Source organism: Pempheris klunzingeri, chromosome 9, assembly GCF_042242105.1.
Source record: "Pempheris klunzingeri isolate RE-2024b chromosome 9, fPemKlu1.hap1, whole genome shotgun sequence".
Lineage (NCBI taxonomy): Eukaryota > Metazoa > Chordata > Actinopteri > Acropomatiformes > Pempheridae > Pempheris > Pempheris klunzingeri.
The window spans coordinates 16,409,617-16,693,337 of NC_092020.1; the positions used below are offsets into that span (position 1 = coordinate 16,409,617).

Genomic DNA, 283,721 nt, shown 5'->3' on the forward strand with positions numbered 1-283,721 from the left:
TTCAGTTCGTCTGACGTGGGTCAAAGCAGGAAAAGGCCTCCCAAAATAGCCAGTCTAGCCACACGACAATTAACATGTCACTTCCACTAATTACGCATGAACATACACTTTGAACCCATAAGACTGAGCCTTTGTGGCTGAATCTGCCTCAGTTCTGGTCACCTGAAACACACACACACAGAGATCTAGAGGATAAAAGTGTTTCACAATATGTTAATTCCCTGACATTTAAGATGAAACTACACCTGATGATGGCAAAGTATCATATTTACCACCCTGTTTAACAAGAGAGAAGTAAAGACTGGTGGCACTTGTCAAGTTGACATTCATGTTTGGCTGGTTTTTAAGTATTTGTAAGAGGTAACTGATCAGAAATTGGTCTCACGTGTAGGCTACAAAATGTGAATCAGTGTCTGTTTAGTTTTCCTGCAAGATGACTCAGTCTATTCATGATCAGGCTAGTTTGTTAAACCTTTAAAAGTCCAAATTAGAAGTAGATGCACTTAATTGACGCATCACTATGCCTGGTGCCGCATCCATCAATTTTTGGAAGAAAGCCTATTATTAAGTATTATTAATACAAATTTTAAAAAATTAAGCTACTTAGGGATGATGATTTCTGAGAGCTTTAACCTGTTTTCTGGCTTTGTGTTGACCTGTTGGTATCAGGCGGTCCTGGTGGAAAATGTAGGATCTGGTCATTGTTAAAATATCACATACATGCGTAGAAAAACATTTCAAATAGGAAACTTGATGCAATGGTTATCCGTGCTTTGCAAAAATCCCATATTCAGAAGTAATAAAAAGTGACAGGTGTACTGCAAAAAAACACATTTTATTTACATTTTGAGCGATGCCATCAAACGACCGTCCTACTTGTATAATCTACAGCTGTTCCCTGCTTCACTAAAGCGGGTAAAGTTGTGCTGAAAAACGTGTGTAAATGATTTGTCAAGGCAAAGCAGTTTGTCCAGTGTGGCAGGAGCTACATACAATGCAGTTTAAAACTTCATTCAAATGTCCCTGAATTCTCATTTTATTCACATACACTTCATCGGATACAAAAAAAAGGATATTTATATCTTATTAACTCACAAACAATTTAAAGCTTTTAAGTTTGAAACACGTCAATTTTTTCGTTTTTTTTTTAAAATCCCCACGTTATTAGAACTATTCTATAAAAAGCAATATTTCAAGAGCCTCCAGTATTTCGTAGCTATAAATCAAATCTTTATCCACAGCTTGGTGCTTCAGGACGTGAGTTCAGACCATGTGGCTGCCTGTCAGCATGTCGGAGTGCTCGGTTATGTTAGATGGTCCAGAGGGTGAACTGCTTCACTGAGTCACAGTCACTTGCTGTATATTCCTGATAGATGGCAAGGTGTTCATTCCCTGAGGGGGGTACAGAGAGCCGTGGATGTCTGTGGGGCTGAGAGAGCCCGGCACCGGCAGAGGGCTCACTGAGCCCGGGTCACTGTGCACAGACCCCCCGCTGCCGTCAGACTGACCCAGCTTCTTCTTGATCAGTTTCCTCTCTTTGGCTCTGCGGTTCTGAAACCAGATTTTCACCTGAAAAGGCACAAAGAAAAGGAAATTAGATAGATGTTTTTGGGTGTGGGCTACCGTCTTTCACTCCATGCTATTCTTTTATACTTTGTAGATAAAATAAAGTAAAATAAAATAAAATAAAATAAATTGTCTGATAACACAAATATAACTAAAATCCCCGCAAATAAATAGGCGTAGAAAGAAAAAAATAATAATTAATGAGAATAATGAACATTAAATGTGTATTTTCGGGTCTTAAGCTACCTCATTACATCTCATGTCAGGCCTTTATAATTAAAATAAAATAAAAGACAGGCACAGATAGGACATAAATACTATCAGTAAATTGCATTATTAATAATATCATTAAATAATCATTAAATATATTTTTAGGTGTGGGCTACCTCATTTGATCTCATTCCTTGTTAAAATAGAATAAAATGAAATAAAGTAAAATAGAATAAAATAAAGCTTTTATTAACACAAACATTACAAACTAAGAAATAATAACTATAGGCCTTGCATAATACATATGAATACATAGAATACATCTCCATAATTTGTTATCATTTCTAGTTGTCCTTTCCAAGTGATTGAAAATATAAAAAGCTGTGCATGCACCATGAGCATAGGTATATATATTTTCAGGAAAGTATCAGGAAATGATTATTAACATAATAGATTTGTATTTTGAAATGTAATTATCACTCACTGAGCAATTCCTTAGTAAAAAAATAAAGATAACATATAGGATATATAAGTATCTAAATTACATGTATATATGTGTATATATGTGTATATATATGTGTGTGTGTGTGTGTGTGTATATATATATATATATATATAATTTAAATAATGATGTAGATATGTAGAATATCTTTAAATATAGGCAAATGTATTTTTGTCTCATTGATGTAAACATGTAGGGGCTCATTTTGTAAGTTACATGTGAAAACAAGCCTACATTTCTATGTGGTGTCCATTACAGCTATATATATACACCCACACACACACACACATATATACATACATATAGTGTTTACATGATTTTTTGCATCTGTCTGTGATGAAAGTAGAGCAGGCAGAAGTATTTCATCCTTGACATACCTGTCTTTCCGACAGACCGAGGTTGACAGCCAGTTCAGATTTCCTCCTGATGGTGATGTATCTGTTGAAATGAAACTCCTTCTCCAGCTCCAGCCTCTGATGGTCTGTGTAAACTACCCTGTATTTCTCCTTCGTTCTTGTTTTACCTAAGAAGGTGACAAAACACGCAGCGTTAAGATTTTGAGCTTGTGAGCAGCCAGGTGGTTGAACTGGAAGATTCACACAGAGGGAGTCTGCATGCCAGGACCAGCATATCTGCACGGAGCATCTTTACTCCCTAAATCCACATCTCTTTGCTTTGTCCACACATACGCAAATTGAGCTGTTTTATCCTGCTTTGATGACAACTGTAGTGCAGTGAATTTCAAACGGCCTGCCATCAGATCCTCCACTGACAAGTGAAGAAGAAACGCGCGACACAGGAAAAACAATACACAACATCTGCGGACGTGTAGAATAAAAGCACTTCACTCCGCGCTAAACACCTCCAGACGACATTCGGGTTCATTTGAGACTGCTGGATTTGTTTTAAAGTTTTACAGGCCTCCCATGGGACTGAGTTAGAAAACAAATTGCTGACGATCACAAATCTTAACAAAATGAAGATACTTGTGATGACACCCATATTCCAGCAATACAACTATGATGCCAACAGTTTAACGAATATAGGTTGGTGTAATCTGGCGGGGCTGTTTTATTCTAGGCCTTTATGGTTAATAAATATCCAATTTGAAACTGTAATTCCCTGTAAAGGCCTACAGTATGTACTTCTCTGCGTTGGAGACCCTGGTTGTGAAAAACGTCACTCTTTCCGGCAATATAACTCTGGGAGAGGAAGGGAGGTTGGTGCATATCAAAGTGAAGAGGTGTTGAAAGCAAAGGCCGCCGCCTGAATATGACGGATAACACTCAAAACACCAAACAATGTGACAGGAAAGTCGACCTCACATCTCCAGGAATAATGCCATTAACATCACAACTGGGCCTGGCGCCGATTCCTCACACCTTTTTTTATTTCCACCACAGGAGAGAATACAGTAGACTGAGCTGTTTCCCATCAAAAATTATGAGATATGGAAATGTTTCTTGAGAGACGCTGGTCCGATGCAATTTGCCATTACTCAATTATAGCCAGCTAATATTAACATTGTGATAATATTTGACACTGTTATTAACTTAAATATAAGCAAGTGTCAAAAGATACAGATTTCCCGTCTGTTCTGCCAATTTCTGTCCAGTTTTGATGCACTCTCTGCTGTTGACATTTTGTCCAGCAATGGCATGTAACTGCTTAGCCTCTGCTTTTTCTTTAATAAATTATATGCGAAATTTTATTTGAAATGACATGGAGGTGACAGAAAAAAAATATTTAAAACTGTCTACGTAAAATTCAAACGGAAACAAACTCTTCAGTGCGTAAAAACGTTTTCGTTGCAATACCAAGGCTTCAGTACATCGAATGATAACACAAGTTTGGCACAATGTTTACGCTGATAAACTCACCTGTAGAGGATGATTGTGCAGTTTTACTCATCCACTGGAATGAATTGCGTCTTTCTCTGTCAGGAGAAAGTTGTGCAACATTAACGTTCTCCGGTGGCGGCTGTAAGACCGCAGATCCTGGAGGATGCATGTGACTGTACTCAGATGAGCAGTAAGGAACCTGTCCAGGAGACGTGTTGTTCATGGGTGTAGGAATAGTATTAGGTGGTCCCAGACTATATGCACCCCAGTCCTCCCGTGGAGCGCCATAAGTAGGTCCCCAACTCCCCGCAGACTGTGCGTGCGTATCCATGTTTGGCACATGATGGTATCCAGTAAAGTCGGGGTACTGTGGTGTAGAAACAAAGTTCTGTGGAGGCAGATTGATGCTTGATCTTCTCACTGGCCCTTGGTGATACATGCCGCTTTCTTTATCCAGAAGGTATCCCACATACATGATTTGCACAAAAAACACTTTAATATAATCGGAACAGCAAAGTGGGTGATGCAGCCTGTTTTAAGGCGACATTTTTGCCCTGAAACTGCTGAAAACAATCCCTCTGCTGTGAATGTAGTCCAAATTGATTCCCAGTGTGAAATGCGAAGTAGTTCCAATCAGCCTCCAGTCTCACATGATGTGGCTCTGTTGACAAGATGGTAAAGGTATACTAAGGCCTGCCTGACGTCAGCCAACCCCTTGGAGATTTGCATTCAAATGAGAGTGCCCGGTGCTGCCGTCCCAGCTGTCCCCTTGCGCCTGGCCTGTAGCGCGTCATCAACTGAAAGTGGGCCTATCCTGAACATGAGTTCTCCTCTCCATGAATAAATTAGCACCACGGCCTATCAGCTGCATGGCCGGCAATAAACTGAGGCAACACGTCCACAAACGCATCAAGTAAAAAAGGCCTGTGCGTAATTACGCGCAGATACATTTTATCATATAGTGTCAATGAATTGAGTCTACTGCATTATGACAGAATGTAGATAACAAATTATTTAGTGAATTAGTCCTGGACCTATACACGTCCAAACGAAACCCAGAACATCCAACACGTTTCAAATCCCTCTGGGTTAAAAACCTGTTATTATGGGAACAGTCTCCAACCACGCTTCACGCGTAAATTCCAATTTATTTGTTAACATATTCACTTGCAAACGAGGTGCAAAGTATGGGAGACTTTCTCTTGAAGCAAGCCGGACCTTTCGTATTCCGTGTTCACACCTCAAGGTCGCACTTCGCAGCTAATTCCGGTTACAAGGAAACTCCCAACAACCCCCTCTGTGACAAACAGCGGCCCTCAGCACATCAGTCACCGCTGTCCCCTGGAATTGCAGTGGATTTATTTTGCTGTGACCAACAAACTGCTGGATTAGAAATAAGAAATAAGAATGAATAAGAATTTTAAAAACTTGTTTGAACGTAGTCACCCTGCTTCAGTTTATTTATTGCCACTCGCTTGCCCCAATCCAATAGAAAAAAAATCCATTTTGGGCCAATAGGTTAGTTCAGCTGATGAAACAACAAACCCACTGAGGCTAAATCAGAAAATACCACACTTGTGTAAGAATAATTTCACAAAGCACCTTATACCCAGAGTCTGAGCTGTGTACTTGCGCTTCTGTTTTGATCATTATAGTTGCATAACTTTAGATCACATTTCTTGGTGTTTTTCTGATTTATTGGGCAGGTGTCACAGGGCCTACTTAACAGAACGGACTAATTGGCTTGTCTAAAAGTCCGGCGCAAAGTCATAAATGTTGATGGATGCCTCTGAAGAATCTGTTTATTGAACACAAAATATTTATGAGACGGTCTAATCGAGCTGACAGTCCACGGCCGGTCAGCTCTCTCATTTGTACACAATTCAGCTGTCAGTCAGCTGTCTGTTCAAAGAAGATCCAGTTAAGCATCGAGTGAGACACATATTTCCTGACTTTCTGGTGGCTTCAACAGAAACGTCAGACTGCGGTGAAGTACCAAACTGTCACAATCACCCAATGAATAGAAAAAAATGTCTGTCAGAAAAAACATAAACAAATGCATTTTCCTCTTAACTACACATTAGTATGACTTCATAATAGGTCATAAAGACCAAATGCTCAAGGATCCAAGTTAGTGAGGAGACATGTCAGGTCAAGAAGAATGAACTCAGTGAATCACTTTATCAGGAGTGTTTATAGTATATGACTTGATTTTTAAGACTAAATCCAGCAGCTACTTTACTTTTATGACTTTTCCCACTCAGTTGTCCTCCACTTTAGTCCAGGTTACATCACTACATTGTAGTATTATTGCACTGAGGTTGTTTTCTTCAGTCATTGTAGCTTAAAGTCTCCACAGTGCGCAGATTGATCATTCAGACTCACTGCTGCTCTCTTGTGGACATCTGCAAAACTGCAGCTGCTGTAATTAAACCGGTGATAGTTGAAATCTGTCCTATCACTCACAGGACTATTTACCTCGAGAGGGCAGCCTCCGCCAACTAATAAAACCTATCATGATGTGCACAGTGTTACTCATGATACACTAGATGATAAATTAAAAGCAGCTGTTTTCCCGAGCTGATCATCTTAAGACGATATTTTCTTCAGCAGTTAATTTCTTAAACCCTGTCATTAGGAGAAACCTTAAATAAATGATAGTTTATTTGGTGATTTTTTTAGGCACTTCTACTAATAACAAATAAAAATGAAAGGGAAACCACTTCAGCTGTTAGGGTGTGTTTCACTGACATTATTATCAAAATGTGTGATGGACACTTTATGATCTCCAGCTTTTCTTGGCATATTTGTTGCTTCAAACTGGTTGATACTTTCTGTTCATATTTACCTCACATGGTTCACCTCCTCATTTTGCCTTCCTGCTTTAGGCGTTTCCTGCAACAACTTTATGAGTAACATGATGGGGAAGTATGAGAAGAAAATATTTAATGCAGCTCTGCACTTGTAGCAATGACTTGTCATCAGGTGATAGTTATGTTTTGAGACTTTATAGGACTTTTAAATGGCTAACTGACTGTGTGAGACTGACATATCACATCCATATGATGCAGCGCGTCCACAGCATTACGATTGCTGACACATTGGGTCACTCAGATTTAGAGCAGTTTCAGTCTGATGTCCAACAAGAACTGACTCATTCAAACATACAGGATATATTGCATCAAACTTAACTTAAAGTAAAACAAAAGTAAAAGTACACATTACACAGAATGGCCTATTTCAGAATGATGTACAGTATGTTATATTACTGGATGGATTCATGTGTTTATCACTTTAATGCTGCTGCTGGTGAAGGTGGAGCTGTCTTTTCTTGACCTATAATTCATAAATCATTTATTGATTATGTTTCATATGTTTCATATGTTTCATATTATACATCTGAATCTGCAAAGTAACTAAAGTCATCAGATAAATGCAGTGGAGTAAAGGATAAAGCAGTTTCCTCTGAACTGTTGTGGCGAAAAAGTATGAAATGTACAAATATCTCCAGACTCCAGATTAATTTCAGCACTTAAGTAAATGTACTTAATAACTTTCCACCATTGGTGCTCAGAGTCACGTGTAAAATGTGAAGTTTTCCCTTTAAATTTTCCCTTTAACAATAAGACTGGTAACATGGTCACAGTGTCTCTATCATATTTTGATTTTAATTCACTGTTTAAGGTCTCCATTGTCAGGTTCACCTAAACTGTTCCCTGTAGATTAGATTCACTTGATTTCTCAAGAACTGGGTGATTAAATATTAATTTACAAAATCTCAGTCTTTTTTAACATCCATTGTGTGGTGCCTTTGGCTGAAGCACAGTAAATACCCTCCATGGACAAACTGCTCACTGTACCCACTAGATGGCGCAATTGAGTTAACTATGTTCAGTCTCCTGTCTATATGTATGTATGTATGTATGTATGTATACAAAAGTCCTGTAAATAAATGTATTAAGCATCTGAAGGCGAGCATTCTTATAGATAGTTAGATAGATAGAACAGAATCACATGATATACATGGTCATTTGTCTCAGGGTTGAATCATGTCTGCTATGTGTGAGGTAAACTCAGCAGATTTTTTTTCCTCCTCACAGTCTGTGAAGTAGCACAGATGTATGGCTCATCACACTAAACCTTATAGAGTGCTCTGCAAAGGACTGACAAGGTGACTGTGATAGTATCCAGGATGCTTTAAAGGGGAAACTGTGAACCCTGAAAAGGTGCAATCCAAACATTTTCTTACATCATACTGCTCACCGTCATGGATTTTGCCCAGCTGCTTCTGCATTGTTAATGTTGAGATTTATTTTTCTTTTTTAATTGAGAACTTCTCGTTCATTTTGTCTGAAAAGCTGTAATTGAAAACCTGGGGATTGCTTTTGCATACAAACCACAATATGTGATAGTGAAGTCAAGTTCACTCATTAAACAAAGTATCTGTCAGGACCATTGCTCCTGCCCCACCTATGTCTAGTGACAGCGTGTTCTGTTTCCATCTCTTTCTCTCTCTGGGCGTGGCGTGACTGTGGCTGAGTGTTGATTGGAGGAGTGGAGACTGCTGGGTGGGAGGTTGAGTCACCTTAATCATCCACCTCCTGCTATTTAAGACTGGTTCAGACATCCACTCATCGCCAGAATGTTGACTCTGCTACATACTCTCCGACCAGCCTCCTGCCACACTCCAGCCAAACCAGCTCCTCTGGCCTCCACACAGTCACCCTCCTGGATCAAGCTGGATCGTGGATTCCTCCACCTGCCCCGTCAGCTCCAGCCCTGGCTTCAACCCCTGCTCTGCCCTGCCTGTCCTGGTCCCTGACCTCAGAACCCGTGCTGGGCTCCGGTTGCCCAGACCAGCCCCTGAATCTTGGCAGCTAAGTGTTGTGGATTAATTTGTTAGCTGTCCGCTATTTGTTATTTTACATGCCTGCGCTCTGCCATTAATTCTTAGTTTGGTTCTCTTTTGGTTTCTGTGGACAACTGTTACTTTCAGGGCCATTAGTTTTAGTTTCTGAGGAGTGGCAGCCTCTGTATTTTGAATTCCCTCACTAGCAACCCTTAAGGTTGTGTTTTTTCAATTCTGTAAATAAACCAGTTAGATCTCAAATTTGGGTCTGTGTCTTGTGTCTGCATTCTGGGTTCTCGGATTAGCCGTGACAGTATCAAAAGTCATATCCTTCCCTGAGCCCAGCATAACGTTAATGTAACAGATCAGTGACAGTCAGTGGTGAAGCAGCCAAAGAATCCAGTTTGTTGCATAACTTCATTGATGTTGTTGAAGTGACCACAGTGTTTCTCTGCAGGAAGGAGAGAAGACCATCTGCTACTATTTTTAGAGCATGGTTGACACACAGGCACCGATCCTTTGTTTGTCATCGGTAATGTAAAACATGTGTAAAGCAGGATACTGCGAACACAAGTCATGTTCAAGCATATTTGATTAATTAGTTCAATATACGACAGAAATCAGATGTTGGCAAGATTGTGAAAAATGTTTCCGTTTAGGAGCTGTTATTTTGTTTCTTCAGAGTGAGAGAACATTTTCTACATCCTGGAGGCCGCTGCAGAAGAACACAGGTATTCTGGAAGGAAATAAATGAAAAGATTTATAAAGATTGATACATCTTTATTCATTATTATTATGAATCATGTGAAGCCCAGAGATAAAGAAACTGAAACATTTACACAGAAAGTCCACTTCTCTTCTTATACAAAAACCATATAGGTGCAAGTAGACATTGATCTTTTTGATGTTGTTGTTTCTCATCTTTTAGGCAGTCTTGATCACAATGTCAGTGTATTAACATATGCTAATTAGCAATAGACCCAAACTACAGCTGAGCTTGGACTGCCATCAGTTTTGCAGGTTTTTCATAAGCACACTGGAGGCACTAAACATTTTTCACTACATGAAAAGTCAGGGATTACATTTCATCCTGTGGGGAATCAGTGTGTATCCTAGCATGGATAAAGATGAAATCCAATGCAAAAGAACAGTGTGCAGACCTTAAAACATCTAAAAAGGACAAAAAAAAAATTCACACAGCAAATATATGATTTCCAAGAATTTTCGTATTTGTTTCGTGTATGATGTGTGGTAACCAAAGCCACAAAATGCCACTGCAAATGTCTGAGTGCCAGCCACCGCACATTCAAAAACTGCTTGTGTTCCTGATGTCCCACATTTGGACTCAAAGAGGGGATTTCAGTTCAGTGAAAGCAGCCACAGAGCAGCAGGGTGGCCAACAGAAGGCCGACAGCACCAGAACCAGACAGAAAGGGATTAATGCAAAAAACATGCATCTGAGCTCCAAAATAAGCCACCATGTTCACGTTAAGTATGCCACTGTGGAAGGTATTTTTCCCAGGCCCTCCTGGTGTATGAGCACTCTATACACCCCTTACCCCCACCAGAGAGGTAAACAATGGGGGCAAGAGGGTGAGCTGGTTTCACTGCACTTTTGCCCTTGAATGGGCATTGATGAATCTGAAGGCTCCTGGGGGTGCAGGGCTGGCATAGTTTTGCTGCGGTTCTCTGGAAACTATCTGAAGTCAGAGAATTCACCGTCAGATATATGTGGGTTCTGCATGCTGAACCATATGGAAGCAGGAGACGATCAGACGCTCTAGTCTTATCTGATACAAGTCTGCTTTCTGTTTGTCATCAGCAGACAAACAGGGAATGACAGCAGGGAACACATGCTATGAATAAAGTAAACATTGTGCAATATTTCTTTTTTTACTCCACTGGCATGCCAGCCTGTCAGATTTAGATTCAGGCCGACAATACAAGCTTTCTGATGTTTTAAGAGATCCAGTAAAAATGTTTGAATTTTCTTTCAATGTTCTTATTTGTTCACAGTCACAACACATGAGCTGCTCATCCAGAATAAAGTGCCACTTTTTAATTTCCTGAAGTGAACTTAAAGTTGTTGAATCATTTCCCAGACATGACACAGGTGTCGTTAACAGGTGGAGGAGTCACCACGTGTTTCATAGGTTTGTTAGGATCAGAACAGTCAAGTAATGAGGATGCCGGTCCATCACTTGTTCAGACCTTTGGATGTGTTTCCATGAAATTCTCCACAAACATTCATGATCCTCAGATGATAAAACCCACTGACTTTGGTGGTCCTCTGACTTTTCCTGTAGCTTCACCACGAGGTTGAGTTTTGTGGTTTTGAGTAAGAATTCATAACATCTATTAGATGGATTTAAATTTAGTTCACACATTCAAACATGAAGAATTTTAGTAACTACTTTGTTCTATGACCAAATATAAGCAAAACTAATGACACTCTAAATCAAGATGGCAAACATAATAAAGATGAGAGTGTGGATGCAGGCAGAGAAAATGCAGAAAGTTGAGTATAACTCGTCACAAAGGTTTCCTGCTGAAACCAAACCAAACATTTTTTTCCTTGATTTAATGTTTTTTTTTTTATTTATAAGTTTACCCACCATTCACCTTCATGGGTAGTTATCCATGGGAAAGAGTCAATTTTATTCTTAATGTACCCTACCTTTTATCGTTGTGTTTGACTTATCATTTTAACCCAAATCATAATCCTTTTCCTAAAGCTACCAAGTAATTTGGTGCCTCAACCTAACCAAACTGCTACTGAAAACTGATGCTAATAATAAAAGAATAATTCAATTTATAAGTCAACTGTGTCTATAAATAGAGAATTCTTTTTTGACTATTGGTCTCACGTGGTCCTATATCTAAACCATGCAGCCATCGTATCCATCTCTGCCTGTGGAAATTATTCTAAATACTAAGGCCGGCCTGGGTGTAAATAGCCAAATGGCAGTTGTCTGGCTATTTGTACCTGTATCTGATATTCATTTTTAGATAGCAGCTATGCTTCAGACACACATAGCTGCTACACATGACAATATATCTACCTGTAGCTGGTCTGATGTTTGCTTTTCGCCCTTTGAGCTACAGTGGTGCTGAAGCCCATTATAGAAGCGTCTTTTTTATCTGTATGTGTTGTTGGCTCACTGTTTTATTTAGCTTGTTAAAGGTGGACTGAAGTTAGGTATTTTAGGGGGACAGTATCCGGCTCATTGTTGTACATATTAGACGAGAGGCGGATGTAGCCTACCCACCATTCACCGTCTTGGGCAGGGGTCTGGGAAGAGCATTATGTGGCCGTTCATACAGGGAAGGGGGAACCTTTGTGCTGTTTGGTCAATAGCCCCGAATCAGTGTATGACAGGATATCAAGCTGCACATATTCAGTTGGATCACGGATGTTTTTCTGGCGTAGATTCAGGGGTTCCCTGAATTAATTAACGCCTCTTTGTCAGGGGCTAATGTTGAGTTCTGCAGCTCTGTTTGCTTTGGGAGAAGCTGTGGAAGTGTTCAAGGAGGGGAGAGGTCATTTTAATAAATGCAATTGTTAAATCAGGGAAACAAAAACAGACTGTATGGTGGGTGTGGTAGTTAAAACAAACAGAAAATTTCTGATTATACCTAATGTCTCTGTAGTCTCTGATGCTGAAAGTTAGAAATGGCTGATCAGATCCTGAGGTTTCTCCCTTTTTTGCCTGTTAAAGTAGATTTTTTGTGTAATTTTTCTGTATACAGAGAGTCTAAGGACAGAATTTCAGATGTTCGACTTTAAACTTGTAGGATTGTTGCCAAAACACTTTACAATATTTTTCACATTCCATCTTGACTCATTTCCTGCTCATGACTGATCTGGTGACAGATTTATGCTCTCACATGTTTCATTAGTAATACTTCTGATCACATCAATAATGAAGGCATTACGTCTTTTTTTGCTTCTTTGTTAAATGGTGTTTATTCCCCACCTGGTGACTAGCTATTTATTACACTGACACAATTAAAGGATAAGTCCACATTTTTCTTAAGAAAACACTCAGGCTATTTGTGTGTATACTTCATCAGCATGAGTTAGAGTGGTTATTTTCCATTGTTATGCTCTTATTAGTTGAAACACTGTTCATATTAACTTTGAACCTCATATTAACTTCTGCCAAGCATTTGCTTAGAAACAGAATGTAAAGATTGATTGAAGACTGAATACATGCAAAAAACAAGCAGAGGTATGATTACGATTTTTTATGATTATGGTTGTAGCGCCATCTTTGACGTCAAGGAAAGTGGATTGCAGTGGTGGAAAGTAACTGAGAACTTTATCTACTTTACTTAGGAAGTTAGTTTTGACATAGTTGTACTTGACTTGAGTGAATCCATTTCATGGTACTGTATACAGTTCAGAGAGAAGTATTGTTTACAGATTCAGATTATTAATACAAAATCTTATCTCAAACGAATTTTAGTCCTTTAGTTTTAATGAATTGTTAAATAACCTCTCTGCAGTGTTTTCACTCAGTGGCAGTGCTGCACCCGGCGTCTATATGGAAAAATACTCATTGTAGGTGTAGATACTGAAACCTGTTTGTCACAACAAGAAAAAAAAGACAGTCAAGAATAACGTCTCCCTCCAACATCCTTCCCTTGTTTGTTTGTATCTCATTTTCTGGGAATAGTCCGAGGTTGTTGTTGTGTGTTAGGGTGTAATGTTGGGCGCTCACCTCACCGTAAACATACTAAATCCTGTGAGGACAAGCGGAGACAGTCAAGGGCCAAACCTGTCCTGTGGTCAGTGGTCCCTTGTGACACACCCAGTGTTAGTAAGCAGGGGCACTGCACCCCCATAGGAAGCCCTGTGTGTGGCGTCCACCGGTCGTGACTAGGATGATTAAGAGTTCCTTCCTTTCCTGCTGGAAGAGGGGGGGTGCAGCATTTCTCCCGGTGAACAGACAGGCTGCCGACACCTTGTCCTGGCAAGGAAGTGAGCCTAAATCCAAGGAGCAGCAGAGGGGCTGAACACTGATGGCTCTGTCCAGTCTAAACAGACCTTTTCATTAAGGGCTGGCAATTCAAATGGGAATAATCAAGGAGCATTTGATTCTGTGAATCAACTTGCTTAGAGTTAAGAATAGACTGAAGCCTCCGGTCATACTTGCTTGCGCCAGTGGTTCCCAACATGGGGGCTTGGACCCTCTGAGGGGTCATGAGAGCATTTGCAGGAAACCAAGTGAAAAGAAACATATTTCAGCAACTCAAATTCTTGTTATTTTCTTTTTTTTATGAACTATCTGATAATTGTACAACTTCCTCTGAAAACTCAAAGCAAAAATCGTATAGGCTGCTGCTGCTAAAGCAACCTGTGATAACAGATTGTCAGTAGACTTCAACATGTTTTGCTTTCAAAGGTTACGAGTCACTGGTTTGTGCTAGTTTGCTGATTTCAAACATATCATCATCATCAGGTTTTCATATGGTGGTATATATGGTATTCTTATTTTCAGTTTTGTTTGCTTGCTGTAGAATATCAGAGAAATTATGTGCATTGGACTGTCTTCACTTGATTAAAGAACTCTCAGAACAAATAAGGGTTTTTGTCATAGGTATAGGACATAGTTTTACAGCAAAATCAATAAAAAGCACACAAAAAATAAGCAGAGCTCTGTGAGGCTTCTAGCTGAACTGTTGCACAGTATTTTCTGGTGGATTTTTTTTTTTATTAGATTAAACAAAATGGCTACAATGTGGTTTGTGTGGCTGTAATCTTATGTAATATAAACCACAGTATTGGAAAAAATAAGTAATCCATTGAAGTTGTCCAAACATTTGGAAACCACAAATGCCAGCCACCACGGCGCTAGACGAAGCTGGGGGATTATAAAAGTCATTATCCACTGGGGACCATGAATATCTGTATGTAAGTATTTCAAGCAATGAGTCGAGACCGCAAGTAATGTATAAATATATAGATCTTTATTCATTTATTTACTTCATATGCTCATGAACAGTGTTGGGGAACATTATTTTCATCAAAACTAACTTGTTACACTACATGAACAACAGAAAAAGCTAGAGGGGTGGTTTGATGGTCATTTCTCTTTGAATTCAGGCTGAAACCTTTGAATGTTATTGTGAAAGCAGTAACTAAAATGATAGACCCAAGCTTGGTATTAAAGACAGAATTAAAAGAGGTGAACATACTCCGTTATGACGTTAGGCAAGAAATAATGCATACAACAAATACTGCAAATGTTAATTTCTGACTATTCACTAGAGTTAAGAGTTAAATAAAAATGCAAAATAAATCAGAAATCTTTGTAACATGTGACCCTCAACACTGTTTCATAATAATATACCTTTAGAATACAAAAATGATACTTGATATAAAATATCAGTGCATAATCACTTCCTCCCCACACAAACCAAAACAAATTGGTCACAAACAAAACATTGCTTGGAAATACACAAGGGTTCAAAATATCCACTTTTTACTGTTGTTCACTCACTGACAAATACTGTTTCCTTTAGTGGTCAACAAGCACAAGCTACAGTTTCTACAAAGTTTTTGTACGAAAATACAAGTGTGAGCGAAGGTTTGGCCCACAGTACGTTCAATTCACCTGCTATTACAAATAAAATACTGACAATGCTGTTAAAACAAGCAGATTTTACACGTGAACATATAATAGAATAGTGAACCAGATAGGAGCGATGCTAACTTCATACACATGTAGAGTTTTTGAAGCCTGCCCTGCAAGCTTTATTACTCAGCACAAGACGAAGGGCAGACACACTCCTTCAGCTTTACTATAAGTGAATACAGCAGCACAAACAGCATATAAACCTGGAGTGAAATGTTGGGGCATTATCATGTTGATATCAGGAAGACTGAGCTGGAAAATCCTTTGGTTAACCTTTAAACATGAATCTAAATAAACAAACAGAGCTGGATTACTGAGTAACAGTGTTTACAATCTAAATAAATACACAATTTCTTTTACTAGTGCTTTTTGAATAAACGGTTCCTATGAAGTCTTACTCTAATCTCATATTTCTAACTCACTTTGTACACAAGAAAACAAACAAAACTGTTTTTCTTCTAACATTCTTTTTACCAAACAAAAATAACACAGTTTCTTCAGTACTTCAACACAATACAGACTGGCGCAGGAGGAGGAATCTACATGTACAGTAACTCTTTGCGTAAATGCTTTCATGATCGAGCTGTAATGTTAAATCTGACGCCGTCTGGTCTTACTCCCAGCTCTACCCTGTTTCCTCCATTTTCCTTCATCAACCTGTGATTTTCCATAACCCAGAGAGCTTAAAAAACGTCTGCCAGTAAATGACAGAAAACTCTCCTCCTCTGTCACTCTGGGCCAACCTGAGTTAGTTGAGCTGATATTTTTGTGGAACAAGAGCAGTGACCCTTCAAATAAGACACTTTGCATAATTAATAATCAATTTTAAATTGTTGTCCATCTGCTTTTTGCTTTGAGAAAAACTGAACTTCAGCCAGGCTTCATATGAACAGATGTATCCACATTACGCCACTTTTCCCCCCACAAATTACTTTCCAGTTTTCACCTTTTGAATAAAACTGAAACAAATATAAATCTCAATATAAACTTGAAAAGCCTCTGCTATCCCCTCTGTTCTTTTTTGAACGTTATTCTTCATCATCGGAGGTTGTGATTTATTCAGATCTGTGGTAAAGTTGGAATCCTTGTAGCTTGTTTTCACAGTAGATGAAAGAAATACCTGAGCCTGTTATCACCTGTTTGATATAACACAGTCAATGTGGAACGGACAAAGCAGCATAAATGTCAGCCTTGCGCCTGAAACTGGAGAGAAATCAACAGTCTACAGGTTTCCTTTTGTTGCACAGCAGATGCCCTGGAAGATGCAGAAGTTAAGGTCGAGAAGATCCATGATTCATTTCAGAGCGTCCTTTTCTAAACACTTTAAGAGGAATTCTTGTGTATTTTCCTCCCTTGCTTTTCTACAGGACAGTCAGGACAGAGATGAGTCAAAACAGAGGAGAACAAAGCAAAGGCCTTGAGGGCTGTTAGTCAGGTTCTCCAGGGGGCCGAGCAGGAGGTTACACAGGTGGGGTGGAGTAGCGCACCACGTAGTTGTAGTCAGGTGGCGGGCTGTGACATTCCAGATCTGCGTCCAGGGCCGAGTCGTCCAGACTGAAGTCCAGAGATGGGACTGTCGGTGGGAACTTGTCCTTCTCTGTGTCACTCAGCACAGACTCTTTACTCTTACTCACGGCCTTCATCCTGAAAACACAAAGAGGGACAACATAAGTATAATAGGGAAATATCATCTCACAGCACAATTAAACCCCAAATACATAATTTTCAAAGGTTTTTTTTTTTTTTACATGTTTACAACAACCAAAGAATAGAAAATAATCTGTCACTGAAATTAAAGTCAATTCAGAGCGATGCTTTCGGTTCCTCACTAAGAATGCAGCAAAACAAAAATGTCTCCTCCTTCTATTATGATCTTAGTTTTAAAACATATCAATTAGAGTTAAAACAATTAGTGATTTGGGTGCAGACAATTAATCAGCAAGTGTTTTAATAATTATATAAAAATAGTTTTTAAGTAATTTTTTAAAGCAAGTAATGCCAAATGTTCTCTGGTGTCAGTGATGTGAGTGTGAGGATTTAATGCTTTTCTATGTTTAAAATAGTAGTGAACTGAATATTTTTTGGGTTGGTTGGACAAAGCATTTGAAGATGCAAAAACGAATTGCAAAGACAGACACAACAAAAGGATAATCGGTTAACATCCTGACCTAGAAATGACACAGCACCCACGTTTTCCTCAGGGCTTTTCTCAAAATGCATTCTTGTGTCCTCAGTATGTAACCCTAACCCTAAGCCCCAGTGCATAATGTTTTATATCATCAGAGCATCTTTCACATTATTGTGATGGTGTAACTTTTTATCAGAGGGAAAATGAGAAAATCAAGGTGCATAATATCAAGCTCTTCTTTCTCCACAAGTGTTTTTATCAAGACAACTTGACGTGATCGCTCCCATTACATGGATGTTTTGACATTTTTTGATCTAAGAAATGGCCCCTGTGAAGCTGTACAACAAGACAACCCTCCCTTTATTCAAATATAATGTAATCAATCATCCTGAGCTTTTCTGCTTCATTTCATGCTCAGAATATGAGTAATTGCCTATTATTGTTTTTTGAGGTTGCTATGGGTTTCCTGAGCTCCTCTCTCGAGGCCAAAGGGTCAGTGCCCAGTGGGGGTAAGTGACGCCGCTGTACTGGAATGTCATCCTGATGAATAACTACCTGGTAAACTAGGCATCAAAAAGAGTTAACAATTGCACAGTGTTGTCTTGTAGTACAATTGGCGACTGGGCAACAGGAAACAAAATGAGTCAGGGTAAAACCCCCATTCACCCTGAGTTGAAGTGATTAAATCAAGCAAAAATTCCAAAAAATCCACTTCAAATGTAAATATTAGCTTCTTGTTTTCTTCTTGTATGATAGTGAAATAATTATGTTTGAGATTCATATTGTTGGTCGCACAAAACAGGAGTAGTTTCTACTTCGGATTTTATTGTGTACTTACAGCAGTTAACTTCCTTGGTAATGTTGTTCAATCAACTAAAAGTTGTGTTGCGTGCTGCTGGCCAAAAGACCCAATGGAGCAACAGGTGGACTTTAGCTAAACAAAAGGAGCACAGCGCTAGAGCTAACAGGGGAGGCCCTTGTAAACCCTCCTAGGTTCAAGGGTGGCAGTGATTGAGCGGTTGCCCAGCAAGGAAGTCCTCCCCTCAAAATATCGATCATTCTCTGCATGCCTAGGTTGACTCTTTCTGCCATGCTGAGGCCCTGATGACACGAGCAGGCCTGTAATGAGTCTTGGTAGCCCCGACTTCAAGTTTTGAGATCTAAAAGACACCGTGAGTGGGTGTGGGTGTTTGTAGAAGTTAGTTTGGTGAGCTGTAAATTAATTGCAGCTTCACAGAGAGTGATAAATTGGCTGAGTGCGTCTCATAAGTTACCTCTCCAGCAGTTGTTTGCATGTTCCCTTTTAGCAATTTATAAGAGCTTTTATGTCATTTTCACAAGTTTACACTCCTTCCTTTTCGACTTAACAAAGATTTGGGAAACATCTGAGGGTTTGCTTTAGGAAAATTTATTTCACTGCTGTTCCTCCTTTAAACCTTTAAGTGGAAACCACAAAACTTTGAAGGAGAATTAACAGTTGCTACTATGCAGGGAACACCAGAATAATACCACAAGGTTTAAAGTGTAATTACTGAGTTCAGAGGTTCGACCCTGTAACTTAACCCTGCCACTGAGCTGCTGTAAACTTAATATGAAAACCTTAAGACACCTACAGAGACCCTCATAAGAAAGAAGATTTACAGAAATTCGACTCAGATTTGACTTTATCCTCAAATAACCCCTTAAGGGAAAACATATTGTCTTAGTGCTTTTTTCCTTTCACAATTTGTATGCTTGCCCTGGCAGGATCCACGTCTCAAAGTCATCAAACCATCCACTGGATTTTGTAGTATAGACTTCAGGACAAAGTCGTTCCTTTGAGATTATGTATATTTGTTACCTCACATTGCATTATACCAGACAGCTATGACTCATGAATTTAATGCATCTGGGAGATATCTCATACTGGACCCTTTTAGTGAAAACAAAGGGGTTTTATTGTGCTCTCTTAAAACAGCCAAACTTCAAGTGACACATCCACTCTGCTTTTGTGCTCAGTCCTTCAGTTTGTCACCTTCAAGCTTTTTCCCTCCCACTTCTCCTTTGTGCTGCTGTCCCTCCCGCCTGGCTTCTTCAGACAAAAGGAAAAACTAGCTGCTGACGTCTTTTTAAGGCAGAGGAAACTTGTGTGTGTGTGTGTGTGAGTGTATGACAGTTATAGCGGGGCTACATTCCAGCCCAGCGGGAAAGTTTCCAAGCTGGTATTGTGCAGTCTCTTCTAGTGTGTTTGTCAGTGCAGGGCATGTGGAGGGTTTCTGTGTGGTGTGGTGTGGTGTACGTACGCCAGAGCCATGATGCTCAGAGGTCGGCCTGCCAACGATTCGAGGCGCTTCAGAGTGTTCATGTTGTCAGACGACAGGCCCATCCCACTGTCTGACTGACCGCCCTGATGATGATGATGATGATGATGGAGAGATAGAGGGTCATTGGTTAAAACCCCAAATGTTATATTTCCTTCTTTCAAAAAATCCAAAAACAATTACAGGCAAGCAAAATTAAATTAAATGAAATGTAACATAAAACTGTTGGAGTATTAAATCAAAAATACCTACACAGTTGCGTTTTTACATGCTTTTATCTTTATTTTTTGGGGAAATTTTCACCTTTATTTGATAATTGACCATTTAGCTATCTGGATGTCCCATAAACAAGTCAGATAGTGAGGGGGACTTTGCGCGACTGTGTTGGTTAAAACAGTAAAAGCCTCTTGGCTTGGAATGTTTAACTTTAAATAACATTTTTTTGTCATACCTTAAAGAACTTGGTGTAGAATAAGAAATTATAAGATCTGAAATATATAACAAAGCCAAACCACTGAGGGCTTTAAAAGGAATCGACAAAATCTTAAAATGTTTTCTTTGTCTGGTGTTTTTCAGAAGCCTTGCTGCTGTATCACTGACCTTTGCAATATTTATGCAAAGGAGATAACAAGACAAGATAACTACCTGGGGCTTGATGCTTTTAGAGATATGATCAGGACCAATAATCAGAACTTCAATTTTATCAGTATTTAGTCAGAGAAAATGTGAGCCCACCCAGTCTTTGAAGGCAGCAAGGCAGCAGTGCAGGGAATCCAGTTTGTTAAGATTTTCATGACTAAATAAGATGTGTCAACGGCATGAAACAATACGTCACAATGTTGCAGGAACCAACAATTTAGCCAAATGGAAGCAGGCACAAACCGGCCAACTATAGAGCCTTGTGGGTCGTCACACAATGTGACAGGTGGAAATTAAGTTATCTAACAGTTATCAACTTTGAACACTGTGTTTGATGGGTAGGGTGAAAAAAAATTTTTAAAAGTAATGTAATTCTCTCATACAGTTCATTTAAGTCACTATAAATAATGATTATAAGAGTAACATTTATATTCCAAGGTAAACTTTCTCATTAAGTGTCAAATGTCTGTCATCGAACTAATTGCCTGGATTAGGATACATTAGAGTGCAGATTGTGTGTCTGAATAACTCACCTCCTGGTTCTCATTTATCCCGGTCTCCATAGTAACCTCATCGAAAGTTTTCACACTAGCAGGACGGATCTTGATGTTCCTGGCAAGAAAATATTACCAGGGTTGGTCTCTAAAAATGTTTTCTGTCTGTTCAGAGAAACCATTTGATGACACTACAGCCAAGAGGCAAAGTTCAGCAACACAACTGCAGGAACATAAGCACTTAAATCAACAATGTGCAGCATCTATGACATTGGGCTTTGAAAACACACCTTGTTTACTTTGTATTTCAGCACTCAGAGGCTAAAATGACTGCTTAATTTGGCTTAAGGGGTAACTGTCATTACTTTTCAACACCTCCTCAATAAACACACTTGGAGGACCTGTGAAAACCCAAGAGCTCAACAAATATTATTTCACATTAATGTTGGACATAAATCTTGAACCTGGCTCTGGTTTTTCGTCAAATTCCTCACAGGAGCCACAATACTGAAAGCTCTCTGTCCAGCCGTGTGTATATTTCTTATCATGTGGCAGTCAGGTCTCTCATTGTGATCAGGCCAGACCTAAATGCCTGAGTGCCACAGGAGCAGTGATTGTTTTGGATATTATTCAGTGCAAAGTGGGAAAATAATATAGGCATTTCCTTTGCAAAACAGACTCAGCACTGTTCGCCTTTAACAGTCTGAGGAAAGGTTTACATGTCTTTTAGATAAGGTAATTTATTTCCTTTGAATATCTTAACAAGTCCACAGGGGGGTGTAACAGATTTGAACCAACAAGGCAAAGAGTCTACAGGCATGCTTAGCAGCTCTGTGAGGCTGTTCTCAGGCATAGCGTTGCTTTGAACTAACATCAGCATAGCAACATGCTCCCAAAAAATGCTAACATGCTGATGCTTACCTGGTATAATCTTTACCATGTTTACTATTTAGTTTAGTTTGTTAACATGCTAACTTTTCCAATCAAACAAACACAAAGTACAGCTGTGGCTAATGAGAGTGTCACCACCTAGTATTTTTATGACCAAGTATTTGGTCATAAACCAAAGAATTTGACAAATTAAAACTTTTACAAAATGATGGCGATAGATGAAAAGTTTGACAATAATCAAAATTGTTGCAATTCATCCTAAAAGCAACATAAATGTCTATAATTACCAAATTTCAGGTCAATCAGCCCAATAGTTGATCAAATGATTGACTTAAAACCACATATGTCAAACCAATGGTGGCACTAGATGAACAGTCAGGAGATGACCAACATCATTAGTTATTAGTTAAGTGTCTGTATAATATATCCACTAGTTGTTGAAATATTCTAGTTTGGACCAAAGTGGTGGATTGAATGACAGACACACTGATACTGCCTTCACTTGAGCCATGAGCCATCAGCACTAGGAAAACTGTAAAACACCTGTAAAAGTGCATCAGAGTTTCAGGAGTCAGATTTAAGGTAGCTTGATCCATGTTCTCACCAGGTGCTCCCTGAGTCGCGGTGGGAGACGGGTCGTGTGGGTGTCTCCTCTGAAGGCACTGTGGGGGACTGATCTCCCACCTTAGACAGCAGGGCTGTGTTGATGGGTATGTAGTCCTTCCCCTCCTAAATCAGCCAAACAGAAACAGAAAATAAGGGTACAGCAAAATAAAGCATTATGCGTCCATGTTGCAAATTATAAAGAAATAGGAGGCTTAAGTGCTCGCTATACAAACAAACACGTCCGCAGGTCGTGGCGAGCAGCCAAAGAAACTACAGTCATGCTTAATAAATCCAATACAGCGCTCATGAAGTTGGTGGAGGCAGCCAAAACCGCGACGAGCCTTCCTGCACTTGTAACAATAGCTTTATTAACAAGAGTCAAAGCCCTCCGCTGTTCTTTCTGTCTGGTCTGAACTTTTTCTCATGGAGATAGTTTTCACAGACTCATTTGTAATGCAATATACTGTAGTTTTCAAGTGATGTGTGGCCTCTTCTTTATCTCTTATTACTTCAATGGACAATCTACAGTCCTGGGTAGGTTTTGCACATGTAATGAAATATAATTAAATTTCTTTGTGTGCCTATCTGTCGTCAGTAATGTACAGTCTGGATCAGAAGCCTGTTCTCGTTAGTGGCTGGAAGAGGAAACAATACTAAGGGCATTTTGTAGATCCTGATTACTGAAAATGATCTCTTCTCATCAGAGCTGTGACCAGTTTCCTGCCAGTAGTGATAGTTATTGTTACGTGCTACACTTTCTTCCATTTCAACTACAAATGTAGTTGCAGTGGCTCATTAAGTTACACCGTATATGATCAAAACTTATTTTGTGCTTTGAGGGCTTCAAATACATTATTTATATTCATAAGTCATATTCAGAATTAAACTAGAGGTCTTAAGAGTCTATTTACTTCGAAAGAGACGACCTAACCAAACCTAATTTCAATTGCTTCAAATTCTCCATTTCGCCTCAAAAAACACAATTTTTCTTCTGTGATGATTATGACGCATGATTAGTCATTTTGAGGCGATCCCACTTGATCGAACTCGACTGAAAATAATTTGGACCCAGCCAGACTACCAAATAGGCCTTCTTTGCACAGGACATTTTGACATGTCACAGCTGAAAAAACACAGGTGTAATAAAATAAAAAAAAAAAACGAAAAATAAATAAAAACAAAGGTGAATGAATTCCATTTAGCTGCTTCAGTTTCAGGGTGCTGCTCTTGTTCATGCTTCCTCATTGTCAGTTTACACTTGGACAGACTGGAACTGTTGTTAGTATCACCTTTGCTTTTCCTACTATGACAAGTCAAAATGTCTGCTCTGAAAAACAATTTTCATTTTTCATTTCACAATGCCAGGAGGATAAATATGTTTGCATAATATCCAAATACAAAGTTTTCCTGTAGTGTTTATTTGTTGGTCAGATTGGAACAAACATCTTTATATAAACTACAAACATTCAACAGTTTGTGATGTTTCACGTTTCCTGACACTAATTATTACATTGTTGTTTCATGTGTTTTGAGAAATGGTTCCTCCACCTTTCAAAAGGAGCTAAGTGTTAGTGTTGAGTGTAATTTCCCCTCTTATTTACTCTGAGCACCCATGGGCAGACTATTATGTTCTCTAAGGCCAAACTATGGTCAGGATTCCCTAAGTATGTGGGGACTTAAACTTAAGACATTAATATAGTTTCAGTATCAGTTCAGTTATCAACAAACATTTCCATAAATCTCTTTGGTGTATCAGTTTTTGTTTAAGCTCACACTAGAGCTCTACAGCTGCTGAACAAAAACTGTTCATTCCTGCTACTGCTGAAACGGTGACTGAATTTTCACAAACTGAAGCTTAAATTTGATTCTTTGTAGAAACAAAAAGTCTTTCTTGTCTGTCATACCTGTTGCACACTGGCCTGTAGCAGATCTCCCAGCCTTTCCACCAGCTCAGTGAAGGTTGGTCGGTCCTGTGGATCCCCCTGCCAGCAGTCCAACATGGTCTGATATCTAAGAGGAAAGAGTACAACACTGAACACACACTGCAAGACAGACACATGCACGACTTCAGCATATTGGATGGACAGTCATTGCTCATGCCAAGAACAGCATACAGTATATTTTGGTTGATGTATTGTAAGATGTGGCAAACCACCTTTGAGAAGAAAACTAGCTCTCCTCAGGGTTGGTAGCATTTGCATTCATCTTATATAAACAAACCTCTTTGCATTGAGCGACCACATCTGGTCTGCCTCTAAATCATCTGTCATCCAGAATATTCATACATACCCTGTTTTCTATTCTCAGGTGATCCTGAGCCTCTCTGGCTGTATCTGATTCTCTCTGGGTCTTGGGTGTGAAGACCAGTGAGAGCTCAGAGCCTCTCTCATGTCTCTGACAAGCTGTCAGCGTCTCTGCCCATGTGGCAACTCAGAGCCTTAATGTGAGTTTCCATGCCGGTGGCCTGTCTCATTTTGTGAAGGCATTTTGAAACAGAACTCCACGGCTGCTGTTTAAATTACGTTCGCAGCATGTTACTGATTGGGACTGATCAGTGATGGATCCCTATCCTGTTTCTGTTGTGGAAACGACTACTTTCACCACTTATATCTGAAGTTTTATGTAATAAGAACTCTTTTGATTCCCGTTTGGCATCATATTTAGTCTCTAGACCTGCTCCTCTCAGTGCTGTCAGGTCCGGCTGAAAGAAGCTGAGCTGTTGTGATTCCCACGTTAATGAACATAAAGTACACTCATCCAGGTGGTAGCCCTTCTAACGGTGACAGGATGTGGAGAGCATGATCGAAGCCTTTATGCATATCATGGAGGAGGGGGAAGTAGACTCATTGTATGATTGCACAATTTAAACCACATTTCCTGCCTGGTCCGCAATGAGAATAATGGTCTGCCCCCGCATGTCTTGGGTCTTAAGGGAGTTTGGTGTTTCTGTGGTGGGGTGTACTGTAGAACTGAGCTACTTTGTCCGGTTGGGCAAGTGTGTTAGGATGGGAAGTGAGCATCCTATTTATTGTCCTCCCACTCTCAGAGCAGCATCCGCTAAATTCCTTTGCAATGCATCAGGGCATAACAGGCTGCAGAAAACATTCCTGATGAATCAGGGCTGCGGTGGCACAAATGATTTGCTCAACAGTGCCTGCAACCTCATGTGCTTTTCATCATTCATATATTACAAGTTTGGGGTGAGGGTCAAGGTGTCAAAACCTGGGCTTATGGACACATGTGATCTACTGCAGACCTCTCCCTGGGATAAGGGAAATTCACCCCATGGACTCGGAGTCCATTACTGTGCATCCCATTTAAACCGATATCACTAGGTTTTATCTTGGCTTTAAATTAGTGGCAGGCCTCACAGCCATAAGCATGCAAAATATATAATCTGGCAGTACTATTTTCGTCAGTGGACCGCCTGAACCGAGATGGAAAGTACGAGAGATTCTTGGCACCAGAAGGTCTGCATCCACAGATCCTCTGTTCTGACTGAAGACTACAGTCTGGGTTAGATTTTGTGCATCACTTCCAATCACTGTGTCCTTTGCAAAGCTGATAAATTCATTCAGTGAGCTTTACTTGGCACAAGCTGCTGGATCATTTGAAAGCAGATCATTATTAAGCAGAAGTGCAGCATTATGCTATCAAAACAAATAAGATTTGCGGACTATATGAGTCATATTAACTATATGAGTTAAATTAAAACCAGACACAACGTACACACACATGTTGGAGTGAGACTGCAGAGCTCAGACTGTGTTCACTGAGTCTGAATCGGCTGCACTTTGAACACAAGAGTATTCTTATTACAAAAGTTTGTATAGCTCCATCAGTGACTGACAGCACTGATACAAAAGAAAAGGACTGTTCTCCCACAGATATTTATGTCTAGCACCATCTACCAGCCCCTGGTCAAAAAAAATCCCCAGTCTCTGGCTCTCCTCACTCGGGGAACTTGGACTCCAGGCATCACATTTAATCGTGGTGCTCAGTTACATCTGAGCCACTGTCAGTCAGAAAGTACTTCAGAGCTTCAAGCTTGCCTCAGCAGAGCTAATAAGTAGCTAATGTTTCTTCCTGCAACATTCAGAGCAGGATTACCCATGATTCTTATCAGGCACCTCTGACCTGCAAGTGCACCCACAAAAAAGGAGAGACACAATGCCTCCTCTTAGTTGTATATCGATTTGGGAGCCTTTTACTTGGAGGCTTTATGTTCTTGGCCTATGTGAGGAGAACATACAGCTGTGGCTATGGAGATGACTGATTGGGATAAACAAGACTTCTTTAGCTATAAGAAAGTCAAAAAAAATGTAAATAGAATTCAGAGGCATAGCACTCTCGTTTTCATTGATTAAACCCTAACTTATTTTTGTTTTACAAGCAATAAAATGCGATCCTGCATTTTATAGAATGGGATAGAAAATCAGTAAATGAAGTCAAGTTAATGCTCTCAAACACAGTATAGTTAGCTGGCATTCTCACATTTCAGATGAAGAGTACTCTGGCGCTCTCATCCTGGTCCCCTCTTTTAGCCTGCAGCAAAATTCTTCATCAATTTGGACGCCTGGGTACGGTGATGCTCCTGGAGAGGAAAGGGGGCGAGGTTCGTTGCAGAGTAAATTTATGTGCAAAAAAATGTCCAAACACTGTCCATTTGTATGACTTTATATATATCTAAATGAATGTAGCTGATATCAATATGATCAACAGACTGACTGATATGTTGAAGTTTAAAGGATTATTACACACAATGTGCAGTTCTAAAGACAACACCGGCCGGGTCTCTGTTATATTCTTGGTTTCTACTTGGTACATTTAACTCCTCTTACCAGCTGTGCATGATCACTGCAGTTTTCCAATATTCTGCATTAAAAAACATCTCAAAGATTTTATTTGCCAGCTCTTGTTAACAGTCACTGTATACAAACGTGTTTACATGCTAGAACAGACTGGATGATGTCACTATGGTCCCCTTGTGGCGTACAGTAACAGTTATATTTGGACTGCTCAGTCACAAATCTGTCAAATGTATCACTCACCAACAGAAACTACCACTAAATTTATTTGCTTTGAACTGTAATGTGGGTAATAAAATTTGAATTTAGAGCCAAATCCTACTTCATGCTTGGCTGAGGCTCTCTGTTAAAACACTGAGCCCGCTCGTATCCAACATTCAGTGTTGCTGATCTTGGAAAATAAAGCCCATTCTATATCATCAATACAATTCCCTGAGTGTGAGAATGATGATATCATTGTTTGTTGAATCCTAACGCACAATATGAAATACCATATTTGTGGCTACCCAATTTTATAGGGAAACCACAGATTCAGCTTCGCAAATTGTACAAAAGAACCTTACTGCTCAAGTAACCACAACACACTGTGATTTGTGTAGAAAAAACATTTTCAATGAATTACTCATCCCACCATCCACATTTCTAGCTAGTATTATTAATGTGCCATATCAATCTAAAATTTGCATCAAATTTAATAATGTGTACTCTCTCTTCCCGTTTCTTTGGTTTTTATAGAAAACATACCTTGAATACAATTTATATTACATTTGATGTATTCATTATGTGTATTTTATGGTGCAGCCAATTTCCAAACTGTGTTTAATGAAATTATGATATAATGTCTTAACTGTATGCTGCTGTATCTTATGATGTTTTAAAATACCTGTACAGTGAAAGGATAATACCTGTGTTTTATGATGAGACAGAAGAGTCTCTAATCTCCTTTTCTTTATAATTCTACCTTTGTGCTGATATTGGCATCCATCTAGAATAGCAAACACCATGGAGGTCTAGTTCATTTTCTGGCATCAACACTATACAAACAAGCTGTGGATATTTAAACTCACAGAACGGAACTGACACACTTTTGGTTCACAGAGCAATCTGAAAAACACACTTGGGTTAAACTGAAACGTTTGACCTGCAAACACGATCAGGTTGCAAAGCTCACTTCTTTGCCATTTCTCTTGGTCATTTTGTATCCTTGTTTCCTGATTTATTTTTCTGAGGCCCCGCTAACGCTACCCAGATGTGTAAGTGTTTCTTTAACAGAAAATGTGGTGAGAGTGTGTCAAGAGTGAAGACGAGGGAGAGAGAGAACAAAAAAACAAGAAAAGACAAAAGGGAAAGTGTCATAATGACGTCAGTGTGCTTTACATTTAAAAGAATATGCAATTTGACACACTTTTCTTTCAACTGCAGTGGGAGACGACAAGAAATGGCAGTGATTCAAAAGCAGCACAGTCAAAAAGCACAGGATAGCAATACATCCACTGATTCTCTGCTTTTTTACACCTACTCTTATGTTTCTCCTGCTTCCCATGGTGACATTTAAACATACAATATTTCATGTTGAGTCTTGCTATAGAAACGTGTGGCGAGCTCTGTGCCACGGTGCTCAGGCAATCATGTACTGACACACAATGCTGTCTTAAAAGCTGCTGTGGTTTCACAGCAGGAGTACACTCTTACACTGATCTGGCTGCTTGGTTACAGTGAGTTTGTGCTGCCAGCTGGGAAGAAAAGGATAACTCAAATAGGAGGTGTTCTCTCGTTTTAATGCACCATGCCTGTACTAAAAATCACAGCCTCACTTTACTCCTGGTTTTTGCAGTAGCATGAAAACAGTTTTCTCAGGCTGACAGTGGAAGCCCAGGCCCTTTGTCCCACTGGCACAATTAACAGTGAAAGAGGACAGTTATTACCCTGTGCATCTGGCGAGGCTGTATAGCCAGGGGCACTGAGCAGGTCCACTAAGCTAAAACTCTCCTCTCACTGAATATCTCTGAATTTCCCATTTAACCGACATGCCAGGCTTTGTGCTTATGTGGGAATGTTAAGAATTAAAAAACCTACCAGTAAATGAAAATTCAATGTTCAATTCAATTCATTTCAGGAGGAAATAACAGCACTAATTACATAAAAAGATGTTTTAAATGCAGCATAAATAGCATAAACATATCAAGAAACAGGATTTAAATAAATCACCACCGTAAACACTGCTGCACAGGGGGATAATATGAATCTTTTTTACATGTCCAATCTGTATAGAGATATATATGCTATAATGTGTCTATTTGCTGGTTTCAACTGGTGCCTTATTATTTGTCTTTGCAATGCAGGTTGTATTTGAAATGTTGCTGCTGTTTACCTGTTTACGGAATTTTTTACTGATGCACCTGCAGGTTGGATGCATATTATTTGGGCCCTTTGTAGCTCTGTCAGTTTCCTCCTGTTGCTTTGAAATTGACGTATCAAAACACTGATATGGCTTGTTTAACAGCTGCTTGGCATTCAACCTAATATAACCCACCCGTGAGGCAGCATTAGCAATCAATACTTTAACATTTAAGTTCTTCTATCACTTGTATTTAGTTGACTTACCCAGAGAGAAGATCTCCCACATAAGAACACCAAAGGACCAAACGTCACTCTGAGTCGTGTAGATCTTGTCAAAAATGGCCTCAGGTGCCATCCACTTGAGCGGCAGTCTAGCCTGTACAGGTTTTGAGATAAAACATAATTTATCTCATCTGTGTGGACATCTCACTAATTATACCTTCATCTGTAGAGTTTAAACTGTTTTAAAATGTTTAAACCCCTTTCAATTTAGCTAAGCTTCAAATTCTCCTTATCCATCATCAGTTATTTTTTAGAACATTTCAAGGAACTGCCGAATTATTTCAGTTATCCTTTTGTCTGCCAAGTGAGTGGCAGCTAACTGTTTTGCATGTTGTCTAGTAATGAAAATGCTTTTGAGCATTTTTGCTGATGACAGTAAATAAGAGACAGATGGAAAAATAAACTTTAATAGACTAGACTAGACTTCAATAAACTTACATCGCCTTTGCGCACATAGTCTGGATCTTTGTAGATGTCTCTGGCAAGTCCAAAATCACAAATCTTCACAACATTATTCTCGGAAAGCAGGATGTTTCGTGCAGCCAAATCACGATGAATGCACTAATGAAAATAAAAAGACAAAACAAAATCTTATTCAGTGTAACGTTCACATATATAAGTTAAAATTTTCTGCAGGTGATTGACTTCACAATGATTCTCTGCGTGCTGTGAAGCATGGCTGCTGGCAGAGTAACACATGGTCAAGTCATCAATGATATCACAATAGGAGATGATGTGTTCCATATCCAGGTCTGTTACAGGTTATTCACAACAATGGCTTCATTCTCTAATCAGTCCCATCCAGTCTCCTCAAAATCATGAATGACTTGAAAAATGAATGAGTTCTCGACTGATTTAATGGGGGTAACAGGGGCAAGATTATACAACAACCAAATAAATGGTCGAGTAAAGTGTGTTACAGCAAAGGTCAAAAAGGTATACACTTCTTATTATATATTCATTCATCTGCTCATAAACTTTATGCATGAACTGCATGTATGACAACTTGAAAAGATGTGCCTAATCTAGGGCACTTTGTGTGTGAATCAGTTTGCTTCTATTTGGACATTGTTGACTTTCTTAAATACACAAGGGTAAGCAAAATGTGTCAAAGTGCAAATCAAAATAACCATAAATAAAAAACATAATTTCAACATAAATTTAAAGATAAATGCAGGTGTTTACAATACAATAGATTTCTTAGAGTGAAGAGTTGTGTAGAGAAAAAAATACCTTGCGTGAAGCCAAGAACTCCATGCCTTTTGCAACTTGGAAACTGTAGCAAATTAAATCTTCTAACGTCAGGACTCTCTTGTATAAATCCTCAGACTCTGTGAAACAAAAGAGCATTTAAGTTTCCCAGTGAGACAGATTTTTCAAATGGATGTACATGGCCTTTAAATTTAGGACAATAATCCTCTTCATCTGGGTATGTTTGTAAATGCAGTCAGCGTAATCAGCGGCTCTGTACGCCTGTCGGATATATCAGATAAGATGGAAGCAGTGATAATTCTGTCCCGGACTAAAATACATTATCTTAACAATCTGTCCTGTCATGTACGTATCTCCTCCTACACACTCTGTCTTTAAAACATCCTTTACAGATGAGGGATAAAAACAAATTACAATTCCTCCTATTTTTCAGATGTCAGGTGAAACGTGCAGTTATGGGCTCAGTGTCGTGGTCGGGGGTCGAAGAGAGGAACTCACAGGAGTCCTTCCACTGGCCACCTGAGTAAACAGCTAATCAAACCAGAAATAACACATCAGCAACAACATGGCTGATGTGCCGTGCCCGGGCTGGAGCATGAGAGCAGAGCAACACTCAGGTCAGGACAGGAAATAAACAGACGCCTCCCCAGACTCAGTGGGGTGACAGTGGCTGCTGCTGCAGTGATTGTACTGCTGAACAGGAGGAGGAAGCATCCCGTAGAAAACAATCTGAGGGAAGCTTTCGTTCGTGGGCAGGAGGGGTGGAGCAGAGGTGACAGGAGGGGGGAGGAGAGAGACAGCGGGAGGGACAAACAGACGGTAGAGGAGTGCGGGGGTTGAAGGGAAGCAAGACATGCTTGGCCTTTACCTTCTTCCTCTTCCTCTGAGTCGCAGTAGCTCTTATCTTCTATGAAGCCAGAGCTGGCTGAGCTTCCGGTGCTGGCCACGCTCTCCAGGCGGCGCTTCATCAGCTCGCTCAGCTCGCAGCCCGATCCTGATGACACCACCTTACCGTCCTGGCTCTGACCAGCACACATATATCATGTTAAATGGGATGGGGTTAAACGCCGCTGCTGACATGCAGGGGGCTTTCCTATATGGTTGTAAACATAAGTCAATCCCTGCTCACGCTGCTGACAAGCTGGTGGCCAGAATGATGAGAAAGCAAGAGTACTGGGAAGTCTAAAACATGCAGCTGGTGACTCACCTTGTAGACGATAAAGTCATCTCTCTTGCTTCTCAAATAGTTGGACAAGTTGCCATATTTGCAGAACTCCACAATCATCATCAACGGGCCTGTGAAGATGGTATATTTCTCAGGATTATTGCGAGGGCATGTGATAGTTCACAATAAGGAATAGCAGGAAACATAGAGATGATGATTTTAGCTCAAAGTTTAAAGTTAAATTGATAATCTAACAGGCAATCTAGCAGCAATTTAATGTCATTGTCATTACATTTCTATACCCCAACATTAAAACAGTAGGATTATATTTTAAAACCTCCTCAGTAATAAAGCTCACCTCCAGGCTTCGTACAGGCTCCCAGTAGGTTGACCACATTCAGGTGATGGCCAATGTGGATCAGGATCTTTAACTCGGACATCAGAGCTTTCCGCTCATTTGACGTAGCGCCTCCTGTAATAATGTAGACACATAGAGAACTTGTTCAGCATTGGTTGGTGTATGACTGAACATCCTGACTCAAGGAATATACATTCTCTCACTACATTAGATTTTAATATCAAGTCCTTTTACTGTGTTCCAGTGATGTTACGTTCATGCACGCTTAGAATCCAAACTTCATGAAAAAATAACAAGAAGCAGATTTTCACTCTTTGAACTTTTCATTGAACAAAATGAGACCATTTCACAAGAAAATTCGGTTAGGATCATATGTAAAGATAATCATATGAAAAAGAAGCAAGAAGCAAGAATGCAGGTCTGTTCTCATGTTGAACGATATCTTCATACACAGGAGGGCAAAAACTTATGTATGTAACACTCAAATACAGAAACATGGAACCAATATTTCAACAGTGCTGAACACTTTCCTTGACTAAAATAGAAAATGGAGCTTTCTTCAAGTTTCACTGTAATTCTTTTCACCTGTCTGTAAAAACTGAAAATGATTAGCCCTAAGTTTGTTCTAAAATCTAAAATTTCACAAGCCTCATACAGTATGAAAATAACATAAATGTTTACATATAAAATCCAATATCCAGATATTTCTTCTGCCTTGTTTTGCATTTCGAGAAGAAATTCTGTCTAGTATAGTGAGAAAGTGGGAAAAAAGCCTGAACTCTGGTGGCTGGATTACTGGGCAATTTAATGCTGAGAGTTCAATAAATATTATAGAAAAATAACAATATGGTATGAAGCGGCTTTTAATGGAGGACATGCTCAAAGAAAAACAACAACAAAATTAGAGAAATAAAATGGGAGGTGCTCATGTTGCATACCTGATTTTGATAAGTCTGAACAATGATGTAAAGTCTTCACCTTGAATTACAAATATCAAGATTTGGAGGTTGGTTTATGTTTCCTCGACCAACCAGATATTTATGAGCTAGAAGCTAAAGCAGCCAGGGAGTCTCCCTCCAAACCACGGTCAATTTGAGGAGACCTGCTGCTTTCCATTAAGTTTGACCTACGACTAACAACAGCCAGAGAGTCTGCTCCTCTCAGTGAGCTGGTGATTTATATTGAGACATGATTTATGATATGACAGTGACCAATACATGTATTTTTCATTCTTGCTGATATATCATCCCCATATTTGTATCACCAGTCACTGATAGGTCTGCAGTTTGCTTCTATAGTAGTGCAAAAAAAGGAAGATTTTCTAAAATTACATGAATTATATTTCACACAAAAAGCTGAGGTGAATTCAATAGCTATGCATCTGTAGTCAAAGATCTTTTAAGCGTGTTGTTTTTGCAGTTTTCATTGTAATCCAACATTTATAGCTTGTTGTGAATATTTGGGAAGACGTTGGAATAGGATTGTAAATAACTCGACTAAGTCTGGAGGCAGGAGATAGTTTCCAAATGTTACATTCTCTAAAATGTGGCAGATATAAACATATATTTTACTGCTCATTTTCTTGTACTTGTATCTTACAGTTTTGAACTCTGCAGGTTTTGCACATTCTGATCTGAACAATCAGATCTGCATACACTTGATCTCTTCATCAAGGACAAGATTAGAAGTCTCAGTCTTTACCTCTAACTGCACTTTGTAAGAAACAGACATTGCATACTTTGCTTTGAACTGATACGCCATACAAACATTAATTGCAGGCACATGTGGTGCTGTAGCTCATGAGTCTGCAGAAATGACACATAGCTGTTATTCATCTGCTACCCATACAGTACATAACAGTACATACTGTTACGCTAACGCTGGCCTGTCTATCATGAGTGGTGGTACTCCTATGAACCTATAAGGGGCCACATGGGCAAACCACACTTATGTGAATAAGAACTCGGGGTTGTGGAAATACAAAAACAATTATTTTCTAATAATGGTGGTATCATAGTATAAAAAATAATGGAGCTTCTGACCTTTCAGCATTTTGACAGCAACAGTCTTGCAGGTTGAGAGCTTGTCAATCCCAAAGGCAGAAGCCTCTACCACTTTTCCAAAGGCTCCGTGACCAAGCGTTTTGCCTGGTAAAGGAAGAAAGTATTCGACAAGTAGGACGACATTAGAGCTTCCTGTCCCTCAGGCAGAAAAATCAGACTGGATTCCCTGTCAGTCTGGCAAAGGGTCTGTAATTAAAGCAACATGCTGGGGCTCTGATCACCAGGCAGTGTTTCTAGAGAATTTATGGTTCACTCAAGACTGGATGACAGCGCAGGTCACTGATAAGTAATGACCCTCCACACCAGCTGCAGAGAGGGGTGACACTTATTCCAACTACCTTAATGTAACTGTGTGTATCCTTACTGTGAGCAACTTTGAACCTTTTGCGCAAAAAAAAATGTTTTTGTCATCTGCAATCAGTCTGTCATTGTTTAAATAGAATTTTAAAAATGTGGAAAGTGATGGATTTCAGCTTTATGAGAATCCCCCCCAAAAAATTACAGATAAAACCTCTAAGCCTACAGTTGGCAAATTAGAATTGCCTGTAAGAAATGGAACTCTTTCAATATGACACATTTTTTCACACACTGGTGCACAGTGCTCACCCAGTCGTAGACGGTCACGGGGAAACTCCCATTTGCTGCTGTCATACTGAAGAAGATCATTCTGCTCCTCGAGGGGGCACTCGTCAGGGTCAATGATGATAGATGGACCCATCTTATAGTGTGCTGGTTGCTGAAGGTGTTTTGAGGACAAATAATTTCAGGATTATCATGAAGACGTTTTTGACAATGGCTTTAATTAATTAAACTAACATGTCAATGTAAGTGATCAATAAATGCTGAATACATTGTCACTATTGTATTTCTTGCTCTACTTTGAAGTCATACTATACATACAAACATGAGCACATCCCAACTGTCAGGAAATGGGGAAATGATATGAACTGGCTAAATTTATCCTTTCATTACACTGGAATTCACTGGAGTTCAATTACTTGAAAAAGGAACTGCAAACATTTCACAAATGCAATGTCACTTCCCACATCTTAGGAAGCACTAATGTCATGTGGTTTCTGAGAAAAAAAAAAGTCATATAATGCCTCACCTTCCTTAGCTTGCGGATGAAGAGGATAAGCATGAGCCAGAGGAACGTGGCTGCAGCTCCTGTGCACACCAAAATGATTACCTCAATGTTTGGCTTCCCTTCATCCCCTGGAAAGAACAGAACTGTCGTAAACTAGAGACCACTTTGGCAAAACAGCACTGTGTACTTTCACGATCTTATAAGTTGTCACATTACATTTACAGGGATTTGTGAAGAATTGTGATCAAAAGAAAACAGTCTGTTACAAATTTGCAAGTAGAGGGCCTGATTTTTGTCTGGAGGGGCTGAGACTTTTATTTCATGTCATTTTTTGTTTATTAGCTTCTTCCTAAATGTTCTCTGAGAGATTGTATACAAAAATGAAGTGGAAACACACTTTAGTGTTTATTTCTGGTTTGTTTGGGACATGAATACCACACTTTTTCCTATAGGGTTTTCTTCCAAACATTGTTTTTCTAACTATCCATGTCGACACTGTGAAAGCTAATATCCCTCAAATCTGAACAATGTTTTTGCCCTTTTTTCATGCAATCCTTGACTAAACAGCCAAAGCAGAACATGCATAGAGTTTGTTGCTAGAATATCTTTGTGGTGAATTGATGCCGCTTACGTTAAACATCAATAGACATTAAAGTTCCACTTAATAAGAATCTATCTAAGTGCCTAAATGTGGACAAAACTGGTTGCATATTGCTTCTACATTGCCATCCTCACTTTTACATGTACACAGGCACACACAGAGGCAGGTCTTCTACTTCAATCATCTACTATGTCTGTACTGTCCCTTGGCTGTTGGAGGAGTAGGAGTCAATCTCCTTGCAGTCATTAGTGGACCTCTTAACACTCCACAGAGGTCATGTCCTCAATGTAAAGAGCCTCAGCCAGAGCCTTGATCATAAAACTCAAGAAGGAATTCACTTGGCATTCCAGGCAGCCACAGACTTTTTGTCAGTGGAGACTTTTCATTCTGAAGTCAGACCAAAGCTATTCGTAGTGGTGACTTTTGATTGAATGTGCAGGAAATGCAATTAGCCCACAGCTTGGACTGATGATCAGAGTGTGTGATGTGATCTGTAGATAGGCTGAATGTAGCACACACCACTTCACACTAACAAGCCTGTATTATAAAAGCAGCAGGTTGAGGTGTTGATATTTTTGATGTTTTGGTTGTTAATATCTCATGGTGAAGGACTTACCAAGCACAGTGACAAAAGCACTTGTTTTCGCCATACCCTCGACATTCCTGGCAATGCACTCATACAGACCCTCATCATCTTTCTTTAACCTCTCGATGGTCAGAACTCCGTCCTCTCCCAGTGTGATACCTGCAACACACAACCTCTCAGTAATACTGATACCAATAAGTTTAAAAGTGTGACATTTAACACTAGAACTGCAAGAATTAATCGATTAGTTGTCAACTATACAACTGTTTTGATAATCAATTTATCTGTTTGAGTAAATATTTTCAAATAATTGTCTGATTCCAGTTCCCTAAATGAATGAATAAGTGAATATTTATTTATTTTGTTTACTCCTCTGTGACAGTAAACTGAATATCTTTAGATCATGGACAAAATAAGGCATTTGAGGACATCATCATTTCCACCATTATCTGGCATTTTATCTGTCAAAGGGAATGATAGCTCTACCTGATCATTGGCTAGTCCTACAAATAACAAAATGTATCAATTTGCTTCTAGCCCTTCATCCAATTTATGCAGTGCTGCACCAGGATTGCACTTGTGCCATTGGTTACCTAACTGCAAAAATTATAATCATCATAATCATTTAATGAATTCTAATCATTTATTATACGATGATGATACACATGGGATACTATTCTCAGGTTACCTGGGCCTTCTTTCACTGGAACGCCGTTTTTGTACCACATGATGTAGGGGCGAGGAACTCCCAAAGCAAAACAAGGCAGCTTCAGGGTGCTGCTACTGTTCACATCTTGATTAGTCAGATTTTGACTCAGCCAAGGGCGTTTTCTTGCTGCAGCAAATAAAAGAAAAAAAGTTTGAATAGAGGAGCTTTTGCTCAATTAGTCTTGATTACCGCAACTTAATGGTTACAAGATTGTTTTCTGTGTTCCTGTGTGTGCTAACTTACAGTAGCCCATGCCCTGTTATCACATGACTACACTTCTATAGAATGACTAATCATATCTGGGGACATCAGCTAATTTTTTTTGCAATCATGAACAATTATTTACAATAGAAATACAATCAGCTTCTCATATCCTCTAACTTACCTTCCACAATAAGTGCAGTGGTCTTGATTTCAACCCTATTGCGGAGCTTGTATGCTTGGCACTTGTAACCTGCAGTGCTGTTTTGGGACACATTATGCAGATTGAGAGAAAGAGAAATAGAGTAGCGGCTGAGCTGGAGACTGGACGCGCTGGAAGTGATCGTTTGATTTCTGGAATCCAACCACAGTAGGTCAGTGTAGAGGTAGCGAGCTGCCCGACAGGTCAGAGTGATGTCATCCCCCTCGATGGCTGCCTGAGGCTCGATGGTTATTTCCTCAGGGTGATCTAGTGCGACAAAGTAGAGACCATATCATCTATTTTACATGCATGACCAGAGCCACGTATCCTGCTGGCCCGACATCTTATTTTGAACACTCATTTTGGACACAGAGCTGCTCATCACAAGGCCAGGAATGTCAAATTTGCAGTTATTTCCTGTTTCATCACTGATAATTGGAAGCATGTTGCTGCTAGACAGCATTGCTGATGGCACTCCTGCACTCATCCAATTGGAGAGAAGCCCCAGGGGGAACCAGACTGTGCTTGTTTATTCAGATTGCTGGAAAGCATTCTGTGTTCTGTAAGAGAGGACAGCTGTTATTACAATTCTGTCCTCTTTTTTAGCAGCATTCCATCATTGTCCATCTTCCACACCTCTGGAAGAGAGCACAATTCCTCTTGGGAATTTTTGGTACTTGGCATCCCCTCAATTATGTGTTCACCTACATTCATCTGTGTCCAGAAGCAATCCTTCACCCTTTGGGAGCCGTGATTCACTCAGCTTTTAAGGAAATGTGATTCACTTTGCTGCAAAGTGAACTGTGTAACTGTGTGTGCAGAGACACTTCATCCTCATTATTATTACATAACTGTCTCAATGGATATTCATTTTGGGGAACATTTGGAAATGCTCAGAAACACATAAATAAGTAAATTTTCATAGCAGAAAGCTCACAGAGAGAGAGGAATGACCTGCTGGCACTGGAGCAGGAATGCAGTTTTTCATAGCTGTTTTTAAACACAAACGCGTGCCATTATAGCACTCCATATGGCTCAGGACATGTTTGCCTCTCTTCCGCCCTGAAGCCGTTCAGCTACAGTGGAAGATGGTTTCAATTAATGCCCCCTCTGGTTTCTTTATTGCACAATACAATCTGCACATTCCTCTCCTGTTTTTGCAGTTCATTACAGCGTGTACTCTACGTGTACATTTTATTTGAAAGAATCCACTGCAGGTTATAGTGCTTTTTGCAATCATTGCAATAAAGCTCACCAGACTATTTCTGCGTGCACTTTCAGCTGAGCAGCTAAGACTTGTTATTTTAGCTGTCATATTCTGGTGGCCCACTTACCATCAACGTAGAAAAGGATCGTCATTTTGGTGTTGCTGTCTTCATTTTTGGCCTCACAGGTGTACTTTCCTGACATGCTTGCCTCTCCTATCACCAGGGTGCTCACCATCTAATTGGGATCAACAGGGCACTTATTACTGATTATTAAAAGCAGAATTAAATACGTTGAGATAAACAACAAAAGCTTAATATCACAATTTAGATTTCCTTTGTGACTACTGGGGTTTCAATCACCATCAGAGCAGTGAAAGGTTGGGCCAAGCCTGGTCTGTTTTATACTCTCCAGTGAGTCACATTAATGAGAGGATACATCTGGAGTTTGAGACTCCTTCAGACCTGTGCTATAGATCTAGTGCCTGGGCTCCATGTCCATTTCCTGGAAAGCACTTCTAATGCCACACTTAATTTTGTCACCGCACCAGTGCAATATCTTAATGGCTTAACTAGACAAAATAATAAGTCAGACTTGGGTGAGGGCCAGACAATGCAGGGTTCTGTTTAGTGTTCATTTTAGTGACATCTGTTTTTTTGGGGCAGTCAGCTACATCAAAGAGAGCGAATGATGTGGGTGTATTGTCTGGGTGTATGCTGGCCTAAACTTCCTGGGCTTGCAGGAACTATTGTGCTAACTCACAGACGCACAGTTGTAGCCATGAAACAATTCAAAAATGTGTCCCTGTACATGCAATGGTTGCTATGTAAACACTTAGGTAAATGAAATGAGTAAAAGAATAAGTATTTAAAAGTTATATCACATTGTCCAACGCATGCTGCTCTGACATTTGTCAAAACATGGATGGAGTGGCCTTATGGTATTATGTTACAGCTATTAGTCACTATGTTGTAACCCAAGCTTGAAAACGATTACGCACAGTCCCTAAGAGGTGACCTGACCAGACGCACTGTGACCTCTGTGCCCATGTCTTCCCCCTGTGTTTTCCCGGGCTAGTCTCTCTGTCTATCGGGCCTTCTGGGGTGCCACTCAAAAGCATCGGCCCTGACTACGTTCTTATTCACGGGCCAACACGATTTATGTAGGGTGACAGAGAGGAATTCACCTTCAACAAACCCCTCTTCTTTTAAACTACTGCTTGTTATCATTGACCCATAGTACTTACCGCCATAAAGCACCAGGGTTTGGCCACAAGCACTTGTAAATATGTGGTGCCTCCCTATTTATGTCAAAGATGTATTAGACCTGATGCCCTGTGAAAATGGCCAAATTTACAATTACTTAGTAAACAAAGAATTGATATGTGCTTAATTGGAGCACAGGAGTCAATAAACCTAGAACACAGGTGAGAACACTGAACAAAAATGTCTGGACTGAGAGTGATCAGTGCTGCTGAAAACTTTTATGCCAATGACTGTGTGCCCTAATTTGACCCAGCTTGCTATAATGGGTTTCTTTAACCTAATCCTATAGACAGACTCTGACAAGGCGGTGAAGGCCTGCTCTTAATTATGTTTGGGGTGAACAGTTTTAGTAACACGCTCCCGCAGGACATTTGCAGTGATGTCTACAGTTTCCACATTGTGTGGCATGTTTTGGGTTTGCATGGCAATATGTGTTTGATGTTTCCTAAGAGAGGGTGGAAGACTGGTAGTTCACATATTGATGCCTTAGTGTTGATTTTGTGGACAACAATATTTTGAGGTATATGACAACTAAATCACCTTAAATTCATGGGTGTGACAAATACTATTTCTATCAGTTTAAATGCACTGTTTTCATGATCAAATCTTGCTTTAATAATTACATTTTGTACAATTACAGCAATATATGCTAACATAACAAAAGCACAATCCCAGCTGTTTTTCTGTGTACTGTTAAGTGGTTATATTCACTGGTAATGATGCAGGCTACAGCCTAAAAAAAGTCTGTTCTCAGCTTTTGGCACACGGATTGCTTAAGCCATATAGCTTTTGTACTGTTTACAAGGCTTAGCTCTAAGAGTTTCAACAGCATAAAAGATTAACTGATGTCAGAATAAAAGATGTGTCTTTGGCAAGGCCCAGAATGAAGCTGCAGTTGCTTTATTTACAGGTCTTCTTCATATGAAAAACCTGAAAAGACCAGGAGGGTGTATTTTACACGAAAAGGCGGTAAATTAACTGTGTCTGTGTCAGTTATGAGTGCAGCATTTCAAAAGTGTGGCCTCAAAGGGCAGAAATCTTGCTCCTTATAGGGAGACTTTTGTATCAAAGGAAAGCCAATATAGTAATAAGAAAACAAATATGTTGTAAATGTTCAGTTTTTATCAAAATAGCATCTTCTTTTTCACATGTAGCACATCATATGCGTGAAACCAAGTGCTTTTCCCATATTTTACTGGTTGCCCATTCCTAGAATAGCTCAAACCTTTTTAAGTGCAGCCATGAAAAACAAAACTTTATTCAAAAGGGACTGCTGAAGGCCTTCTCATGGGCTTTGGTCACAGTTACACAATTCAAAACTATTGCAGACAAAATGAGTCATTTTCAGTGATGAGAAGTACTGGATCACTGCCAAAAGGAGAAAAATTTTGAGGATTTATGGATTTCAGATGTTGACTCTGATTTTCAAACCCCGGTCACAGGATGCTGTTAATTTAATCTGATCTAGCTATTGGATTTTCTGTGGATCTCTAGACATCTTCTTGATCCAGTTCTAATAAAAAATCCTGCTGTTGCGTTGGTCTATGTGTCAACCACATTTGATGGTGAACAAAGTATGCTGGTGGTGCAACCGTTGAAAAAAAATGTGGAAACAGTACACAAGTTATACCACATACCTTGTTTTTTCCTTTAACAAGTTCAGGCTTGACATTTATGCTCTTAATCCAGTTTTGGGAGTTATTTGCCCTGTCATCAACGTTGACCAGGACTGGGTCAGTGGAAATGCAACTGCAGGACAGAGAAAATACAATAAAACTGACCATATAGCCATGTTGTCAATAAGTGTGGAGGCACATGTACATGTGTTGGACCTTAAACAATACAACAGTCATGTGTTTTTAATTACAAACCTTGGTGTAATGTTAAAACACATCCTGTCCAGATCACATGGTTATAATGTACAACTTGCTATGCTATTGTAAAAGCCTTAATTTTAAAAGGCTGAGGGTATTTTAAAAGACCTCTGAGATTGATCTGGGTAGAGTCCAGATCTAGACCAGCCTGTCTGGATTGTAAAACCTAGAGAAAGCCTTGATTTGAACCCCACCCCTAAAACCCTCCACCGCCCGTGGTGGGGAACAATCAGCCTGATGAGAGGAGAAGCAGAGGAGGAAACAGTAACAGCGACAGGAAGGGCTGTGCTGTGCGTCACCTCGTACACAGGAAAACCCCCCACACTCTCTGGCCAGAGGAGATAAGGTTGATCCTAAGACTTTGGCGGTCAACAAGGGACAGCTGATAACTTCTCAACCTGATGATAAAGACACCCCAATATTGCTGCGCCTACACTATCAGCCTCACTGCACATCCAACATAGCAAGTTTCCCTCACCTCTGAACCCTCTCCACACTCTGCGCTTGCCCTCCTCTCCAAACTGCCAAAGATTTAAATGAGATACGATCTTGAAGGGCTACATGCTGGATTTACAGTGACAGGTACTTTACAGGGTCAGGGCTGTATAAAACAAACATTTTGCACAATTGGCCTCCCACCAGGCTATAGCTGTGCCTCTGTCTCATTATCTGCCTGCCACAGCCCAGCCAGTGTTTTAAGTGCCAGTCCTGATTATCTTTAGGCCTGCAGAAAGAGTTGCTTTGACCCAACTAATGCGCTACTATTATTAATCATGAATCTGGAAAGTACAAGTGGGATTATGAGATAATATAATGAATACAATAAGGGAGGCATTGGTGGATTAACGCCATCAAACATGTAACATAATTTAGTTTCTTTCTTGTGCAGCAGTCCACAATGTTGTTTTTGTTAATGGTTTTGGGGCCTGATAACCCAAGGGTAATGGCCCATTGTTTTCCTGATCTTAAGACTCTCTGGTCTCCTGCTGTCATTGACAAGCCAAGATCTCAGGGAATGTTCATCATGTTTGTGGGTTCACTACCAGGCCGGTATTCCTGCACAGTCACTCATACATTCAGTTCTTTTTGGCTCCGTAACAGTTCAGGGAATCTGAGATTAATATACCTCCCCTGTGTTTCCCCTTCAGCCTACACAAGCACTGACCACAAACGAGGGAGCAATTCTCGAGGGCTGCGTTTATTTGATTAATGTGTCATATTCTAGGCCAGAGTCAATTCAATCAATGTAGATCTGTTTTATTGTGGGATCCCTGGGCTGGACTGGAGGCTCTGATCCCCTCTCTTCTACTCTCTATAAATTTGTGAATACACCTCCAGTACTATGGCGATACTTAAGTTTTTGTCCTCCAACATTGCAAATGCTGTGCAATAAAAAATAAAGAACATGACTTCATATGTACAGAAGGAGAATGAAGATAACAAACATACAAACTGCATTAACAGTTTCCTGGACAAGGACAAATTTCAAGATGTGAGAGTAACCTGAATCAAATATTTTAATCTCCTGTAAACTGGCAGCTAAATCTGAACATAGAGTACATAACAGGCAAAAGACCACATTAGCTAGTGGCATATAATTGATTTTGAATCAAATTATGTTGGATATTAGTGACATGCTGTTTAAAATCAGGAAAATCTTCACATTGCTATGCTTTTGATTCTCCAAGATTGGAGGAAGTTAACAGACCATGAATGCAGACATTATAGTTTGATCATTTCAATGCTTGGAACACAGCAAAATGGTGACTCACTCTTTAAATGTAGGGTATGAGTAACACGGTTGCCAGAACCATGTGATGGTTGGCAAGGGCAACGCATAAGCAGTGCAGGTAAGTTGATGCTGCTTGCCAAACATGTAGGGCTGCACGTCCACAGTGGCAAGTTCCGCCTCTGAAATAGTTGGCTTCACTGTGAGAGAGAAGTACACACACACACACACACACACACACACACACACACACACAAATAAATACAGGAAGAGAGAGATAAGGGGAGAAATAGAGATAGACTGTAGGTTAGATCAACGATCAGTCATTCTAACCCAGCCCACTGTGGGCTCATAATGTCTTTATAATGAGGGATGACAGTCATGATGGATAACCACGAAAAAGGTGCCATTGACACCAGCTGTCTGTTAGACACTGTGCAGTAGAAAAATGGCAGGATGATTAGCTAGCTTGAGGCTGTAGGTCAACATATGACCCCAAAGTGGCCCATGCCCAGGTCAGAGAATCAAACATGTGCACTGGCTACACTCAAAAACAGAGAGATCCTTGCGCCACCTCCACCTCCACATCACTTAGCCAGTCTCTCCATATAAAACAGCTAAAGAAGTCAGGCTACACACGCACACACAGTGACACAGCTTGGCAAACCACAAAACCTGCATCCCAACACCCCCACACACACCATCACGTAGAACACATTCATAATGTGGAGCACTGGGACAGCTCTAAACAACTGATGAAACAAAGTTTAAAATAGTTCCCTAATTGGTACCAGAAATCTCTCTCCACTTTGTTTGTTTGTGTCTCTGTGTTTTATTTTTTGTCATTCCAATAAATTAAAGTTTGTGAAGCAGGACAGTCGGAGACCATAAATAAAGCTTATACAAGCTAGAAGGGGGCTGATTTTTCCTCTTTTTGGCATGCTATTGGAATTCCTAGATAATGTTTAAAGAATGCAATGAAAATAGCTCTGCCCCCCATGGAAAGCTTGAAGTAACTGACTTACACGTTTCTGTTCCCTATTGCAAGCAGACTTCATCCAGGTTTACACCTCACATGCTAAAACCTTTGTAACTGCTTGTGTTAACAGCTATCAGTTTTCTTTTAAAAGTCATCATAACAATGAATTACATGCTCATTTCTTGTTTTTCCTTAACCTGTATATATTGTATAGAACTTGTTGTTTATATGAGCTGCACTGTATATACACATGGTGAGGATGCAAATAAATGAAGGGGACTGGGGGGGGGTCTGGAGCGGCTGGAGTCTGCGTGCAGAATAGAGCCCAGGCCATTTACACACTGCGCCAAGCCCCTTCAAAAGAGCCCCAGTAATCAACAACAGCTGCCCTGCTACGTCAATCCAGCCCTGGAATCAACAAGCCTTCAAATTCCTCTCATACTAGAGCTGCTACCTGCCGTCCAGTGAACTGTACTGAAAGCAGCTAGAGTGCTGAGGCAGCTTCAGTCCATAGCCGAGGCACTGCTTCATTTCCTTAGGATCAGCCGTCATTATCAGGTTTCTAGCAACAGCTTACCTTCCACTACCAGAGTGTAGCTCAGATTCCTGTACAAGCCCATTTGGTTGCCCAGGCTTATGGTGAAGACCCCAGCATCCTTCTGCTGCACATCAGTGATGATCAAGTTGAAACCAGCCATCTTGTAACGGGTGAAGTTCTTTGTGATAGGGATCCCATCTTTATACCTAAAAATTACAGGAATAGAAATTGTTTTTTTTTACCATGGTTTAACAATAACCACAGCATTTTATTTGGGTAATCTTACCGTCTGTAAAACATTACTTACCATGCTAACATGACTGCTGGTGGCAGAGCGTTGACCTTGGTCTCAAACACAAGCTTCTTTGCACCTTCTTTGACACTCACTGTACCTGGCCGCTCATGCCTATAGGAGACGTTGAGGAATGGATGCTCTGGAACAAAAGGTTAATGACAGACATTTGAATCCATGCCATCATCATATCATTACAATCACCACATGTTTAAATGTTAAAATGCTTTATTTGTGTGATAATTACTTTGCATTTTCATCATTTCACTTTGTAATAAACTTTGGATCTCATGGGAGTCCCATTCTGAATTTGCCACCTGATTTTTAACCCCGTCAAAGCATACTCACCAAAGACAAGGACTTTACTTGAGACATTCTTGTGTATTGTGGGTTCAATCTCAGCTCTGCAGTGGTACATTCCCTTATCCTCCATGGTAATGTTTGGCAAGACTAAAGCCTTGCTCATCACAAAAACCTTAGCAGGCTCTTCTATCGTCTTTTTTGTGTAATGTTGCTTTTCCTGAAGACAAAGCAAACACCATAAACTCCACTGCTACAAGTTTGTTTTTTTTTACATTAAAAGGCACAGTGTCAACAGTAAATCCTTAACTTACTTTCTTCCTTGGGAAATCCCATGTGAAGCTAATTCTGGTGTTATAGGTGGTCTCACCAGTACAGTTGAGGATGAGAGTGTCTCCAACCAAAACTCTGGCACGCTCCGGGGTTATCTTCACATTTTCAAGAACATGACCTGTAAAATGGAGACAAATATGAGGAGACTGTGGCATGCTCAACAATCAGAGAAATCAGCACAAGTCTTTATTTTTCAAGTTTGGCCAGAAAAACAACACACTCACTCTTTCTCACAGGGATGTACTTTGACTTCAACACCCGACCATTAACCATGGTGTTACAGGTGAGCATATCATACACAGTGTAGGGACCGTAGGGAATCTTGAATCCCACCTTAGGATCCCACACCATTTCCTTAACAATCTTCTCTGATAAAGATGGTGACTGCAATCAAGAGAGTAGAACACAGAAGTTTTGTCAGTACCCATAGATATTTGGTGACACTTGTTTATTAAAGATCACTGAGCCAGACAGACTGAAGTGTTATGCATTTAACTTCATTTAACATGTAACTCATGCTCTACTGGCCTCAGCTGGGGACAGACATCTGTTAGAGTGAAATTGAAATTAGTTGGTATTGTTTTGTGGAGTATAAACTCTCCAATCATTTATGTAATGGAGCACAAAACATTGAAGACTCGGAAAAGGATGTACGTGCCTGCTGCTGTTTGTTCTCATGCCAGAAGTTGGGCTGAGAGAGGAGGCAAGGGAAGGGAAGGAAGGAAGGAAGGAAGGAAAGGGAGCAGGAAGGACGAGTGCCATAGATTTACCGATAGCAGGAAGGTCACACAACCACTATCTGTGCTGTCTGAGTCAGATGTGTTTGCACACAGTAGGCACTATGTCACATGGTTATATATCAAAGTTACGGATATGACAAAAAGCACACACCTTTGTGGTTACTGTGGCAACACAAGCATTGTGCAGGACTGATGGAGCTCATCTCCACTGCCATCTTTTGCTGTATCCCGGTATCAAATGTTAAAATCGTCATCACAACTTACCTGCTGTTTCCTGTAACTGGACACAGTGTGTACTGTTTTTCCACTGCATTTCCTGATGTTTGTAAGAGACGGGGGACTAAATTTAGTCTGAGCAGCTATTCTGAGAAAAACACTCTTGGAGCACCTTCCTGCTCTTACAGGAAGGAGACAGGATGACTCCCTTTGCCGCCCCTGAGCTCCCCTCAGACTAGCCACTGTCCGTGGTCCGTGTCTGTGTGCTAGAGTGATTTTACACACAAAGGGTGTGAGAACCAGTGAGACGCCTTAAGCACAGACTGGAAATACTTTCTTTTCTCAAAGACGACATGTACGAATAACCTGTTGTGGTATTAATGCCAATCCTGCTTTCTCAGATGATGTACTGTGTGATTTATTTTTAAGTCCAAGAAGGTCTATGGAACACATACAGTGTATTACCATATAGACTATGTACAGGACAATAAAACAACCGAACTTACAAGATTGCATGAAGAGAAAGTGTGAAATGATTGCCTTTGTCAAGCCTTACCCCTGTCAGTGTTACGATAGTTTCAGAAGAGGATGTCCGGCAGGGGACAATGAGGGTGGTCTCATGCCTGTAGATGCCCAGGATGTAAGGTGACTGAGAATGGGCCTCCACAAATGGTCGCTCAGGATCTGAGGGACAATGAGAAAAGACTCCAAAATGTGAAATCTAAAATACAGGTCAGTCAGACATCACATTTCAAAGCAGATGTGACCGCTTAGATTTTGTCATTTGGGTGCATCATGTCATCATTTTACAGCTGCTGCTCTAAAAAAAACGAGTTTAGAAGTGCAATTGAATCTGGGCAATGTCAGTGCACCGAACACAGAGATAAAATCTCAGATCAGTTCATTCTAACCGGATGAGGCACAGATAGAGGGGTCTACAGGCTGGTGGTGTGTTCCTGCTGGGCAGCCAGGCATCACACGGCTGGCGTGGGAACTTCACGGCTACACAAATAGTCTGCAATTGGTGTGAGGTCAAGCAGTAGTGGTGTGATAAAGGAACTATTATTTAAAAAGTAAGCATGGAAAATGATGAAATAAACAGCTGAAGGGCTTTGAAAGAGAGCGTTAGATTAAACACAGGCACAGCAGGCTGCCTGATAGGACGGAGAACTGGGAGCCACATTCACAGAGCATAGTGAGTGATCCAGTATTTAGTCTAGTTTGTAGCGTCTAAAACTACTTCATCTAGTTCAGACCAATATTACATGATTAAATCTTTGTTTACCGTCTTCCTACCAATGGTTTTAGGGTCTAAAAACATTTAAATCTAGATAAAATGGGTTGAGGCTGACTTAACACTTTGCTAACAAATTTGCTGTCCTTGTGCTGCCCAGCACGGTTGCATTTGAAAGATACTGTAACTGCTGACGCTTTAGCAGAGACTTAGGAAAACAGTAGCCAGAGCAGGAAATCACAGTCAATGACCAGGGCTTCCCATGCAATCTCATGCTCAACCTTCCACCTCCAAAAGACACCATAGCCCCAAAGAAACCACATCCTCTTTCTGTCTCTCTCTCTTTCTGAGAAGCTATGGCACTTGAGTCTGAATCAATGCAGACTGAAGTCAGCTTCCTGCATGTAAGACATAACTGCAGTCATACATATTGCATACCATACTGCCTTTCCTTCTTTCTTGCTTTGAGTCTTTCTTCATTTTTTTTGCTTTCTCTTCTGTTCTCACTGACTACTCTTGCTAAAGTGGAAATATCAGATTGCTCATTAACAGCTTCAATCTGTCTGTCAAGTGCCACTGTTTGTGGGCTCAGCTCAACACCAGACTACTCCACTGGCATCAGCAGATAACAATCACACCGTGAAAACCTAAGGTTTATCAGGAGTCTTCCATGACTTTCACAATAATAAACACTGGATCAAAGAAAAATAACTCAACAATTCAAAAAGAAAGAACTCTCATGGGTGTTTTGTCGCATAGAATAGTTCTTTGTATTTCCAAACAACATTACATTCAGTGTTGTTTACATTTCATGCAGGAAAGTTACTTACACTCTGGACAGGGTTCTGCTCATTGACTGTATTTGATAAAAAAGGACTTAGAATCTGAATGGGTCAGAGCACTTTGCAGGTCTCACCTTTGACATAAACATAGGTCGAGGTGACGTGGTCTAAACCGTTTTTGGAGTATTTACAGCTGTAAACACCTGTGTCACTGGCACTCAGGTGTGTGACTGTCAGTTTGCTGCAGTGTGAGTGGGAGTGACGTCCAGTATCACACTTCTCCACCTTCACCCCCTCTGAGGACATCGATCGATGGAGATCACCAAGTGTCCACTGCAGCAGGCCATGACCTCTGACAGGAAACAAAGGAGGACGGTATTAGATGAACCTGACGACAATATTGTAGACTTGAGGTTTGATGACTACTTTGGATAAATTTTGTATTATTTTGTAAATAATGTATACTATAATTTTTTCGAATTTGACAAATCACATTAGAATTTATCTGTTCGCCAGAAAACAAAACACTGGATCCAAAATTTGAATCTATTTTGAGTAGAAGTGTCACAGCTGGCAATGAACTCACAACCTTTTTAGTTTAGGATGGCAGCAGCTGCTTCTCCCCTTGGGACTTTTTGACTCAATGCTGATTTTAAGTTTATTTTGAGTTAATCTTGAGTCATCCAGTAACTTGAACTTTCACATGGGAACATGTTTCTTTTGAGTGATGTGCTTAGCTAACACATTCTTTCCACACGGCATCCATTTTAAAACTCTCATTAAAAGGGATCCCAGAGGAGCATCAAACATGTCTTGCATACCACTGCCTTTGCCTGCAGAATTTTGGGTCAAGCAACCTCCAGCTCTCATCCAGTGACAGAAAACAAGACAGTACTGTATGGGCCAGGCGTCTTAGCATATGGCCTTGTAGGGAAGCATTGCATTAGATAGATGTGAGTTCTTGAACATTCCTCACGGTCCTACAAAATGATGCAAGACTCTCTAAATTCTTAACAAATGTCAGTGCAGCACACTTGGGTCCCACCATCCCGAAAGGAAATTGCAACGGGCTGATAAACGTGGACCACCACCACTGGTTCCTGCCAAGGATTGTCCCAGTGTCTTTGTATCCAGCAAACTGACCAATAAAAGGCAAGAAAAACTGAGGCCATAAGCTTTTTAAATTATTGTAAAAACTGAACTAATGTTTACAAATTCCTGCATCAAGATCCTTACCTCAGTAACACTAATCATATCAATCAATTGCTATATGTAGTGGTGGAATATGAAAAAAGTAAAGGTATATAAGTATTAGCAAAATGTGATTAAAGTGTCAAATGTAAAAGTATCCAATGCAGACCCTATATGTCCCCTATATTATATACTGCTGTTATTGGAGTTTTGCCAGCAATGTATTAAAATGTAAATAGCATTTTAATGTGCGACCTGCTTGAGGCAGAGCCAGTTTTCATATCTTATATATTGTTGCGTTTAACCTGTAATGATACATCATATTTTGTAAGCTCATCATGTTTTGCGAGTGAAATATTAATTTGTAAAGTAATTTATGACTACAGCTATCAAATAAATGGAGTGGAGTAGAAGCATAAAGTGGCATGTACCGGAAACACTCAAGTAAAGTACACCAGATTTATACTTAAGTTGCTTTCTTCTATGACATGTTTAATACTGATTGTAGTTTTGATTCACTTGACATCGACACAACTAGGTGTTGCATACCTGCACATAAGGTTTAATGAATCATCCTTATGAAGACCGAGGGGACTGTCAGAGGGCAGAATCTTAGGCGAGGGATCTCTCTCCAAATGTCCTGCTGGAACACACACATATACACAGAGCACTTAGAGAGCAGCAAACATGCACATTTACAGCATCTCGTTAATGGTGTTTGTCACCCATGATCACACTAAACAACAGACTGGAAAACATTGCTGGAATCACTTCAGCGCTGTGCATGTGGGTTCACTTTGTGCTGATATGCTCCTGCGTCTTATGCAACTGGTCCTCTGTGAGAGCACTGGGGGTGTTTCCGGTGCTGGGGGGCAGGTTGTCGAATGAATAGTGGTCAGGGATGGGCAGAAAGAAAGAACGAGAGAAGGTGGAATAGAGGGAGCAAAGGGATGATATGGGGAGCAGTTGTGCCACTTTGACAAAAAGGTCAAAACAGTCCAATGCAGACCCTGATGAGATTCTTTGCTTGAGTTTCTTCTAAAGCAATCAACTACTTAACTTCCTTTAGTGGGTGCTCCCTTCCTCTCTTTTAGGAACAAGTATCTTTTCATCAGTGGTGGGTCGTCAGGGCCAGCAAGGCCTTCTCTGCTGGCCTAAACTCAGAATCACTGATTTACGTTTTAATATTTTCCCATTAATCATTTTAGATTATTCCTAATTGTCTATGCTCTTCATTTCATAGCGCGTCTCTGGGCTGGGGTGCTTCCAGCAGTGTATGTCTATATTAGAGCTTTTATCTAATCATATTTCAGCCATCATGTGTTGCCAGGGTCAAAGAAATCTGCCCTGAGGCCTTCAGAATCAAAAGTGCAGGCGCCCGTAGCTTAAAATACATCACAATGAAACTGTTGCTTTAACCAATCAGATTTCAAGTTGGTGACCCCAGGGCCTTCTAGCAGGCGTACGATGACGTTAGTATTTTCACGTCCTCTGATTGGATGGTCAGAGAGCTTAGCCAAAGCTAGGGATTCTTATCTGTAGCGACCTGCACAAGCTAAAACTTTATCATAATCGCAAGTATTAATAGCAGTTTTTTTAACCCACAATGGCTGATGGAGGAGAAGATGTTAATTTGGTCGCAGATCTACTTAGAAATCCATTTTCAAGGCGGACTTTCCAAGAAGCTGGACATTTTGAGGAAATGCTGGCCCACCCCGAAGCTAGCAAGCCGGTCTCAGCCGGGGAAAAGGGTTCGTCCGCCACTTTCAGGTCAGCAACTACGAGCGGTACCCTCGGCTTACAGGCTCTGAGGAGCAAATTGTGTTTCTGAGAATGCCTGGTATTGGCAACTGAACAACTCTGTGTTTGGAGCCGAGTCAGTGGTTAGAGTGTTTGGTGACTTGTTGAATTCTTTTAATTGGGTTTCTTGCTTTAGTGATGACATTCATTCTCGTAACATGAGATACCTGTCTGCAATGCAACGTCCTGTTATACTGCCTTTCTGTATAATATTGATGGTTTCTATAGCCGTGACGTCATAATGATGGTATTAAGAGGTGGTTTGATTCAGGTAGGACGCCACTGAAGGCCCAGGTGTAAAATGAACGGCCCGCCACTGCTTTTCATTTACCATTGTCCTTGCACACTAAACGCTATTGTTACATTATCACAGGGGAAAATTTGAGGTTGAAATGTTTGATTCAAAGGTGGTCTCTACTTGGTGTGCAGCCAGCTGTATCTGTTGAGAGGTCCCTCTAACACTGAGCAACATAGGAAACACTGTGATTCTCCCTGCTGTCCAGAGATGTCACAGTCCCATATGTGATTTCCGTCTTTTCACTGATCTCCCAGAACAGCTCATCACTGTGGTCAGAAAACAAGATTATTAAGTCAACCCTCCACATGTGACAGTCTTTAGGGAAGCCTTTATTTGTAGCGCAGAATCAAGAAACACAATGGAGTTACACAACAGCTGACTGACATGCTGACACTTGATGGATACACATGCACATACACACATGCGTGCACACTCACATGGAAACCCACACACATACACACACACACACCTGAATTTACAGATGCTAACACAGAAAAACACACACATTTCTCTAGTATTGGTCTATTATTCAGAACAGCTGTTGTGCAAAGAATGAGCTGCCGGTGCCAGTGTTGGCAGTGGCACTCAATATCGACTTCCTCACAAAATATTAGAGCATCATTGTTTTATTGTCCAAGGTTATGCAGAGGGGAAAGGATGTGGCTCATAGTCTTTCATGCCATGATACTGCATGCTTTCAGCTGCATATTAGATTATAAAAAATCAAGGATCCTGACCTTAAAAAAACCCAAAAACCTAAAAGCTCACAAGTAAATAACTATCTGTTATTGTATAGTCCTTCTAGCTGTCACACAAATTTCCGTAAGAGTGTTCAAGTTTGCATTTTTCTTGCCTCACATCTGCAAACTACCAGAAAAGCATGAAATTGAATTGCAGGAAATAAGACCTTTGCAAATAATGATTCAAACAGAAATTGACCCCAGGGACCCATTAAATACAAATGGCAAGATAGAAAACACAATGCATCAGATGCTGTATGCAAGACACATTTTTGCATGTTCAACATGTCAGTTCTTCGACTTATGTTCTGACACAAAAGCAACAGATATATGAATTCTGGCATTTGCTTGTACACATAAGACCAATAACAACAACCGAAAACACCATCCTGACCTTGAATTGCACTGGCTGGCAGCTCATCTCTTAAAACTGGCCAATTTTTCCCCTATTCTCCTTGCTAACACACTACAGATGGATGAATCAGCAGGGGCCTGCAGCAACCTACTATAAGAGAAAAAAAAACATCCCGCGGTTGTCTCTCAATACCCAAATCCTCAAAACTCCCACCTGCCCCTGTGCCTGCCCAACGCTGACCTCAGCAAGCGTCCCGACACCCCTAACCCCCCGCAACAGCTGTGTGCTGCATTCCTCCAGCAGAGCGCCTGAAAAATGCCATAAATTGTGCTTATTGTGTTGGTTCAAAGAGCCCTGAAGCTGGTTCTCATTAAGCGCCATTAAGAAGAGGACAGGCATGGAACAAACAGAGTGAGGGAGAGAGAGGGAGGCTGCGTGACTTCTGGTTCAGTTTCTCTGTCAACTGCTGATGGGGTCTTGAGCCAGTCAAACAGCATTGACCTGATTATTGACCTAAGGGAAGTTAACTAAGACTAGAACAGGATCACATTTGAATGTCCTTGTCCTCACTTGGCATTGATGAGGGGAAGTGGCACAGGACACAGAGTTTGGAAAACATTTGTGGTAGGTTCACTACCAGCCAGGAAATAATGCCAAAAAATTCAAACAGTGTTGGATTCCAGGATCTACTCTACACTATTCTGAAATGTTTTTCAAATATTTAGTCTGAAAGAACAGCCAAACAATGACAAAAACTTAAAGACTTTTTCAATTAATCTAAGCCAGAGGTTGAGCAATGTAGCTGAACTTGCTGACCCTGGACTTGCCTAAATACTTACCTTTCATCATTTCAGGTCATTAGTTTTTTAAATGTATGATCACAAAAATATCATGAACTGGACCTACTGTGATGTAACATGGTGATAAGATATTTTGATGAACTGAGAAAAAAAGTGCTTAAAAGTGAGGTGGTCTTGTCAGTTATTATATTATTTATTGGTATTTCTAATAATTGCAGCTATCTGATTTGATACTTAAATCCAATAATTTCACTTCGTTAACATTTTAGAAAAACTCCACAGAAGTGAAGGTTGGAGATACAACAAACTGTTACAGAGGCGAGTAATAAGTGAACAACAATAAAGAAGCTGAGAGAAAATGTGAGAGGAAAGGACATGACGAGTTGGTATAACTGTTGGTAAGTTGCCACCAGCTTTGCTGTTGCAGCATGTTGCTAGTAGCTTGTGCCTGATGTTACGTAATAAAAATAACTATTACTGTATGAGATGACTGTACTGTACAGCAACTGAATTAGACGGGAAACCCAAAGACACAACCCTTCAAGTGCGGGAAATAATATGCGGAATTCCCTTCTCTTTTGCAAAGAGTACACTTCATTTATCTGCACTTCCCGTCCCATCATGAAACAGCACGCCTGTCTTGAAAGTCAGGGACAGAATATCTTTTTTTGGTGTTTTCAAGGCAAAGGCAATAACAATACAGCACAATGATTCCTGCGCTTAACCTTGTAACTGTATTCCTGGTAGTTCTATGACGACAAAAGAAAAGTTGGAGAGTTACTGTGCAGGTTCACTCTTGGTGAGTCATCTTGTCTCAAGAGCAATAGTAGTGAATAGTTGCCAATCAGCAGCAGCCAATGAGAGCAGCCTCCTGTCGTAGTGCAAAGGGATAGAATCTGTTCATTCTGTGGACAGTGTGGTAATAATAATAATTGGAAATCGATGCAATTATGCACTATACATAACTTTGTTTTAAATCAATGATCAATGATTAGTTTAAAGTTAGGATTTCATGGAGATATGTGATCACTCTACCACATCTTACAGAACTGAACAGAAAAGCTTTCAAGTTAAAGTTAGATTTAAATCCACTACATCAGAGTTTAGCAAGTTAAAGAATTACATCTTCACACAGTGACATTGATTCATTGTGTGCCGGAGCGACCACAGTATTATGCTGTAAGAGTGTTTCATGCCAGTGACATTTCATGGTAAGTTGCCTTTACGGTGAGATTTTCACAACAAAGAGACACATTCACAAAACACTCTAGTGGTGGAATTACAGCAAAAAGTTGAAACCTTGCAAAAATTGGGGACAGGTCTACCTGCCAAAATAAGGAGTAGCTACCACTGCTCTGGCTGTGTTACATGGTCTGTATGTCCTGAGTGTTCTCTCACACACAGCCCTTTTGAAACCCCTCCACTTTGCCAACTGCAAGGTTAAGACAACAGTTTGGGAGAGTGCCTTTTTTATTAGCCATATATTAGCCTTTAGAGATTTGCAGGCAAAATGCCCTAGACTCCTCTTAAAAAAGCAAAATAAAGGAACATCTGGCCATGATGGGTGGTCATTCTTGGTTATATAAAGCTGGGAAGAGCCAACAAACAGGAATCTGCATGAGAGTCCAAAATGGTAAACCCAGAGGATTCCTGTCACATAATGTATGATTAAGACTAGTAGGCAGACAGAAGCTCCTCGAAATTGAAATCTCATGCAGGATTCAAAGAAAATATATTGCTGGCTCAGGGTGGATATGCCTAGTATAGACCAGATGCTGCAATCATCCTATAAGAACTGCTACACAAAGCAATTTGTTAAGTTAAATATCCCAATGCACGGGGATGACTTTTTTTTCTGCTCCGCTGGTATGTCTCTCAATCCAGGTTTGTGTGTGTGTGTGTGTGTGTGTGTGTGCGTGTGTGTGTGGACATGTTTTTGTAGAGCTGCCTGCATGGACCCAGACGCACTGCCGGTGAGCAATGAGCCCCCACTGCACTTGGTTGACCTATCATCATTCCCATTTTCCACTCCATCTCAAGTGTCTCAGCAGGAAAGCAAAATGACTCCAACACAAATTAGACACAACATCAACTCTGCTAGAAAGATGGCCAACAAAAACTGCTGCCGTCATTGTAGAAAAAGAGATGTTTGACTAATACATGGTATTGTAGAAAGAGGAGAAGAGAGGAACTGAGTTTTATAACACAAAAATAAACAATACAGCTCCTATTTCTTCAATCTTGCACAGATTCACCTGTTTAGCCCAAGAAATAATTTTATCAAAGTACCTGGATATAGCAAGATATCTATGAAATTCACAGACACAGACCCTAAGTGATATGCAGCAGGCTTTAAGCTATTAATCATTACGCATACTTATAGAAGTAAATCTGAAATGCTGGCATCATGCATGGCAGGGAGCTGCAAAAAGGTTCTCTCCCTCAGTCTGAGCCGCTGCGCTTCATTAAAATTGGTGTCAAAAGTTCACAAGGCAACACACTTGACCTGTGTTCATTCTTGAATAAGAAACAGCTGCAAGTTAAATATTAACAAATTACCAAGTGGGTCAGACTATCATTTAGACGCAGCGCTGACCTTTTTCCTCTCAATCACTGATATAATTACAGTAAAAAAAAAAGAGGTTTGAGTAAGAATGTGAAAATAGACGTGTTTCAGTGGAACAATCAAAGCCTTTCTCAATGTCTGTCTGTGAAAGAATTAGAACTTTCAATTTGAATTTTTAATTTTATGACACTGCACCATCACTGACAGGATGAAACATGAATCTTAATTTTGGTGGTAGAGGATGAATTAATTGTTTCTGTACAGCTCTGTGCTTTATGACCAAGACAACTAAGCAGAAATAGATGCACCATCAATAACTAATGGCTCTACCAGTCAGGGGCTCCAATACAGAAACAATGCCCTCCTTTCCTCCCTGCCATTGTCTTGTAGATGGAGTTTGACATAGCTCAATACGAACACAAGGAGGTCCGGGAAGAAATCTTTGCTCAGGTAGCGTGTCACATTTCCGTGACCTTTACTAGCCAGAACAATTCCAGGCTGCCTCTTGCCCCTACGTCCGCTTCCTCCTTGTGTCTTTCCCACGCTTTGTGTGTGGACAGTGAAGGAAATCTCCTTAAAAACATCGTAGACAAAGCATCATAGGCTAAAAGTGTGCACGAGTGTGTGTGTGTGTGTATGTGTGTGTGGTGGTGGTGGTGGTGGGGGGGCATGGACAGTGTTTCCTTTGTTTGGATGGGCTGTTTATTTGGAGACGGTAAGGAAGGCTGACTGTGTATCTCAGTGACACACTGGACCTTGCACAAGGTGGAGTTACATCCACCTTTTATACTTGTTTGGTCTGACATGGAGACAATGACACTGAATGCACTGTCAGTAGAAATATACATTCTCTTCCCAAAATGTTTAATCCTGTTCACTCACTGATAACATCTGCTGGAATAAACATTTTTTATGTACAACAAAAGGCTGATTTGGAATATTTTGAGAATACAAAAGAAAACTAATGCAAATCAACCACATAAAAATGTAATCTATAAAATCACTTTTATATTAAAACATAAAGTGTGCCTATCTGTTTCAATTACCTGTCAGTCAAAACATTTTATTTACTTGTTAATAATCACCGAAATCCAACGGGATGAGACTACCTCTAGCGGCCTGGGTGAGAACTGCAGGTCCAATGACAGCCTTAAACAGGTCACACATGAATTTACTTCAACATATATGAATCAAATTGAAACAGTCACATCCATACACACACACAAAAAAAATGCTCCACATGCATATGATCAAAAAAGATACCGGCCAAAAAAGGTGCAGCTCATTTAAACATGTGAAGAATGAGAATATCATTATTAAGACGAATAAAAAGAAACCAATCTGTGCACTTATTCTTCTAATAACTTAAAGTTCATCACATGAAATGTCTGAAAGAACATCATGGATTCAGCCATTCACTGACACGAATCAGTCAAACTGTGCCATGTTAAAATTCAGTTCTTTCATGCATTAAAACTCCACTGCACGTAAATAAGGGATCTGTGTCGTCATGAATGATTTCTTACCATTTGTGAGAGACGAAAAGCACAAGATGACAACGACTGATGTGAAGCCGTCGGATGAGACCATGCTGCCAACTCTCCACCGAAATCCAAACCGTGTGTGAGAAATAAAGTATCAGGGTCTCTCTAAGAGGCGTCAAATTCCGAGTGACTGACAAAAGTTTCTTCTAAAAGCGATTAACCCGAGATAAATTCTTAATTTTCTTTTTTAAAAAAAACCCGTGTTGTAAATCCACAAAACCCTCAGGTGTACATGCTAAAAGCCGCAGTGATTCTCCCGCAGCCCATGACGCGTTTCACAGGGGAGCTCTCCTGCGCTGCAGCGGCACTCCAACTCCCGATCCGGCGCACAGGAGACGGATGGGCCGCTGTATCCACGGCGCAGGTGCCCTCGAACAAAAAAAAGGTATCTGAATTCAACTGAATGGATGGTGAGAAATAAAAGTTGAGTCAGTGGCGTGTTGGTTTCTAACTTGTGTCCCGTGTAGCCCACTAAAGCAAGATCAATGAGCTCCTGCCTCTCATGCGCGCCTTGGACAATTTCTCCTCCCTTTCGCCTCCTCTGTGCAACACTTACAGTCCATGCGTGAGGCACGTTTTATGGAGACATAGAGGAAGGACGCAACGTCACTTTTTTTTTTTTTTTTTTTTTTAGGGGGGGGACAGACTCCTTTCCTCAGGCTACTGAGGAGATCATGGGAAGTACTGATTTGGCTTGTCTGTGGAGATTTTTGCAACTCATTTGGTTTCAGACCAACATGATAGTAAATACTGCAAATGGGACACTGAACATGAAAATATGCAGTAGAAATCCTAGTAATTATGTTTATTCATGGTGGAAAACTCCACTCTAAAGGCAACTGAGATGAAGCTGAGTGAGATTTATCACAGCATTTCAATCGTGGTATAAGGAGGTCTTATTAATATCAGTATCAGTCAGAATACGGTTCTAAATGGAAATTTGAAGTTAAATTATGAAGTAGATGAGTTCAGTGACCTTTGTTTGTAAAGCCGCCTTTGACTAAATCAATCTACTGCGTAACAGGTTAAAGGTAACAGCGGTTATCTTGTCTCAACAGGATAAAATGTAAACAATCATTGTGATATCAGATTAAATCTATCTGCCCGAGTGTTTAGAATAAATATTTGCTGGATTTATTTTTAACTACAGAAACAGGATACACTGCTTTTTATATCAATGTAAATAATCCTCTTTAGTCCAGCAGTACCCTGCAGTGTGTGGATGTGGTGCAGACTGTTTTCTTTTATCACTACAACAATCACTGTGCCGCTGCAGGTCACGGCAGCAGGCGCTGTAAATAAGAACATCCTGCCCTCACCTCTCCGCCCACATCAGGACCGAGAAGCCTCTCAGTCTTGGGGTCTGGATCTTGAGTGGTGGTGTGTCCATGTGATGAACACCACTCTGTGGCAGGAAAGCCATGACATTGGCACATGAGAACATGAGAAACAATTTATAGCATCCCAGTCGTGGGATATCTTTTGCTTTGCGGGATACTGAGATGATACAGTCACAGCTTAAGAATTACTGTTTACAGTACAGTGTAATTTTTTTTTTTTTTTCTCCATGAAATCACTCACGGAAATCACAAAATAATGTCCATATTTGTGTGGCTGGAAAGAGTATATGCAAAAGTTAATCTAGCTGTAATCTTTATGTTATCTTCCATAAAAGGGGGACATCACAGGCTTAGAGGGTGTTGGGTTACTTTGTGTCTTGACTTATAGTGACACATTGGTAAGGAAAATGTAACAGTATGCCACCAAATGCACAAAAAAAGAGGTGAGATTTGTAAGAAATTGCCTTGTCTACTGCAGCATTTTTCTTAGTGTGTGTTCTCATTTAAGTCTTCAGTAAAGACGACATTCCCATTGGGCCAAGAGGGTAGCAGATAAGTCTCCTGATGAACAATTGCTGGAAGTTCCTAGCTGAGCGAGCTGGATATAAAGTGTTTTATTTTAGAATCGGGAGTTCAAAACACACTACGGGGGACTAACTGGTTCTACACACACAGCATGTACTCTTAAGTCTTGACTGCCTGCCCTGTTGATCAAATGACCGTGGTCAGTCTTCAGTGGAAACAATGCTCATTCATACCATTATTATTGAAGCTTTGGAAGCAAGGAATAATTTTATGGGGTAAATGTTACTGGGAAAAATAAGATTTATAGTCCACAATATTAAAAAAATAATTTCTTGCAGGAAAGCAATATTATAAATTGTCGATTTTCAAGCTGGGGTCAAAGACAAAAGTCTGAACTAGCTGAACACCTAAAGATTTCTGAAAAACCAGCCATGCATCAAACTTGCCATTCACATAGCTGGCTCACAGTTTAAGATCTGGGCTGTCTGCAAAAGATTATAAAGCTATCCAATATAAAAGATTCTGTGTTTTTAATATCAGTGATTGTGTGTTCAATATTGCCAGTGTCCAATGAAGAACAAAAGTACAACATAAATCAAGAAAACAGGGAAAAGTAATATGGTCTAAAAAAATACAAAATTATATCGAATTAAATGTAAATATTTAGAAATTAAATGTACAAAATTAGCAGAAGTAGCTCACATGCTGTCATTTTCTGTACCACTGAATGTCCTGTTTTAGAACAGTGCTCTCTCTTAACAGAGTAATGTGCATGACTGCTCCGCTGATTTAAAAGTGAAAAGGTCTCAGGTTTAGTCATGTGGACCAAACTATCTGGTTACTTTTATTAAATGGGCCTGTTGTAGCTGAATAAAAAATAGGGTAGCCTATTGGTTTCCAACCAATACCAGACCTGCAGTATGGTGAAATCCACCTATTTACCTCTGCCAGAGATGTTGTATCGGGCATTAAATCTTTGGCAGTATTCATGGCATTCAGTCCTTGTTTGTTTGGCACTGCATCACATGTGGTAAAAGTGAGACTTAGACAGGCTTTTTAGACAGGAAACTGGTATATTGACAATAGTAAAATATCTCAAGCATTATGTTGGTTCTTTTGACTTGTTCTAACAGAAAAAAGCAAAGGTGTAAATACAGTTAATGATGGCAGCATGTGCCACCATGCCAGCAGGAAGGGACAGTAAATGTAGCACATGCATAATTATGGTTATTTGCTGCAGCTTTGTTTACCAGGTCAAAATGTCCAATGTGAATTAGGTCTATTTCTACACAAGGGAAAAAAACAAAACAATACAAAAAAAACAATATGCAGTGGTAAATGTAATGGAAGTTATAGTACAAGCTAAAAGTAATTTTGCTTATAATAAACATTATTAACTAGTCTCAAACTAAACAGAAGCTATAATGGTCTTTGTCTAATCCAAATTTTAGTTTTATTACCTTCAAACTCTCCTCTTGTTGACAGTTTTCGCGGGCTTCAGTTGTCAATCAAACCACTTCCTGCGATGAGCTAAGCTGCTAATTTCTTTCAGCGGTGAAGCCTGAAAACATGGAGCGTTTTCTTTCAACCGTGAAATGTGAGTAAATATCACATGGTGTAATGACTATCTGTTCTACCAAGCATTAGTTTAAGTTTATAACGTTAACCTCAGCATAAGTACCGCAGTCTAAGAAAGCTACCAAGGAAGTCCACTGATGCCACTGTTAGCTAAAGCTAGCTAGTCTAGCTAGCTAATTATCTTAGGCTAGCTAGTTAGCTTAGCTAGCCATGTTCATGTAGCGTTATGCTAACTTCACCTCTGAATGTTTTCTGCCCTTCACCTAGCTACTCCTGCCATAACCAAAATTAATAATGTGGACTCTTTTTTAAAAAAAAAAAATCTGAATACAGTATTATACAGTATAATGTACTTTACTGTGGCATGCTTATAAGAGAGTAATTGTGCTTTGGACAGGAAATTAGTGTTAGCTTGTCAGTGAGAATTCTAATAAAAAATATCTGAACTCATATAGCTAACCACAGGTAAAAATGCCAAACATGTTCTGATACAGCGTCTCAAGTTGTACCCTTGTCTTTATTCCCTTGTGTCTCTCTTAGTGAAATGGAGGCTGCTGTTAGATCAGTGGGCAGACCGACATGTGCCACACTGTGTCAGACATCACTGACCACTCGTAAAATGACATGTCTGTTGATGCCTTGTTTGTGTATTGTCAGCATGTCTTTGTTACCTTTTGTCTACACACAGGTCTCAGAGAGAACCTGCTGCAGAAACAGCCAGCAGATTATGATGAGCTGATAGAGAAACTCTTCTCTGAAGTCTCTGGCTTAGAGGATTTCCCCAAAATATCAGATCCTCAGGTAGATATAAGTGTGTGAGAGAGTTTGACCATGGCCCACAGTCCTGATCAGGGATATACTGTAGCAGTAAATTAAGAAAAAATACTGTGTAACAAAAAACAACCAACATTTATGAATGAGTAAAAAGTCAGAAATCAAAACCCTCTCAGTACTATCACTCCTGTAACTCATCTGTCTGGCTCAAGCATAATTTCTATAACTACTGTAATCTAGTCACAAGGTTTTACATTTGGTCAATTTATCTAGTATTAAGTCACCTTTATGTGGCCAATAAGTTAGCAGAATTTGTGAGTAACATGTATTTTTCTTATTCTTTCTCATACTACAGCTTGAGGAGTGTGCCATCCAGCTGTGGAATTGGGCAGTGACTAAGAATGTGGGCAACACTTTAAGTAAAAATCAGAAAGCCAAAGGTATTGCAGTATTAATTTACATGATAGTTTCACTCATGCTCATGACACTTGAAAACACTCAGACATATTGTGTAAAATGTTGGCGTAAATCAAGGAAATGCAAGCAGGGGTAGACATGGTTGCTTCATGTCACATTAAAATGTTCTCACCATCCTCACAGTGCGTCATGTGGCATGCACTCTGCTGTACTGCTGTGAGCCTGAGAATCCAACAGAGGGCGTCATCCGCAAGCAGATCCTGGCAAGCAATACTGGAGGCCCTGTGAGTGCTCAGCATTTCAGGAGGAGGACAGGATCTGTTTGTCACTGTCTAATCTTTACAGATGGCCAGCAAAACAGGGAGAACCTGGCTGGACTGCAAAAATCCCCAGATGGCCGATAACTTCTTAAGGCTTGCTGTCAAGGTGAAAAAAAAAAAAAAAGAAAACTCACACTGAGAGACCAAACAGAAATATGGTGTCTTCACAAATTATTCAACATACAATATCCCTAGAGCCTGGAAACCCTCTATAGCCAACTAACGTCCAGAGGTGACGGAGCAGCTGACATCACTTCATCCAAGGCGGATGTAGAGAAGGATCTGCTTCGAATCCTCTCATGCCAGGCAGAATCGGTGAGCTGTGCCGCATGTGGTGTTCAACACCTTCAATGTGAATGTTTGTTCTTGTGATATCTGGCAGCTGAAGAAGTGCTATTCTGACAGACTTGCAGTGTGAAGTGTGAGACAGCTAAAATGTGAACTGAGAAACAATGAGAGGGGGAAATTTCATTCTGTGCTATTAGGGAATGTTATATTGTTTGCTGACATTTAATAGGAAGTTCACGTCTCTTCTTTGCAGGCCATAAGTCAAGGGAATAACCATGAGGCCGTGGCGTATATGCAGCGCTGTAAAGACATGCTGCTGCGGCTTCCAAAAGATGTAATAAAAAGCCTTCTGTTCTCACTGTAACACATTGTATATTGTTATTTCACATTCACAGTACATATTGTTATTGAAAGTGTGGGGGATGCAAACTGTGAATATGCTTTTTCAATGCAGACGGCATACCTCTCTCTTATGTGCTACAACTTTGGAATAGACACTTACAACTTGAGAAAGTACGAGGACAGTGCATTTTGGTTGAGGTAAATATAATGTTTAATTTCTTCAGAAAAGAGTTGAGAAACAAAGCAATGGGAAAAAGATTTGTTTGTCTTCTTTGTCAGCCAAAGCTATGACATTGGGAAAATGAATGTGAAATACGCCCCTGGATCTGAAGTGCAGGTAAGAAAGTGCAATACAAAGTTTTGTACAAGCAATGAGTACAAATTAAAACAGAAATTATGTTTTTAACGGTCTTTAATTTCCCTCACAATAGGCCAAGGTTATGAGGCTCCTTGCCACTGTTTATTTTGAGTGGGACTGTCGGAGATTTCAGGAGAAAGCTCTTAATGCTGTCAGCTTAGCCAACATGGTGGGATATGAGCAATCATTTTCACATCATAATTTACATATGCATTTTGCAGCAAGCACTTTCAAAAAAAGCTCAGATGCTAGGTACTTAATGGCATTCTGCAATTTGACAGGAATGTGTGAGCGCTTCTGGGCTGTACTTAAAGATCAGAATACTCCTGAGATGCGGGGCCTCAGACAATCATATCAGAGGAGGTTAGTCATTACCCGACTTCATTAAATAATTTATACAGAACTTCATTATCATAGGCAGCAGTGGGGCGTCAGTGGCTGAGAGGTTACAGAAGTAGATTCGAGGATGAAATGTTGCTAGTTTGAGTCTCCGAAGCTACTGGAAATAAAATGGATGTTTAAGAACTTAAAAAATATCTTCTGATGAGTTTATTTGCTCCAGAACTTCTTTTTACATAGGCTTTTACATATGAAGTCATTCTCCAACTGTTGAAGATTGTGCTTGTACTGGGATCCTTCTAGGCATTATTTTGTGTCTATGGCTGACTCAAGCAGAGTTAAATGCACATTTAAAAGCTGATCATAAAATAAATTTTCAGGACTTCATGAGATGCTGGAATCTAAGGTTTCCCTTGAAGCTTGTCTGAGCTCAGTGAAACTACTCATGTCTGAGGACAGGTAAAAACTTCAGTATCTTTGGTAGTACTCATACTTGGCTTTTTGTAGAAATGTTACAGACACACATTTCTTAATAAGAACATGTGCACAAATATACATTTTCTATGTATGAATGCTCAGACATACACTCAAACTATGTGTTTGGATTTTTCTAGAGAAGTGCTGGCGTTTGAGTATTTGAAGCATGTGTGTCAGCAATTTGAGTCGTCCCCTGACCTGGGATCTGCTCTTGTCTTGCACATTGAGCTTCTGCTGCAGAGAGGCAAGGAGCTGTTGGGCAAACAGAAGATAGAGGATGTCATCACTGGTACTTAACTTTTGTATTGCAGTTCTAGAATAAGTCTGATTTTAATAAAAACGACACCGTGAATTTATAGGAATGTATGTGAAGCACTGTAGATGTGCCTCTGTATTAGTTTTACCTTTCTTACACCCACACAGGCCACTATACGGGGAAACAGCTGTCTCCACAGGCCCTCACAAGTCTACATGCCATGCTGTGGGATAAAGCAGCCAAACACTTTGAGGTATGCTAAACACAGCCTTGCTTAACACACAAGACAGTCACAAGACAGTTTATAGTGTATATACACATGTATAGTTACCAGCATGGTGGCTCAGTCATCAGAGCACTGTTGCTTCATTGCAAGTAGGCTGGTGGGCTGCTGTTGGCCCACCTATCTCTGTGGGCTGTGTTTGCGTGGGTTTGCTTTGGGTGCCATGGTTTCCTTAAAGGATAACTCTGGCATTTTAAAACATCGGCCCTATTTTTGCATATTTTGGGTTCGAAATAACCAGTAGGCAGTACCAGTAAGTTTTAGAACTGGTCCAGTAGATTACCTCAGCAGGCAGCCGCTAACAGGCTAGAAACAAGCTACAATGTAATCCTTTGGGGCAACTGAAATGTTCAAAGTACATCCACTAAAAGTGCTTGGTTTTACAACTGACAGACTCAGATTGTTATATGAAGTGTCTGACAACATTAAAGAAAGGATCCCTACAGAGACAGACCTGTAAAAGCATTTTTGTTTAACCATAAACAGCTATTCACCACTCTCTTCAAAGATTGTTTGTGTTGTTGTGTTTTACAACAATATTGTGTAAAGTCACACAAAAACACAAACAAGCTAACCGATGGAGACAGCGGTAGACTAGCAATGTGTTGTGTGAGGTAAAATTACTGTTCTTAACTTAATTTAATGGAGTCTGAGGGCTTTGTAGAGAACGATGTTAAATAAAAAGGATCTTGCAGGTCTATCTCTGTTCTGCTGGACCCATTCCAAACCTTTTTGTACCAAACAATCATTTCATATCCAAAACATGTAAAAGTAGGGCTAAGGATTGTAAATACCAAAGCTATGCATGTCAGAAATGGTCCTGTGCTGCTTTACATAGAGGCAAATAAGGGATAACTTAATGTTTTATCTTTCTTCACAGGCCAAGAACTATTCTGAGGCTCTTCAGTGGTATAACTACTCCCTGAGTTTCTTTAAGGCCGGTCAAATGGAGCCCAACTCAGCCAAACTGCAGAGGAACAGAGCTTCCTGTTTCCTTCAACTCAAGCAACTGGAAAAGGTAAGACATCTTAAGCCACAACAGCAAGTCAGGGAAATAAAAGTGTTGTTCAGGGCTGCAGTGGGTAGTTTGTCCATGTCACCAGCCACAGATTTGAAGTTTATGTGTATGATATATCTGTGCATGTGTTTATCAGGCCAAAGAAGCAGTTAAAGAAGCAGAGAGATGTGATCCCAACAACATTTTCACTCAGTTCAATGTGTACAAGATTGCGGTGCAGGAGAACAATGTGGAGAAAGGTATCTATGTGGTCAATATACATGAAATGTGTTGCAATTTCATTACAGCTACACCTTCAGCATATTCTCTGTGGTGACGATGCTGTTTATTTGTACCAGCTGCTAAGGCAGTGAATGAGATGGTCCGTCTGTCCAAGAGTCCTGTGGCCAGTGAGGACGAACTGCTAGTATCTGAGAATGCTGCTTCCAGTCTCCTCAGTCTGGCTGCTCAGATTGCTTTGGAGGTAGGACTCATCACAGGACTCATTACTTGGTTCTGTACACCAGTTGTAAAAATCTGTGGAATATGTGGGAACAGAATGTATTTGATCTGGTGGGATTGTTGTCATATTTCCCAGTCTTGTTATGATGTTGCAGGGCTTCAAAAACCTGAGTTTAGTCCTCAATAGGCATACCTGCAGCTGGACAGATGCTCATTTTAACACAGTTGAAAGAGGTTGTGGGTGGGAAGCTTATGAGGCATCATGTCCATGTCTTCATTCTGGTTAGTGAGGGTGCCTGTGCAGAAGGGGATGGGATCTGGGGAGGATGGCACGATAGCAGATGTTTGGGAAAGATCCAGGAAAAGATCCCCTGTACACTGTTGGATAAAAGGAACTGGCTGGGATCAGAGATAAAACAATACCGTCTACCACTGCCTCAGGTCTACTGCACAGCTTTATTAGCTACATGATGCAGTTCATATTGTTGCACAAATAGATATAAAAACAACAAAAAAGCAGCTTAGTGGACCTTTCCCAGGGTAATAGCTAACATATGGGAGAACCAGCTATTGGTCTACTATAGAAAATTATTGTTATAAATAGAAAATGTGTGGGAATCTTATCTTTAGTATACTGCATGATTATGATGGATATGACTGGTGGGTGGTGGTATTAATGATGACGAGGATGTTTCTTCCCATGTGACAGAATGAACAGCAGGAAACTGCAATGAAAGCCCTGGAGAGTTTGTGTGAAAACTCCAAAGATGAAGCTCAGGTGCTGACTGCCCTCAGGTTTGTGAGATCTGGAATATACAAATGAAAAGTTTGAGACCAAAAGAAACCATTTACCTGCAGGAAAAATATATATTCTGATAAAATACCTCTGGCTTGAAAGCTATGAAGGAGATTGAGGCCATCAAAATGCATTTATTTGAGAACCTCACACACCTATGTGCCCCAGCACTCAGAGAGCATAACAGACATTGCTGAGGACGTGGACATTTCAGTAGTCATAGTGTTTCACCAGGAGGTTTTAGTTGGACATTGTTCCCTTATCCTTTGTTTGTTTTCCATGCTGCTGTCTTGAACTGAAAACTACATTTTTTGGATAACCCTTAAGTTGACAGTTTGCTTTGAGAATAGAAATATTGGATTTCGGATACCAAATATTTAATTCTTTTACTTTGAAGCATTCAGTGTTCATGTGTTGAGACAAATGTGCAAACAAAACATGATGGTAGAGTTTCACACATGAAGTGACAACATTAAGTAGAGATGGCTTATGTGCTGAGAGACTGTAGCGAGTCTGTTAGTTTTCCATACACCTCTATGATCCACTGACCTATATTCCCTTGCTTCTCCTCTGAAAGTGTGTCTCTGTATAATACAGTTAGTAGGTGAAATAAAGGAGGTCATCACCAGTTTCTCCATTCATCTTTTTATAGGTGTTTGGTTAGGCTGGTGCTCTCAACAATAGAAAAATCAAGTGATGAAATAAGGTGAGGGGAAGGGAAAGTACCAAATAAAGTGGGTTTATACAGCATTGATGCTACTTTTATTTAAAATCACAGATTTACATTTACTACCTTACAATACTACAGGAATGTGAATCTGGATGTCCTGCTGCCATATCTAAAAATGGGTGAGTACATATTTAAGAGAGGTTAAATTGCATTTTGGGAGGAAAAGTCTTAGCCACAGTGTCTGCTGTGCGTCATAACCCACAAATGTTTTGTTTGCGTCACTGCAGCTCTGCAGAAACTTTCACACCAGTCTGGCATGACTGCTGAGCAGCGCACAGAGGAAGCTAACTGGTTCAGGAGGATTGGTACTAAAGCTCTTTCTCTCCTTGTCAGTTCAATCAGACATGGTATGCTATCACTTAAAATCTTGCAGCACCTTCATTTTTTCTCTGTGTGTGCTGTGTGGGCATGCATGTGTGTGTGTGTGTGTGTGTGCTTGTGTGTGTCCTTGATACACAGCATGGAACTCGGCTCTGCAGTGCGAGAGCAGCCCTGACAGAATGAGGGATTTCTTTGTGCTCTCTTACCAGGCAAGTGCCCTTATTAGCTTTGTCAGGTGAATTAATCAATCCCTACTGTACGTGGGTGTAGATCAATAACACCTGAAGAGGGTTTTAACAATGCTTTGGAAAAATAAACGAATCACTTTTAGATAAGGAGTCACAGTGACCCACAGTGATCCCATGCTGATAGTTACCTCTGATTTTCTGACCTCACCTTTATCAGAATCCCTGTAATAGCACCTGGATTTTTAACCTTTATTTCTCTATGAGTTGTTAACTGAGTGCACATACTTGGTTCAAGTACATGCATTCATTTTGAGAACACCCATGTACAATTAGAAGCTTCTGCTTTTGGATGCAAACTGGGATGGACTACTTCTAGTCTGTCTTGATCAAAACCACCTTCAGATCACAAGCCACTGTCTTGTTAATACGTCATCCGTGTGTGCATCTGCGTGAACCTGTAGCTCTCCCAGCTGTGCCCTCCTGAACGCACGCTGCTCATGGGCCAGAAGACATGTCTGCTAATGGCTGCTGCTGCCTCTTTAGAGCTCTGCAGGAAGTCTCTTCACTTTGCCCAGGTGTGCCACCCACTCCCTCTGCCCATCTCCTACATTTAGCACACTCTCCATCCACATGGATGGAAATTTACCAAGACCAGTGTAGAAGAGAGGTGACTAACCACATTATTTGTGCTGGCGTAGGTGTTTCGTTTTAATCCCTCTGCCTTTGAAGCGAACTGAACACTAGATGGCGATGATGAATCCCGAGTGCTTGTTTTGTGATTCTGTTTGGTTCACAGACTGAGGAGCTCACTCAGGCCCTGGAGCACATTCAGCTCTGTTGGGAAGTTTGGAAAACCCTGAAAGCATCAGGTGCATTAAGTAGCTACACTATCTGAATAACAGCCAAGCTTTATTCATGTCTTTCATGAATCAGAGTGGAGCTTAAGAAATGTAACTTAAATTTGCAGGAAACTTCCCAATGGACCCAACAGACACACTGCTGCTGCTCTATGAATTTGAAGCTCGTGCAAAGCTGAATGACCCCAAGGTTGACACAGTGCTGGAGTCTGTTTTGGAGCTTGAAAATATTGAGACCAAAGTGCTAGAAACAATTGCGGGTACAAAACAAAACAAATCTCTGCTGTATTGTTAATTTTCTCTCAGCTGACATACCTTAAGAAACAGATGTATTTGCAGGGTTCTGGCATCTTGTGTTTTTTCCTGTGTGTAGCCTTAGCCATGGAGCCTCCAGCCCATTTCCCTCTGCTGTGTAAGAAGGCCTTGAGGGTTGCTCTCTCTCTGCACAAGAAACAACCACAGCCTGACCTGGCCCGCTGCAGGCATACTCATCACTACTCTGCACGAAAATATCCCTTCACCAACAGATGTTTCATCCACAAAGTGTTTATTAGGATGATTGTGTGCCTGTTTTTGTGTCCCTGTCTTAGTAAGTGTGTTCACAGCCTGATCAAGCTGTCCCTCCCGAGTGGTGTGTCAGAGGTGGAGGCCCATGTGCTCGCAGAGGTGTGGGGCTACTACAAGGAGGCGCTGTCCATCATTGCCGCCGCAGTGAGTCAGCACCAATCACACACCGCCATCCCTTGGCTCCCACCTCCTGTTCCCTCCAACAAAACTGCTCCCCACTATATAATTAACCCCCTCTCTTCCACTCCATGCCTGCCTGCTGTTCTAGAAGCCTCTTTTTTATCAATGGGCTTTCAGCCGCACTTCAATTAGCAGATGCTTCCATTCACCACCCCCTTCCTGCCAATTTGAATGTTAATGTGCTGTACAAGTCATCACACTGCCGGTGAGCTGCAGATCTGAAAGAGGCATCAAATTATTGAGACATTACACTGCTTTAGAGGCAGTGCATATTTCCCCTTTCATATTGAGTTATTACTTGAAAGCTGTGGAATTCTTTGGATCAAAGTGAAAGCCCAAAATGAAAGTGTTGTGAAAAACGAATGAAACTTTAAAAATGATCGACCTTAAATGATAGTTTGTTTACTGTCTGTTAAGACTCCTAAGCAGTAGTAAAGGTTAACACACAGCAGAACAGGATTGGATGAAAGTTACTCACAGGCGTCACCCACTAAAAACACAGATTTCCTCCCATACACTTGGCTCAAGTGAATCACCCAGGTGGCCTCCGTTAAATGGCCTTTTCAACGTCTTCCTGCTCCTCTCTGCAGCCGGACGACTTCCCAGAGATGGAGACCCTGTGGTTGCTGACTCGGGCTTGGAACACGGGGATACTGCTGTACAGCCTGGCTCAGTACCCCGAGGCAGAGAAGTGGTGTGGCCTCGCCATGAGCTTCGTCCGCCACCTGGGATCCCTGCAGGAGAGCTACGAGACACAGGTACATGGTTGGTGGAGAGTAAAGGGAGGGGATGAAGCATTGGGGTGGTCGTAGCAGGGGAGCATGACAGAGCTTCAGTGCTAGTGCAGTAAATGGCTGACAAAGGCACTGGACCAAGAAACACACAGGTTTTATGCTGAATTAAGTATATACCCGTCTTTGTGGGCTTTTTGAGACCCAAGACGTTTAGAAGTAATGCGGCTGTTTGTCGTGTGCCCACAGATGTCTGGTCTCTACAGTGAAATCCTGGACAGGTTGGACAAAGCCAAGAAAAACCTAGTCATGGAAGAATAACCCAACTGGAACAGATCAGCTGTTGCCAGTTGTGAGGATGAAAATTGATTCAGTTCCATCGGTGTGTCTCAGCTTATTAAATTGGTAAAATGTTCAGCAGATATTCAAGTTTGATAAAAAAAAAAATTGCTTTCAGTCTATTTAATTGTGGGGCATCTCAGTAGACTTGTGTTCACATTTGTTCCTGGTTTTTATTTCGGTCTGGGATTTTTGTTGCCCCCTCCCATGTTTCCTGGCTTTCTCTACTATCCCCTGTCAATAAAGGCTAAAGTGCTAACAAATTAGCTTTAAAAAAGAAAAATTTGTATAAATGTAAAATTCTGTCTTTTCAAAGCAGAATAACAAGCACGTCAAAATCATAACTGAGTCACATATTTTATTTTCAAACAAATAAACTCTTGTCAAGTCCCAAAATAAAACCCAAACAAAAGTTGCAGGACTGTGTTCCCTCATGACTAGGACAGGGAAGACCATGAGGCCAAGTGTCCTGATAGGCTGTACCACCTGCAGTGACAGGAAGGAAACTACTGTACAATCAAAGGGTTCATGTTTGCAAGCACTTACTGCACAGATGTGCTATAACATAAACATCATCACCCAAAAGTACAAACAAGAACCCTGACCCCCCCACCCAAAAAATAAAAGCATATATGTCATCATTTCTCTCATCAGAACAAAGACCCTCATCAATTATACACACACAGAGGCATTCAGGTTTCATCTTGTTATATACCACAACCTCAATGGAAAGAGTAAAATGAAATCAAGTTCTTTGGGCTTTGACATGGCTGACTGAGGTATGAATACCACACACATTGTTAACAGTCAGCTGTATTTCAACTAAACACCAGAGAGGACCAATTCTAAACTTCTAATGATGTATTGATCGATGCTCCTGGTTTCTGTGATATTGTGTAGGTTTCTGCCTGCATCTCTTTTTAATTATTTTACAATATATTTTTTTAAATCTATACACCCAGACACGTTCCACAAGAAATCACATGTAGACAGGCCCTACTTGAGGGAATCGAATTCCCAACTGACTAGTTAAGTTTTCCAATAGGCATTTGAAGAGAAATACCAACAATACAGCACATTTGTATGGAAATTATATTTCAAGAGTAGCTCAAACTTTACTTACCTGACATTTGTGGTCTATAAAACATGTTTGTCCCAGTTTGATTCACACATGCATGAAGCACAGGTGAGGGGGATCTGCTGGGGGCTTATTTACATTGTACAGCTACCACACCCTTTGAAACAGTCTGCAAGCAGTTTATAAATGGCTCTGTTCCCTTCGGTTATTCCCTGAACTCTGGTTTTGACACAGGTAATGACAGCTGGTTTAGCAGTGGTGCCTGGCAGGTGGGCACACCTGTTCAGAAAATGCCTGCAGGTACAGGTGCTCTGTGGGTGGGAGAGAGCAGGGGACCCAGAGGTCTTGGTTGCCACTTCCTGTTGGGTCTGGCTCTCCAAGAAGAAAGAAAAAAAAAATCCTTTGCGCTCTTCAAAAAGATGAGGAGGAAAGCGAGAACGTTCACGATCAGGGGCCACAGTATTCCTCCTTCAGATGTGCCCTCTCGTGCACACATTAACACACGGTGCCAAGATCTGCATGGGAGGTCGGAGCAGGTCATTTCAATCCTGGTGATGCCATACAGCAAACTCAGAAGGTTACCACGCCAACAGCCTTGAACAAGCTCCCCACCTCACGTAAAAGAGAAGACACATAATACAGCCTGATTACACGGTTTAGTTGAAAACGCCTCTAACTAAGCGGCAGTACTATTAGTACTTGTTCGTTCACATTTGACAGCTATGAACTCGGCGCGTTGTCGCCCAAACACGGCCCTTCGGTCGCAGGGGAAATGGTATCTGTACGTTAAAGATTCCTGAGCTGGTTTAGCTCGCCCCAGACACACCAAGAGCTCAACACAGTGGTTCAGCACCTGCCAACAACGGATTCATTAAGAATTCATACGTTTATAGATACACAAAGCATATAGGTTTAATCAAACCCAACTTTAGTGTTATTTTTGGTAGGGGGACAGGGGGACAATCCAAAACAGGTTATAGTGACTCTTTAATTGTTAGGACATCCAATACAATTATTGTCTTGTTCTACCCGTTTTAAGGCCACCGTCATGGCGGCAGATAGGACAGTACCATGTGACCATTCAATCAGGAGAGAATCCTCTTGGAAGGCAGAGAGTGTAATAGGGTGGTCTGCTGCTCAACATGAGTTAGGAGGCTCTGGCTGTCCAAATTGTAATCCAATGGCCAAATTCTTATTTGATTACGCAGGAAGGAAGGTTGAAATACAGAGGAGAAAACGATCCCACAGAGGTGAGACTTTTTTTTTTTTTTTTAAATCTATTGCAGAGGTGAGACTTTGTTTTATCTATTGCACTCAAGTCAGGCCCCCTGGCAGTTGGAGGACACAAAGAAAGTAAGAAAAGATGAGAAGGTTTCCTCTCTTTTTCTTGTCAATTGTATGCAGCCTCCCTAACAGACAACAGGTAGTCACAAAACAGAATTTGTATTTGATGTAAGGCAGTTTGGTGTTTTGCAGAGAGCCCAGTTACACGTCTCTACCCCCATCCTTTACACAGAGCAGCTAAAAACCACAAGCGAAAAAAATCCCACAAAGAAAGAAACAAACAAAACTAAAATGAAATCTAACAGCCCTCCAAATTGACAATTCTAGTGAAGTGTAAAATGTGTAGTTTTTAATATGTAGTAAAATCTCAGTGGGATTTTATCATTTATCTTGTGATTTTATAATATAAATGTAGAGATTCACAACGCATTTCTTCCTCTTGATCTGCCTCCCAAGATGTCTTTATCAGCTGCAGCACAGACAACTGGCAGACGACCAAACAGCAAGCTGGTTTGTGATAAATAGATCACCAGTTTGTAGGCTCCACTAATTCCTCAGTCATTATAAACAAGAGAGATGACTCCTTGAACAGTACCATCAGCAGGGCTTGATTTTATCCAGTCTTTAGAAGAGAGAGAGAGAAAAAAAAACCTTAATTGGTCTTCACTTCTCATCTTGCGTGTCTTTTTAAATGTGATTTGATGAACATTTACAAAGTGTTCCAACTCGGTATGATTTGTCTCTGTTTCCCTGCAACTTCTTTTTGAATCCCAACTCCTCTCTCCAGATTTCTGTAAAACATTCTGATCTTCAGTCAGTCCCAGTTCACAAAAGGATTTTATTCCTTTTCCCTTTTGTTTTCATTTGACAAATTCCTTTGGAATGGCATTTCCAGTCTTGAATGGATTTGTTGAGAAACTCATGCAGGGGTGTGCACAGTCACAGTAATGGTGATAAGACTTCTTTTTCATTTAGAGAGTAACATAATGATGACACTAAAACTTGATATGAAACATATCTGCAAAAAGGAGGTGAGGAGGGGGGGCTATTTGGGCTTGGGTGGGGTCTCTGGGAGGCAGGAGGGGAGCTCTGCACCGACGCAGAGGGGACGGCAGGGAGCTCAGAGCTTCTCTGAGGAGGGGATCCAGATGTAGGGACCAGACTGCTCCTCAATGATTAGCTTGATTTTGTTGTAGATCTCCTCTAGTGAGTCACCCTGTACAATAGCTGCAGACACAAAGGGCAGATATATTGGTTGGTATCAGCAAGTTGACAGATAATCTGCTACAATTTTGGTAACCAGTGAATCATTTCAGTTGTCAAACCATAAGAAATAACTGATTCATTTTAAGATAAAAAACAAAACAAAAACAATGTGGCTTAGAAAAAGCTGTGATAAACATTTTTCTCAAAGCTTTTATTAACCAAACAATTGAGAAAATAACTGACAGATTAATCTATACTTTAAAAAAATCATTAGCTACAGCCCAAACATGAGATACCACAGTTCATCAGAGACCCAAAGCAAAAGGGCAGTGAGACCAACCTGTGAAATACTCTCCAAAGTCTTGCTCCAGCTTAACTGCCTTGTCGAAGACTTTATTGGCCTGCTCGTACGTCTGCCTCTTATTCATTTCCCTGAAAAAGAGAGACAAGTAGTTCTGGTTAGTGTCGCAGACACACTTACAGTCACTGATGACTACATTCTGTAAAAAAGCTTAAACTTACATTAGGGCTTCAATGGATTTTGGTTTAATAAAGATGGCAATCGGATAAAGTTGTGCTTGCTGCAGTCGTTTTATGGCATTCCCAGACACATCCAGAATGCAGTGTTTCCCCTGTTGGCAGGCAGACATACGTTTTGTTACAAATATTATAAACCTTTAGACGTTTGTCACGCTGTTAGGCAGCATGATCATGGAGGATACATTGTGGTTCAAATATGACTAACAAATATACGACTACTATGGTATAATGACTACTCTATGAGGTTGGTGGTGGAACACTGAATACAAATGTCTGATTTCAATTCAACAGGAAACCTAACATGCTTCTGGTTACACCCCAAATACATGCACCCCCCGGTGACCCAATCCTGCAGAGAAACACAAGTCTCATCACCTACCCTCTCAGCCACAGTTCTGACGGACAAGATGCTCGTCCCATAGAGGTTTTCATTGAACTGGCCAGCCTCGATGAATTTATTATCCTGAATGTCTTTCTCCATTTGCTCTCGCGAGCCCACAAAGTGGTAGTCCTGGCCGTCCATCTCATTCTCTCGCCTTGGACGAGTTGTATCTGCAGAACGGAGCGGAACAAGTTTATTTTTGCCAGTGCTGCTATATTCAGTGTACTGTGTGGATCCGTTTGTTGCTGTAAACTCACGGGGTACACAGGAGCCAAACTTGTGGGGAAACTCGGAGATGAGGTCATCATTTACTCTGTCCTTCATTGGGCCCAATATGATCACAGGCCTTGTGTAGTGGACTGTGTTAAGAGAAGAGTAAGGCAGATGAGGACACATGTTAAAACGTACGATCCATAGTTTGACTGATATTTCATGTTTTTTCAGTAGTGAAGAAGTGATTCACTCACTTTCCTGTCGAATGACTGGCTCATAGGAAAGAATTGTGTCCTCCTGTCCCTCTGCAATACAGGACAAAATCACATTGCACATATTTTACATTGCATTTCAAGAAATACAATAAAATTGTTATGGCTGATAAAACACCAATAGGAATATTAATTCACAGATGTCATTTCACAAGTAAATTTAAGCACAAGTATCATGTTATCTATCTATGTGGGCAGTGTAAATCAGACCAGAAAGACCATGAGAAATGAAGGTGACTCACTCGAACTGCTTTCACTGTCACTCGTGTTGGACGTCAGGCATTCTGCAAAAGCACAAGAGAGCGAGTTGCAGATAATCTCAAAAACAGTGCAGCCACAGTTGAATTCAAATAAACTCTCTTCTTATGGGTGAAAATGATTTTCACCTGCCTCAGCATAAGGGGAATAAGGACTCTTTCTCAAAATCTAGGTCTTTAAAAAAGGGGAAAAAGAAAGCAGAAGTCTTGCTTGGTGCGGCCGCCACACTCACAATTTTAGGGATGTGGTTTTAGGTGCAAGCAATAGGAAATTAAGTGTTTCCTGTGACAGTCTCCCAAACGACCCGCAATTCCCTGGCCAATGTTTCCTATTGCTAGATCTGTGCCTGTGGCAGCGGATCTCATATCAGGGAAAAGACAAAGAAAACAGAGGCGTAACGCTGGCCACGGGGGGGCATGAGCGGGCTCACTCAGGGGAACTGGAGGGAAAACGTGTTTCCAACCAGGCCTGATTTGGTGACAGATTTATTTCAGCTCTGTGTGACCTTATCTGACAAAACTCTACTAAACATTTATTGTAAAGACCCCATGAGACATTCAGAAGTGTAACGCTTACTCACCCTCCCTTGGGAATGCATATTTTATATGTACTGTGAACATAGGTCTGGATGTGTGTGTGTGTGTGTGTGTGTGTGTCGCTCTAAATGTGTGTGGTTTAGCATTCCCAGCTGGGTCTGCAGTGACAAAGCATTTTTCTCTGAGCTCAGGGGACAGCTGCTTGACACAGTACAACCACACACTTACTCAAACTCTTTGATCCATAAAAGTCATCGCTTAACCCTGGGAAGTCCTAGGTGTCCCGACAGGTGAGAGCAGAAACCAAGAGAAGAGAGCAGACAGGAAGAAGAAGAGGTTAGTGAGAGTTGGGGCAGAGAGGGAGAGGAGTGCTGTGAAGTGATCGCCAGGCCCACTGACACATGGCGCCATGCTGTACTCATTAAGCCTGAGCCCCACTTTGTTCATAGTAAGCCACGGCCTTTCAATTACACAAGCCCAATCCCATTAAAATGGGATTTTGACCTGTTAAGTGTTAAAGCTTCAGTCCAGTTAATGAGATTCTTCTTGTTGTGGGTCAGTAACTGACTGGAGAATTGATCAGGACTTATACAAGGAGTAGTATCACAGCGTTAGAAGGCCTGTGTGTTAATGCAGCCAAGAACTTGCGCGCGCACACCCGCGCACACACACACACACACACACACACACACACACACACACACACACACACACACACACACACACACACACACAGCTGGCAGCACACAGCTAGCAACTCCTCCGGAGCCCATAGACAGATGCACAGACACGCCAGAGAGAAGCCCACGTCTCCAGCCTGACGCCGGCGCTGCCTGTGGGGCATCTCTCTGGGACAGTGAGAGAGGGATGAGAGTGGTGCCATCACACACACCATCCCTGGAGGTGAGCGGAAAGATGAAAGTTGAGAGACAGAACTGAAGCATGAAGGGGAGAGGACGAAAGGATGAAAAAAAAAAAAACCAACACACCCCCACTCCCCCAGATCACACAGCTAGTACTCACGTTCAGACTCCACCAACTCCTGCACAATATTCTCCTTGCTCTTGTAAAACGGGAACTTGCGTGAGAGGTTGAAGCTTTTTTTGCGCTTTACTTTGACTGGCTGCTTGTTGATGTGAGGGTGAGAAGGGAGGGGGTGGGGGTAACGAGAGGACGAAAACAAAAACAGAATGGGTTTCAATGAGGGTACTCGACACCCATGCAAAAAAACAAATGAAATGTAAACAAACAGTAAACATCAAATAATGAAAATGCGAAGCAGGTAATGGGTGAAAATGAATGGCATATCAATGTGAGGGAAACAGGCTTCTGTTTACCAACGTAAGCATGTACTATTTTCATTAAACACAGACACAACATTTCAGCTGATTTATACTCCTGCAAATTACATCTGACAGATCAGCCTCTGTCAAACGTGCCGACATTTTGTAAGTGCACATTTCTTAATATCACTGAGTGCACGAGCTGTGGAGGTTACAAACACCTCTCATCTCCACGGAGCTTCTGTGTAATCTATACAGTAATACGAGCACTTTTTGTGCTCGCCTCAGTGAGCAGGTGCTGGTCTCTTTCCCACACTCAGGGGGAACTAGGCCATCTCCCTGGGAGCCCAGCAGCAGCTCTGAAGACAGCCTCTCTGGCACCGGGATAGGCAGCAGCTGGCCCTCTACACTTACCCTGTTAGACTCAATCATGCCTGTCCTGGCGTGGAACTTGACTGTTTTTAACCTGGCCCGCTCCTTCTTCTCCACTCTGGGAAAAAAAAAAGAAAAAAGGAAAGAGGAAATAAAGCTGGCCATGAATGGTAGTGGTTGCATTAGCTTTGTCTGGCATTAGCAAACAGCAAATGAAGAGTGCGTGTACCTTTTCTTGCTCGGAATGACGCCAATCTGCTCACTCTCTCCATGCGGTGTGACCAGCCTCGCCTGCCACCACTCGTCGTCAGAAGCATTTATGACATGGAGGATATCCCCATAAGAGAAGCTCAGGCCTTGGCTGGGCAGGCAGCTGTCCCTCGTTCGGTCGTAGTCAAACAAAGCTCTGCAAAAACACGGCCTTTGGTTACACTCCTTCCTTCCTTTTATCTTGAATTTGTGTGAAGATATTCCACATGCACCAAGATCAAATTACTCCGTGTCCCCACTTAGCACAAAATGGCAGCCAAAAATTTCCTGTATTACATTATAGGTCTGATACATTCAGTCACTTATTGCATTTTAGTGTTGTATTGAAACAGTGAGTTTCTATGTAACTGTACAAACATATGGTGGGAAGTAATATCACCTCTTATTCCTGACACCATGTATATTAAAGCATGCCATTCATAAGTTTCCCCATGACATTTCTAATTGCCGTTGCCACATACTTTCCACCACAAACAAACACTGTTTATCGTCTGTCTGGGTGCGTCACTGTCTTGTCAGACAGGTAATTCCATTCCTTTCCAGCCATTTCTACAAGGTCTTAATACCTGCTTTACGGGTTTAAACTTAACTTGACCTACAAGTCTATATCCACAGGCCATAAACCACGGTCCAGTAGACTGATCTGTCGTGGCTAAAATACATTTTCTTCTCTGGTTAAAGATTTAGTAGTGCTACCTATGGAAACTGTAGCTGGCAATAAGTAAATAGTACTGCTGAAACTGTCATGGTGCAATCTAGTGGAGGCTTATCTGCTACTGTGCTTTACAAAGAAATAAGTACACTTCTAACATAGGCGAGTCAAACTCCAAGCCTTAACCATGTTGTAGCACTTTGACATACTTAAGAGTGTTTCAAAGAATACAAGCACATGTGACACTGTTTTTTTTTTTTTTTTTTTTTTTAATATTCTGACAACACCTTAGAGGCTTAACGCCTCCACATTCCTGAGGCTGGGCTGGGAGGACATGGCGGCTCCTGCATCAGCCGGGCTAACTAGACAGCTTTTCCAACATAACTGTGGGCTTAGTCACCCGCACAGGAGCAGGCTAGGCTCTACATGCCTTATAGGAGCCAGTCTATAAGAGAGGAATGAGTCACATTGGTTAGCACTCCTCTTTCTATAGCAGACGCCCAATGAGATAATACCCATATACTTTTGACCATGTCCAAGTGAGGTCCACTGCTATTGAACTTCAGCTAAATCAATCTAGTAATGTAGCTATTAGGCTTAGGGTTAAGTGAAGCGCATTAGTGCCTCAGTAGAAATATGGTGAAGCACTTGGGACTATGGAGTTACATCACACAGTCCTTTCACCTTGACCCCCGTGAGCCCCTTGTGACTCGCTGCATTTATGCGAGCAGAAGGATGCCACCTGTTTTAATTCCTAAAATGAGCTTCCATCCAGTTTGGCGACCAGCCCAAAGTGTCATAACACAGGTCACTTCAACAAGCCCCGCTGTCAATCTATATTAAACAAAGTAGAGTCAATGTCATATGTGGCATTAAAACAATAACAGGGAAAGCCTGTCCACCTGCTTTTTGATGGTGATGAATGGCATCGACCTAATGTCCTAAATTTAAACGTTACCCTACCAATAGCTCAGTGTGAAGTATCATGTTTTATCATATGATCTATGTGACACTTGCCATGCTGCTGTACTCTGACTGTGTCGCTGCTTTTGACAACATGTGCTTTTAGGATTTATTCTCCCCCACAGGCAAGCAGAGGTTGATTATGCAAGAGTGGCTATTTTAACTACAGATCTTAGAATTTGATGTTGTGAGTGCGAGCACAACTGTGTGTGCCAGTGTGTGCCAGTGTGTGTGTGTGTGTGTGTGTGTGTGTGTGTGTGTGTGTGTGTGTGTGTGTGTGTGTGTGTGTGTGTGTGTGTGTGTGTGTGTGTGTGTGTGTGTGTGTGTGTGTGTGTGTGTGCACTCCGGCTTTACCTGACGTAGAGGGAGCGTTTCTCACTGGTGCGCAGGGAGCCTGATCCCGAGCTCATGCTGCTGTTCATCATCTGCTCCCTCAGGTCGTGGATCTTGGACTCAAAGCGGCTATACTCTGCGTAGGAAGAAACGAAGCACTAAATAAAGTGTGTCAACAGCACCCCAAAAATAGGACCTCGAGCGTACACTAACCCCTTTGGGCTTCAAGTTTGATACACTCAAGGTTAAGGTGGTATTGAATGATGTCAATTACAGAGACCAAAAGAGCGTTAGATCCTACTCTCTTGTTTCACTGGAAAAGCCTGTCTCAGTCAGTGCTGCAGAGAGCTGGAGTGAATAGAGGAAAGGTTCGGCCAATCCTTAGCCTGATTAATGACCCCGGGAACAGATGGTTTATCACCGATCTGCCTTACATATCCAGTAATGTCTCATGTCAGGTAATTAATTATACAGATTAATTAAGTTCAACATGGGCTCTTTAGTGCGGTTAAAAAAAGGGAAGGCCTCCAACAATTTCCAATGCATGACCATTTGTCATAGGTGTGCAAATCCAGTTGCTGCTCAGGAGCACTGGATGATATATGAATCCACCTGGATCTCCTCATTAAGAACGCTCTTATTAGCCTGCTGTGTGTGGCGTGCTCTGTGCCCAGGCTGCTGGAACAAGCTAGGCCACCACACCACACAGCACACGGCTAAATAAACAGACCCACAGATGCAGCTAGAAAAACAAGTAGGCTAGGTCGCTCATGTGATCACACAAAGGAGGCGTTGGGACCAACAAAAAACCAGCACTGTGAGCCACCAATTTTGTCATATATTGAAATATTGTGACAATTTTGCACTTCTGATGAAGGAAAAGTAAAGCAGTTCAAATTCATAAGTGTTCAGGTTTCATGCAGCTGTGTACGGCAAACTGGAATTGCACCATTTATGGCATGTGATAATGTACACTATTACTCTAATTACACAACATATCTATGTCTGTATCATAATTAGCCTGTAAAAGAACGAGTGCGAGCGAATATCGTCCGCATTTATTCCACATCTCTTTTAGTGCAATGCCTTTAGGGGTTGACTCCTACCTCACAGCTTAATCATCCATAGCTGGCAACACTTCCTGTATCATCAACAACAAGAGATCAAAGTCCGGATTCTGTCGAACGAGCCAACAAGTAGCACTTAAAAGCAAACACCAGGCCTACAAAGATGGTTTAGCCGACTTTAGTCCAAGCTCCTGGAAAATACAGAGCAGGTGCAACAACAAGCTTCAGATCACTGAACTTTAACCCCCCGCTGAAACCTAAAAGGGATTCAAAGCAAACACAGACCCTGACGGAAGCCTGGTGCTAGCTCTCCACCCTGGTTTCCGCTCAAAGGGTTAATGATACAACAGAGTGACGCTGCAAGGTGAGGTAACTAGACACCGCCTGTAGAGCGCCTGTAACCAAGAGCAACGTCCCAGCACTCCTAGAGCAGGGACAGCACATGCGGAAACAACCATTCAGGCTAGTCCACTTGGCTCTCAGGCACGAGAGAATGGCAGCTTGGGAGAGGAGGGGTCGAGGGGCAAGACAAAGAGTAGCTAAATAGAGAGAGCAATCTCACAGCCGTGCTTCACAATACCACCAACCTGAAGGGATGTGCTGTGCCGGTGTGGTTGTACTGGGAGTAGCACAGGTGGTAGACAGAAATGCTTGGCTTGTTCACATTCCTAACCTTCAAATGATATATCTAAATACTGTGGACTTTAAGGAGGAGCAGGCAGAGCACTGAACTACAACCAGCCTTGAGCCTCAGCAGGGAGCTGGGGTGGGAATCATAAACTAAGCCATAAATTGCTGCCGGGCCTCGTTTACAATGGTGATATCAGAGTAACGTTAATTCTACCACACAATCACACATGTACAGTATCTGAGATTATCAGTGTAGGAAAAAGCAATGCAATCTCTTAAGACACACTGGTCAATCTGCAGCACTTACTTCCTATATAATCATGTGCTTTTGATGCCAGTAATTTTATAGTCAGATGATGTGAAACAGGAAAGGAAATGTACCTGTTATACGAAAAGGAAGGATACTCCCAGTACTTAAATAGAATGCACTGTGATAGTGGTGAATAAGTATCACAAACCACGCCACAACACTGGAGAACGACACATCATACTGAAACGGAAACTCTGTTTGTCCCATCTCAAGCATCGAGCACCGGCAGCAATGGTAATGTAAACCGATCCTTCAGAAGTGCGCCTGGATTGTGAGGAAATCAGATAAAACCTAATACAAATGAGCGCAAACCAAAGCACATTAATTCCTCAGATCAAACATCAGTAGGGATACACATTTAAGCTATTTCCTTACCAACTGCAGACCATATTAATGATTAGTACTTGTTTAATGATTAAAAGCCCTTGTGGCCTAGGGGTTAAGGCCCACAAGCATGAACTGCATTGTCCTCAGTTTGCACCCCCCCCTGATTTCTTGTCATCTTACTGTCTAAAAAACAAAAGCTACTAAAAGTCAACTACAAAGTTGATGAGATTTTGCAGTCAAACCTAAGTAAGTTGGGAATTTGCCTAAATAAACATGTGAATTGTGAATCTGAGTCATAAAACAACTCAAAATTGCTGCGCCTGCAGTTATTTAACAAACAGCTAAACAAAACTTTAAACATAAAACATAATTTTGCGGTGGATAGAACATGTATTGGATGAACGTGCAGGGAACTCAAAGGAACTCATTCACTCATCAGTGAAAGGGGCTGTGGCCTACAATAGCAAATGCTTATAAATTAGAAATAGGCTAGGCTACCCTAATTATCCGATGACACTCAGGGTAAGTGTTACTGATTTTATTTAAGAACATAACCATATCTACCTGGTTAAGAATGACTCATATGTGGCGTTTAATACATTCTTGACCAGTCCAACATCAAATACTGGTTATCATCCTTACTCACTAGTGCACCTTTTAAATGGGACTCCACAATTATTAATGTTATAACTCCCTCAAAGCAGTTAATACACAAGAGCTAGCCTATATTTTTAGGAGTGACCCATAGGAAGAAACGACAGCTAATAGAAACTGGGACTATTCTGTATCTCTCACTCCCACTGCGTGTCCTCATTAGTTGTACAGCTTTTTTATTTTGGGGGACGGTCGCTTCTCTTTTGATCCAGTTATGCAACACAGCAGGCATGTACTTGTAATGTGAGAGTGTGTTATGTTCTGAGGGAGGGTAGAGCCAGTGAAGATACATACCCCCTCCCCAATAATATACTGCCAGAGGAGCATGAACGCCCTGGCTAAACTACTTACACAAACTTCTGTAGAGGGCACATGGAGTTTAACATTTCCTTTCCACAGCCCTCCTCCCATTTCCTACATGCAAAGATTTTCGTGTAATTACACTCCTTGATAGTGGGGCAGGGCAGCATGTGGATATACACTCTTCGATCTCATTCCTTTGAGCTGAATGTGAGTTAAACACTTGGTGATGCTCCAATAAGCCTCTCAGAGTTGGGGGGGCTCCTGCTGCAGCCTGTGTGCTCTGCTGTGGTTTCTTGTAGTCTTCAGTACTGGCCTTCCATCAGAGATCTACGGACGCTCGGTCCCCGGCCCCTGAGAATATTCTCCAGGCAGTTTGCCCTGCATAAACTAGCATTCACCCTCCACTTCCTCCCCCCTGACTGCCTGCTCTTGTACAGCTCACTGGGGGTTCCTCCTGCTGCAAACTCAAACGAATGACATGTCACCCACCGCTTTAGGATGCCAGCAGAATTACTGGAGACAGATCTCAGGTCACCAGAGGGGATGCAGGAAGTCAATCATTTGCCAGCTCTCCACTCGTGTGTTTAGCGTAGTTAAGCAGTGTGCACAAACAGATAACTGTCCCTCACTGGCTTACAAAGGGGGCGCAGAGCTGAAAGCATGATTTGGTATGGAAAACAAAGGTTCCCTTCAACTAACCACATCGTTATTCAAGATGCTGCCTGATTGGTCTGGCATGCGCGACAACATCAACTCACATGAACAAGAATGAAGCATTATAATCAGCATTTTGTAGCAGAGGGAAAGTCTACGCAGCAGTATTGCCAGTTTTGATCTCAGTCTGTGTCTTTCTTAAGCTTAACTCCGTACCCATTCACTGACGCTGCTACAATGCAATTTCAATGACCTTGGAGAGTTACTGGACATTTAAGGCTTGTGTGTTATTGAAAAGAGAAAGGAATATGGACGTGAGAGCATGCTACAACTTATGCCCCTTCACATTCCTGTCATAGTCCAACCTGAAAACTCAGGCTGGATCTAAAGCTCATAATATCCTTTCCATTGTTGTTATAGCATTACTGCAGTATGCTTGAGTACACATGCAAAGATCTACAAAAACTTTGAGAAAAATCTAACCGCCAAAGTAGTTGAAATGCACAGCCACTCTACAATTAATCATAACAAACACAGATTGGTGCCATTTTGCGATCCAGGCTGTTTAAATAAGAAAACAAGCTACAGGCTAGCCACCACCTACACCTATGCTTTAGTCAGCATGAAAAGTGATTTGTGGTCATGGAGTCGTCCGTCCAAAGTCTGGTGTGGCAGTGACAGGTGTAATGTAAATGTAAAAAGGTGAGTACACACATGAGGTCACTGCTGAAACCAACACCACCAAGCTGACACACACCTGTCTGACCACACCTCTGTCTTAACCTAAAGGTTTAGCTTACATAAGAACAGCAAAGCAGTTGTTTCAGGAAGTCTGAATGAATCCTGCAGCACTTAAACTACAACCTAAAGATACTTCACCTGACCTCATGTAAGCATTAGCCTGAGAAATTGCAAAAAAAACCAAACAAATGAAAAGCAAGGAAACAAATGCAGATTCCAGGTAATGGCAGGGGTTGTATTAGCAGGGGTGAGGCTATCACATGTCTGCCATTGTAACTTTACCATTAAACTCAAGGCTGATTGAGCCATTATGAACTTGTAAGTCCTAGTACTGCCTCTTGGAGATGGCTAATTCTTGGTTTTAGCTGGCTCAGGCATAAAGGGAAGGTACACATACTTTCCAAACTGGGGTAACACAACAGGTTACAGATAGGAAGAGCGACAAAGTACCTCAATACAGCAGCAGCAGCGTGGAGAAACCTGCTCTACAATGTAAAGACTCAAGCCATTTGTTCCTGTTTCAGTGTGTCAATATTATCCACGCTCTTCCTTCCTCGTCTCACCTCAATTAAATGAAAACTGTGGTTATTATTTCGCTGTTGCAGCCGGTAGTTTCTTCACCCAGCCATTAGGGAGTTCATGCGGCTTCTGCTGTACTGCTGCTGTTGTTGTACTGGAGCCCATCCCCCATCCTCACAGGCCGGTAGACAGATACAAAAAAAAAAAGTTGGAAGTGTTTTTCTTTTCCGTTTTCCGCCTTCGGTTTCGACCCTTTTTTTACACGCTCCTCAAGTGTGATGGTGGAAGCAGGGCTCGTACTCTCCCTTTAGTCCCGTCTTTCCATCGCCGTTCCCGGGTTGTGTTCACGGACCGCGGCTGCTCACACTGGCTCGGGGTTTGAACAGGGAAGGACGACAGCGGTTCGTTTGCCCGCCTTGCAGTTGGCTCAACACTTCAGCCTGCTAACACAAAGACCGCCCCTGAACCTGAATACTCCTCACAGCGCTGCCCTCCTTTGAGCTAATCACTCCTCCACCAGGTACAGTTGACTATTCAACGCTGCTTTGCATCGCCGTTTCTCAAAGTTGGCGGACATGTGAGAAATGAGTTTTAAAAATGACCTAAATCGAGCAGCAGACACCAAGATGTCCTGATTTTTAATGCCCAGCATGCGCCAATAATCTCCAAAAAGATCATACATTTCCCATAATGCAACTTAACAACTTCACTACCTGGTAAATCAGCCGGTTATCTTAGTTTAGCACAAACACCGGAAACAGGGAGAAACTGCTAGTCTGGCTCTGTCTAAACATAAAAACTGGCACCATTAAAGCTAACACATAGCACCTTGTTTGTTTACTCTGTACAAAAACAAAATGAAGTGTATATTAACCAACATATCGTGGTTTTACAGGGAGTTATGTGACAGACTTTCCTGAACGCTTGTAGTCAACATGAGGTTGCCAGGCAACAAGCGAGGCCTCCAAAGTGATTCAGTGTGTTGTTTTTATATTTAAAAGTTTTTATGGATTGAACAAACAATATACAACACGCCTATTCAGCAAGAATGTCAATATTTTCCCAAGATATCAAACTAATCCTTCAAAATTGATGCAGCTAGTAATGTTTCTGTTATAAATTTTACTTTCCAAGCCCAGACTGAGTTAACCCTGATCACATCATCTGGGTAATTGTCTCAGATTTTATAAAGCTACCTTTGGATCCACAGAAGACATCTTAAAATCTTTTTCCCCCTCTAATTTTGATGTGTAAAATCAGCACAGTGTTCCTCAATAACAAGACAGGATCACCAACCAGGCAAAGTAGGTAACTGCTGACATCAAGGGGCTCTGAAAACCCCAGGTTTAGTCAGCATCAGCTATCTTAGTTGTTTTAGGTGACTGATTAATTGTAAATTTGATAGGTTATATATGCACCACAGCAGTATAAGGGGTGCTGCATCATTAGTTTATTTTGTGGCCATGTCCTGTAAGATGGATCCAGTGCAAAACCTAATTTGATTATCACAAACACGCATGTAAGTACAGACTCAATGAGAACTTTGAGGCAACATTAAACAGATGGTGATAGGTGGGGGATTTCTTATGCAGCACGTCAAAACTGTAAGTTCAAGACCCATCAGATGTCTTGATGTATTCACGTGTGATATGAGACAGTTTGGCCTCACCTTCAGGTCTGTACTGAGCTATGATGGTGACAGTCTGTCCAGCTCTCTTCAGTGCTGCAGCCGCCTGCTCATGTGTGGCGTTCCTTAAATTCACTCCGTTCACCTGCAAACAAACCGGGCAGACAAAAAAAATCTTTTAGATCCTGCTGCTTGTCTAATTATGTCTAATCAGTAGAGGAAATCATGTAAAGGCCTAACATTAAATATGGCCAGATAGGTATGCATTATAAGTATGTATGAAAATCATATGACTTTTTCTGAAAAATAAGACTGCTGATTTTAAACATCCTTCTTAAAAAAGAAAACTTTTTTTTGTACAATGTGTAGCAATGTATTTTCAGCTTAAAAGCAGCATTGAAATAATACAGGCATATGCACAGAGCAACGCTGGTTCTGGAAACGTTAAGAGTTACACAAGTCAAGGGATTTAAACATGTAATTTATTGGATACTTTATTGATTCACAAAGTTCTCCTGTCTGGCAGAACGCAGCTGAGCTCCCTCAGAGTTGTTATGGACTTAATGTCTTGCTCAAGGACATTTCAACAGGGCAGATGTTTGCTAGCTTTCAAAACACTAGACCACCTTAATTTTATCATCACCATTCTGACAACGGGAGTTGGCTGTAAATCTCTCCCTCAAAACTGCCTCAAACTTGTATCAGTTGTTGGCAAACAGGAGGCTTGAACTTGAGATACTGACTGAGAGAATCCGGTCGCCCCTCCTCAGCTCGCCACTCAGGTCAGCCGGTCCTCCCGCCAGGATGAAGGAGACGAAGATGCCTTCTCCATCCTCCCCGCCAACGATGTTGAAGCCCAGGCCTGTGGAGCCCTTGTGCAGCAACACCTTCCTTGGTTCCCTGCCAAACACAGTGACAAGCGTCAGGGTGAAGGGCAGGACAGAGAGCATAGAGGAGATGGGCAGAGAGAAAGATATGGTCAAAACTGAAAAAGACAGAGCATAAACAGAGATGTATGCAGAGGCCGTTTCAGACAACAGCCATCTTCTATTGATTTACGTTATGTGTGATCCCAAAATGTCGAGTGTGTTCAGTTTAGGCAGCCGCAAGCAGTCAGCCTGCAGATCTTTTTTGTATATATTTGAAAAAGAGACCTTTAAATAGAGCATTTAAATGATTCATCTGTGGGACCACTCACCAGTAGAACGATGATTATCCATGAAATAACCACGTACTAATCATTTTGCTAATAAAGATAGTTTGGATAACACTGATAATGCTTGAAACAATTCAGCAACTGACCCAATGAATGCAATAAAACAAGCTACAATCTACCAGTTATCTACCAGTTACAGAACTTTCTGCTTTGCATGGCAATCTCATGAAAACGTACACGTGTACACATTTAAACACCCACTCATACTTATGTACGCAGACACACCTCCTGCTCGACAGACTCGCTGAACCTCTGTTTTAGCTTTAGCCACTACTCTATGACTCATCCTCCAGCAGGCTTTTCAGACTGCCTCAGTTTTAAGATGCTAGAGAGGCCAAACCGCTGCTATGGTCCAGCAAAAGCCGTCTGAAAACACACTTCACACGGGTGCTAACACAGACAATCTAGGAGGGCCAACGTCGGCCTAACACACACACACACACACAAACACATTCTTTATATACACTGCACACATAAACATACACACATACATCGACGTAGGCACACACAGAGATACACACAGTTTCCTCTGTTAACAGAAACCTCTGCATGGTTCCCATTAGTGGTCTTCTCTCACAGTCCTTAGCCTGCGGTCTACAGGAACAATTCCTACTCAATCCCTAATGGCTGCGCTTTGACTCGCTGTTAAGAACATTTTCCCATCGATGGCAGCTGAGGCAGCATTCCAGACTTTCACAATCATACCCATGACTGACTGGAAAAATCATTGATTGCTCCACTAAAAGAGCATTGGACAGTCCTACATAGTGAATACTATGAAATTAAATGAACTTAATTGCAGTGTTTTTTGTAAGATCACTTAAGATGGATAAATAGCACCATAGTGACTCTGGTTCTGCAGGATTCTTTCCATGTGGCGTCTCTACAAGGCAGAATCAGGGATAGATTCAATAGGATTGTACTGACAAATCTTAAAACATTATTTTCATCTTCCTTATTTCCATATCATTTGGGATCTTTTTAGCACAGGAGATAAAAAACTAAAATAAAAAGTGGCAAAGGCCTTTAAATATGCTGAAACAACTAACTTGCCTTCAAACAAGTCAAGCTTAAAATAACCTCGCTTTCCATGTTGAGCTTTTCATCCCAGCTCGACGAGGCACACAGATCTCCATGGTTACCTTAGGATCCGGAAGCGGTGCTTGCTTCTGAAAGAGCATTTCCTAACAGAGCATTCAGGCAGGCTCCTCACCAGCGGCATGGAAGATGAGATGTTGACTGTGAACATGGTGGCTATGGCACATCGCTCAGCTCAGTGTTATTTCTCGACCCCTCTTCCTGCCTGGCCTTCAAACTGAGAGAGCAGCTACAGTTTTAGAAGCCCCTGTGTTCAGGGCCTGGTGTGCCCTATCTCATCCTTGTGTGCTGTGATGAGAAACAGCTCCTCTTTGGGCTGTCACAAACGCTCTCTCCCCATCATCCCCAGCAAGGCGAGACTTAACACTTAACCCTAACGCTCCCACCCAACTCATCTTCGTTCGAGCCTACAATAAGAACCCAAAATCACCCCTCACTCACATCTGGACTAACCTGGGCTGCATTACATCAAGAGCACCAGGACTCGATGGGCGTGGGGGACTAGAGATTATCCAAGTGTGATCCCTTTTCGCGCCGAACTGTCCCCTCATCTCTGCTGTGATGCTGCTTTGGGTCCAGCCCCCTCTCCCATACAGCACACCAGCATTCCTATCTGTCAGCCTGGCCCTCCGGAGACTAGACAGATAGATTCCCAGAAGCTCCTTGCTAATTTGTCAGTGTGTAAACAAACTGAGGAGCTCATGAACTGACTTTCACGCCATTCAGGCCTTTGATTTGACGCCCCCATCGTCTGTGACCTGGCTGCGCGCTGGAAGCTGGATTTCCTCTCTGGAAAATAATGTGCAGACTACTGTGGAATATTTGAACACATAAGGTCAGCGTCTTTTTTATTATCTTACAGTCTGCGCTGCTCTCCGAAGGAGCAGTATGCATGTATGTGTTTGTCCATAGGATGTGAATTGCATTCATGGAAAATGGGAGTGAATTCTTGCAGTTTTAAGTGCAGGGATCAAGTCCTCCCTCCCTATCACAAGACCTGCCTCCCCTCCCTTCCCCCTTTGCCTTTTCATCCATGCCAGGAATGTAAACAGTTATAGAGCAGTAAAAACCTTTTCTCTCTGCTCAGCCATTTCTCCTGTGACTTTTTTCTCTAATTCAGATCCCTAACCCCTCGCCCCCCTCGCTATATTTTCTCTGTCTGCTTCAGTGTTTTGGCTGAGGCGGTCGCGGCTCAATCCTAAAGCTGTGAATGGATATCTGGGCTGTGGGGTTCAGCGGGTCATGCTGCCCTGGACTCAGCCCAGTAATTGGCTCTGCTTGGCTGATTAATGGTGGACACTGCAGATGGACGCCATTTTCCACCCACAGACACTGCCTCTCGCAACACTTTATCTCTCCCTTTCCCCGAATGGATCACATCAGCTTATGTATTTAGGCGTATACTGATAAAATTAAAATGCTGCTTTATCTCTGTCTTCCTTTTCACTGCCCGTAGATTTTCCATGGCTGCCTCTTCTTCATTGCCTGCTATTTTCTTCTAATTTGACATGGGGAAAAATGTATTCACTGCTAAGGTGATAGACAGTTATATGCCTCTGTGTCTAAGAATAAATTTGGATGATTAACACCTAAGACGAGTACTTGCTGAATGTGCTCTGATTACTTTTATTTCAAATCCCACCCCTTTTGCAGCTTTTAAAAAACACCAACCAAAGGTCAAAGTGTTCCTCGCTATTGATGGCTGAATTCTTGCGATGACCAGTCAAAGGTTTTGTGTTTTGTGCATGTGTGGGAGACAGATAAAGTTACTGATTAGCTCACCTACTGCCTCTGTCCACAAGCAGCATAAGTAGAAGCATTGTTGTGTATATCTAACAACTGCAGTCCTGATAGGACCAGCAGAGGGGAGCTGCTTGTTTTGTGATTGTGCACAGTGTCACCACTGCACACACGTATGTTTACACCAAACACGCATAATTAAACACAGTGGTTTTTATCTCCGATCAAGTCCAACATTGACAGAGATAAGGACGCAAGGGAGCTATGTACAGTACTGACATATCTCCAAAAGAAGGGGGTAATGTCAGATGGAGAAGGGGGAGGGGGCGTCAGGGGATGTGTCTGTGATGACACCACTGAGGGGGATGTGCAGATGGGCAGAGGGCCGATACAAGCTCTGACTCATTCCTCACAACCAGCCTGCTCTACTTCTGCGGAAGCCTGTGCTTACTACAGCATCCATCTAAAATAACACCTCTCGGTCAGAGCCAATGGGGAAGCTGCTGGAACTGGATGGAGGTTTCTGCTATCTGCCTGTCAAATGGAGCTGGACGCTCATCTGTTCTGATTGGGAAACAGGTCGGCCATGATGTCCTCCGAGACAAAGACGCTCTTTTTTGATTATATGGTGGACATGACACACAAACCCACTAGGGGCAAACAGGTGCAAGCATGGTCAAAGTATGGATACAGTTCTCATTTGCACTGCGGATTTACGAGTTGCCTGGTGTGTAGGATATACATTAACATACACTTAAAGCAAGTGTATCTGTGTGTGTACTCATATGTGTCAGCACATTATGAGCAAATGTCTCAATGTACAGTATGTGTGTGTGATTGGTTCTGGCAGCATGGGTGACGACAGGGGTGAGACCTGAGTGCATGGCCTGGTTTTCCCAGCGTGCAGATGAATCATGACAGCTGCAGGACTGTCTGCTGCTACTGGTCTGCTGGCCCGTACCGGATCAGGCACTTACTCCCGTTACATTTATGGTAACAGCAAGGCTCCGTGATTATATTTACATTTATAGAGCGGCAGGCAAACCATCCAACATGCTTGTGTTGGGTGGCTCTCAGCCCTCCCATCCTCCTGCCTATAGCTATAGCCACACAGCAAGACCAGAATTTGACGTGCACACACACACACACACACACACACACACACACACACACACACACACACACACACACAGGAAAACACATATTGTCATCAGCGCATGGCATATATGGTATATGATATAAGCAATGCTTCACACACACAGAACGTCAGGGCATTCATCCGTGAGGGGATGCACGATGGACAAGATGGAGGATATAATGAAATAACTAAGTGAAGCCAAATCAACAAACAGGAGGGCTTTTTCCACATTTGGTCACGTCAAAAACAGCAAAAAAAAACACATTCCTATAAATATCATGTATATTGTTGTCTTCAGCAGTAACCACCAGTGAAAGTAGCTTGGCCCAAGATAGAGGCTTAGTTTTATCGATGCCTCCTGACAGATGGAATTGAGCAGCTTGTGGGAGCATGAAGCCCTTTCGGCTGCACTCCTGTGGAGATGTGTTTGTGAAGAGCAGGTACGACTCCATTTTAAACTACGACAAACCAGGCCCTTTTGTTTTAGAGTCATAGATGTGAGCAGATTAGCAGAAAATTGATGGGCACATAATGACTATGGGGTAGACCTTTTAAAACATGAAAAATAAAGCAAGTAAACAAAACACATACACAAAGGCCATGTAATAAGCTCATTTCTCCTGACACATTTCAGCTGCTACAGTATTTAGTGTTTCAGCACTATTCATATGAAATCATGAAAGATTAATGATGATATACAAAGATGTCACACAAACATAAAAAGCAGCAACACACACAAAGTAACAGCATACAAAGCAGTAAAGTAGAAATGAGGAGGGAAACATTTACATGCAAACATAGAGACAGAAAGCTAAATGAAAACTATGCTTTATCACTACCTACCTCCCTTTCATTTCCTTCTCTTCTGTCCATTGCTATATTTCTCCTCTTAGTATATTCCTTCTGCTTGCATAATTTGTGCACAAATATGGCGCAACATACTATTGGTGAGGCAGGTGGCCTCTGTCCCTCTCGGGCCCTTCTCCTGTCTAATTCCAGATCCAGATGCTGAGCTATACAGAGGAGGGTTAGCTAAGCAAGGCGTGATGGACTAGGTTAGTACCTGCCAGAGAAGGGGAGTGGACCTTGGCACAAGGGAGCAGGGGAAGGACAGAAGCCTCTGTAGAGGGCCTGGGGCACCTTGCTGTCCCCAGGTTTGTGGATGACACTGTAAATAGGTTCAGCCCTGCTGTGGGGTACAGGAATCACAGTGAACGGGACAAGTGTAGGACACAAATAAAGCACACATACTAACAAAGATGCGACATACAAGTCATGTAGACAGCCTGTACAAGGACATTACAGGGCCACATAACAAACATTCATCCAGTAACACATTCACTCCACAACACACAGACACGCAAAAACGCCTGCATGCAGTCACGCACACCAAGAGGGGATACAGCCTCCTCCCTGGAGCTGTGGGTTAAGATGACTAAAGGCCTTGTAGGACACTCCAATCAAGCCTCTATGAATGCTACTTCTGATCCAGTACTTGGATAGGAGGTCAAAGGTTAAAACACAGTCATAACAAGTACAAGAAGTGACAAGCGGCCTCTCCACAAAGTATTTGGTCAGCACACAGCCTACACACACTGTCAAGCTATAATACAGTATGCACCACCAGCCAGGGCCCTGATGAGCTAAATAATGTAAACAAAGCATTGTTTTGCTTCATGAAGCACTTCATAAGGTCAATTCAAATTGCTTTACGTACATGTGCCGCTACAGTAAACCACACCATGAAAAAACCTTCAAAACAGCAACAAAATGGAGGCTGATTGGAACAAAGAGAAAAATGCAAAACTAAAATTAACTGACTCAAAGACTGAGTATTTGAATCTGATACAATTAACAATTAACAGCAATGTTCTCAACTTGCAGCTATAATCGCTGATATGCACAACCAATCTACTGCATGAACTGTGACCATTCAAACCTACGCTCATAAGCCTGTATGAGTGTCATGTATGGGAGAAAAATCATTTATGGAGGAGTCAGTCTGTAACATACCTTGTGAAGTCTTCCTCCCCCAGCATGTGACGGGGAACTGGCGAGTACCTGGACGGGGTGACCTGGGGCGGCGGGTACACTGGCTTGGGCTCCATTGCCCCCATGTAGTTATGGCTGACGTGGTTGTCGACCATGGTGGGGAAGGCTGGAGGGAGGGCCAGGCCAGTAGGGGGAAAGAAAGAATGATCACAACACAGGCACAACAGGAATGCTGCACAAGACTGGCAACTTCACTACCCTTGCAAAAAATCCTTCCACAGGTTTTACTGTTTTTAGCACTGCTAGCGACATAGCTTTAGGGAGAGCTCTATCAGCCGATCCAGACTAAAATATCTCAACAGGTAGACACTGCTGGTCCCCAGATGATGAATTCTTCTGACATTGGTAATCACTAACATTTCAATCTTTTGGTTTTTTGGATGGAATACCTGCCAAACAAATAGCATTCCCATAAGCCTCAGATGTGTTTGTTGCTAATTAGCAAATGTTAGCATAGTAATAAGCTATAGTAGGGTGAATGCTATACCTGCTTAACATCAGCATGTCAGCATTGTCATTGTGAGCTTGTTAGCATGCTGATGTTAGCACTCAAAGCATTGTTGTGCACTGTAGAGTATCATGTCCACCTTGTCAAAAACATTAGAGGAAAATTCCAAACTCTATTCTACTCCCGATTTTGGGAGTTTTGGCTATTACTACTACCTGTTATGATAACATTGTATTTACTTGTACTATGTACTTGCTGAGTTATGGGAATGCAATGACAGTGCCGAAACAGTTAGAGGGACAAGAGAACATGAGCAGTCAGACAATCAAACAAACTGTAAATGAGTTGGCGGTTTAGCCAGATGAAACCACTTTAATTAGAGGTACACAGAAAATAGACATTAGTCAACTGAAAATATCAGCAACAGTCCCTTATTGCACAGGAAAACTATATGCACACAACTTTGGCCAATGCAGTAGGTCAAAGTTGAAGCAGAAAAGTTCGTCAGTATGCGGTAAATGTTTAGATCGGACAATTTAGGTACTTATTTTAATGTTACCTTTGTTTTATCTGAAGGCAAATGAGTTTACGCAGTCTGTGGGTTTGTTTAAAACTGGTCTGATTGTCTGACTGCTTGTGTTTCTTACCCCATCTAACTTCTTTTTACCAATGTCTCTGTGTTCCCAGATCTTAGCAATTATCTTGGTGAAAACACTGACATTTTTAGCACTAGGAATGGCGGCTGAAAGTACAAAAATAAGACCTAGGTTGAATGAAACCAGAATGAAATTTAGGAAATTGGCAAGACCTTTTATACATGAAAAATCATATCTTGTTTTCGTTCTATGTCTGAGCTCATCTTCAAACAAGAAGCAGCTAGCACTGACTGACGTAAGAACAGAACTGCTTCAATAATCAAGACTTGATGATGTCTTATCACCTAGGAGGACCAATTTAGGCAATTATTGAAAAAATGTTGGTGTAGTCCTTGTGCATGCATGCAACAGACCAATCACATGTATAACAGTTATTTTTTCTTGTTATGTATTCAGCAGAGCATGATAAAACCAGCCTTTCAAATACACATCATCTGAGCACAAGTTATACAGTCAGAGTGGGGTTAAGTCTGCAATACAGGCTCGCTTAAACCCTGACAACTGCAAACATTTGGAACACACAAAAAATCTTCAATAGCCCCCTCTAATACTAAATCTACGAAATTTGAGATGCTGCAGCTCAAGATCGTGGGCTCTCATGAGCAGGTGGGATGTGAGAAACCATCCACACTCAGTGGGAGGCAGAGAACTGCGCTTGTTGTTGCTGTGGGTAGGATTGTGTGTGTGTGTGTGTGTGTGTGTGTGCGCGCGCGCAAGCATTCACTGTATTCACTATGTGGGTGTCTGGGCATAGCGGTTTTGGGGAGAGAACAGTGATCCAACACTAATATTCATGCATGCCCACTGAAACATCTCTGATAACGATAAAAAGATGATTCCCAGTGCAAGATGCTCTAACAAGGACCTTGACTTGTGCATCACCCTTTACCTTACATCAAACATTTTATACAAATAAACCTGGTCTACTTTTGGAGCTGGATGCCTCTGGATTAGTGAATATAAAATGTAGGTTCTGACATGGACAGCACGTGAACAGTGTTTGCACAAAGACCAAGATGACTGGAACAGTAAGAAGAGGTAGATACGTACTGCTGGAGTAGTCTGGAGGGGCGTACATGTCGTTGAGATGCACTGGTCCTGGCTTGGCCACCTTGAGGTAAACCATATCAGAGGTGTTTTTCAGCGCAGCCACTGCCTCTTCATGACGCACGTCCTGTAGCACGATGTTGTTCACCTAAATGTGATGATTGTCAAGAAAAGAGAGGAGGAAAAATCTTTTTATCAACACCCCAACGCCTCATGTCTTTGCTGCACTGTGACAACATCAGGTGTCACAGCAGCCATCACACCAGCCAACACAATAATGAATCATAGCTTGAAGGTATTATGAGATTTTAGTACATTTCGACAGCACAGTGAAAGGTTGGTGTGCTGTGCAGCGTTAACAGAGGTCAAAAGCAGTAGGTAGAGGTTCTAAAGATGCTCTGAATTTCCACAGTTTCCCCTTCAAGATTCAAATCCCTGGAAATACACTGTCAGTCAAAAGTTTTTGAAAACCATACACTTGAACAGTTTTCGTTAAATCTCCAGCAATGTGGTCTTTGTAAATAACTTACAGTACAGTGTATGTGAACTGAGTGGTTCACTAATTGATATTTTATATGATTTCAAATTGCTTCGATCTTGATCACACTAATTAGAGACATGGAGCACAGGGCAGTTGATACTATACGGGGCATTTGTGCTGCAAATGATACAGTTTGCATGTGTTCACCACAGAGTTGGATTGCCAATCCTCTCAGCACTCTTTCTAGTATCTAGACACTTTTCAATAATGTAAGACACAACTACAATCTCTGATATCACAGAGATATGCCTGAGTTTGTATTCTATCAACTATCATTCTATCAAGTTACTATTCTTCATATATTCTGTTTTTCAAGTTGTTATTATTTCTTCTTATTTAGTCAAAGGTGTTTGCAAAAATGATCTTGCAATGCAGCTGGAGAAATTAGATTTGAAACAAAAAGGCATGAGAAGAAAAAAACATTATAAAACCACATAAAAGGTCAGCAAATAATAAGAGTAGATGGATTCATAATATCAGGATTACACTGACTTTTCTGTTCCATTTTGTTTCATTCATTTGCCTCTAAGAAGCGGGTGCCAATTTTTTCATACTTTCATTTGTGCTTTATTAAAAGCAGGTGCACTGTGAAGGTCAAGACAGCATGTTAAAAACATGTGGTACGCTGGTTGTAGCTATCTAATTCAAGATGTGGGATTTGCATAGTCAGATGTAAGTAATTTCCAATGAAGTCACAAACATGTCACAAAGATTTAACAAAATTTCCTTAAATATACAGTGTTTAAAAACTCCTATTGTATATGTGCTTTTGATAATAAAGCAACATGTCTGTAAATACGTCTTGAATTAAAGAGGGGAGGGTAAATAATTAAGATTTTTCACAGAGATGGTAATAATCAACAAATTCTTTTTTGATATATAGCAGCCATAAACAAATGTGATATTTTTTACTCGGCCCAGCTTTTTTACTGTCTCACATCATGGCCCAAATGGTAGATTATCAATCATGCACGAAGTCATAAATGCTGATGTGTGTTGTCTGTCTCGCTTAGCTTAAAATGACAGGATGGGGCAACCAACCAGATAATGTAATGTACTCAACATGTCCCATAAAGAGTCAGTCATCTACACAGAGCACATACCTGCTCAGCTGAAGCAATTTGTAATCAGCACTAAAAACAGTACTGACAACTCTTGCATAATTTTTGTTTAACACGCCACCTAAAATGAGTTCATTTTGATTTTAACACTCAGTGTTAAAGTGTCTGAGTCAGAGGGAGGCTCATACAGCTAGCAGGCGGTCTCCAGTCTGCAGCCGTCCATCTTTCTGGGCAGCTCCTCCTTCTATGATCTTAGTAATATAGATGCTGTTGTCTCCCGGGATATGTTGGTTGCCGATCCCTCCAGCAATGCTGAATCCAAGCCCTGGTTGGATAATAAACACAGTCAAATAGTGAATATGTGCACAGTTTTAGACATATTCCATGTCTGGGGCTGCCTCCTGCTATAATTCACCCCACACCTTTATGTAAAAATGTGTCTAAAAAGTGTGTTGTGGTCATTGAGCATTATTGCTTTAATCTTAAAGAAGCTTGCATAACAAGTCACTTATAGTCTTCTGTATATTTCTATCTTAGTGTGTGACAAGTGGGATCTGTCTCTGACCTTTGGGCCCTTTCAGCAGGTTGACCTCCAGAATCGTCTCGGGTGGCGCCTGCCTCCGTCGGACCAGCAGCCGCACCACTGGCCCCGCCTCCTTCAGGGCTTCCACCGCCCGGCTGTGAACCACCTCAGACACGTCCACATCGTTCACACGCAGCACGCAGTCGTTCACCCTATAAAAGGAAAAGGTTTTAGTATATATAATGTACACTGTATTGTCAGTCAACAGATAAGAGCCATGGAGTTGATTCACTGCACAAAGGCAGAGAGAGACGCTAGCATGGCTAATGTAATCAGAAACCTCCAAAGCACATAAAAAGCACTCCATATCATAATTTTTGCATGTTTCGGGCTTTGGTTTTCCAGTGAATCATAAGTTTGAGGAAACACACAGAGCCTGGGGGCAAAGGGCTGTAGAAACTCTGCCGCCCACACAGCACTGGCTGGCAGGACACACGATGGTGGAGAGCGTTACAGGCGAGAGTAGGGAGGTTAGAATTGAGAGAAGACAGAGGGTTCAGAAGAGCTTGAAAAGAGAAGAAGGGAAGAACGAGGTGAAGAGGAGGAGGAAGGGGAACTTACCCCAGTCTTCCATCCATAGCAGCTGCTCCTCCAGGGATAATCTTGGTGATGAAGATCCCCGGATCATCAGGAATGTGGGGATTGTCTATTCCTCCAGCAATGCTAAAGCCCAGGCCAGAGTTCCCCTGCACACAGGTTATGATTGGCATTTTCAGTAGGGTACAATAAACTACACACAAACACACTTAGATGTAAGTGATGGACCCAATGTGGGCTCAAGGTCAGAACAATATGGCTCTTAAGTGTATTGGTATCTCAAAGGAACACGTGTTTGATGCAAACTGCTTGGGGTATTTCTCCAGGCATTTCTGATGTCCATTTTTGTTGACACGTGTGTGTGTGTGTGTGTGTGTGTGTGTGTGTTTTTGTTTGTGTGTGTCCGTGTCCGTGTCCGTGTCCTTGCATGTGACAAATGATAATGGCATGTATTCCATTAGAAGAGGGCACTTCATTCAAAATGTCATGCTTATTCCATCAACTTACAGGGAAGCAGCAGTGTTAGAAATGCCCTGTGCCCACAGAAAAGCGGATTTATGGTCTAAAGTAAAGATGAGTTGAGAAGCGTCAAGTCTATTACATGATACTTCTCACTCTCTGCAGGAGACGGGCTCTACCACCTCTCTCTCGTCTTTCCTGGCCCTGAAATGACAGAGGACCCATTTGGATCCAGTGGGTCCAGGCGCACTGCTGCATCTGACAGCCGTGGCCACAGAGACATGCAGCAAACAAGACAGCTGAGAAAAGACCTCACTTTATTATTTTCTATAATTAATGAGGAACAGTCGCAACAAATTAGGACAGAGGGAGGCTGAGGCCTCCCAGTGTGCTGCTCTGGAGCCAAGAGGAGTACACTGGGCCTTACCACCAAATGTTACACACCCACAGACCTTTTAGAGTGTGACTTCGCATAGCTTATTTAAGCTTTCTGCATACAGAAATGCCACTTAGAGTGCAAGGGGCAGGGAGATGCAGTGCATCTGTTGCGGGTTTGGAGGTGCATCTATATGTGGGTGGAATAATGAGCAGGAACATATAGCTCTGCCATTACAGGCTGAACCACCGCTTACAAGTGCACTGGCACCTGCTTAACAATTGAAGAGGAGAGCACTTTACATTTCTGGCGTCTGCTCATGACATGGCACCAGGATTATGTAAAAAGCTATGCCTCACTGGCGTTATTCTACGCTCATACTCACATGAGACATTGCACCTAGGACACTGTTACTGCAGTGATGTAACAGCTATATCTTCACTGACACACAGTATCATATATTATTCTCATAAATTTACAGACATCAAGATCTTTCTTTGGTTTTGCTCTTTAGACTGAGCTGCTTACTACCACCTAGTGGGGAGAAATCCATCCATCATGCAGAAAATACATTTAACAGGACTGTGTAAATTGTGGGAAAAACTGGTAAAGCTCACCCTCTCTAAAATGATCTCTTCATATTTATACATCCCATCACTGCCATTTACCTGTCAAAATAAAAAGCACAATGGTTAGTTACATCACAGGCTGAATCTGTCATTTTCTAAAAAATGTAGTCAGAAAAAAAGAGAAGCATGTAAATGTTTCAGCTAAATCCTTTACCATATAATACAAAGTAGAAGTATGCACAGACTGAACACAAAGATCCGTGGAGAATGGGATTATTGACAAAATATACAGAAGATGCATGCAGCAGATTGTTTAACTAAAAATACCACTGTGAATTTCTGATTTGCTGCAACCAAAAGTGTCTTTTTTGTCTTAAAAAGCATATGCACTGTGACACAAAATGTGCAACTACAGAATGCACATTGCCCACAAACAGGCAGGGTCAATAGGATAATGGATGTCGGTCCACATGGCAAACAGCATGTTGCTACCAGGAGGCGGCCTTTTCATCCACACACACACACACACACACACACACAAACATGCTCATGCACAGACACAGAGGGAGTGTGAATGAGAGAGACGTATACAGTACAGAGAGAGAGAGGAGATACTTACATAAGGGCCTGCATCTAGTGAGTCTGCGTTGACGATGATGGGGGGAGGGTTGGCCTGTGAATATGAAGAGATACACATTATCTCAGGGTGTGCGGCTGGCAGCACACAGACGTAATGCAGCACACACTTGGGAGCAAAGTGAACGGTCTTGGGAACGGTCGGTAAATCTCCTTGGGGCTGAGACTGTGTGGGTGTGTGTGTGTGTGTGTGTGTGAAAAGGTGTGAGGACTGAGAATGAGGACTGGGGCAGAGAGACCGCTGCTTATTAACCGCCACAACCAGACGTCCTGCGGTCACCTCATAAAACAAACCGGCTTGTCTTTAAGCTGTTGGGACAATACGTTCATCCCACACCAACCGCTCCTTTCCACTTTCATTTCACACACAGAAATAGCATCATGTAGTATCACATACAAAATGCATGGTTTCATGCTTCAGTAGCCATTCCGTTAGCATGATGGGCTATGTGTAAGAAAATTAGACGAAAGGAGGAGAAGGAAGAAGAACTAAGAAATCTGACAATAATTTTGATAATCCATTAACCATTTAAGCCACTTATCAAGCAAAATTAGCAAACTTTACTGGTTCCTGGCTCTCAAACATTAGGCTTTTTATCTGAATTGTATCATTGTGATAGATCACTGATTTGTCGTTTTGATCATTTTCATGTTTAAATAATATGTTTAAAAATTAAATATTCCATTGTGTAAATATTTATTTATCATCACAACACATATTTATTTTGCTATTGCTTTATTTTCCAATGTTGCTTTTATTCACTCTTTCTTGTCTATTGTTGCTGCTGTAACATGTAAATTTCCCCCTATGGGGGATCAATAAAAGAAGTCTAAGTCTAAGTCTTTAGGTGAACAAAACAATCTGAAAATGCCACCTGGGGCCCTGAGAAATTTTGATGGACATTTTTAAAAACTGCTTTCTCATATTTTAACTGACTTAGTGATTAATAAAAATGAAACATTATCATTAGTTACAGCCCTAGATATGTGTCAAATATGGGTTCAATCTGGAATTTAAGTGCTATTCTAACAAATAAGGCTGAAATAATTCGCAGATTAATCATTTACTCAAATGAAAGAAAATTAATTGTCTACAAAAGTAATTTATCAAGGAAAAACAGTAGTGTTTTAAGCTTCTCAAAATGCGAGCATTTGCTGATTTTCTCATTTTTACATCCATGCAAATTGAATATCTTTTGGACTGTTGGTTGGACAAAACAAAGCCAAATCATACGGAGTTCTAAGAAACTGCGTTCAGCATATAAATGTTTTTTTTCTCCTAAAATATAAAGAAATAATCTAAAAATAATCACCCGATCGATCGATAATCAATTGAGTTCTGAATCTTTAGGCTAATATAGTATTTTCATGTCATGTTGTCAACTAAAAAATATAACTAATATGGATTTCAGCTGCGTTTTCTTCACACTGGATTGTCTAAATGCTATTTTTGATGATCCCCTCTGTGACATCAACACTATTTTGGGGAAAACACTGACAACTCTTCATGTTTTTATTTTCTTTGGGCACATGAAAGGGTCAAATGTAAAAAGCTGATTACCTATTGGCAATAATGATGCATAAAACCCAACTGAAAGTGACTACACCTTATTAATTAACTGTCTATCTCAGCTCTATTGTGCCACCTGGTGTTTCTTTTTCCATTTCAGGCCTGCAAAGTGACCGGAGGAGCTTTGATACCAAAGCTGCCATGGTGGAAACAGAGAAGCAGAAGTGTGAAGGAGGAGACGCCAGTTGGTTTAGGAGCAGCTTGATGGCCATCCTCTAGTTCAGCACACTGGCTGTCTACATTTTATTGATTTGATTGAGCTGTGTGGGGGAGGGGATGCTGACGATGCTGCCTGGGGACCTTACACTTCCTGAGGTCCAACACTGAGGAGAAAATCACTAGCTGCCTATCTCACCGCTTCAGTACCCTCCCCCAACTCAACCCCATCACGCCCTCTCATCTGTGTCTTAATATATGCAGACACTGCCTGTGTCCACACGGCTGATTCTCACTGATTCTGACCTTCCTCCCAAATCATCACATTACAGATTACTTTGAACATTAACTGCAATATTGTGCAATTTACTTGTATATAGTGGATCGTCCTGCAGAGATATGGGCTATAAATCAATATAATACGATACTGTAACGTAAGATTTAAGATTTGATTGTGGTAATATCACAATATATCTTTAGTTATACTTTATTCGGGGCTTAAAGGCTGCTTTTCTTTCTTTCTTTGAGCGTTTTAGCTTAATGAAAGGATGAGAGAATTATTGTACTTGATACTTTCATTACATTCACATTACAAATTAATTGCAAGTGTTTCTGAGGCTCCAGTGGTGAGCCCCACATTATATTGATATATATTAATATTGAGATATTTAAAATATCACAATAACTGAGTTTAATTCTGGGCTCATTCCCATCTGATTATTTTAGTCAAAGTTAGTAACATTAAATAAGAAACTGTTTTTTCACACAAGCTGTTGGCAGACATTTAGCTTAGCGTGGCATAAAATGATTGGAACATCTGCGTTTGGCAAATACAGCAAATTAAATACCTGAAAACCTGAGAATTTACATACATCACGTTGATCATGTAAAAATTCCCAAAATGCAATCCTGATCAGTGAATTTAAGAAATTGGCAATAATAATATAATAAATTCAGAGGTATTGAAGGGATAGTTTCCACAGTATCAACAGTTGACAAATTTATATGAGCTCACTATCATGGTATAAAATTACATATAATATGAAAGCAACTTTTCATTTCATTTTCATTCTGTCTATCTGATGTTGGGCTGTTACATTTTTCATACTTATAGGATATATATTAATATCTTTATTACATTTATACCTTTCATTACCATGCATACTTCATTACCTCAAATTCTGCTTTTATATTCATTGCTTTATATAGATCTTTATATACATTTATTTTATTTTACATATATCTTTTTCTTTGTATAAATCTTCTGTATGTTTCTGTATTCTTTCCCAGCCGAAGAATTTTACGCGAGTGAACTGGTACAACAGAAGTGACAATAAACATCTTGAATCTTGAATCTTGACTTGTTCCATGAACAATTTACTTTTGACCCTTTGGATATGTACACTATTAAAATCATCTCAGATTATACAACATGAGCTGTATCTATAAGTTACAAAAGGTTTTCAATCAGGTTGTATTAGACTTCTGTAACACTTCTGTATCCATGAGACAGTAGCTTGATAGACGCACTTACAAAGATCTGATCCTTTGATTAAAATCATTCATCACCTCACAAGCTGTGCAGGTGTCATTTCATTTCTCCTGGTAATGACGGTTGCTCTCCAGATAAACAGGAGCTGCAGATTTTAACCGCTCCACTCGGTGGTGATGTGCTATGACTCTGGACAGCTGTGGCTGTGCAAACCCCACCCCACCCCCACCCCCCTCCCAGTCAGCACAATCAGGCCTACGTTGTAATCTGCATATGGACTAACAGATGCTCACGTCTGTGCTTGTGTTTGCATATTTCTCATGAATGCTTTGCACTTTTTCCCCCCTTCATCTTAGACCCCAACTCATAACATGTGCTGCAAATCCAGCGGAGTAAAAGCATCTGAATTATGGCTGTTAAGTCCACAGCAACCATGTCAGTGACTATTGTGTCTATTGTGAATGAAAACCCTGAAACCAAAGCCATACAGCAGGAAGTGATGAAACACAGCCTGAGGGCAACAAAGGGGAATACATTGGCTACTATTGTCCCTTGGTGGCTGACAGACTAAACTATTGAATCCACTACAGAGCCCACATGTGACAAAACACACCTGTTACAGTATAGTGCCTGCAGCGCTTATCGCAAGTATCATAGTGGACCAACGCTGCCCAATGGGATAACTGAATCTACAAGTCCAGCTGAAAGACAATAAACCCATCAGTTGTAGAAAACAGCGGTATTATCCGGGCCTGGGATTGCTGTGTAATCCCTCCATCTGAATCTCACATAACAAGCAAACAAAAAGGAATAATGGAAGATAATCTCAACATGAGTAATCTCAACATGAGTTTGTTTAACATTTATTAATTTACTCAGGTAACTCGGATTAGGTTGGATTACCCCTCCCTCCTTGGGGCCGCTGGTTACCCGCTCTATGCTAACCTGCTGCCTGCTGAGAGGAGGAAGACAGCTGGTTAAATACCATAATATTTGGCAAACACTGAAGTTTATGACAACTATCAAAGGTAGGATCTGTCTGTGCTATTAGGGGCTCCCAGAGGACGGGACAAACACTAACTAACAGTATCTGGATTTGCCAAACATGGGAGGCGAGTTTCACAGAGGTCAGGACAGAAACAGTCTCATACAGACTGATGTCAGTGTGTTGCAGGTGAATGTGGGTCAGATAACTTGAAGAGATTCAATAGGTAGTGATTCAGTGTCATACAGTTGAAGACTTGAGGCTGGAGACTTGATTTGAACTTGACTAGTCTGAGACTTGGTAAAATCCTGGAACAACCAAAGATAAAAAGCGAAAGCGACAGGCCGTACAAGACCATACAGCATGAAATTTGAATTACTAAGCTTCTGCTTAATATGACAAGGTCTCCAACTGAGTCAAAAAACTTCAGCTCTTCAAATGCTGTAGTGATGACCATTCAGAGACCTGAAAGACTTGGTATTTGCCTTTAAAGTCGAGTCACTTGACTTGGACTAACTATCACAGACTTTGAGAATTTGACAAGACAGCCTCATTTACACCTGGCCTCAACATGTGATCTGTGTCTAAATTTCTTACCTGGATAATGACAGCGGATCCACAGGCCTTTGCATTTACACCTGGTAATCTAAAACCTCATCATCTTGATTCTGCCTGCATGTGATTGGATCTCAATATGCAAATTGGTTAGGCAAGGCCGTTCAACTCAACAAACATGGCATGGACCGTGTCAAAGAAAGCAATGCCATGAACTGGTATCATTCATTTTAAATCACATTTTGCCAAGGAGGACTTGCTACTACTTGTAGCTTTTGCCAGGTTTGCCTGAGCCTGCAGGAAGAGGAGGATTAAGGTGACATTTAAACTTGCAGGGTGGATTTCTTTCTTAATAATGTGGCCACGCTGTATGGATGGCATTTACACCTGGCTGAGATCCGATCACACTGCAAGCCAGGTGATTCTCCATGGTCACAATGCATTCTACAAACATTTACACTTTGCAGAGATTTTTTCCATATCCAGGTAAGATATTCGGACACAGATTGCATGTTAATTCCAGGTACATATGAGGTCATCTTGAAACTTGACCTTAAAGATTTATAAACAGCTGTATGTTACACGTGTTGTACTGGCAGAAATTGAATATGATTGCCATAAAAACCTGTCATTAATCATTGAAGGCTGTTTTCACAGACAGTTGCTGTTGTTTACTTCTGCCCACCTGCAATGCAGCGCTCAGGGTTATAGTAGTCTTGGCACTACATGGACACCCATACACACAGGCTGAGACATGGAAGCAAGTGAGCACACTGGACACAAAGACCTCATGTACGCACAATGACAATGAGTCCAGACTGCTTCCCCAGCATGAGATCATTACAACAAGTCCCCACTGACCACCAGGAATGATGAAAATTCACCCGCTACAGTGCTTACATTCTCTCACTCCCTCGTCTCATCCACCCATCTGTTCATAATAGTTTCTTATTCATCAATCTATCATCTTGCTCTTCTGTCAGTGGAGATCCTGTGTCTGTCTCTTGTCTCTCAGCATCACGGGGGATGTGTATCATGTCCCGGTGGCTTTGCACCACACAACACTCACTTGGCTGCAGACCCTTGGGACAGTAAAGCCACAAAGACTCCCACTGAACCTTGGCAAGTGCAGGGCACAGGCTTCATCCAAATTGTTAAATAATCAATGTGTCCCCATGGTAACCGGTGCTTGCATGGTATTGGCCAGAAAGCTCGCTTAGCCACCTCCCTCCGCTTCACCTCTCGGGGCTCTCACTGCAGTTTCTGCGGCTCTGTGCTCGCACATGCATGGCCATGGGCTAGATGTGCCTGACTGCCTTCAGTGCTGTCTATCTATATCCACCGTGCGCACACACACACGCATGCGCGCACGCGCGCACACACGCGCACACACACACACACACACACACACACACACAGATGCACATGCGCCTTCTCAAATCTATATGCCATGAGTTGAGCTGTGCTCAGAAATGACATAATGGCTGCAGTGGAATCAGGAGGAGAGGCTGTTTTAAATGGCACGTGTTTTGTCATGCAGGTATACTGTACATTATCTAGGGTAGAGGCTAAGGCTCGACATTTTGGGAAATACAGTTGTTTGCTGTTAAATGAGAAGAATGATATCACTTTCACATTTGTACGGTAAATATGAAGCTACAACCAACAGCTTAGCCTAATGACTGGAAGCAAGGGGGAACAGCTAGCTTGGCTCTGTCCAGAGGTAACAAAATCTACTGATCAGCACCTCTTAGGCTCACTAATTAAGGCTTCATATCTTGTTTGTTAAATCCTTGCAAAAAGTGTAAAAACAACAATTTGCTGTTTTCTGAGAGGATTTTTATTACTTTTGGACAGAGCCAAGCAGTCTTAATGCTAAGCTAGGTTAGCTGGCTGATGGGGGTAGCTTCATTGTTACTGCACAGACGTATGAGGTATCAATAATCTCATCTAACTCTCGGCAAGAGGGCAAATACATGTATTCCCCAAAACGTGAAACTGTCTTCTGTTTAATTGTTTCACTAGACATTCACAATATAATCTATGGGCCCTATCTTTAATGTAGTTTTACCAGTGATGTAATGCACTTAACAAATAAGAAAAAACACATGCTGCAGTGGGTCATCAAACCAAAGCAAAAACTAACCACAAGAAAACATAATTCAAAAATATAGATCTACTATAGATCTCTAAAAAATGTTAGTATAGGCTGCATTATGTGTGTGCACGTGGATGCATCTGCATCCCTGCTGATGACAATAATGTCACACCTTAGGAAAGTTAAACCCTGGCTTTCTTCTACATCTGTCAGCGTTACTTGTTGTGCTTTCAAACCCTCCTCTTCATCACAGTAAGAGTGGAGGCGAGGAACAACAGGGTTCAGCATGTGCACAGCGACGGCATGCTGACAGGGCAATAACCCCTTACTTCTTAGCAAACATTTCCACATCAGTTCCTCTCTTGCCAGGCACACCGACATGGCAGCTCAGTCTCCAGTGGTGACATCGCAGTGAAATATGACAGTCAGCCCCGCTCAGATGATGCACCCAGTCAGTCAAATGATACAGCCAATGCTGAAGGAAGCTTTTCCTAGGTCTACAGCTGAGCTAACAGCAGATAGGAGAACAAGGCGTTCTATGACGTGCTTCTGTTATCTGAAAATGTAATGTTCCTTCGTTTTCTGACGCCTCTAGTGGTGCTGCGTTTATGTTTTCCTGCAGAATGTGGGATGAGAGACGCAGTCAGTGGTGCTGCTCTGATCCCCTGGCTCTCATTGGCCTCTCGTAGGCCACGCTGCAGTCCAATCAATATCTACTCAATTACCATGCACCCAACATCTCATTCACGCTGTGGCCCCTGTGCCGGAGGGAAGAGGGAAGGAGAGAGGCAAGGTGAGAGAAGAAGTGACAGATGGATGGAGCTGAGAAGGATGAACACATGACAGCTAGAGACGTTTTACTCGCAGACGCTGACGAAACTCAATGTTGCATTCTTTGTCAGGGACAAAGGCTGAATAACGAGATGTAATAAAGAAAATCCCATAGCGGTAAAGGTCAACTGCTCCTTCTCTCCTGCTACAACACCAGCTGAATTCAGGCGTTCATTTCAATGAGGCAGCCACAAGGAAATTAATTAGTTCACCCATAAAATGGCCCCATTAAAGCTTAAAGTTTTCTGATTTGATGGCTATGATTGAGCATTGTGACTATGTTGCCCCCCGTTCCCAAACCCTCCCAACACACACACTGCAGACGCACATTCATGAAACCATAATTAATAGCCCGTCACAGCTGTCAGCAGCGCTCCCTCCTCATCTTTATGTAATATTACAAAAGCATGCTCTGGCTTACCTCTCTGTCATGCTGAGCAGCACCAAATGAGAGCTGGCTAGTTTGACCTTCACAAGTGCAGCCACAGAGGGGAAAGTACTTAGTGTAACGAATATTCATAACAGTGTTGCTCCAGAAGGCCTTCTACAAGTCTGCTAACAACTGATCAGGTTTGAACAAGACAGCGTGTGTGGATTCATGCTTTAACTTTGATGTATTGAGTGTGCGTATGTGTACTAGTGATTCCATCAAAAATTGATTTCCAAAAATTCATTGACAACCCAGTTCAGCACTATTCTTTTCTATGAAATGCTGGACATGCATGTAAATTGACATTGTACGCGATGTCTGGGTGCTATTTCACTGAGTCATGCCTGCCTTTCAAACGTTGCTGCTAATGAGAGGGTGACCCCCCCTGCCCTTCCCCCATAGTCACAGTAAACTGTTACGCCAAAGTTCACAGTCGCAAAAATATAAACTGTCAATAATCATTATTGGGTTTTTTCCTGATACATCATTATGTCAGTTGCTGCACTGCTAATTTACATCAGTCACTGGTCTCACGATCCCACAGCCAGCACTAGGAGGCTCAATCGCAAGGTAACAGCTACAGTGAAAGTTACCAATTGTGCTGTGGCGAGGCTCCATAATGAAGGAGGCCTGTCATGTGTGAGTGTCATCAGTATGCTTCACATAATCCCGCCCCCACTGCTTCCTCTACATCAGAGGTCACTGCAGCGTGTTACCTCACAGCTCTTGACTAGTTGCTACCCCTTGTTGCTAAGCTGAGAGAGCTGCTAAGCTTGTTCCTCTCTGGTGTTTTGGATCCTGCTCTGATTACCGGTGACAGTGCACAACCACACACAACTGAGTGCTGCCATTTTGATGCTTTCACCACTGTCACGTTGCCTCCTCAGTAAACAAGAGTATGTTATTCAGCTGCTGTGATGTCATTATGGAGAAATGTGAATGCTTTAAATTTATTCATTTGAATTCATCTTCATTTTTTTGGGTTGTTTGTGTTTGAGTGTGGATGATGTGTGGTCTGTGTGACGCTGTGGAGATGCTGATGGCGTTGCTGAGGTAACAGTCTTATTTTGACATGACGAGGTGAGACATTTCACTATAAAAACAGCCACAGACAGGTTAGAAAAGCATACATGTATTAATCTGTATGTTTTCACAGTATTTGCGTCTCTTTCGAAACCATTAGTATGAATTCTGAAGATAGCAACTACGGGAAGCAGTACGTGAAAGATGAACACTACACGTCTTGTGATAGTTGTGGCATTTTGTTTTGTGATTTGGGGCAATACAAATTAAAATGGACATGACATGAATACATCTGCACTCACAGAGAAACTGCTTTAAAACTATTGTCACAATTATATATCACTCTACATCATGGTCTCCTGAACCATCCTGTAGTCACAAAGCCAACTTCAAGCAATAACATAATGTCAAGCAATAGTTTGACTTCATAGGAAATCAGATTTTTTGCTTTAGAGAGTTAATGTACAGAACTGGGTTAGCTGTTTCCTATTGCTTCCCATCTTTGTGCTAAGCTGAAGTAACAGACATGAGTGTAGTATCAATCTTGTGATCTAACTCTGTGTCAGACAGCGGGAGTAGATTTCCCAAAATGTCGAACTATTCCTTTACAATGATGCTAAGCTGCCTCTATTAGTCTCAACTCTCTCCTTACATCACAAACTTATTGACTACAGGAGCTCTCAGAAAAGTATCGCACTGCACCGAACCTAAAAGGGATCCACATAAAAATTAACAATCTGAAACTATTTACTGCCAGAAAACAGACCGGATGGTCCCCAATGCTGTGTGCTTTTTCAATGAGAGCTCTCTGCTCTGTTTCACTTTTGTCACCTTCATTTTCCTCGCTCCTTTCCTGAGCACCCCAGAACACAATCTTCTGAGCTGCGATTAGATCCTTCCAATTTTAGACTTATTCGTTTCTTTTAATTGGGAACATTGGACTGTGATTCTGCTTCATGAACCCAGTGATGTAACAAACACTCTCCCCTAAGGCCACGATGATCCTTAAACCCTTCTGATGCATTTCATTGCAAAAAAAAAAGAGAGGAAAGTTTTCTCTCATTTTCTTTTACAGCCTTTCACACCACAAGCGCTCACTCACAAGAGAACTTCAGCAATCTAATGCATAGTTTTTCTACTTCTTTAAATGTACCTGTGATTTTTTGGACTACAATACATGGAAGCTACAGCCCCTCAGTTGGTCCTGGTTCACAAATCAAAATCATGAGAGAGCGATAAAGCTACTGACAGCAAATATAAAGCATTTGGAGCTGTAAAAATACTACAGTGAAAATAACAAGGCTAACTTTGACCCAAAGCCCAATGAAAAGCATTGGTCCCCACCTCCCATGGGGCTCAGCCTCTCTCTACATACAGGAGCAGAGATCCTCCTGTCATGGTTGAGGTTTCATGCTGTTCTATAAGCTCCACTCGGAAACACCCACATATTCACATATCTCCATTCACTACCCTTGCCTGAGTTTTGGCTCACAATAAGTGTAGGTGTTGAAAGTGATGAAGAATTACAGTAAGTAGGACAACGGGCGAGGCAACAGAAACAAGAGCTGTGCCTCTAGTTTCCCTGTGATAGTTATGAATACATGAGCACATTTATCCATATGCTGATGTATTTCGCGCCAAACAGCAGAGGGAAAAACAGGGCATTGTTTTAAACGTTTGTAGCACTTTGGTGATTGCCAAATCAATCTGCCTCCTGTCGAGGGTCCAGATTTGCCCTTCTTCTCTGCCGTCCTCGGGTTGTGTCCGGACAAGACACACAGTCCCCTAAAGAACGAGTTTCGGCACAAATTAGAGCAGCTACCCTATTGGACTGCGTAGATGATACAAACACCGATCTGCAAACAATCAAACCTTAAAGGCTGAAACGCTTTTAACGGAGGTTCCTGTGATAAAACACAGTATACCAGCTGGCTGTCAGAACACAAGAAGCCTGTTCTGTTGGACAGAATATATGGACTCTAGCCATAAGACTACAATGTGAATACAGTAAGATAAACAGTAGCTGCCAGTTTCTGAGTGTATCACTATGAAATGCATGAGAGGTTAAACGGAAAATCCTCCCTGAACTGAAACACAGCTGAAATGGTGGATTGTTGTAGTGCTGAAACAATTAGTTAATTAGTCAATTAGTTGATAAGTCAACATTTATTGGTTCTAACTTATCCAATGTGAGGATTTGCTGCATGTCTCTTTTCTATAATTGTCAATCACATATCTTTTGGTTTCTTTGTTTTTGTTTTTAGATTGGGAATCTTCACTTTTTCCTCATTATTAATCATAGAAATAATCAACATATTAATCCAAAGTGGAAATAATAAGAGCTACAACTAAGGATAATTCTCATCATGGGTTATTCTGGTGGAAATACAGAATAGTCTTAACTGTACATTACAATTTCCCTGTGTGCTTTGTCCAACTAACAATCCAAAACACAAACATATTCTGTTTACTATCATGGAAGATTAAAAAAATAATTCATTATTCTCATTTGAGAAGTTGGAACCAGCAATTTTTTGCTTAAAGTTCCCATATTATGCAATATGTAGTTTTTAATGTCTCTTCAACACAAATGTGTCCCCCGTGTCCTGACAGACCGCAAAACAATCAGAAAAGACCGTCCTCTCCCTATTTCGCCTGCTCCATCTTTCAGTAAACGTGTGGAAAGACGCTGTTTAGATTTGGCATCCTTTATGATGTCAAAGGGATCTGTTGAACATGTGAGCTCCTCCAGGCCTTCAGCGGACTGACTGTCCTTTTTCACTGAAAACCCCCTGAACGCCAGCTCCCGCTAACATGAAGATGTCAAAGGTGAGAGCAAAGCACGCAAATTATTCTGTTCTTCTAAAACAGAGCGTGTAGACAGAGGCTGAAAACAGCTGCAGCAGCCACGTCTGGTACGAGAAAAGTTGTGCGTTTCTTGAACATTAATCCATATAAACCTGTTCTACTGGGACCCAAAAATACCAGTATGAACTTGAAAAGGAGCAGATTATGGGATCTTTAAAACAAGACTCAAGGACTGGATTATTAAAATCATTGCTCTGCCGATCAACTAATCAGTTAATTCTCTAAGCAGCTCGACATGAAATCAATGAGCTTGTATGTTTTCCGTTGAGATTAGTGTTAAACAAACATCGCAAGATTGAAATTGAATATAAGTTTTGAGGAGGATTTGTCTGCACTATTAATCAAAATGCTTATCATTTAGTAAAACTGTTCTATAGGATCAAAAATGGGACTTGAACATGTACTCACTTCAAATTTGATCGCATAATACAACATAATGGATGCTTTGGCGTGGCATTTGTCAGTGTTTTATAAGAATTTCTGCAATATGCAAAAGACAGAAAAAAGATCACTTGATTTCCTGAGGATAAGTTCTTTGCATCGAGTGAAAGACACTCCTCACTTCTGAATTTTAGAAGCTTCTAAAAGACCAAACAATTACCTTTACATTTATATTTCTACCTGGTTACACTAAACAATACTGTGGTAAGAACAACAGTACTAGTTTCTTCAACCCCCTAAGATCCTTGTTCAATCAAAAACACTAATTTTCTTGGTGCACGGGCTGATGTTGCATCATTCGTCTCATTCAGGCCCCCCCTCCCCTCCCTCATTCCTGCCTGCTGAGATATCCCAATGAGCATATGCGGCTCTTGGATTTGGCTGATTACATAATTGGAAATTTTAATGGTGAATATTAATCCACAATGGCCCATATTGGGTTTTATAAGCAGGCTGATCAGGATCTGCAGGCTCTCAGTAAGCAGCGTCGGCCTATGGACAATGAAGCTCTGGGCTGGAAGAGCTCTTTATATTACACAAGTGGCATGGCTGACACAGCAGAGCAAAACTACACTGTTCAATAACGCTGGTCTCCACATACCCACAGCACATTTTTTGATTGCATTTTCTAGTTGGGATCGTCATCGTCCTTGCATTTTTCTATAAATAAATGGACAAATTATTCCTTGACTTGTGTCAGTGTGGCGATCAAAAAAAAGCTCTTGGAAATCCAGAAGGCTTCGGTTGCCTGCGTATCAACATTGCAGTCTGTGGGTAATTAGCTAGCTGAGCAGCACAGCTACTGTGCAGCTCTGACTGAGCCTGCACCATGGCAACACACAGGGCTGTGTCTGAGCACATGCTCCTTCACTCCCCTTTCCTTTCCATTCCTCTTCCTTACTGGCTTCTCTCCCTCTCATCCCTTCCTTTACGCCACACCTCTCATTTCTTCACCTCTTTCTCCCCCCTCCCACCCCTCCCTCTCTGCCCTTCCTCCCCTCTTCCCCCCCTCTCTTGCATCATCACAGCCCAAACTGACAACTGAAAAGACACTCGCTGATTCACAATAGGGAAGGGCTCTGCGTTGCTGCTTTCCTCGACATTCTGAACACAGAACTGAGCATTTTTACGACATATGGCAATCGATATGACACTGATCAGAGATCAAATACACATATACAGCTAATTTGAAATACATTTGCAGTTACATTTTTTAGGAAACATAATGCTGGATTATTGCAATATGTGTGTATTTAATGTATCTGCAAGATGCCAGTGCAAAATATTCATAATGAACAATCTGCAAAATGTTCACCATCTGAGAAAACTAAAAAAATTAATTAGTCAGCACGGATTAAACAAACCTAATATATATGAGTGTTAATTAGTGAGCTTTACTGGTAGGTTTTCCTTTAACCTTTAGACAGAGTCAGGCTAGCTGCTTCCTCCTACTTCCACTCTTTACACTTTACAACTGTCTGCTGGTGGTAAGTCTTATCATTTTTTGTGTGATATCATTTGTATCATTCTAATGTGATGGGTAGTTCATGCAAATGAATTAAGTTTAACTTTCCTCAGTGTAGCCTGCAACAAGAGCTCCCTGCTCATCATCCAGCATGTTGTCATTGTCGTTGACATTTAACGCCTCTACGGCTGTTGTTCAACTAAATAACTGACATAACAATAATATTATTACTGTTATTCTACTGTTAAGTTAATTATTCAATCGTGTGATATAAATCAGACATTGGCTGACAAGCTAAATGACGAGCTGGGAGCTCTCAGTGCAGGTGACATGGAGAAAAATTAAACATTGTTCATTTTCATATACCAACCACATTGTAATCATACAAAGCCAGTTGAAAATGGGCAAAGTATCCCTTTAATATACCGATATGACAGTGGTATCAACCTTTCATCAAGTTCAGTCAAGAAATATCAAAATATCAAACTATGTCTTTTACATTTTAAGGGTAATGTTTGTGCTCAGGAGGATAGGAAAATATATTACATGTATGTTACATTTGCTTAAACATTACAAAAAGTAGGATGCAGGATGCAAATTCTGATCTCCCTAGTCAAAGCCATTTTTCACTGTACACTCAACATTCATCCATAACATCCTTTCTATGATGAGTGGTTTGTGCGGCATAGGAACATCACATAGATAAAATATTGCAGCTGAAAATAAAACAAAAAGGAAAATTATATTTCCTCCAAAAACTAAATGGCAAAGCAAATTTGCAGAACAAGGGCAAATAATTAGCACACAAACATATTTGACAAAGTCAGTGACAATGCTTTCACTACAGACTCATCCTATGTATCAGCTTATAAAGGTCTCAGCCTAATGACACTGTACAATGCTGCTTAGCATGCATTTTATACATGTTGGTCATATGAATGGTTGGGTCACTCAACATGTATTTATTTATAAAGTTCAATGGCACTAACCCTTAATTTGAATTAAAGAAACAAGAAATGTGATGGCTTTGTGTGTGTGTTTGTGTTAATTGTCGCACTACCCGCCCTGCCCTGTTACACCTGGAAGAGCACAATGTGGGAATAAAGACGTCTTGCAGCTTTAAAAGTATTTACGAGAGACCAAGCCGTCCTCCTATATGCTAAAACAGATGCTGGCATCTAATTATAATGTGTTCTGATTTATTTCCATCTGACATGGAAACCAGCATCAAAACACAAATGTCTGCTTTGTTCTTTCCTCACGTCTCAGCTTGTGGGACTTCAGCTTAAAGGAAACTGTTCCTGTCATTGTTGAATGGCAATGGTTGACCTTATAAACCGCTGTTTATGATAACAGAAAATAATCCTATATTAAGTCTAAGTCATGGTAGCTTACAGCGTCCAGTGGCACAGCTAAGGACTTCCCCCCCACCTCTTTGTGTGGTGTTTGTAAACTTCAGTAAGTTTGTTCCCAATAAAAGTTTTGGTCCTTGAGGGTGGAGTGACTATGTCAAGATTTGAAGGATTTTTTTTTGGACAATTATTCTTGCAAGTAGACGTTGCACAGCAGTGGAAGAGAGAAGGGAGAGCAGGTCTCCTATGGAGTGAGTATGAAGAAATGAAGGTTTGTAATATAATCTCGAGCGTATACTTTAGAATCAGCTATCGGCAAAGGAAAAGGGCACAAATTAGCATTTTGCCAAAATGCAAACTTCCTATTTTACACTACTGTTATTAAATTGCATCAAATGTCAGCATCTACGGGCACAATCTACACCAATGAGAGTGATTCCTGTGGTGACAATAAAACAGGTTTGAACATATAAAATAACGCAATATAGACTTAGCTTTACTGGCAAATAATTATTATGACTCAGGTCTACCAGATTGCAAATTATGTGATGTTGTGTTCTTATGAAAGACTGATATAACAGCTTGTGCCATACTGTACTTAAATGGTGTGATCTGTGATGATGTGTGAATTATTTGCTGAAACTTTTCTAGAAAATCCAACTGGCCTTCCTTTGAAATCTGCCCATTGGCTAAGTCACAATGTACTATGAGGATGGTTCATGACTTTTAAATCAACTGGGAGATTTCCTTTTATTCTCTCAGATCTGTGATATAGTATTATCTATATGTCTGTAATGTATTACTGGGTCTGGTATCTGAGCACTCCATAGTCACACTGAATGTCAGTCAAACATAAACTAAACATCACATTAGGTACACTAAAGCAAAAAGGTAGAACATCAGTGATGAATAAGGACATTATTACTGTGAGAAGCATGAATGTAACCAACTGAGAAGTTGGACCACCGCCTGCTAATCATGTGCTATATGCTGAACATACCATGGTAATCAAGCATCTTATCTGGCTAGAAAACATTTACTGCAACTGTCACTATTGCAGACCTTTATATTCAATATCAAGTAACAATCCTTATGGCTGAGTGCTGAAACCAGTGTAGAGGTTCCTCTAATGGATGCAAGATGGTGAGGAATTAATTCTCTTGGAAATGTTTTTGTAAATATTGTCTCCAGCAAGACATTGGGGCCTAAAAAGCTAATAGCATGTCGCTATACCATTAGCATATGCTGTGTCCTTGTGATTGTCAAGGGATTCAGCCTATCACACTCATCTGTGGTGGTTGCTGCTCTCCAAACCGCTGGCAGGATGGAAGCAAACCATTAACCCAAACTCTATCGACGAAAGACATCCATCCAGAAAGCTACGGGTGACATCACACACACCATGTCCACATTGCTCTTCAGCTTACTACTACTACTTACCACTTAAGACCATCTAAAATGATCTATACAAGGCAATGATATGATTGAAAATTTGGATTTGGCTTGTATTAGGAAAGGTTGTGTTACACCGTGACGAAATATCAACAAAAATGCACAGCCACACAGAGGGAAACAAAAAGTAATAAATCCATGAAAGCAATTTCAAGGCAGAGATGTACTCAACAGTGTAATAAGATGTATGATATTAAGCTGGGATTGCTTGTATTGTTTATATCTGTAACAGGGTGAGGGCATGCTCTCTCTTTATCTCCCTGTCGCTGAGATTGAGACGTGTGCTTCTGTTTTTCCAAACTCAGTGGGTAGATTGAGTCAATTTTCACTAATACAAAATAACGACTGATAATAAACAGAGGGACGTATTTTAGGGATCATCTGTGGCTCTGTGCACATACAACAGATATATGTCTGGAAAATGTTAGCAGGCCTCTCCTCTTATCAGCTCAGTGGGGGGAGAACAGGAAGTCCATGTGGGCCAAACATATGTTGTCCCAATGTACTGTATGTCTATGCTGTTCACATATGAAGAAGCTGCAAGTATCAAAATATCCCTTGTGGGTCCTAGTGGAGGACAAAAATGTTGGTTTTAACATAAAATCAAACAGTAATTTTGGACGTACAAATAGGTGTCAGTTAAAAATAGCTGATTCTTCATTCAAAATGTGCATATGCACTAATGCAGAGCAGCAACCACACTGCAAAAAACTATTCAGAAAATCAGGTCTGGACACTTTCTGGAGATGTCCTTTCACACATGTAGCACATAACAGGAGATTATCGCTGTCAGACGTGTTCTCACCTACTGAGAGAGATGCAAGAGGTGGGACATAGCACAAAAGTACACTGCGGTTGTAATTCAGCATTTTTACGCTTTTCCAGATATCCAGTATGCACCATATGTGGAAAATAAAGCCTAATGATAAAACCTCTTTTGGGGGGATCCTGGTCAGATATGCTGGTACTGTATTACAGCATAAAATTCTCTTCAAACCCTGTCAGCTTTAGACAATGACTAACAGAGTGTAGATGTGATATTTCTCTAAAGCACTGCATGTGCATAACTTGTTAAGGTACACAAATCATACTGAAGCACAGGTCTGAAGTTGTTTGCTGCTGCAGAATCCACTCTGAATACTGCTCTACACCCCAAAATGAAGCATTTCATTTGTACTATGTATGAAAAAAGAGAGATCGGAGGAGGAGAAGGGCAGTGGAAGACAGGAAAGGGATTATAGAAATGAAGCACGCTGAAAAACAACACATACACACACAAATGAGAGGCCAGACCAAATGGCTGAAGGGCTGCTTGGATAATGCATTAGACAGAGATGGCACTCAGAGCAGCTACACATGGTAAGAAATGCACTGCTTCGCCAAATGTCCTCCACACACACATACGCGCACATACACACACACACACACACACAGACACACACACTTTCCCAGAAAATGGAAGAACGAACAACAAGTATTCTGTTTACTGTATGATGATTTACTGGAAAATTTGAACATTGGTTCACTAATTGGAGCTCAAAAGATTTCCCGTCCATCTTAATGTATGACATGATTTCAACGGCCTGTGTTCCAACTGTCGGTGCGATAATGAATGAAAAAAACAGACACTAGAAATCATCTACAGAAATGTATAGGAGTACAATGCTGTGTACAACTAATTAACTGTAGTTAGCAGTGAGCGTTTCCTCATTAATGGTGGTTTACCTGTTGTGAAGCTGGCAGAAATTACCCTAAGACAACAAAGAGGCAGTTCACATGAACATTTGTGGGTGACTGACCCCAAAGCTCACAACCAGGGCTAATTATAGAACAATTTTTTTACCAACACTAAATTTAGGATGGCAAGGAAACGGTTAGGTAACTTTTGAAGTCATCAAAATGCCTGGTCAGGTTTGTAGTCATGTTTACTATGACTACTATAATTCGACAATAATTCGGCTTGTTTTACATTGTACTTTATTTAGACAACCTTGTTGTTGGCTGCTTGGTTTATCCAACATTTAACATTTGAGAAGTTGGACTTCTTCTATTAAATGAAAACACGTTGTACTTCTGTAGTAGGAAAAGCACGGGTGTTACTTATAACATTAATGATGGCTCTGTTGTATTCAAATGTCCCAGCGTGCCATGACAGTACACCATACCAGGACCCTGAAACTGAAGCAGCTAAATGGAATTCAGTTATTGTTAATTTTATTATTTACACCTGCCTTTTTCCTACTGTGGCATGTCAAAATGTCTTTTGTGAAAAAGGCCTATGCATATCAGTTCACTAGTTCTAACTAGCATCTAATGTGCCTGCCATTACTTGTATTCTGGTAGCTCACATGGTAAATTCAGCATAATGTACATTTCCACTGCACTAACTCCATTTGTAAAGCCACAGATTACCACTCTACTGCTCTGAGTTCCTCCTCTCTAATGCTCTTTTCATTCATTCATTAATTCCATTCGTTTCTACTCGGCCGTATTCTATAAAGCCATGTTAACTTACTGAATAAAACTCAGCACTTCCTGCAGATTGCAGAAATTGCACCCTTTGAGCCACAGGAAGGCTCTTAATGTGAAACATCTGAGCAGGAAGTGTTAGGTTGCTTTGACAGCATCTTAAAAGCAATTTCAAAAGTGCAAAATGGAGGCGACTGAAAATAATTACAGAATGAAAACAGTATTTCTGTTAGAGAAGAGGGGTGGATATGTCATGACTATATTGATGTACTGATTGAATTAGTGCTGTGGAAATGTGCATATTTATCAAGAAAACAGCTAAACATGTAGGAAGTTTTGAGTTTCGTTAACAACAAGCAGTGCAGACAGGAAAGCTGCAGATGAAAATAAGAAAAGATAATAATTATGAATAAAGACTCAGCTTGTCTTCAATAAAGGCCTTTACGGTAAGAAATGTTCTGTTTTGAATATCTACTATATAGGCATTGGTGTAAAATTATTTGGAACCTAATGTATTAATTATTTGTATTCATTACTTAGCACTTAGCTCCTACTTTTTTGGTATTGTAACTACTACTGTGTACTTTATTGTAAAGTGTTACCAAAATAACAGCTGATATGATGGTTGAATAAAAGCAATAAAACCACAAGCACTGTTGAAAGCACCCACACACCCCCACAAAAATGAAGAGGAGTCAGAAGGCTTAGGGACTAGCTCTTCTCTGATATTGATTGGATATACACATATTCCACAGCAGCATGTGGGTGATGGAGCTGGTGCACCTTCCTGAAAATGCAAGCACATTCTTGCTAAAACAAGTCTAGCAGAGCAGAAAAAAAAGCTTTCATATCTGTACATACAGCCTATCACACACTGACGCCTGATTCTTTTAATTAACAGCACCAGTAGTACAGCATTTTACCGCTGCCATCTCATTCCATTAAAGGCCCTGTGTCCCTTGCTTCTCCCTCTAACAGAAAATCTGATGCTTCCATCGCTGAATCAGGGGTCCACTTTGCCCTGCACAGCACAGTCCCATTTCTAGGCCAGTCGCTACTGTGATCAGCAAAAACCCCTAAATAAAACAAAGCAGGCAAGCAAACAAACAAACAGCGTTCCCCTCCCTTCTCCTTTCTTCTCTCCTCTCCTCCCCTGGCTGGCAGTGAGAGCCAGAGAGGGGAACAGGCGAGTTGATACGGGGCTGAGCCCTGGCAGGGCCTCTGACAATGACCATATGGATCACAGGGGCATGGCAGCCTCGGCTTCCAGCAGGACACACACCTCCACACACACGATCTGCAGCTTCAGGCAAGTGCACCTGTAAATTGTACAAAAGCCTATATATACATCTCCAAGCTGTAGCCAAACTGCAGTAATGAGTAAACCACTTGATGAGCATTAAATCTGCACTGGCAGAGAACACGACGCATTCCTGTGAATCCTGCATTTCACACAGGACCTCCATGTTGAAACAATAGGAGCAGAATCAGTCAGTGAACGCAATGCAAGAACAACAGAGTTACTGAGTGGAAGCTTTTAAGAGGAGTGTAGGAGGTGGGATTCAACACTGCTCAGGTCCTGGGCCAAAGCTATGGCAGCTCCCCATCACAGATCAAGCTCTTTGGCTCCCATAATGGTGGCTTGGTTGTAAAAGTCTCCCCTGCACGCTCACGTCAGCGTCTGACTGGCCTTTTCTCAGGCGCTCCGTCCTTACCCCTCTTACAGCGTATAAAAAGCAAGCTTTTGTCAAAGTGCGCATAAATATTGCAGTGCACCTTGTCTGCCTTGTTTCGTAGTGCATTTCCCGTGATTCACCATCCTCTCTTTACCCTCAAATTTTCATGGGTAAAGAACACTTTGTTTTTGGGTAACGGTCTGTGTCAGGCATGGGTGTGTGTGCTTAAACTGTATGTATGTGAGAGTGTGTGGGTGAGAGACAGGTAAGCGCAGAAGGGAAGATATGATGTGGGAGGTTTGCAAGCAGACAACTGAAATTAAATTATGTGCTCTGAATTTGTGTGAGATCTGTAAAATAGAATGTTGGCATCTGAATAATATTTTGCGGAAATACATTTTTTCTAAAATTTCAGTTTCAAATTTAGAGTTTTGTACAGTACAAATTTACAAATACAAAAGGATTTTGTTTTGTCTCACTTGTGCATGTTTGCACAAGTGAGCAAGCTATGGTGATATGTAAAAGGCAAAAATCACTGATAAGAACCAGTAGTTGCTGCTTCATGTAATCCTGGTAACAAAATGCGGCACCAAAGTCAAAGCTTTGTGCATCAAATTGTGAATTTGAATCACACATAACTACCATTTTGAAATTATTTTGATAAACATCATTGGCTGGTTGGGTTCATGAGTTCCTTGCACAAAGCAAAAGGCTTTTATTATGAAAAAACTACACTGATCTTATTGCCTGAATGTTTTCTTTCAGGAAATGCAGGTCACACAACAGCAACTAATTTTTTAATGAAAACTTACAACATGAATACTAAATACAAAGTGTTTCAGTGTAATACATGAGTATACTGTGTGCAGTTTACTGATATCACATGGCATCTTATGCTGAAATTCAAATTCTTTAAACACCTCTCTGATGGTTAAAGCTGACATTATGTAAGGTTGTGGCTCCAAATGTGTGAGGCAGATGAAATAACGTACAACGAAATCATAAGAAATTTGGAGCACTTGTCTGTAACAGGTTTAAAAACATTTCACACTGTTTAGATCAACAGTTTGAGCTACAGTACAGACAGATTTCAAAGAGTAATTACATTGTTTCAACATGCTTTTGCCTCCTTCTGAATTATAAAAAAGCTTGTTAGGGTAAATGCGGGAGAGAGAGAGGGACAGCATAGGGAAACAGAGTAATCGGATACCAGCGTAATGCGAAAGGTTAAAAGTGATGTCAGAGGTATCATGACATCACAGGTGCTCTGATATCATTGGTGGGACCAGATTACACAAGAAAATGATGAGGATTTTTATTATTTTTGGTTATTAAAATTATTAGCACAGACTATAATGGTTAATTACACGGAAGGCCAACAAATGACAAGCATGTTCCTCTTATTTCCATTTAATTTTCTAAATGTGCGATTTTCACTCGATGCCAAGATGTTAAGAACACAGAATTAAATTCCATATCATAAATAATCAAACTAATAAATATGTGATCAAATCAGTAATCAAATGCTTGAAAACTTGAAGCTTGAGGTCTTGAATTACTGCAAGAAACTGACACACGCAGATGGACAGAACTGTTACATCTAACAGCAACAAGTACCTTTTAAGAGGGAAAGAAATGCACCAAGTGGACAAAAATCTGAGTTGAAAAGGCCTGACAACCATCCTGTATCAGAGATGTTGTCCTAATCTGCCAGGCAACAACAGAAGTCATCATCTTGACACTTCTGGCAAGACAGAAACATGACCAAATGGCAGCCCATGTCACACCGCCACCTGTGACGTGAAGGAGATCTACGGCCAAAACTGTGAAGGTAAACAAGCAAATGTTGTGAGTCTAATATAAGAAAACGCTCATGACAAAGAGCTGCTTTCATGAAGTCCTTATTGCTTGAGGTCAAGGTTGCCTTTCTTTCCTTCACGAGCACTAAGAGGCAGAGAAGACGGAGGAATGCTTGGTGGTCTTAAGATTGGATCATATTTTGGGTCTGGCCATCCACACTGCTCTAAGCCACCTCTAGCTGAGCATCACCCATAACATCCACTATGTTTTATAGCTTTTCTTCATTCTTAATTTTCCTTTGAATGTGAGATTTATAGGTATATGTCCTGTTATTGAAGTGAAATGCGTTTTCTTCCATCTATTCCTATCATAGTCATCATATTAATGACAACCCCAAGTTGGGGCTGTGCTGTCTTTCTGACTTTTCAATCAAAGAAAAAAACATACCAGAAAATCAGAGTTTTGACGTGTAATTTTACACACAATATGTACAACTTTTCCTCCCTTACTTGATACTTAAAAATCAATCGTGCGTAATTATGTGTCACATTGAACGGAACGTACTGACCTGCACCTGCAGGTGTAATGATGTGTAATTCTTGGCATTATCATTCACACCAGATTTTTAAAGAAAATGTATGGATATGCTGAGTGCACTTTCATTCAGGTCACATATTTCTTGCCTTTATATTCCAAGACAAGCTCATAGATAAATCTCTCTTGATCTGATGAGAATATTCCAGGTTTTAGATGGAGCCTTTCAAGATCACAGTAGGGGATCCAGCTCAAGACATTTGGACATGGAGCACATGTAAATCCCATCCGTTAATACTCTCTGGGTTGCTGTTACAGAAATGGCAAATCAAATCCGACTGAGCAAAATCTCATCAGACAGATGTACAAACCAGTGACACCGATAAATCATCGCAACTGTAAAAGACACACATACATACACACACACATGCACAAACACTTCTGATCAAGGCCTGAAGGCTTTCAAGTCGTAATCACCTATGGGAGTGTTCGACATGGAACGCCCACCGTGCCTGTGCATTAATTTAAAACACCACCGCCTCTACAGAGGCCTGTTATAAACAACGGGTCTGGCAAAGCATTTTGGGCCAAATCTTGATGCTAATAAATAAAGTAAAATCCAATTAATATTTAAAGCTAATCATAGCCACAGAGCTGGAGAACACACAAAGACAGATTGGAGCCCGCAGGGGGAAGAGGGAGCTTTCTGACTGAAGCTCCCAGTAGACTGAGGTCTCTACTTTTCTCAGATTTAAATTCAAAAGCTCTTGTTTTAAAGAATGTTCTTATAATCCCAACTGGAATCATTCACAATTATCCAAGCAAGCTCATGACAAAAGCGACACAATTGTTTAGTAAATAGATGACAGAGGGAAAAAAGAATTAATATGGCATCATTATGTCTTGGAGTGTCTAATCATTTCCTCACACATACATGAAATGTTCATGGCTACAGCAGCCATTTAAAAATGTCAATGGTCCAGCTATAAAAAGATAATTCTGAATGACTGTGCAAGGTTATTGCTTTTCATTGTGCTAGCATCCAAATACACGAGTTATTATGAAAGCTATAAGATAATAGACGAGTGTGGTTGGGCGTGTGTGATTACTGCCCTGCTCTCCGGTCTGTGTATAGGTAGTGGGGGAGGGGTAGCATTCACATTTCCCACCCAAGGATGAGCAACGGTGACTGAGGGGAGCTGGGAGGGTGGGGGTGGTGGTGGGTGTGCATCTCCATCCATAGCCCGCTCATAGGAAGGGGAGCACACACTGGCCATTCGCATGCTTGTTTTAAGAGATGGAGGGACAGATGCTTGTCCACAGTGTCAGGGCCTCGCTCGCTTTCTCTCTCTGACAGCACCACCAACTGCCTCCTCTTACATAACCCCCTCCCCCTCTCCAGGCCCACTGCCTGCCTTTATTGGCTTATTTCTCTCTTTTTCAACCTTAGCATTTTCACCCCACTGACTGCTGCCTTCTCCCCTGTCATCCATTGCTGATTCGTTTTCTGTAATTCCAGCTCATTTTGTTCTAATGTAGCTACACCTGGAGTGGAGCCACAAATGCCAGGTTGGACACAGAGTTTCTGTGTGGTGTACATTTGCATGATACAGCGATGGAGCAAGGATCCTTCTAAAGGATATGACCAGAGAGGATTATACAGAGTGTTTTATCTACTGACAGGGCTGTTTCAACAACATAAGATCCCTACATGAATCATGATGCAGTTCATAAACATATTTGATCTAGTAGATCTTCATTTGTTTCATTATAAGCTGTATATTGAATAAGTATGCTGGAAATGAGCCGTAGAAAAAGTAGGTGGTAACACTGATGGAGAGTAAAATCTCCATGTAAGCAATAAATGCTTACATAATCACATCTGCTGTGAGCTTTCAAATGTGTGAAACATGAAATAAGCCTGGTTGGTCTGGATGCAGCTGATAAGAAAAAGGGCTTGCAACAGATTTTAATGCAACACGAACCAAGAGAAAGTGTCAATCTCTAAAACCTCTCCTTGACTGTAGTAATCTGCTAATATCAGCCAGGTTGCGGTTCAGACGTGGGCTCAGCTCAGGGGGATTTCTTCCACTCAGCCACTGAAATTTCAGCCTCCATTTTACCCCCGTGCTTCTTCTCACCTTCCTTCTTCCTGTTGCCTCACATTCCTTGCTTGCAACGCGATCAGACATAAACGGAGGAACTGCAAACGATGCAGCGGCTTCACTTGCCGCAAATACGAGACTACATAGACACATACTCATGCACAGCAAGAACCATTCCTTGAATCTCATGCTCACTAAGCTACCCTTCCCCCACCCAAGCTCCCTCTCATGCTCACATACATGCACCTTACTTAATTAAAGACTCTGCTTCTGAAGCTGTTCTGACCTTTTATCAACTGTAATTTCTAAATACGTGTAAATAAAGGGAGATAATGGACACAAAATGGAGCGCATGTAAATTCACACTGTGCAGCATGTATGACAGGCAGCGTTTAGACACCCATACTGCTGATTCTCTATTTTTTTCAACACACTCATTTTGCTGTGATTCTTTTAAGCAAAATGGCTTGCTAAAAAAACGGAGGGCAAATAAGAAGGGAACCTGTGTCAGAGATCGATTTCATCATCATCTCTTCCTCTACTCTAAACTAATGAGACACAATCATTCAATTAGTTGATCTCTGCGAAATCTATTTCTTACATCTAATTTCTTACAAAGTCAGTCTGTAATATCAGAGGTACCAGCTGGAGAGATAACTTAAAATATTTGCAAACTGCACTGCTGCTTCAATGAATGAAAATGCACCATTTTTTGGCCTATGGTAACTGCATCAGCGTAAGCCTTTGACGACATACACTAGGTGTGCTAAATCTATAAGCATTAGTCATCTGCATCAAATCCAAACATGAAGATCATCTCCATGTGTGTGCAGGGGAACTGGATTAGTCCTGTTCTGTTCTCCTTACTCTGCTTCCAAAAGAGGAACTACAGTCAACGAATGGGAAACAGGACTTGAGATGAATACTAAATAAGAATTTGTTTCCATAAACGGACAGCCTCAGCTGATGCATGATTGTCTCTGCCTCTCTCTCTACTACATCAGCAGCTGATCACAGTCTCCCCTGCCAGGCCCCACAGGCCTCAGCTATCTATTAGAGTGAGGAAGAAGAGTTACCTGGTCATACCACTCCCGGTTGGTACAGGTGCACTCGGGCCACCATCCTCCTTGTCCACTGGAATTGTTGCCGTTTACTTTGGGGCCACCCTTGGATTGGCCCTTTGGGTTGGGGCCTCCAGGGCCCCCACCAGACATAATCTTGCCCTTACTTCTCCCCAAAGTGCCCCCTCCTCCTCCCATGCTTCCACCTCCCCCTGAGGCTGGAGGGGGTAAGGTCTGGCCTCCCCCATACCCAGGCGGGTATCCATAGGGCTCGGCCTGCCAGTCTCCTCCATACGATGGGGCGTCCATTCTACGCAGGGCAGCCATACGGGTCACCTCATAACATTCTGGGCACTTGCAGCAGTGGTGGTGTTTGTGCATGCTGGCTGTGCTGGCTGGGCTGACGCTGAGCTGAGCGGCGTGGCACTCTGTCTCTGCTGCCTCCTCAGATCTCACACAGCACGCTGTGATCGGCTCACAGAGCGCTAATGCCGACAGAAATAACACTAATCACAGGAATTTCTACAGATTTTCCCTTTTCGTCAAATCCTGTCACTCGCTTTATTCCTCTCGGATGTAGAAAAAAAAAAGATCGAGAGGGACGGGAAGCAGCAACAGGAAAACAAAAATACAAAATGGGCACGTAGTCTTTGTCCTCTTGACGTAGAAGATCAAAGGAAATATTCAAAATATTGTATACGACCACACAATCAGAGACCAGCCCCGATGATAGACATTTCCTCTTGCTTCTCTTGGTTCACAGTGATACGCATATAAATTCATAGATATATATATATTCTTTTGTTTATATATCATATATATTTACACACACAAATACATATAAAAATATTAATATAAACAGACAAGCACAAATACAGATATGTACAGGGATAAATGTATATATATATAAATATCTATATGCGTGTGTACAAATATATATATAGATATATAAACAATATGTATAAATAAATGATATCCGCAGATGAAAATCTTCCTCTGTTAATTCTTGATATCTTCCCGTTCTGTCAAAATCTCACGTTCTTCCTCCTGCGTTGAAAATCGTTGTCTTTCTCTCTCTGTCTCTTTTCTCAGCCTGCAGAGAGGAGCTGAGCACTGGATCGCCTCTCAGCCAGCTTGCCCTAGATGTGGATTATTCAGAGGGATGCGAGCAAGCAAGAGGGAGATGGAGAACGAAAGAGAGAGAGAGAGAGAGAGAGAGAGAGAGAGAGAGAGAGAGAGAGCCAGAGCCAGAGAGGGGGGGGGGATATGTAGCAGCATCCCTCTAGCACCTCAGCCCTGACAGCCACAGCCAATCAACTGGCAGCGCTGCCATCAGCAGCAGCAGCACCAACAGGACTGAGCGCTTCACTAGCTGCTCTTAAAGGGGCCGCAACACTTAAATCTCTCTGCTGCCTGCCTTGGGTGAAAAGGTACTGCTTCACAAATGAAGGCACAATAAATGCACTGTATTTGCCAATTCCCTCCATAAAAAGGTCAGGAAGTCATAGTCTGGTAGCTGTCAATGCCAACCCTCTGCGTGGACCTACTAATTGTGAGTCTCATCCATGTTTTTCATCAGACCAATGCAGCCAAAATCCAACTAACAGTGACCCTCCGACTGGTCACTGGTCACCTCCACGGTCATCTCTAGTTCACCTATAGACCTTCGTAGCTTTCATGTGCTAGTGATTGGCAACCCTCAGGCTCTGTGTCACAGCACACATCTGTAAATAATCTCACAATGGAAGCAGGTGCAGCAGATGAAAATCCTTTTTCTCCTGGGTATCACTAGACCTGCCTCTCAGCAGAGGATGTCTTTGAATTACCGTGCGTTACTTTACATCATTCACACCATACATTCTCCATCCATCTGCCTTTTTAGTATTACTACAGGCAAGGCAGCACTGCTGTTGAATTATTTTATTGTTAAGTCATGCCCATGTGTGGTATTGGGTCAAAATAAACAGTGAGAGAAAACTGCACTCCTAAAGCCTCGTTTGAGAACCATAGGGGAAATATTTTATGTTCACAATGATGACATCAACACATGTGTACAAAACCAACAAGATTACACGCTTGGGCTTTCGAGTGGGTGGAGGAGGAGATTGAGAGTGAGAATGTATGAGGGGGAAAAAAGAGAGAAGGAGAGACTATATGGCTTTCATGTATCTGTGGCAGTTATATTTTCAGTGATGCGATAGGACTGCCTTTGAACCATTTTACATGCTTATGAATTAGTGGGTTGATCACAGATAGATAGAAAACATCCTGACAATGAGGGTGAAGGTTTATTTTTTAGCGAACTACGAGGGAATGTTACAGTGTCGCCATTAAAGCCCTACATATATGCATTATTAATGAAATGTGACGGGGAATGGAGCTGGGTGTGTCTGCATGGGGGAGAGAGTATATTTGTACATAGTCTGCATGTTATAGAGCTCATACATGTCTGCTAGCTCCTTTATAGTGTTTTGACTGCCATTTAAGACATAGTGCCTTTAAATTCTATGTACATTTATGTGTATCTGTGCAACCTTCCTGTTAAATTGAGCAGGATTTTAGGGCGAGGGCACGCTGCATTGTGCTGCAGCCCTACCAGCAGGCACACACAGCAGCCTCAACCACACTATATTACATGCAATAGTAACTATCTTCATTATTAACATATTCTTTCGCTGTAACCTACAGATATTTGCTAAGAAGAGGGCAAAAACAGGGGAAACTTGGGCATTTTTAAACAGACACTAGAAACCATTGAATGCCTCAAGTTACATTGTCGGATGCAGCCACAAACCCTGCTGAAGCCAATCAGAGCGGCGAGGCGGGGCTTCAAAGCAGCGGCTTGAAAGGACGATGTAAGCATATCGATCACAGCACACATGACCGAGCACATGTTGCAACCGTCCTTCCCTTGCCTCGCTCTGTCTCTTTTATAAACTGTCCACATCGCATTTACCACTCAGCGCAGTCAGAGGCTTTGCAGTAAAAAAAAACACAAAAAAAAGATATTGTACAGCACACAACATGAGGGAATGGCAAGTAGGATAGACATAATAAAGCAGGAGAGAGGGACAGCGAAAGGTCCACTGCACTGAATGGACACAGATATGTCATCTGTATGGGTGGGAGTGCACATTCACACATCTTTGATATGAATGGTGTATGTAGACATATTTAGTGCCTCCGGGGGAAAGAAACCTCTCCCTTTAAATATTACATAATATAAAATACATTAAAAAAAAGTGCAATTAATTGCTGTTTCTCTGTAGCAGCAGGAAGAATACAGGAAGTTAATATGCACTAATCAAATTAGAGCTCTTACACAGGACAGAAAAGGTCTTGAAGGTATGCGTAATGTCGGCATATATGTAGTTATTCAGCATTACAATGTGGATAAAGAGGTCAAGATTTTCTTTTTGTGATCTGTCCTTTTTGTTTTAGTGACTAAAGAAATGTGATCCTTCTTAAACTCAAACTTAAAAAGTAAACATTCCAGCAGAGTGCTGATAATGTAAAATCCAGGCAACTGTAAGCTTATACATGTAGAAAACCCACAAAAGTCCAGTGCGGTGCAATCAAATACCATACTGCTGCAATATGTTACATTGTTGTTGAGACTGTGTTGCCTAAGTTTTGGTAAGACTCAATTACACGATTATTTTTGAGGTCGTCGTTTGCAGTGTCGTATCAGATTGCACAATATTGTCAAATGAAGTCAGCAGTTTATAACATAACATAAAGCTGTAATCTATATAGGACTATTTTTCCATTTGTGGCAGAAAAAGAAATACTCCATTACTGGTATTTCTTTAATGTCTGCACATAAATGTAAAAATGGAAAAACAATAAAATAAATGTAACAATATTTGAGTTCACCTTCTAAATTGAACATAAAAATGCTGACAAACAAGTCCCACCTTTTGGTCAAAATTACTGAAACAACTTATTGTCACAAACACTGAAACAACACTGCACAGCGGGGTATGATTGAACTGTTAGTAATCACACTCTGACTGTTACCAAATTTAATGAGTCCCAGAGAAAATACAGTAAGAACAACTTGGCTTTTGTAGACCCAGAAGAAAAGCCATCTTGTGGGAATCATGGCAACATAAAAATAAAAAAACAGACACTCACCTACACATATCCATGTACAAATATATAGGTGTATGTATACATTTGTGAGTGAGTGGCGTTTGTGTGTGGGTGCAGTCCTTGATAAATCTTGTGTCCAATTAAACAGCTTGAACTGGAAAGATGTGGATCAACTGCATTAGGTGATTTATCTTGTGAAATGAAAGCAGTAACCTCTGACCTTCTGTTGACAAATGAAAAAGAAGGACCTGTGATTTATGGCATAAACGGGGAAATTATCCTGTGCTTCTGAACAGAGATTCCTCTACACACCCCACCTTGCAGCTCCCCCAACACTCGGCATCAGCCTGCACAGCCCTTGTTACATAAACCCACCTGGACACCCTGTAACAAGCACACACACACACACACACACACACAAACACACACATATGCTATCGTAATGAGCTTTACAACCCCCAACCACTGCACAGACCATGTATTGAGCTTTTCAGTAATTTCTAGGCATTTCTCAGAGAAGCTGTGTGACTACCCCTTCGTCACCTGACCGGATGCAGCACCATAAAAGGACAATCGGTAGTGAGGCTGTCTTAAAGAGGCAGCTCCAATATCAGCACATACTAAGTTGCTCTACTGTAGCCTTAACTAACTGCAAGAAGGGGCGAGGAAGCAAGTTTTATAAGTCTCTCTCAGGCATCATTACGTCTTTGAAGAATCCACTAGTTTCTTCCAAAAATAGGAGATACTGAAAGGAATAAATCGCAGAGTAAAGGAAGAATCTTTATAGTTAATGTTTCCAATTGCTCAATGAATCATAGCTTTGTAAAGTGTGAATGTGCAGGAGGGAGGGGGGGCCGGGGGTGAATGGCAAAGGGAGAGAGACCGCAAACAGAAAGCCAGTCAGAGTGAGAGAATGAGAGATGCTCATCAGTTTTGCCACTAAAAGCCAATGTAACCTGCCAAGGAGCCACCACGATGCTCTCCCAGCGATGCAGATGCAGAAAACAAAGGCTACACGGCTAAGAATCCTATTAATAGGCCTCAGTGGCAGAGAACAGCTGCTCCACCACACACACCAAACACAGCACCTCCAACTGATGAAATAATGAGAGGCATACACATGGAGCAAAATGAAAGGAGGAGTGGAAGGAAATGAGGGAGACAGGAAAAGAGGAATGCAAGATGGCAAGAGTGGGAGTTTCTATCAGAGCTGCATGGCTAAGGAACAGTATTTGGTGTGGATGTTGTACATGCATAAAAAGGCAGAAGCAGACAGAAAGAGTTACGAAATGGGGTGCAAGTAGGAGGTTAAGAGATGAGTCGGAAACTGACAGGAAGGTGAGAAGCAGATGATAAAATATGATGAAGGTGCTGTCGGTCCATGACAGACATCATAACTGAGGAGAAATGAAGCTAAGGTGCCCTGTGTGTGGGCAGAAATGCGATGACTAGAGGGGGCATTACTGAAGCATGGTGCTGAACAGAAGGGGGAGTAAAAATAGAGAGAAGAAAATAGAGAGATACAGCGAAAACAACAGAGTGCTTATGTGTCCATGAGTGCATTGGAATGCAAAATAAACTCTGTGTAATTATCCATTCACCTTGCCACAGAGAGCAATGCATCTGAAATCAGTGTGCTTGCTGAGTGTGCATCATCACGAATGTGCTCAGTGTGTGTATGGTGTAAAAGCAAAGCAGAGAGAAAGAGAGAGAGAGAGAGAGAGAGAGAGAGAAAAAAAACAAAGACACAAATTAAAAGAGGAATAAAAAAGATGGGATGAAAAACAGAGAAGCGAAGAGAGAGATAGATAGAGAGTAAAAGAGAGTCAGAGCAGTCTGTAGGGATGCAGGCGGGGGAGGAATGTGGTTTCCATGGCAACCCCAGGAAGGCTGAGCTCTGGGTGTCCGTTCCAGCTCTGCACTGCACCGGCCCTCGCCTCTCAGCCGCCTTGCTCTCTCTCTCTCTCTCTCTCCAGCCTCCCCCACTATATGTTTCTCTCCACAACCCCCCTTCTCTCCCTTTCACTCCCTCCCTCCTGTTCCCTGCGCCTCCTCGGCTCCCTCACCTCCCTCCTTCATGTGATAGAGGGAGTCTCTCTCACACACACACATGCGCGCACACACACACACGCGCGCGCACACAAACACACACACACAGCCAACTCCATATTATCCACACCAGAGTCAACCTGTACTGTCACCGTATTCTCATGCAGACATTATCATAGAAGCACATTGGTTCCATGTGCGTACAGCCTGCATCTCCCTCTCTTTTACCCCTCCCAAGTCCCCCTCACTCATTGCACTAGTTCTGGGCTCAGCTGAAAAGCCAACGCCTGCGGCCACTGTGCTGCCATGTGCCACTGGCCGTGTTGTAATGGGGAAGGCATGTGAACAAAAGGCTTATAACAATACCGAGGAACGCGACTTGCCTATATAAGACGTATCTCTGTCATGAAATACACGGACTGTGCTTGTTGCTCGCATAAGCAGCAGGTTAACCACAACTCTTAAAGAAATAATTTGACATGTTGGGAAATCTGCATCTTGCCAGGTGTTAGATAAAGAACCAAAAGGTGGTTAACTTAAAGACCATAAACACAGGCACACAGCTTGCCAAAGGTAACAAGATCAGACTATCAACACCTGAAGCTCAGTTATTAGCGCACATTAAATCCCTCATTGTCCACATTGTAGTTTCTGCACTTTCTTTACTGAAACAAAGAGATGCTGCCCGTTAATTAGTGAGATTTAGAGGGGCTGGAAGTATGGATTTTGTTACTTTTGGACAAAGCCAAGCTAGCTGTTTCCAATGTTTATGCTAAGCTAAGCTAACTCGTTGCTAGCTCAAACTTTATATTTAATAGGACAGATATGAGTAGTAATAACCTTTTTGTCTTACTCTCAGTGAGAGCAATCGTATTTCACAAACTTTTTAATTATTTCTTTAAATCTTTGTTATTAGCACAAAGCAACAGTAACAGCATCAACATGGTAAAATGCATTAACTAATACTTTAGGATTTATGTAGGTAGGTGAGGAGAGTGATGACAAATTACTTTCAAAATGGCTGTGCCACATATTTACAGTCCAAGTGTGATTAAAAGCCTTTGTACTATTTATTACTATGATCCATATGAACAAAATAGATGCAAATTATCATTGTAGGTGTTGGAATGCTGAAGAGAAATTTCATTAACTTAATTTATTTTCAACAATAATCATCACACATTATTAGCCAGATTGAGCTGATTCCATCTATTTAAACAAACAAATTAAACAAAATTCATAGTAATCAATTCCTGGACTCCTAGTGCTGATTTAGCAGTGATGTGTCAAAATGAACTAGAATTACCACCACACAGTTGTATGCCTCTGCCAAACCAGTAAAGTTTACATTCAACATGCAATTTACATGAATTTTGGGATTCTGACATTCACTTGTTTTTTTTCTTCTTTTTTTTTAACATTTTGTCAGCACATTGCTCAAATGCATTCATTCCACTGTTGTGGAAATATATTCCATCACAGGTTGGGCACCTGACGCCCCTCTCACTCACCTTTGGCATGTCGACATGGGATCGAGTCACCAAGCCAGAAACTCTCTCCACTTTGTGAGGACTGCTCCTGCTGGTCACTCGTACCCGAGACACACCCTCCTCCTCCACGTCCTGTGGGACACACACAGATTTCAGACAAGAGTGACGATGAAACTCCTCCAGCAATCATCAGGACATATTAGTGGATGCCAAAAATGAATGTCATCACCAACATCTTACCAGGAATAGCTCTACATTTTGGGAAATATGCTCCTTCGCTTTCTTGCTAGAGTTAGATAAGGAAATTGATACTTTGACGTCTGTCAGATCAAGTCTCAACTTAAGAAACAGGTTTAAAAATCGTTTTCAGCAAAAAATAGCAGTGCAGCAAAAAGAGTATTTCTTTTCATCCGGATGGTTTGAGGATTCTGAAAATACCTTTGTAACAGTCGTAAGTGTCAAATGATAAAGCTCAGGCGCTTAGCGCTGTGGCTCTAATGCAATGGGACTACATGACACAAGCTGACACAAACTGGGGCTAGTCTGCATGCTTAACATGATGCTACATCTAGCAGGCTGTTAGCTTAACTTAGCATAAAGACTTGAGGCTGGAAGAAACAGCTAGTCTGGCTCGGCCTAAAGGCTCATAAATCTACCTAGCAGCATCTAGAACGCTCCCTAGTTTCTCATTTGTTTAAAATGTACAGAAAATAACATGGTTTACATGGAAAAATGATCTTGGTCTGTCACTCACTGAAGCCTTGCCAAGATGCTAGGAAGTCATTGGAAAACACCAGGCTAGATGCGGCCCCTTCCAATCTTTATGCTAAGCTAAGCTAACCGGCTGCTGGCTCTGTCTTCACATTTAATGTACAAAAAGAGAGGGGTATCAATCTTCTCATCAAAGCTTATTTATCAAAACACTGAACTATTCCTTTAGTGGGCTTAACAATCAGCATTTGTCAGCACTACAGGATGAGAGGTGCTAGTTCAAAAAATGTGAGAAACTGAACTAGCTACTGAAATTGCAAAGTGGTAAAAGGAAAGTTCCTTTGCAAAGTAAAAAAAACGTAAGAACAACAGTACATAGCACGGCGCTATTTGTTATGGAAACAATCACCAATCTGAGCAGCACAGAACCGGACTGGATGGTTCACTTCATGTCATATTTCATGATTTATTAAACTCGGCTGGTAGAAAACCAGTTCGAAAACTTAACTGATCAAACTACAGAGACCAAAACCTGACCCTGTGTCCAGGGATACGGAGAGTCTACAGTACCTGAACCTCATTGAGACCGTTCCCACAGTTTAGAGCACACAGACCCTTCGCTGACAGCAGAGGGCAGCCTTTAGAGCAGGTCATCACTAGTCCAAAGGTTTTTTAAAAAGTTATAAGACAACAGGCCTGATGATTTTACAAACATGCGGTGCCTTCTCTCTCAGCTCATACCTTCAAATTAAAATGAATGCTGCTCTTCTGGTCAACTTGAAAAGACAAGTGTTTATATACACACACACGCCCTAAACATGCAGGCTGCTGTATCAGACGTCACTGCAACCAAAAGGAGGAAGACAAATTCAGCCTTAAAACTTACATGAATGCCAGGTTAAGTTGCAGTATTCTCACAACAATGTTCTTTTTTTTTGCACTGGTATGGATCAGACATAGTATGTGCTATTTCAGTGACGCTAAGTGAGTTTCTCTTTGACGGCTCCGTTCCCACATGGCAGCGCTGACAGGCAGGTCAACTGACTGTGCCAGAGCCAGAGCTGCCCCCAGCTGCCTGCTCTGTCTCTTAGTGGCAGCTGAGAGTATACCGTTTGCACTGCACACACATTTACACGCTCATAAAAGCATACAAATTTGTGTGGATGAATATTTGAAATGAGCCCGCCAATTCGTAATTTCAAGTCATACAATATTTAAGACTCACAAAATGTTTCAGTTACTCGTTACTTGCAATAACTTTCTTAGACGTTCCATAATCATAACATAATAAAAAGCAAACATAAGGTTCTTGCAATTAAATTACTAATTCTTTTCCAATTATGACATCAACTAGATTACTACAAACAACTTCTACTCTGATGGTTTCTTTTGTTTCTTTTCCAAAGGAGCTATTCTCCCCTCTCACCTGCTACTCTGCACCAAATCAGGGAATTTGCAGACTCATTTAGTTTCCCTCCCATCCTCCACTCAGGTGACAGCATGGCTGGAATACTGATGAGCACCTTACTGGGTGTCCATTAAGCAGCTCTCTCTTTCTCAAACTTCCCCCTCTCTGTCTCCAGAACTGTGCCTCTGCCCCACAAGCAGCTGGGATCCAGAGAGGGAAGGATGGAGGGAGGATCAGGAGCCATGCTGCTCTGAATTAGAAGCTCGACAGGGTGGATCACAGTATACACTGACAGGAGCTTAGGGTGGCGGAGTAAAGTTCAAGCCACAGTTTGTGGTTAAGGTCCTCAACTATGGGAATGACCTCATGTGTTTCAGCAAAAACTAACATTATTTTTTCTTTAAACTTCCTATCTACACCAAGAGTGGGAATATGTGATATTGTGGAGCTTGGAGATGACCAGTTTTATAATATAATATACAGAGTAAAGAACTGGAAGAGCTGAAAGAAGATGGCAGATTTTATTCTACTGTGGTCTGACAAACATTGACTATCAGTTATTAGTTCTCCCACACAGCTCTGGGATCAGCTTGTCATGGACCAGTCACCACGACTGTTACTGGGCAAAATGTGTTGACATTTGTATGATGTCATAACAGAGGTTTTCTGAGTGTGGTTGTTGAAAACATCTCTTCATCCAAAACAGAGTGCACAGTGGAGATTTAATTAGTTACATTATTAAACTACACAGTCCAGTATTCCACGACATGAGGATATCGATATGTAACAAGTTAATCATTCAAGATTGTATTATCAGTAAAATATACTCCTAACCCTATTACATAGCTGAGTCAAAAGATGCAATACAATTCAATCAAACCCATCTGGTTTAGTGATCCTTTGTGAAGAACGTAATCAATGTTGATAACTTAATAAACTACATAATTGAACTGATGAGCTAGCATCAGAGCTTTTTCAGCATTGAAACAGCTACTGCAACGCAAATCGAACAAGTTGTAAGATAGTTAACGCCAACGTAACTCTGCACCCAAGATTGTCCTTTAAATTCGATATCTGTGGTGTATGAGGTTGTGTTCTGCCATATGACCTCCTCAAAAATGTGGACATGTGTTTCCAACTTGGGGTATTGTATGTATGCACCGATCAGGGTCACGACTTTTTACTTGCATTTACTATAGACCAGCAACAGAAACAAATAAAAATAATGGGAAGGTTGCAAAAGTAAATAAGCAGCTATTCTTGCATTTGTTGATTGACTATTTAAATAATTCTCAACCAGGAGCTACTTTTGCAGTTGCCAGGGGGAAAGTGGAAAGATTGCAGAATAGCTCGACTAAATTATGATTTGATTTAAAAAAATCAAAAAAAAAAGAGCATTTTGAGTCAGATGTAACACCTGTTCACTGTTGCGAGTTAAAGTGCACTCAAGCTGTGTAGCTGTAGGAGTCTAACAGTTAGCCTAAAGCCTTAGATAAAAGGTTGAAAAGAAGTTAAAGTTATGGATAAGTGGTTGGAATAACAGAATCCAGATGAAGGGGTACTTGGGCTTATATGATAGGGCTGTGATGGTGATAGGATGGGAACCACTGGACAAGTCTTACATGTTAGAGATCATAATTCTATAATACTTCACATTATTTTTCCAACCTTGCATAATCAGAAAATATATTGTTAGTATGTTCCCTGCTGCGTCTTTTACACAGTGTTACAAATGTAATGTCACTCAAGCTTTATGTGTGGAGTAGCAGTCATAAACTGGACAACAGTCTTCTGCACTAAAGCGTCCATTTAATACAGTCTAGTAGATGACAAGTTTACTGCAGCTCCCGTGTTTAACTGAGCGTACGTAATCCAGTTCAGACTTAGTCCATGAATTTCAAAAACATACTGCCATTAAGTGATTGACTGGAGGGAGGGGCTGTTAAAGCACCAAGAAGTAATGTTAGATTACGTTTTTTTTTATCTCCTGTGAGGACTCAGACAGAGCCAGATGCCCTCCCGCTGGTAAGTGGTCAAACATGGGTTACTGTACTATGTGATGTACTATTATGTAGCTTACAGTCTTCTCAGTTCAAAATGTTGTCATTTTGTTACTGTCCACCCATGATGGCTCAGCAAGCAAACACTATCTGATGAAGCACAAAGAGAAAATTGGGGAAGGAATTTCTGTCTCATATCTGTGATGTTCTGACTCCAACTGCGACTGTTTTCCTGATCCTCGTACTTAACTTAAAAGAACCATCAGGTGTGTTCTGGTGATTCCTGTGTTTTCTGTTTCCTGTCTATATATCTACTGTAGTGTTTTAGAGTTGACAGTTAAAATTAAGGAAAGTGTCCATTCCTATTTCTGTGCTGTTACAGTACATTTAAAAAGGAAAAGCTAACATTTTATTAACAAACTGTTACATGCTTTACACACCTGACCAGGCCAGTTTTATTTAGTGCACTAATAGTCGTATTGCACTACCCTTCTGGATAAATGAGAACAGTAAGCTTTAGAAAACTGATTCTTGCCTTTCCTGTAATGGAATAAGGTTCTTTGAGGCCTCTTTCAGTCACACATAATCTGATAAAAATGTGTCTGATGTTTCACTGGAAGAATACAGTTTGTTGGTTCAAAGCCAGCCATTGTGCCTTAAATCCAATCTTTAAAAAATTGCTAAAATTGAAATCACATTTTTGTTTTTGGCATCGCTATGACTTTGTGCCCCCACGTACCCCATGTAGACTAGGGTTGTGTCATTCTGAGTGCAGACAAATAACCACACACACACACACACACACACACACACACACACACACAGAGTAGAAGCTGTAGTGTTTTTCTAATCTCTGCTAAAAAAAAAAATTCAGATCATTCAGTTAATGGCTATAGACGTCAGCCAAAGATCAATTTCATTAACATTTTGGCATAGCTGAGGGAAAGTTATGAAGTAATATTAAATCATGCAAGTGATATGAAGTCAGGGGTTCCTATCCATCCAAAGGCTATTACGAGATCAGTGACATTGAACTGCAAACAAACTTGTCCATATTTTGAACCACTGCCTGATCTTATAAGTGAAATATTAGGATTTCATTTCCAACATGGAGCCAGAGCTCTGTGATGCTCCTCAGTAAACATCTGAATAAGATTTAAGTCTACACAAAATGCAGCTTTTCTCCCTTCAATTCAATTGTTGTTGTTTGCGTCCAACAGTAAAAATATTCTAAAGCACCATGCGACTACAAACACTTGTTCTAATGAAAAGACTGGCTGCCTTTCGTGAGAGTAACCCACCAATGAGCAAATGGTAATTAGTGCCCTTTTGATTCTGTCTAATTTCTTCTTCTCCCTCTTCCCCAAAGGTCCCACCCTCGAACTTTTCCTCCCCCTGTGACACTCACTCACCAGGTTGAAGTCATAGCCGCCATGACTCATGATAACATTTTTTCCATGTAGGAGTGCAAGGACACAGGTAGTGACACCTCGTGTTGGCTGCTGAGTAACCTTTTGCACAGTCAGGAGGCAAAGCACGCCACACAACAAGTGTGACAAGAGATACAATGTAAACATTAAGTATATTTTCTCCAATCTATACAGTGCAGAAGGAAAATTACCTCCCACGCATCCTGCCTGCTGTCGTCTTTCACAACAGTTTGTTCCTTGCTTAGTTGCAGGGTCACCTCGTAACACTCTTGAATATCTGTGAGAAAAAAACAAAAGAAAAAACAATAATGAGATTTCTTTTTCCTTCACTTGGATAATTACAAACATTAGATGTGAGCACTTTGTTTGTTTTTTTACTCTGTAATATTTATTTCTTGTTCATAAATTCTCAGCCATCTAAAGTACACTACTTTGGTTGTGTAAACGAATCCACTAATCAATCATGGACGCATTGGGAGAGACAGTCTGTTTTCCTCAGTGGTGCACTGGGTGAAAATGTGGGGGTGGGAGTCGTCTGTTTACATGGAAGTTATGTCTCCACATTTGCAAGTTTGCTTCTTATCTTGCAGCTGAACTATATGACTCAGTTACTGAGTAAATCAGCACAAGCCGCTGTCTGAGAGGCCCACATTATAATGTTCCATAAAACCTGAACAACATGCATCACAAACAAACACCTCTCTACTTTTTTTATCATTTAAGTTTTATACCATCATAGATCAATTACACTGTAGGTCATTTGCAGCCATGGTGCTTTGAAGCTCCATCTTAGGGTGAGGGTACATAAGTTCCTACACACGTTGAGTAAATGGAGACACTGCCCCCTAGTTGAATAAGGGGCAATTCATATCCTTTTACATGCTTTGATTTGAGTGCTGTAGAAATGGAAGCCGGTTTTATAGAAGTCATTTCCTTAACTTACATACCAAGGAATGTAAATTATTAATTTAACTTAATGTGACTGTATAAGCAATAAAAAAAGGGAATACAACTCTCATATTCACATTTAATAGCATGCCACATGGTGGATAAGAATCTTAAGGTGTTAAAGCAGAAAGGCTACCAACAAGGAAACAAAACTAAGAGTTTTCAGCCAAGCTAGCAGGTCTGTGAGGCTGTGCTTAAAGGTCCCATATTATTCTAAATGCAATTTTTAATGTCTCAAAATAAATGTGTTCGCAGTGTGCCCACAGACTGCCAAACTATCAGTAAAGACAACCCTGACCTGTGACCTGTGTACATGCACTCCTGCTCCAGCTTTAACTAAACATGTGTGAAAACACGCCGTTTAGATTTTGCTCCCCTTATGATGTCAAAAGGAGATCTGTTTCAGCAGGCCGCCCACTGAAAACCTCCTGAATTCACTTCACTGTGCATTATTCTTCTTTCCAAATAGAAGTATGAACTTGAAAATGAGCAGAATATGAGACCTTTGAGCACAGCAGGGCTTTGAGCTAAATGCTAACATCAGGATGCACACAATAACAAAGCTAACATGCTGACGTTTATTTAGCAGGTATGATGCTTACCATGGTCACAATCTTAGTTTAGCCCGTTAGCATGCTAACATTTACTGATGAGCACTGAGCAGAACAGAACACTCTACCCTACACACTGCCCATGTTGTAAAGTATTGTTCATGTAACAGTATTCAAACACACGTCACTGTTTCCACACAATACTATCAGAGCAACATGATAAGTACTGACGTCTCTGCACATTCCTCTACTCCTCCTCTGTTCTTTTAAAGTTTTCCTTTCATTTTCAGACTCAACTCCTCTGCTCTCCTCCTTTCTCTTCTCATCCCCTCGTGGCTCATTACATGCCCATGTCCTGTGGTCACCTATTGAGTGGCAGCCATTTGATGAGAATGCACTGGGACAATTTTGCTGAAGCCACACGCAGGCCCAGTTACTGCACTGTCGACATAAAGAGGTTGCTGTAGAGTTCATCAACTTTCCAGAGTTCAATGTCAGTACAAGACAGACTATGAGACACATTTTAGAAGGACATCTTGGGAAACTTACTTGGGAATACATTTAAAATGACCATCTATGACCAATGTGTATCTTTTGCTGAAACAGAGACTCAGAGAAAGTTCTTGATGTGTTTGTGAGACAGAGAGATAAGAGTCAGTATGTCCCAACAAGACACTGTGAGAACAAAAGTGTAAGAATGGAGCATGTGACTCATCACTGTGTCTGAATGTGGAGGAGTGAAGCCATGTGTGGGCAGAGGCGTTTGTTGCCCAGCTGACTAAAGAGCAACCTCACTAACACAAACCCATATATCCATGCAGACACACATAATGTAGGCCTGCCTCCACATACACACTCAAATACTGACATGCACACAAATACCCAAAACAACACTGCTGAGCATCCTTATAGCGAAAATACCTATTTCAGGTAGGTCTGGTTTGGGAAAATATCTAGCTCTTTAGCTGCTAAATGTTCTGCTATGTTCACCAGCAAGGCACTAACTCTGTCTGTCTGTTGTTTGGTGCTGGGCAGGTAGCGTACAGTGGGTTTATCAGAGCTAGCCAGGCTTATGAAAGCATTGTAAGTGAACCAAAACAGTAAAGCTGCAGTCTGTAAAACCAACACAGTGAGCTAAAAGATGCTAAAAAGCTACGTGGCGTTAACAAAAACTGTAGAGTCGGGTGATACTTGTCAGTTGTCCTTTGTATAAAAATGCCAGTTAGTTCAGCTTTACATAAGTCTTGAAAATGATGCATCTGTTAAGTCTTGTATGATTTGCAGTTCAGCTGCATCTAGGACACCTGGCTTGCTTTCACACGACTAACACTTCTAATTGCATCGTTCATCTATTCCTGGCAAAGGTAACAAAAAAGAGAAAGGCGCTCAATCAGGTCTTGAAGTGTTATGAGATCAGGATTCACAGTCACACAAAGTACAGAGAGGTTTTTCTTTTTACATCTGTGACTTTCCAAAAAATCTCTGAAGTGCATGTTCCAGCCCTCACAGACCACATAAATTCTTGGCCATGGAACAAAATATATAATCCAAGCCAGAAGTCTCTTTCACTGCACTTATTCCCAGATCTCTTTTTGATGTTGGGACTATTTTGGGATGGCCTGCTCGGAGTGCTGAGCCTTTTTGTCACAGTCATAGGGGTTTTCCTGCACCTTCTCCCTGTCCTACAAAGACTCTGCATGCAGGATCAGCCTGTTGTGTATGTTGTAGGCCTCCTCTGTTTGTCATATACCTATTCAATTGGACTGAAGTCATCTCTGTATTGTCTGACTGGGTGATTCATACAAAAAAATAATGTGCCCCTGGTTCTTTACATGATGATGAGCAACGGCTCGCTAGAATAACACATTCACACAAAACTAGGTCACAATTTCAAGGCAGGGCAAACAATTCACCCCCTTTTCACTGCCCCGGTAAAATATTCCCCAGGCATTTAGGGCTCTGTGTAATTTAACGTGTGCCTGTCTGTATGTGTGCCCCCAACCCCCTGCGAACGGCCCCCCACGCCTCCCACTGCATGTTTGCGTGTTGGAACAAAAGGGTGGATGCACAGTTAAGGCAACTTTTGTTCGTGACTGTGCAACCATGCAGACATCCAATCAAGTGGCCAGTACTGAACCTTCCCACACTGCATCAAACACCTCTTTACTTCCCACAGTGCATCAAAGTTAGAAAACTCTCTTAAAGACAAATACTGTACCGTAATGTCGGCAGATCACCGTCTTCAGATTGTGAAAACAGCAGCTTTTCAATCATAAGATTAAATTTTTTTTCCCCCAAGTTTTCAAAAAAAGTTTACAACATTGTAAGCTCTGCTCAGAAAGTTCTCCACTTTGCAGCACTGCACTGACAAAAGCAACGCAAAATGGTCCAAACTGAACTGGTTCACATGGCCCTCAGCATGTGCAGGCAAACACAACAGGACAGGATAAGAGGATGAGTAATGTTTATACTGCACTGTATTCCTATTAGTGCTGTGAAGCAGCTACTCCTCCACTCTGCCTTTTCTGATGAGAACCACATGTTGAATGAAGAGCAAAACCTGATCAGCTCCTGCATCTGAGGCACACAGACCACAGGCCTCTTCTTCACCCACCATCACAGTCTGCACGGATGATCCAGAGAGCCAGGGGAGCTGTGGAAGAGGCCTGACATGGCAGCCAAGAGCAGTTTATTTTCCTGTCTGCCTCAGTCTCGGCCCTGATTGAACATTCTTTGTGAGGAATGCTTGGAATCCTGATTTGGAAAGCTAATCCTCTCCGAGTCTCCCTCACTTAAGTAAAAAACAAGGTGTATCAAGGTATATTGATGCCAATAGCCACTAGATGAAAATTGTCCATCGCCTCAAGCTGTTACATAGTTACATATTGTTTAAGTCCACATGAAGTAAAATTTCTTCTTTGTTGAGATGTTTTGCTTTGCTCACTAATGAAGTGACTTGACAAGTCAGTATACGATATATATTAATGACCTATAACAAAACTGTGTGTCTACAACCATGCTAGCAAATCTTGGCTAGCTTGGCTTTGCTAAATGCTAACATCAGCACGTTAACATGCTCATGATGACAATGCTAAAATGTTGATATTTAGCAGGTACATGTGTAATGTTTAGCATGCAGTACAGCCAAGGCTGATGGGAATCAATAAATCAATCAGTCTGTATTTGTATAGTGCCAATTCATAACAAGCATTATCTCAAGACACTTTTCATAAAAGAGCAGGTCTAGACTAAACTCTTTAATTAAGAGAGACCCAGCAATGCAAGAATTCATATTTAAGGATTCAAGAATCCCCATATGAGCAAGCATCAGGCATTGGGCGACAATGGCAAGGAAACCCCCCCCCCCCCCCCCCCCCTTAACGGGTAGAAACCTCGGACAGAACGAGGCTCTGAGGTGGGCAGCTTTCTGTCGGGGTCCATGTTCGGCGGGGGTGGGATAGAGAGAGAAAGAGGGAGAGGTGGGGGGAGGGAGTGCACAGCAAACAACAACCATAAAAATAATAGTAACTATATTACTAATAATACGAATATGACTAATATGCCATGTTGAATATAACTATATCATATGAATGTCATTAGTTTTGCAGGTATTTGGCCAAAAGAACTCTTTTCTCATTTGAAGAAGCCTTGAAGATGGAAATTGGTGGCCCATTAAGCCATATTTGACCTTGAAATATAGACTTTGAATGATACAGCAAAAGAGATCCAAATCGTGAGGACTTGCATGAAACTTGATTGACTTTGCACTGCAAACTATGAATTTATCCAGTTCAGATTTATTCTCTTTCGGATCTATTCTCCTTATTCTGTTAAAACAGTGCCAAGCCTATCTGACAAACAAAAGATATATGATAAATGCGGGTTCAGATAAATCACTGTTAAAACCGTCAGACTGTATTTCTTTGAATGCTGCCTGGGCAGCCCCTCCCCCCCCGGCTCCCCAGCAGTGGGTCAGCAGTGGCAGCAACAGACCCAGGGGCAAACATCATTATAACATGGCTGTTGTAATTAGAAAGACCACTCAACCATTGGTTAAACTGAACTAATGTGCTTTATCTGCTTTAAAGTAACTGAGGTTAAGATTCCCATTGGCTTCCCTCAGCTTTTTCCAAACTTGTGACAAAGGTGTAGCTGGTTAGGAATAATAATAATGACTCCTTCGAAAACTATGCACACTTCGCTTACAGGATTAGTGATATCAGTCAGTCAGCAGCAGCTTCAGGAGATTACTATGGTGGCTTTCTGAGCAATGATTTATATCATGTATATGGAACAAAATAGGCCATTTTGTCAAAGTCAAGGGAAGAATTGCGCTTTCACAGTGTGACAAGTCTGAGCTAATAACAACTCACTCTATAGACAGACTATATTGTGGTTGGTTTTATTGGGGTTTCATTACAATCTGAGTATGTTACAGAGGGGGGTATACAGCAAACCTTTGTGAGGCAAACTGAAAGGCCTCTTTCATAGGACTTAATTGGGAAACATTTAGACTCAGTTAACGTCCCATACAAATTAATACAACCTGACCCTGTCCACATCCTGTGTCTGACTGCAGCCAATCACATGACACAAAAAAATTAGGTTATATAAGCTACACTAAAGTAAGACTGATATAGTATGAGTGTAGCAAACCACAAAAATCAAACTGTAAACCATCTCCCTTGCTCAAAAAGGAGGGGGTGTGAACAGGAAAAGTTATTTAGAAAGTCCAACCTGAGAAAACTGTGATGTAATTTAAGCTGGAGGGCAGAGTTTCGAAAGATTGTCTCCTGCAACACAAGCAGTTTTACAGTGTTTTTCTTACCGAGAAGGGCTTGGAACAGCTGGCTGCCCAAGATGGCAGACACTTTGCCCACGCTGGTCTTCAAGGCCTGCTCCTCTGGACTGGTCAGGTTGGCCTGGTACCGTCTAAGCAGCCCCACTGCTCGGTCTGTGTCTGCCTCACAAAGCAAAAACATCTCTCAGGACAACAAGACCAGACAACCTACACATGACTGGGCAAATAATATTCTGATAAACTGGGATTAAAATACAATATTTACGGCACTGGTCTTGGAAGGCAGTTATAAATACCTCTTCAAATTTGTTAGGGCTGCAAGTCAAGATAATTTTCTTCACTGAAAGATGATGTGAAAAATGCCATGTACAAGTTCCCAGAGCCTTTTGTGATGTCTTTAAATGTCTTTTATGTCCAGCCAACAGTACATACATAAAAATATCCACCTTAATATAAGATTAAAAATCATGCTGGGACCAGTGCATTTTTGTCATTTCTACTTAAGAAATAGACAATTCATCAATTTACATAATTGTTGCAGACTACTTTTCTGTCAAACCACTAATCAAACACTGATTTCAGCTCTAAAATGTACAGAGATTAACCGAGTTCAATGATCTATTGCAACACTTTTAAGTATCATCACACATGACGCAGCTAAAACAGCTATAACTTCCTTTTTGACAGTCACAGGCTGTACACCACCTGATAATAATGATTTATATTTGACACACACACAGTTGCTGCACTGCTGTGTGTTATATTTCCCCGCAGAGCACATTAAAAGGTATTTTTCTCCTGCAACATAACTGTACAGCTGGCTGTTGAACCCGGTGGGTGGCGAGGAACACAGCAGAGAGATGATGCACATCACGGAGGTAAATCTACTACTTCACAGTTTCCTACCTGATCCTGAACATTTTGATCGAGAACAAAACAAACCTCAGATCAGTAAACTGCTGCCCGGAAGTTGCACAATTTCCAGTTAAAGTATTTTACCTTTTTTCCTTCTCTCGGGACAAAAAAATGTTTCTGCAGGGGTTGTAACTGAGTTTAGTGGAGCAGTGAAAAGCCCTGCAAAGCCTCTCATGAAGTAATGAGCTGACATTTACCTAAAAACTTCAGCACTTTGACACGTGAGGGAGATTAAGGCGTTGCGTTAACGGTACTCACCATATTTACGCACCATGGTGTGGTCAACTCGAAACGTCATGTGAAATTACAGTTTTGGGATGTTTTTATGATAAAATAATGGCAGCAATAGCCCCGGATAATTACAGAACCGAGGTCTGTCGCTCCCTCTTCACAAACACAAGTGAGATATTGAGCTTTAAATCCAGTCGCCGGACTCTCCCTGTCTGTTAGCGCCACAGCAGTGATCCACCCAGAGGTTAAGATGTGACAGGAACTGATTGTTTACTTCACCTCAACTCTCAACTTTCCACAAGTTTTGGGCAAAACGGCCCCTGAGCGTGACATGTGTCTCCACCCCTCTCTCTCTCTCTCTCACACACACACACACACACACACACACACACACACACACACACGCCTCGCCTTCATGGAAAACGGCCCTGTGGCTCGGCAATATAAATGTATTTAAACGGTGCCACCTGCCGTCAGCTTAGACTATCTGTTACATTACATCGCCATTAGTGGTCAGTCAGTTAGTGAGGCGTGTTGGTTAAGTTTTTCTGATTTGCTGAAAATCGATTATTATCAATATTGTGTGCATTGTGCGCCATCTAGTGGTGCGTTAAGGTGGTGCTGGGAAATCTCAGTTTCACTCAGAGTGCTTGCCGCTCCAAGCGAGAAGTGCTGCATATGTGGAAAAAGTTGTAAAGCCTCATGTGGCTCCAGAGGGAGCTATGCGAAGACAGGTAAGTGTGTCAGCGTCGGTTGGGGATGAAGACGACATGTTTGCAAATGTCTAGGGGTGTTTAGTTTGGAGAAAAGTAAGCTTACCAGACCTCTGTAGTCCGCTCCTCATCTCCGCTCCAAGCTAACAGCTCGAGGCTACGCTAGCTGCAGCAAACACAACCGAACCGAATCTAAGACCGAACTGTCCGCAGCCGCGTTGCATTGTTGGTAATGTAGGCTCCAAGTTTTGACAAGGAAGAGAAATGTATGGACTGATAAAACAAATGTCTCAGGTTCTGCTACATTGATTTTGAGGTTGTTGGGTTTTTTTTTTTAAACTGTCCATTATGAGTGTGACAGTGTTATAGGAGTGCAATGTAAAATCAGTCGAGTACACTTGCATTTGGGTTGGGAACACACTTTAAAGTGAGGCAGATATTTGCTATTTAAGTTTATCCCAATGAAAGGAAAATGTAAGTCCAAACCCTTTAATAAATAACAGTACCACAATGTAAAAATACTCAATTTCAAGTAAAAGTCCTGCATTTAAAAGTTAGTATTATTATTTTAAGTATTATCAGCAAATTATACTATATATATATATATACACACACACACACATACTACTTGTATAAAAGTAATAGTATTTTTATGTAGGCAAGATGGGCTCTGTTAATGTTACATTATCATAGTAGCCTATTGGATCAGTATTACGACTGCACTAACATATATGTGCACAGGATACACACATGTGATTATATTGCTGGTTGCCATAGGTTTTTGTGGATTGGTTTAATTTAATGTATAACAATGCACTGTATTCTATATGCTCACTACAGGTTAATATAAGATTCTTCAGCAAACTTGTAATATAGCTGCCAAATAAATGTAATGGAGTGAAAAGTATAATATTTTACTTTATAGTACTTTACAATTGTACTCAAGAACAGTACGTGAGTACTTTCTTTTCACCATTGTAGCACATTAAAATCTCTGAATAATAATTATTGATTATTTAAAGATATTTTATTGTATATGTACACAAATACAAAAAAAGGAACATTGCGGAAAATATGACACCCATCATTTGACAATCAAAAGAACAAAGACCGGGTTGGATAAAATATGTCACATACAAATTTTTCCAGCAGTGGTGACACCATAATGAAACGTTTAGAAACAAACTGAAACAGCAACAACAGAAAGAACACACTGAAATAAAGTGCCAAGAGGTAATCCAGTGCAGAGATACAATCAGAGAAAAGCTTCATATTTTTCAGTAGCAACAGAAAGATGATCAAAACTGTGTGAATGATAAATCTAGTTGACAAGATAGACTTATATAGGAACGGGAAAAAAATGATATTGCCAACCAGTAGCATAGTGCTGGTGTTTGATACACATGTTATAATGTATGAAAAACAGCATTCCTGTTTTCATGGCTTTGTAATACAGTGTATGGTTATTCACATTAACTTGCTTTCCTCTTGATGCAGGTCCAAACCATTCTGGCAGTAAACACAAGGATGTTTCGTGTTGTCATTCGGGGAAGAAAAACTCCATACTGCTGGATTCAGCCAAACTACCCAATAGGTAGGAGAGGAATTTCTTTCTCATTCTGGGCTAAAGCATTCTTCTCTGTGAGTCACAAAAATGACAAAAAGACACACGAATACATTTGTAAATATCCATTTCAGTAAAAAAAAATGAGTTCCATTTCCCAATAAGGCGCCATTTGTAAAGGATTTATAGATTGCTCCCAATTGTTGATTTTGGTCAATTAATAGTTTTATAATAAATTACATCTCAATTATAAACTATAAAATCCATGAGCTGGTACTTTCTATATTCTTAATGAGGATGAGGATGAGGAATATTTGTAAAATGTGCTATTATTGATGGCCTCATTGAACATTAAACTACAACTCTTAAACTCATTCATGTCAAACCCAAATAATAGCTTGGATTAATATCACCACTTTTCAAAATTGTATTAGAAACCGATGTTCAGTTGTTCAGTGAACCCACTTAAATCAAGATAGGAGCTTTTATCTGGAACACCTGCATGTTAATAATGTAAATAATCTTTTTTAGCATCAGTATTGTCATAATGTCTGGAGCTGAAACAATTGGTCCAAATTAGTTGAAAGTATATCCATCAACAGAAAATTCATCTGCAACTATTTTCATAATCAATAAATTGTCTAAATAATCTTTCAAGGAAAAAAGACCAAACATTCCCTTGTTTCAGATTTGCCGTTTCACAAATTTGAATGTCACCTAGGGCTTTTGGAAATATTCTGTAGAGACTTAGCAATTAATCATTTAACTGTCAAAATAACCCAATAGATTAATCAATAATGAAACGAATAATTAGTTGGACCCCTAAAGGGAACATTTTAAAATCTAAATGTACTGTACCTTTTCTTTGGCAGAAACTGTGTGTTTTCCTGGCAGAAAAACAGTGAGGAGGATCGGTCACTATTCACTTTCATAGACATTTTCACACAACAGACACATATGTGTACAGCAAACATCTGCTCATCTTACCACTGAAAGATGTAGAGTACAACCATTATCAGAACAGATGCAATGTTCACTGTAATCCATATCATCCTGTATGTCAGACGTGCCTGAAACACACAAACATGCCCACAAGATCGAGGTGTGTCAAACTCGCACAAACTTGTCAGTCCCAAAATAAAAGCCTTAAGTGCTGGTATTCAATGCTGGAGAGTAAAATAGACAGAAAGCGGAGTGAAGCACGAGCTACTGTTTGTGCAGTACTGTATGTGTTGCTCACCATGACCCAGTCAGGCTGCTCCATGTCTTTTAGGAGGTGGCAGGAGTTGGTGGTAACGGAGCTGACCCCTGCACACCACAGCAGAGAGAACAGCCACCGCTCATTAACAACCCACAGGTTCACTTTAACGTTCATTTCCCGAAGTTCCCTGTCAGATACAAACACGGCATTTGAAATGGAACATAGGAAAAGTAGAGCTATGTATAGATCATAACTTAGGTAAATAAAGAGAGAAGTAGTATATCGAAAGACAGGATTCTATGGAAAGCAGGACAGTCAGTATTTGTGCATGTGTATGTTTGTATCTATTTGTGAATATATGCATGCAAATGTTATATATATTATGCTCCTTCCTTTTTTGTCTATACTTATATATAAATGATTTGGATTTGTTGATTAGATCATGTTTGCACTTGTTTAAATACCAAAATCAATCAAATGTATAAACCACAATAAAAAGCGTACAGTGATGTACTGCATGCATACATCTATAGATCTATAAACACACAGATGCATACACCTCCTCAAGCATCATGATCCCTGACAAGACACACATGTATGCCTCACACACACATGTACAAATGCACGTGATAAATGGAGTGCAATTACATATGTACGTGTAAACTGTTAAACTGTGCTGCCCAGTGATTAGGTTTATGTAGAAGAAATGTAGAAAGCCTGTGCAAGGACAACAGTCCATGAACAGTGAGTTCATTTAGTTTTTAATGCAACACTTCACCACGCTTGCAAAACATGTTGCTACACTGCATTTCATTCTTTTAATTTTTTTCTAAGGTTGTTTGCTCATCCATGAAACAACAACCCTCTTGGGTTGGGACATTATTTGAATCTCATTCCCTGGAGGCTGATCCTTCGTCTCTATATTCAGTGCCAGCACTGTGTCTCAGCATGCTACACAGACACTTCTAATTAATACACCACTGTGCATGCCTCCTGGTACTACACATAGATAATATGGTGTATTTTGTTACATTTTTTTTTTTACCTGATTTCTCTCATACTCAAACTGCTATATTTCACATTCAGGTAGTTTCCCATGTTGTTAAGCATATCATTTTTGTTGTTGTAGACCTGGATGAAGCCTGGGGCAGTCATATTTACGTATTCACGTTTTGTCGAGGGAAGCCAGAGGACCTATAAAAGGAAAAATACAACACCTTAACAAAATACGCCTTGAAATATATCAATGAAATTCCATTAGAGGGATTAAAATTCGACTTACAAGGCTTGGGTCAATGCCGGACTTTAAGATGGTGTCGACTATGTCTTCTGTGTCATTTTCCTGGTCAGGACTATAAAGGTCAAATATCACTGAGATATTGTGCTGCTTGCCAAGGCTGAGGAGCTGCAGTAAGGAGGGTATTGTCTGATTCCTGGCTGTTTCCATTTCCTCTTGTGAGAGCCAGGACACTGAATGGAAAGGATCTGTCTGGAAAGTCAGATAACACTTCCTGTGACTGTAGCATGTTGCATGATATATGATACACAAACCTTTATGAGTGAGTGTGTGGACTAGCACATGTCAAAGCGCAGCTCTCACCTTTAGGAACCATTCACCTGCATTCAGACTCTGTAATTCCTCCCAGCTCAAGCTGCTGCTGTTGATGAAAGAACTTGAAGGGAACTTCTCTTTAACGTTTGTCGTTCTCAGCAAGAAACCAGAGTTGTTGTGGTCATGCATCAAAAAGGGAATTCTGTCTTTACTAGAGTAGAACAGTAAAAAAAAACCTTTGTTAGGCCTAATAATTTCCATTTAGAGGTGTATTAATTAATTTATTATCCTTAATGACCTCTGTGGGCAAATGCAAGACAACGAGGAAGTAACACCATTGATTAAACATATGGAGGACTGAAATTGCCATAACTGAAAGTATATAAAGAAACAGATTTTAAAAAATGAATTAATTGCCATTAAATGCATCAAATATATACAAAAATAGGCATTCATTAATTTATAAATAAATTGATATTTCTGTTTTAATTTGCTTCAGCATTTATTTAACTTTGCATTAACTCCCCTATTTATTTACTTTCCCTTTTAATTTTTTACTTTATCTATTAATTGTATCAATTTTTTAGTATTTACCTTTTAAAGAATTTATTTTGTCTGTTATTCTTCTTTTGTATTTTCCCTGCTAGTTATTTTCCCAAATGTATTTTTTTTCCTTTTTACGTATCTTCATCATTCATCATTATCATTCCATACAAACAGTAAGTTTGTCTGCTAATAAACAGTTAGAAAAGGACCTGTTCACCACTGTTTGGTGATTACCTGCTGTGAAGGAGTCAGTTCTTGATGCTAGGTCAGAGGTCAGTGTTAGTGTTATGTTATGTTATGTTAATGTTAGTGGCTCTGGCTTAATGATGGACACAATGTTGACACTCCAGCAGCCACATCCCAAATCATTACCTGGGGTAGCATTCCATTTTCTGAACACATTGGTTAGTCCTCAATCTTAAAGCCTTCTCTCTTGTAACAGTTCTGTAACCTAAACAGTGAAACAGTAATGTAACAACCATGTAACTCTCTGATCTTGAACCTTTACTTTTTGCCTGGAACTTGTAGTTTTTGCCTTGCTCTTTTTGCGTAGTATCGTGCAGCCATTAAGTGCATATTTAGGGGTCTTAAAACAAGTCAGCCCAATATGGAGTTTTAAACCAACTCATTCAGGTAAATAATGAGCTTGCTAATTATTGTTATTGTTATTATAGCTGTGCAGGAAAGGAAAGACTATCAGGTGTAACAGGGGTAATTTGTCTATGGGTCTGTGTAAGTGTACTATAACCTTAAAAAAAAACTGTTCTATATTCTTTTCTGTTATACTCAACCACTAAACGCCCTTTCCCACTAAAACCCACTGTCACTGTACCTGAGCTGCACGTCTGTCTCAAAGGCTGTCACGCCGCACGCAACGCTCCTGTTGAACGACATCATGGTGTTCTCTGGGGCCAGCTGAACACAGTGAGGACAGATGGGTGAGACATACGCATGTGCTTAAAGCTCACAAACTACCCTAAAGCTGTGTGAACACACACAACCCCATACGCAGTGTTAAATTGAGCTCATTGATGGCCCAGAAGCAAAGCAAACTAACAAGAACAGAGCAGTATGGCACATGGGGCCCTCACGTGACCGGACTGGGATTTGTTCACACCTGAGCCAGTTGTAGAGCATCTGAACACGTGAAAATACGACAAAATCAGTGAACAGAATATAATATATCATAGAGTATAATGTCTTGTATAGTGTATGTATTCGATTATATGTCTTTCTCTGAATAGCTTGACTGGCAATCGTTAAAATGACAAATTGTTATTCAGAGGGTTATGTACTGGACTATTTCTTGAACTGGAGCAGTGACTTCCTGTGAGAGTGAAATTGATGTAACTCTCAGCAAGAAAGCAAATAGCACAATTCTCAAAATGTGGAACTATCCCTTTAAATTATGATTGAACCACTCTGCTTTGTATCTTTACATAAACTAAAGGCTCAATTCAACCTGCTATGCCTCAACCATGACAGCTCTTTCTAAAGGTGCCTTCAGGGCAACACTATGAGACTCTGACCATATGTATCTTTAAGATGTTGTCAAGCAAAACAGGATGCTCACCATCGGTGCACCTCGGTGGCCAAAGAGCTTTGGCCTTTCAGGTAATTCATGCATCTCTATCAGACAAGGAGACTGAATGCACAGAGGACACAGGAAGATGGCTGCAGACACTGCTGCAAATACCACTGCAATCAGGAACTTTGACCCTGGTGAGAACAAAAGTCTGCTGTGAGGACCATTTAGAAATGTGAGTAAATAATGAGTATTATTTGTATTGTGAGTATCATAAATATCATTATTGCTTTTCAAATTCTTGTATCCTTTTTTGTGTTTTTCTTCCTTTACAGGAGCTGACGCATGAATATTTCTGCACGTTTTTTTTTGCAGCATGCAAATTTCTGAACTAAGTAAAAACAAAAAACATGGTGGTTAAATGGTTAAAATAACTTGATAGATAATCATTTGGACATTTGTGCACAAAGTTGCATTTACTCTGACATAAAATAGTTACATATTGAATGGTAAGGAAAAAGTGTTCAGGTCATGATACATGACAGCACTTCTGAAAACCAGCAGTAGTCAATCCTAATACTGTTATGGATAATCAATAGAATATTATTACAATGACTCTTCTCTCATATGTATATCTGTGTCCTTTATTCTTTATTTACTATATCTTTAATTACTCTTTCACAATCCTAATTTTCTAATCTGGGATCAAGATTCATCTCTTATCTTGGAGAACCTCTCTTCCTAGTTGAAGCCAAACTTATTTCCAGAATTCATGTCTAGTAAAACGTTGTGTTATAGTTGAGACCTACATTTTTCCTTGGCCGTGTGGAATCCCCGGAAGACGAATGAGCTCAGCAGGGTCAGCGCCCCGACAGCACCAAACTGCAAGAAAGGAGCTGTGGCCTGTCAAAAGGAGGACATGCACATCAAAAAACACATGATGCACACAGAAAACTAAGATCCATGCAAACAAACAAAAACATTTACACTCTCAGTATCATTCACACACACACACTTCAGCCCTTGACATGAGAACTTCACTGTACCAGGAGAGAGAGAGGAACAGTCGGCCATTCTCTTTTCCAACAGAGACTAATTCCTGTGACCCCGAGAGCAATGAATATCACACCAAAAAACAAGAAGATCTGCATAGAGAAATAGCAAATATGGTATTCAGCAATTAAAAAAAAAATCAACTGATAATTGACGTTTGGAAAAAAAATCAACAATTAAATGTTTACGATACCTTGTGCAGCCAGTGTAACTCCTGTGATTCTCCTAAGGCAACTTGGAACAGCACAAAGAGCTGTAATGAATGGCATCAAATTATAAAACATTAAAGTCAGGGCTTCTTACTCTTTAACTTGAGAGTGACACTTTTTTTTTTTAGCCTGTCTTAATGTCTGGTTAAACCATTGCTGTTTACTGTGGCTCCTTCTAATCTGTAACAATTTGTCTACTTGCTTTTGGTTTTACCTTTCTTTTTAAATTCTAACTGTTCATTTGATAGTTTTTGCCTTATTTATAGTCTTCGACATGCCATTTTAATTCTTTTCTATGTTTTTTAATGTATTTTATGTCCCTGTAAAGTACTTTTAATTCCCTTGTGTCTGAATGGGGCTGTATAAATAAACTGGCCTTGTCTTTTTATTTAGGTGGAATTCTAAATATCCAGTCTCATGCTAGTAATTACTCCAGCACAGTCACTTCAACATCACGACGCCCAAACACCAACACTATATTCTCACCAGCAGCAGAACGCAGTAGCTGGTTAGCACTGCAGAAATGATGATCAGCACCATGAACCAGTTCACCCACCGCTTCAGTTTTGTGAAGCCGCGCCTGATAATAGAACAATAGAGGGCAGCATAGGGTTAGTCGAATAAAGGTCACCAATAATGAAAGAAATGAAAGGAGAGGATTCTGGGCTTTTGTTCTGGATTCAATGTGGGGCGTGGGTGTGTGTGTGTGTGTGTGTGTGTGTGTGTGTGTGTGCGCGCTCGCGCTGAGGTTTGTGATCACTCACCAGTTAACATCCTCTCGATCATTAAAAGTAACCAGACAAATGTACATCCAGCACAGGGAGAGCAGACACACCAGAGTGATAATTGAGAACCAACAGCATGCATGCTAAAAATGAAACCAAAAGGTGAGATATTATTCATTTTCACTTACTGACACTCAAAAGCTTTTAAGTCATGAGATTTAAGATAATTAGAAAGAACTTTTGTGTGCTGTGTGTGTGAGCCGAAGTGCAGTATGTGTGGATTCCAGAGGGAATTTCATCTGAGGACGCGATTGAACAATTCCATTTTGTCATACTTTTTGTGCCCTGCACTGTGTCATGACCTCAAGCCTATAAAATGATGAACTAACATCTTCCCCCTCCCCCTGTATAATCCAGTTCTGGTAAATCCATAACAAGCCTGTTGGGACCTGTGAGTTTACCTATTTTTCCTGGCACACAAATGCATAATAAACATTTTAGTCATCACTTTATTTAAGTTTTCCTTTTCCATAAACTTGTGAATAACTTTCTCTAAGCAAAGGTGTCCCCTTCAATTGAAAAAGAAAAGGATTTGTATAGCAAAACAGTACATTGGCAATATGTTATATTTTTGAATTCAGTCTGGTGGAATGTTAATCCCTGATTACAGGGATTTGTAAAGGTTATGCTCAGTGAAACCATGAGTAACCTGAACACTGAAACCGACTAAACCATTTGGAACTGACTTATTACACTACAGTACAGTAAATACCAATGCTGAGGTACAGTTAAGACTTATCTGAACTTCCTAATGGTCATATAAAAATACATTCTTTGTAAATATTAATACAAATATGGCTAAAAAATACTCACTTTTCTCGTTTTTGGACTGGACTGCTTCCAGTGGCAGCTATACAAGCCCCTGCTGCAAACTCTGGAACAGCTATTATCTTGAGACATCACTTGTCCTCCTCATTCACAGTCTAGGAAGCACGTATCCTGTTCAGTGGAATCTGGACACCTGATACACACAGTTTGAAGAAGCCGCTTTCTCTGGATACAGGGGAGATGCCTGACCTCGTTCACCTCTTTAAACCTATGGAGTGTAGGGATAAAAAAAAAAGATGGCTGTGACAGAAAGCAAATGAGGAAGAGGGAAAAAAAAGTTTCTTTGGGCATTAAGGCAATCCCTGCTCAGTAACTCCCTCAATAGAGCCTGTGTGCAAGGGGGGTATAGCCACTGGCAGCACTTACAATAGCCCACACCATGGGGTATTGAGAGTAGTGCACAGACCGTCCTGAAAGTGAAGTCACACTATTGAGCCTTTTCACAAACAGGCACAGTGACAGGCACATCCACGCACAGAGAGGGGGTGGAGCAAATAAACTGAGAACTAGTAAAGAACGAACAGTTTGCGGTGTAACAGAGTGAAGAACGCGGATAATTACTAGAGTTTATGAGGGTTAAGATTGTTAGAAAAAGTAGCCCAGGAATGGGGCACAGCAACATGTTTGGGCAAATCATTTGCTAGCTGTGCCAGGTTTCGCTCCATTCAGCACGAGAGGACATGGGAAATTACACCTATAGTATGTCACCCACCGAACACACGCATTGAGCAATAAAGGTTTCTTTTGTAAAAAGCATCTGTATGACCAGGTTGTTGTTGGACCTGATTTGACTCTGGGGTTTTTCCATCAGACTTCATGCTTCATGCTCAAGTTAATATTAAATTTAACTAACCACTCTAAATCATTCCACAACACTGAATGAAATGACATCCTACCATCAAATAACCTGTTTTTTGACAGGATTTAGGAGACTGTCATCTAATTAGAACATGTTTGGACCGGTTGGTGGGTCTAAATGTTACTGCAAGGAAACATAAGACACCTTGTGTCACTGCACAAGCTATCAGGAAGTATTATACAGTATTATATCTGAGCAACCCAACCGTCACCTCGTGACAACACATCAGGGGAAAGTGAAACAGAAATGACAAATTAAAGAGCACCTCTTCAGTTGAGTACCTTGCAACAGTGTCCTTTATATGTTCCAGTTTAACATAGCTGGAGGGCATCGCTCATTATTTATTTAACAATGCTTTAATTGTCACTCTCATTTCCAACCACATACATAAACACACCTAAATGACATGCTTCAAAGCTCTTTGGGGAAGGCTTCCCACAAGAATTTGGAGTGTCTGTAGGAATTTGTGCCCATTCAGCCAAAGGAGCATTTGAGTGGTTGGGCACTGACGGTAGACGAGAAGACCTGGCTCAAACATAGGTGTTCACTGGGGTTGAGGTCAGGACTCAAGCTAGTCGAGTTCCTCAACACTAAAGTTGTGCAACCATGTATTTCTAGTTTAGTGCATAGAGGCACAGCCATGCTGGAGCAGCAGAAGGCCTTCCCCAAACTGTTGCCTCCCAGCTGAAAGCATCCAGTTGGCTAAAATGTCTTTGCATCCTGTATCATTAAGAAAACCCTTCATTGAAACTTAAGGGCTTAGTCCAAACCCTGAAAACCAGCCCCAACACTATCCCTCCTACACCAAACACACAGTTTGTGTACTGATGTTGAGGCAGTTTGGAACTGTGTAGTGAATGAGCACTCGTTGGCCCCCCTCTGAAAGTTTGTGTGGCCTACCAAGCTGCTCCTGGGTGCTACCTTAACCCTTTCATGCATAGAGGTCACTACAGTGTACAGCTATTCAAAAGCTGTTTTCTTGTATATGCATGAGTTTTGATGGCATAGTTGCACATCAGCCACTACAGTGGATGCTACTGCATCATCTCATACACTGCTACCCAGTAGGAAGGCATTGCACGTGAAAAAAAAAGAGTGAAACCAAGATGGTCAAAACACAGTCAGAAACACCAAGTTGCTCATTTTTTTTCTGTTCAAACCTTCTAGAAAAAGAAACCCTTGCAGGTAAGAAAAATATGGTGACATCAAGTAACATCTAAGGAGTCATGCAATTGCTAAATTTCACAAACTGACTTGTGGTAAAGGTGGCATCCATTGACCCATTCTGAATTCCAAAAGTTTGTTTATGGGGATTTCATGGATAATTGCTGGAGTTTATGTACCTGAAACACCTGAACCAATAATTAGTAGGGGTGTATATTGACTTTTGGCCGTATAGTTTACCTACATTCTTCAGGAGATTAAAAAGATAACCCGAAGACACACCTTGCCAATTTGTTCAGTCACAATGTGGTTATCACTTCACAGTTGGCAATGTAAACTGTAATAAGGCACAAAAATGCCATTGGGCTGATTTTGTAATGAACAGTGATGAGCAATAAAACAGCCTGTCAGGTTTTTGACATGATTAATGTTCACGCAGTGATAAGTAAATTGAGTAATCCATCCATCCATTTTCTATACCACTTATCCGTCAGGGTCGCGGGTAAATTGAGTAAAATCAAGTAAAAATAAAACACTATCATATAACACTTTCACTGTCCCTGATGACACCTGCATGCAGTCAAAGTAGCTCAACTTCATCTGGGAAGAAGTGGGGAAGTTGTTTTGCCATTTGGCTTTACTCAGCCCCCTTCCCTCTTTTGTTTTTAATTTATTACCAAGAAAAAAACTTAGTGGGTAAATTACACAAATTTTCAACCCCTGAACAGCACTGTAATGTGGGTTTACAGCCCAAATAAACTTACTGCCTTAAATCATCTAAACTATCTACATCTCTTAACATCCTCATTGAGTAATCTGTCCTGTGATTTTATCTTGATTTTTGGCACAAAAAGTGAATAGTGTGGCGTAAAAGTTTTTGTTTTTTTTAACGGAGTCAGTGTTCCTCCTGTTTTTCCTGTTTCTCCCCTGTTTTTTTCCCTGTCATCTCTAACAGAACTGATAATGGCATTGGTGTGGAACTCTGCTTTTTTCTTTCCCTCCTTTCTTGCCTTTGTTTGTGTTTGTTATGCTCAAACAGTTAAGGGTGCATGTCAGTACACCACACAGAGTAATCTCGAGCACAAAAAAAGAACTAACTCATTTAAAATCAAATAATGTACACCACAGTCATGTTTGATAAAAAGTGTGTGAAGACATGTTGAGATTTAATGTGATTTTCACGTGACCAAACTACTTCAAGAGCACAACACCATTTAGTTTCAACCTGTCAGCTTTGAGCCAAAATGTCCAAGCAGATAATCTAGAATTGTCATTAATCCTTTAACTCACAAAACCCATCATGCAATTTATGCCAGTGACTCCGAGAGGCTATCTATCTATCTATCTATCTATCTATCTATCTATCTATCTATCTATCTATCTATCTATCTATCTATCTGTCTGTCTGTCTGTCTATCTATCTATCTATCTATCTATCTATCTGTCTGTCTGTCTGTCTGTCTATCTGTCTATCTATCTATCTATCTATCTATCTATCTATCTATCTATCTATCTATCTATCTGTCTGTCTGTCTGTCTGTCTATCTATCTATCTATCTATCTATCTATCTGTCTGTCTGTCTGTCTATCTATCTATCTATCTATCTATCTATCTATCTATCTATCTATCTATCTATCTATCCACACAGTATAGTCTAACGAAGCAAAACGGACTCACCTTAAATCAGTCTGCAGTTAAATTCTCCGCAGACTACATGTCCCCTTTTCTTGGGAAAGCCACTATGTTCGCCAACACTTTGCTCCTCTCGCACCCTTTCCCTCTAGTGGGTCCGTGGATTGCATGTGAATGTGAGCGGTGCCGCATGAATGGGTGCAGGATGAGGGGGCGTGTTCCAAACAGAGAGGGAGGATCCAACCAGTTCAGCTCAGGTAGGCTTGCAAAAGGAGGCCTGCAGCCAGAGAATTAAAGCCGTGTGCTGCCAGAGTGTAGAAAGTGTGTAAGGAGAGGAGATAAGACCCAAACCAGCCCCAAGATAAAACAGAGCTCGGTATTTTATATTTATATTTATAGTTAGATTTAATATCTAAATAGAGGATAAAACAACCTCTATTGAGATATCAAATATTACTCATGTCTTGTTTTTCACCTTGGTGTAATCCATGTTGGGTGACTAACAGTGTCGCCAGGTGTACGATAATTATCGTATTTGTACGATAATGTTGCCCTCTGTACGATGTACGATCAATAATCCAAAAAAAGGCCAAGAGTACAATAATTTGACAGTTTTCGTCCAATCAGCCTTGCTCAGCTCTGCCACAGTTTTTGTGAACTGTGAAGGGCATCTCTTATCATGTGACATTTCCAACCAATCGTAATTGGTTTAGCGTGAGATACGAGCACCTGGATACAAGTGACGTTGGTCTCGGAATAATGAGCATGATTGGCTGATCATGCCCCATTAATTAATTGATTTGTTTTATTACTGAGTAATAGTTGGCAGTAGGCACTTTTTAAGTTTGAAGATGTGCAGTTATTTGTCATTTTTGAGGACAAAGAGAGAATGCAAAAATAAATTTCACTAAGTGAAGCCAGATTTACTCTTTATTTTCTTATTTTCTTCTCAGTTATTATGAATACTGTTTCAAAAAAGTTAACCTGCACAGCAGTGGGTGAGGACGCTTTTAAACACATATAGAACGATTATATTTGACTGTCGCCAACAGTAAGCTTGTTATTTTGGTTATGACGGGTGTACGATAATTTACCCCAAAATACGATCATACGGTCTGTGGTACGATATTTCTACATTTCCCACCTGGCAACACTGGTGACTAATGTCACGGCTTCATACCTGCGTGATTCATAGTCTGAGAAAAATGCTTCATTTTCTTTTTCTAAACCACAAATTCATTAAAACAATAAATATCTACCTTAATTCGAACTGTAGTAAAGTAAAGTAAAGTAAAGACTTAGGATGTGTAAACCCTATCCTGCGTTTGACTGAGAAATTGTTGGTCGAGTTACTCTTTTCTTTCTTTCGTCCTTCTTTTTTTAAAAAATGTTAGTCCCCTTCACCGCATAATTTACTTTTGCTCAGTGTGGTGCTGGAGCAGTGCAGACTTCAATGAAGCTGCACTTAGTGACAATATAACTGTGCACATATTAGGTCTGCAAAATGATCTACATAGTCTAATAAAACGAACTAGAATCAGATGGGCACATTTGGCTGCACACAATTTTTTCAACTTACGACTTGAGTTGTCTTCTATAGTCAGCTGAAGTTGAAAAAAATGTGTGTATTATAAATATATTATCATATATATGGAGTTGTGGGATCTCAATTTTTAGTACTAGCCTAACTTACTAACCAGCATTGTGAAATGTTGTACAAGGATATTGAGCTAATCTGTCTTTATAGAATACATTTATGTCACATTAAGTAGGTATATAATTACAATTATATATGAGTACAGAAGGGCACGGTGTGACTATTACATTAAACATCACAATTTCTATTTTAGTCTCAAAATATACAGTTTGATGTGCTGCAACTTTCTGCACAAGATCATATCAGACTTGTCCTGATGAGGGTTTCTACCAGGTTTCACTTTGTGTCTGGAAACAATTTAGAATAATTAAAAGGTATAGAAGTGTATTCTAGTGAAATGTGCAGTTTGAAAGGAAGCCCTGAAGAAAAGGCACACCCACCGGTCCTGTGGTAAAAAGACGACACTTCAGAAGAACAGTCAGTACAAACAGGTGTCATGGCAGGACTGGAGGAGACTGGAAAATATAATTATCACATGTAAAACAGACAGGAAGCATGCAGCAGAGTTGACTACAGCGTGTCTGGTTGCACTGGTGTCTCTCACGGTCTGTATTAATGAAAGCTCAGATGGGAAAGCTTTAGAATCTGTGATCTTAACTTTTCACATTGAATCAATAAAAGAGAGAGAGAAAAAGTTTTGATTCTATTTGAGACAAATGCTCTCCCATTGTTAGCAACACCATAGCAGAGCCTTTGAGGTGTTTTAATTGCCAGGTATTTGGGCATGTGGTTAAGGTGTGCACATGAAAGAAAAGATGTGCTGATTGTGGTGGGGAATGCGATCAAAGTGTCGTGACTGTGAAAGTTATCACCGTGTTTCTCATCGGGCTGTGAAGTGTTGAAACTGGAGGTAGGGGTGAAACAGATACAAGATAAGGAAAAGGTTTCTCATGCAGAGGCAGCTAAGAGGGCTGGACAGAAAAAGATAAATTAAGGTTTCAGATTAAGATTTCTTTGTTGCATCAGAGAACAAATACCACCAAAAGAGCAGCAAGATCAGAAAAATGTAGGGATAGAGAAGAAGGAACTGGTGACCTTTATGGCAGGGTCGATAAATGCAACGTCTAATGTTAAATTTCAACCTGAAAAGATCCAGGCTTGTTTGTTAAAGCTGCAGTGCTCTGATATGATAAATGGTAAACTGGAGGAGAAACGGGATGAGCTCAGCATACAATCAAGTCAGGGGTCAGCACGTGTGGGCTGGCGCTCCTAATAAATGTGATGCTTTTGTAGAACGTAAGAACCCTGAATGTGAACGGACAAGATTTTAAACCGTTTGTGGAGGAAGTTGGATTTTGTTTTATATGGTTATGTGGATGTTAGGCAAGATATGGCAGATGGTGGGAGACAAGGGTGTTTAACTTGTATGAAAATACTGTGACTCAGTTGGGCACATTAGTCAGGTAGGAGAGGTGTGGGGGATGGTTAAATAGATGAACAGGAGGTACAGAAGTGAAAGAAATTAAAATACAGAGTGATCTTAAACTAGATTACTTAATAAGAATTAAAGATTACAATTAAGGAATATTTGACCTCTGAATGCACATGTCCTGTTACTTAAGTTCATCCATTGTTTGATGCAATTTCTGCTTGTTTTTTTTATGTGAAACGTTTTTATGCTGCTGTCTTGGCCATGACTCTTGTGCTGAAGATGTTTTGAATCTCAATGGGAATATTACTGATAAAATGGAGATTTTTCATTCATAAAAAATGCAGTAACCAACAAGGCCGTGTTAATAGAAGCTTTTGTTACAGTACACGCCGATGGATCAAAGGATCCACAAATATATGCAACCGGTTCTGCAGTTTTACTTCCCAGTTGCCAGGTATGAATAAAAAAAAACAACTGCATCAGATTACTCAAATGTATATATTCAGTGACTCTGTATCAGCGCTCACAGGCATTGGGGCGTGCACAGCCTGTAAGGGTCTTTATGAACGTTTGTTCACTAATTCAATTCAAACTCAATAGTGAGTTATGGGGAAAAATATCACACTGATGCAGATCCCAGCATGCACAGTCTCCCTGCAAATGAAAAAGCATTGGCAAAAGAAATTAATTCAATGTACATACAATGGAGGAAATAAATGAAACTAAAATAAACCAGTGGACAGAGTACTGGGGTACGACGACAAAAGGACGACACCCTCAGTATAATTGCTGGACTGCATGTTGGCGTGACTCCTCCCTGACGGTAGGTGGCGGTAGTGCGCTAAGTGGCAGCCATCGGTACATACAACAAACAGGGCTTGTCATAGTCTGTTTGTTGATAGCCTTCAGACCGACAGGTGAGATAATTTGTTGTTTTATGGCTGTCACTTTGCTTTTTTCACCATCGGGTGTTGCTGCGTCTTCATCGCTATAGTTCAGTTGATGATAATAGTGAATGCTAGCGATGGGTGATCTGCGATGAAGAGAGTTAAGCGGGTTCGTTTGGAAGTTAGCAAGTAAGCTAACTGTAGCCTCGGCTAGCATCTCGCTTGTAGTTTGCAGTGTGAAATTATCCACCGTCTGCTGCTGAAGTACAGCTCACTTCATTTTATCTGAGCTAAATGTTCTTCATCATATTCACATTCATTTCAGAATCTGTGTTATGTCCATGTTTACTCTTTGGAAACCGGCCTCCAGTATAACTTAGAACTAGCTAGCACAGACTATGTGATCTGAACGTAGCTGCCATACAGTGACATGTAGTGTTCTGTTTTGCTCCTTTTGATGTAACTGTCATGCATATAGCATTAATTAGTAATAATACGGACTCATCAACATAGGTGTTAGCTGTTTGTTTTTTTTATAGCAATCAGTATGCTAAACCTTGAGGAAGATTTTTTGTCATAACAATGTACTTCTCTGTGTTTTGGTGCATTTCAGAAACGATGGATCAGAAAATTCCTTATGATGATTACCAGCTCCCAGTGGTTTTCCTGCCCTCTTATGAGAACCCACCAGCATGGATACCTCCACACGAGGTATTCCACATAGGAGTAGAGCCACATTTTAAACCCAAGTAGAGCTTAAACCCATACATACCTTTGACAAAGTACTACCGGGTCTAACTAGCTTGATCTGAAACTTTAAACTGCATCTTCAGGTCTTCATCAGAGGATGGAATTTTCTATACTGCCATGGAGATGGCACAGATGACATCACAGGCCCCAAGTATGAGACTAAAGTTAGGAAGTTATGGGGATGAGGTTACAGCCCCTGTCACTATTTAAAGGCGCCCTCTGGTGTTGGATGTGAATGGAGTCCACAATCATTCACTGGCTGTTGTCTGACTCTTCGTCAATGGCTTTGACCTCTCTTCCTGTCAATGTTTTGACCTTTTTCCCGTGTTTAGATAGAACTGATGGAGTCTGTTTTCATCCCTGGACAAGAGACTTTAGCAACACACAACAACCGGTGTTCAGAGTAAAACTGATCACCGCATTGACTGGGAGGGGGTCAAAGTCATTGATCAGGAGTCAGGGTTCTACAGAAGAAGGATTAAGGAGACATTTACATAAGACACCAAAGGTGAAGAAGACTATGTGATGCAATTTAAAGCTTTGCAAAAAGCAAATAAGTGGACCTTGAGTTAAGATTTTTTTCTCAATCTGCAGTTTCCAAGTTTTCCAATATAAGGGAATTAACTCAGTACATATATTTTTGGTATGTGATGTCCTGTAATACTATTTTCTGCAGGTTAAAAAAATCCAGCTCACAGAGTCATAATGGATATCATGCCATCTGGTACATTGTCAGTTTTGATTTTGCTTTGTACATTTTTAGCGGGTTCATCAGCCTGACTACAACAATGAACTCACCCAGTTCCTACCACGAACCATTGTGTTGAAGAAACCTCCAGGAGCACAGCTGGGCTTCAACATACGCGGGGGCAAGGCGTCACAGTTGGGAATCTTTATATCCAAGGTGTGTGTGTGTGTGTGTGTAAATAGCACTGGTGTTTGGCATGACTTTTACTGGCATTCATACTTGATGTGCTGCTGTATATACTTTGTATATACTGTACATGTAAACATATATATATTTTATATTTTTTATTCCCTTTCTTTGTATGTGTGAATCAGAACTGCTGCTGACTTGAAATTTCCCCATTGTGGGATAAATAAAGGAATATCTTATCTTATCTTATCTTATCTGACTAAAGGTCTGCTTTTCAAAAATTTCCACACTCTGATTTATAATTTGTGTTCGTCTGATGTGTTGGCAGGTGGTCCCAGACTCAGATGCCCACAGAGCAGGGCTTCAAGAGGGAGACCAGGTTCTGTCTGTGAATGAGGTTGATTTCCAAGACATAGAGCACTCAAGAGTAAGCCAGAGCAGTGCTTTTAAGCAGAGATCCAAACAGATTCTAAATGGCAAATTATTATACAGTATCTGTCTGTGTAGTGGAATATTAGTGATACTGAGAAAGGAATGTTAATTATGTTTTAATATATTTTCATTCACATTAAGTGGTTGGTCAATGACATTTTCACTGCATACCTACAACAATGGGCCCCGGGGAGACTAGTGGCCACATTGTAGAAGCTAATGTGGATGCAAGTAAAGGATAATGGATAACTTCACATACATCTGCAACATTGGTCGGTCTGTCATTTTTATTGTAGTCAGAACATGCTGAAAGTGCAGCTTTAACAGATATTTGTTATCACTTTTACTCCACAACATGCAGAAAAGTTAATGGACACAACAACAAAAAGCAAGTGTATATTTTTAAAGGTTGAACATTGGTCCCCTGGTCAAAACAGGCTGATCTGTCAGCCTTGAGGATAAAATCCCACAAAAAAACAAAGTGCATAAGAATGGAGCATATTTTTGGGTTTGGTATTTCATTCGGATCTAAACCAAAAGTAATATTCTGACAAGTGAAGTTTAAGTAAATTGTTACAACTTAAGTCAATTTAGGGTTTCCAGTCAGGGTGTGAAAATGCAAAATTAAGACTACATTTGTATAGATTATGGTGCTTAAGATGGTTGTTTATGTCAGTTATTTTTGCAGACATCTGTGCTAAACGGATCTTTATTTTAAAATGGGCCAGTTAAGTATTTAAATGCCTAAATTCTCATTGAAGTATGCTAAAATATATCTGTAAATGAAGGAGCAAATATCTCATACAAATCCTGCCTCAGTGAGGGTAGGCCAGAGTTGCATTGTAGTTTTCATTTTGCCAGATAAATTTTTTTATTGGTGAGAGCCTTTTTTGAAGTTAATTTCTTCTCCTCTTTAGGCTGTAGAGATTCTGAAGACTGCACGAGAAATACTGATGAGGGTTCGCTTCTTTCCTTACAGTAAGTCTAACTCTACAAAATCCCATCAAAGCATGACGACAATCTCTGAATCGCATGAATTAACAATGGAACTAGAAATGACCATTTTGTGTTTTTGCCCAGGTTTTTGGACAGTGTATACAGAAATTAAAAATATAGCTGAGCAATCTTTTTCTAAATATTTGTATTATTGGGCAAATGGCCTATAAATTCCAATTTTAAGAATGATAAAACCTGTTGAGAATATATAAGAGGTTCTTGCTTAAAGCTAAATTTAATTTTGGTTGCTTTGGTATTGAAGAAAAAATTATACCATGAAAGATATTTTATCAGGAGAGTAATTACGATATTGTTCGTTACGGTTAAAATTAGTGTATAATTTGGCTAAAAATACAGAAGATGCATGTCTGATAATAAGCTTGATTATACATCTGTACCCTTACCTGTTGTCTTGACTTTCCAAAAGTAGAACTTGATTCATCTCAAAGGAAGATTTTGTGCTCAGTTTGGTCATCATAGCAGATTCCAATCTGTTTTTAATTTATAGATAAGTTGAGACTTTTATCAGCTTGTGCTTATACTTCTGTACATTGGAAGTCATATGACTTATCAAAATGATAGTAAAAAGTAAATAGGTAAAGAAAGTTTAGAACATATCTCATTCTGAGGAACCAAACGTCAAGAATTTGAAGTTTATCAGCATTTAGATGCCACCATGTTACATTACCCACATACTGTGGCTGAGATATCTAATGGACTGATCTCACTGCATGTCTTCCACAACAAAAAATGTGGCTTATAATGTTGCGTACGTGTGTGTTCTTTAATCAGACTACCAAAGGCAGAAGGAGAGGACTGTACATTAGATGGCAGCAGAGAGAGAGAGAGAGAGGCGGACAGTCTCGTCACTGCACGTCATTACCCTCCTCCCACAGACTCTGGCCTCCATTCTGTCTCAGCTTCAAGATGACTGATGTATGACTAACAGCCTTAGTCAAAGTCCTCCATGTAAGGACAACATCTACTCTGGTACACAGTTGGTCTCCTCTCTCACCCAAATATCAGAGGGCTTTCTAATCTCCTGTGATGTATGATGATTAGTCCTCTGCTGGGATGGATTCACAGGAAGTCATTTTAATAGTTTCTTGTAATTCATGAATGTGTAAGCTGAAGCTCAATAGACATTTGATATAACAAATTATGTAACTGATACATATTTCTCAGTCAAGCATAACATTTATAGACCCTGCATAATTTAATCAAGCATTACCTTTATTCACCATCCTCCAGCCCTAATGAGATGTTTCAATTGTAATATTAGAAATATATTTTAATCAAGTACAGAGTAGCACTTGGGCGTGTTTTACACATTTGCCTTGACATACATGCACATACACTCAGTTACCAGTTTATTAGTTACACTCATCAAAAGGAATGCAGTCTAACACAACAGTCTTGCAAGAAAATCCTAACTTCTACCTTTTTGTTGAAACTGTTTTAAAAGGTTGGCAAAATGATTTTAACTCAAGATCCAAGTACTACTGGAGGTTTTCCAAGCACTTTGAATCACATATCAACGTTCTAATGCTTTGTTTTTTGTTGTTTTTTTTATATTTCGTTTTTCCATTTCTATTAATGAGGGCAGACTAGATAGTAGAAAACACAGCAGTACAGCTCTAAGGCACCACAAACAATGATCTGACCACACAGGTGAATCAACACCTCACTAAAACAGCTGCAACAAAAAACAGAACATAATAACCTTCACAAAGACAGGATTTATATACTGTTCGACAGTATCCAGTTGTATTGGACTGCATTTGTTTTAGCTGGTTGTACCTCATAAACTGGCAACTGAGTGTTTATGTATAACAACTGTACATACGCCTTCGACTTGAGTACACACTGACACATGGTACAAAGACAATATAGTCTTGCATATTGTAACAGCAAATGGTAGTGCAAGACTTCTGGTAGACTTTAAATATTACTGATCTAAATGTCACTGTGAATATACTGCGGATACATGTTTTCAGTAGTTAACAAAAAAATAATAATTGTGTAGATGTTAAGTTGTGTAAATATATTTCAGTGACTGATATTGTGGGCCCTGCTTTACTGTAACACTGTCAAGTATTTATTTTGTTCATGTTTCATTCATGAGCTGCTCCTGGACTGGATGATGTTGTAGATATTTATCGCATATACTGTATATTTGAGATGCCAAACTGTTGACAAGTTTAACTTCTAACATGCTATGGAAGTGCATGATGAAAGCACATTAGCCCCGTATCTTAGCGTGGAGGTCAAATCTGTACTGGGCTGTGTATCTGTGTGCAGTGGAGACCCCGATGTTAGCAGCATTTTATTCCAGCTGAAGACTCCATCGGGTACCTCCATCATTTTGGCCTCTGTGGTTTAAGGTGCGGCGATCAAGAAAGTCAGCAGATACACGCTTTGGCCTTAAAGTGGATCAGTATACATTTGAACATTTACAGAAAACCGTTGAATACTTGTGGCTGTTACTGCTGTGTGCTTGGAGACAACAGGTTCATTGTTTGACACACACCTGCCTGTTGTTGCACCTCACTGTCTTGTTCAGTAATCATTTTCCTAAAGGGAATAACCTTTTGCTTTTCCATCTGATGAACCAAACCGTCTTAAAGTGTTTTTCAGCATTTTTATAAAAGATCATGACACTGACATGGTAAAAAGAAATAAAGAGTTTGGAACACTAGCAGCCTTTGACTTTACACTTGAAGAGCCTGAGCCAGAGCTGGAAGTGGACCAGTTTGCTCTGGTACAAGTAGCCAAACTTGTTTTATTGTGTAGGCTGGTTTCTCTAGACACTCTTAAGAGGAATGCAATCAGTGACAGTGATTACCAAAGAATGTTAACCTTGAGGTTTATTTTTTTTTTTAAGAAAAAGTCAAGACTATAACATTCTTAGCATCAAATATCTTAAAAATAAAAACCAAACAATCCAAGTCAGCAGAGCTTCATTGCAGGGTCTTTTGTCCAACAAAACTTCATCTGAGCTTACAGTAACTTCAAATAAATAAATAAAATACAAGCTATCCTTTATGCTCATTCAGCTCACAAAATGAGAAGTTTCCACTGCACATTTTACATGTTAATACAACCCAACTAGATTTTCATTCTCAGAGATCAACAACTGACCTCTTCCTTGAGTGCCAATGCAGGACTAGGGTCTGTATAACTTAGATTAAGAATTAGATTGAATAAACTTTGACTGCACAACATCTGAAAAAAAATGCAAAGACTCTTAAAAACCATCTTCATGTGTCACATTAAAAGATATACAGAAATACAGCATATCTGCTCAGTAGTCCTGGCTAAACTAAACTTGGCGATAAATGTTCACATTTGAAAACAATTAGTTGCAAGTGTGGTGATAGTGTTGTATTTTTTGTTTTTTGGCATTAAACTGAAAAAAAAAAAAAAATGTGTATGTCTGAAAAACTGATTCAAGGTTGATTCCCAGAGCTGCAGGAAAAACCTACAACCTCACCATAGTGGGTTTCATGTCAACGTGTTAACATGAAGCCTTTAACAGTGTAACTAGCCCTATTAATATGAAAAAGGTGAAAAAGTGATTATTTTAAGTGTGTCCAGTTCAAGCTCAGACAGTTTTGATTGGACATTTACAATTAAGTTTCAGGTAAAACACTATGTTTTAACAAGCAATTAATAATAATGAAGAGTGAGTGTTGTGTTAGAAACACACAATTTCACTTCACTCTTTTCACCACTGGCCCAACCTGAACTAACTTCCATTCAGTCGCTTATGAAGACAAAAAGCAACCAGTGGGCAACTATGCTTCAGTTCTTCATTTAACATATTTTTACACAACTGCAGCTAAAAAAGGCCCGACGGTGGACCCGCAGTAAATGTAGTGCTGTAACTGTGACACATTCAAACCCTCTAACACCTCTACACCTAAAAAACAAAAAAAGGAAGAGCACGGTGGCAAACACTGGAGAGATGTTTAGCTTAGTTCAACATGGACTGAGGTGAATGGCAACTTGATCTGTGCTAATGTCTGTCTAGTGAGACAGCTGTAAACACTTCATGCTCTTGCTCATCCCGAAAGGCACAGTGATTTGGAAAAACTGGAAAAATCTTCACGAGCATCGGGGCCACATCAGAGAGTCAGAGGTCTCAGGTCTTGTTGATTTTGCGAGTGTATACAGTCCGTCCCTCGATCTCATGGCTACCCTTCCTCACATCGCATGTGATTGCACTGCTGTCCTCACGGTCGTGAGCATCCATCTTGGAACTCTCATCCACATTTTCTAGCGAGTCTCCCCTCTGTATCGACAGTTCGGCGGGATCCATCATGGGCAGGGTGCTCTGCTCTGGGTACAGCCAGGGCTTCTGGTCGGGAGAGTTCTGCCGTTTCCACTCTGGGTAGTCCTGTCCCGCCTTATGTACACTCTTCATCACCTGGAGGGAGTGAGCCAAGAGAGGATACGATTATGAGAGGGCAGCAGTCCGAGGTCATACCACACCTTTATTCTCAGTCAACAGAGCTGAAGGTAAAGCTGGTCACAAAATGTGGCAAGCAGTTACACAAGTATTTTACCATTTACAGCTTCGGCACTGTCTAAAGAAAACTTAACAGGGTATGTACATTCTTGACTTCAGTCAAATGCCAAACAAAACTGACTCTGAATTTATGTTTTGCTTAACCTGCTTTAAAAAAAACAAACAAAAAAACTGTCATCTTTGACTGAGAAGGTAACAAGTTTTTCTTCAACCAAAAAGTCAAAGAGTTTCTTGAGAACAAAGGAATTCCAACAATTCACTGGTCTTAGCCTCTCTAATGTAAACATTTGCTGGTTCTCTTAACACTCTGTGATAGTAAACTGAATATCTTGAGGTTTTGAACCGTAGCCTGTGTATAAAACATCTTCTATACGGTCCATTTTGATCTGCTTGCTTTATCACTGTTCATTGCTATTCTTCATTGAAAAAGGACCACAGCCTGGTTAAAATAGCATAATCTTTTTTAAAAAAAAAAAGAATCACATACAGACTTGTATTTATGTCAATAATTCTATTGTCTTTTCAGATTTTACCCTGTAAAGATTCTTTCCTGCTTTTTAAGCTTACTGTTTTTACATTGTTTCATTCACTCCTCCAAAAAGGTGCTCTACAACTGACGATTACATTATTTTCATGTTTGCTACTTAGTTGAGGTTATGAGTCATAGCCTTTTAAAAGGTTTAGTTTATAGATCTGCAAAGAAGGTCAAGTTTCTGCTTAGTAAAAAAGGCACAGGTCTCAATGGCAGTTTCTCTCACACACACACACACACACACATGTCGATACACTTTGGTCTAAATAGTTTCAATCTGCAGAGGGTTATGAAACCTGGGGAACGAGTTCTGCCAGGTGTGAGAGCAACAGCTCGAGTTGAGATACTCCTTTGTCAGCAATCTTACCTGACGGCCCTTAAATTGGGTTTCTATGGTTACGATTGTCCTTTAAGGCACATGAAACCCTACCTCCCTTATGCGCACACACCTGTTATATGCTTTTCAATCACCTCGTGGACACACACGCCCACACTGTCACACACATTGATACACAGTTCATGTATTTTTGACCTTATCATTTTCTCGTATTGACTGGAAGTAAACAAAACTTTTACTGAAAAGGACCTTGAAACAACAGTCGTGTTACGTTACATACCTTGGGAGCAAGAACTTGAGAGGCTTTGTTTACCACCCACTTCGGAAGAGAACCTGGGGCAAAGAGATAAGAGTAAACATAAAAAACGGCTCGAAAAACTGAGCAAGAATTCCCAGTTGGAAAAGAAGCATTAGTTATAGCCTTACCTTTGGGGTCAGCTTGTGAAAGATATATGAAAGTACAGCTATTTGGTCCTGTGGACTTGATGAAATAGCCAGTGAGGATGGAAATGGCCCTCACAAAGTCGCTCTGAGGAGGGTATTTCTGTAAATGAACCATAACAGTTTGCAGAATAATGAGAAAAACAACATGCGACACATCACCATTGTGCATGTAGATGCAAAATAGCTAAATCAAATGCACACAAAACAGTAAGTCAGTAGGAGTCAGAGCTGCAGAGATGGCACGTTTAAAGACAGTGGTTGCTATGTGCCTGGGAGTGTGTGGAGGAGGTGGCGTACCGGGTGTTTGACTGAGAAGTTAATGATAACGTACTCGTCATCCATCACCTGCCATGAGCGCAGAGTCACTACATCTCTATTCTTTATAGGCGGCGGACAATGCCCTGCACACACACACACAAAAGAGAGAAAAATCTGGTTTAATTGTCTTGCACTACCTTCATTACTTCGGTTTTTCTCTATCACAACCTTAGACTCAACAAGTGCACTCTTGTTATGACAATAAATACACGGTTGGAACAAGAGACGGCTCATTCCTGAGGGTTCCGGTGTCCACAAGGGAAACGGATTCTGGTGAATTAGAAATGGAAGTTAAGAATCGACAACGCTACAATACCTATAGATGATAAACATGGTTTGAGTTTGGAAACATTAAGCTTGCTGATGGAAAAATAACAGCAGTGTTGTTCATATTTCACTAGGACTCATATCAAAAGCCTGTGTTTTAATGGTGTACAGTCTTAAAACACTACTATTCTTCAGTACAGGACAGTGTCAAAGAATATCTTCAAAATCTCTAAATATGCACTCTCTTATCGGTGTTAATGACATGTTGGGTGTAACAGGTGAAACTGAGTCAGGCATTCGCTGCAGGCCAACAGGTTTCTGGTGGGTCACAAACACACAGAGGAAAGTGGTCAGATTGAGCAGATAAAGAGTCCTCACATGCGTAGTAGCCCATATCAGCATTATCAGAGAGCCGGGCGATGTCACAACTCTCCACCATGGTGGAGTCCCACTTCTTACGGTACTGGCCATCATGAAGGACGTCGTACATGGTGGCAGCTGATACGTCTTTGATGACCATTTTACACTGAAAAACACACACACAAACACAAATAAAGTGTCAGATCAGTGTCAAGTTCACAGTGAGACATCCAGAGACAAACGTTCTAATGGGGTGGATTATTCCTAAATTGGGTGTTAAAATTAACTTACCTTAATTTTGTGGACTTTAGATGCGTGGTTTCCTTTTTTTCCCAGAACTTCCACCCACACTTGCATCCCATGGTTGTCATACTTGGTCACCCAGTTGTCAGTTGACAAACACTGTTTTCTGAAGTCAGCAAAGTCCGCCTGGTCAGGTAAAATACTCGAGTGAAGAGACATCTTTGTGCGTCTTTAAAACAAAAAAACTAACAATAAATATACGTCTTCTGTCCTCAAAAGAGACCTGACGACCAGTCCAGTGTTCGGTCCGCCGGGCTGCGTGTGTTTGACCCGAACAGGTTAAAAGCTTCTGTTGTTGTTTGAGTCAGGGGACACGAATATATGCGAGATTTTCACCAATCAGGTCGGACAGGATTTCTGCCATTCCTCCACAGGCACACACCTCTCCCGCTGACGTCACAGCACTTCCGGAATACAGGTGTGCCACGCAGGTGCGTGAAGAAGACAAAAGTGAATCCACCCTTGGAACAACAACCAGAAAGGTTATTTCAAACTCGCACCACAGCTCTTATATTACCAGACAGCTACTGTAGGTCGACGCTGACGCCAGAGGAAATAAGAAGTTCAGAAAAGAGGAGCGCTGCTGTGGTTTTTATTGTCAGAAAGTGTGAACAATACAAACAAGTGCCACACACACACACACACACACACACACACACACACAGTGGGCTGGACACTGTGGGCTGCTCAGGGGAAGTGGGCAGGTGAGAACTGCTCACTGTTGGTGAAACCAGAGCATCATCATGACTGTTAATGATCAACACCAACAGTGAACAATGGGTGAAATATTTCTAATTTTAGCCTGCAGTTGTTCTTTTGACTGGAGTTCACAACAATCTTCCTAAAAGATTCTTATCCAATCTGAAAAAAAAATCAAACGTTAACTACTAATGGCAACACAGTCCGGCCTACATCATAAACATAATGGGATAAAGGACAAATATTTTTTTGTGTGTATATTCATTTTAAAGCAACAACTTCTTTTCCTGCCATGTGCAGAAAATGCATATTCACAGTCAAGCAGGTGGTCGAGATTTTGTTGAAAAGAATCACACTAGGACACAGGCCCACTGGTATGAACAGACCAAGATGCTGAATGTTGGCAACTGAAATCCCAGTTCATACATTCAGTTTTAAATCACATCTTTTGCCAGCTTTTGGCCAAAGATGTCCATCAACAGAGTTGAAAGTGTGTACAGTGCAATCTCACGTTCTTATAGCCACACCTTAGTGCTAGAACATGTCTTGCCTGTGATGTATTGCTCAATGGGTAGTTTCAGTCTCCTTTAGGAACATGTGACTCATGCACACCAACGTGTTACGCGTTTGTCATGTACAACTCTGCATAGCGCTAATTATAAGCTGGACTGATGAACAGGACACAGCAATTTAAATGAAAAATGTTGATTACAAACCCAAATCTGTGACGGAAGTGTTTTCTACATCAGTAGAAAGAAAGAAAGAAAGAGGTGACCGGTGTTAAATTTTGGTGAAATATCTTTATTTTATTCCACGTGATAGGCCTACACTTGTGTTTCATTAACTCTCCTTTTTATACATCAGATAGTAATAGTACATTATTCACACAAACGTTGCTAAACACGAGTAGACAGCATATTTCAAATGGACAGACACAATTCTGAATAGCACACAGCTGAGTATTTAGTCAGTGACAAGTAATAGAAGAGCTGCTCATGTTAAAATGGTTGTTTGATGTAATTAAATACTTAAATTTTTTAATCCATTTTAAAACATTGACATTTCAAAAGCTACAGCAAAATGACCAGTGTCTTTTGTTGTGCTATGGCTAGTTAGTTTGTGTTACACTGTAGGTGTGTCTGGAGACGGTGCAGCTTTTACCTGCGACTGTAAACCAAGTTACTGATTACACACACTGCACAAAGTCATTTCTAGCAGTGTGACAGGAAAAAAAAAAAAACGTTAGCGGGCCGAAATGTCGCCTTTAGGTGGAGTCCCAGCAGACACGCAAAACAATAAATAAAATAAACTTTCAACATGCGTGTCAGCATCTGTACTTTTGGTCAAGCATACAATGTTATCTGTATGTCCAAGTTACAAAATAAATAAACACATAAACCCAACAGTCCTACACAGGCAATAGCAATACAGCAAAGGATACTGCAACTAACTTCTCTGCACTTTTTACAGCAAGGGTGTTAGTAAGCGTTGGCTGTATCTGAGGACAAACCCTTATCTACCAGCTCTACAAAACAACTAGTGAAGCCATGAACCAGTCAGCAGGCTTCTTTTATATTTTACAATATTGTGGCTTGATTCAGTGCACAACGTTGGTGAACAAACAAGCAAGGCATCTGTGTTCTTATCCATATAAATCCTGCATGGTGAGCATGCTGCATGTTCTTGCAATAGTGTAATCAACATAACACAAATCATCAATGAGATGGTGGGTACGTCATAGCGACCAAAGTGACAACTTTCCATCAGGGTGGAAAAACGAAACACTGGCTTTTTTAAAATTTCCTACATTAGGGGCATCTAATAACTGAAAACTCCTCCTCAGACATGTTAGTAAGCGTGCAGTTAATTTAACAACATTGGAAAGATTAGAAAGTTTTAATGCAGGCATAGCTTTAGGTTAGTAGCCTTTCTAATGAACCTGGGATGGCTTCCCTTTGCTGTAAACGGATGTCTATTTCCTCATTACTTGGTTACACATCCCTTTTGCAGCACTGTTTTAAAAGTCTCAAATTATGTAATTTTGGTCTACTAACACACTGTTGTATTTGGCAGTTTGAGCCTACAGATGTGTCAGGTATAGATAACACCTAATGCATGGAATATCGATGCTCTTCAATGACAAGGGTCTACTTGAGCCTAATGTGGTAATATGATGGTTAGCAATGAAGTAAATTCACTGGTAAGATCCTGTCTGTACTTCCTCAAAATAAGACAAAGTCAAGAAAGTTATCTGAGAGATAGAATAGCTTTAGGCAAACTCTCCATTTAAAATAAAAAAGTAAAATACAATGTGCTGAGAACTCAACCTTGCAGAGTAATTTAAATAATCCCAAGCAGTTTTACTTTACAACAATGACAAGAGTAACAGCACTAAGATTCCGAACTGTGCAATAACTCATGAGCGGTTAGCTATGTCAGTCTGCAATCGTAATATAATGCCATGCAACTGGATGAAAATCTGAACATATCATTTAACTTATTCCTTGTTTTAAATGTTTATTTTTGAACCTTTTTTTCTCCAGATAATCTGTTTCAATACAGTAATGCACATCCACACGGTTACTCTGAAAAGTCACTGAGTTGAAAAGGGGAAAAAAAAAAAGACGAGTCTTCCATCCTAATGGCAGTGCGCCAAGGGTGGAGAGAGTGGCCACTGAGAGACAAGCTGTTGGTGGGGAGGAGACAGGCTGGGTGAGGGTGAGGTGTACTAGCATGAGCAGCTGCTCTCGGTGACAGTCATCTCTGGCTGTTTCTCCAGTTTGATGTCGATCACTGAGAGGACTCAGTTAAGTAACAACAGCGATGAATTTGCTAACTTCACTTCAGTATTTTCTGCAGTGCTATCTGGCAGCCATCTCCTCACTGAACTTTCTGTCTTTTCTGCCGAGCCAACTAAGAAGCACTTGTTATCAGCTTGCCAGAGTTTCTGCTGTTATTATACTAAAGCCATAGCAATAACAACTTGACAAAAGTATGGTAACAATTTCTGCTGAAAGCATCTTTAAAAAGGATACTGTCCTCTTTGCTCTTCTCCGGTGTGCTGTCCATCCCAGGCAATGCAGCGGCAACACGGCGGAACAGCTGTAAAACAAAGTCAGGATAACTTAACGTTTGAACACTTTTCAAAAGTTACTTACTATGCCTTAAAATAAAAGTGAATAACGAATGCTGTCTAATAGGGGTGGGGGATTCGGATACAACATTCTTTCATAATGTCTGTAATGTTATCGATATAGTAAATCAAAACTAGAAATTCAGCCAGGAATATTTTAGTCTGGTGTCTGAAAAATGAAGGTCCTTTACCACTTGATGCAAAAATCCCGTAAATCATAATGCGATCCTGCTCATTCATTTGCTCTACTACCCACAATGGCCAAACATAACCAGAGATATTGCGGGATAGTAACCGCAGCATAAACGGCACTGAATTATCCAGATGGACACATTTATTTTGCCTCTCTGTATATGTAACATATATAGTCATATCACCCACCCCTAGTGTCAAATTGGGTGTATACACAGCACAGACAGTGAACCAAATTATAACAAGTCATAATATATTTTACTGAATAACAGGCAAACACAAGAAGCAGTTAAAGCAGTGATATGAAATGTGATTGTAATTGCTGGTTTACATATTGGCATGAGAGTGAAGGTTGCCGTGCTCCACTGAGCAAATCCATTATATTCATGGAGACATTTTGAAAGCTGCAAAGTTTCAGTGAATCAGACAAAAGGTATTTGAGCAAAAAACAAACGCAGTATCAGTAAACCCGTGCAGGCAAAGTGAATCAATACTGAATGTCTAGAAGCAAAGCCTGTGGAGGGAAAACACAGCTGATACAGTGCTACTGAGAGGGCTAAGACATGCCACGTTGAGCCATGAGAGCGGGAAAAAGGAGGCGGAAGGAGTGGAGCGAAAGTGTAGACTTTGAGGGCAGAATTAGCTCAACTACCTTGAGAGAGCAGAATCTCTACCTGTTTGACATTGTAGCCAGTCTTTGCGCTGGTTTCAATGAACATGACATTCAGTTCCTTAGCTCTCTGCTCGCCCTCCTCCGTGGTGATCTGTCTGCTCAGGTAGAGGCAGAGGGGGGAGATGGACGAACAGACAGATATGGAAAGAAACATCGCAAAGAGGACAGGCCAAAAGGAGAGGGAAGAGATGGAGAGAAACAAAGAGAGCTCAACACAGAATCTCGTTTTGGGTGAAAAAGAGAGAGGTTAGTTTAGTTATAACACAAACAGACAGAGAGGAAGACAAAGGGAGAGACGCTGCTGTGCTGAGTAAAGACCAAGCAGCAGGGAAACGACTCCAGAGGTCACTCATTCTTTCAACAGTCACACTCTGATCCATTTAATAAATACAGGGAGGAGCTGTACATCCCAGACAGCACAGGTTGGCCTCCATGACCTAAAGGACATCATGACTGTCAGGGCTATTTTTCAGTATTACACCTGCTGTTGCTGAACACCAACCTGTTTGACGTTATAGCCAGCCTTGGCACTGGTCTCTATGTACATCACATTGAGCTCACGAGCTTTCCTCTCTGCCGCCTCAACAGAAACTTGCCTGCCATGGTCCCGGGAAGGGAGGGGTGGGGGGGAGTGGTGTGGAGTGTGGTGTTGAGGGACACACAAAAAATAAATAAATAAAAAAAATCAAAATGACATGGAGAGAACAGAGCAGGAGAGGGAACAAAAAAAGTAAAAGTAAACAGAAATATGATCAAATCATAAGAAATAAAAATATATAAATATAAGTACTTAGATCCCTAATTAAAAGGCTGGAAACAATGAATAATGTAAAATACCAAGGGATGATAAAAGTCAAAATTGGATGAAATGCACTGAAGGGAAGAAAAGTGGGATTCCAGGCTTTGGCAGTTTATATAAAATAAACCCTGATGCCACCCATTTTCTAATATTGTAGTAGAGTTCTAAAATCATTGTAAACAGAAAAAGATCATCATCATTAAAAACATCCACACGTGTCACACTACCATGTACCTTTTATCTGCCAAGTCTGTTTTGTTCCCAACAAGCATGATAATGACATCACTTCCTCTCTCTGTTCTAACATCATCAATCCACTTTGATGTTTGCTGGAATGAATTAAGATCTGTGGATAAAGAAAACACATAATTATGATTCACATCAGCCATATGTAGCCCCGGAGGACATGAAACATTTGGTATTCTAGCTATAGCTAAAAGTGTGCACAGGCAGGTATTACTCCTCGTTAAAAAGGTAGCATCGTAAGTGAAAAAAGCTTGTAGATTAGTTGTGTTAGTAAGCAACAGTATTAAAAAGAGAAGCTAAAAGGAGGAAAATATACTTGAAGCGATTGTGGAGGTAATTAGCAGAACTATATGAAGTAGAAGCTATGCCAAGCTTGTTTTCATCAAATTCATCTAGACATCTACAGAAAGGTTAGAGCACAGCCCTGACTCACTGGTGATGTCATAAACAACCACGGCAATGGTAGAGTCACGGATGTAGCTGGGAATTAGGCTACGAAAACGCTCCTGTCCAGCAGTGTCCCAAAGCTGGAGCCGGACCTGAGGATTGGAGCGGAGGGAAAGAAGAGGACAAGGAGGTGGAGATAAAGAGGGGAAAGGCAGAACAGGAAAGTGGAGAATAGGACAGACATAAAGGAACTGCAAGCCAAGCAGCAGAGATGAAAACGGCCTTTTATGGAGGAATGGGGAGAATCGTTCATATGCGGCAGCGTAAGAGATGACCAGCGTGCAAATGAGACATGTAAAAAGAGGCCCTGCTGAATCATTATTTCAGCTGTTTCAGAGGATGTCTGCCGATTAGGTGACTTCTGAAGACATTTTCCGTTATTCCTTCCATCAGCTTCATATGCAACAGCATTTAGGAAGCAAAGACCCCCCTGGACACTGCTGGGGAAATATTTTAGCATCACTACGGCTGACCGGCAGTCTGGAATATACCCTCATCATGCTGTCCAGTGGGGTTTGCAAGGCTAATAATTGCTCTTTTTTTTGCCCTTCAACATACTAAATGAAGGACAAGGAGGTGAGGCAAGGCCATGATACCTACTGGCTATGTCATAAACCACCACAGCAGCGGCTGAGTCTCGGATGTAACTTGGGATGAGGCTGCGGAAACGCTCCTGTCCGGCTGTATCCCAGAGCTGCAGCCGAATCTGTGGCCAGCCGTGAAATGAATGTGAGAGGGGAGGGGGCATTTCATGACCCAGCCAGGGGATGGAAGGAAAACAAAAACTTAAAATAACGATGGGAACTAAAAACATGATCACGTCTAACAAAATGAACGGTATGAAGGATAACCAGGATAATATAAAAACAATGTGAAATCGTGAAAAGGAAATAAATGGTGGCTACTACATAATATGCAGATGCATGCTTTAAGCTTGTCTAGCAGTTTTAAAACTATGCCAATGGGAATGATGAGAATTTCCATAAAATATACAAGGTGCTTACCGTGCGATCTTCTAAGTACATGGTTTTTGACAAAAAGTCAATGCCAATTGTTGCCTGTAAGACAATAATTGCAATAAAACATTGTTATAAGCACAACACTTGCATAGCATCAAGATTTAAGAAGTTTGATGACATGTTAAATGCAATCTTTAGATGTTTTTCACAACATTTTAAGTCATCATGCACACTAACAAATGATCTTGAACTGGAAGATTATAGAGTAGCCATCATGGATTACTGTTATCACTTACACCATTGCTTAAATCATGACATCTGTTGTGAAAAATGCCATTTGCAACTCACTATATATTAATCAGGATGCATTCAATCAGTGCCTTGACACACCAATTCTTTGTCATATTGTCATGAACATGTTATTACCTGATAAGTGTTGTCGAAACTGTCATACATAAACCTGGTGATGAGTGAGGTCTTCCCAACTGAAAAAAACACAGTGAGAGACGCTGTAAGGTTTGATCTTGGTCTACAATGCCAAAACTCCGATGGTTACATAAAATACCGACTATATCAATTCTAATCTTGTGTAATATAGGAGGAAAACAATCGATATGACTCAGTGACAGCGCACGGTGAGAACACTGCTATGATCATTGATGCAAGGTGGACTGCTGAACCCACACGCTGAGCTGGCAGTATGGGTGGAGCCACAAAATTTGGAAAATGAAAAATGGCTCAACTTTTCACATTTTGTGTCGTGATGTGAGGCCCTCACTGCCGTGTACTGCAATCACCCTTAAAACACAATCGCATATAATGATGCCGGTGTCCCTATAAGCCGGTGTTTAATGGTCGGGGAAAAGGCCGACTGGTCTGAGCCCACTGGCCGACGTGGCTCTGCGAGATGCTGCCGTGGGAAGCTAACAGCTAAGGAGTTGAAAAGCGACACATTGAGAATTAAGGAGAAACTTATTTCTGTTGGCGTAAATGGGGTCTTCTCTTCGGAAGATCAAATTGGTAACATTAGGTGTTTTTAATTAGGTCGTGAGCGTCAATATTGGCTAACGTTACTGCTAGTGTATTTCAGCATCTATGTTTCAGCCTAGCACAGCGAGCGCTAACTGCTAGCTAAAAGTAGCTAGCCTGCTACATTAGCTACAGTTACGCTGTAGTTAGATGATGCTGATGCATCACAAACTAATGGCCACAGTAAGGACCACGGCCATAGCTTTAACCCGACAGGAAACCAATATGTAGACAAATCACAAGCGTTAATGATATGTTACAGTAACTATTTAGTAATGGGGTTTATCATTGCGACGAAGATGTATGGCTAGCTTAGCGATTCACCGTAGCTATGCAATGACATCATCACGAGTGAGGAAAAAAATCTTTTGTCCATCATCTTTTTGCCACCTTAATTTCCATAAAGCATCTAATTGACACTGTAATAATAACATCTCGCTTTCTATATCACCAGTGGGTCACTTTTATCCTACTAGCCAGCAGCAAACTAGCAAGACGAGCTAGCTTGTTAGCTCCGTTTATCTTAGCCAGTTCTTCTAACATACTCCTCACATCCGACCAAATTATCACTTGGTTCAAGTGCTCCAGTCCCAGCTTACCACTCTGTTCGCCCAGAAAGACGAGCTTGAACTTTCGTAGAGGGTTGCCAAACTCTCCGCCGCCGGTCGTGGTTGACATTTTGTCAAAAATAAACAGCTAACTAGCTGACTTGGCTAATGATGCGATGTCCGGACCGGAGAGAAGCAAGTAGTGTATCTCTATCCAGCACTAGCCAGCGCTATTGTTTTCTTAAACCCACGGAGGAGAAATAGCGCAACCAAGAGGCAAACCTCGACAACCAAAGGTAAAGCCTTTTTTTTTTTTAATGTTTTCACCATGATGTTTTGGTCTTTCCTTTATGTGCGCAATAAAGTCAGATTTAATGGGGTTTGGCTGGACAGATTGAGTAAACATTTACACTATATTAGTCATATTTAGCTGCTGACATTGTACTAAAGCTGTTTAAGATAGTGTGTTTGGGAATTGTTTAGAAAACACTTAAGCAAGAGCAAAAACAAGAAGAGGCATGGTGGGAGGAAGGCTCTCTAACCCAGTGGCTTTCTATGTGGTCAGTGTGTAGAGAAAAGATGATTGTACACTGTGATTAGCTGCATGGTTCAGAGAAATGTTTGTGTGACACTGGCTGTTAATTTTAGTCCCAAATGAGCACTGTTAACATGAAAATAAAATTCCATAATTTGGGTCATAAGGCCATTTTTGTAACGAAGCATTTTCAAGGATTCAAGGGACTTTATCGTCATACAACCACACATTTACACACGAGATGGTACGAAATTTCGCAAATTTTGAAGATATGATGAAGTTCTCATTTTTAAAACCAAAACACAGGTCTTGGCATTAAAACACAGAGCAAATTAAACAAACACAAGAAAATAATTGGGGGAAATAATGTGGTTATTTACTTTTTTTGATAAAGAGTGATACAAGTAGGAGGGGATAGTCATCCAACAGCTGTACATTCAGTCATAATATATCATGGCTCTAATGACAGCAATCAATAAATAAAGCTCTGCATGTTTAACATTCATAACACATGGAGAGAAAACGTCACATTCTATACTATGGGAAAAGTGTACAATACATGCTTCATTTTTATTTAATGCTATGGTGCATTGAGAGAAATCTTTCTCAGTGATGGAGCTCTTACGATACTGTCTAATAGAAATGTATATGTACAGGGAAAATGTATAACATTGTTTGTGACTCAGTGACGCTTTGTTTTCTTCTTCGTTGGTGATTTCTTTGTGTTCTGTGTTCTGTCAGACAGGTGATTTTTCTTTGGTGGTCATCTCAACCCTCCATAGACTCAATTAAGATGTCGGCGCTGTTGGCAAGAAATGGACAAACAACTGATTCTGCAAGTCCAACACTACACCATGTTAAATTTATATATAGCCGCAGGTAAAACAGGTAACATGCAACTGTGAATTTTTATAGTATAATGCTACAGTTTTTGCATATGGATGATCTGGGCTATGTATCTAACGCATTCAGCAATGGCTATTGTATAAGTTCCCAAATCAGCAATCGCTGATTTAACAAAAATGGTCTTTGTGGAGTAAAAGTGGGCCATATTTGATATTTCACACAAATGCATCATGGTTGTGAGTTGAAACAGTGCACTCATTCAAGGGCCGTCACATGCATGCCTCTCTCAGAAAACCTCAAAACCTTTATTATGTAATTATTATTAATTATCATTGCTTGTCCTACAACTGAAATAACACTTTGGTTGTATTGTTGCCATGTGCCATAAACTATACCTAAAATCGTAGTGCTCAAAATTAGATAATAATTTCATAGAAAAGTCATGCATTGTAGCTGTTGAAGAAGCAAACACCGTAAAACATACTGAATCGGAGGTGACCTCACCTGAACTAAAGAGGCCTTTAATCCAATTGGCTGTGGTTCATAAAACACATGAAAAAACACACAGGAGAAAAATATCAGCAGCATGTCACAAACATCGCAGCCACGTGTCTTTTCATCAAGGCTATTGTATACTTACACTTCTGCTCAGGATGCAGCAGTGACATGCAGCAAATGGATAAAAGGAGAAGAGGTGACATAAGACTCGTTAATCAGACCAGTCACAGACGATTCAATGCTGCCTTTTACATCTGAGTGAAATGACTCAGGAAGCATTTAAATGGCAGGTTACATGCAGAAGCACAGCACTCACCTGCAGGTTTTGGGGACATCAGAGTCAGAGGAAGCTCCAAAGTGACGTCACTGAAAATAAAAAAAGTCATATTTGTCAATATATATAGAACATTAATCAATAAACTATTCACACTAATAACATATGATCATAAATGAAGAAAATTCATAATTACCTTCCTGTCAGGCCACCCAGGAGGCTTTTTGTGACAGAGAAACAATGAGACACATTTAGTCTGCACAATATGACACAAAGTGTAAAAATATAATGCATAAATATTTTCTATTCAATCAAGTCTTACCCTCCGCTGGACACCATTAGATTAACCTTGACTTTATAGGAGACAAGGATTCCCTGCATCTCCTTTTCTCCTTGACTCCTGTGATGAGACAGGAATAGTTTATCTTTCAGAGCCTGAGGATTTGGTCTAAGGCACGATAAGTGGATGACACAATGTAGAGTTCTATCACCACCACTCAATAAGAGGATGAAAACCTGTCCTGGGCTCACTGTAAGCCCCTTGCTGAGAAACCTAGAGTGGCTTACAGGGTAGTGGATGCTAGGTGGGTGTCCTCATCTTTTAGCCGTCCGTCCACTGCAAGACCTCGCTTCTCCTTGTTGTTGGCCAGCAGGGGAATTACTCGGAATGACTTCTCGAATGTTGAGTTGGCGTTTATTGTCTCCCTGTGTATAGCAGTGAAATACAGAAATAAATGCATTATATCAATCAATGAATTAATTTAAAATTAAATGTAACAACAATTAAAGCACCCCCCTTAGTAATAGCTGTATAGATTAAGTTTTGGTATATTAGAATGTGAGTATTTTGTTTTCATCAGATTTCCAGATATTTAATTTGGCAGAAAATGACTTCCCACAATCTTGCTTAAAAGTTTCATTTGATATAAAGAAAGCCTTACCCGAACTCTTCAGAGCAAACTGCCTTGGTGTAAGTGTCAGATGAGTAGAGCGCCACATTTGTTAGCTGCTCAACTAAACGAAAAAATAGCTCTGTTAGAATTATCAGGCAAAATGTAAGAGTCTTGAAAATATATACACACACACACACACACACACACACACGTAACTCATTTTCTGTTTCTCTCTGTCTTAACTTTAGTCCAGCTTTAATACTTTTCTCGCTGCTCACCTGAGACTTTGATTTTCTTCACAACCTTGGTGGTTTCGTTGTTGATTTTGACCTGGACAGTGATTGGATCTCCATGGTAATAAATCTAAATATAAGAGTAATTTATTTAGAACATTTCAACAATAATTATATACATTAAGTCAAAAATTCAGCACATAGACGTCAATGTACCTCTTTTTCGAGGGAGCCCTCCACGTGAACAGGTTTGTCAGACATCATAAACTGCTTGCATATATCAGCCTTGGGTCCGGCCTTGTTGCTGGTTGGTGCATATTGTATTTTGCGAATCATCAGACGACATGTGTCCCTAAGATCAGAAAAAAGACAAGCAAAGAGAATCAGGGTTAGCCCTCTGCTACAGCTTCAGGATGCAGTGCAAGGTTGGGCTGACAGTATGGTTTGACTGTGCGCATACATACTTCTTTTCAATTACTTCATCTGGATTGTTGGCTGCATTGGCAATGTATGCTTTAACCTCAAAGTCCACACCACAGGCCTGCAACAGAACACAACCCAAACAAATGATTCAAATAAAGGAGTCTATGACTGTGGATGAAAAGGAATAATGAAAATGGGCACTAGTTGTACCTTGCCAGCATCATTTGGCCCAGGCTGTAAGCTGACTGAGCATGGGAGATTTGTTGGCATCTGAAACGTGGAGAAACAAGGCAAATTAATGCATGAAATAAATGATAAAGTTCTGATTTGATCTGTGATTGGTCAGCATTACATTTGACTAAAGGACAGGAGTGGTTTGAAAATTTTATACCAAGAGTGCTTCCTCACCTGGAAGGCAAAAGGGCATCCCTGTTCTCCAACTTTCTTCATGAGGGATTCCTGCATTGGTGATTTGGTTGCGCTGTCACCCGTGGGTGGATACACCTGAACGCGTTGGATCCAGATGTCTCTCCTGAAGGACAGCCCAATGACATCCAAGTCTTCGCTTCCATAGCGGAAGGCACAAGCAAGGTAGACAAACACTGCAATGGAAACAGATCTATTTAGTTTTGTTGCATATATTTAAGTTCTTTAACTTCCATCAGTGGCAAGGTCTGAGATAAAAGTACCTTTTTTGCCATCGAGACCAGAAGGGTCCACTTTAACAACGCCATCTACAAATAAGAGGAAAACCAATAGTATCAGATTACACTGAGACATGTATAATACTGTCTGTGTGCAAATTTGAGGATGTTTAAACAAACATTGTGCCACACACCAACTACTTCCACTGAATCCACATGGTCCACAAAGTCTCTCTTCCCCAAGTACAGGGCAATCTGAGAGAAATGGAAAAAAGCAGGGAGGAAAACAGTCACTCCTACGCCAGGGTTGCATGAGTTTTGAGTTATTTTGGGGAGTTGGAAGAGCCACATACGAACTGTACTCCTCCCTTTACCCTAGAGGTGCCCTGTAATGACTATATTATAGAGGCCACTTACATGTCCATTGCCGCTCGTCTTCTTAAATACCCTTTAAAGAGAGAAATGAGAAAAAGACAGTGAATCAGTCATTTCAAAAATTTCACATTTCCAAGCCTTTATGTAATTTTTTCCATCTTTATTGTGTTACAATAATTTAGTTTCTTTTTCCCGCCAATAGTGTTGTGCACCTAGCACTTCCATAACAGTCGTTTCCAATTATAGGATACAACTCCCCCTCCCTCCAAACACACCACACTCCTATGAGCATGGATTAGTGCTTAGGATGGAAAGGCACCTGCTGCCTGTCTAATCTGGTTGTATGTTTTAAGTTGGTAAATCAATACTGAGCAATATAACTTGTATAAAATGAAAAATATCCACATTCACTAAGTGTGTAATCAAGTGAGCATCTTTTATTGAATGTCAAATATTTTTATTTGTTATTATTTTTTATAAATGTGTGAAATTCTGAATCAATATCCCAAAATATTGATTGTTTTTTTTTAAGATAAAGTATTCCATTAAGTAGTATTACATAACCTTGCAAGCACAATCCCTTTGCTCTGTGCATATAGCCATAAAAAAACAAGGAATCCTTGGTGGTGTTTGCCTCTGTCGGTTGTGTGCCAAGCAGAACTTTTGTCTTGTAAACCTCTCTCCAAGATCAAATCCACACAATCCACCTTAATCAGGATTTATCCACATCCTGGAAGACTCGGGTGTCAGAGTCTCTAGTAGCGAATGTGTCTCTGCCAACATGTCAGATTGTTTGATTGAAGCCACTTGGCTTCTTTCTTGTAAAGTTTTCATCACTTAGATCCCTTCACGGGTCCTTAGGCTTTCTTGTTTCCATCAAATGAGTCAAGTTTTAAAAAAATAATTTTATGCACACACAATCGAAGTAGTGTCTGAAATGTATATCAAAGTACAAGATAATTCAAACTATATCAAATTTATTTTTGTGAAAAGGCCTTGATTTTAATCTCTAATCTAAACCAGATATTATGTCAAGATAGCTGCTAAATTATTAAGTGAATGACTCAAAACTCTTTATACTTACTTTGACATGTTGATTTCAAAAAGTTACAGATCCAATCTGCAAATACAAATAATGAAAATAATAAATTACAATGTGATGCTAATAAATCTAGTCATGTTTAGTTTATTGTAGGATTTTTTTAGGAGCAGTCTCTCCAAGAAAGGTTATAAAGACTGTGTTTCCACTCATCTGTTAATTCTCTACATAAGTAACCAATCCCAGAGAGTTTCAATCAATCAAGGATCATTAATGAAATTCATCAATGACTAATGATTCTCACATTGTAGGGCAACCATAATTTCTGAGCAATGTCATAATAGTGTATTTTACAGTTGATTTAAGGAAAGTAATCCAAAAAATATTTCTCAGACTTGGTATAATCTTAAGAATGTTGTTTGTCTCACATAATTTGAGTGGTCGAAGCGTATGTTCCTGTAGAGTAAATCAGTGACAAATTTTCAGTAAACTTTGATACACCTCTGTGCAAAAACATTATTAATATCGGTATGTTGAGTCGTAATCATCTCAATGTATTTCTAATGTCAGCGAGAGAATGCGCTCACTTACCGTGCTCTGTCAAGTTCTGTCAATGAGTCTTCTCTATTGCCCTCTGTAATCCGTCACTGTTGACCGCGTGTTGCGTGTCTGAGTGCCACTCACTGCCTGCCGTTTGCTTTTATAGTATGACCTACCAACCTTGGAACCCTCCCTTCAGATTATACAGCTTCTCAAAGAAGGCTGTTTTTAGGGAAAATCTGATTAATTCATTAGAACACTACCGTTTTGGTCCACTGGGTGTGTAAAAATAATGTTGAGTGTGTGACTCACAAAGAATAAGCTCAGAGATTCTGGCAGTTTTGGCGGGTTGGGACAGCTATGAAGTGCTATAAACAGGCCATGTCCTGTTGTAAATTGGTCACTTTGTTTTTCTTCTTCGTCAGTTTTTAGATCAATCCAAGATTTTCTATAGCACATGTGCTGCAAGCTGTGAACAATATTGTGTACTCCTCACTGTGCACATACAGTCATCCTTACGTTCCTGTAGTTAGTACAAGAAAATGGATATAATTATGAATGAAATCAAACTACTAATGCATGTATAGTGTAATTTGATATGTTTAGACTGAACACCATGACTGGACAACTGTTTCTAGTTTTCTATATTAAATAAATGTCCAGAAAATAGTTTTTTTCTTAGAAATGTTTTTTTCTCTAGTTTGTTGACAGTGGTGCAAATGGCAAACTTCCACTGACTAGAGGACCTGGAGGGTAAAGGTTTCTCAAAGTCTATGATTGTAAAAACTTACAATGGTCAAAATGATGGAATATTGTAATGAAGTAATTATTAAGCTTCTCTGCTCCAAGCTGTAGGATTTAAATGCCATTAGAGCGTGATTACAGTTGGAAGATTGTCTGAATGCACTATGTGTGAATGTTCAAGGACTTCCTTTCTTATAGCTTAGAGAGGCGTAGAGTGGTATTAGTTGGATTTTGGTTGTTATGGTAGCCTGGACAACAGATGGCTCCTCCACCAAGCCTTATGCAATCTGTGCTCATGGCGGGTTTACAGAAATCTAAATGACCTGCTGACTTACTGCTGTGCAAGCTGCAAAGATTTACAACTAGTATCACTGTGATTACAAAATCATCATGCCACAAGTCCACAGTTTATGGTCGTGACTATGTTCAGAAAGTTAGTAGTGTTATAATATTAGAAAACTTGATGAATTTCCACGTGAGGCAACTTGCTGGAAGCTGCAACCTCAACATGCTGGAACTTCCTGGTCTTAACCTTTGTAATATTTGACTTTATAAGTTGACAAGGACTACCTGAATGTGTTAACTTGTCCTCTGTGAGGCTGGACTAGCTCATTTGGAGAGAAGACACAGGTTAACCTTAACCTTAACCGGCTAAAACCTGCCGGCAGGTCTTCCAAAGGACACTCATTCATGGGCAGTGACCTTTAAGAATATCCAGTCTCTGACTTGGCACAGGGCTAAAGAGGCAAATCCGTCGGGCGGATTGCTGGAGGATCTTCTCACCTCCTCAGCCAGGTGTAATTGATTGATTCTGATAGCGCTGGATGATGAGTTTTATGGATGGATTGTCACACCTTGGCAGTCAAGGCTAATGAATTAGATTGGTGGACATTTCTGTTGGACTCTGTTCAACTGTCATATGGGGTCAAGGTCTGAGATCTCTTTAAAGCTGCCCAGACAGGACAACAGCACTGTACTTTAACCACCGGATCATCGAGTCCACTGGCAAAATAAAGTTAAGCTGTTTAATGCATTTTAAGGTGCTCTCTATTCATTCTACATAGGTGCTCCATATATTACTTGTAGGTTCACGTTTATATGTCTGAATCTAACATGAAATCCAGAACATACATAATAGACTGTGGAAAGCACACTTAAGACTGCTGTAGTACACCAGATGTCACTGTAAGAAATTCAAGCAAACAATTACTTTTGGAAGAGTGGTGATATGTGGGAGCAGTGTCTCCTTTATGTGAAACGTGAGGCTTTTATGTAACACCAAAATCACAGCCACAGTTTTGGCAGAAAATGATCATACAAGCTGTAGCCTAAACTGAAAACTGAGTGTTCAGGTTTTTCCTATCAAGCCCTTCACTTCTATTCCCTCACATCTTCAAGCATTTTTTCAAATATAATTAGTTGTGTGGCATATATGTTAATGGTGTTTGTGTGTGACTTTAAAAGGTTCCTGAGAATTTAATTTCTTCTGTTTTTGGAGATCATATAGCTTTGATTTATCATTATTAAGTCCACTGCTTTTAGTAGCAACTGCAAAACTTAACCACTGTGCTCTCAGCTGAAAGCTGAAATGCCAAGTCGTAACAATATAGTACAGAGTAAACAAATGTGAGGCCTTTCTGTTCTAGTTCTATTCAAATCCTATAGCAACAGCTCTTCAAGCATCTCTGTCAACAAATACCAAAAGTGGAACCTTTTTCTAACTATTTTATCTAAATTAAATACCCAAAATGCCTCTATTATCATCTGTTCTGCGTATTGCTCTATTATTGGCCTTTACAGTCATAGTGATACAGCCTGTGTGCGCTTCACTGGTCAGACACCTGGGTTGAAGAAAGCTAAGGGGAACAGCACAGCCTGAAAGCTTTGCAGCTCACGGACATTTATTTACAATTGGCTTGTCAAATTAAATGAAGCCACTTATAATGCTCCCAGTGCTATAGGAATACTGACAGTGTATTCATAGATTTATTCACAGCAACGTTTCAGATACAGCATTGTGCTGTAATGCTTGTTATGTAATGTAGCTACTGAGCATTTCTGTTTACACAGTTTACATGGATTTGTATTTTTGTAAACCACTTCATACTATCTTGGAAAAAGACATTAAAAGAAGCCAAGGTAATCTTATTTTCTGTTCTCTGCATGGTAAACTGTCTCTCTTTGGTTCTCTTTTTCCAGTTATGGCCGTATCAGGTTATAAACAGTCATGTAAGCCCCTTACAGTTAATCTGGTGCCATTTTTGGCAGGTACTTTATATAGACAGTCAACATTGCCCCTCAAAGGCTGTGTTGACTGGTCTCAGTGTATTACAGCACCATGGTATTACCTCTTCTTAACGACACAGTTTTCAGAGTGTTACTAAGTTGAGGCAGTGATGCTAACAAGGACAAACTCTACTAGATGTTGAGCTAATCGGTTCTTCCTTATGTGAACTGTGTGAAGTTCTGTCAGTGTAAACTTCAACAAAGATTTGCTGATGCACAGTACTAAAATCAACATCACTGATTTGAATGTGCATCAGTGCGAAGTGTGCGATCAGTGTGGATCAGTGCACACACAGGGTATGAACTCAGACTTAACGTTAGGTAGTTACAGCTTACCTGTTTTTGACCTCCAGCCAGCTGTAACTTCAAGTGGTGCTAAAACTTTTAAAGGTCTGTCGTTGCATCAGTCAGAAAGCCAGAGGATTTCTTATTCATGATGTGACTTATTGAGGAATTATGTTTGTTCTTTTTAAAAAATAACCTTCCTTCAACTTTAAATGCTTATTTTGATGTATTGTCAAGATTTTAATCAATATTTACTGTTTAGAATGCCTTTTAATTGTGTGTAGCCAGTTTATCCTCTGGTGGAGGTGCTTTTAATGGCACTGAATGCATTTAAAAGAAATCAGCTACATATTTATCTAATGATTGTTCTCCTTTAAGATATAATGTGTTTTGGCTCCCAAGGCCTAGCTTGCTGCCCGGCCTTGATTTTATGTGGTATAGAGTACTACATACAGTTATACATTTCCACAGAGGTACTGTTTATTATCAGCAGAACTACAGCTATTCAAGCACACAGTTATACAGATCGGGTGTCTGGCTCTAGTTTGATAAAACAATGCTAATGACATTCAAAATCTGACAGCTGACATGGAAAATGAAAGCAAACAGGCAGTTCTTAGTGATGAGTACATCTTGCTGTCTCAGTGTCTGTCTCAGTATCCTGGCCAATCCAGTCCTTCTGTCCAATCCAACCCTTGCATAAGCAGAATATTATGTAGAATTTAGAGAGAGAGAGAGAGAGAGAGAGAGAGAGAGAGAGAGAGAGAGAGAGAGAGAGAGAGAGAGAGAGAGAGAGAGAGAGAGAGAGAGAGAGAGAGAGAGAGAGAGAGAGAGAGAGAGAGAGAGAGAGAGAGAGAGAGAGAGAGAACTGGATCAGTGATGGATAACAATTGGTAAAGTTCTGTGGTTTTGGAAAATCTCATCAATCTTCCATCAGAGAATTATCTTCACCAAAGCTTGTCCTCTGACTAAGATCTTAGACAATACATATTTTTTTATAACCTAACCAGTTACCAACCAAATTTCAGTAAAACCTTTCTGATTCCTTTCAGCCAAAGACACAATTAATGAATTACTAAGTAAATAAGTGATTTGTCTACTTCGTTTTTTTTAAAACTCACAACAATAATTTTAAGAAAGCATCCTTTCCAATTGTGTAGGAGTAGCTATGGTGACCAATGAGGATTCACACTCCCTTGCATTTTCTTGTGCTTAATAATAGATGTGATCATCCATTTGTCAAAATGTATTTTCTTAAACATCTCACAGCATAAAATATGATTCCTCTTCTTTCTTCTTCCTCTTCATTTTTGAACTGGTGTATTCGCGCCACCAAATTTAAGCTGCAACTTCAACATAAAAATGCAAAAGGCTTTGCTTGTCCAGTTTGGGCTACTGTACCACTCCCTTTGTAGGTATAAAGGGCTCATTCTAAGCTAATAAAAACACAATGATTCTACGCTACTGAAAATATTATTAGGAATATTATAATCCATTTGTGCCAATAGATGCCCCAAAATCCTACACACTGCACCTTTAAATTTAGTAGATTTTATGCTTTTACCCCCAGAAGATGAACCCTAATGATCCTCTGACTTTTCCTCTAGTGTTACCAGCAGGTCAGTGTTTTCAGTTATAACTTATGCATACTGCTAAACATCACCTGCTAAACATCATCATGTTTTTGTTGTCATTGTGAGCATGCAAGCATGTCGATGTTAACATTTAGCAGTGTCATGACACTGTATGTCTTTCAATTATGTGCTGTACTGATTACACATCGAGGGTTAGGCTGATATGTCATCAGTTTGGGACGGACTTGGGTCTGTTTGTTTTATGGGGGCTGCGGTTGGTGGTCAGCACATTTCTGCTGAGTAGTGAGAGGCAGAACAGCAAATATGGGACCAAACAGCTTCCCAGAGAGTTATATGCTTCAGCTAATGGAGAAGGAGGGAAGTAGGAGGGCTGAATAATGGGGCGATGTTTTAGGAGGGCAAAAATAAGAAAGTGAAGGGATGATCATAACCATATGGAGGCTGCTTTTTGCTGAAAGGGAAGGAGTGAACAAGACGGGAAAGGAAGTTTAGGGCGGCTGACAAAATGAAAAGGATCGGGACAGGAGAGGGAAAGGATGAAAGAATGTAAATATGTCTGCCAGAGGATGAAATGCCTGAAGATAAAGATGATAAAAAACACAGGAGAAACTGAGGATTAGCCAGGCAGCTCACCTGTGTGTGGAAAGCTGTGTTTTCTGTTTGGAATTTGCAGAGAGAGAGAGACGGGGCAGGGGCTGAGGGAGGAGGAAGAAAGGAGAGGAAAAAGAAAAAGGAAGCAGTCTGCTGTTTCACACACGGGTGGTGAAGTTGAGCCCCTTGCAAGAATTCTCCTGGCTATGTCCGCCATCTGGAATGTCGAGTCACTTCCTCTGTCTGCCCTGCGCTCTAACAGGGTTGTCCTCTTCCTCTCTGCTCCCTCCCTCTGCTCTGACAGCACTCTGAAGAACCGCTGGAGACCACGCCAGTGCGGACGGGACTCTACTGACAAGACACACACGCCAGCACACAAACATCCAGCATGAAAGTGAGACCCCCGGAGTAGCCCACATCCAACCAGACACACTCTAAATGGAATCTGGGCCTGGAAGAAGCAAAGACAACTGCAGTCATCAGCTGAACTTTTTGGAGGGTGTTCCTATTCCCTTATATGGCAACAGAGCTGGGAAATCATTTGAATTAGTCTGGTTTCTGTTGCATGCCTGTCTGGTTTTAGTGCTGACTGAGTTCCATCTGGTATGTTTCTGTCTCTGCTGTGTGCGTGTGTGAGTGTGTGGGCGCCGTGTGTGTGGCTTGATTTGTTTGTTTTGCCATTCTTGGTTCTTCTTTTCCTGTTGTTTGCATGTGGGGTTTTTGTTTTCAGACAAAAGGAGGACTTGTGTTTGTGGTTAAGCTAGAGGCACCGTCATTGCCTCAGGGGTGGCTGCTTCATTCAGACTGTGCAGCACCTCTCGCTACTTTTTCCTCTACCTCTGTCCCTCTCCATCCGTCGCACTGCTCTGATGGCCTGAGTTTGTAAAAGCAACACACCCACCTGGGTGCAACAAATTGCAACCAAAAACCGAAACAGGGTCTCTCTACATGAGGATATTATCAGAAAGGCGGACTGGATCTTCTGTTGAGGAGCAGGCTGCTGGAGAGGACTAACCTCACAATCAGCTGGATGCTTCTTCTTTCCTCCTCACAGGATGTGTGACCCAGAAGGAACAAACAAGGACCCAGGAAGTGCTAACTGATATAGACAAAGTGTTGGATTGTCTTTGATGCTTTGATTATGAAGAAAAGGATCATGGGAATGTTCTGAACACCAAAGTGAAGCACTCAACGCACTCTGGCGCTGACAACCTGAATGACAGTCAGCGCGATGCCAGCTGAGCAAGCCTGACTCAGTAAACTTGAGTTGAATTTGTGTTATGTCAAGTTCATCACCTCATGTGGATTATTTTTATGAATATAACTCACCATGGCTACGGCAGCATGGTATCATCGTGACATCAGCCGTGTGCATGCAGAGGACTTGCTGGCACGGGCAGGGAGGGATGGCAGCTACCTAGTGAGAGACAGTGAGTCTGTGCCAGGAGCCTATGCATTATGCCTGCTGTGAGTACACACACACAAACACTCACACCTACTTAGAGGACAGCCATCATACCAATCACAACCAGACATAACTGCCTATCTCTCTCCCTCTCTCTTCTCTCTCTGTCCAACCTCCACCCAACACGGACCCCTACAGAAGCCGCCCACATTGAGCCTGGGTCTGTTCGAGGTTTCTTCCCGTTAAAGGGGAGTTTTTCCTTGCCACTGTTGCTCAATATAACATCTGATGCTTGCTCATGTGGGAATTCTTAAATCCTTAATTTTGAATTCATGAATCGTTGGGTCTCTCTCTAATTAAAGAGTTTGGTCTAGACCTGCTCTTCATGTAAAGCGTCTTGAGATAACGCTGTTGTGATTTGGCGCTATATAAATAAAGATTGATTGATTGATTGCTCTAATTTATGATTTTATGATGTCTTAGACAGTACGTTCTGTATGAGCACCTGCAAGCTGGTACTGTTAATAGTTAAAGTCATGTTGTGTAAATTAAAAGAAAGGAAAATGCAAGTGATTCTCTACAGTCACCACAAATCATTTTTATAGAAGCTATTGAATGTTGCTTTATGTGTTCCACCTCCTTGAAAATATTTAATGAATGATTCACTCAGGGTGTCTTGAAGTAGTAAATGCTGCCCTATGCGAGATGAAACAGAAGGCAGTTCTTCTTGTAAAACTGAACCTAATTACCTAATCTTGTGAGGCTTTTAGATTTTGGCACATAGAATTGGAAACTATTCCTAAACTCAACATTTCTGCAGAATGTCCCCATCTGTAAATTGATTCAGCAGCTTCACTCCCCCTGTCATATCCATCACTTTCACCATCATTTGCCAGCAGGCAGCAAAGAAACGGCTCAAAGTGCTGCATACGGGCTGGGCCAACCTCACACATACACCCTCTCCAGACCAGTCAGACTGTCCTATCTGAACACAGTCCATCTCAGCCAGTCAAACCCTGGCCCAGGACTCCCTGTTTCCCCTCTTACCCCTCTTTCTTCCCTGGGGCCCCTGAATGAGGGCGGGAGCTCCAGCGACCGCACTACGCTGACTGCTCATCAGCCTGAGCCAGATACATTCCTGAAAGCTGAGCCCGGCCGCTCGCAGTGCTCCCTCTTTTCCTTCGTTCTTTGCTCAATATGTCATCCCTTCTTTTAGTTTTTTAATTTCTCCGCACATTTTTATGTAGTCATTCTGCTATCATGGTGCCCTTTCGTTCATGTAATATACAGTAGCTGTGCTGATCAAAAGCTGCCATTCATCTTTAAGTTCTGCCTGAAACAAATTCCTCACATGAAACTGATGGAGATGACGATCTAAGTGTCTCTCACACACTGTTTAATTAGAACGAGCCACGTCATTAGTGATCTATAAAACAACTGGCGCCTTGTTAAGAAAGTTACAGTATCTTTAACTACAGCTAGACATCTGGTCCTTGTTTAAACAACAAATTTAAGTATATTTCCCCTTTGAATATTTACTCAGAAGCGTGCAGTAGTAATTTGCAATGCCATTAATTAGAGTCATTTTTGGTTTCCAAAGGTTCCAACGTCATGTTCACACCTATCGCATCCTTCCCGATGCAGACGGCCTTCTAGCGGTTCAGGTGAGTTTTCATGTTTACACAACATTGAATCCTCTGCCTGGCAAGGAACACCGCAGAAAAGAGAAACACAATAGTTACAGGAATCAAACAATGGTTCGTTATTGCCTGTCGTAAGGAGAACAGGAACACGTTTGTGTTTCCTCTCTGCACAGGCTCTGCTACGACTGCAGTAGCCTTGTTGTTTGAATGGCATCTCTACCATGTGGCCACATAGTTGCAGCATATGCTCAGCAGCACAGAGGAGAAATTGTTTTTATGTCTCAGAGATTCCTACTCAACCCACACACTGGACCCATTGACCAATGGGTGTGCTTACTTGTTATGTGTGTGTACGGGGGTGTTTGTATTAGACATAATGAGTCTGTTGGATGTGGCACAGTTTAAGCCAGTGATGGTATGTGTCTGTTTTTGATACTCTGAGCAGGGGGGCATTTAGTCAGCAAATGACCTAGTTATTAGGAGATAAAAATACACACAAGCACTAAGTTTGAAACCACACACACACACACACACAGTGGATGAGGGAAAGCAAGAGAGTGTGAGAAATAAATATTTTCACTGCGTCGCAATTGCAAATCAACTGTGGCTTTTTTAAACTGTCTGCATATTAAAGTCCAATAACCAGTTTAATAACGAGTGCCAAGCCTTTGACTTGGAAAAACCCTCTGCTTTCAAATGAGGACCTTTTAACTCTGTTGCTATTTCAGTTGTTTTTCCACTGTATAAACCTCCAGTACGTATTTCCCCTCACTGGATTTGCTCCTCTAACTCAGAAGTCGCATGCTTGCTTTTTTGCTCTTCCAAGATGGCCATGGAGATATTTTGGGCCCCATTTTCTCTCTCACTGTCTCTTATTCCTCGTCATTTCTTTTTAATTGCTTTTCAAGAGGTCCTTGTGGTATAGAAAATACTGTTTGAAGAGTTCCTGGCAAAACGGACAGATAGCTTGAGCCAAAAAATTGGCTACTTTTACCGCAAAATGAAAACAAAAATTTCTAAAAAGAGGACACAGGAAAAAAACCTTGCTCTGTATTATAGTCTAATGTGTACTATGTTGGTTTTGTGCATGTGAAGGGTAGCAATGTATGTGTATGTGCAGCACCTGTACACGGCATGTGTGCTTATTTAATCTTAATTTTTGCCTGTACTGCTTTGACTGCCACTGAAGTGTAGCCGTGCAGGGTTTTGTGGAAAGTTTGAGAGTAGGCTTGCTTTTGCTTGTGGCTGAAATGTGTGAAAGTATGCATGTAAAAACTTCCTTTCCATGTTTTTTTGGGGGGCGTTTTAGACTGACTGGGAATGTTGACACAGTTCAAAGTGAAACATGACAGCCAACTGCTGCTGTAGCCAGGAAGTAGCCGTCAGTGATGTCACCTCTTCTGTTTGGAGTAGGGCAGAGCTTTCGAAATCCCCCCAGGGACGCTTTTTATCAGAGCAAGTCATCTGTATGCGTCTTTTTCTGTCGTGCAAATAAATACTTCTGTTTTGTTCTACCAAATAAGATTTTGGAAGAGGTCTGGTGGTGTCCCTGTGGGGAAACATCTACTAAGAACCACATTAAGTCTAAAATTTGATTAGAGCAGTTATTCCACTTTGTGTTCAAATTAATGCATATAATAGAGACTTTAGACATTAATTTATTCAATAAATAATGGTATTTTGAAAGACTTTGAAAGCTTTTTCATCTTTGTTATATATAAAAGATAGATAGTGAAGTTGCAATTAAATAGAACTTAGTGAAGTGAAGAAGCTCTAACACTGTAAAACAAAGCATCTTTTCATTTTGTATTACAGAAAGCAATTTTGACAAAAGAGAAGAGAGAGCTTCATTGATTTAAACTGCTATGTATTTATTCAAGAATGTGTTTCTGAGTTCAACATCAGTGTGTTGCATGCTTGTATAATATATGTCTTATCATTTACAATGAATCCATTTACATTTTTTGTGGTTTTTCCAGTTTATGTTTACAGCAATGACAGATGGTTCATGTGATTTTGACAGTACATATACTCAGTGTTTTCTGTCGTGTGTGTCTGTGTGTCTCACAGACAACACAGGGGGTGCAGGTGAACTGTTTCCGCACACTTGAGGACCTGGTGCTGGGGTACCAGCATCCCCACAAAGGCCTGGTGACTCCTCTCCTCTACGCTGTTCCCCGTGATACAGACACTGGGGATGAGAGCTCAGGTAAGCCCACAAGCTGATGTACAAAGAAAATACATCATGCACTCCTGCACACACAATAAAACAATACATGCCCGTAAAATATTGTTAAAAGGCTCCAAGGACCCCGTTTCACGGCTGCAGTATTCATAGCTAATTATTCATGATTTTATGTTTCTTGTATGCACAGATGATGAGAAGCCACCTCCAGTTCCACCCTCTGTCAGCACAGTGCCTTTGACAGGACCACCAGCAAAACTAGCCCCTCATGCCCCATTCCTGGATAAGTTACAGGAGCTGAACACTTCCAGGTACAATTATCGAGCTTAAATACAAAACGGTTATCAATTGCCAAAACTCTCTTTCAAAGATGACCCTTGCATAGTGTCCATCTAGGCTGCATGTATTCTAGATCTGCTTATTCTTGTGGCAGTACCATATTTGTTGACACACTAATGTTAGCCGCCTGTTTCTAACCACCAACTTCTAACCAACATTTTCTCATTTAGATATGTTCCTGTTGCCAGTCAAACATAGAGTAAACAACATGTGAAACACTGTTCTCTCTTATTGATTTTTTTCTTTTTGGCCTATTAATAAACGTGTTGCTATAGCATTTCCTGTGTATTAAAACAGCAAATGTTTCAAAGAGGGGTGCAGTACTGTCCACAGAGCAGAAATGGGTTACACAGTTTATAATATAACAGTCTGTATTCTGCCTGTTTTATCCTGTCTACAGTACTGCGGGTGAGGTGATAGGTCTACTCAATGACTACCTCTTCAGTGAGCTGCCTCTCGACATTGAGAATGTGCATAAAGGGGCAACGACTCTATGCCACCTCAAGCGTACTCTGGGCACTGCCTGCCAAGGACTTAACAGGTTAGCATGTTATGGACTGTTAATGCAGTTCACTACTAATGCAGTATTAGTAGTATACTATTTTTTACTAGTATATGTTCTGTTCAGCATGGAAATCTATGTAAATAGATATGTGTCCATTCAACAAAAGTTGTGTATCGATCTAATCCACAGTGAGATTGACCTGACTCTGTCAAGTTTGGAAACCCTGGCCAAGGTCTTTGACCATCCCAGCTGCTCTTTAACACACACCAAGGCACAGGTACAATAGAACTAGCTGTCTAAAATGGTAACTCAGTACTATAAGGGATAAAGATTCCTTCTTATACATGAACTCATTGTGCTGTTCATCTTGTGTTTTTTAATCAAGGGCCCAGAGATGGAGATAGACAGCCTGTTGTGTAAGATTTCAGCTTTGGTCAGCCTTCTTTCTTCACTTGAGAAAAGGGTATGTTTGGTTTGAATAAAACTGAGCAACTTAAACATTAGAAAAATTGTCTGTTGGTGGCTTTTCTTGATAATGGCAAGATTCACAAGTGATAATGCAGTGATTTCTATGAATACCACTAATACTTCTTCATATGGTGGTATCGTAGATAATTGAGCATAGGAGATATAATTCTTAAACAAACTAATTATGGTATTTTTCCATTTTCCAGCACCACTGCTTCTACATTACTGTCAGTACATTCACAGTCTTGTAACCTTTAGTGGCAGTGGTCAGTAACTGAGTGATGTTGAGTTTTTCACAATGACAGACAAAATAACAAGCCAATACTGTTTATGATTTGCAACACTAGTTTGATTATAACACTGCAAATGATCTGCTCATGAAGGTGTTAAAAGCATTACAAGATGCAGTGACAAATCACAACCTGGCAGTGCAGCCTAACCCACCTCCCCCTGAGCCAACAGCCACCAATGTAACACCTGTCAAGAACCAAACCAGACAGCTGCCAGTCCACTCCTTTCAGGTAAATCAGGTTGAAACAGGCATCAACAAAATTCAGTAAACACACTTCATCTTTAAAAAAATATGACACAAAACAAGACAAATCATACAACTGATCTCTGACAATGAAAATTATATAAACAGGTGTTTTCCTTTTGTGTGTCCAGGTGAAGATGGTGAAGTACGGTAGGCAGACCGTTTCTGTGGATGTGGACACAGGAGTGCTCCTCTTTGACAGGAAGGCTGGTTCATTTGGTATAGAGAGGGTCTCACATGACAGAAGTAAGAAAATGTTTACTTTTTAGTGCCGATAGCATTTCTGCTTTTCGAAAATATGTTGTATAATTATCTGCTGGTATGTTTTTGTGCATCAGTCCTTCAGATTGGCAAGTTCCACAACAGTCCAGCCAAGATACGCATGGTAGTTGACAGCCACCACAACACGCCATGGGAGATGACCTTTGAGAGTGCACGGGTGAGGCTAGAACATACATTTCATTAATAAGTGAAACTGGTTTCCTGTCCCATCCCTTCACTGAGTGACTCTCATCCCGTTTAGAAACGTGATGCCTTCTGCCAACTGCTGCAGCTGATGAAAACCAGGCACTCTCAGCTGAGTGAACCTGACGTGGTCTCTGTGTTTGTTGGCACCTGGAACATGGGTAACTATAAATATGATGACAGTCTCTTCAGGCAACAGAAGACTCACTATATGAGTGTCTAAAGTATGTCTAATGTGCTAAATTAGAGGGAGATGGATTTTTAAAATTATTATTTACTATGTTGTTTGGTGTATGCAGGTGGTTTCCCTCCTCCTCGCAGCCTGCAGTCGTGGGTAACCTGCTGCGGTTTGGGACACACCCCTGATGAGTCGATCGCCTTGCTCCCTCATGACATCTATGCCTTGGGGACTCAGGAAAGCCCTCAGGGGGAGCGAGAATGGACAGAACATATCAAAGCAACCCTTCGCAGCTATACTAACATTGACTTCAAACAAGTAATTCTCCCATTTCCAGCTTTTTTCAACTTCAACTGGTGACTCTCACAGTATGTTTAAATAGGGTACATTATCCACAAAACTACCATATCTCCCAGAAGAAACATTCACAAATTAACTTGCCCAGAATGGTTAAAAGGGAATTCATTTTACACATCAAAGCATGTTAACAGGTCATAGGGAGCACTACAACCTATGTGGGAAAAAGCTGAATAAAAGCTTTTGTGGCTTAAGTGATGTCACAACCTGATTTTGAGATTGTTTTATTGATCCATCATTTAACAGTCCTACAATGTTAAAGCTTTAAAGTACTCCTTAAATAGAGCAGGTAGAGCACAGTGATAGGCAACATTTTACATTTATTTCTTTAGTTTGTTCATAATGAATAAACTAAAATGAACAAAATTTGCACAAAATATTACATCCCAGAGTGAAACCATACCCAGTAACACAGTTAATCTACATTGATTTGTCACATTTCTCCAAACCAAGATGTTATGTCTCTGGTGCCTCTGCCTCTGGTGAGAAATAGTCATGGTAAATTCTCTGTTTCACTTAAAACACAAATGGTAAAACAGAAGGCTTTTAGAACAATGCATAACATTTGTGTAATTTGCTGGACAAGCGAGCTAAATATCAACCAAGGACATTTCAATAGACAACCATAAAAAGCAATGCTTGTATTTTAACATCATGTAAATCAGTGCTTCATTCATTTTAGAGTATTGTATATGTGAAAAGAAAACCAGCTGCCTCGCAAGGTTAGAGAGAAGATGAAAACAGTTTCTGCAGCATTTCAAAGGGCACCCTTCCTAATGTATAACTGTAAAATATTACACTTGGTAGGGAACACGCACTTTTTACTTGCAATGAAAAAAAAAATTTCAGCAGCATCTCAGATCATAGGAAAGGATCATGATGTGATCTGAAATGAAACCACCACTTCACCTTCCTGTCTTGTGTTTCAGTGGCTGTTTTAACTGAATTGGACACTTTTTGAAATGGGTCAAATCAAGTCAGAAATCTGTAATTGCGTATTTTACTGGATGGAAACTCAATTGTAATGTGGTGCATTGTCCTGTAGGTGGCAGTACAGTCCCTCTGGAATATGAGGCTGGCTGTGTTTGTGAAGCCGGAGCATGAGAGTCGCATCAGTCATGTGAACACTGCCAATGTGAAGACTGGCTTGGGGAACACATTGGGTAGGCTGCGTTGCATCCTCATGAATACACATTAAGTAAATAAAGAAAATGTACAATATCATGTCCAGAAATATCAATGCATGGCTACAGGGAAAAAATGTATTTTCTTTAACCTGGGGGCTTAAGGTTGAGTGCTTCTGCTGTTTCAGGAAATAAGGGGGCTGTTGGTGTCTCCTTCCTCTTCAACGGGACATCTTTTGGGTTTGTTAACTGCCACCTGACCTCAGGAAGTGAGAAAGTCCTGAGGTAGATTGTGTACATGTGTGTATACATATATGTCAGACCAAGTGTGTGCGCTCCTTTTTAATTTTCTACATTGTATTAAACAGATGTACAATTGTCTCTTGTGTTCCATATCATGCTCAGGAGGAACCAGAACTTTGTGGACATCCTCAGACTGCTTTCTCTGGGTGACAAACAGCTCAGTTCCTTTGACATCAGCCTGCGCTTCACCCACCTCTTCTGGTGTGGAGACCTCAACTACAGACTCGACTTGGATGTACAGGTGGGGCCGACCATTTTATTTTATTACTCACTACTCTTCTGATTTAGCACCCTTGAATGCTTGGCTGGATGGTACATGTGGCATAATTGTCAATTCCCAGACATTGATGTTATTGTCCTTCTCTGGTCGTCACTGACTCCAGGACATCCTGAAACACGTATCCAAGAGAGAGTTTGAGGAGCTTATGTGTGCAGACCAGCTGACCCGAGAAAGACACAAGAGGAAGGCCTTTCTCAATTTCAGTGAGTTCTTGTTGACTATCGGCCTTTGTTCTCTGTTGACAGCTTTAAATACTATATAAGGCAGTTAATGTTGTTTTGCAATTACAAAATAAATCATCCATAAATAAATACAGTACCATTTAATTATGACTGAGCTCTCCTCTTAACTTACCTCACTACAATCTTTCTCTGTTCATCACGGTTAAGAGGAAGAGAAGATTGCATTTCCACCCACCTATCGGTATGAACGGGGCTCGAGAGACTGCTACCTGTGGCAAAAGTACAAGACTTCAGGAGTGAGTCATTTCTTGTTACACAGAGGCACCTCAGCAAAACAGGATGATGAAAAATTATTTTAGGCCCAAGACACAGCATGCATGCACACAATCAAAAACAATATCTACACATCTGATTAGCTGCTTAAAAATGTTTAGACATGTACAACTAATAAGGTTTTTAGCCTCACCAGCGACAAAACTCATATCTCTAACTAGTATTGGATGAATCACCATGCCATTTTTACAGACATTCATATTCCCTGGATGATAAATCCTACTGACTTTTGTGATGGACTGACTTCCATTTTAGTGCCACTAATAGGCGCTAAATTCTTCGTATATCCTTTGAAATCTCAGTGTCTCTAGATGGATTATTGTGTACCAGAGATAGAAGTACTGCCTCACAGAGCTGTTGGCACGCCATAGACTCTTAGTTTTGTTTAATCACGGTCCTGATGAAGGTCAAGTAATCCAAATGTTTATTAAAGGTTTCTTTTTTGGAGCCACTTAGTGTTGAATCACTTGCTGTCTTGTTTAGTGTTAAAGTCATTTCATCATATCATTTATCATTTAATCATTTTAAATGACATTTTAGAGTCTGGTGTTGCCAGAATTTTCCTCAGTATGTTGCTGCATATCATTGAATATTGAGAAGAAAGTAGAATAAAAAACAAGTACTGTATGTCAAGGAATGTAATTATCAAATTGAAATATTTGCAATATGAAAAAATATATGCAATATATCTGCTTTTAAATGAAAAAGATGTACAGTTAGTGCAGGAGTGTGAAAAATGCTGACCAGGGAATGTTAACAGTATGATGTATGGAGAGTGTTTACTGTATGGCGATCAGAGGATGTCCAAAAGGGCATTAATGTAATGAGTCTCATGAGGAGGCATGATATATGTTAATGTAACATGTTGTGTCTACGGGGGGTGGAGCTAAGAGTCTGTGTTGGGGGACGGGGGCAGTGGAGGGGAGGGCTTGCTGATGAGGCCAGCTACAGGAAGAAGCTGTTCTTGTGGTATAAGATTTTGGTCCTGTCTCCTGAGGGAAGGGAGTGTCTCAGTGTCTGTGAGTGTCTGAGGTGGGCAGCTGTAGAGACGCCCAAACCCCTGCTGTGGAGGGGGAGGTGGAACTAGTTGGAGCTGGTGGATGGAGTCACAGGGGATGGTGTCAGGACTGCCCCATTGTCTTTCAAAGCGACAGTAAAACTCATTCAGTTTGTTGGCCATGAAGTTGGTGATGTGTCTGAGCCCCTACTAGATAAACGCAAAGTTGTTTGCCGAGAACTGGAGCTTCTTAGAGAACAATTGCATTTGTAGGCAGGAATCAGATGGATCATGATGTGGTCTGAGTGGGCAGCTCAGGGGGGAGTGAAAGGCTCTGCTTACTGTGGTGATCCAGAATGTCCTGCTCTGTGGTGGGACAGCCAAGTAACTTTTGATTGATTGATTAATTATTGTATTTTAGACTCTGATGCTGAATATATATATACCAGCAAAGTACAACAACAAAGAGCATACCCTAGGGGCATTTTAGTATACAGTTAACTCACTTAAGATATTTTCATGCGTAACTTAATCCGGTTTAAGAGGTCTGTAGGGTTAGTTTGCTATGACAGCAGCTGCCATGACCGCTAAAAATAGGAGGTTAAGAATTAACCCACACTCTAAAAAAGGAATGTCTGGCATAACAGGAATGAATGACCTGCATTCACTGCATACACTTTATATATCTGGCAGTTTCATGCATAGAAGCACAATGTTGTGCTGTTTCTGTTTCTGTAGGTGCGGGTCAATGTTCCATCATGGTGTGACAGGATTCTGTGGAAGTCCTACCCAGACATGCACGTCATGTGCACTGCATATGGTAAGATCTGAAGATAAAAATAACTAAATAATATTCAAAAAAGCATGAAGTAGATCAGTACACAGTTAAATAAGACATAAAAGAGCAGCAAAGAGAGGGCGGTGCTTCAACCTTGACATAGCCAAAGGTTTTGATGCAGCATTCTCAAATTAGATATCCGTGGTCATTTTTTCATTTGTACTACTGTGAAATGAGAGTAACCCTCAAAACAAATAACACCCAACTCCTACATCCTGGTTTGTGGTCCATAAAGAAACAGTCATATCCTCTCATTCAGCATGAACTCCTGTTTCTGACTAACCTCAGCAAATTCACTCTTTTGTCACATATTGTGAAATGTAGCTCATCTGCCTTACAGTGCTGTAAAATCATTTTAGCTACAGTACATAGAAGACACTTATTGTTGTTATTACAGTTATAACTTTAAAGTAATGTAATTTTCTTTTACCAGGTTGCACAGATGACATCTTCACAAGTGATCATTCACCTGTTTTCGCCACGTTCCAAGTGGGAGTGACGCCACAGTTCAGCAGAACAGGAACAGGTGCTGTCATTGTTGTGGCCCCTTGGAGACAAACAGATGGAATACAACTGAATCCCTTCATTAAGTGAACGGTATTGATGCGCATTTGTCTCACACAGATCTAAATTCAAGCGTGGAGAGGGCCTGGATAGAGCTGGAAGGCATCGAGGCCATTGTGAAGACGGCAAGCAAGGCAAAGTTCTTCATTGAATTTCATTCGACTTGCCTTGAAGGTATGGTCTCACATTGACAAGGTATTTTATGTAAGGCCTCATGCAGCACAGTGGCAAAATATAGTTAAAAAATAGTTAATGTCATGTCTTTCTTTGCAGAGACACGGCGCTCAAGTGAGAATGACTCACAGAGCTGTGATGTTCCTGGGTTTCTCAAACTGGGCTGGTCCTTCAAACAACTACCAAAGGTCAGAGGATCACTCCATTTGGAAATAAGTGAAAGTTTATTTTTGAAGTCCAATTGTTAACCATTTATTTATGTCTGTCATAGCTTCTTCCAATCATGTCCGACATGGAATATCTTCAGGACCAGCACCTCCTGCTGTCTGTCAAGTCATGTGATGGGTTCGAGTCGTACGGTTTGTCTGATTAACTACTCCATTCAGAACATCCCTCTAGGTTGGTTAGTTGGCTAATAAGTGCCCATAAAGTGACAGTTCATCCAAACATGATGACATGATTTATTTTAATTTTTCTTTTCTTTTTTAAGTCTCACCACAAGTGCTACCAATTAATCCAGTCTCATTATGTTTTGATATGGTTTGCAGAGTTCAGCTTGAGCTTGGGCAGCAAAAATTGGTCTTAAAAAGTTTGGAAACACATCTCTGTGGAAATGACAATGACAACTTTCTTCTATTTACAACTATTTACAATTGCAGTTTTTTCATCTCTATGAAAAAAGATGGAAATGTACAAATTTTGATGTACTGAATTGAGTCTTATAAATATATATTTTCTTCTAAGTACTCCAGATTAAATGTGATTATCCTCCAATGTAGCTGAAGTACAGGTTGGTAATCACACTGGGACTATCTGGATGGATGGGTGGCACGCCACACTTTGCTGTGTTTCAGGGCCAGATGTCTCATTAGACACATTTCTACCCAAAGTACCTGAAATGTTTAGTCCTCGGAATAGAAAACTTGCCTTCATGTTCTAAATCACAAATAAACACATCCACACCTCTGCACAACCTGTGGAAATTGATCAATTGTCAGAGTTTGTGTGAATGTAGCAGGAGTGAAGCTTCATCCAGTCCACTATGGGGTCTCTGCTGTGTGTGTAGCTCAGACCTGCAGCTCTTTGACACAGAGAGCAGAGAGAGATGATTGTAACTTGGTTGCTATGTTTTTTATAGAGTCTCGACCTCACATTGTGTGTGCTCTTACACATTGCCCAAAGGCTGACTCCAAAAATAATAATACAGGCAGAGGGCAGTGTCTCTGCAGATACAGACACTGCCACACAGTCCGGTTGGGATTTATTTTTGTCTATACATTGCTTTTTTTAATTTTTTTTTTAGGAAAATCACACTCATTCTGCCTTTAAATATGGTGTCTGAAATAAAATGCTGTGAGTACCACTCACATATGTTAAGCACTGCAAGCCCCACTTCCAAAGCTCCTGTACTTTTGAAAAGTCCCACCTGCCAAACAGGGACTTTTGGGAGTTTATTTTAGAGTCTAGTTCCTCCAAAGGTTCCTAGCCCCTTGGGAAAGTTCCTGATCTAATGAATAATTTGTGAAAATCTTTTTTACAGGTGAATGCTGTGTGGCTCTGCGCTCACTCACTGGTGCGTCAGAGCAGTTCGAGACATTTTTGAGTCACAGAGGCGAGGAGATGGGCTCCATAAGAGGACGGGTCAGGATCCATGTGCCCAAAGACAGACGGGGAACGCGAGAGAAGATCTATGGTGGGTCAGGCGGAACTGGTCATTTCCTACCCTCTGCCTTGCTTGCACTATCACTTCCCACTAAATCTTCATCTCCACTGTCGCTGCATTCTTGGACTCCCCTGTGAGTCTCACTTTGCTTCCTCTATTTGGTTCCTCAATGATCCCTGGCTTGGCTTTACACTTGCTGGTATCTATCGACTGCTTCCTCTTTTGGCTCCTGATTGACTGACCTTGACCAGATGCATCCTGAGACACTGAAGGTCAGGCGCCATAACAACACACAAACACACACACACCACTATGCTGTGTGATTGCCTTCTGCCTCCACGCACCAACACAGGCTTTGAAGAAGTCTTGCTCATTACGAAAGTGTTGTTCATATCCTGTGGTTTGACTTTTTCAGAGTGGTTCTATTTTGAGAAAGATTCAGGGAGGGGACACATGTCTCCTGCATCCACACGGGTCCCAATAAACAGGTGAGGACTGCATCATTTTTCTGAGTATTAGCGTTAAGCAGCAGAAAGCCTTAAGCATTATCACTATCAAATCACATGACATCATATCCCCTCTTTTCTAGGAGCAATATTTTCTTTTGGAGGTTTATAATTCCTTTACTTTCCACTGCATCCTCTTATTTTGAAAATAAGTTGAAATTTTTTACCAAATTCTGTTGGCCATGTGCAGGTGATATTGTGATACAGTAGATATCTAATTAAACAACCGTTTATCTGACCAACCTCACACTTGGTGGGTGTATTGCTAAGAACCTACGCCGTTTAGTGTGAGCTCATGAGATCTACAGGGCATATTTAGGAGTAGTGTGTTACAACTGCCTGATTTTCATTAGTTGTTCAATATTCATTTCATTTCATTCAATAAAATTGGTTGTGCAATAATAAAAACAATAATAACGCACAATAAAAAAAGGGCAGGCAGCCGGGCACAATTCAGAAAACTTCAGAGCAGTTAACAAAATTCAGAACTGATATGTTCATTGCAGGTCCTCGGCAGCTCCACCCAAACTAACTCCGAGCAGCTACACCAATCCTGCCTACTTCATCTTTGAAGGTGTGTCAGTGGCACGCAGAGTGGAGGAGGCTCTCCCCCCGCGAAGGGACCCTCAGGTGATCTGGTCTGGAAATGAGGCTTTGCAGCTCCCAAAAATCTCAGGACGTCAGGGCTTTGACAGAAGACCATGTCGCAGATCAGACTTTACAGAGATTGAAATTCCAGCCATCCTGCCCCAGTACACTCCAACCAATGACCTTCATTCATCCCAAACCAACTCCTCCTACCAGCTTTTCCCGGCCAAAAACCCATCTCCCATACCTCCACCCTCAAGTAAGGCCATGTCACAATACCAGGAACAGACTTCACAACCCAGAGACAAATTCCGAGGTAAAAATGTTGTTCAAGACTCCATATTGCCTGAGAAGAACCTGAGGAACTTGTATATGAATCACTCAGCAATCATCAGGGAAAAAGCCAGAAGGGATCAACATCAGCTTCTCCCAGAAAGGACCAATCTAATCCGGGCAGCCAAGGCGCCGTCAGCTTTCCCCTACATCCCCACTCACTTACCACACAGTCAGTCTTCTGTTCCCTGGGTGGTGGATCAGCAGCCCCCTGGACCTACAGGGGACAACTCCCTCACTGCTTTGCAAATTGCCAAGTCCCTCAGCGAAGTTGACTTCTTCCCCACAGAGCAGAGAGGCCCGTCCACACCCAACCAGAGGCCAAGTTTTAGAAATGGTCCTTCCATGCATGGAGATAGAAGCCACAGCTGGGAGAAAGAGGTAGGATGCTGCTCTCAAAGACGGTTTTTAAAAGACACAGCTCCTGCTTCGCTGTAAAAAAATCTTTCTGCTTTATCTCAACGTAGGCGTCTGTTCTCCAAGGGGCACCAGAGACTGTGCGGGAGCTTCTCAGTGCTCTGGGTCTTCAGAAGTACACCCTGGGGCTCAGCCTCAATGGCTGGGATGATCTGGATTACTTCAGGTAAAATGATTTCAGATGGCATGGTCCACAAGCCGTACAGAGTACATAGCCTCGTTACTGCATTTCACTGGCAGACACAAATATTGTGATTACTGTTGCTATACAAACACACACACACACACACAAATACAGAAAGTGTTTTTGCAGTGACAAGAGCCAGAAAAGTTTGTACAAAGATGAAGCTGGGATGGAACTGAGTTTGGAAATGCAAGAACAACCACAGCTGAGTGCGACAGGCTGAGATACTAATACTAAAGCCAATGTAGCAAATGCCCCCAAACATGTTCTTCTGCTAGCATCTTAATATGTTTTCTAAATCAAAACTAGGACACAAAGCAGAAGTGGAAAAGGGCTGTAAGGCCTTTTGACTTTTTGTACTGACTTTGTTTTTCAAATGAAAGGTTAAAGGTTTCAGTCCCTTCAATATAATTTGAGTTTTCAGGAAGCTAGCATCAAGCAGCTATTAAAAGGAACTGCAACTAAGGGCATTTATGTGTTGACTTGCTGCTAGGAAATTTATACCGCACCTTAAAGCCATCCCAATCTCTATTTGTAGTGTTAGTTGTAACACGAAAGCTGTCACCACCAAAGCCCTGTTTTGGCTTGCTTGGTTTCCGCTTCATTCTGTGTTACAGCCACAAAATTCAGAAGAGCAGAATCCTCAAACCAGAAAAAAAAAGCACACGTGACATGAAACGAATAAACAACAACAAGTAAACCGGGTGTATTAACTGAGTCTTATTCTATTTTTTCTAATATATTTGTTTGTATAAATAGCCTCAATGTTCACAGGAGAGTTGAAATACTAATAAGTTGTAGGCCTGATCAAATTACTAATGCACATGTGGCAGAGTTGACTCAACATGACTGTCACACATGGTGTATTGGCACAGGTACTTAACATTTACCAGACTATGAAGTTATTAACTTTACAGAGCAATTAAAAATTCCTACGGCTATTGAACTACGATTGAATTTCAGTCAAGTGTGATTCTGTGCCACCTCTCCTCTCCACAGTGGCATCACTGAGGAGGATCTTCGCGCCGCAGGAGTGACGAACCCTTCACACCGACGCAGGATCCTCGAGAACCTGCCCAGGAACTGGAACTGACCTACAGAGAAGAAAAGCATTGATGGTACGAAGCCTCGCAGTCTGCTCAATTACAACTGGAAGAGGAATTAGAACCGAGATCTGACAGGAGGACGGACTGATCGGTTACCAATCACATCAGCTGGACCTTAACACAGCCCTGCCATCTTGTCATTTACTCGATCAATATTGTAACAATAGTTTGTCTGAGTCAACACAGCAAAGGGAACATAATGCGGGAAATACTCGCTGCACAGTCTGCTTTATTCATCTATCCATCTTAACAGATAATGAAAGAGGTGGGTGACATGAATGGAAAACCTTGATGCATATCTTCAGTTACTGACACTTAAACAAATATTGATTATGCTATCAAGGTCTCATTGATTTTGTTTTAAATGAATTTTAAACGACTATAAAAATATAGTCCTTCAAATTTCCAGTGTTCACTCAAGGCCAGTGTTTACCATTCACCTTCATCCCTTCTACAGTGTGCTTTCCATTACTCTGCTATTATTGAGCCTGGATCTGAGCTTGTAAAAGCCCTCTATTAAACCTATGGAGCATAAAATCCATAGCTGTACATATCGACTGGAACATTGCCTGTAAATTTGGTATAGAAGGACATGCCATATCTCATTTTGTTTACCGTCTCACGCTGTTGCTATCATGTCACTTAATCAGTACCTATGTCCACTGTGTCCACGTTTTATGCAACCTTTTTAAAGTTAAGTGCATAAAGCAACTCTTCACTGTCACCAAGCAATCACAAGTGTTCTTCATGCTGTCGAGCAGCGGTGGAAACAGAGAGCTCCCTTCTTCAGGTCTGTTCCAATTCACTGCTCAGATCACATCTCCAAACTATGCTGATTGTATCTTGTTTACCTAGAACCGAGTTACAACGGTATTTATTTTACGACAAAACAAATACCACGAAACTTGGCAAATAGATGATGCCTCCCTTGAAGCGGCCATCATGCAAGTACCAGCACGCTGTGCGCTACTAGCTAGCTTTTGCAGCATTGCAGGCCTAATTTCTATCAAGTTACAGCAAGTGTACGTATTTCTCTTAAGTCTCAGTTCTATTTCTCTTTAGTTTTTACATCATTGGTATTTTACATTTTTCTGAGTTACTGAGGAATAGGAATATTTCCTTATTCTGAATGACTGACCTGAAGAACCAATGCTTTTCCAGTGTTGTGTAAATATGATTAAATTAGATATATTTGTGAATACAGGAGGACTGAAATGACAAACGAGTCCTTGAACAAATGTGAGAGTTGTATTTGTCTGCTTAGCTTAAATAACAGACCACAGCAAAAAGCGATGAGACAATTGTGATCCTAAAATAACTCGTAAATATTCGTGTGTGTGTGTGTGTGTGTGTGTGTGTGTGTGTGTGTGTGTGTGTGTGTGTGTGTGTGTGTGTGTGTGTGTGTGTGTGTGTGTGTGTGTGTGTGTGTGTGTGTGTGTGTGTGTGTGTGTGTGTGTGTGTGTGTGTGTGTGTGTGTGTGTGTGTGTGTGTGTGTGTGATGTAGTCAGTTGATGTAGTTACTTATTAAGACATGACCAAACACATCATTCTGCCTCCTGTCAGCAGGTACAGCAGGTTGGTGAACGCTAAGCCACTGACACTGTGGTGATGTCATTGCATGTTTTGGCGACATGCAATTCAAAAGGTGGAAAGTGTTGAATGTTTTTCTTCAACTCATATTAATCATGGGTTTAGATTGACGTAGTTGGTCCGTCACTATGCAGCAGTATGTTTTAGTCAATGATTATTGTGCTGAAAAATGTGTAAATATGTAGAGAAAGTTTAAAAATCCCCTCCCTGTGGTATTGTTTTCCCACATTAAGTTGAAATACCTTAAAAATACATATCCTCCTCCCTCATTGAAAAATACAGAATCTGTTAATATGCAAATATTTGTAATTTTCAAAAGTTTAACTGAAAATGTTTCCCTCTCTCTGAAAAATTAATTCTTAGTGTTTGTGTGCTGGAGGTTTCAAATGTTCACAATACCCTTTTTAAAGTCACATATTGGACCATGATTGTCGTTCAAACTGGTTGTGCTGTTGCAATTATGCTGTACATGTAAGTACACGCCTTCTTGTGTCAGTCTCATCCTGCGCTGTGAAGGTCAAACATCCAAGCTAAGAAACAATAAGCGTAACACAATTGTGTGAGTGGAGGGGGACTTTAAGACAAAGAAACATGTAGTCTCCACAGCAAATGGGGGGTATTTAAGAATAAAAACATTAACAGTCAACAAATTAACTCGTAATCTGATAAAACTAGCTTTGTTTCCATGTTGATGTGTTTTCCATCTGTGAGGGGCTGTAAACCGATGCTGCACTTTGAATGGGTTTTTGATGAAGAACATGCTTTGTCAGTTGCCCACTCACATTCCAGACATCTAAACCGCGGAAACCCCTACAGCACACAAACACAGAAACTCACACTGCTGCCACCAAGCTGACCCCCACACACACATGTTGTTACTGCATTTTTGAAAGGGGTGAAGGGGTCTGGACTTTCCATCTGTGAGGGATTTATTTTCCCCTCAAGTATAGCTCATACTTGCTTTTATTTACCAACAATTTTAGACAAGTTGTTGGTCTTAAAAATAGATCTTCAGTCCAAATACAATCAAGATCGATCTGGTGTTAAGCCGTGCAGTCCTAGGGAAGGTCCAGAAAACTGAACTTTTACAAGCAAATGTGCTCTTTGCATGTGAACGTAGTTGTATTTTCCTTACTATCGTCAGTCTAGAGGAAGACCATAAAAGGGTCATTCAAACCAAATGTTCATCAACTTTGGGTATTTGGATTTCATATGATCTTGTTTGCGACTGTGGTTTAATCAAACTTTACTTTTTGGTGACTTATTAAGTGACAGCCTCATCTCACCTTTCAGTCTCCTGTCTACTTTTATGTCTTTATGATCAGACTTTACTATTCCACACCTTATGTGAATCCTGCAGAAAAGCTTGAGATGACAAATATTGCTGAGATGAACCAGTTAGTTATATCCGCTCTACACACTACTGTACAGCTGTGCAAATATTAACTTATATAACATTTCAGTATTGACTGCCTTTAAATGTCGTCATGGGAATATGTTTTATTCCTATAAGACGCATAATACCAATGGTGGAGCATGGATTCACATCTTTCATTCAAAGCAAGCACTCTCTAAGTGGAGATCTGCACTCAAAATCTCACTAAGTATAGGCCTACTAAGTATTAGTTAACCAGTGCTGCTGCTTCATGTGTGAGGCAGGGTGTTTTAATGCTGTATCTCCAAAGAGAGTCTGACTACTTGCTACGTTGGTAAGTTATTGCATTAATGTCATGAACTCATCATAAAAAAATTTTGATAGGGATACTACATCTGAATGAAGACGCTTAAAAAGCAACTGCTGTGAGTAATAAGTCATCTTGTCTCCATGGATGTGAATACTGTACTTGAGAAGCTGCAATGAGGAGAAAATCAAACTTCTCGCGCAAAGTTTAAAGGTAAATGAGCTCCGATGGCGCGTTCATGTGGTTCACTACATTGAAAGTGACTTAGTGAAGACTTTTTTTTTTTTTTTGGGCGGCAGTTTCGTCCACTCAGCAGTATGACTTCCCATTTCAGCCCTGTAGTGTGAGCTCTCCATGTACCCTGCGCTCGGTGTGCACCCTGCAGCGGTGCCATGGACTCCAACACGGCCCCCACCGACAAGTCACTGTCAGAGCCAGTCTAACGAGAGGAGCAAGTACTGGACCTCGGCTGAAAAGCGAAACTGGTGAAACTGGCGACTTTTCCGCAGCTCTGGGCTCGAGACCTGTCTGACTCCGACCCATCTGAAGGGATCCCTTTGGGGTGAGTATCACCACAACTTCTTTTGTTTGTGTGAGAGATCGAGAGCAAGGATCACGTTGCGTGCAGAACCTCGCGTTGGTGTGGTTAAACTGGTTAAATTTAACTATCAACCAACTGTGGTGGAAAGTAACAAGTGCATGTACACAGCCACTGCATTGAAGCCTATTCCTGGTTTACCACCGTTACTTTACACCGACACTCCATTGTATTTGAAACACTGTAGTCTTCCTTTTACTCCACTGCATTTCTCTTAGAGCTGTACCTAAGAGCTACATTGGAAATACAGCAGTTACAGTAGCTCCGCCTTTACCACATACAACTTAAAATGTTGTTTACATTCATCCACGATGGTAATTCAGCATATTTACGTGTATGTAGTATTCATATGACACTCAGAAAGGAGTACTTTTTGATACTTGAAGTATATTTTTCAGATGATACTCTGTTTAAGTAATCCTGTCCAGCATGTAACATGCATTTTTACACTGTGGCATTACTATTTTTTATTATATCTTTATTAATATTAATAAATGTACCACTGCTAAACACACACTACACAAAAATGTGACTCCTAAATGAATTCACCAAAAGTTTGGACACACCTTCTCATTCAATGGTTTATGCTTTATTATTATATATATTTTTTAATTATTTTATACTTTGTAGATTAATGTTGAAGACATCAAAACTTTGAAGGAACACTAATTATGTAGTTAACAAAAAAGTGTTAAACAAACCAGAATATATTTTATATTTTATATTCTATATTCTTCAAAGTAGCCACCTTTTGCTTTGCTGACAGCTTTGCACACTCCTGGCTTCTCTCAGTCAGCTTCATGAGGTCGTCATCTGGAATGGATTTTCCATTAACACATGTGCCTTGTTAAGAGTAAATTTGTAGAATTTCTTGCCTTCTTAATATGTCTGAGACCATGAGTTGTGTTGTGCAGGAGTAGAATTGGTACATATTTCTATACAGGGAATAGCCCTGTTTGACTACTATTTCAAACCATATTATGGCAAGAACCACTCAACTAAGTAAAGAGAAACAACAGTCAATCTGCAAAATTTAAGGAACTTTGAATGCATCCTCAAGTTCAGTCCCAAAAACCATCAAACGCTATGATGAAACTGTCTCTCATGAGGAGAGAAAGGAAGTAAAGGCCTCAGACAGTGCAAATTAACAGCACCACAGATTAGACATCTCAGCATCAACTGTTCACTGGAGACTGTGTGAATCAGACCTTCATGGTCAACTTGCTGCGAAGACTCCACTACTGAGGATGAACAACAAGAAGGAGAGAATTCCCTGGACCAAAAAAACACAAGGAATGGACATCAGAGCAGTGCAAATCTGTACTTTAATCTGATGAGTCCAAAGTACCCGCCATATCGGGGGGGGCCCACACCATCACAGCATTGCTGCTGACACTGTTGGTGATTTATTCAAAATTCAAGGGCCACTGATCCAGCATGGCTACAACAGCATTCTGTAGTGATTTGCCATCCTATCTGGTTTGTCTCTTAGTGGGGCCATCATCCGTTTTTCAACAGGACAATGAGCCCAAACACACCTCCAGGCTATTTAAGGGCAATTTGACCAAGAAGGAGAGTGATGGAGTGCTGGGATGAATTGGAAGGCAGAGTGAAGGAAAAGCAGCCAATAAGTGCTCAGCACCTCTGGGAACTGTTGGGAAACCATTTCAGGTGACAACCTCATGAAGCTGACTGAGAGAGCGGCAAGAGTGTGCAAAGCTGTCATCAAGGCAAAAGGTGGCTACGGTGAAGAATCTAAAATATAAAACATACTCTGTTTACTACATAATTCCATATGTGTTCCTCCATAGTTTTGATGTCTTCAGTATTAATCTACAATGTTGAAAATAATAAAACTAAAGAAAAAACATTGCACAAGAAGCTGAGAAGCAAACTTTTAGCTGGTACTGTGTACCTAACCATCATTTGCGTTATTGAGTAATCAGTGCAATATTTCCTCAATGAATTATTTGTTCTTTAAAATGACAGGTAATGGTGAAAAATGTCACACTTTCATCATCAAATGTCCAAACAGCAGTCGAAACCCAAAGGGATTCAGTTTTCAATTACATGACATTTCTGTCAATTCAAATTAATCTGCGCCTGTATTTTCTTTAAAAATGATGTAAAAGTCTTCTTCCTTTGAAGGTTTGGTCATCTGCTGGTTTGAGAGTGCTACACAGAGAGGTCATGATGGAAACGGTCATCAGCAGCCGTGACGCGCACAACCGGTCAGCGGTGTTCATCCCCATCTTCAACTCTAGCTGTCGTTTTGACGAGGAGTTCAAGTACATCCTGCTGCCTTTGTCCTACAGTCTGGTGTTTGTGGTTGGCTTCGTGCTCAATGCGACAGCTTTGTGGTTGTTCCTGAAGATGCGTCCGTGGAATCCCAGCACAGTGTACATGTTCCACCTCGCCCTGTCCGACTTCCTGTACGTCCTCTCCCTGCCCACCCTCATCTACTACTACGCCAACCGCAGCCACTGGCCATTTGGAGTTGCTGCCTGCAAAATGGTGCGTTTCCTCTTTTATGCCAACCTCTATTGCAGCATCCTCTTCCTCACCTGCATCAGCGTGCACCGTTATCTGGGCATCTGCCACCCCATCAAGGCGTTGACCCTGGTGAAGTCCCGCCATGCTCATCTGGTGTGCGGCATGGTGTGGGGTGTGGTGACGGTCTGCCTAGTGCCGAACCTCATCTTCGTCACCACCTCCAGGCGGGACAATGACACCCTGTGCCATGACACAACCAGCCAGGAGGCCTTTGAGGAGTATGTGGACTACAGCTCTGTTGTCATGGTGCTCCTATTTGGCGTCCCTTTCCTTGTCATTGTGGTGTGTTACTGCTTGATGGCGCGAACCTTGTGCCGGCCCAGACGAGGATTATCTGCCAGCCGGCAGGGCGCCGTCTCGCGCAAGAAATCCATCAAGCTCATCATCGTGGTGTTGGTGGTGTTTGCTGTGAGCTTCGTCCCATTTCACATCACACGGACCCTCTATTACACCTTCCGTGTGTTAAATTTGGACTGTGAACTCCTTAACATTGTCAACTTTACCTATAAGATCACCAGGCCGCTGGCGAGCATCAACAGCTGTATTGACCCAATTCTTTATTTCCTGGCTGGGGATCACTACAGGTCCAAACTGATGTCTGTTCTGACAGGAAACAGAGAGACGAGAAGTAGCCAAATACCAGAACAGGCGCCAACGCATCCGAATAATAACCAGGGCATCGCTCTGGTCTATAAGAACTCAGCCCTTAAAGCCGGTGGAGAGACTGAGAGGTAGTGGGAAATCTGACGTAGGAATATTAAACGTATCTGCTCCGGGCTCAGCTAACATTTCTGCTGCCCCATGCTGAAGCACCTGTTTGACTTTCCTTTTTTCACTGAGAGGTTTGGGAGAGAATCAGTTTACTGTAACTTTTACTGACAGTGTATGAATTTGCTCCATCATATCTCTGTAATGCCTGTGATTGACAGGCCTAAACACCGTGCTTCAGTTCTGCTCACTTTCCTGGGGTTACTGTGTTTGTAAGTAGTCCAAATGGGTTTTTACTAAAGAGCCTGTACCCTTTTGTAATGTCTCCTACCACAAAGAGAGTATTACATGAAACTCACTGTGGGGAAAATTGTGTCAATGCAGAGGAAAATTATGGGAACAGGGTGTCAACGCAAATCGCTGATGATTCAATCAGTGAACTGTCGTCATCTTGAGTAAGGAGATGGGACGCACACAGATCTAAACATTATAAGTTCATTGTCTGACCAAAGATGACTGATATTCTGGCTGTTGCCTCAGAAATGAGGCAATCCTTCTCCTTCCTGTTTTATCAACAGTGTCTGCGTGTTACCCAGAAACTGCAGCTACAGCCAGGGCAGCTCCTGATCCCAGCTGTTTTCATCCTTCAGCTTATCCACAGCTGTCTTTTGCTCCACTACGGAGAAAAGCAGAGAGGCTGGTCTGGACAAGACATATCTTTTCAAACCACCCACGCCTCATTAGAGGGATAAGGGATTTTCCTTTTTGCCCTTTTGCCTTTGGGATTGATACATGAAATTTAAAAGCCCTTTTCAAATCAGTAATCTCTGCTGGACCCCTTGATAGTCTTGCAGGATGTGAAAGCAGAGTTGGAAAATCTTACTTAATGCCACAGAGCATTTGTCCCTCCACCCATGTCTTTAATGTTGATATATGAACCTATTCGGGAGCAGATGCATTCATACAGCTCTGTGTCACATGGTGTTCTCTGGAATAAGTATTGGCACTATCTATACAGATGTTTTTGTAATTAAAATTTGATATGTATCATAATGAGTTACTGGTGCTCACTGTGTATCATAAACTGATGAGGCAATGAATCTATTCTGTCTGGTCAGTGTGACACCACCTAAGATATTATTAATATCTAACCCCTTAATCAACTCACCTACATTTAAGATATAAGGGGATTTATGAATTTATTGGAAACACATGAAATTAGCCACTTCTATTATGCATACAACTCATGTATTTAGCCAAACTGAAACCAACTCCATCTGCTATGACTTGAATACAATAGATACACTACAGCCGACGGGAAGTGTTTTTTGTGGGAAATCTGACGTCAGTTGTGCAGCGTGAGAATGTCCTGTGAAAGCAGCAGGACGATGATGAAACAGTTTTATGTGAAATACATAGATACACTCTTACTATGTAAGGTTAACCCCTCAAATCCAGATTTTTCTCACAAAAGTTTCTCTAAAGTCACTTTAAAATTAAAAATTTGCAGAATTTCCTCACTGTGGCACCTTTTAATGTACATTTATAAGCTTGTGCCATTGCTTCACTGCAGCTACATAATGCTTGCACTGTATTTTGAACTTCAGAAGAGGCTTGATGTCTTACTCTTCATTTTATACACATGATCGCAAAAGTACCCCGGTGTGTTTGGCATCTTTGGAGAGCACCTTATATCTCTTTGCATGAGGATTTATCAACAGGCCTATGAGCAGTTGCCTTCACTATCATCATGTTCTTGTTGCATGCAAACCAAATAAAGGCGACCCTGGCGCAGATCTGCTAATTTGACACATGAACTAATTTCTAATCATTCAAAATATTCTAATTAAGGCTTCAAAGCTGCTCTGTGCAGTTCACCTCGCTGTGGTTTGCACTTTTTTCACTCAGTGGTCATGAAGCGCCTTCTCTCCTGTGATGGCAGCTCCTGAGCGCCTCCCTGTGGTCGGATTTTGTCAGGAAGTTGTACTCAGTAGCAGGTCAGGAGAGCTGAACCCCTCAGCTGGGTGTCATAACCAAACAAATCAGATAACTTAATGCATGAAAAATGACAAAAACGCCACGTGGTTTGTGACAGAAGTGACATTTCCGTGTTTTGAAGCATATCCTTGGCGCTGGCTACCAGAGAGGAGGGAACCGGAGGAAGGTGGCCTACACACACAGCAGAAACACGGTAAGATGGTCAGGACGTTTAACCCGCAAAGATGCCGGAAAAACGCGCTCACCAACCGCATGTGGGTGTAAAGTGTTAAACACGTCTGGGTGAAATTAAAACCTCAACCACACATCGACCTGGGTTGGGTTGGGTTGCAAAGCTTCTGGTTAAACCTTGCATTTTGGCTCAGGTGAAACAGGAAACAGGTTGAAGTTAAGTCAAGTGTGTGTGATCATGTCTCCAGGTGGCTCTGAGCTGGCTGTGTCTTTGTTAAGTCGCACTTACAGGGCAGGTGTCAGTACGGTACAGTGCAGATGATGGTTAAAATGGAGGACGAGCAACAACAACAACAACAACAATAACAAAAAGCAGAGAAATCGTTGCAAAAGTCCAAAATAATATTGTTTGTTACTGTAAAGTCGATGTGATGTGCTCGCTGAATTCTGCAGAGGAACTGATGAATGATCAGTGTGGACAAACGCACCTTTTCAGGCCGCGCTGATGACTCACTCCCTCTGCCCTTGATGTGTTGATCACGGAAAAGTTTGCACTGTCGCTTGTCTTGAAATTCTCCTTGAATGGTGAATAGACTATGTAGATTGAATAGAACAGAACTGAGTTAAATGACATCTTTTTAATGATTTTTTTTTTCCCATGTCGGAGTTCACAAAGTTGGGACCTCTTTTGGGTTCATGAAACAGTTTAATAACCACTGAGATAAACTAAAGATGTTTGATCATCAAGCAAAAAGGTTTATTTTCTATTTTATTTATTTTTACAGTACGTTAATGTTGTAGAGTATTTGTACTCCTGGCTGCTTTTACATGTTAGAAAATCCTTGTCTTAATCCTGCTCTGGTTGTCCTGATGGAGGCAGATCTCCTGAAACCAAACGAAGTATTGATCTTACTCATTTCAATGAATTGGTCATGCTGACAGGATATGTAGATGCTTTGGTGTGTCTGTCTGGGCCATATAAGATGCTCACCTGTGCACCGTGTTGTCCAATTGAATATCGCTTTATAAATCTAGCCTCCATAATGTATGACATACTATCAGAGAGCTGTGATTCGATGCACAGTAACTTAATTTTGTAGGCCTGAGATATGCAGTGTGCTTTTGTTTTCCTGCCACATTTAATCCACCCATAGTTTTGATTTGATGACTAATATTAATTGACTCCACGCCTGTAAAACAGCACCGCCGGTATTTTGAGAAATTGATTTGTATTGATGTTTATTTGTTGGCACGGAGGAAAAAAAACGCATTAAAATGAAGCATTAAACAACTCAGTCATTTACATGTAGCCTGGTGTCCACGAAAGATCCGTGAATGAAGGAAGATTTAAAAAATAAAATAAATTATGATAGAGAATTATGCTAATTGGCTTAATTATCAAATTTGGCGGATTTCTCTTCTATTGTGACAAATCAGTTAGAATTTCCAAATAAAGCCTACAGCTAACAACTAATATTCAAATAACACATTAGATTGATTTGTGGGTTTTAAAATAGCTGAAAAAAAATCCCTCAGTTATAATGAGTATAAAAACAGTACCAAAGGATAATTATACTTCAGTAATGTTTATGCCATGCTTTTTAAAAAATGTTTATTCTTTAACATTTCAACCAGTTTAAGTCATTCTGTAAAACAAACAAACAAAAAAGTGACACAGAAATTTTGTCTGAATGTAACTAAAACTGAGTGGCCCAGATAAATGAAACTAACTGACCACCACTGCTGCTTAGCTGCCCTTATTATATGATGGGTTGATTTGGATCTGTGAGCGCCTCGATCCAGTAGGCTTACTTGAATTAGTTGCAGGGCTCTATTTTCCCTTAATTGACCATCACACAGAAAGCTACTGTGAATAAAACACTTGATGTCCTCGGGCAGTGAGGATGTCTGCGCTCAAGGACGCTGAGGGTAGCGAGTGCATTCAATGATTCATGACACTTAGAGGAGAAAAACAGTTTTTTTCCCTTCTTTCTTTCTTATGGAAGTATAGAAAAATTACCTGACTGTGGAGCAGGTTTCAGACTACCCTGAGATGTACATCCAACCTTATTACATGTGACAAAGTCTAGTCTTATCTTATTGCACCGACTTTAGAGTACTTTTGAGGAGCTTTCCTTCAGCTCAAAGTCTTCTCCTGCAGCAAAATCGGCTTGCGGCTCATAGACTGCAATTCTACTTGGTAGTTGCAATTTTGCAGTGCACGGCTGAGGCATTTAAAATACAGAAAATGCTAAATATTTAAGTAATTGCAACTGATTGTAAAGGACTTTAAATCTATGTTTGAACCGTTGAAACCCTTTGTTTTAGAGTTGTTTAATCTGGCAAGATGAATACAGATTTTCTTAAGGAAAACCAAATGATTATCATCTCACAATGACATCAGCTACCTAAACAGATTCAAGGAAAATATCATCTAACGCATTCCATCATCAGAAAATAAAATGTAACTGCAAGTATTGAAGATTTTCCTTTTAATTAGGGGTAATATTGCTGATAGTAAATTGCGAAAAGATACAATGGGTATTGATAGTGGCATACACCTCCGCCTTGGCCTGAAGTGATGCATTTGTTGAGCCTTGAACATTTTTTCTGTTTTTTTTCTCTTGTTTGGCAAATTATAAGGCAGAAACGAGGGATTTCAAGGACGCATGGACTTCAATTTAATCGAAGAGGCTGAGAGTGGAGTGGAAGAGTGACACACAGAGGAGAGAAGTTCATTATTCTGCTGAAAAGGAAACCAATGGCTTTTATAGTCGCCATGGTAACTGGCCTTTCTTTTGCCGTCAGACCTATGATAAGGTACTTCACAGCATTAAGCACAATTATTGCAAGGTAAAAGGGGAAATATTGCTTTCCAGTGCTAATAGATGTTAGATATTGATTGGCATGGCGATTCATATAGAAGTGTGCCCCAACTGTTTCACCTGCCTGATCTCGGCAACCTTTTATAGAAATTTGATGGAGGTGATGCTAGATATGCCTTTGTGGCATTGTGGGCTTCAGCTGCTCTTGCATCTTTACTTTAGCTGAGTATTTGACAAAAAACACTTTACTTGTGGCAGCAGGAAGATGAAGACAGATTCAGCAGTGAAACAGTGACATAAAGCTAGAAAATTGCAGAAAAAAAGTACTTGTGATTATTTTGTCAGGAAAAAATCTGAATGGATGCATGTTTTTCCAGCTCCTTTGTTGCAAAATGTCTCATAACATAAATACTAAACACCCGCTGCTTCCCATCATTAGCATGTCATTCTGTTGTCAAATGACCCTGCTCGCACTCGCTCACAATGGCGGGTTGGCCTTGGCAGCAGTGAGGTCAGCGCCAAGCACAAGTCCAGGCCATGGGGGGTGGTTGGTTGGTGGCAGCCTGCTTAGTTGGTGAGAGGATGGAGGATTAGCATTGTGGAAAGCATGAGAGCTGGTGTGTGTGTGCGTGAGGAGGGATAGGGTGGTGGGGGGCAAATTGTTTTAACCCCTATTACAGCAACTGCATGGCGCTTCTCTTATCTAGGCCGCTGCAGCCACTCATTAATATTCCGTACATATGGCAGTGCTTTCTGTATCATTGTCTATTAATGGGAGGGATAATCGCTCATTCAATTATCAGGCAGTCAGCAAAAGACCAACCGTGCCTGCACACCCCTGGTTCACACAGTTGCACAGCCCAAAACAGAGGTGTGCCAGTGAGAAGGTGAGAGCGATAGCGGGGATTACAACATATTAGCTACTTTAATAAATCAGGCGCCTGGAATAATATGAAGCAAATAGAGATCTGTTGGCGAACAAGAAACATGCCTGAACTTTGTAGCAACAAAGCAGAAGAGGGCAGTATCTTAAACCTCCTTCCTGTTCAACTCAAAAGTCACACACAACTCTCTCACGCATCAGTGTCATGGCCATGATCCATGTGGCGGTTTCAGAGATGCTTTTGAACACTGAAGCGACTCCTTTGTGCCGATGACTTATGGTCAGAAAAGGCAGTCGATAGCTGTGTGATAGACTCTGACGGCCGTGCTGAATAAAGCTTGACCCTGATGTCTGCAGGCCAAAGATCTGTGAAGTGATCAAATGTAGCCTTCATCCCTGTTGATCTGTGCTTTGTGGCCTCAGGACCCTGCGCTGTCTGTCTCCGGGCTGCCGGGGCCACGGCCTGGATATGAGGGGGTTACTGATAATAGTGTGACCTCTGGCTGTTTTGACCTGAAGAGACCTTGTTGAGTCAACACAAGCACAGGCACAGAAAGGGAGAGAGAGGGAAAGAGGGAGAGTTGGAATGAGGTTGTTTAGTTATCCAGTGCAGAGTTTCTTCAGGAGGTGGGCCGGGAGATTGGAAGTGCAGAACTGTCGCAAGCGGGGGTGTTTTGGGGGAGTGTGAAAAAGATAGGAGGTGAAATGTTAACAAAATCTTATAAAATCCGTAGTTTGATAAATTTTCGCATTTTGAATGAACCGAAGGCGGCTGTGGCTGTGGAGGGCCTTTGTTGGAGGTCCCATTTTCTCTGGCAGAGCAGCACGCTCACAGGGTCAGCGAAGTTACGAAAGTAATTAAAGCTTGGTGATTCACTGCCTGCTGCAGAGAAAAGAAAGCAAGCTGTCATTCTGATTTAGAAAAATAAATTACAATTTTAATAATGGGGGAGGATGGGGGTGCGAGAACGTCTAGAGCCTCGGTGGGTTGGGGGGAGGCGGGGGTGGGCACGCTGGGTGGGAGGAGGGGTCGAGGGGGTTGCTGGCTGCCTACTTATCAATAGTTGCAATTTTTTTGAAACCGCATCGGTAGTACATTGCGAGAGCACAAGTGCCCTTAAAAAAAGAAAACCCTGGAACATTAACATACTGATTTCATGCGCATGGCAAAGGGCCTGAGCCAATATCAGAGAGGACTCAGCACTCCTATTGTCTGCTGGGACTCTGGTCCCCTCTGATATGAAAATTCAATTATTTTATAACTAGATCTGGCGCGGCGTTTTGACAGTCGACAGTAGCGCCTTGCCAGCTGCATCAGTGTGGGGGACCAGAGGCTCCTGATAGCGAGAGGGAGGCCTTTCAGACATTGACATGTTTTTGGGGGACAAGATTGCCTAAATGTGTTGCATTTAAGGACTGAAAGTTAATCTAATGCACCACCATTATCTCACTCAGGTAATTCCAATACCATCCTCAATCTATGTTTACCCTCATGCACGCACCCGCATACTCGCACATCCATTCATTCTTGAGCACTTTGAATCTGATTCCCGGGCTTTCTGCATCCAAACAGGTAATGTATTTATTTATTTTTCCGTGGTGCATATCCTCAGGGAGCTGGAAGCTATATAAGATAGAAGTTGTTTTCTAAGAGACATCAGCAGTTTCTAATTCTGTAGGAAGACACACAGGAAAACATACCCAATATGAAATGGTACTCGGTGTCAAAAATCTTTTTCTAAAAAAGAAACAGTTTTCCAAGTACTTTTATACTTTTGCGTTGCTGGGTACAAATAGTATATGTGTGTGTGTGTGTGTGTGTGTGTGTGTATATATATATATATACACACAATGGTTTATCACTGAGTTACACACACTTCACTGTGAAATATGGACATTTTCACCCCAAAGTTTCACAAATATCTTTGTCTGAAAGAAGAAAAAATATCACTTTCTGTAAGTGCAGTGGTTGTTTCGTTGTCACACATGTTTTAAATCCAGAATTTCCTCCATCTTATTGTTTCATTTGTACAGACACCAAAAGTTTTGAGGTGCTCTTCACACTGACACATAAGCAGGCCTATTTTCCGAGTTTATGGGACAAATCCTTTCATTACCTCCGTGGCTCATTGTGAGCGTTCTGAGGGGGGTCTGTTAAGATTAGGGAACAGGAAGCAGCCCCCTGGTATGGCCCTCTCTACTCAGACCCCACTGTGGTGCGCTTATTAACCCAGCCTGAGAGAAGACGTACCTGCCTCCCCTCATTAGGCTGTGGTGGAGTACGCGCTCAGCCCGCAGAAGAATGGAGCATTAATTAGTATTCTCTGCAGGGGGAACTGCCATTAGCACTTAATTAGCAGTAAGAGTACCATTCAGTCGGGCGGCTAGTTAGTGTCGAACACAATATGCTCTGTGTCTTTTCTCTGTGTGTCACAGTAAAACGCGGATGAAAACCCTTGTTGTTTGTGCTTGTGTGTGCTGCGTCCACATACATGTTCCATATATTTTTTGAAAGTGTATATATACATCTATAGATAGATAGATAGATTTGTGTGTAAATACCAATATATGTTTATTGTTGCAGATGTTTTGTTTGATTGCATTTAGAGCTATAAACCTCCACCTTGAAAATGAATTGATACATCTCAAGGGGTTTATCTTGATATAATGAATTTGATTTTGATAAAATCTGGTCTTAAGGCACAGTGAAGGCCTGTACTCCAAAGTCAGCATGTTTCTGTCCTTATTTCTGCTAGATTTAACTCTGTTAAGGTTAACTCTGCGTTATTAGATTTAACTCTGCATTTGGTCCTCTCGCTACTGTTGACCCTCATGAGGGCAAACGCTGTGTTCTCATCTGCCCGCACGGCTCGGCCCGGGGTGGAAAAGTGGGTGATTAGGGGATTGAGGTCAACTTTTCCCATTGGTCTCAGGGAAGTTCCTTTGATCTGCTGAGTGGGCATTCTTCTCTCTTTTCTCTGTGTTCTCTGTCCAGCACCGTCACCACCGCGGAGGACAAGGAAGGCTGTTAACCCACCTTAGTCCGCTCCTCTGCCTCAGCGGTCTTCACTCTACCTCTATACTCACCCCTCCTCCTTCCCCACCAACAGCTTTTGGAGGCTTGGGCGGATGGTGGCGGTGGTACCTTTCACTTCCCGAAATCTGAGAGGCGGAGAGCTGCCATTTGCCAATTTGGCCTGAATGGGGCAGACAGCGGATTGAATGTCGTTTTCCCACCAGGCTGCGCCATCCAGACCAGCAGGGGAGGGAGGGGGATACAGGGAGTGGGGTGTAATGCTAGAGTAAAATTAGAGCTTTGATGGCAGCTAATAGTATGTGATGGGTGGCACTGACGTGGCTTTCCTGTAAAGACGCCACAGGTTCCCCCTCTCTCTCCTTCCCTGTCTCTCTGCCTCTGCTCTCTGTCTTGCAGCCAAGCACTGACACACCTATAAGATTATACCGGCCCTGCCCTCTTTCTCAGAGCTGTAATTTCTCCCTGATCAATGTAATTACACATCTCCAACTCCAAGCCTGCCTGTGTCAACGGGCCAGACCGGTCCTGTTTCTCTGTGCGCCTTCTTCTCACGCATACACACACACACACACCTATATATACACACACACACACATGCACAGATCAGCCTTTGAGCAAGTAAAGACACTGTAGAACAAGACCGACAGATTTTGTTACATGAGTGTATGACACTGTAGTAGGTATTAGTGCTGAATTGATTACACAATGAACCCTCATGTTCTGTTTGAAGTCCTGGAAGCGCAGAGCCCTCTTTCACCGCTCAAAGGACATAGTTCACATTTTTTCATCACCTTGATACTTCATAACCTTTTACTAATTTCATGAGAATTTCTTATAAAGCTTGCAAACCTTTGCGCTCATGACATGCTTCAGCAGTCCGCTACAGAAAATTCTACATAACTTGTGTCTGTGCTCACAGAGCTGTAAAACATGGTTAAATGCGAAGGATCTTCACATGCTGTATATTTGTGTTGTTAGTCTTTTTTACAGAGCACTCCCAAGTCCCCAGTTAGTCTATTTGGATTTTTGTTATTGGCATTTTATAAGGCGTCATACAGGACAGTAGGTCTTTCAGAAGTCTAACTGACTCAAAACATAACTCATGCCACCATGTAGGATAACACACTGTCTGCATCTGCGAATGACTTTTTGGTGATAAAAATTAATATATATTTGGTCATGCATAGCCCATATGCCATCTAAGACATGACATATATTGTTATTTAGGTATGTTTTACGGTCAATTCTGTCTTTTGTCACCCTTTGTCATCAAATGTGCAAGATTTATTTGTGACAGAGGGAAGGGCTGCAACTTGAATACTTTAATGGAAATCTGGGTTTTGATAAATTCAGAAGAAAAGAAAAAAATGCTTGATGTAGTTCATTGTTTTTTTTTTTCTAATTGTTATAATTACTTTAACGTAGACAGTATTGGCATCGGTTTCATCGATCAGTTGGTTGACTGAAAACTTCTCAACAACCATTTTTGCCCAATAAAAGGTTCCAGTATTTGAAGAGTGAGGACTTGCAGCTTTTTTCTATTGCATATCATTATAAGCTGAATCCTTTTGGGTGTTTTAACTGTTGATCAGGCAAAATCAGAGACTAGAAGATTACTCCTACTGTAGGACTCCTGGATCATGCAATGGCTATTTGTTGCCTGGTTTATTACAACAAAAGCACAGGTACACTTTCTAAGGAGATTTTTATATTAGGCCTCAGAATATGAGGTAGCCAGGTGCACTTTTAGTTACTTTGAGTCCTTCGTCATCAACACTATTGTGATGAGTTACTAAATGAATGGATGGATTTGTGTTGTGCTGGATGGGAAAGGTCCAGGTATTGCAGCTGTTTCCTTCAGGGGGTTTTAAAACCCACATTAATCACTCAGTCCCTCCCTCCTTCCCTCCCTCCCTCCTACCCTGCTGCCCACTAAGAGACACGAGGATGCGTGAAACACAACACTGGTACCCGCCTCAGGGCTACCAGGCACACATTCACACTCACTCACACACACACACACACACACACACACACACACACACACACACACACACACACACACACACACTACATTAGATGTTTTGATAGCTTCTGAGGCACGAGCACCACTGTGACTCTCTGACATGTGGAAGCTTAAAGGCTTCTTAAATATCCATATCAATCTGCACACTTGTCAGCTTGACAATGACGGAAACAGAACACCATTAGTGGCGTCGGGCAGTATCATCCTCATCTGTACAACATTAGAGAAATAGATGGCTCTCTGGAAGACATTCCTCTGGATGTTAGCCAATGCATGGACAGTCAATTACAGTCTAGATTTTTTGATTGGTTGTAATATTTAACTGTTGGCCTTGATACACATGCACACACATTTTTTAACAACTCCACCAGTGTGTTATGTGGGGTTGGATCTCAGTTCAGGAGTAAGAAATATAATATCCTGCTTTAAAAACGTATCTGATTGCATTGATTTCATTGTTTCGCTCTCTCTTGGTAATGCGTACATGCTTGTGACCGTGTGAGGTGATTGTCCTCTTCCTGCTGCACAGAAAGCATTGTACACTGCTCTCCCGGGATGGGAGATGTTTTGTTTTTTGAGCTCTTTCACACAAGCTCTCCCTCTTTTTTTTTTTTTTTTTTTTAACACAATAGCCCTCTCTCCTCTCACCCAGCGTGGCAACCCTTTCAAATGCGAAGCTCCAGGTCAGTTTCCCTTGCCAAGTTTTGCAGCCTGCCATGTTGTCTATTCTGCTCAGCTATTTAAAAAATGTTGAATATCAACAATGGCTTTCACTGGTGCATTGTCAACTTTTGTATGAAGCAATCTTGGCTGAATGAGATGGGTCCCAGAGCAGGGAGAGCTCAGCTGCAGTGTGCACTACCACACCAGTGAGTGCCCGGCTCTCTCACTCTTTCTGTTTCTCTGCTGCACCGGGTGCTGCCATGGTTGTGGTACTCCCGTCTGAATGGCCGTGGTTGGAGTCCGGTGTGAGGCTCTGGGCTGTGGATGTCACCGCTATCTTCCAGTCCATGGTGCTGCTCCTGGGCCTGCTGACAGCCAGCTGCTGAAGGTGTGTCTAGGGATTCGGAAGCAGCAGCAGCAGCAGCAGCCTTGGGACCAGTCAGAGCTTGGTGAGTGTCCTCAATTTTCTGGCCAGAGTGGGAGGAGGTTAGTAGTAAAGAGAGGAGAGAAGAGGGAGGGGGCGTCCAGGGAGATGGTGCAGGAAGCTTTGTGCTCTGTGAGTTGTGGTTAGTGTCTCTCCTCACATATGTATTTGTTAAGACTTTGTCTGATTGAACCTGGAGAAATTATTTATTTATGTATAAGACACATCATGTCACCTGTTGGTCTAGATGTCATCCTGATCAGACACTAGAATTAAAATTAATAGGACAGAACAGATCAGCAGGAGTTTGGGAATATTAAATTACATAAAATATCAAGTCACAACCATCCTACCCTGTTGCAAAATTCTGACACAGACTCAGAAAATCAGTCAGGTCATGCTACACCTCTTTTATTTGCCAATTCTGCACAGTCTGCAACCATGTTGACACTTCAACAATGTTCAAACTCCCTACAATGCTAAAGGTTTGTCCCGTCTGATATGCACACTGGATGCATCAGTGACTTTGTGCTGAGCGCTGTGTGTTTGCACAAGCACATACATCTATGTTTGTGTAAGTGAAGAGAAAGATGAACGCAAGAATGAGAGCTTGCTTCCAGATAATGGTACCTTAGGCTCTTTGTCCTGCTGTCAGCCAGGAGAGGAGCGAGGCTGGAAATCGCTCCAATGCAGCAGCAACATCTTGTATGTTTCATTGACATATCAGTCTGAGGGGCAATGAGCCGTCGCTTCTGCACTCCTCTGGTCTGTGTGTGTGTGTGTGTGGCACCGTAAAGTGTAGTTCTTTATTAGTGTTAATGAATAGTGAAAGTTAGCTAGATAGAACAGTAAAGCATCGTTAGTGAATGAGCTGCTAAGAACACTAAGTATTAAGCACAATAATGTTTTTTAATCTTGTTTTTTTTAATGCTTCCACACTTTTAAAAACTTTTTAAATCATTTTCTCTTGTGCACCATATTCAGAGGTTGTAGAAACAACAGCAGTAAGACACTAAATTTTAATATCACCTTAACAACAGCAACTTTAACAATATGGATACAGTTTTTAGTTCAGTCAAATAGAAACTCATTTGAATTCATTTCTCATATTGTCCTGTCACAAAGTCATCTCCAGCATGCAATGATATTTGTTTTGGACATTGGATTCTTGGATGACCACGTTTTTTATGATGATTTTTATTTTATTTTTTATAAATCAAATTTTTAGCATGCTCTCATTATCTTTTAGTCACTTATTTCTCATATAATAAATGCTCAATGCTGAAAAGGGGAATTACTTAAGTGTGATACGGACTGGCCAAACCTTTTTCAAACACTTACCTGATAGCTGTAAATGTTACAGTCCCAGTAAACAGAGTGGAGACATCCTAGCTACATCCTAGGACCTGTGTTGTCCTCTGTCTCACCTCTCCGAGCTCAACCCAAGGCAAGGTGACCAAATTCATCTCAGACCAGCCCATCCATTATCTTGTCAACACAGTCAGCTTCCCACCTTAGTTTGCTCTTCTCCCAGAAGACTTACTCTAATGAAATACGCAATAATCACCGCACTCATCTCATCATGCTCAAGGTAATTAATATATTTAGAGGGCGATGGCTAACTCTTAATTAAATTATGCCTCTTTTAATGAGACCTTGACTGGGACTAAATTTATGACTACTATCGGCTTTATCAAGTGCTTTGCACGCAACAAAGATTTGTCATTTTCTCCCAAATCACAGCTAGATTACACACAATGGTACTCATGATTTATATATCAATTTATGCTTGTTTGTTTCTTTATTTAAGGTTTAATAAATTACCTCTTATAATTACCTAACCTAGTTTTGGTTTCTTAAAAGCCCCAATTAATGCTCAGCGCTGTATCGCTGTTACATATTCATTTTGGAGGAGAATACAGATAACAACTTGGTGGCATTAATCATATTACAAAATTGGGTGTATTTAATTAATTAAAGTTACACTGCAAATTAATTGTGCATTCTCACAATATTATCTTAACCTAATGAAGGCTTGACAAAGAGACTGTTTCATTTTTTAAAGGAGGCTAGATTAGTGGGATCTCAATTATGGCTAAAACAAAAGAGGGCTGCTTGCTTGGGCATGGCGCAAAGCAAAAAGTGACGATTCAGCACTTTCTTCCAAACAAAAAACGGAGAAAGTTTCCATTGTTTTTGGAAAAACTGAACATGGCAATGATTCAAAAGATACATGGAAAATAATGAGTGCTGTAATTAGCCAGTCAGGCAATAACAGTATTTAAAATGATCATCATATAGAGGTGCTTGATAATGCCATTCACAGGCAGCAGGCATCTGCTGGTTGACAGACTATCATAACTTTAATGCTGGTCCAAAAAAAAAGCATCTGGGGCCCTAATTTAAAAGTGTGTTCTCCTTTGTTGCACGTGTGCAGCATTTGTTATTATTCACAGGGCAAAACCCTTGTAACCAGCGAATGAGATGTAATGCGATGTCTCTATAGGATAAACCAAGATTGCACAGATTAGAGCTTCAAGTGTGAGCTGAGCTTTTGGCTGAGGAAGTTTAGGCAGCAGACTTTGTCCCTGAGCAAACACAGAAGTGATCATGTTGCGCACTGGATGGCTTAATCCAGCCTCACCCAGTGGCTCAGAAGCAAAACCATATTTATTGAAATTTTCTGCTTAATTTAAACTGAATCGAAATTAGCTTTCAATGGATAGGGGCTTATAACTCACAGTAATTTCATATTTTATTTTTCATTTAACGCATCATATACCAAATGCTTTAATATGAATGTTTCTGCTAATCTGTTAAGTAAACGTAAAGAGTCTTTGTCTAAGTAATGACTTCAAGGAGCTAATAATCATTGTATATTCATTTAAAAATGCTTCCTCCAATGTCCTCTCCTGTGATATAATTTCATTTGCTTTTAGCTTCATTAGTCGATAACCACAGCAAAAAATGCTTGTGTCAATTACTGGAACTCCAAGGGTCAGTGAGTATATGAATTTTTAACTGCATGCTGCTGCACATGATTATACTGAGTGGCCTTGTAACAGTGATTAACCCTGTGTGTGTGTGTGTGTGTGTGTGAACAATTTTGCATGCACTTATGTGTTAAGCATACTTGATCAGATGTGTTTGAAATGTGCATCCCTAAACGATAAGCAGCTACATCCCAAAGAGGGTGAGGTGATGAAGTGAAAAACTATTCCCTTGGCTAAGTGAGATGGAGCAGAGTGTTGGGTGGTCACGCCTTGTCTGCTCACGACAGTGGCGGGTTAAAGAGATTACACTGGGTCTGTGTCAGCAGCCTTGGCCTTGCTCACACAAGAACATAATGAGGAAGGACATGCTTGGCCTGCCGGGGAGGGAAAAAAAAAAGAGACTAAAGTTTGAAGCATTCAACGCAGGAGGCGAACAGCTTTTTGCATGTTGTTTTACAAGCCGAGGTCAACAAGTAAGATGGTTGCATTCCACAGAGCTGAACAGGGAGGCTGCTGAGAGCGGACATATCACTTCTCTTCCTCGCTCCCCCACCACCATAATGAAAACACAAATCACTCTGCTACAGTGGAGACAAGAATGCAGCGTTCCCCATTAGCCCCGAGTCCTTCTGACAGACTCGCAACACTCCAATAGAGCTCTCCTGAAAATCGATGCATCTGTCCTCTGAGTGTGTGTTTTTGGTTCTTTTGAAGGTCTGAGTGACAGTCCCCTCATCTAATGACTGAACTAGGGCGCTCTCGCCGCCTCAGATGGGCCCTCAGTAAGAGATGATCGGCTGGGTTGCATCCCAACATGTGGTGAGTTTACTAATCCGCCTGCTTCATTCTCTCTCATGATGGCCGAAGCTCCACAGCCGTTACACGATGGAGCAAACTTGGAAAAGTCAGAGGAGAAGAATCGTAAGAATCAGTACCTGGCCTCTGCTTAATCTCGTCCCTAATGCACGTACATTAGAATAAACTTAGAATAAACACATTTTAAAAAAAATATATCTTCAACAAATCTGATTATGACTTTCAACACTTAAACGTCCAAATGGACCAAATGTGCACATATTTTTTTTTTGTAAAATATAAATATTTCAACATAATAAAAAGGAAACTTCACTGGATGAAAATGAATCCTCAGGTATTTCTCAGTCATAGTCATTTGTTGTTTGCTTCTCAATGGGAGTTTCTCTTGCACAGGACTTTATTCAGCAGCAGAATGAAAAAAAAATATTCTCATATTAATATCTATGCTTTGAGACAAAATTATTAGTTGTATAATGTTTCAAATACATCAAGAACTCAAATTAGGTGAAGCTCCTGCTCTGAACAGATCAGCCACAGAGAGCCTCTGAGATGTTATCAGTAAGTCATTTAAATGAGGTTTTATACCTGTTGCTAGACTGGCTCATAATTTCTGAATTTCTGATTTTTCTAAAGCGGCATCCAGGAATAAAAAACAAACAAACACATTTTCCCAAAGCCTTTAGATTTATTTTAACAGCTTTTGTGAGAATTTCCTGACACAAATTAATGAGCCAAGGTTGAAGACTGATGGTAAAAATGTGAGTCAAAGAGGTGATATAAAAAACATGTTCAAACGGTTTTCAAGAAAACTAAGAACAGACAGTAGTAAAAATGTTTGCTCAGTCATGACTCCGCATTACACAGACATTAAACATTTAAGGGTATTTTTGTTAAGTATTTTTTTTGTCAACGACAACTCTTACGGGTTAATAAATCAAATTACCATCAGGAATACTAGCCCTGCTTTGTGGAATAAAGAGGTCATAATAGCAGCACTTTTATTCCTTTAAATGACCCGTGAATATTATTTTACCTGTGTTGAACTGGGAGGACGCAACCATTCACGCCGACACAATAGGAACAGCAGACCGTGCGTAAATTGCATCTTCATTTGCATTCCTCGTCCAAAAATCATGCAAATCTTAATGAGACAGTCTCCATTGTGGCTGTAATTGAAAACCCATTCTTTGTTAATTACTGTTTCTCAAAGGCCTTGTCCGCAGTCACTGAGCTGAAACAAAAAAAGTTATTGATTCTGGAGGTCGTGGGGTTTAAAATAGACACGTAAAATAATGTTGTTTATTGTGAGTTTGAGATGCGACTTAAGATTGTAAAATATATATCTCTGTCCTATTTGGGAAATGACAAAAATAAGATAAAAACAAATAAAAAAAAGCTATAAATCCAGACTGTAACGATAAAAGGCACTAAAAAGCAATAAATTACGCGCTGTTATCAGTATTTGCAGCTGAATGGCGGACATGCAGCGCCTGTGTCTTGTCGTATAATATCAGAGTTGAGCGCATTTTGTCCGTCATGAATTGACCATAAAGGTCCTATTGACAGCCGAGCAAAGGATGCGGACACGCAGAGATCTGAACTGGTCTCAGAGGTGGGATTAATGTGCTTTTGTGTCAATTAGTCGACCTGAATACTTTTTAATTCCCCTAAATCTCTTTGCAAATATAACTAACAATTTTTTTGTTTGTTTTATTGCCCAGGCCCAGAGGCCAGATTTTTTTTAAACGAAACGCTTTTATTTCACGAGATTCCTGTCAGATTGAGTGACTTTAAAACACAAGGTTTGCTCGTGATAATCCCACACATCTTTGTTGAAACGAAAAAATACAAAAAATACACTGGGTTTCTCCTCACAAATCGATGGCACGAGAGGGATTTTTGTTGTTGTCACGCTACATGCACACGCACAATTCATTCGTTTTATTTAACCATTAAATTATCCACGATCGAGCTGATTCCATGCAGGTTATATCCTCCCATCAGGACATCCGCATATTTCCCAACATTCATCAGTGGGATCCTGAAGCCGCGCGCACTGAGAGCCCCTTTGGGCTGTCAGGCTTGTTGAGTCTGAATCAGAGCAGACTGTGCTGGTGGTCCTCCGTTCCTTAATTAGGAAATTAGCTGCACAGAGGCCCTCATTACCAAACTCCGGGTTACTCCTGGTGTGTATTTTTTTTCTTTCTCTCTCCCTCTCTGCTACCGGTCAATTTCCATAAGAAGATTACAAGCGGATCAGTATTGAGATCAGGCCAGATAAACAAATAACTGGTTCCTGAGAATAGCTGGCTGCTAATTGGACGTTAGTTTTATTGCTCTCGCTCTGTTTGTGACGCCCCATTGAACGCGAAAATTAAATTCATGAAGTGATGTCTCTTTTCAGCTGATTTACTACAACTATGTGTCTGAGGGACTCCTCCCTTTTAACGTAACAGATCATTTTTCTTCAAGCTATTTGTCCCTATATGTGCAGTCATAAATATTATTGACATCTTATAGGCTGCTGCCTTTAAGTCCCTCAGTGTAACTTTTAGAAACATGTCTATAATCGCTGCAAAATACACTTTACAGCCTCAGTCAATCAGGCTTTTGTTAAAAGCTTTGGATTGTGACATTTTTGTGTCAAAACTGAAACTTTCACTGCCTCTTCGGATTAAAGAAGAGCAACAAGGACTGACAGATGGTATCGGTTCATTGATCATTTAATAAAAGGCAGTTCACCAAAACTAAAGACCATTTTCAACTAAATTCTTAAAACAGATTCTGTGTTTTGCTCTTTAGTCCTTTCTCTGCACAATTATGATAAATGATAAATTACAAAATAAAAGTCTGCGGTCCCTCAGGAGGACGCGCTGCCATACGTGTGCCATAAAATGCAGGAGGCCTACAGCGGCTGCATTTTAGCTTTTAAAACTCCGGGAGGCGAAACGCTCTAAAATGCACATACCAGAATGATCCCTGCGGAGCTCATCTAAATACTGAGGTGTTAATAGTGGTTTTCGATGGGCGATTCGCTCGTGATCATTAGCAGGTGTGAGGGTTTTGCCCTCCTGAGCGGCTGGTTTCTACGGCGAGGCGGCGTTTTAGGTGGTTTGTAAGGAGACACTTGCAAATGAAGGCCCCTCCACGGTAATCATTTTAATAACCATTAACACCGCAGAGAGAAAACAAGTCGGCAAACAGTAGCTTTTTTTTTTTTTTTTTTGGACGAGCAGTCAGTCACTCACAGGAGCGAGCGAGATGTTCAAGTCTTCAACTCAACTTTTCCTCTGGGATTAAAGAGATGGCCCGTCCCCTCCACAAGAGGTCGTTGATGCATTAAAGTTTTGCATTGTGGGTCCCTCAGCGCTGCAGAAATAGCCACTTAAACGCACCATTCGTTTGAGCAGCACTCATATTATAAGTAAAACCACAATATGGCACTTTTTGGAGGTAATTATTTGCTTTAGATGCACATGAATTGCCTCTTAAACATCTGATTATTCATTTATCTGTAGGCTACCTGTGGAGTTATCAGCTTCACTCTTGTTTTGTTTTGATATTTCTCCACAGAAGTGCATTGGAAGGAAGCGGAATTGTTTCAGCTCCACGGTTTGACCCTGCAGCTGCTATAAGGAAACACACACAGCAGCGAGGGAGATTTCAAAACCCCTGAGAAAAACTTCCACATAGGTGTTTTGGAAAAGGCTCTCATTAAACATTTAAAGGCTGTCTGCCTTTGGGGGAAAAAACAGTGTTGAATGTTTTGACAGCACTGAAATCCCCCCAATACGTTTTTTCTATGATGGCAAAATATATTTTGTGAAATTGTGATTAAAGCAACAAAATGATGTTTGACAGCAGGTAGAGATGAAGAGACTTTTCTCTGCCAAGGGCACATTTTATTCCAATATCCCACCTTTTACTTGCACTTATTTTTTGGTCGGTTTTGGCCTGTTGGGATTCTCCTCTAATTAATTTAGTGACACTGATCCCTTAAGACTTATGTTTCCCTGCAGCATATATCTTATACTCTCTTCCCTTTTATATCAGGGATAACCTACACAGCCTTTAAAACTTTTTTTTTTTTTTTGCATGTTTGAGTCTTTAAATTATAATCAACTGAATCCCAAGGATTGAAAAAACATCTACAAAATTTCGCATGCATTTTATTCCAAAATGATTTGGATGCAATCAGGCAACATTTGATTGCTAACAAAAATAAATCGGCTGCGTTTTCCGTGTGATCCTCGTTGTCATCTTCATTATTAAGACTGCAGCAAATCTCCAACATTTTGCGCTCAGGTTGTAAAGCTGCGCTGCTGTTTTAAAACTTTACCTCTCCCTCCTCCTCTAACCAAAACACAGCGCAGGGTGCTCTAGTTGGTTACACAGAGAGGGGGTGGGTGTGTGTGTGTGTGTGTGGGGGGGGGGAATATGGCAGCTGCGCACTGATTGGTCGCCTGCTCCTCATTGTCATGCTGTCAATCCACATCACATGGTCCGGCCACTAGGCCTATTAACAGATGAGCTTGGCGAACAAGTTTACAGACTTCTGTTTGAGAGCCGAAGGGAACAGAGCAGCTCTGAGCGGAGAGAAACCAGAAGCACCTGCAGACACATTTGCCTCTTTGGGCAGAACTTTTTTCCATCCTCTTATGAGACTGGTCAGTATCTCTACCTCTTTGACTTTTGGCGCAGTTTTGTGAACTTTTTTTTTTTTTTTATGTGCCTGTGAGTGAACACTAAAAGCCGCCTGAATGTATAACATGATGGAAACCGAGATCAAGACCCCGCTCCCGCAGTCCAACTCGGGCTCGGCGCAGGGCACAAAGAACAGCAGTGCCAGCGACCAGGAGCGGGTGAAGCGGCCCATGAACGCCTTCATGGTCTGGTCCCGGGGACAGCGGAGGAAGATGGCACAAGAAAATCCCAAAATGCACAACTCTGAGATCAGCAAGCGGCTTGGTGCTGACTGGAAACTTCTGACCGACGCTGAAAAGAGGCCATTCATCGACGAGGCCAAGCGTCTACGCGCTATGCACATGAAGGAGCATCCGGATTATAAATACCGTCCCCGCAGGAAGACCAAGACCTTGCTCAAGAAAGACAAGTATTCTTTGCCCGGGGGACTGTTGGCGCCAGGAGCCAACGCCGTCAACAACTCTGTGTCGGTGGGGCAGCGGATGGACGGTTATGCGCACATGAACGGGTGGACGAACAGCGCGTACTCCCTCATGCAGGACCAGTTGGCCTACCCTCAGCATCACAGCATGAACAGCCCCCAGATCCAGCAGATGCACCGATACGAGATGGCAGGGCTCCAGTACCCGATGATGTCCTCGGCGCAGACCTACATGAACGCGGCTTCCACGTACAGCATGTCTCCGGCGTACACGCAGCAGACCACCAGCGCCATGGGGCTGAGCTCCATGGCGTCCGTGTGCAAGACCGAGCCAAGCTCACCGCCGCCGGCCATCACGTCTCACTCTCAGCGGGCGTGTTTGGGGGACCTGAGGGATATGATAAGCATGTACCTGCCTCCCGGCGGGGACAGCGCAGAGCATTCCTCCCTGCAGAGCAGCCGGTTACACAGCGTCCATCCGCACTATCAGAGCGCAGGGACTGGCGTCAATGGGACCCTACCTCTCACCCACATCTGAGAGCAACTGAAAGAAAAGACTTGAAACTTGAAAAAAAAAAAAGAGTACTTCGGATACTTGAACTTTTTGGTTGCTAAAGAAACAACGTTCATCAGTTTTGTTCAAAAACATTTTTATCTCCATATCTTTTTTTGAGTTGTCCATTTTTAAATGGACCGAAACTGAGCGTTGAGCCCATCAGAGTAAAATGCATTGCAAAGAGGCTTTTTATCACAAGTATAAGCAATCAACTTATGTAGAAGAATTGGACTTCTATGTTTTAATTAATGCCATATTTTCTCTCTATGAAAAGGCATGTGGCCTCATTAAGAGAGGCTGGTGTATTTCAGAAAAACCGGATGGAAAGTTGGTTCATAAATGTTTACACTTAATTTGTAGAATGTCAGTTGTCCCGACTGTGTCCAAATTTTGTAGTCTCTCTCTCTCTCTCTCTCTTTCTCTTTCTCTCTTTTTATTTTCTCCCCCTCATGAGCTAGATGATAAATGTTAAGACTGTGCGGGTCGCAAACGCAAGTTTTATTTATAGTAATATTTTTTTTTTTTTCTTTTTAGCTTGTCAACCCGATGTTTTGCCACGTGAAATGTTTGTGTTTGTAAAATGATCTTTTGAGATGGTTTTGACAGTGTCATGTTTACTCTTATCCTGAACGAAAAGGTTTATTTAAACTGACGTTTCTACATATTTTAAGGCCATCCTCTATTCTTAAATGCTGAAATAAATTTGTACAAAACATACATTTTTTTTTGACTCTGTCTTTTGTGAGTTATATGAGTTTGGTGGTTTAAAAATCTCTGGATTATGGGTTTAATCCCAAGGGAGTATAAAACTGAAAAGTCATTTATTTTACAGGTGATGCGTAAAGATCTTTGGATACACTGACAATGTGTTCTTTTCACAATGATAATATTGATAAAGTGATATTTTCACTTTAGTAACAAATCAGATTTTTCCTGGTGGAGTGGATACTACAGGCCTACAAATCTGGATTTGATTTATTTTATCAGACTTAATGATTAGTGGGAAAAAATCATACTTTGCAGTCTTGGACTTCTTTGGGGAAAAATGCTTGTGTACTTTGTTAAACATCCATTTAAAACTAAGAACATAATTTTACATAATTCTTCGGCCTGTTGAAATTTCCCCTCATATTTTTACAGGCTCATTAGTTTTAGAATTAACCTTAGTAGAAAGTGAAGATGGTCTTTTCCTTTTTTTGAAATGATGTTTTAAATAGTTGGCGCTGAGAGACGGTGTTCACCTTTTCCATATCCAGTTGTAACACTTTCCCTTTCAGTTCACTCACTCATTTCACTATGCACTTGATCGAGTGTTTAATTCCACAGGTTGTCATCACTTTGTTCCTGCGTCAGTTTGAATATGTTTGACATTTTATCATAAGTTATCAATTCAGAATATTTCTACTTTAAAAAAAAAAACTGAATTTAAGAATCTAAATATCAGAAGCACAAATAAATAAATGGGATCAACGTCGGATCACTTCACATTTGAAAGTGGTGTAAACTTCAAAAATGTTTCATAAAATGTATAAGTGTAACCCATTAAACACAAAATATGCCCTCTAAACCTTTTTGTAAATCTACTTTGTATGTCAGCACTAATTTATCCATTTATATATAAGCTGTGACTTTGTGTTTATCATAGAAAATAATGTGATAAATGACTTTAAAGCATCAAATTTGGCATTTACTATTAGGCATTTTGCATGTTGAGGGATTTTCTCATTCAGGGTGTCATATAATTTCTGTTGTGTACAGAGAAACTGCTGTGACCATTTACATTTGGAGCATTTTGAAATCACTGGGGACGGTGGCGATCTGTCCACCTCTGAGCTGATCCTGTTAAAATTTAGTGATGACTCAAGCAATTATAATATATATGGTGGGTTTTACTTTTTAACAACTTATACTGAAATTGCATCACATTCATAAACTTAACCTCCCTCAACGCGCTCACTGTCTGACGCTGATAATGCAAAGGTGTGTGGAAGAATGGGCCGGCAGTGTACCTTTAGGATAAATAAGCTCTGGCCACCAAGAGGGCCGAAGCAGTGGCAGTCCTGCTGGCCTTCCCACACTCCCTGTAGGACTTGATCCACAGCTCAGCACAGCGGCCTGGATTAGCCCCACGCACCTTTGTGGAGGGAAAGATTATCCAGACCTCCCTGCATTCACTGACAGGGTCTTAAGTCATTCTAGCGTGCCAGCAGCCACCCGTCACCTAATCACACTTTCCAACTCATTTTTTTGTAATTAAGCAGCTTTTCTCTTCCTGCACCTCAGTGTCAGGGGTGTTTGCTGTGGGCTGGACAGAGTGATGGTTTTCAATCATTTATCAAACTCGGAAAAAGTCATGTAACCTCCTGGTGGCTACCTCCTTTGATAAATACGCGCACAAGTTGTGGGTTAACTTTCAACCAACATTTTGAGCTCTTTTCTTAACAACTGATGCAAAAGTTTGTAAAAGTTACGCCGTCTGTTTAGCAAAGCTCAGTCCTCCATGTGAGCGCTGGGACTGGCACAGAGATTTCAAGTGTAAAGATGATTTAGGAGTGACCGTCTGTTTGGGGAAAGGTGTGTGGCTGGACCGTGCGTATAGCTATTGATTGTGTTTGAATGTTCTGGCAGTGAGGCCATCCGAGTTGGGCTCCCCACCACTCCCACTCCCACCCCCATCCCCCTCGCTCTCCCCCTGCTGAGCGCCCGGAGGGCCTCTCTCTCCTGTCATGTGGAGCTCTGTGCCCACTCAGCAAGTGCAGGCATATCCCACTTCCATCTGCCTATGACCTCACAGCCCCTGTTTGTTTAACCCCCTCTCCAAAAACTAACCTAATTATAGCCCTGTAGAACATGGATTCAGCGGATTCCCAGTGGATTCTGCCAGTGTGTGTCTGTGCGCACTTATGCATGTGTGCAGCTCATGCAAGGCTCCAGCTTAACAGCAGCAGTGCTACAGGCCATGTTTCAGTTGATCCGTTTTTTTTTTACATGAGTGTATTTACATGTATTATCTCAGAACATGCCCTGCCAGTTGCATTTCTTGAAGGGAGCATACGTGAGCAAGGTGGTAAAAGCAACAGGAGCACGTTCTGAGTGTCTCTTTTTACGTCAATGTGATGAGTGGAAAACTCATTACACAAATCTGGCTGACAGACTGACGTTGGTGACATAACTGACTCGCCTGCTCGACTGGCTGGGCAACTTCAAGCAGGAACACACCCTCTGAACATACTCTCAGCTCTTCATGATATCTCAAACACAAATCTGGAACCCCCTCTGATGTACAGATCAGACATCACCTAACAACATAGTTTTACTGTAGCGGATGGGTGAGGTTATGGGCTGCACCTATGACAGAGGCAGACTGTATTGATTTGCTGTGGCTGGGATCTCCAGGAGGCCCTTTGAGCTGAGCCTGGAGGGGCCTAGAGTGGCCTGTCCAGCTTGGGCAGGCCTGTCCAGAACGGTGAAACTCGTGTGAGGTGCAGAGATTGACAGCAGAGCAAAGTGTGTGTGTATGAGTGTGTGGAGGTGCGGGGGTTGGGGGTGGGGGTTAATCTCCCTGAACTGGGGCAGATGTTGTTAACGAGCTCCTCTCAGGTCGACTCCCTGCGTGGGAAAATGGCATCAAATCCTCCTGGGGTCAGGGCTTTTGGGCTGACCCACTGAGAGCCATCCCTCTCCACTGCACCGTCCTCTCAATCCCCTCTCCATTCACTCACCCACTCACTCACTCACTCACTCATTCACTGACAGCACTCACCAGAGACACTAGAAAATCACATTTGACCACTTTTATACCTCTCCTCTTTGAAGTACATCTCCAATGTTCAGTGCCTTGCCCGAACGTATGTGAGCATCGACAGACTTGTTTTCCGTGATGCAAATGTCTCATTAATGATAGCTGTGGTTGGATCGCCATGCCTTACACAACCACAAGGAATGCTGAGTGGGACATGCTTCAAAAGCAAGCATACCGCCTCTCAAGAAACTGCATCCGCCCAGCAGCAAGTTACTTGTGTTTATGTCAGTGGAAAATGAATTAGTGAAATTAAGGCCTTATAGACTTTCAGGCGCCCGAGCTGCCATAGGATAGGGTATGTAAAGAAATGAAGGAGATCACTGTTGAGGGATATGGTAGAAACACCTGACACCTGTGTTACACAGCATGGTGGAAACTAGTCCAAGTCACATTTTTAATTCAGGGAATCAACCAAAAATCTATGTGAAATTATTAAAACTGGGGAGAAGAGACAATGCCGAGATGGCCATAATGTTGTTTGACCTATGTACAGACTGTATACTCTGTGCACATGAGTTAGCTGTGATGTAGCGACCTCTCATCAGTCATATCCGGAATGGGCATGTCTCTATACCATATCATGTCAACATGCCTGCTTTAGGGTTTATCCTGACTTAGGTTTTAATGCGAGGGTCATCCATTAAGGTGTCTGACTTTGAAAGTGTGTTTACTCTGTCCCAGCAGGTGTGTGTGAATATGAGACGTGTCAAATATGAGACAGGATTACCGCCTCTTTTGTCCCAAACAAAACAAATACAAATCACACGAACAGCTGAAATGGGAGGTTTCTGTTTTTTTGCTTCCCTTGTTTAATGTTCAGGGAGTTTTTTTTTTTTTCTTCTGGCAACGATCCTTTTGACGTTTTGTTCAACTAAGCGCTGCTGAGGTTTACTTCAACTTGTTTTCACTTGTAATTGTGGTTGGAGGAAGATGTGTGAAACCACACACACACACACACACACACACACACACACACACACACACACACACACACACACACACACACACACAAAACCAAGAATGACACTGGATTATGAGGCCTGTTCCTGAATAACCTGTAAGGGCAATTACATACAAATGGTTGCTTCTAATGTGTGTTAAGGAAAACTCCACACACCAAGCAAGACTCTCTAGTGTGTAAAAGTGTGTCTGCTGCAGATGGTCCCTTTCTGTAACATACATCACTTTGTCTATGAACACTGGAGCATGTAGCGTTGCTTTTAATTTGCCAAACTAGAGTTCTGACCCCACTTCTGACCTGTCTTGGAAGCCTACAAAAATGGGGCCAAGTATATGTGTGCTGATGTATATACTATGCCTAGGGCATAGTGACAGCAACCAAGACAGTAAAGTCAGTATGGGACTGCTGCAAGACAATGCAGAGTCGGGGCATAAGGACTTAGGGGGGTGAGAAGGGGGAAGATTAGGCCTCTCATCTAGGCCACAGATATTGATTAGTGTTTGTTGAGGACAGTGAGAGGGAACACAGATTGACATATACACAATGGTGGTGTGGTGACTCTGCTCCATCACAAGCCCTCTGATCATATCGCTATTGTCAGGAGCTGTGTTCATTCAGTAACGTGTGCCCACGTGTGCCCCCCCACGAGCACATACACACCATACACAAAAAGCAAAAACCCTTGAACATGTTGGGGGAAAAAAGGTATGATGCACCGTGCGAGTACAAGTGAAGATAAATTTTCCTAGGAGCACTGGTCAGGTTGGGGGCACTTAGTGTCGCCTAGTCAGTATATATGTGTGTGTGTGGTTTATGGGAGTGTAACCCTGGGAACTTGGGGGGAGGTGGAACACACTCGGCTACGGGTCAGTCCTGACTGACTCTGTCACTTATTGATTAGTTGCCATGGAGAGTTAGTCAGGCCATCTCTCTTGGAGGTGTGTCCCTGAGGGCCAGCAGCACTGCCCAGATGAGCCTGTGGAGGCTTTGTCTGCAGGGGGTTAGGGTGTGTGTGTGTGTGTGTGTGTGTGTACCTTGTGTACACTGTGTGTGAGAGTGAGAGCGTGTGACCTCGCTAACTCTCACTCGCGCTTCCTTCATCCTTATCCCTCCTCTCATTGACCCCCTGTGGTACTTTTTCTTACACTTTGGGTGCTTTTGCTTCATTCTCCTGAGTGGACAAACTCCCAGCTAATCTACAATATCTAAAATGAATTAATGTTTATGCATACACCCACTCCCAAGGGATCTGCAATAATGGGGATTGTAAACAAATTGTGCAAAGTTATTGAGCTGTGAAATCCCATTCACAGCCGCTGGATTTGCCCACTCATATGATCCTCTCTCATCTCTCTTCTTGTATTGTCATTGTTCCCATTAAGAAGGACGGGTAGCAGGAGTGGGTGCAGGAGGGAGATGGATGGTCAGGACTCTGTGGTGCCAGAGGTCCACCTGCAGTTGCTGACGACTCCACTGACAGCTCAGCAGGGGATAGTGAGGGTGGTGGTCATCACACCTCTCAGGAATAATTAGGAGGTGTGTGAGTGAAGGCAGGGAACAGGGCAGCACACCAGTATTTACTTTCAGAAACAAGGTGGAGACTGACGGAATATGATATTTTGACAGTGGCTGTAAACCATCTGCCTCTGAACTAGCTCTTATTTCTAAGTTTGATTTTTATCAAGACCACATATTTAAATATAGTGCCATTGTTTTACAACTTATTCTCAAAACTTTGGCCATTCTTTCTATTACTAATTAAATTCTTTTCGCCAAGTGAATTGCTGAGATCAGGGAACATGCTTGGCACTGCAAAAAAAGATCTGGCAAAAAAGTAAATCATACAAGCTTTTAACAGACACCCAGGTGACCCAACACTTACACGGAACAAACATCCTGATAGGAAGGATTAAATTATTACCCAAACCTGAACTATTGGTTCAACTTAAGTGGTGTACCATTCTTACTTGCACATGTGCGTGCCCAGGTTCTCTGTGCAATGGAAGTTTATTACCATAATTTTGGATGCATTCACTTTTGGTTTTCCCTCCCTACAGTGATTTAGATTATTTGGATAAACTGTTGCAACCTGTCTGAATGACATGTGTGTTTCTTGCCCTGTTGGACTTCATTGTAACAATATGACCGTATCTCCAGATATCAGCAATTACCTTGGTGAGCACAACGTTCATAACTGATAGAAATTTCGACCCAAACTGTGAAATAAGCCCTAATTCCTCTATTAAAGTATCTGCAGCTGGCTGTAAAGTTTCAAGCATTGTCTCGAAGAAGGAAAAATAACATTTTAGACTTGATTTTCATGTAAAATTGTAAATTTGTAGTCGGAGTAAGGCAAACTTCTTTTCCTTTTAAGAATATGCGCACAAACTTCTTAACCCGAAACTTGACGACAGGCCCCCACTATCCCTTCTTAATATCACACCTTGAATGCATAAACATGCCTGTGCTCCACACATCACCCCACCCCGGGGGTCCTGGATGGCTTTAGTGCCGCACTGTGACACCAATCAGGGGAGATGGCGGGCTCCTTTGTCATGCAAACACCAATCGCTTCTTGTCTTATTCAAATGTCTGCCCTCCCTCTGCTTCTCCCTCATTCTCGCTCAACCCCTACCCCGTTTCACCCCCCCACCCCACCCTAACCCCTCCACCCCCAACTTCAGTCCTCTCTCTGCCTCTCCTTCCTTCTCAAGTCCAAGTAAATCCTCACTGAGAGAAGTGGGAGCCTCCAGGCTGGGGTTGCTGAGGCAGGCCTCTCTCCTGGGGGTCAGCCTGTGTCTCAGCGCATGGGGCTGTTTCCAGGCCCAACCAAGTCCATTTCATATTCAAATGTTACAATCAGGCCTCTGACCCACAGGGGGCTCTTTATGACTGCGGCCCCAGGTCGCAGGGTCAAGATGGTGATTTAATAGCTCAGGCAGAGGAAAGGAGGGGGGAGCCAAGTGATTTAGGGGATGAATGAGTAATAAAAAAGCATTTTTCCTAAGTTGTCATGTAAATTTCAATCCGTATTCAATATGAGGCTCCCTCCACACTAGAGGCTTCCTCAATGGCTTTCTAGTGGATTTTAGTCATTCAAAATTAGGAAAGTCCATTTTCTGCTTTTACTCTTGACTTGTGGTTGGTGTAAACAGTAGCTGACAGTGAAGCGGGGCCTGGATTAGGGATGGAGATAAGGAGACGTTAAAGTGTCATCATGCTTGCATGGTGCCACTGTGTCTCAGATGTCCTCATGCTCCGGAGTGGCCTGTTATTCCTGTCCCCGAGGGTGTGTTCCCAGCACAGCAGCTCCTCTAACATAGGCAGGATCGTGTGTTCATATACGTATGTGTAACAGAGAGCCAGCAATAGTATTGTGCTAGCATATTATGTGTGTATGGAGGGTAACTCATATGGCTTTTTGTCTACAGGTGGAAGCACAGAGGCACAGTCAACACTTAGATCTGGCAGACAAAGTTTTAGATAATTTCAGTGAGGTGTTTCTTCACTGGCATCACACCACATTAAGCACTATCTCTGACTCATATGATGTGGCCTGTTCAGGCCTTCCCTAACACTGACTCATTCAAACCACAGAAACTGTTATATTTCTTTCGCCCTTTTTTACATTATCATAGATCTGGTTTTGAGCCCAGTCCTTACTACATTAACATTTTCCTATGAAACGCAGGATACTGAATGATTTATTGAGAAACAGACACAAATGAAAATTATGCTGCTGTAATGAAGATATAAATGCAATAAAAGGTGAGAAAACACAATGTGACACCCACTTCTGAATAATTACAGGATGAATAAATAGTGAATGTGTGAGTGAAATCTGTTTTGTCTTGTCATAGGATGACACACACATCAGGTTTGTAATAGTTGCAAGAATTCATCTACTTATCTAAATTCACGCCGCCTTTTCTGTGGTTACCAGCACTACATTTGTCCCAAGATTTTGAAAATAACATTCATGTTTCCACTCGTTCCATTTCTCATTCCAGTAGTGGTAAAGGGGCCAATATACCAGTAAAACCAGGATCTACACCAATTTTCAACATCAATTCTATGACCTGTTTCAGTTAGAGTGAATAGTTAGTCAATTAATTCATTTGTCAAACGACAGAAAATTAATTGGCAGCAGTTTAGATAATTAATTAATTGTTGTTGTTTTTTTTAAGTAAACGTGGCTGGATTCTTTATTTCAGAAACCGAGTATCTTTGTGTATTGGGCTGATGATTCGACACTGGAAGATGTCACCTTGGCGATGGACTCTGGGAAATTGTGATGGTGTTTTTTTCCAATGAAAGACCAAACAATGAATTGATGAATCAAAAGAATGATATAGATTAGCTTAGTTTCAGCCCTAGGTTTAATATATAAACATAAAAGTTTGTGAGAAAGTCATGTTTTTTTTTGTTTTTTTTAACCTAATGTGATAAAGACATTCCTATTTGTCACATGAGTAATTCTGTGTCAGAGGATGAAATGTACAGAGCTTTGGCTTGGACTAAATATACTCTGACTATTTGCTTTGATATTCAATAAACACTTGACGCTCTACTGTAGGACCATCATCTCTACTCTTGTATTGAAACCAATAACTCTTACTACACTGATCTTTGAAAGTTCTAACTCATAAACCCTCATAAAAAATTTCTTGTCTCATTTGAAAAATCTTAGTGGAGAAAATCAATGTGGGAGACTCTTTAGCCTCCACTAACTGCAGCAGAGGCCAGAGGCAGAGGGCAACATGGTGAGATGAGGTTGAGGGGCCACTGCAGGGCAAGGTAGGGCAAGCCTCAGTGGGCACAGCTGTAGCTCATAGTCATTACTGCTCCTCTGCTGGTTTAGAAGAAAAGGACCGCTCCCGCCACATGGCAACTATGCCACGCCTGCCCCCTGTACCCTGCCACACACACCCAGGAAGGCCTGGTAGCGCCAGGCGGCACCACTCGCAATTTGCACTCCCGTCACGTGTGGCAGGGCAGTCGAGCAAAACAGAGAGGTGTTGCAGGGTAGGGACAGGGCCGGGGTGGAAGCAGGGGTGAGGGGTAGGATGGGTGGGTGTAGAGGTTAAACCAGGGTAGGGGGGCTCTGTTCCTTCCTCTCTTATCTCCCTACTGACCATTCTGTTTCCCATCCCCTCCTCCACCCCTACACCCCCGCCACCCCCCCACCCCCCTTCTCTCCCTTTTGTGGCCTGTGCACCTGCAGCCCTTGAGTCTGGGCAATAAAGCTGAAGGATTTGTCTACTGGAGGTTGGAGGAAAAGTGGGGGAATCATTAAGCATGGGAAATACAAAAGCAACAGGTTCAAACTGTGGTTGTTTGATATGGTGCTATGCCATATTCCAGAGTGATGGGCTTGATGTAATGCAGTTTGACAAACAAGGAGTGAGTTTAAGCAGATTTGCGTCCAGATTTGCACCCTGTTTGGGTTAGTGTCATTATGAATCAGTTTGATCTGACACATGATCAGCTTTCAACCTTTGCCACTCACTCCCATTTAGGGATTACATGCATGTAAAATGAACAAATCTCAGCTGTCCAATATAAACCAAAGTTTTCAGCTTTGTGAGGATACATGTAAAAAATAATCCACTAATTTAGTAAATTTAAGAAGTTGAAGGGCGAGCAAGTCCACTAAAATTGGAGACACATGGGATTCACAAATAATTGAAAATGAACTGCAGCCTTGATAAGAAGTAAAACTAATCTTAATATATTAAATCAATACAAAATGATCTCTAAAACGTTTTAGTTTCATTTTTGACAAAATACCTATAAAGAGTGTCTAGAATGAACTCAAGAAATCTCACTGAAGCTTTGCATCAATAATTATAATCCAATTATATTATACAACACATTATTCAGAAATGGGACATTCTGCATAATGAGTAATTGTGCTTTTCGTACTTAAAGTATATTTGCTGCTAATTACTGATTACTTTGTATGCAAAGCTTGTATTTAGACAGATTTTACTTGTAGCAGAGTATTTCTACACAATGGTATTGCCTACTTTTATTTAAGTAAAATACCATTGAATAACAGCAACAAAATACTTCCATTATGAATGTCAACAGTGAATGTAAACTTTTCTAAATCTGTCCACTTTCCATTAGAACCATTGCTCAGTGTTTTCTGTCATGTTAAGTTGTCATTTTTTCAAAATCTTAAATCAGACCTGAACAGAAATTTCAGGGTCATAACCCCAAACTCTTTTGTGAGTTGAATGAAACTTTCAGCCAGGCAAACTAGACATTTCCTGCAGGGGTCAGCTGATGGTCAACAGTAAAATGTGTGGGATTTACAGACATATGATGTGGGTATTGGGTAAGTGTGAGGAGTAGTTGTGATTGTGGTACCCTGGGAAAGCTGGTTGAATACTTATAAACCCACATGAAGGCAAGTGTGCCAAAGAATAACGCTTATCTACCAAACTGAAATAGTGGTTCAGTGTATTCAAGTGTATTCTGGAGATAAAGTAAAATTGTTCTCAGCCATGTTCTGCAGAATCTCTGTTCAATTCCCCACCTGTTGTAATGTTATGTTCAGTCATGTAGAACTTTTCTCTCACCCGTTGCATGCCAGACCCCCCACATTGTAAATCGGCGCAAAGGGAAAAAGATTCAGCTCTTTCAGAGTGCGACCATGAAGGCAGAGGAAATCACTCTAAACGGTCTTAATTCTGCCATTAGATGAGAGGGAGCGCTGAGGGGATTGGCTGGCCCTATGCTCCATATTCACAGAAGCAGGATGAGGTTGGGAAGCCTGCTGAGAAAATGGTGTCGTAATCAGGAGCCAGCAGTTCTGCCTGATCAGGTACACTAGCCCCTCTTCTCCTTTCCTTAAACCCCTCCTCCTCCTCCTCTTCGCCCCCCCAGACTCATTTCTCTTCCCTTCCCCTGCCCCGTAAGGAGATCCTAATAAGAGTTTGGACGTACTGAGCTCCTCTTATGTGAGGACCTGGCAGGAGGGAACAGAGATGAGGCCTGAGGTGGGGGTTGAAGCTTGAGGTACAGAGTTGTGGTGGTGGGATGGTGGGGGGCTTTTTTTTTTGTTCCCACATTTGATTATTCAGGTTGGCTGAACTAAATTCTAAACCCATAAAATTCGTATCCCCTCTGGGGGACCATTTGCATATATTTCAGTACCCCCTCCTTCACATCCCAATTCCCCTTTTTTCTCAGAAAGTGAAAGAGAGGGCGAAGCAACCAGGCCTGTCTAGGCTTTAAGATGTCACCGTGGTGTGAAATATGGGCGAACAAGCAAGGTCTTTGAAACTCAAACTAACCCCCCACCAGCCTCTGAGCTGCTGCCACACACACATATACAGACCCGGCCATCCTCTTGCCCTCCACCAGTTGCTGTCCTTAAAGTGGAATTAAATTTCACTGTGTAGTTACATTTTCTGCAACTTTTTGCACCTGTGGCTCTTTCAGGTGACACATGATCGTGATGTATCTGCTGAGGATTCTATCAGGAAAGAGTCATATCTGCACAGATCAGATGAGAAACTGCTCTTGTTACAGTTGAGTGTGTCTCTGTTTTTATTTTTGGTACATGGGAGTTTATTACTTGTGGGCTTACTTTCAGATACGTTGAATCTCCTGTTTGTCAGATGTGCAGGTATTTACAAAATAACATAAGCCATTACATGTCAAGCTCTGCCATTATAACAACAGGCCAAAACTGCTGGAGGCCAGGAAGAGTTCCAAATATTTGATAAACATGTCAAAGCAGTAAAGCCTGGACTTGTAATTATGCCAATTTTACTCTTACCGTTGTCGATGTAGGGGATTATATTTCAGACAAAAATGCTCTGAAGCCAGGTCTTAAAATTCCGTTTAGGATGTGTGTTCAGCAGCATAAAGATGAAGGGAACACACATGTAGCTGGGCACACAAAATCTGAGAGGCAAGCTGGTTGAAGGCAGGGCTCCACATCGCCAGTCAGCCATAAGAGACACCTGTTCATTTGTTTGGCTAGCAAGCTTGAGGTTTTGTTTTTCACCGTGCCAACCAGGCCCGCTGGCACTAGTTTACTGCCCATCTGTATGGATGGGTGAAGTTAGACGATGGTCTTTGAAAAAGGGGAGGGGGGAGTTGATACTTGATGGCATTTTGGTCACATGGGGCGAGTTGCTGTCATCCTTTAACCCTCCCCCCTGGACCCCTTTCCCTCCCTCTCCCGTGCCCACTCCCTGGTGCACAGGCAGAATGCAGTGTCAGGAGGGTGAGCACTGAGCGCCCATTGTGTGTGCTAACCAAAGCGGAATGCCCGGGTGACAAAAGGGGGAGGAGTGGGCTCAGGGCACACAAAGCCAGGGGGAGGAGAGGGTTGGAGGAGGAGGACGGGAGGAAAGGAGAGGGGGGCAATCTGCTGGGGGCTAAATAGATCCACTCAGCCCCCAAAACTCCAGGCACCCTAAAAATCTTCTCTCACCTCCCCCACTGCCTTCTCACCCTCACCAGGCCTCCCTGCCTCAGCTCTGGGGTGTACAGTATGCAGCCTGCTGGAAGTTGCCCGTTTGTTCCCAGCAGTGTGAAGGAAGAGAACCTAAAACAGCTGAAGTGTTGGTTTTGGTGTTATGACTCATGGCCCTGAGGTCTTAAACAGGATGTATTTGCCAACCCTAGTCATGGTTTCCAATCTCTATCATCACTCAGAGATGTCATGTAAGCCTCTTGTGTCACTGTCAGATGTTTACAAAACAAACAGGAAATTCTTTACAGTGTTAACATTGTTGTCTGTGATATCCACTTTGTACTTCACATCTCCTGTCGCTTTATTAAATGTAATGACTTTTATTTCTACACAACCTGTGACTTTGTGTCTGTGTCTGTGGGTAAGTGTGTGCGTTGGGGGCACATGTGCATGTACTCACCTGCCTATTCTAGAAGCTGAGGGCAATCTCAGCAAGTCTGTGTAGTATCGCGCGTCACAGCCAGCCTCACAACTCCCACACAGGACCTGGGGCAACAGCGCGGCCACTTTAAAATACACAAGGCAAACGCTGAGTTAACTCTTTCTTAATACCAATATATCTCCTGCAGATGCAAGTAGGAGCAGATTCACTTTAAATAGGCACTTCACAGCTGCAGGACCGTTGCACTTTTAATGGCAGTCAAATCTGTCTAAGCTGTTTATTGGGCTCTAAATCTCTCTTTACATCTCTGTTGAAAGCTATGGGTATGAGTCCGATGGCCATAGCTTGGACATCTCTGGTGTTCCAGTCAATGACCAAACATCGAATGATAAATTACATGATATTATTGCATTTGAATCATTAGCATCCCCCTGGCTATGATGTTTATGAACTTGGAGTAATAAAATTTGTGCTGAGAGTTTGCCAACAAATGTTATTCCTATTGGATTCTTTGAGGCAGTGCTATTATTTGTTTATTTATCAATTTCCTTTCTTTATATATTTAAGTGGGGTTAATTATCATCTTTTCAATCATCTTTTGCACCACGTGAACAGCAACTGATGAAGATGTTTGAGGTAATACAATAAAGTGGCTTATTGGATAGGTTGATTTTGTTTATTCAAGTTTATTTGTCAAGCTTTTTTGTTTTTCCAAAAATGGCTATCAAATCAAATGGATACTGATCCCCAAAGCTCTTAGGTGACAATGCAAACTCAATCAATGACAGCTTTAAATCTATTTGTTTTAGTTGAAAAAGACCTGATGCACCACCCCTGTGTGGATGCTGCCAGTGCCAGTGAAGCCACAGGGTCACTTTGAAGAGACCTTGTGGTCCTTCCTCTTTTCCAAAATGATGACTGGGCAGATCAAAGCGGGTGCTCTAAAGAAAACTCTTAATGGTGAACCCCCCATGCCGCCCCACTTCTTCCTCCTACTCCCCTGATATGCACACTTAACATCTGAACTCCCTCCTTCTTTGAGTCATGCAAACCTCAGCCTTTCCTGTCGTATTTACATACACCGCTGCAGGGCAAAGGTAGCTTCCCGTTTTATCTGTGCTGACTTCATAGGAAGTAGCTTGCTGAGTTGTTTTGGTCTATGTGTTGTTAGTGACACACAGAGGGTCAAATGCAAGCCTTGGGGGCGTGTTGAGGTCACTGTGTAAACCTAGCAAGGTCGGTCCCAGTACCTTTGTAACTAACACAAAGTGTGAGTGTTTTGTTGGCTCTGTGTGTGTGTGTGTGTGTGTGTGCACACGCGTGTGTGTGTGTGTGTGCGCGCGTGTGCTCATGCATGTATGCACATCAGTGCATGAATGTCAGGTGAGTTTGTGCTGTCTGTGCTGATGCAGTCAGAGCCCCTCCATCAGTGCTGACCCAGGCAGCCATCATTGTTCTCGAGCTGTAAATCACCCTGCTGCAATCAGTGCCCTGATCTAGGCTTCTCTGAGCCCTCTCCACTCCAGATGATTCCCCTCCTGATTGGCCTAACTGGACTCCTGTCTGTGGCGGAAGATTAGCATGGATTGTTTTTTCTCTGTGGCATACAGATTGAGCCATGTTAGCATTTACACCTCCACACAGCGCCACAGGGCTCCGTAGAGGCTCTAAAATGCAGAGGAAAACCAGTCTTCACCTGTAACCTTGATAACTTTTAGAAGAGCAGAAGAAATACATGTGGGGGACAAGAAATGCAGGTGGTGGACAAAATAACGGGGACACTCTCTATGACATAGCATCAAGAACAAGAAGCACAAGAAGTTCTTTTGTATTATTTCTGTAAATCTTCCCACACTCTTTATGTATACAATTCACACAAGCAAGTGCCACAACTATTCACTTTGTGGTATATCGATCTCTTTGTTGTCTTTATTAAAGGGCATTTATTTTACATTATTTCTCACTTGTATTTAAGTACCTTTACAATGGTTCATCATAGTGATTCGCTTGGGTCTATTTCACCAGGATAATCCACTCAGTGTCAGTACTGCTTTTCAGAGAGTCCAGATTACATATATTAAAATAAAGAAAGAAGGCAATTAAAATGTTCTAAACATAATTCATTCAATTCAGTGATTAATTTGAATTTGGAACAATTTTTTTTTGTACTGTCTTTTGTACTGTGCTTTTGGCATAATTCTTCCTCTATGTTTTTTTCCTCTTCAGATATGATGATACCAATATATCTATGAACTGATCAGGTGAAACTACATGCACCTGCAAGGGATCCCACCTACTGCAGCTTATGGAGTTCTAACTCTTAGGGTCATTTGTTCTCCCAGTGGGAGACGATTGGCTTGGGCACCTTGTCAACAGCAATCAGGGAGTGACCAATGGCTGGGATGGCAAGGCCCATTGCCTCCCATGGAGAGAGACTTGCTTATCTATCAGTATCTATGCAGTCATCATTGGAATGACAGTAATCTGTAGTCCCTTTCAAACATGCACTGAAACCCTGAACTTATCCAGACATTATCCTGAGGATCAGTATTTGAGAATGCAAATATCTGAATCAGTTGGACTGGACATTAAACAGACTTTACCCTGCCCGCTCCCTTGTACAGTCCATGTAATGATATGATCAAGAGCTTGCAGCCAGTTTTAATATGAACACATTAGATAAATAAATCCCCCTCCCCCTTCCTCTGTCAGTGCGAGGAGTAGCTGGTTCTGGAAGTGTTTTTCTCCATTTTATATTCCCATTTAAGTTTTTTCTGTCAACAATAATGTCAACAGACACAGGATACTACACAGAAACACAGGACTTTCACGGGTAATGACATGATCTTATAGGTTTACATCAGAACCAGCAGTTTCAATTACTTCAACTTCATTTTGCCATAGTGGACAGCTCTTAATACTACAGTACTATGAGCCACAGCCAGTCACAGATTGAAATTCACAACAAAATTAAAACTGAACTGATTTGAGCTGCAGATTATAAAATCTGTTCCTGCGGCAGAAAACCTGAAGCCTCCACCTGTTGTTAGTTTACATAATTCACCAATATTTTAGTCGCACAAACTTGTACCTTTGACTTTTTATCCAAGAACCAGATATTGTCCAACACAAAGTTTACTGAGGACCCCAGGTTTACCAACCAAAGAGTGGCAGTGACAGAAAGAATGCGTGTATGGCATGCATAATGTAGTATATAGTGAGGATTTCAGGTGCAATTTCACCTATTTGCAAGGTGCAGGTAGGCCTTAAAACATTAGTAATGATTGTAGTGTTGACAACAGCTGTTACCTTTATTGTCAGGCTGAGCTTTGGCTTGTGATGAAGGACATATGCATGATATTTTGGACTAGTGTAATGGTGAGAGAGCTTTAATGATGTGTTACAGTTACTCTACGGTGCCCAAAGGACAAACAAATGCTGACAAAAGGTCGGTATGGGTGTCTTCTAACCTAATCTAATCTTAAACATATTATGCCTTTTTCAGAGAGATTAAATGAAATTAGGGTGGAGAGAAATTAGGAAAGACATGCAACAAAGGTCCCCAGCCGGATATTCGAACTGGCCGTGTTTGCGGTTCATGCACAGCACCTCATTGTGTAGGCCACCATGGCATATCCTGAAGATCATCTAGACTGATTGGACACTTGCTCACAAAAACAAAAACAAAGCAAGAGTCTACAACTAACCCAGCGGCATTTTGTGGCTATACACATTTGCTAATTAGGGCTAAACATTCAATACAGCTTTTGGACTAACTGAAATTGTGATGTGTTGGTGGTGCTGGGAAGTCGTTGGATCACCCACTGTCAGTAGGATTCATCCTCTGGGGACCAGCATGGGTAAATATCTCCAGCTTATTAAGTCTGATTAATTGAGCTCTTAAAACTTTATGTTCTATCAAGTCATCTAGGAAGTGATATATCTCAAAGTGCTGACTGAAAGGTTGCATTGCCTATACCAGTCCACCAGTCCAGTTGCCTTCACCTCCAGACTTATTTCCTTAAAAACAAACAAACAAACAACTACCATTACAGGTAGAATATTTAATCCTGTTTTCAGTAGGAATCAAAACTTTTTAAAGAATTTCCAGAACTGAGAGTGTGCAGGTCACTGCAATTATTTTATCATTTATTTGAAGAAAATAACGCTGTACGAGTGCATTTATTTCTTTGAGTTGAAATATATAATGCAAGTGAAAAGTAGAGAAAGAGATAACATCAATATAAACAATGCTACATGTAAAATGCTACGCACATGGATAGCAGGCTCTCCAACCCCACAATGACAGAGGATTGCACTAACTAGCTTATGAATCAGACCGCTGAATTCCTCTGGTGGCATTATAGAGAGAGAGAGAGAAAGGGAAAGAGAGAGAGAGGGAGAGGGAAAGAAATTGCCTCTGGTGTACATATCCTCATGTCTGATAATTCCGCCTTATGTGTCTGTGCGAGACTCCCTGACATGGGTGTAATGGTAATTATGATGATTTACGACTCGTTCCTCCAGTTGCTCCCATTATATCAAATGGGCTGTATGTTTTTTTTTTTTTTTTTTAAGGAAATGCGCTGAGTGGCTCATCATAACTCTCTGTAACCTTTCTTTGATTTGGACCAACTGTATGTTATGTGCCCACTTGGAGCAGTTAGTCTTACTGGTGCTTGAGCTTGCACGATGAAGGCAGGTTTCTCGATTGTGTGCTCCAGTGTTTGCCTATTGGTCGCATGTGTATGTTTTGACGTGTTATGCATGTGTTTGCTTAATGCATGCTTGTTTACCTTTGCAGGGTGGGGTGAGGGGTCCGAGGGGTAGACGGGTGAGGAGGTGGGTGGTGGTGCTTGGACCTCATCTCCCAGGAAGCTCTCCGTGCTCCAGAAACCTGAGCTTCAGCCTGTTAAGACAATGAAGCGAACACGTGAGACTCTGGCACATGGTGGCTTGGGTTACCTGCTTGCTCTGCCTCACTCTGAACTTTTGGCCCTTGGAGCAAAACCTCCCCACCCTTATGGCTCCCACACTGCTCTCTGTCCACCCTTCAGGTTTGTGTCATTTGTGCAACAACTCCTTATTTCAATTGCTTATACAGTTGTGCCCCCTACTCCTACTCTTTCACTGTGTTACAGGTCATTATAACTAATGATCTTTTTTCAGCGAGTTGCTCATCGACAGAATTCCTCTGTTTTTGTATGTCTGTGTGTTTGCTGTCTGTCTCCCCAGACAAAAGGCTGGCTGGGCCCCGCCATCAGATCTCCATCCATCCACAGTCTGTGGGTGAACTCCTTCCACCAGCCAGGCAAACCTGACTTTCAAGTCTCCCACCCACATCTATTGGACTGCTGTCCTCTCACCTGTGCAAATATGAAAGCGAGAGAGAGAGAGAGAGAGAGAGAGAGAGAGAGAGGGAAAGAGGGAGAGAGAGAGAGAGAGGAAAAACGAGGGGAGAGAGAGAGAAAGAGAGAGAGAGAGAGAGGGAGGGTGGGTGGAAAAGAGTGAAATGGAAAGATATCCCAGCCTTTGGTTACTGGGTGGGGCACAGAAAAGAATACTGCACAGCTGAGCAAACCTCCATAGCCATAGGACTTCACCTGTACACTCTCCACTTTTCTCCTCTCTGTTTTCTCTCTTAATCCATTCCCTCTTTCTGTAACCGGCCCCACAGCGATAGTAGGCTAAGGCGTTCTTTTATGGCTGCTGAATAGAGATTTCCTTTGAGGTTATGGAGTTGATACACTCTCCAACATCACTTTTGTGCCATAGTCACAATGTAGAGTGATTTACTGCCTTAGGGGACACATACTCTCTTTAGAAGTGTTCCAGTGTAGGTGTAGGTATTATCTGGATATTATTCAGGAAATCCTTTTATCTACCGATATCCGCAATAGAGGTTTGACTTAATTTAGAAATGTAACCTATAATCTTGATTACACTATACTAAACCAACTTGATGACTGAAGAGCCCAGCTGGTGATCTGGATGGCAACATCTTTAATATAGTAACATGAAAGTGAGTCTCTGGAAGCTTAGATCAAAATAAAAGCTAAGGTGTGTGGACAATTGGAGGGGAAACTGACTCAAATGTTGAAAAGCGCACCGCAAATACATTTTGTACACATTCCTGAAATGCGTGACTGCTGAAATACAATGTGTTCATCAACAGCGATGTGCCTGGCTGAAATGTCGAAGCAAAACAAAGATACCCCACACGCTCAGTCACCTTGGTAAGAGAAATGTGTAGATATGAATCTAAACAGAAACATAAAAAGGTAAAATCATAAAAACTGTGTAAAAAAGTGTAACTGCCCAGGTGGATACAAACAAGAAGTAGATGTGTATAGACAGACATTGCAAATCCCTTTTGGGGGTGCAAACTTAAATTAATTTCATTTGATTTGATTTTTCCTGCCTTGCTGTTCAGTGCATTAATGACTGTCCCCCGCTTTAAGAATGGAACACAGTATTAAGTTGACTGGACCTGTATTTGGTTTGCTGATGCCAAGACTTTTTCGTGATGGTGAGGTAGAAGTGAAGCATATCACATGAAGTCAGGCAGACTCTCACACCTATTTGCGTTCTGCCTCTCTTCTCCCTCTCTCCCCTCTACAGGTTTGGGCCTGAAAGACGTGCCAGACCTGCTGCCAAAGCATTGGCCTCCACCTCACCCTGCAGACATGGCTGAACACACACGCATGCATGCACACACAGACACGCACATTTAAAACCATGCATGTCCCTCATATGCGTTTTCAAGCATGTAAGAATACTTTACTTCCTCGTAGTTCCATACATCCACCATGCATATGTGCACAAGTCCTTTTCCTGTGCTCACGCACAAACACACACATTCTCTACATTCTATCTTTGTGTCTGATGATGGAGTCGTCACACACTCACATGCCTCGTGTCAGACTTAGACAGGATTGAGCCATATTCACACGGTCTTCCTCAACACAAACATAAACACACACATGCGTTCGATTTGTCAGTTGTCTCTCAGACATGGCCTATTTTTAAAACTGTAGGCACACCTACACACATTCTCCCATGCTTGGGCACACCCACTGTGGCCCATGTTATGCTGTGAGACAGTCCTCGTTTCAGAGAACACCCTGCACAGTTGTAAGGCAGGGAAAATTAGTCAGGTGAAGTAAATCTCGACACCTGACACTAGTGGTCTCTCTTTAAAGTTGGTTCCACCACCGCCCCCATACTTAATGGTACAGCACCTACTGATTATTGCACGCTCTGAGCTAGTCTGGTAATTGCACAGTACATACCTGTCCAGGGTGTAAGCCCATTTACTGAACACAGAGCCCCTCTACTAGATGGCTCAGTGTATTGTCATACCTGAGAGGGGGAGCCTCCTATCTGTCATTCAGTATCAGTCATTGTCAGTGCACATCCCCAATTTGTGATGCATGTGTCCCACAGCTGTGAATGTAAATTCATAGAAAGCTGTATATGTTGAAAGTTTCACTGTTGGCTTCAGTCAGCCGGTGTCTATGAAAAGTTTGATCCCAAATAACCAGTAGCTGTGATTTCAGAAGCAAAAATCACCCCTTTAAAACTTAAATTATGATGATTTTCAACAGTACTTTGGCATCTTGAATCAGTGCACAGTTCTTAAACCAGTTGTTGTTGTCATGACATCTGACTGAGTCATACTCTGCGTACATGTGTTTGGTTGATGGTGACGTTGGTAGTAGTACAGTTTGTCGTCTCTAACCACAAAACCATTGCGAATATCACAGTGAAGGATCTTTTTGTAGTTATTTTGGATGGTTTGTTGTCCCAATTTCAGTCTATCTCTTAACGTTAAATCAGAGACATTGCTTTTTTTTTGGTACCATAAGATTATATCAGTAGGTGGTTTCAGCTCCTTTTGCTCGTCATGCAATTGCAAAACTGCTCTAAAACACCCACTCTCACTTTATATGTGCATTAGGTATATTTATTTTCATGTAACCATTACGAACAAATTCTTATCTTATGAATGGCCTGGTAAGAGTTTGAATGTGCCTTAATGAGGAAGTGTAGCGAAAGGAAAACTAATCTATATTTTTCAGAAAATAGGGAAGAAGGGATGAGGATGTCAGAAATAAATGAAGACTCTCAGAGAGATCAAGCTATTTAATTTCAGAGTATATGCCATCTCCTTCCAGGGAGAAGCGAACTGGAATGAGGAGTGGCCACAGAAGATTGCCACACAAGCTCTGTCTAAAAACACGCACAGCAAAACTCAGGGCATTACTGAGAAATTCAACAGTGCAAAGACAGTACATACAGCACCGTACAAATGCCAAAATGCTAATAATGCTGGTTAATTTAATTGATTTGTTTTCATCATGTTTTATGTTGCTCTGTGTTATTAATTCCCCAGTTATTCACTATTATATGAACAAGTTTTTGAAAAAAATTTAAATTCAGTGCCAGTCAAATTGAGTGCCCAGACAACGCAGACCTAAAGGTGTGTCACATATGTATTCATAAATGTAAATATATTCATAATTCTCATATTTACCCACCTTTTTTGTGTGTGCCCAAAACAAACTCATATATAAGTATATTGTAATAACAATCAGTATCATCTTATCATTTGCTTGCTCATTTCTAAAAAATAAGAAATGTGAATTTTATATGAATTTATTATGACATGAAATCGGATTTTGTGTATACGAAAAAAGGCCACAATCAGTACCCCAAACTGAGGTTTTAAGAAATAAGAACAGGGAGACATACCTATGTGGTGCCTTCTTATTTTTATGCACTTTACATGATGATAAAGAAATGTGACATAGGAGCAATCGTGGATTGTTGATTTGCTAGCTCAAAAAGAAAAAACGGTGATCTCAGCTAGTTTTGCGGAATGGCGATGCATTAGTGTAAAGAGTAAAAATAGCACAGAAATAACTCACATATGAGCTTTTAATAGACCTATTTAGAGTGTGTGTGTGTGTGACAGACTTACAAATTAAAATCCATTTAAACTACCCTCCCTTTTCCAAATCTCCTGGTAGTTGTGAGGTGGTGTTGTGTTGGTTAGGAGGTGGTTGTTGTTGTTATTGATAGCGACAGCCTGTGGCTGTTCCTGGGTGACAGTAACAGGAGTTAAAACCTGTAAATCTTCAGGAGACCACCTTCCTCCCTCTAATTCCTCATTACCTCACAGTAGGTTGTCTCAGGAGAGATTTAGAAGGTCTGCAGGGCTACTTCAGTGACAGAGAGTGTTTTACTGAGTGTGTGTTAACCTATGTGGTGAGTGAGTAGGGCCGCAGGGAAGGACTGTGGCTTTAGGCCAGGTGTGTGACCACGGACCACAGGCAGGTAACTCCATATGGGGCTTCCATCCTTGGTTGTGTCTGTAAGTGTGTGTGGTTTCATGCTCCAGGTAAAAAGATGCTGCAGTGTGACTAACCTTTATGACAGCCACAACCCTAAAATGACACGAAAGAAATCCTCCTGGTAAAAACTTTAAAATTTCCAGCTCTACTCTTCTCAGTCAGTTCTGTCACAGCTCAGTACTTCAGGGCAAGTGTCACATGTTATCCACTCCATTAATTCTGACTAAATGTTTACAGACCAATGAAAGGACTCTGGGTTTGCTCATCCTTTCAGCCCCCATCAGTGTCACCAAACACCCAGCCCCTGCAAACTCATCTGTCTGTTTATCTACCTGTCTGTCTGTGTCTTAACCTGTGTCTTTAAACAAACTTATAAAATCAAGGTTGGATCCTAACACTGTTCAAACAAGAACTTTTTCTCAATTGGAGCCAGCAGAGGATCTTCGGAGCCTCAGGTCATCTGTTTACTAGCACCCACTAGTGGTGAAACACAGTAATGTCAAAGCAACCTGGGAGGTGATTAGTGTTCAGTTTGTCTGTGTGTTGCGTTAATTACCTGATTAAAGAGAGATGTCTTGTTTTATTTGTGTAAAATCAAGTTAGATGTGTATGAGTATTTTGGTATTTACTCAATCCTGATTTTATTTATTTTATTTTTTTTACTTTATTAGTAAATGAAGCCAAAGACATATTTAGGCTACTGTTTTCTTTCTTGTCATGAATCAAGAATGTACTGACAAGCAGACTTAATGACTTTTTCCTTGCTTCAGGAGGCTATCCTCTTTGTGAATGCATGCTGTTGTGGTGTTGAAGGGAATCATTCAGCGGTTTGTGTGATCCCTCTATGGCATTGTGTCTCCAGCGACAGTGTTTACTGATAATTGAGTAATTACCTGTAAAAGATAGCACTCCAGTGGTTCTGTTCAGCCGTAATCTTCCCAGTCTGCTCATGGCTGATCAGGTTTTGCCTTTCGGAAGGAGCTAAACACAACAGTTTAGTGCTACTTTCTGTGTCAGTGTGGGAGCTACATACTGATAACCACTCTTGCTATCACTAAACTGCCCTCAGAGACTGTGAAATAAAAGTAAACAAGAAAAGTGTTTAAAACTCATTTGCCAACTCTGACGAGATGATGGTTGGACATGTGAAATTGCACAAAATCATACGACGGTAATTTGACATTCCTTTGTGAGTTTCACAATCCCACAGTGAATAGAAAGTTGTAACAGGCACTTTGTGCGTACACTAGTGGCCTCACCCACAATGGCATTTGAAAGACAAACAACAGTGCATGCTGCTGGCTGGAGCTCTGCAGCAGTGAGAGTGGTCGTTCTTTTTTACTTATGGCAGCCAAAGTTCAGCATAATGTCCGTGTCATTACAGTGTAAAGAACACTTTGTGAGTCAGCCCTGTCCCTTTCCTTGCCCTCTTAGGCTCTTCCCTTTCTCTTTTTTAGATTTTGAACTCTCTCTCTCTCTCTCTCTCTCTCAAACTTTTGTGTCTATCTCTTGGCATCAAAGGATAGATTCACAGTTTTTCAAGTCAGGTGACCACGTCAATATCAAAACAGGTTTTGCTTGCTGTAATCATTCCTCCTGTTTGGTTCCTCCTCCTGTTCGCTTAAAATCATACCTGAAAATTTGTCAGCCTGTCCTTTAAAATTACAGCTGCTCATCATACTCCCTCCTCACCCCTGGATTGGGAAGCCAGCACAATGGGAAAACCTTGCACATTCGGCTGTTTCCACACACTCAACATACCCTACTTTCTTTTTCTCTGTCCTCTGTTTTTTTCCACAAACTACCAGTTCCAAACTGGGCCTCAGACCAGAAACAAGTGGTACAGGCTGGAATATTTGGTTACGGATGCATTTCCATTCGATTGTCCTAAAAGAGGACGAGAAGAAGTAAGCGATATGACTTAAGGGGATCATATTAATGCAACGTACACACACACACACACACACAATAATCCCACAGGACTTCCTTCCCATTCCCATTAGAAACCACACCCAGGAGGACAGGTAACAGGAGAACACCTTTCACAGGGTCAGATTGGAAGAGGTGGGAAAAACAGGCAAGGGTTCTTTCTGATAAGTTTCACCTCCTCATATCTCTTAGTGTTTTTTGTTTCATATTTACTTTACCTCTTTTTATTCCTCCCTATTCTACTTCAAAACTATCTCTCTCTCTTACCAGCAAACTATCTGATCTATTTAATACTGGTATTGGCTGATAATTTGAAGTGCCTCATGCAGGCCATATACCCAAACTGATCGGCCAGTCACTTTTTTTTCCTCCGGCATTTGCCTGAGAGTTGGCGCTCTGAAAGGGACAGTAATATGCACTGATGTAATGTGTGAGATAGGGATCTTTTGTGGGGTGTGTTATAAATTGTCACCGTAATGCGAGTGCGCAGGGAGTTGGGTTGATGGGGGTGGGTGTGCGGAGAGGAGGGGTGGGAGGATCAAGCAGTGTCACTGGAATCCACAGTGTTGTGAGAGCCCCATACCTTTCAGCTTCATTAAACCAATTTCACGCCGAGGTGAGCTAAGAGAGGAAGCTCTGAATCTCAGCAGCGGCAACAATGGTGCATTGAAGGGATGAGGCGAAAGTAAATTAGGTACCACTTCACAGACGGCAAATTAAAATCTGAAAGTTGGATAGGAAAAGTTGAGGGTAGATGATTATGTCTTTATTGTGCCCTCCCTCCTCAATCTAGAAAACCCTCCCCTCCTTTTAGCAACCACCTTTGGCCCACCACATCCCCACAACCCAATCCTCTAAGAAAAAATAATGATCTATTTCTTGTCTGGTAATTGGTTTCTAAGATGCTCCCACTCAAAGACCCGATCTCAAATACCAAGCTGCTTATGGGCCTCCTTTCAGCCACTTAATTTGCTTGAGCTTATCAGTAAGATTTCATATCCAGGAAAATCATATAAATTAAACATTAATGTAGGGCTTATTTCTGTGCAATCATTGACCTCCCACAGCCATTGAGCTGCTTCATTGGGGTTGGGACTCTGTTTGTCCCTCAAACTAATGTAAAGGTTTCTACAAACCCTCTAAGACACAGACTGTGGCCTCACACTTCAGAAGTACTTACTAAAATATCTTTTACTATATGTTGTTATACAAGCCCTTAAAAGCAAAGGTTATCCCTGTGTTTACATTTGGATTATCTTGAGTACAAAAGGTAAAAGTACTCACAATGAAAAATTGCTCCTCTCATTCTGTTTCATCCTTATGTGTATACTGTATTGTATTAATACAGCATTTTGATGTTCAAGGATCAAGGTGAGGCTTATTCTGCCTCCTTTATATGCTTTTGTGTGGTTGATAAAATATACAATGATATATAATGTAAATGATATGTTTAACATAATATGATAACAATGTTTCATATATTTTGTAAGATGATTGTATTTTTTGTATATAATACCTCCTGCAAAGTATGTTGTTTTGTACTCCAGTTCAGTACTTTCCACCATCTATTATTGTCATTGTTATTATTTTTTCTTTAAAATCTGATCCCTGTTTCCAAGAAGTTGCTAATGGACCTGTAGTTCAGTAGTTTTTGTGGTTTTTCCACAGTAGACAGGTAGATTAAAAAGAAAGAGGAATGAAAGGTGACAGAGTGGCGGCAGTAAACAGACAGTTATTGTTTTGAAGTGACACACTGGGAGGAGTGATCATTTTACAGCTCTGTTGACCGCTCTGTATGTCTCCATGTGTGTGCATTCACATATGTGTTTGGATGTTTAAAAAATTTTTTTGTGTTAATGTAAATGCCCATATGGATGTATGCAATAAGCATGTGCGTCAGTTGCAGTGGGCGCTAAACTGGGTGCTCTCACTGGCTGGTGGGGTCACTGTGGGAGCCACGGGGGCCCCACACAATGCCCCGGCAGCAGTGTGGCTTTTACTAGGCCTCGCGCCGCTGGCTTTACGAGAGCCAGACAGACGGATCCCCTTCACGCCATAAAGCCATCAACAAGGGAACAAAGAGGGCAGGTGCTGAGGGCTGCATTGAGAGCTCACCTGCACCCAGCAGGGGAACAGACTGTGTCCAGCCAAGCCAAGAGGCCCTCCACATTCACATCCCCACTCACCAGGCACTAACGGGCCAGTGTGGGTCCCCCACCGCGGAGAAACCATTTCTCTGTGCCGACAGAGGCAGATCCTCAGTTGATAGTGTAGATGATGGCATACTGTATATGTTGTGGTAAATGATTTTACTGAATGACTATTGGATGCTGTAGGACCTAAAACCGGCAACAACAGGTTGCTGCTAAACTCTGTAATTATCAGCATTTGACAGTCTGGGAGAGTTAGGCCTTTGGGAGCCTGCCAATTAGGGCAGCTTTCCAAAAGTTTTTTAAAGAGGTAATTTTAGAGGAGGTTGTAAGATATCAGGTGTGTGTGTGTGTGTGTTTGTGGGGTTTTACATAATATTGAAATTGAAATAGAATGAGAAGGGTTACAGCAAAGAATTAGAGAGACATGTTGGGAATCAGACAAACAGACCCCAGAGGAGAGGCAGATGGTAGCAACGAACCAAACCACAGCCACAGGTAGGCATGGCGGCAGGCAGGCAGGCAGGCAGGCAGGCAGGCAGGCAGGCTGGCTGGCTGTCTGTCAGCGGGGGCAGACTATGAGCTGCCGCTCTGGCTGAAGTGACAGATGTGTGGTGAATCTTTAACTCTGCTAGTTCCCCACTGTCACCGCATCTGTCCCTGCACTCCACAAGGTTGGCTCAGCCCCCTCCTGTGTGACAGAGGCGACTAAAAGAGAAAGCTATCACTGGACTTATTGATTAGTCCAGGCTGTCCTGGCTGGATTCATTTAATGACCTCTGGGAGTCATTATTGAAAAGTCATTGTCTTTGTGATTAGTTCACACTTTCCCCCACCATATGGGAATCCCTCTGTTGCAACCTCAAGGGTGAATTTTGTAATCTGCCTCAGTAGAACAAGCGCGCACTTGTTGACTGAAAAGAAAACTGAACATTTTTCATTTTTGTTTACATATCTAATCCGCTTTGAAAAAATTAGGTCATGCTGGGGGACACCTTCAACAATAACATAAATGAGAGGCCAGCGTATGTTCTCAACTGAAACACCAACCCCTCTCATTGTCTCCATTTAAATCCTACTATAGACAAACATATCACTGACAGTATAAATGATACATCCCACTTTATTCTCATTTATACATTTAGTCTAATCTCCTCAGACGGCACAAATGGCAGGGACAGTGTCCCTCTCTCTTTCCCCACTCAGCCATGGCACTGGCAAGAGATGGTTTATTTTAATTGAAAATTAGCAAAACAAAACAAGGGCAAGAGGATCCCTGAATGGGGCCCCTTTCTCCGGGAGCTCCTGTGCCGTTGAATAATGCATATGGGAGAAAGTAAACAGCAGCCGCGGGCCTTGCTGGGGGAACAATGGGCCGCACACAGCCCAACCAGGGCGCCTGATTTTATTACTGGCCTGTCAATCCCCCAGCCTGGGAACTGTGGGACCTAGGCCAGGCAGCAGCTGCTGACCGCTCCACACTGACCCAACACACCCAACAACCTGCAGGATAAAACTCTCACACCGCTGCATACCTCCACTGACTGCACTGACCACCCCTAATCTGTCCATTCACACACAGAGTGCGGATGGAAGTGGAAGAGGACTGAACTGAATCCATTTCCTGTTTGATTGGATAATCCACTCAGTCTTGTTTATCTAAACTAATCGTAGGTTTATTTAGCAGGATAAAATGTTGGGAATGTGATATAAAAAGATATAATTGACCTGTGCAGTAAAATTGAATTTGAATTTCAGTGAACAACTTATTTCACCCTTCTCATATCAGGGTTGTAGAACTCTCCTGGGTTGTAGATCACCTCTGTCCCGTCTCGGAGGCAGTGGTCTGGGGTCACCGTGGCCACTTGTAAACTTTTTCCTTCCACTAGAACATTCTTTTTGTGTGTGTTCTCCCTCCGGGCATTGAGATTCTGGTCTTGCTTCTGGCTTCAGCCAAGTCCCGGTTGCCATGCCGACTGGCAACTGGTCTCCCAGGATGAGTAATGATGTGATGTGGCTGTGCTCTAAAGTCCCAACAAAGACCTTATTACCGCTGCAGCACCTCATAACACACCATTGTTGTCAAGTGCTCCTGATATTAACCTGCCTGCACCGGGGCTACCTCCCTTCACAGAGGAGGTGTGTGCGTGTGTGTGTGAGTGTGAGTGTGTGCGTGTGAGTGCAATCGTGTAAGCATTTTGAGGGCTACTGCTGATGAAAGTTGGTCAAAAAGAGCCACCTTCAGAAGTTACACAGAATTCAGTTGATCATTTTTTACACTATTATGAGGATAATCTTTTTAATTTTGTTAATTAATAGGATTATTTGAATTTGGCCCATTCTCACAGTTCACAATTACACTTTCACTTACTGATTTCATCGTGAAAACCATACTCATATGTGTTAATACACGCACACACACGTATACACACACAAGTCTTCCAAAAGAAATCCACAAGCTCCTCACATCAGCAAACAGCCTGTGAACTGTCCACAGTGGCCAAGCCCCAGCCAAGTGTGAACTGCCATAAAGGAGAGGTGTATATATGCATGTGTTTGTGTGTGTGTGACGGGGGTGTGGAGCTGTGGGCTATATAGGCAGGGTGATGCCACAGGATGTTTGAGTGTTTGACTTGGTTTAACAACATCCTCTGGCAGAGACACCACAGGCTGCTGATGAGGTGAGAGATAAGACACAACTGTGATCCAGGCCTTCACCCCGGCCATTGTCCTGCTTATCTCTAATGTAGCGCTATCTGCTAATAATGGGGAGGAGGGAGGAGGAGATAGAGGGCAGGGTTGTCATTGACAAAGAACAAAAAAAAACAAAAACACAAAAACACAATTTTTTGTTAATTATTATGTGGTTTGGGGACACTTAACTCTATTAGAGCAGAATATAACCTCTCCATAATGTGTAATAGGGTTGCTTGGCAGCAGTAAACTCAGCTGACTTATGCTGAATCAGTTTCTAAATAGATGGTATGACTTCATCTATGGTGATGTGAGTTTGCTAATTTGTTAGAATTGGGAAAAAGCCTGCAATAGATATCTGAACACATACACTCATACATGGGCACACAAAATATAAACCTATTCGTTACACAGTCATATCACATTCACATTCAAGCATGTCATTTTGATGTGTGCAGATATCTTAATGGGCTGGTTTTAGAATGGAGACCCCTTTGTTTTAGCCTGATGAGGCATACACTCAGGTGCGTCACACAAGATGTCTTGTCCTCTCCAGTTTCCCTCACCCCAGCCGAGAAGGGGTGCGCCAAGGAGGTTATCAGCACAAAATCACCACTCCAGCTCTAGACTCCACCAGGAGGAGGAGGGGGGGGGCTCCTGGTCCTGCGTACATCACTGTCGCCGTGGGAAACCGCATCCATCAAATAAAGTCAAGCATTTACCTGTGTGGCTCAGGTGACACTGGAGGAGGGGCAGGGGGAGATGTGAGAGGGGGAGATGTAGGTGGCCCAGGGGTGAGAGAGTAACCCTGACCCTGTGGAGGTAGTGGTGAGGAGGTGGGTGGGGGTGTTGGAATGGGAGGTGTGGCTACGATGGGCCAGACCGTCAGCGCCCTCTGTCCTGGCCCTCTGTCCCGGAGCCAGACAGGGGATTGTCCTTCTAACAGGGCCACCCATCCCCTGGGACACAGTCCCATTTCTGGGAGTATCAGAAGTACCTCTCCCACCCTCCTCCTCATCTTCCCACCAATGCCACAGCAGGACTGGGAGAACAGGTTTAAACACACACAGCTAAGACTGCTGTATCTGATGTGATACATTCTGCATTCTACCCTCTGCATTTCTATATTTTGAATAAGAAAGATAAAGTTATTCAGGAAATCTTTGCTGCCCATTTTCTGCAGCTATGTAATATTTCAGTGACCATAAACTGTGTGCATGTATGCATACTTGCTTTTGTGCATTCACATGGGTGCCCAAGTCCATGAGCATGCACATATGTCATCTGTAAAATGAGTAGGGTGTGGCTTTTGCTCCGCTATGATCACTGGCTATGTCATATTTCATTGAAAAACTCTTATTTCAAAATTCTTAAGGAAGTAATTAAAAATAAATCACCTCCCCCACATTTATTAGAAACCGTTATAGATACTGTGGAAGAATTAATTACACTCCAAAGTCATTAAAAGTAGACTACGTCTCCATTTTAATTGCAATCATTCTTTAATGTGATCATTTTCAAAATTCATCATATTTCTCAAACTCTAATGACGCTAACTTCCATCGCAAATCACATGCAATTCTTGTGACATATGACATATTATTTATATTGAGTTTCCTCCTGAATAAATCACTCCTGTGACAATGCAAAACAGAGCTGAAGACACCTCGGTTGATAAGAGGGATATTTGGTTACACCTGGTGATATGTAGATAAGATTAAATTTGAGACAGAGGGATGAGGAGATGGAAAAGAGCGATGGGTAGAGGGGATAAAGGTCTCCTCACTGGTGCATGAAGAACAACATCTAAGACGGTCGGGGAAGGGGCCAAGGGGTTGTCAGAAGACCTGGTCTGAGCGCAGACTGAGGGCTGTGTGCAGAGGTGAGGCTTGGAGGTGGCTGATAAGACTTGTGGTGGAGCTAATCCTTGGATTTAGACAGAGACAGGCTCCAGGACAGGGACTGCTGAGAGTGGGGCAGAGTGGATGGCCGAGAGGTCGAAGGGTCGTGTTTACCTGCAGCAGGTATTTCCTCTGGGAACTGATAAGGCTCAGGGAGGGGAAGTGCTCTGTTCCAGGTGAGTGCAGAGGGGCCCGCAAAATGACACCATACACAATCCTCACTCCCCCCCCCCCACTTCAGACTCCACCTCTACACACACACACACACACACACTAACAGGCCACCTTTATGCCTCATGCTCTGACCTATTTTTTGTTTTTTTGCTACAGCGGACATGCTCTGAGATATTGTGCCAGATGTATTTAGGCTTTCTCTCACATCTATGGCTGCGTTTACCTCAGACTGTTTTGGCTTTGGCATTTGCCTTGCCAGAAACTGTGTGTGGGAACTGACAGGATTGTTGCCTTATCTTGCTGCATTCACCTGCCTCTAGCGGATGTTTTGTCTAATTTAATCTGTTCTTGTTGCTACTCAAACTTGAAATTTTGGCAGTTTATTATTTTTTCTGCAGATAAGCAAAATATTATTCCCGCTGTTAGCATATGGCCAGTATTTTGTCGCCACCATTTAATATAGACTCAGTATTTTATCCAAAATTGTTTGTTGACTGAATAAAATGAGCTGAAGTAACTCGGCAGGACCTCTTTCAGGTGTGTCACTGGAGCAGGCAGCTGTGATATGGCTGAGGTGTCACCTTGTTTGTTTTCCTTTTTTCCTCCTCTTCCTCTTCCTCACCTGGCTCAGCTCTGAGGCCCTACCCCCGGGTGCTGAGAGGAGTCAGTGAGCTAGAACATGTTAACAAGCACAGCCTCAACCACTGTATTGAAAGACACACGCACGCTCGCTGCACAGGGGGTAACAGGGCGGGGTGGGAAGGGCCCAAGGCTGGTAGTCTCCAATTATATTTTTTTAATATCTATTTTTTAAAATTTAATTAGAAGTTTACGGAAGGTTTTAACTCCCCCATTTTTAGACTTGAACATAAAAATCAACATGTTTCTGCAGTACCTAATTTGTTCATAATAGGACTTGAAAGTATAACGCCCCCAAACTGAACCTGATTATAAGTTTACTTCACCTCTTTTCAGCTGTTTTTATACATTTTAGTTATCACCCAAAAGCATTTATAGTACGTTACAGCTACACAGGACAACAGCTGTGGAGCAAAAGTAGGTGGATTATGCTGTAAATAATGGTTTGTTAAATGTTGTGTAGATATATCAAGTAACGCGCAGATGGTTATATCTTCACACCTGTGCTTGTATGGGTGAGAGAGAGATTGTGAATGTGTACTCAGTGTGTACATGTGTTCCCATTCATGTTAGAGAGAACGTGAATTTGTACTCAGTGTGTTATACAAGATCCTTGGTGTGTATCTTCAAGAGTTAGCGTAACTGTTATCAGCAGAGGAGCTGAGAGTGGTGTGTGAGGTAGGTGTGTAGTGGTACACTCCTCCTCTGTTCTCCTCTTCTCCACCTCCTCATACCCTCTCCTCTCCTCCTCCATCTCCGCAGAAAGCCTCATTAGTGCCGAGGAGCTGCTGAGGTAGCACACGGCTGCCATTGTGGCCAATCCAAACATCAGGTCCTCTCTATCCGAGCCCCCCACTTCAGAACCCCCAACCAAATCCCATTTTCAGGCTCCGCAGCTGCCCTGCTCTGCCAGAGCACTTAGCCGTGTCATTCTATCCGGCTCTCCAGGCCTCAGAGGAAACAGGCCTGTTTTGTGCTTGGCAGTCTCTGATATGACTCCAGAAATGGAAATGAAGCCATGGATCTTCATTAGGAGAGGCAGGTGTCCACAGAGACCCAGCCCAGGTGAAGGAGCTTGGAGGGGGTGGCTCAGCGAGTGAGGGAGAAGCTGGGTGAGGGGGAAATAGATTGGTGGGGGTTTCGATCCTTAAGACCCAATGATGGGCCTCCGTTACCCCTTCATACACTTACACACACATGCACGTACACACTTCTTCGCCATCGCTCTCCCCACCCCATCCCGCTCCTCCACCCCAGCACTTAATTGCCCATGTAATGAGCTGCAGTGAATGGGATTACTTGTGTGGAGGCACTTGAGGACCCTGTGCATTGGGGGCACCTCCTGCAGGCCCTCATCTCCAGGGAATACATTTAGGATGATGTTTTCTATGAAGCGCAGGGGCAAAAACCTCAGCTCTCCTCGCTGCATCTGGCCTAGTTGCATTAGGCCCTCCACAGCTTCCCCCTCATCCCCCACCCTCTCACCACCTCGGGGCCCTTTGTTTCCTTAATTATTCATTACAGAGAGGTGGCCTTCGCTTTGAAACCTGTGGAGGTGGATGAGGCTTGGCGCTGACCCACGAAGCACCAGAGCATCCTGGAGCCTGAGATGTGTCTTTGTGGCAGGACACCTGTTATTTCCCCAACCTCGATCAACTTCACCCCCTCGCCTCTATCCACACATTAACAAATCAGAGGGGAAAATAACACCCACACATTTTTGTGTACTTTAATGTGTGACATACAACATTAAGATGATATCCATCTGTCTTTTCTATTCATTTGATATTTACTGAGATGTTTTGCAATCATTGCACTGAAGGAACAATAAGTTTTAATGTTTACTTTTGAATTATGCACATTGTGCAAACACACAGACAAGTGCAGCTGTTTGATCAATATCATGTAAATCAGCAACACGCTCAGAAGGCCTCTACTTTGGAGGCTATGCAGATGCTATTTTGTGAGTTCCATAAAGTAAAACAGACTGTGCTGTCCTGCTAATGTGTGTGTAAAGTGTGAAGGAGCACTCTCCATGGTGCCCAAGACTGCTTCTCTTCTCACGCTGTTTTTAGTAAAATATTAGCCCCCGCAGCTCTGTGCAGGGCGGTTGACAAATAGAGGGCTGTTGTCCCCCTTCTCTCACAGGGCTGAGGGTTAATGATCCCACTTTTGGGGGGTTAAAGCCTGCCAGTAAGCCTTTCTCTTGCACCCCAACAGATGTTGCTAGGACTTTAATGTGGTTATCAAATCGGAGTGCCCTCTGAGCCCCAGGAGCTCATTGTGTGTCTGTGCATTCCAGGGCCTCACCGTGGTGACAAGGCATCCCGGGGGCCAAGCTGGGCTCCCGCTGAGTCTTCCAGCAGCCCCTCAGAGCTGACAGCTAGGGCTGCCCCTCTCCCCACACCACCTCCACCTCCGCAAGGCCCTCTCTGTTTCTGCCCCTGATCCTGTCCCCTCAGTGTCATAAAGTCATCCTCCGTCTCCCCTCTCTCCCACAGTGGCCCTCCCAGTCACACCGCTCTCAACAGGCTCACTCACTCACTCACTCACTCACTCACTCACTCGCTCACTTTCTCACTCACTCGCTCACTCGCAATGATTTAAAGTATTTTTATATGTTTACAGAGCTTCATCTGAAAAACTTTTGATTTACTATTTCTGAATCATCCCAAAGCATTTACCATGCGTGTGGATGAATGTTCACCAATACACAATTATTCTAGATCCCTTAAATCTTGCTGACCTACTGTCTTGCCGTGTTTCTGTCTGGACAAAGTCATTCTCTGCAACCAAAAATTGTTCAAACCTACATCATTTTATTTTAAATTCAAACTGGAGTTCTCAAAGTTTTCAAAGACACCAACTATATCTGGCTGAGTTTGTGGGAAATGTGTAAACGCTGATGCATAATACATCTAGAATATTTCTATTTGATGAAAAGGTGCAGCCATAAAAACACACACAGGTTCAATTAAGACATGGAATAAGCTGATACAGAATACATGTGATACTGTCGAATGGTGTAGAATAATATTGTGTATCGAGCCTTGAAGCTACTTAAGAGGAAAAAAAGGAAAACTCTCTGTTGCTAAGGGTTTAACAGAGACAAAGGAGCAAGAAGGCTTCAAAGCTTTTGTGGTCATATGTAGGCTATAAGTCCTTCTCTTGTAACTTATTTCTTAAAGAGGTGCCAAATTACACTTGTGAGAAGAGAATATTTAGGGCAAGTGGGAATTTACATTATAGATGTGTGCTCCAGTAGGCACCTAATGATCATTTTGCATAATGGTACAAACATTTATATAGCATTCTATATCAACAAAGAGCGCAAACCATGGTAAACATCATGTGACAATTCATTTGTAATTGTAAACAGGCTGAGTGTTCATAGGTGTCACAAATACCTCCCAGATGAGTAGGACATGGTCTCGGAGGCGATACTAGAGCCCTGAGGTCAACCTGGGCCCTCTCTGCTCCTTTCTGCATATACAGTATCAATGCCAGCAGCTGTGGGATTGTTTGTACACAGATGCAGGGGTGCTTGATGATAATTGCCTCGCAGCTGCACTCCGGGGCTGGAACTGGGTGTTTTTTTTTTCCCTCTGTGGCTCATATTGTGTGTGAAGCGCTAAGAGCAGGAATGTGGGAAACAGTCATAATTAAAGTATTCTGTAACTCAATTAAGGACTCTTCCCCCCACAGTCCCCCCATCCCTAACTGCTATCCTACACCCTGCTAGACGGGATCAGAGTCTCTGTGTATGAGAGCCTATGGCCTCTGCAGCCTCAGGCCCGGGGCCTTTAGTGTTTAACTAATGTCAGGACGGGTTGCATTGAAAGTGGGGGATTTGTTACGTGAACATTTTAAAGTAAGAGGGTATATGAGGTGGAGAAAAGACAGTGAAGTGGAATAAATGGGGAATTGCTGTTCCACGGAGGGTTGTTAACGTGGTTACCACTCAGAGGTGAGACGCACTCATTACAGCCATGAGTCATTTTTCATAGGCTGTTATCAACTCACTGTGCACAGAAGATGGATGGATGACAATTACGCTGATGAAAACCTCACATACTTTTATTGGCAGGAATAGAGCACTCCACAAAATCATTATACCATTATCATTAAGTTACTTTTTCAAAATAGCTGCAATTTTGCAAAAAGATGTGTAAAGAAAAGCAAAAACACTATTGCTAGTGTACTGTTCATAATATTTGGATGATATTTATGGTATTAATGTAACAAAATTGTAAGGAAACAAAATTCATGTCTTTTGCTCTAATTCCCTCAAACTGCCCCAGACTGGTTGCTGGGCAATGTATGTGAATACTTTGAACAATGACAGGCAACAATCAAGGTGCTCAATTAACTGTGTAACGATTAAGACATCAATTACCAAATTGATTGATGAGGCCAAATGATCCGATTCATTTTCTCCATCCAGCGTAAAAACTGGGAGCAGCAATATGAGAACATTTGTTGATTAATGATTCGATTGTGCAGGAAGCCCTTCACTATAATATTATGTGCAATTTACTATGATAGAAAAGCGCTGTAAACACTTTCTAAAGATACTCACAATGCAATATGGAAAATTATTGAAATGAAGGATTACATATTAAAAAGAGAATACAAACTGACTTGTACTCAGTCATTATAAAGTACCAAAAATAGCTTAAATGTAGTTTACACCTTGCCATAAGTGTAGTTTTTATTTACTTCAGCTTTTTTCTCAAATTAATGCTTTGATTGTACAAAAGAGGTTAATGTATCAGATGAATGTATTTCTTTTCTCTATTTCTATTGATGCCGATGATGTTCCTCTGCCCCTCTAACAATAGCCAAAACAATGTTTGAAGAGCGCCTTGAGACCAGCTTGGACTAAGGCTTTAGTTTTTATTCTGTTCATGTTGTCAATGTGTAGAGGGATAATTGAAGCGATCCTTGACTATGGGATCTATTTATACAGAGCATAATTCCCTCTGTATTCAGGCATTATCATGGTGTCAGAACAAGCACAATGGCACAATAAGGTCAATATAATGAAACTCCAAAACAATATGGTGTCGTTCGTATAATAAAAAGTGAGCCACTCCCGGTTTGTTTAGTCTTGTAACAGTGGGGGGGTTACATTGAACTCAAAATGCTAAACTATCATAACCATAATGTGAAAAATATATTGTCAAATAAAAATGTATTTTAGGGCAAGATCTTATCAATGATTATATCTATATATACATGAGGGTATAATGTCATAAAACTCTTGAATAATACAGTCTCATCAATCGCTTCACTTTTGGTTTTATGAAGGAAAATATTGCTTTGATTTGTTGCATTTTTTGAGGGTTTCTTGAAGGTTTTTATTATTTTTTTGCTTCTATCATTTTCACAGAGAACAAGTTGCTTTGCTTATTGATCTTTTGAAGCTAACATTTTCTAACTAGCTAAAATTCTCTGGCTAATATTATCTAATACTTGTATAATTCCCACAAATGTTAATCTTCTCTAAATTATTATTATCACTTGTTATGATTATTATCAGCAGCTGTGGCAGTTTTAGTAGTAGTAGTAGCAGAGATGGTAGTAAAACATTATGTTGTATTGTTGTCACACAATTATAATTACCATTTTATGACTAGTACTAAACAGTCCTTAGACCCTAATTTTATTTGTACGGCTATGACTTAATTTCTTTATTTTCTGTTTTCTGTTATACTCAACAGCATCTGGAGCCAAAATTACATCAGTTATCCGCTTTTCCCATTAGCAATTTGACAAATACCCCCTTTATAACAGCCCCATATCATTCTGCTTGACTTTCCCCTGGGCCTGAATTCAGTTATTGATTGCCCGTTCAGTTTCACTTGGAAAAGGTTGATAAAAGGAGGTTTTCACTTTCTCAATTTGATGTGACAGCTCCCTAACAAGAATAATGGAATGCACCCATTCACAGGCAAATCAAGCTAATCCAGCGTGCCCCTCCACTCTCAATGGAGAAGTCACAGTCCTTCCCGGCCCATTCCATCACAAGCTTCTCTCTTCAGAAACCTTCAAAGTTAGCCCAACTGCTCCAAAAGACAACATCGCTCTTTGTATGCCCCTCTCACTCACCGTCAAATGGATAAATAGGTCGATAAATGTATACAAAGTCAGAGAGGAAACAAAACTGAAGCATATAATCGGTTTCTTTTATGTGTAATCTGATTTCACTGATTCCCATTCCTCATTTGTTGTCAGCAGCTGATGGACTGATATTATCAGGGCTGTTGTTGTAAAAACACACTGCTCTGAATCAACAATGTGGATTTTACAATGATATGATATTAACATTATTTTATTTACATGTAATTTTAAACGTTATCCATCCCCAAAACTGGAAAACTTTACTTCAGCAAAAGAGTCTTTATAATAACTGCAGCCTGTGTGACACTTTTCACTGGAATGATCTGCGGCTTTCCTTCTAATCCTTTTTCTGGGCAGAAACCAGGTGACAAATTGAAGGTGCATGCGGGTCTGTGTGTGTCACGATAAGTGAGTAAGCATG

The 283,721-nt window shown here is 41.2% G+C and overlaps 12 protein-coding genes across 22 annotated transcripts; 5 read left to right on the plus strand and 7 right to left on the minus strand.

The window, feature by feature from the left end:
- Window positions 1-1,335: 1,335 nt before the first annotated feature.
- Window positions 1,336-4,594, minus strand: cdx4 (caudal type homeobox 4). The gene is made up of 3 exons (XM_070837260.1): window positions 4,159-4,594; window positions 2,656-2,801; window positions 1,336-1,569 (listed from the first exon to the last, which is right to left on the minus strand). The coding sequence occupies exons 1-3, from the start codon at window positions 4,592-4,594 to the stop codon at window positions 1,336-1,338; spliced, it is 816 nt and encodes a 271-aa protein (XP_070693361.1).
- Window positions 4,595-16,977: 12,383 nt separating this feature from the next.
- kdrl (kinase insert domain receptor like) lies at window positions 16,978-59,597 on the minus strand. 2 transcript variants are annotated; one of them, XM_070836595.1, is made up of 30 exons: window positions 59,046-59,597; window positions 51,510-51,600; window positions 49,904-50,121; window positions 48,310-48,437; window positions 47,022-47,181; window positions 46,779-46,915; window positions 46,513-46,684; window positions 46,180-46,306; window positions 45,912-46,078; window positions 44,399-44,555; window positions 42,390-42,501; window positions 39,616-39,724; window positions 38,264-38,548; window positions 37,858-38,004; window positions 37,200-37,328; window positions 36,004-36,110; window positions 35,502-35,631; window positions 34,875-34,979; window positions 32,833-32,946; window positions 32,517-32,605; window positions 32,178-32,331; window positions 31,331-31,428; window positions 30,536-30,658; window positions 30,080-30,191; window positions 27,162-27,261; window positions 24,572-24,677; window positions 22,666-22,790; window positions 21,210-21,288; window positions 20,020-20,123; window positions 16,978-17,253 (listed from the first exon to the last, which is right to left on the minus strand). In XM_070836595.1, exons 1-30 carry the CDS (start codon window positions 59,107-59,109, stop codon window positions 17,070-17,072), a joined length of 3,933 nt encoding a protein of 1,310 aa, XP_070692696.1. In that variant the 5' UTR covers window positions 59,110-59,597; the 3' UTR covers window positions 16,978-17,069. The 2 variants fall into 2 exon arrangements, with proteins under 2 accessions (XP_070692696.1, XP_070692695.1); XM_070836594.1 differs by having other exon boundaries at window positions 51,510-51,603.
- A 2,900-nt stretch (window positions 59,598-62,497) lies between these two features.
- On the plus strand, window positions 62,498-72,517 carry tex11 (testis expressed 11). Its single transcript, XM_070837194.1, has 29 exons — window positions 62,498-62,525; window positions 63,195-63,307; window positions 63,636-63,720; window positions 63,881-63,981; window positions 64,043-64,123; window positions 64,213-64,332; window positions 64,559-64,639; window positions 64,760-64,845; window positions 64,927-64,984; window positions 65,079-65,174; window positions 65,287-65,368; window positions 65,725-65,803; window positions 65,959-66,110; window positions 66,245-66,330; window positions 67,241-67,378; window positions 67,515-67,617; window positions 67,717-67,841; window positions 68,529-68,614; window positions 69,268-69,321; window positions 69,424-69,464; window positions 69,573-69,650; window positions 69,805-69,875; window positions 70,316-70,429; window positions 70,651-70,723; window positions 70,822-70,971; window positions 71,085-71,193; window positions 71,302-71,422; window positions 72,049-72,216; window positions 72,439-72,517. The coding sequence occupies exons 1-29, from the start codon at window positions 62,498-62,500 to the stop codon at window positions 72,508-72,510; spliced, it is 2,751 nt and encodes a 916-aa protein (XP_070693295.1). The 3' UTR covers window positions 72,511-72,517.
- Window positions 72,518-72,869: 352 nt separating this feature from the next.
- dlg3 (discs, large homolog 3 (Drosophila)) lies at window positions 72,870-150,418 on the minus strand. Of its 7 annotated transcripts, none has more exons than XM_070837118.1 (24): window positions 150,179-150,418; window positions 149,033-149,164; window positions 142,897-142,982; window positions 137,178-137,288; window positions 103,143-103,196; window positions 102,572-102,622; window positions 101,144-101,268; window positions 100,565-100,734; window positions 100,188-100,324; window positions 98,401-98,545; window positions 96,208-96,352; window positions 89,746-89,902; window positions 89,045-89,147; window positions 82,192-82,306; window positions 80,182-80,358; window positions 79,995-80,070; window positions 79,321-79,423; window positions 77,746-77,787; window positions 77,486-77,536; window positions 77,276-77,377; window positions 77,016-77,188; window positions 76,619-76,728; window positions 76,437-76,528; window positions 72,870-76,117 (listed from the first exon to the last, which is right to left on the minus strand). In XM_070837118.1, the coding sequence occupies exons 1-24, from the start codon at window positions 150,216-150,218 to the stop codon at window positions 76,011-76,013; spliced, it is 2,604 nt and encodes an 867-aa protein (XP_070693219.1). In that variant the 5' UTR covers window positions 150,219-150,418; the 3' UTR covers window positions 72,870-76,010. The 7 variants fall into 7 exon arrangements, with proteins under 7 accessions (XP_070693219.1, XP_070693220.1, XP_070693217.1 ...); XM_070837119.1 differs by having other exon boundaries at window positions 79,321-79,420; window positions 150,179-150,417; XM_070837116.1 differs by having other exon boundaries at window positions 77,016-77,377; window positions 79,321-79,420.
- Window positions 150,419-151,911: 1,493 nt separating this feature from the next.
- gdpd2 (glycerophosphodiester phosphodiesterase domain containing 2) lies at window positions 151,912-163,935 on the minus strand. Its single transcript, XM_070837123.1, has 16 exons — window positions 163,829-163,935; window positions 160,113-160,335; window positions 159,279-159,382; window positions 159,001-159,094; window positions 158,499-158,558; window positions 158,299-158,397; window positions 158,062-158,155; window positions 157,301-157,446; window positions 156,560-156,642; window positions 155,230-155,392; window positions 154,912-155,118; window positions 154,675-154,823; window positions 153,669-153,816; window positions 153,416-153,498; window positions 153,287-153,315; window positions 151,912-152,503 (listed from the first exon to the last, which is right to left on the minus strand). The coding sequence occupies exons 2-16, from the start codon at window positions 160,197-160,199 to the stop codon at window positions 152,448-152,450; spliced, it is 1,602 nt and encodes a 533-aa protein (XP_070693224.1). The 5' UTR covers window positions 160,200-160,335; window positions 163,829-163,935; the 3' UTR covers window positions 151,912-152,447.
- Window positions 163,936-167,708: 3,773 nt separating this feature from the next.
- pdzd11 (PDZ domain containing 11) lies at window positions 167,709-172,105 on the plus strand. 2 transcript variants are annotated; one of them, XM_070837113.1, is made up of 6 exons: window positions 167,709-167,729; window positions 168,313-168,410; window positions 169,213-169,353; window positions 169,655-169,753; window positions 170,676-170,736; window positions 171,547-172,105. In XM_070837113.1, the coding sequence occupies exons 2-6, from the start codon at window positions 168,318-168,320 to the stop codon at window positions 171,579-171,581; spliced, it is 429 nt and encodes a 142-aa protein (XP_070693214.1). In that variant the 5' UTR covers window positions 167,709-167,729; window positions 168,313-168,317; the 3' UTR covers window positions 171,582-172,105. The 2 variants fall into 2 exon arrangements, with proteins under 2 accessions (XP_070693214.1, XP_070693215.1); XM_070837114.1 differs by lacking the exon at window positions 167,709-167,729 and adding an exon at window positions 167,867-167,888.
- A 1,276-nt stretch (window positions 172,106-173,381) lies between these two features.
- Window positions 173,382-178,065, minus strand: stard14 (START domain containing 14). The gene is made up of 6 exons (XM_070836950.1): window positions 177,835-178,065; window positions 177,562-177,709; window positions 176,896-176,999; window positions 176,581-176,698; window positions 176,435-176,487; window positions 173,382-175,183 (listed from the first exon to the last, which is right to left on the minus strand). The coding sequence occupies exons 1-6, from the start codon at window positions 178,003-178,005 to the stop codon at window positions 174,899-174,901; spliced, it is 879 nt and encodes a 292-aa protein (XP_070693051.1). The 5' UTR covers window positions 178,006-178,065; the 3' UTR covers window positions 173,382-174,898.
- Window positions 178,066-179,325: 1,260 nt separating this feature from the next.
- rab41 (RAB41, member RAS oncogene family) lies at window positions 179,326-186,784 on the minus strand. 3 transcript variants are annotated; one of them, XM_070836537.1, is made up of 8 exons: window positions 186,623-186,784; window positions 185,421-185,479; window positions 185,040-185,093; window positions 184,022-184,127; window positions 183,577-183,688; window positions 183,046-183,139; window positions 181,581-181,647; window positions 179,326-181,338 (listed from the first exon to the last, which is right to left on the minus strand). In XM_070836537.1, the coding sequence occupies exons 1-8, from the start codon at window positions 186,699-186,701 to the stop codon at window positions 181,274-181,276; spliced, it is 636 nt and encodes a 211-aa protein (XP_070692638.1). In that variant the 5' UTR covers window positions 186,702-186,784; the 3' UTR covers window positions 179,326-181,273. The 3 variants fall into 3 exon arrangements, 2 of the variants coding, with proteins under 2 accessions (XP_070692638.1, XP_070692637.1); XM_070836536.1 differs by lacking the exon at window positions 184,022-184,127 and adding an exon at window positions 184,636-184,741; XR_011585022.1 differs by lacking the exons at window positions 179,326-181,338; window positions 184,022-184,127 and adding exons at window positions 182,545-182,638; window positions 184,636-184,741.
- A 1,914-nt stretch (window positions 186,785-188,698) lies between these two features.
- arr3b (arrestin 3b, retinal (X-arrestin)) lies at window positions 188,699-191,367 on the minus strand (the record flags this gene model as incomplete). The annotated part of the gene is made up of 13 exons (XM_070836411.1): window positions 188,699-188,816; window positions 188,921-188,944; window positions 189,047-189,124; window positions 189,292-189,429; window positions 189,666-189,738; window positions 189,896-189,980; window positions 190,067-190,202; window positions 190,315-190,391; window positions 190,484-190,543; window positions 190,682-190,875; window positions 190,963-191,007; window positions 191,112-191,172; window positions 191,335-191,367. Coding segments are annotated over 13 exons (1,122 nt in total), but the record flags the coding sequence as incomplete, so codon positions are not given.
- Window positions 191,368-199,321: 7,954 nt separating this feature from the next.
- inppl1b (inositol polyphosphate phosphatase-like 1b) lies at window positions 199,322-217,114 on the plus strand. The gene is made up of 27 exons (XM_070836613.1): window positions 199,322-199,839; window positions 201,378-201,441; window positions 203,491-203,629; window positions 203,796-203,916; window positions 204,345-204,485; window positions 204,639-204,726; window positions 204,835-204,912; window positions 205,301-205,438; window positions 205,584-205,698; window positions 205,791-205,891; window positions 205,976-206,078; window positions 206,217-206,413; window positions 207,498-207,615; window positions 207,765-207,861; window positions 207,982-208,120; window positions 208,263-208,362; window positions 208,549-208,637; window positions 210,410-210,491; window positions 210,943-211,035; window positions 211,134-211,247; window positions 211,347-211,435; window positions 211,519-211,606; window positions 212,788-212,940; window positions 213,326-213,398; window positions 213,923-214,718; window positions 214,805-214,920; window positions 215,938-217,114. The coding sequence occupies exons 1-27, from the start codon at window positions 199,703-199,705 to the stop codon at window positions 216,029-216,031; spliced, it is 3,663 nt and encodes a 1,220-aa protein (XP_070692714.1). The 5' UTR covers window positions 199,322-199,702; the 3' UTR covers window positions 216,032-217,114.
- Window positions 217,115-222,067: 4,953 nt separating this feature from the next.
- LOC139207161 (P2Y purinoceptor 4-like) lies at window positions 222,068-224,232 on the plus strand. The gene has a single exon (XM_070836804.1). The coding sequence runs from the start codon at window positions 222,105-222,107 to the stop codon at window positions 223,200-223,202; it is 1,098 nt and encodes a 365-aa protein (XP_070692905.1). The 5' UTR covers window positions 222,068-222,104; the 3' UTR covers window positions 223,203-224,232.
- A 19,539-nt stretch (window positions 224,233-243,771) lies between these two features.
- On the plus strand, window positions 243,772-245,376 carry sox3 (SRY-box transcription factor 3). The gene has a single exon (XM_070836443.1). It carries the CDS (start codon window positions 243,772-243,774, stop codon window positions 244,672-244,674), a length of 903 nt encoding a protein of 300 aa, XP_070692544.1. The 3' UTR covers window positions 244,675-245,376.
- The last annotated feature ends 38,345 nt before the right edge of the window (window positions 245,377-283,721 follow it).

Coding starts and splice junctions, on each gene's coding strand:
- gdpd2 (XM_070837123.1), bottom strand. CDS start 160,199: ATGTCTCAAGATAATAGCTGTTCCAGAGTTTGCAGCAGGGGCTTGTAT. Junction 157,447..158,061: donor CCACACGGCCAAGGAAAAAT/GTAGGTCTCAAC, acceptor TGTTCTCACCAG/GGTCAAAGTTCCTGATTGCA. Junction 153,817..154,674: donor TTGAGTATGAGAGAAATCAG/GTAAAAAAAAAA, acceptor TGTATCTGACAG/GGAACTTCGGGAAATGAACG.
- kdrl (XM_070836594.1), bottom strand. CDS start 59,109: ATGGTCTCATCCGACGGCTTCACATCAGTCGTTGTCATCTTGTGCTTT. Junction 46,685..46,778: donor GGGATTTCCCAAGGAAGAAA/GTAAGTTAAGGA, acceptor CTTTGTCTTCAG/GAAAAGCAACATTACACAAA. Junction 35,632..36,003: donor TCATCCGCAAGCTAAGGAAG/GTGAGGCATTAT, acceptor AAACACCTTCAG/CAACCAGCACACTATAAGAT.
- tex11 (XM_070837194.1), top strand. CDS start 62,498: ATGGAGCGTTTTCTTTCAACCGTGAAAT. Junction 64,846..64,926: donor GACAGTGCATTTTGGTTGAG/GTAAATATAATG, acceptor CTTCTTTGTCAG/CCAAAGCTATGACATTGGGA. Junction 72,217..72,438: donor AGGAGAGCTACGAGACACAG/GTACATGGTTGG, acceptor GTGTGCCCACAG/ATGTCTGGTCTCTACAGTGA.
- inppl1b (XM_070836613.1), top strand. CDS start 199,703: ATGGCTACGGCAGCATGGTATCATCGTGACATCAGCCGTGTGCATGCA. Junction 204,913..205,300: donor TTTCTTCACTTGAGAAAAGG/GTATGTTTGGTT, acceptor CTGCTCATGAAG/GTGTTAAAAGCATTACAAGA. Junction 208,121..208,262: donor GACTCGACTTGGATGTACAG/GTGGGGCCGACC, acceptor CACTGACTCCAG/GACATCCTGAAACACGTATC.
- LOC139207161 (XM_070836804.1), top strand. CDS start 222,105: ATGATGGAAACGGTCATCAGCAGCCGTGACGCGCACAACCGGTCAGCG.
- stard14 (XM_070836950.1), bottom strand. CDS start 178,005: ATGTCTCTTCACTCGAGTATTTTACCTGACCAGGCGGACTTTGCTGAC. Junction 176,699..176,895: donor ACTTCTCAGTCAAACACCCG/GTACGCCACCTC, acceptor GTTCATTTACAG/AAATACCCTCCTCAGAGCGA. Junction 175,184..176,434: donor CTCAAGTTCTTGCTCCCAAG/GTATGTAACGTA, acceptor CACTCCCTCCAG/GTGATGAAGAGTGTACATAA.
- rab41 (XM_070836537.1), bottom strand. CDS start 186,701: ATGTCAACCACGACCGGCGGCGGAGAGTTTGGCAACCCTCTACGAAAG. Junction 184,128..185,039: donor TGTACTTAGAAGATCGCACG/GTAAGCACCTTG, acceptor TCCAATCCTCAG/GTCCGGCTCCAGCTTTGGGA. Junction 181,339..181,580: donor GGAGAAGAGCAAAGAGGACA/GTATCCTTTTTA, acceptor GAGTCCTCTCAG/TGATCGACATCAAACTGGAG.
- pdzd11 (XM_070837113.1), top strand. CDS start 168,318: ATGGATCAGAAAATTCCTTATGATGATTACCAGCTCCCAGTGGTTTTC. Junction 168,411..169,212: donor CATGGATACCTCCACACGAG/GTATTCCACATA, acceptor GTACATTTTTAG/CGGGTTCATCAGCCTGACTA. Junction 170,737..171,546: donor GGTTCGCTTCTTTCCTTACA/GTAAGTCTAACT, acceptor TTCTTTAATCAG/ACTACCAAAGGCAGAAGGAG.
- sox3 (XM_070836443.1), top strand. CDS start 243,772: ATGTATAACATGATGGAAACCGAGATCAAGACCCCGCTCCCGCAGTCC.
- cdx4 (XM_070837260.1), bottom strand. CDS start 4,594: ATGTATGTGGGATACCTTCTGGATAAAGAAAGCGGCATGTATCACCAA. Junction 2,802..4,158: donor TGCACAATCATCCTCTACAG/GTGAGTTTATCA, acceptor TCACCTTCTTAG/GTAAAACAAGAACGAAGGAG. Junction 1,570..2,655: donor TCGGTCTGTCGGAAAGACAG/GTATGTCAAGGA, acceptor GTGCCTTTTCAG/GTGAAAATCTGGTTTCAGAA.
- dlg3 (XM_070837115.1), bottom strand. CDS start 150,218: ATGACGTTTCGAGTTGACCACACCATGGTGCGTAAATATG. Junction 142,983..149,032: donor GCTGTTCCAAGCCCTTCTCG/GTAAGAAAAACA, acceptor TTTTTCTCACAG/ATATTCAAGAGTGTTACGAG. Junction 80,071..80,181: donor GTCATTCCGAGCAAGAAAAG/GTACACGCACTC, acceptor TTTTTTTCCCAG/AGTGGAGAAGAAGGAGCGGG.